This window comes from Podarcis filfolensis, assembly GCF_964270895.1.
Source record: "Podarcis filfolensis genome assembly, chromosome: 8".
NCBI classification, from domain to species: Eukaryota; Metazoa; Chordata; class Lepidosauria; order Squamata; family Lacertidae; genus Podarcis; species Podarcis filfolensis.
The window spans coordinates 27,144,584-27,353,437 of record NC_139611.1 but is presented as its reverse complement, the minus strand read 5'-3'; the positions used below and the strand labels follow the sequence as shown (position 1 = coordinate 27,353,437).

Below are 208,854 nucleotides of genomic sequence, written 5' to 3'. Positions count from 1 at the left end.
CTTCACCCACATGCTACACCAATACTATTCAGTTGTGGCCCTTTATTGGAGGGTCTATTTAGGTTGTCATAGCTCAACATTGTTATCTTCCATTAATATATACCGAATCATTTTAAAGCGCAACGTCACCAGCATTCATCACCATGCATTTCATACTGCAACCTCCTGGGGTGGGGATTGCCCTCTTGTCCTTTGTAAAGTGTTGTGTGTATTGACAGGAGTGTGCAGACGTGCAACAATCATCACCACATCTTGTAGAAGTGAATCCCTTATGAGCCCGGCCTTGGCTGGGGAGGGCGGGGTATAAATAAATAAATAATAATAATAATAATAATAATAATAATAATAATTATGTTTCTTAGGTGATACTCTGTGAATCAATGTTTATTTCAGTTCCTGAACACTCTTCCAGTTTATTTCCTTACAATTTATACACCTACTGACAAAAACAAACTTCAAAGCAGTTTACAAATGTAGGGTGAGTCCTGATTATGGGAATATGGGGAAGAGAATATCCTTTTCCTACACTTCATAATCCGAACATTTGCTCAGCAACAAACTTTAGGACAGAGGCGGGTAACCTGCAGCCCATTAAATGTTGCTGGTCTACCACGCCTTTCTTATCTGACTGTTGCCCATGCTAATGGAAATAGTGGTGAAGCTTTTTTTAACTCATTGAAACTGAGAAAATAAGATAGAAAAGCTTCAGTTACTAGTTTTCTGTGTGCTTGGCTGTCGTTAAAGATGCAGAGGTTAAGTGCAAATTAAATACAGTGACACCACTCTTCATGAGCTTCCCAGAGAACAGGATACCGGATGACTGGGCCTTCTGCACTGAAATACCTACCTTATGGTGAACTCAGGTTTCCATATCAGTCAAAGGAAGATATGTGAAAAAGACAATCCAGAAGGCCTGTAGGAGTATATGCAGAAATAAGTCCCAATGTGCTCAATGGGGTTTGTTCTCAGAAAGCGGGCAATAAAACTGCAGATGACCCTATGCATGTATAATTATTTATTATGTAGTGCTCAATGAGTCTCATTTCCAGGAAAGTGCATAGAATTGCAGCCCAATCCTTCTGATAAGTGTAGATAGGAAGTCCCACTGTGTTCAGGGGAGCTTACTCCCAGGGAGCAATTACAGTTCATCAAGAAGCTTTAACTCTCTTCATTTGGCCTGAATAGAGACAATGGCTTCCTTTCACACTAGATATATTAATTAAAAGCACACACAAGATAATTACTTTATCATTACCCATACACACACATTTAGGTTGCTACATTTTAACTCTTATTGAATCTACCCTATCTGTATTTTCTTTCATTTCCATGACCATGTGCATCTAAGGATTATGCTTTAAACACCTAGTTCACAAAAGCTTACACTGCAATAAGATTTGTTAGCCTTTAAGGTTTCACTAAACTCTCTTCATTGCAATAGACTAATGTAACTACCCCTCTCTAGTCATTTTGCACAAGATTCCAAGCAAATCTTCTGCCTGTTTACATGTAAGGATGCGTTCCACTGTGCCATAGGTGCCAACTCTCTGAGGCCCTGAGTGCCTGAGCATGCACAAAATTCTCCATGAAGAATTGTGGGCAACCACAAATTTTGGTGCCAGGGCTATGCACACTGCATGGCACCCTTGGCCCCAGGCACCCACGGTCGCAGGGCCAAGTTGGCACTCATGCACCATGTTGCTCAGTTGCGCTTACTCCTAGGTAAGTGTACACAGGATTGCGGAGGGAGAGATCTGCTGGATCAGACTTAATGCCTGTCTAGTCTTCCATCTGTTCCCCTTGCAGTGGCCAACCAGATGCCCCTGAGGTGTCTGTACACATGCCCATTTTCATGTCTCTAAGATTTGTTATTCAGTGGCATAGTGCCTCTGGACTGCAGGTTCCATGGACTGAGGGTTCCATAGACAGACCTCTGTCTGTAACGTTGTGTAGTGCAGGGACAGCATGGTGCTCCAGATGTCATTGGGCCCCAACTCCCATTAGCCCCAGCCAGCATGGTGAATAGTCAGTGATGATGAAAGGGTAAGGTAGGGAGGTCCACCAGTCCCACACTAAAACTAGAGTCAGTAGCCTTTGCCACATCTCATGGTGCTGAATACCACAGGTTAACCTGTGCAATGTGTTCGACCCACTGCATGTTTACTTGAAAGCCTTGCATTGAAATTCTTGCATTACAGGGGGTTGGACTAGATGGTCCTTGGATCTCTTCCAACTCTGCTATTCTGATTCTACGATTCTGAAAGTCCCACTTAGAGAAGTGGGGGCTTACCCCCAAGATAAACGTGCACAGGACCACAGCAGGGCACAAACGCAGCATCCCCAGGGAAAGATGCTCCAGGCGGAGGAGGGATGCTGCAAGCCAGGGCACCACCTGGGTACCAAATGGGTACCCAGCCTGGGGAAAGATGCTGATGCGTAGGGGATGCAGGCGAGGCGCCTGGCTTTGGTTGCGCAGCCTGCCGGTTACCAGGAGGCGCTTCCCAGCCAGCCAATCGGCGACGCGCGGGGCCCCGGTGATTTGCATGCGACCGATTGACGTCGCCCGGGGGCCAATGAGGAGCTCCGGGGGCGAGTTCCTCTTCCACGAGGACGAAGATGGTGTAAGCTGGCGGAGGTGCCTTTGCTGCTGCTGAGCTGCTGCTGCTGCTGCTGTTGTTCTTGCAGGTGCGGGGGACTCAACGGGCGGGTACACTGGGGGTCTGTGCATGGTGAGGGGGGAGGCTGTTTGCAATTGTGGAGAGGAAGGGGGGCGCTCTTAATGCTTTGCAGTGGGGTCTGTCCGGGAACGATCATTTTGTGCTTCTGGTTTAGTGTAGTCACAGGCGCCCTTGACAGGAAGTTGAGGGTGCTTGGGATTTAGGGTGCCACACAAAGAAGCTATTTAGCTGCTGCTTCTTTTTCCTAGTGGGATCAGCGAGTTCTTCTGTGATCCCCTGCTTTGCTTTCTGGCTGTTAGACTTCCAGATCTGTAAATGCTGCAGGCTGGCAGCACGGTCATTGTTTGCGCGTGTTGTGATCTGCCCCTGAGATCTGTCACCTTCTCCCAAACGCCAGCTGCAGTGCCTCAGCACAGAGTCAGCCGGAGGTAATAAAACAGAGAGGAGGGTGGGATCCAGAGCCTGGCTCCTCGGTTTTGCCTCCGGCTGCTAGGTTTTCGTAACTTGCAATTTCTTTTTCGAAAATGCCTGAAGAAGCTCAGCTTTCCCCTTCCGATCGCCCAAAGGGAGTGCGATGGTGGGTGGATGGGCGACCTGTTTGTCTCTTGTAGGAAGCCGAATGCAATTCTGCAATACCTTTGTAGGGGCGCGGCATCTCAGAGGCTTGTAACCTGACCTCTTTAGGATTCCTGGTGGCTAAATGGGGTGACGGCTGCCTGGCTGGGTTTTTTTGTTTCTTAGGGTTTTCTTTTTTAAAGGATTTTAAAGAAAGAGAGAGATTGCTACTGGGTGACTTGCTTGAGCTCAGCCCAAATAACAGCAACCAGATTTGATTTACCTCTAGAGAGAAGAAATGTTGGACGTGGCCGCAACATTATTTCCTAAAACATGGTTTTGTGTATTGCCATCCAGCATTGCTCTCAAATGCCTTTGTTCCATCTGGTTGGGCTCCGAAGGAGTACAGCAGCTTTTGCCAAGCTGGTGTCCTCCTGATGTTTTGGACTACAATGGCCATCAGCCATCCACCACAGCTGGAGTGTAGTCCAAAACTTCTGAGGGATTGCCAGGTATTGATTTACTTGTTTAACAAATTTATAAACAGCTTCCCAAACAGGTGTGCAAAATAACAAAAAGGATAAAACGTAAGGCCAGGTTACTAAGTGCAGTAAGATAATTTCTACAAAAGTCTAGAAACAATAAAACTGTACCTTACAAATTCTAGGAAGCATAAAACCATATCTGCAAATATGTAATCAATAGTCCCTAAGTGACTGGGTCACCCACCAGGGAAAGCTTTCCTGAATAAAAATGTCTTTAAGGTGCCGAGACATCATGGTGCTCAGCAATGGCCTTAATTTCATCTGGTTATTGATTCCAGAGGGCTAGGACTGCAACGCTAAAAACCCAGTTTCTAGTGCAAGCTAAGCACACCACCTCTGAAGCATGACCTACTCTCAGCAGTGCCCCATCAGAGGAGTGCAGATGCCAGGCATAGATATGTAGGGCGAGGTGCTCCCTTGGGTAACCTGGCCCCAAGCTGTTTAGTGCTTTAAATGCTAAAAGCAAAACCTTTTAGCATTTAGTGCCCAGTGGCATATTGGCAGCTCCCTCAAAAGAGGTGCTATAGGGTGTCAGCCGGATAACCCAATCAACAACCTTGGTTGGTGAAAGCTGAGATATGGAATGGATCAGAGTGGATCAGACTTGGCAGGGAGGTATTAGTTCATAAAGAGAGAGTGTGGCGGTGTTTCATAACGCCTTTGGAAGGTAGTGTGTCTTAGATGCCAGGAGGGAAAATGCGACGTGTCCGCAGAGGGTCTTGCATATATTCGAAATTAAAATGCCAGACCTCTTAAAGATGGTATACAGTATAGGTTTAAGAACATGTGGTTACTGTACTTCTTTTAAATACAACATAATAGGGGGTTGTACTATATTACCCTTTGGGTCCCTGCCAATTCTATAATAACTCGAGAGGTGCTCTCCAGGATATACCTCTGTGCGTGAATGTAAAGAGTCTGGCAGCTTTTCTTAGCTGGCGGAGGATTTGGAAATTTGAAGGTGGCTGAGCGAGAAGTGCAGTGGCCCTTCTGAGGCTTGCCCATTGATTGTAGCTTCCAGGAGCTCTCTCACAGAAGCTTCAGCCACGGTGAGCCTGTTCTTTTTGCTGCTTCAGCCATCTGCTATTGTGCACCGCCTCTCCCCAACCCATCTTGGTAACTCACATCATAGAAAGTTGCCTTATACTGAGTCAGACCACTATCTCCATCAGTATTGTCTACACTGACTGGCAGCAATGGCTGTCCAGGGTTTCAGGCAGGAAGTCTCTCCCAGCCCTTCCCGCAGGTGCCATTGGGGACTGAACCTGGGACTTTTTGCATGCAAAGCAGACTCTCTACTACTGAGCTACGGCCCTTTCCCAACATGGGGAAGATGTAAACAGAGGAGCATTTCTGGAGCAGTGCAAGAAGCAAGCAAGGGGAATCTGGCTAGGCTTGCAACAACTGAGTTGTTTTTGTTTGTTTTTAAGGCATCATAATAGTTATCCTATTTCTTTATATTTATTTATTTGCTTGTTTATATCCCACCCTTCCTTCCCAAGGACCCCAGGGCGACAAACAGATATACAATGTAAAAAGCAAAACGAAAGCTTTCTAAAACAGATCAAAACATTCTAAAAACAATTAAAACTTTGAAACACCTGAAAGCAGTTACAGTTAAAAGCATTCTAAGAGCAATTTCAATTAGAAGCATTGTTCCGTCCCATGATCACAGGGTTGCCTGGAACAATATATGATTCTATGGTATTTCTTCAGCCACCTAATGCCTGGCTAATAATGAAAAGATAGTACAGTAGTGACGGAGCCAGGTGCGCCTCACCAGGGAGGACATTCTACAGACGAGGAATCACCACTGAAAAGGCCCTGCCATGGGTCAGTGCCAACCAGGCAGGCCCTGGTGGCAGTACCACCAAGAAGACTTCACCTGCTGATTGTAGGGTCTGCCATCCCCTTGCCACGCGAGCGTCCTTCAATGTGTGTGACGCCTCTCAGTATGCCATAAACAAGTCAGGTCCCTGCCCCAAAGACCTTACCATCAATATTTCAACAGCTGGATCAGACCAAAGGCTCATCTAGCCCTTAATGTCTTGTTCTCACAGTGGTAAGCCAGATGCCTCAAAGGGAGGCCCACAAGCTGGTTACAAGTTCAACAGCACTCCTCACCAACTGGTATTCAGAGGCCTGTACCTTCTCTGATACTGGAGGCTACATGCAGCCATTGTGACTAGTATCACTGACAACCTTATCCTCCTTGGTGTGTTTCTCTAATCCCCTTTTAAAGCTGTCTCAGTTGGCAGCCATCGTTACCACTTGTGCTAGGAAATTCCATAATTTAATTACATGTGATGTGAAGAAGACCTTCCTTTTTCCCATCCTCAATCTTCAGACATTCAGCTTCATTTGGATGCCCCCAGCACCTAGTACTGATATAAAGAGAGAAGTTTCTTTCTATCTGCTTTCTCCTACAGATTATTTTCTACATGCCCCTCTACTTTTTCTGACCAAAGTGTTGTAATCTTTCCTCATAGAGGAATTGCTCTGTACAGAAAGGAAAAAAAACGAGCGTTAGGCTGCAGGGCTGCTTGGGTACATATTCAACCTCGTGTCTGAAGGCGAAATAACCCAATCTAGAGAGCAGCTCTAGGCAGGTTTGTAAACCACCACCTGCCTAATCGCCTATGGTGAGTTAACAAGAGCCCCCAGGCAACCATGTTTTTCTTTTAAAAAATAAAACTTTAAAACCAGCCATTCATGCTAATAAAAATACTTGTGAGCAGGTGGGTGAGTCATCGTTTTACTTTGCATGTTCTGTGCCATGAAAACTGAATCACAAAGATGTTGCTGTGCATAGAAATATTTGCCAAGAGGCTCCTTCTCCTCCATCCCCATAATCTGTGCTTTCTGGCTTGCTTTGCCCATAACCCCTTCCTGAAAACTACAAGGCTGAGTTCCCCCACCCACCTCACTCTTACTCAACTTCCTGCCTAACATACCAAGCTTTTCACCTCCTCCCCGACTCTGACTTCAGCAACCTCCAACGTTGCTAATGCATGGCAGGAAGCGGCTGTTTTTGCGTTTTCTGGTTGGCACCGCCTGTGTCAGTTGGATGCTGTTGCTGCTGCTGCCGCTGTCACATCAGTGTGCACTCTTGGGGGATCACTTGAATAATTTAGGAATGTGTGTCATGCAAGAGGAGGTAGTAATGGTGGTGGAATTTACCGTGATCATAAAATGTAGAGTTGGAAGGGACCAAAGGGGCCATTTGGCCCAACCCCCTGCAATGCAGGAATATTTTGCCCAGCATGGGGCTCAAACCCATGGCTCTGAGATTAAGAGTCTCGTGCTCTACTGATTGAGCTATCCATGCATGCCCCAAAAGACAAAGAAGGCCAACGGAGTGACAGGACAGGAGCTCCTGGAATGTTGAGGGTTACAGTCTTAAAAGATGCATTGGCTTGGCTAATTTATATTAAGCAATGCAGTGTTGGCCAATCTTGATGCAACCGATGCCTGCTGTTTCCTGAATTAAAAGGGGAGGCACCCCTTCCTTCTGCACCCCTGAAGGTTTTGCTTTGAGAGAGAAAGAAATACCCAACCTCACAGGAGCCTGCCTTCTATTTTTCTGCACGAGTCACTGATCTGGAAATGCCTCTTGGCTAGAAGCAAGCAAGCCCAGAGCGGTGACTCGTGCAGAGAGGAAGCAGGCACACACACACCCGCGAGGGTGGATAATTCTGCTGCATCTCCGCATCAGGGGAATAGCTGGATCATTCAGTCACATGTCCTACAGAAGAGAAGCAGATTCATCCTCACCCCCAGCATGGGGGCAAAGGAAGAGTTGCAGCCTGAGTAGTAAACCATGCAGAGATGTGGATGGAGCATATGACAGCTTTGGACTTATGTGAGCCTTTAATAATTTAATTTGTTTCTCTTAGCCTGCTATGTTCCAGCATGGAATTGGGGTATTAATGAATGCATTTTTCTCTTTTTTTAATGGAGCGACAGAACTTGAGTGTTCTCCCATAACAATGAGCGGATAGCTGAAATACTGAGAATTGTATAGGACAGAGATGAGCAGATGGCCACTCACTTAGGTTCATTAATTTCCACGAGTCTTCTCTCAATAGGACTTAGCTGGGTGCAAGCCTTATTTTGCTTAGATGGCACAAGACTGTTTGGGTTGTATCAACTAATCTTTATTCAGAGCAAATCTATAGAAATCAAGGGACCTGGGTTAATCATGTTCATTAATTTCAGTGGATCTACTCTGAGTAGGACAGTCCTTTGAATACAGTCCTTTGTGAGTTTTGATGTAACAGGCTAACATGGCTCGCCTGTGACACCATTTTTTTTTAATTAAAATAAATAAATAACTGCAAGAGGGTTGGACTGGATGAGGATTTGGGTCCCTTCCATCTTTTTCTTTTTTTTTTATAAAATTTTTATTGGTTTTTTAACACATAATAATAGACAATACAAAACAATACAAAAACAAACAAACATATAAACACGTATAATTTCTTCACATTTTTTCTTAAACCTTCTTTCATCGACTTCCTCATACCTCCCTTTTCTGCATCCCTATTTTGAAGTTTTCCAGCAAGCCCCAATGTCAACTTATAACACTTTTTTTTTTCTTTAAATCCTTTTTCTCATATCCAATTGTTTGTCCCCGCAATTCTGTTTTGCCTGACCCAAAACATTTTAACACTCATTAATTTTGCAAGAGTTCTTGAGATAAACTTTAAATTTCTTCCAATCTTCTTCCACCGTCTCTCTCCCTTGGTCACGGATTCTGCCAGTCATCTCCGCCAGTCCCATGTAGTCAATCACCTTGGTCTGCCATTCTTCCAGTGTGGGTAGTTCTTGTGTCTTCCAGTACTTTGCCAGAAGTACTCTTGCTGCTGTTGTAGCATACATAAAAAACGTCCTATCTTTCTTTGAGACCAATTGGCCCACCATGCCCAGGAGAAAGGCCTCTGGTTTCTTCACAAATGTGCATTTAAGCACCTTCTTCATTTCATTATAAATCATTTCCCAGAAGACCTTAATCCTTGGGCACGTCCACCAAAGGTGGTAAAAGGTACCTTCAGTTTCCTTACATTTCCAGCATTTATTATTGGGCGTGTGATAAATTTTTGCAAGCTTGACTGGGGTCATGTACCACCTGTATATCATTTTCATAATGTTTTCTCTTAAGGCATTACATGCCGTAAACTTTATACCGGTGGTCCATAACTGTTCCCTGTCAGCAAACATAATGTCATGACCAATATCTTGTGCCCATTTAATCATAGCTGATTTAACCGTCTCATCCTGTGTATTCCATTTCAGCAACAAGTTATACATTCTTGACAGATTTTTAGTGCTGGGTTCCAAAAGCTCTGTTTCTAATTTTGATCTCTCCACCTGGAAGCCAATTTTCCTGTCCTGTTTAAAAACTTCATTTATTTGGTAGTAATGCAGCCAGTCTCTTACTTTAAATTTCAACTTCTCATAACTCTGCAATTTTACTTTTCCCTCCTCATGTTCTATAATTTCCCAATACTTCGGCCATTTGGATTGGGTCCCTTCCATCTCTACAATTCTATGGTTCTATGAAATATTTAAAAAAAATATAGAAAAGAGACAGGATATTGCAGATAAATGAACAGGGAATACATAAGCATTCTCAGTTCATAGGCTGAGCTGAAAGCTCCTTGCCTCAGATCTTGAAGAGTTTGGTGATGCATTTAAAGCACATTCCTACCACTTCAGCAGTCCAAAGAACTGTAACAGAATACAATCCCCAGCACCCTTAGCAAACTTCAGTTCCCAGGATTCTTTGAGGGGGAAGCATGATTGTGTGCAAGAGTGTTCCAAGAGTGCTTGACATGTAGGGTGTAGGTAGTCCCCTACCTGCCAATCAAAACAGACAGTAGTGGGGATGATGGGCCAATGGTTTGACTTTATGCCAAGGAGTGTGTTTGTTTATTAGGAATTCACCCTGCTCACTCCTGCACTGAGTTCTGTTTCTTGGTCATGCAATGATATGAGGTAACCTAAAGAACTGCACTGCCCTTTGTGCTACTGGTTGTGTTTTCCTGTAGTTAATTTGCAAGTGGCTTTGACTTTGCTGCAGATTGAGAAAAGCTGAGTATCATCTACTAAAATAGCAAATAAGTAAATCTAAAACAGCAAATAAGTAAATAAGTAAAACTGTTTTTCAGGGAAGGGGTGCTCTGGTGCAGAGTCCAGTGAAACATGGCCTAAATCAGCTCCTTGCAATATCTTTTCTTGCACACATTTCAAAGACGAGACAAAGCAAGGAAGGTGATTTGAGGTCCTGCATGAGCTGAAACCCAGAACCAGATGCCGGACAGAAAGCCTTTGGCATGGCCAAGTTGGAAGGTTTGTCTCTGGCATCAGATGTTTAGTGTCTGTTTCGCTTGTGAATATGGAAATTACGCTTGATTATAACGGCTAAGGGGTAAGGATACACCCATCCCCTGAGGTTTTTATTTTATCATAATCATTTATAGGCAACATATATACATAATTATGTTTTGAATGGGATTGCTTCAGTGGTGTGTTTGCTGCCTTGGGCTCCATTAGCAGGAAGGGTGGGATGTAAATAGACTAAATAAACAAGCAAATCTTTTAAAATGTTTTTTATTAGTTTTTTAACATATCAACAATTATTAAACATACTTTTATATCTTATACAATTTTTTTGACTTCCATCAATAACATCTGAAAATTTTCTAATCTTTTCCACTTCATTTACATTTCTTACTTTCACTATTGCATTTAAATATTATAACTAATATCTCTCTTATTTTTCTTCTTTGCAATATTTCATATATTCCTCCTTACAAAACTTCTTGTAATCCTAACAGCGTAATTTGTTGAAATAAACAAGCAAATCTAAGCTAGTAGCTATTATGTCATGTGGCAGTGAGTTGTTGTTGATATCTGTCTGTCTCAAGAGACAATGGAGTGCGCTTCCAGCAGTCAGGTCAAACCACTGTGTTAGCAGTGGGCGCAAGCCTAGGCAATGTGTATGGAGGTCCAGGGCTGCCCAGATAACAACCCCCCTCTCGGCCTCATTGATGTGGTCTAAAGGAGAGCCAAACAGTATGTTTGGTTGCCAGCTGGCTGCAGGAGTTGCCGGAAGGAGGCATACAAGGTGCCATCCAACCCTCTTAGGGGCTCCACTCTGGATTTGTGTAGGCTTCACCCCATAGCTTTTTCTTCTCCCAAAGATGTTCCACAAAGCAGCAGAGGTTTAGGATCAGAGTTTTCCTTCTCCTAGATGGGCTTACCTTCGCAGGTGAGTTCCATAAGTTAATTAACACCTTGCAGGAAGAAGTTCTTACATTTATCCATCTTGGCTCGACTGCCATTCAGTTTCATTTGGCGACCCTGGGTTCTACTCCCAAGTCAGCCTCACCACACCTTTTTTAAAAAACAAAAACAGTCCTTAACCCCTTTGAGTCCATTTGCATGGGTGCAGAATCTCTCCCGTCTAATCCCGCCTAGTGTCTTAGCAAGCTATGTCTCTATAACTGCCACCACCAATGTCATCTTATTGCCTATGTGCAGGAGTGGGGGGACGGGACCCTCCTTTCTCCCCCACCCCTTATCAGCTGGAGAAATGCAGAGGAGGCAAAGGGTTGTGGAAAGGAAGAGAGTTCTTTCACCCTCAGAACTGGCAAATTATCCGAGGTTCTGGTGTTTGGCAAAGACGTGAGCACTTTTGAAGGCTTTTGTCTCTGGGCGACAGCAGCCGGCCGGCTGCCTCCGTGAAGAAGTGCTTGAGTCACAGTGAACTCACTGAAAGATTTCCCCGCAGGCAAGGACACTCTCTCTCTCCCCGGCTGAGCAAATTAAAGGACCGTGGTGCCTCTGATTAAATATATATTTCAAGAAATGAATAGCTGAAAAGGCTGGCAGCTGGCTGTCAGGCAGCATGAGAGGCTCCCGTAGCCTTTGAGCAGCGCAGAGGGCGTCCTCCGAGATCCTCTGCCAAACCTGAGGAATGAGGTTTTCTAGCATGGGACTCCTGGGGTGAAAGGGCTGGAGACCCTGAGCAGCAAGCGAAATGCAATTGCAAAGGCAGTTGGGGGAGGTCCAATGCTCAGTTGTGCTTTGCATGCAGAACACCCTCAACCTCTCCAAATAAAGACCGCTGCCCAAGACCCTAGAGAGCTCCTACCAGTGTAGACAACAGGCCTGATTCAGCTGGTTGTTCTTAGGTTCTCTACTTAGGCATGGGGAACCTGGGGCCCTCCACATGCCATCGGACTGCCACTCCCATCATCTCCAACCACTGGGTATCCCCTGCCATCTTAATAAATCAGAAAGGGGGGGGGATGAGCTGGATTATCTTTTCAGCTGGAGAGATCTTTGGCAATGCCAGGGATTGAATCTAGGCCTTCTTGAATGCAAAGCAGGTGACATCCTGAGCCAATAAGGCTTTTCTCCAGGCTTTGGCTACCAGGTTTCATGAAACATGAAAAGAGCCTCCGCGGTTCAGTTGATTGCATTGATTCAGGAAACTCTGACTCGGCAGAGCTTGCAGCTGGGCAGCAGAGATATTTCTGAGATGAAGAGCCCTGGGAATGCTGACTGCGATGGGTGTGTGCTTTCCAGGTACGTGGGTGGGCTGCTTGGCAGAGTGTTATTGGGATGCATCAGCATTGATGGATCGAGTACATCAATGTACCTATGGATATCTGCTAGGGAGGCAGGGAAAGAGAGCGAGCGAGGGCTTCTGCGTCTGGCAAAGAAGAGTCCTTAGAATCTTGGATAATTTATCTTCCCCACCACCACCATAGAGAAATAGCACAGCATCTGCCTTGCAAGCAGAAGGTCCTTGGTTCAGTCCCCAATGACATATCCAGGTAGGGTTGGGAGAGACTCTTGCTTAAAATCCTGCCAGTCATTGCAGTCTATGATGAGCTCAATGGACCAGTGGTTTGACTCAGTATAAGGCAGCTTCCTGTGTTCCACCCTTAGGGATGTGGGAGAGACTTAAGTTTGGTTCGTATTTAAATGAAGACCTACCTAAATCACAGTTGAGGAAACAATAGATGGATTGGAACGCAGCAGTTCTTCGAAATTTACACTTTGCATTGCAGTTCTCCAACTTATGTGCATGCTAGGGGGAAGTGTGTCTAAAAATCCACACATTAGTAAGAAGATAATGTACAAAATTGTGTAGGGGAAGTTGATTGGGGGGAAATGTGATTATTCGCCAAAGAATGCTTACCAAAATGCACACTAAAATCCTGATGAGTAAAGTATGTGGGTGCATAAATCTCTCTTTCCCTTTCCTTCCTCCCTGTGGAGTCTTCTGTCTCTGACATTTTGAAAGCTGTTGCTCATTTTGAGTCCAATGCCTAGATCTCCTCTATGCCAATTTTGCTGGCACCAGACCTCTCTTTCTGTTATGAGTGAATTTGTTTAATTAGGAATAACTTGGGCATGTTTGTAGACTGCTGTTTTACATTGCAGTGGGGAGGCAGTTCTCATAAGAGTGTCAAGATTCAAACCAGGGACTTATGATTGTATTTAAATCAGTATTTCCCAAACTTAAAGGTAAAGGGACCCCTGACCATTAGGTCCAGTCGTGGCTGACTCTGGGGGTTGCGGTGCTCATCTCACTTTATTGGCCAAGGGAGCCGGCGTACAGCTTCCGGGTCATGTGGCCAGCATGACTAAGCCGCTTCTGGCGAACCAGAGCAGCGCACGGAAATGCCGTTTACCTTCCCGCCAGAGTGGTACCTATTTATCTACTTGCACTTTGACGTGCTTTCGAACTGCTAGGTTGGCAGGAGCAGGGACTGAGCAACAGGAGCTCACCCCGTTGCGGGGATTCGAAACGCCAACCTTCTGATCAGCAAGTCCTAGGCTCTGTGGTTTAACCCACAGATACTGGTCCCCAAATGGATGTTTGGGTTTGAGGTGGGTTCAGATCTAGAAAGGTTGAGGAGTACTGGGGTGTACAGCACAGACCTAAATGGACCACTGATCTCAGAGATGCCAACTTTAATAAAATATGGGAGGGCAGGTAAGCCCCGCCCCGCATAATCGATCACATGACACAGTGTGTGCACACCATTTGAATGGCAATGCCTATCAACTTTGAGGGGGCCTAGCCCCCCTCATATATTTTATTGGGGGGGGAGCTCTGGAAGCCCCTAAGAGTTGGCTCCTATGAATGGCCTTACTGGGCGTCACGGGCTTTCTATCTGATCTGCCCTGAGATGAAAGGCAGGAAATAAATCTTGTAAATAAAATTAACAAACAATCTGATAAGTGAGATGAGATACTGGGGATTTGGGGTGGAAATGACTCGGTTCATCTTGGGAATCGTGATACGGAGAAATGGGAAAGCTGAGTGTAGTCAGCTGTGTACCCAGGAAAGCTGATTTCAGCAAATTTAAAGAAATACTGGGTCAGATCCCATGGGTGGAATTACTCAAAGGGAGGGAGTCAGAGATGGGTGTGAGTTTCTTTGAAGGCACAATTGCAAAGCTTTCCAATGCACAAAAATTAGGGAGGCAGCTAAATCCGGGGGTGGGGGGGGAGAGACATGTGCCCCTCCAGATAATGTTGGACTCCAACTCCCATTGTCCCTGACCACTGACTATTTGTGTTGGGGGTTTGAGTCCAACAACATATGGAGAACCACAGATGTTCTGCCCCTGAATTAAATTAATTAAATGCAGAGGATTTTCTTCACTGGGTGCCATTGCCATTCTAAGAGAACAAAGCAGAAGTTCGTGGTGAGTTCCGGCACCTCTTATTCTAGAAAAAAATAGCACTGCAGGTAACTAACATAAGGAGAGCAAAGGAACCTGAATTATACTAGGTCAGGCTGTTGGTCTATCTTGCTCAGTATTATCTACTCTGAGTGTTATCACCTCTCCAGAGTCTCAAGCAGAGAAGCGCCTTTCCCATCATGAGATTGCTTTTAATGGGAACTACAGGATATTGAACTTGGGACCTTCTGCATGCAAAACTGATGCTCTCATTAGAATATAAGAAGACTCTGCTGGATCAGGCCAATGGCCCATTTAGCCCAGTGCCCTGTTCCCACAGTAGCCACCCTATGGGAAACTCAAGCAGGACCCGAGCAATAGAGCACTTCCCTGCTAGCAGTTGAGCTAGGACCCCACCCCCACCCCTCACAAGCTCACCTGATCCTCCACATAATTGCAGTGGCTGTGCCCCTTAAAAGGCAGCGGGTGACTGTGTCTGTGCGTGCGTGCGGCTGTGTGAGAACGCCAAATGTTCCCTGGCTCCAGAGTCGCCAGGGGCCTGTCCGCTGAGTCATCCAGGTGCCAAAGTCCCTGCTGAAGCATAATGGGAAATTCTTGCTGAGTTGCTGCGTTTGGTGCTGATTGGGAGCAGAGCAAAAAGCTCTGCTGGAGCAGCTCAGCTTGTGCAATTTGCTAGTGCGGAACGGGAAGAATTGGCCTTGCAGCATTAATGCTCTGGATATCAGCACGCTCAGGGGTGGGGGTGGGGGTGGGGAGCCTCTGCACTTTCCGCTTCCCAAAGTAGTGTGCGTCTTTCCTCCCCCCCACCTACCAGGTAAAAAGTAGCACAGCCATGTTTGGCAGATGGACAGTATGAACAGAAAAAGAGCCTGCTGGATCAGGCCAAAGGGGGCCTATCTAGTCCTGCTTCCTCTTCTTACAGTAGCTGACCAGATGCCCCAATGGGAAACCCACAAGCAGAACCTGAGAGCCAAAACACTCTCCCTGTGTCTTCCAGCAAATGTTATTCAGAAGCAGGTCTGGCCCACCCGTGAGGCAAGGTGATGTGACTGCCTCAGGCAGCAGAATCCACAGAGGCAGCAGATCTGGCCTCCAAGGAATGCATCGTCTGATGCTGATGCCACTGCTGTGGCATGCTCCTTAGAGACCAGATCTGCCATCTCCTCAGCAGGCCCCACCCCAATGCCACATCTACAGCGGCCTCTTGGTGAATAGGAGGCACTGCTGGTCTCCTCCCACCCTTGTTCCCGATGTACAGAGGTACCTCTGGTTACGAACTTAATTCGTTCTGGAAGTCCATTCTTAACCTGGAACTGTTCTTAACCTGAGGTACTACTTTAGCTAATGGGGCCTCCCGCTGTCACCGCTGTTCTCATCCTGAAGCAAAGTTCTTAACCTGAGGTACTATTTCAGGGTTAGTGGAGTCTGTAACCTGAAGCGTCCGTAACCTGAAGCACCTGTAACCCGAGGTACCACTGTATATCTTTATTCCCCGCCTTGTTTCTGATGTAGATCTCCACACACCCCATCTTCCCTGGAATGGGAACACCATTTTATGGTTTGCCTTAGGCACCAAAATGTCTTGGGCTGGCACTCTTCAGAAGCATCACAGCTGGAGCATCACTGTGGAGGCAGAGCATAGCCATCACGGCTAGTAGCCACCAACAGCTCTCTCTCGTGCATAGATTTGTCTAAAACTCTTTTAAAGCTATCCAAAGTTGGTGGCCGTCACAACCTCCTGCAGGGAGTGAGTTCCATAGGTGAACATCAAGAAATGTTTTCTTTTATCTGTCCTGAATCTTCCGACATTCAGCTTCATTAGATGTCCACAAGTTCTAGTAACGGAGAAAAGCCTCTCTGTAGCCACTTTCTCCATGCCATTCATAATTTTATAAACTTCTATCAGAAGAACGTAAGTCCACAAGAAGAGCATGCTGGATCAGACCAGTGGCCCACATTGTCCATCATCGTATTCTCTCTATGACCATCCAGATGCCCCACAATGGGAAAACCAGAAGGCAGGACCCAAACTCAAGAGCAATCTCCCCTCTTGCGGTCATGTCACCTTACTTACCTTATCTCTAAATGAAGAAGTCCCAAACATTTGTACAGTGGTACCTCGGGTTACATACGCTTCAGGTTACAGACGCTGCTAACCCAGAAATAGTACCTCAGGTTAAGAACTTTGCTTCAGGATGAGAACAGAAATCGTGCTCCAGTGGCGCAGCAGCAGCAGGAGGCCACATTGGCTAAAGTGGTGTCTCAGGTTAAGAACAGTTTCAGGTTAAGAACAGACTTCTGGAACGAATTAAGTACTTAACCCGAGGTACCACTGTACAGTGCCATTCAGAAGCCTCCTAATTTTAGTACACGGACTGACCCACAAGATGAACAGTAGGATTATAATCCTTCAGACGCAGCAGCTTGTTTTGGAGCATACACTCCTCCTCTGTACAGTAATAGGAAGAAAGCTTTTTCTAGGTGGGGGGGGCAGGGAAGAAGGCACACAACACTTTTCAGCTCAGCACCTGTCATTGCCCTGCTTCGCATGCCATGTTACACCATAGCTAACATGTAGCCATGGTTTAATGGGAACTAGTAGCATGTTTGTGCAGGCTGCTCAAAAGGCCACCGCGCTTTGCTCATTCCCCACCCCTGGCCATGCCAGGAGCAACAAAACACAAACCTGGGCTTGTCATGTTCAGCCCAAAGTGGGCCCCAGGGAAATGATCCTTTTTATCAGCTGGGATGGATGATTGGGTGACAAAGGATGTGTGTGTGTGTGTGTGTGTGTGTGTGTGTGTGTAGCTAGAGAGAGAAAGAGACAGAGATCTTGACTTTTGCATGTCTAGACTATAAACCCTAGAGGTTTAATTACAACCAACAGTGTATTAAGTTATGTTGAAATAAATAAATAAAAGGTATCCACTGCTTCACCTACTTTGGCCTCTGAGAGCCAGTGTGGTGTAGTGGTTAAGAGCGGTAGACTCGTAATCTGGTGAACGTGTCTGGGTTCGTGTCTCCGCTCCTCCACATGCAGCTGCTGGGTGACCTTGGACTAGTCACACTTCCCTGAAGTCTCTCAGCCCCACTCACCTCACAGAGTGTTTGTTGTGGGGGAGGAAGGGAAAGGAGAATCTTAGCCGCTTTGAGACTCCTTCGGGTAGTGATAAAGCGGGATATCAAATCCAAACTCTTCTTCTTCTTCTTCTTCTTCTCTGGACTGCACCCACCACTGACATTCTCCACCAGGAGGCAGTGATGGCCACCAACTTGGATGGTTTTAAAAGAGGACTGGGCAAATTCACGGAGGAGAGGGCTACCCATGGCTACTAGCGACAATGGCTATGCTCTACCTCCACAGTTGGAGGCAGAAATGCCACATGCTGGAAACCACAGGAGGGAGAGAGTGCTCTTGTGCTGGACTAGAGGAGCCACTGGCCTGATCCAGCAGGCTCTTCTCAAGCGCCACCCCCTCAAGATTGCCCACAACAGAATGTGGCTTTTGGTCTGAAAAAGGCTCCCCTCCGCTGGACATAGCCAGTGAGAGAGATGTGGCAACAGAACCTGGCTTTTCTTCCCTGCCTCTCAGGATTTGGCAGAGAGGCTTGACAACCTTGTGAGCAGCCGACAGACTGCAGAGCATTAAATGCACCCTCCTGCATCTTGGGAATTCCCCAAGGTGGCATGAGCTAAGGGTGTTGCTGAGTAACAGGTGCCCACAGGGACTTTCAAGATGGTCCAGTGTGTATCATGCCGGCTGGCAGGGATCCCAGCTTCCCAAGAGGCAGGAAGCAGGTCATGGCTTAGGCATCCATTTGGGCAAACGGCAAAGCAATGGTAGCTATTTCCCTTATCCAGCTCCTATGTTCTCCTTATCTTATGTCTTGGAATTCATCACTTTGATCAAAAAAACCAGCAGAGAGAGGAGGAGTTGGTGACTCTGGTGGTGGGGCAAATCTCCATTTGGTGTCTTCTAGGCCCTTGTTTAGTTATCTTCATCAACATCCCCTCCAGGCCACCAAAAAGGACTCCCACATTCTCTGAGCCTCTTACCTCTTTATGTAAACACTCGGCTTGGAAGATTTCACTGTCCATCAATATAATTGCTCTCCGCTACCCCCAGCAGAGAGAGTTGGCCCAGAGTGAAGCTGCTACACCTCTTGCCTTGAAGTCAAGAGCAATTTAATTACTTGGCCATTTTTTCTCTTCCAAACCACTTGGAGGAACCGTTGGGCAGTGGCGAAGGAAGTGGGAGGCAATTAGCAGGGAGCAGATGGGTCTCACGTGTCGAAAGGTCTCTTGAGGTAGAGAGCAATGTTGGCTCCAGGCCATTTTGCCTCTTTGCTTGAAGGCTGGTGTAGTGTCAGAGCTGGCGAAAGGGGGTTGTAGCAGCAAGGTCACATGAGGTGAGGCAAGATGTCCCCAGAAAATAGGAGTGAGCCTGGTGGAGAACGCAGCGGAAAGGGCATCATTCTCCTCAGACGCTGGTTGTGGTGGATCACAAGAAGAGCCTGCTGGATCAGGCCAATGGCCCATCGAGTCCAGCATCCTGTTCTCACAGTGGCTGACCAGATGCCCCAATGGGAAGCCCGCAACAAGTATTCAGACACAAGAGGACTCTCCCCTCCTGCAGTTTGCATCAAATAGTACTCAGAAGTGTTGCTGCCTCCGGTCATGGAGACAGAGCACAGCCATCATGACTGGTAGCCACTGATATGCTCCATGAATTTGTCCAATCCTCCTTTAAAGCCATTGAAGTTGGTAACCATCACTTCATCCTGTAGGAGGGAGTTCCACAGTTTAACTATGCGCTGCATGAAGAAGTCCTTTCTTTTATCTGTCTTGAACCTCCCGACATTCAGCTTCATCGGATGTCCCCAAGTTCCAGTGCTATGAGAGAGGGAGAAAAACTTTTCTCTATCCACTTCTTCCATGCCACGTATAATTTTAGGAACTTCTGTCATGTCACCTTTTACCCTTTCTCTAAACTAAAAAGTCCTATATGCATGCTGAGCAATGTTTTCCTCCAAACAGGATAGTCACCACATTGTGGAAAGGTCAGAAGGGGTTGGGCATTCCAGCTCCTTTGCTAAGCCCCTTAGGGAATGGACTTAGCTCTACAGTCTTAGGTTCAAACGCAGCTAGGGCTGGGGGAGAATCTCTGGAAAGCCTCTGCAAGTCAGTGTGAGTAATACTGAATTGGGTCCACCAGTTGTCTGGCTATGTATAACACAGCCTCCTGTCTTTGCCTTAAAAGGTAAAGGTACCCCTGATCGTTAGGTCCAGTTGCGGACAACTCTGGGGTTGTGGCGCTCATCTCGCTTTATTGGCCGAGGGAGCTGGCGTACAGCTTCCGGGTCATGTGGCCAGCATGACTTAGCCGCTTCTGGTGAACCAGAGCAGCGCACGGAAGTGCCATTTACCTTTCCCATGGTGCGGTACCTATTTATCTACTTGCACTTTGACGTGCCTTTGAACTGCTAGGTTGGCAGGAGCTGGGACCAAACAACGGGAGCTCACCCCGTCGCTGGGAGTCAAACCGCCAACCTTCTGATCTGTAACCCCTAGGCTCTGTGATTTAGACCACAGCGCCACCCGCACTTAGGGCCCAGCACAAAAGTGGGATTGTTAAAGAGGATTGTGCTTGAAAAGCCAGTTGTCTGGAGGCGAGCAAGTACCACTGCAGCAGGTAGCATCATCATCAATGATTGATGATGATGCAGCAGTATAGTCCAAACCAGGAATCAAGCATTCAGGTTTGTAGGGATGGAGAGTCTGCGAGTGGCTCAGTTTGTACCTGAACACTTAAGGGTTCCATTCAGTGCTAGTTCTACTCAGAGGTGAGTTGCTGGAATTAATGGACCTTGGTTAATTTTTGCGGGTCTACCCTGAGTTAGTTGGCTACAACCCTAAGCAGCTTACATGCAAGACGTAGCCCAGAGTCAGGTGCTTTATATGACCAAGTGGTTCTCCATTGGTCCCTGGAGTCACCTGACCTCTGCTAAGCTGCAGTGCACCCCACTGACCATCCACAATGGTGGTGCTAAAGAGCAATAGAGAGCAACCCAAAAGCTCTGCTACTACTGTGTCACTGAAAGTACCAGGAAAAGACCTGCTAGGTTGAGAGGGAATGTTAATTTGGTTTGCAATCTTTTGCCTACACATGGCAGTAAATCTATTGGAGCATGGTGGGACTTACCTCTGAGCAAACAGGTATAAGGATTTTGCTGCATGGGTGACTTTTGACCAAGGAATTTTATCTTTGTGGATACAAACATCCTGATCTGCACCTCTTGGGCTAATGTGCAGACCAGAGTTGAGGTACCCAGCAGATTTCATGCTTCTGTTAATTGTCATCGGTAGCTTAAATCTAGCAAAATATGGATTTTGCATGTGTCTTTTGAAAGGGAAACATGTATTTAAATGCTTTTTTTTATATACCCGTATTTTTCGCTCTATAACACGCACCCGACCATAACACGCACATAGTTTTTAGAGGAGGAAAATCCGTAGGCATGCCACCCATAGGCATTTCCTCCATAACACGCACAGACATTTCCCCTTACTTTCTAGGAGGAAAAAAGTGAGTGTTATGGTGCAAAAAATACGGTAAAAAAAAACCCCTAAACGTTTGCATACATATTTTGAGATTTCTGATGTTTTTCATGGAAGGGAAATGTGCGAGTTGCTCACTTTGTTTTCAAGTGTTTTTATTTAATTCGACCATTTATATGCCACTTAATTGCAGTACAGTATGGGAGAAGTAAGCAAAATGAAACTAAACAGGAGTTAAAGCTGTAAAACCAGAATTCAGTTAAAATGCCTGCTGGTGTGTGTGTATTCCGTAAGTGCTAGAGGTTCAACAGGGCAAGGGTCTGTTTGGCCTCAGCTTGAAGGGGGTGCCATAAAACTGGACCCACAATACTGAACCCAGCACAGCTGGTTGCTACGAACCATGCATCCAAGCCTTGGGGGACCGCTAATTGTGACTGCCCCGAAGACCTCACTGATCAAGCAGTGATATAAGGGATCAAGCAGTCTTTGAGGTATCCTGGACCCAAGTTTAAATAAATAAATACTGGTGTTCTTTCCATCCCCTGTAGGTTGACCCCAAACCTTGCATGCAGGAGATTCCAGGTACAATCTCTGCCCAAGACCCAGGAGAAGCCCTCTGAGGCAGAGCAGACAGTTCTGGCAAGTTAGGCCAGTTGGACTGACTTGGACTTTGCCAAAAGTCAGTGGCTAGCCTGGAGATTTTTCTTGCCAGGAGTTTTACCTAAATCTGCCTCACCGGTAGGTTTAATTCCATTGTCCCTTGGCCTGCCCCCAGAGGATGGAGCCAACAGTGTCCTCTTTCGCCTCGGCTCCCACATCCTCTGGATCTTCACCCTGAGATAAATCTGAACTTTTGGGATCAGCTAACTGCTGCCACCACCCCCCCGCCTGCCCACCCAACTCCCCATCACCTGACCATTGCGACACCTGTCTCGCAGCTGTACGGGGGTGGGGGTGGGGTTCTCTCCTCTTTGCCGTGTTCCGATGCCCACACAATTAATCAGCAGACGCCTCCGGAGCAAACCATCTCTACATTTAGCCGCAATCCGGGAGGAGTAGTGTGTCAGGAGTGGGAGGGTGGGGAGGCAGAATTTACAAAAACAGCATCAGCTGCGAATGCGATGGCTGGCAGAGCAGATTCCTGCTGACTCAGGCTTTGAAGGTACAAACGAGGCTGTTGCGGCAGTGAGAGAGAGGGAAGGGAGGGGGCTGCATCTCTCTTGCCCACGCACTGCCAAATGGATTTCGGCTCGTGTCTCTCTCTCTCTCTGCCCATACTAAATAAATAAATAAGTTGCCTGTCTAGAACCTGGAAAGGAATGGGGTAGAAAGAGAACACCTTTCTCTGTTCTTTTTTTGCCCTGCCCTCCCCCCTCCCCAATTGCTCGTCCATCCAGCCGTCTGGCTTATTTCATTTTTTCCACCATGCCTGCTTGCTAGATCCATCGCCCGTGTCTCCTTTACTTTGCCGCTTGCTTTTTTTCTTGACTGCCGGTCTAGAAAAGAAGCGACAACATCTAAGGTAGGTGCGGTTTTTTCCCCCCCTCTGTCTCTCTCTTATTCCCTTTGACTTCTGGGGTGACCTCTCTCCCTCCCCTGTTTTGGAAGCTCTCTCCTCCGCCCGCCTCCCCAATTTCCTTTCTTTGCTGCAGGCGACGATTTCTCCTTGAGCTCACTTCTCTCTCCGGCAGATGCAGGGCGACAGGAAGCCGGTGTGTGCCCGGGTGCTTTTGCTGGGCTCTTGGGAAATCCTATGCATGTTTCATCAGAAAGAGCGTGTCCCGTTGGGTTCAAGGGAACTTGCTCCCCTGGAAGCATGTATAGAGGGCTGCAGCCTCTGTGGGGCTTCTAGGAAGCAACCACATAGGCCAGAGGAGGCTGGCTTCTTTGAAATACAAAAGGCAGAACCCAAATAGTGGACTTGGCTTATTTTAGACTCCGGGACTTAATGGATTTGGGGAGGGGGAGGTAGTGGTTTTGCTCTTTAACGTGTTTTCTTTTGCTTTCTCCAAAACATGCACTTGTGGACACACACACACACACACATTCCCTGGAGTGCCCCCGTAAAGTCCTTCCCCCATGGTACCACCAATAGCTGTTATTAACTCCTTCCCCCATTATTTTCTGCAGTCTGTGTTCCTTGCAGCATCAAACCCCACATTCTTTTAGGACCCTTGAAGAGGCGGAATGCGGGACCGATGTGCTGCCACTGGCAGAAGAAATCTCTCCTTCGTTGCAGCTCATAGTTTGCGGTTAATTCCCGGCCCGTGTGTTTCCAGGTTGACCAGCTAATCAGCATAGCCGTTTCCATGGTATCTAGCTAGAAAAACTAGGCTGCCCCTTTTTCTGGTGCAAGGAAAACAAAGTGGATTCTGTTTTGTTTTGTTTTTTTGTGGGGTTTTTTTAAAGAAAGGGGACATTTTAGCACACAGAGTCTCCTCTGCCCTTTGTTCTCTCTGCTCTCTTGTGGTTTTCCTCCGGTGCTGCCAAAAGCTGAGGGTGGAAGTGAAGAAAGGACTGGGTTGAAATCAATGGGGGGGGGGGGAGACGCAGCTGCCTGAACATCACCTGCAGTGCATCTGGGAGGAGGGTGATCTGTCAGGCACAAGTGTTTCGTCTCTGCCCTGAAATTAATTGCACTTTGAAAGGAAAAGGATAGGATGGGGAACAGCTAGGATTCTGTAACGCAAGGCAGCGGCGAAGGGAACTGCTGAGCAGGGTTGGTGGCCCTGATTGCGGACGGGCAGCGGACGTCACAGTGCACCACTTTGAGAGAGGCTGCTGGCAGAGTGCTCAGTGGGACCAGTTTAGGGTGCAGGCAGGGCAGTGGGGAGCTGCAGGGGGTGACTGCGCCAACAAAAACAGGAAAAGAGCAATTTCCAGTTTTGGACTGTGGAATTCGCATGTTGCCATAGATCTGCTAAGGTTTGCCTGTTTCAGCACCCAATTTTAGTTTTGAGCTCTGTTGGCTGTTTTAATCACAGCACAATATGAAAGATAGGAAACTTCTTTCTACAGCATAAAAGCATTCCTCTGTCTGGCTTAGTACTGGCTGCACTGGCAGGCAGTGGCCCTCCAGGTTTTCGGATGCGGCTTTCCCGGCCCTACCTAGAGCTGCCAGGAACTCAACCTGGGACTTTCTAAATTCTGTGTGATGGGTGGTATGTATCCCTTTGTTTGCTTTTTGCTAACTGGATGGGTTCTGAAAAAGGGGCTAGAGGAGGCTGCTAGATAGACCAGTGCTCTGAGCTCCGTGTGAACTTCCTTCTGTAAGCTGCAGTTGTTGCCAACACTCTGGCCACAGTCAAGGAGCGATGACTTCCTGATGTGCCCATGGGGAGAAAGCAGCTTTTCTTCCCACTTATTAAAATTCATGCTTCTGTAATTCCCAGCTTCTGCTAGATATTTTTGGCTTGGCTTGACGTCCCGCCATTTCTCAGCTCAGAGAAAATGAGTTTGCGATGGAACATCGGTGCATGCAAGAGAAATTTCTGCCTAGTGACATTTCAATTACACAGTTAGCCTCTTAGCCGGGAGGATGGGATAATTCTGTTGGGTACCAGTAGAAAGAAAACAATTCCCCCACCAGCCCTCTAATATTCAAGAACAAAAGCAACCGTGAGGATAAAATAAAGAGCTGTAGGGAGGAGAGAGTGTCCTAATTATTCAATGGCATTTTAGAGACATGAAGAAAGTGAACATAACATAAAAAGAGCTTACTGGATCAGGCCAGTGGCCCATCTAGTCCAGCATCCTGTTCCCACATTTGCCAACCAGTTGCCCCCAGTGGGAAACCCATAAGCAGGATTCAAGCACGAGAGCCCTCTCCCCTCCTGTGGCAACTGGTATTCAGAAGCACTGCTGCCTCCAGCTGTGTAGGCAGAGCATAGCCATCATGGCTACTACTGTCCACCATCCAAGTGGGTGACCATCACTGCCTCCTGTGGCAGTGAGTTCCATAGTTTAAACTAGGTGCTGCATGGAGAAGGACTTACTTTTGTCTGTCCTGAATCTTCCAACATTCAGGTCCACAGGTTCTAGTCTTATGAGAGAGGGAGGAAAACCTTTTGTCTGTCCGCTTTCTCCATGCCAGGCGTAATTCAATAAACTTCCAACATGTGTCCTCTCTTCCTTATCTTTTCTATAAACTAATGGGAGTGGGTGTGAGTGTCTTCTAGCAACTCTAACCACCGTTAAGAAACTACACTTCCCATGATTCTTCAGCGGAAGCCATAGCTTTTCAAGTGGTGGGATATTGCTTTCAATATACAGTGGTACCTTGGGTTACAGACGCTTCAGGTTACAGACTCCGCTAACCCAGAAATAGTACCTCGGGTTAAGAACTTTGCTTCAGGATGAGAACAGAAATCATGCAGCGGCGGCACGGCAGCAGCGGGAGGCCTCATTAGCTAAAGTGGTACCTCAGATTAAGAACAGTTTCAGGTTAAGAACAGACCTCCAGAACGAATTAAGTTCTTAACCCGAGGTACCACTGTATAGGGCAAATGGGGCCAAAGTTTATGCTACCGCTGAGCTGAAATCTTTACCCTGTCTTTTGTGGCATGACAGCACCCTAGAGATCTATCATGCCCCTCTTTCTCTTCTCCAGGAAAGATGAACATGCCCAGCTCTTTCACAGGACTAATGAGCAGCAGTGGTGTAAAAAGGCACCTCCCCTGCTAGGGATCTTCAGGGAACAAATTGAAAAATAAAGCTGCCAATATATTAAAGCTGTTTTACAAATCTATAGTGCCACTGCATTTGGACTACTGTATCCAGCTCTGGTCACGTCACCGTAAAAAGGGTATTGTAGATTTGGGAAAGGTTCAGAAAAAGGCAACCAAAATGATCTAGGGAGCAGTGGTGGGGAGCATAATCGTAGAATTGTTGGAAGGGACTCCTTGGGGTCATTTATTCCAACTCCCTGTAACTGAGGAATCTGAACTAAAGTGGAAGTTTGCAGAACTTTGCATGGCATGGATAAAATGGAAGATTCAGGGCACATAAAAAGAAAGGCCTTTTTCGCACAGTGCAGAGTTCATCTATGGAACTCACTGCCACAGGAGGCAATGGTGGCCACCAACATGGATGTCTTTTCTAAAAAATGATTTTTAAATTCAAGTAACGAAACATGCCCATACAAGGAAAACAGAGCTTCGTAGTTGTACACAAAAGAAAGAAAACTCGGTTGGCTTTAAAAGAGGATTAACAAGTTCCTTGAGCAGAGGGCTATCAACGGCTATTAGCCATGATGTTTATGCTCTGCCCCCACTGTCAGAGGCAACAGTGCTTCTGAATACCAGTTGCTGGAAACTGCAAGAGAGGAGAGGGCTCTTGTGCTTGGATCCTGCTTGCAGGTTTTCCACTGGGGCTTCTGGTTGGCCACTTTGAGAACAGGATGCTGGACCATTGACCTGATCCATTGGCTGTTCTGATTTTCTTATTTCCCTCCCTGTCCTGCCTGACCAACCGCCCCCCAATCCCCACTCAAAGAACATGCAGTACAGTGGTACCTCGGGTTAAGAACTTAATTCGTTCTGGAGGTCTGTTGTTAACCTGAAACTGTTCTTAACCTGAAGCACCACTTTAGCTAATGGGGCCTCCTGCTGCTACCGCGCCACCGGAGCACAATTTCTGTTCTCATCCTGAAGCAAAGATCTTAATCCAAGGTACTGTTTCTGGGTTAGCGGAGTCTGTAACCTGAAGTGTCTGTAACCTGAAGCGTCTGTAACCCAAGGTACCACTGTATATTGTCAATATCTTTCTTAAAATACGGTGCCCAGAGCTGGGCACAGCTCTCCAGATTGCAGCCTGACTAGCACAGAACAGTGTGGAATTATTACTCCTTGTGAGCTGGACAACTCGGCTTCTGTTAATGCAGCGAAGATTGCATTAGCTTGTTTAGCAGCAGCATCACACTGCTGGCTCCCGTTCAGCTGGCAAAGAAAAGATTCTAATACCTTTGTTAAATTTCCTCCCGTGAGCGAGGAATTGCATTAAGTATTCACATCCTGTGTAGGAGGTAAACCCCAAAAAAGTCTGGATGGCGTTGAATTGGATGCTGACTTATCTCCATGCCAGCCTCCTCCCCGCTAGGGTCTGAATATAAAAATGGCTAGCAGTGAGCATGCTTTTGTCTCCATATTTGTTGCCTTGGGGAACTCTGCTGGGATAGGACCCTTGGCAGAAGGAATCAGGCTTCATTTATATGCAAGCTGCTGAATCTTAGAGGCAGTTAAGGTTTGGGACAGGGGCAAGACCCATGCAGAGGCAGGAGGGCAGCTGGATACATTTACCCAGGGCTAAGCCAGCTGGGAGGAGGTGGGCGCCACCAGGGGCCTGGCAGAATTACACTGCCATGCCAAGAACGCCCCATGCCAGCTGACCAAGGACTCCTGCCCCAAGCCTCATACAAGCTCTGCATGGGCCTGGGCAGGGGTCTCCCCCAAAGTCCCTAACTCATCCCTTCCCACCACTCGCTGCTCCCTTGGACAGGAGATGGTATGGGTGAGTACCTGTTTCTCTCTTGAAAAGTACCCAAACAACATCCCAATCTCTGCCAAGCAGGGTCTACGCTCCTTTGAAGAATTGAAGACACAGCGGAGGCTGTCGTAGCTTTAAGGAAATATGATTTAGTCACCTATTTACACCTGAATTTAGATGGAGGGAGTCCAGATCTTACAGCATGGCGATCTTGTTCTCCAAAGCGGAGCCCAAGGCACCTCCAAGTTTCGGGCTGGGAAAGAACTTTTAGCAGTCAAGAATAGATCAAATAGACTGATATTAGACAGCTTCATAGTGTTTTAAGTTTTGGAGGGTCAGTCTGGATGGTGCCCGTGGGTCCCTTCCAAACCTGTGACCCTGTGTAGGTGAGAGTAGAATCTATAAGAGCAAACCAACCAGACCCTGGCCAGTTCAGTACTGCCATTTACGTTAGAAAGATGTTGATCTGTTGCCATGGAGATAATTGGGGGGGGGGGTAATTCTCCCCACCTAATGGGAAGAGACATCACCTCGTAAGGTGAAGAACAATTGCCAGATGTTTCGTGTGTGATTTTTGGTTGATGCTGGAAGATGGAGGGCAGGCCTTGCTCTGTACTGGACCCGAAGAACTGGTACTTGGTGCTTCTCTGGAAACTGAATGAGAAACCAAAGTCGGTTGGAGGTATTAAAGCTGTGAGCCCATCTCTCCAATGCTTGGCTTCTGTATATGTGCAGATAAAACCATTCATACTAAAGACACCACTGTCTCCGCCAACCTTCATTCCAAGAAACACTTGCCACTTGGAGATTGTGGTTTGTGCAACAATATGTCCCTATCCTGGAGTGAACTCAGGAAGAACACTGTCTCTGTGAGCCTCTTTTTCCATGACGCCTTTCAACCCAGAGCGTCTTCACCGCTCCCTCTCCTTGGCCTAAAGACCCCTCTCTCTGAGGGAGCTGTAGCCGTGCTGGATTTCTTTGGCAGAAGCTTTTAACCTGATGAAACTGAAGCTGGCCGTAATGGCCTTAAAATCAGGATGCTGAGAAACTTGAAGCTCCCAGGTCAGCAGGGGCAAACTTTACCCACCATTCATACTTAATGCGCAGGAAACTAATGGCTGGTTGTAAACTGCTTAGATTCCTCGCCCCCTCCCCCCTTTTAAGAACAGTGGTATCTAATTATTTTCATAAATAAATAATAAACACAGGCCCTCCAAGTGTCCCTATTTTCCAGGGACAGTCCTGGATTTACAGAAGCCGTCCTGGTTTCTGATTTGATCCTGGATAGTCCCGCTTTTCCTTAGGACGACGTCCCTATTTTCATCAGAGAAAGCTTGTAGGGTATGGAGTTACGCGACCCCCGAGCCAAGGAGATAAGTAACTATCCATACTTTAGAAGACACCTGAAGGCAGCCCTGTGTAGTTTTATTATGTTTTTATATATGTCCGATGGGCAGGGTATAAATAATAATGAGAAAATAAATGTGTTTTTGGGGGGTTATTAGCTTGTTTTTGTTTTTATTTCTATTATATATTTTGTGTTTTTATGTTGTGAACCGCCCTGAGACCTGCGGAGATAGGGCAGTATGCAAATATGAATTATAACAATAATACTAGTATAATAGTGTTCGAAAATGAGCAGGGGCCAGATAAAATTTGGGTGAAATTCTCATGGACAGAGTGTGTGTTTTTTTGTGTAGATACAGCATGGTTTACTTTCCAGGTGGCAAAGCAAGTGGTATTCAGAAGCACTGCAGCCTCCAACCATAGAGGCAGAACATAGCCATTGTAGAGACTGGTCATTGACCATATCCATTCCTCTTTTCAAGCCATCCACGTTGGCGGCCATCTCTGTGCCATAGTTTTAATATGCCCTGCATGAAGAAGTCTTTTCTTTTATCTGTCTTGAAACTTCTAACAGGCTCAGCTCTGCCTCCACAGTCGGAGGCCGCAATGCTCCTAAATACCAGTTGCTGGAAACCACAGGCGGGGAGGGGACGCCTGTGTTCGAATCCTGCTTGTGGGCTTTCCCCAGGCATCTGGTCAGCCACTGTGAGAACAGGAGGCTGGACTAGATGGGCCGTTGGCCTGATCCAGCAAGCTCTCCTTGCATTCTTAAAAGGTCCCCTGTGCGGTTTACCAATAAATTGATGCAAACAAAACCTAACACTATGAAGTGTGGCCCCTCCAGATGTGTTTTTTTTTGGGGGGGATATATTCTGCCACCAAGGGATGCGGGTGGCGCTGTGGGTTAAACCACAGAGCCTAGGGCTTGCCGATCAGAAGGTCAGCGGTTCGAATCCCTGCTATGGGGTGAGCTCCCGTTGCTTGGTCCCTGCTCCTGCCAACCTAGCAGTTCGAAAGCACGTCAAAGTGCAAGTAGATAAATAGGTACCACTCCGGCGGGAAGGTAAACGGCGTTTCCGTGCGCTGCTCTGGTTCGCCAGAAGCGGCTTAGTCATGCTGGCCACATGACCCGGAAGCTGTACGCCGGCTCCCTCGACCAATAAAGCGAGATGAGCGCCGTAACCCCAGAGTCGGTCATGACTGGACCTAATGGTCAGGGGTCCCTTTACCTTTACTATATTCTGCCACCATTCATGAATGCAATACTAGCAGTAGGTTTATACTGGACCAACCACACGACATTCTTCTTCTTCTTCTTCTTCTTCTTCTTCTTCTTCTTCTTCTTCTTCTTCTTCTTCTTCTTCTTCTTCTTCGCTTTTCTTTATTGGTTTTCACATATTGCATTACAATACCGAAATGGTGTTGGCACAGGAAATGGTGTTGGCTTTGGTACGTCATTCTTCTTTAATAGTTGCTCTGTGATGCTGCCCCGGTGTAAGTGCATTATTGTGCCATCTCGAAGGGCACCTCTCATCCTGCACAACTAAATTCAGGGCAGTAAACAAACCAGAGCATTCATGCTGTAAAAAAAAGTTACAGGATTTTGGCAGGGTAGTATATGGTGTGCAATGATTGGAAATGGAGCAGCGTTTTTGCCCTGGAACTTTTAACGGGTGCAAATGGTTTCGAAAGCAGGAAACCATCATGAACGCGCAATAAAAAAGGAAGCCTGTAAAAGAAAAAGAAATCTTACAATGTTATAAAAACAGTATTTAGAATGAAACTCGAATGACTCATCCTGCTGAGTTGGAGTTTCAATGTGTGAAGGAGCCTCTGAAAGTGCAGAATTTGGAAGCTGCTGCTCAGTCATCTATTGCATACTCATGTGCCTCCTGTAAGCCACTAGCAGAGCCAGGTGGTTTTGCTGCCGGGGGCTGCACCCCAAGTATATGAAACCCAAGACCAGCCAAGTTATTTGGACCCCTGAGACAAAGTATAATCATAATCCCGCGTTGTAGTCCACACTTACGCCCATATTACAGGTTTGAGGATTCTTCTGAGATAGAGTAGAATAATAGAACCGTAGAATTGCCGTGTAGGGTGGAACCTCCAAGGTTCATCTAGTCCCACCCTCTGCAATGCAGGAATCACAGCTAAAGAATCCCTGACAGATGTCCATCCAACCTCTGTTTAACAGCCTCCAGTGAAGGAGGGTCCATCACCTTCCGAGGGAGTCAATCAGTCAGTCAGTCAGTCAGTTTTATTGCACATAGCCAAAGGCTGCCGCAATGTATACAGAATCATTCAAAAATTAAAAGAAAATATACTGGATTAATACAAAAAACTTAAAACATATATATTATCAAGCCATTACCTATTCTAAACAGAGCTATAAAAGTACCTTAATATACAAGTTAAGACATTAAACAATAAAATTTATAAGCTAAAATTATCACATGGCCACTGATATATTAAAAAATAATGTTAATTAATACAATGTGCAATTATATTCGGAGTTTGGTGATAAAGATAGAATATAGCTTGATGTAGATAGGGTCAAATAAATTCATCTCCTTTACAGTTGGAGTCAGTTCCCCTGTCAAACAACTCTTGCCATCAGAAAGTGCCTCCTAATGTTTAGCCATAATCTCCTTTTTTTGTAATTTGAATCTGTCAGTTCGGGACGTACCCTCCAGAGCAGTGAAAAGCAATCTTCCTTGTGACAGCCTTTCCGATATTTGAAGGTGGCCATCATATCACCTCTCTGTCTTCTCTTCTCCAGGCTGAACATTCCCAGCTCCCTCAACCATTCCTCGCAGGCCTTAGCTTCCAGACCCTTGATCATTCTGGTCACCCTCCTCTGCACACCTTCTACTTTACAACAGAATCACTTACAATGGCCTTGCAACATAGTCTGCTGTTCATATTGCAGCTCAAAAGTGGGGCCAAGGCTGCTTTAGATTCCTTCTCTGGGTTGCAGCATTAAATTGCCCAGCGCCCCTCAGGTGGGTCAAATCAAGCACTAGGTCACAATGCACAAGCCCCATGCTCTGTTGATTGGTTACTCTTATATTCAAAAATTTCTTTATAAAAAAGGCACCAATGAAGTTATCCCCAAGTCAGTTCAGTTATACTACACCGAAGTGCTTGTTTTTTGTGTGTATGTATGTGCTTATAATGTCCTAACATCCCAGTTACTTGCAATTCATTTGCATTTCAGAGTCCAGTTTCTGATAAGTCAGTCTCATCATCATTCCTTTCCTTTTCACCTGCTGCCTGGTTAATGATAATGTGTGTGTATACACACACACACACAAATATATATATACACACACACATATATATATATATACACATACACACACATATACACACACACATATATATATATACATACACACATATACACATATGTATATACATACACACACACACACACACACACACACACATTTGTTTACATGTTGTTGATTGACAGTGGGTTATTATACCCTGATCAATCTGCTGTCAGTTCAATTCTTGCTTGGTGGTTGATTTTCGTAAGCTGTGTGGCTTTAACCCATATCATAACACGATACGTAGGTGCTATTGGTCTGATACCATTTGCATCTCCAGTTGATCTTAAAGGGGCAAGTTAGTAGCTAGGGGCATGGGTGGTGGCCTCCTTGGGGGGGCCATGCTTTCAGAAGCTCTAGGAGCACGGTCACCCTCTTAAAGCTGGCAATGGCTCTCCAGGATTTCAGGCAGAGGGAAATCCCAACCCTTCCTGGAGGTGCCAGGGATTGAGACTGGGGCCTTCTGCATGCAAAGCACCTGCTCTCCCACTGACCTGTGGTCCTTCTTTTAAGTTCACCTAGGTTCTAAATCGGGACGCGGGTGGCGCTGTGGGTAAAACCTCAGTGCCTAGGACTTGCCGATCGTATGGTCGGCGGTTCAAATCCCCGCGGCGGGGTGAGCTCCCGTCCTTCGGTCCCAGCTCCTGTCCACCTAGCAGTTCGAAAGCACCCCTAAGTGCAAGTAGATAAATAGGTACCGCTTTATAGCGGGAAGGTAAACAGCGTTTCTGTGTGCTGCGCTGGTGCTGACTCGCCAGAGCAGCTTCGTCACGCTGGCCACGTGACCCGGAAGTGTCTCCGGACAGCGCTGGCCCCCGGCCTCTTAAGTGAGATGGGCGCACAACCCTAGAGTCGGACACGACTGGCCCGTACGGGCAGGGGTACCTTTACCTTTACCTTTAGGTTCTAAATCAGTACTGTATTCACTAACGGGCAAGGTTTCAGAGAAGTGCCTTTGTCAGCCATTCCTGGAGATGCAGAGGATTGACAAGCCTGCTGGATCAGGCCAAAGGGGGCCCATCTAGTCCAGCATCGTCTTCTCACAGTGGCCAACCAGATGGCAAGCGGGATTTGAGCTCAAGACCACACTCCCCTCCTGAGGTTTCTAGCAACTGGTATTTGTAAGCATCGCTGCCTCTGACCATGGAGGCAGAGCATAGCCATTGTGGTTAGCAGCCATGGATAAGAGCCCTCTCCCCCATGAATATGTCTAGCCGTCTTTTACAGCCGTCCAAGTAGGTGGTCATCCCAGCCTCCTGTGGCAGTGAGTTCCACAGTTTGTGCAATGTGATGAAGCCCTTTCTTTTATCTGTCCTAAACCTTCCAACACTCGGCTTCTTTGGATGTCTGTGAGTTTCAATGTTATGAGAGTGGGTGAAAAACTGTCCTTCCTCCAATTTCAACCGAGTGCGGCCACACCATAGATCTTCAGAACAGCATTATCTGCCACTGGGCTGCCACATCCTTTTCTCCTGCTTTGCTTTCTGCAACCTCCCATGTCTGTCTCAATCCCAGAAGAAAGCACTTCCTTTTCACAACTGCAGAAAAATTGGGTGGTTAGCTAATTCTCCTGCCTCTGTATTATGGCAGCTGCAATCTTAGCTGCACAATTTCTTCTTTCATTTCAAAGACTCTCCTTATTCATGCTAAATATCGGGCTTGTTGGGGAGCTCCTTCGTTTGCATTTGTGCCCCCATCCTCTTCTCCTAACAGTTTGAAAAGTAAAATGTAATGCAATAAAACATCACACCCAATCCAAATAAATAATCCTTCTGGTGTGAGCCAGGAATCTCACCTCTACCACTGACTCACTGGCTGGGTTTAGAGAAGCCACTATTCTCTTATCCGTTTAACTTCCACGCAGGAATTGAATCATGCTGGCCTACCTTTTGAGACTGTTGTGAAGCTTGCAGAGATAATGTATGTTAAGTATTTGGAAGTATTATTATTATTATTATATTAAAAAAAACTACTTCTAGCGACCCATCATCTCCCCTGGGGACAAAACAGCAAAAGTGGTTTCTCAGGGGCAGGTAACCGAAAATCATCATCATTATGTATTTAAATAATATTGTATTTACTGTTTACCAGAAAGTCCCAAGGAGGTTGGAGAATATAAAAACAGAGTTGGAACAGCAGAAGGGGTGATGTCCCTGGCAATACAAAGGCATTCAGCAGTATATACATTAAGTAATTCAAAATAATTGGAGAGGGTTTGTGGCGCCATAGATGCCGTGTATAAATTTGCTTGCAGAAATTCGAAGCTGTGTGTTGGTGCTGCTAAAGATTGGCTTGCAGACCCGTTTTTCATTTTCTCTCAGCTACATGAGCCGGTGAAGAAGACGCGAGGTTTTTTGTTTTGTTTTCTTTTTGCTTTTGTCCTGTGATCTCACCTTGGCGCAACCCAGGATCCTTGAAGCAGCAGGAGGCAGGAGTCTCTCTCCGCCTGTCACCCAACCCCTTTGCTCAGGGTTCTGCTTTCTGTCCTCGTTTCAGCAATGTCTTATTTTAGAGGCAGAGGCTCCTGGCTGTCTCGGGAGGAGAGAGCAGGGAGAATTCGTGATGAGCGGAGCCTTAGCGGAGAACACAATTCCAACAGGCCAGGAGGGAGGCCCAGTTTTGGAGGGTGGCAAGGTTCAGGGTCCACTGGCACTCAACATCCAAACATTCCTGGTTGAAGCCAATGGCTCATCCAAGTCCAGCAGCCAATGATAGCCCCATCCTCCTCCATAAATTTCCCCAATCCTCTTTTAAAACCATCTAAGTTGGTGCCAATCACTGCCTCCTGCAGGAGGGAGTTCCATAGCTGACCTCTATGCTTTATGTCTCCTCTTACTCTTCTTTTCTCTAAACCAGCCTTTCTCAACCTCTGGGTCCCCAGATGTTGTTGAACTACAACTCCCATCACCCCTAGCTAGCAAGGTCAGAGCTCAGAGATGATGGGAGTTGTAGTCCAACAACATCTGGGGACCCAAACAAAAAAGCCCTAAATCAGGCATAGGCAAACTCGGCCCTTCAGATGTTTTGGGACTACAACTCCCATCGCCCCTAGCTAACAGGACCAGTGGTCAGGGATGATGGGAGTTGTAGTCCCAAAGCTGGAGGGCCGAGTTTGCCTATGCCCACCCTAAATGCTGTAACCTTTCCTTATAGGTGCCTCAATCCATCCCCTTCATCATTTTGGTTGCCCTTTACTGAACCTTTTTCCAACTCTACAATATCCTTATTGGGCCTTTGTGTCAGCTGAAAAGAAAGCCCGCTTAAGTCAGACAGGGTGCAATACCTCCTTCAGCCAGCCACCTCGATGGCACTCAAGAGCAGTTAAGGGATCAGCAGCTCCCCTCTTGTGGCCATCTACTGTGGTGATATGGCAGGTGAAGCACTCGAGTCCAGCCACCAGATTTCCTGATTTGATATTCCTGGCACCTTAAATCTGTTACAATCCTTAAATTGTTTTCTGCTTTAATTCTTTCCCCTGACATGCCTCCACCCACCCACACAACCACCCACCCATTTCATGCTTTTCATACTGCTGCTTGCCTGGTTAATTTATTCTCAATTGCTGCGCTGTTTTTAGCAATAACGGGGAACTGAGTTACGTGGTGGGTTTTTGAAGGTTCTTTTTAAATGGAAACATTTGTACAGAATGAGGGCTTGCAAAATCTGAACGAAAAAGAGAACAAACACAGAAAGAGATGCGTCGACCGCTGATTGCTAAATCAGCATTGGTGTATGTGCAACCAGGAATGAAAAAAAATAAAATAAAAACAAGCAAGGTCTTTTTTTAAGTGAAGCTGGATCTTGTAGAATATCTGTTTCCTGAACTGAGAATTATTGTTTTTTTAAGTGACAAACAGCCTTTCAATGTTCTCCTCATGATCTATACAGATGGTTCTGGCACAACTTCCCCACTTCATCCGCTGGGCTAAATTAACCATAAAGTTAAGTAATTAGCAGCCGAAATCTCCTGCTGAACGAACCTGCCTACCCCTTTGCACTTTTCTGCAAGTCAATCTGGCTGTTACGCACATGGAGGCATTAGAATTATGGAGGGGGGGGGAATTGCTTCAGACTGCCAGAAGAGTGTATGTAATCAATGGCTTTTGTGCCATTCTTCCATATATTAAAAAACAAAACAAAACACCTTGCATGTAGAAACATAGCATTTCTGGGAGAAAGGCGTGTTGTTACTCTTGCCTTGAAGCAGTGGCTTTAGATATGCAGGGAGTTTATTTGTTTGTTTTTGTCCTGAACCACAGGATACCTGACGGCAGGTCTTGCTGGTGTGTACAGTTCCACAACAGATGCTAGCATGTAGTCTGGAAGGCTAACAGCTCGAAAGTCCAGTGAGACCAGGTTCCTACCCCTGCAGCTGATCCAAGGGCCAGGGCGCATGGAGATTAGTCCCACACAAGCACAGTCCTGAAGTGCTCCCTGGACCATCCAAGCCATGGTCCAGCCAACATGGGAAGTTGAACAGACACAGCAGCTCAGCTCTGCTTCCCTTGTGTACTTTGCCTGCTGATGGCAGCATCTGGGCTTGACGAGGCAGGTGACCCTCACCTGTCCTAAGCCTACTGCAGCTGAGGAATCACACCCTTCCTCCCAGAGCTAGCAAGCCCCACCTCAGCATCTAGGAAGCTGGGCTGGGTGCCCTTGCCTGCCTCAGCCTCCTGGAGCTTCCCTCCTGCTGCTCCCTATGCCTTAGACCCTGCCATGTTTGGGAAGAAAGGAGCTCCTCTGGCACAGGTGATGGGTCCTGCTGCTCTGGTTCCTGTGCACTGACCCCCATCCCCTCTCCATCCTCCATCACCCCATGAGTACTTCCTACACCAACCTCTCCTTCATCCCCAGTGTGTCCCAGTCCCAGCTACACTCCTCGTTGGGATCCTCTTCCTCCTCCCTGCTTCTCTGCCAGTTCAAGACAGTTTTATGCAGTGGATCTTAGGGTGAAAGTGAGACCTGTTTTGTGTGTGGCACTCATCTTCGTGAGGAGGACAACAGCCTGGAAGCAAGGGGAAGATAATGGCAATCCTTGGCCTCTGTTGTGTAAGCTGATGGGCTGGTATACGCATTGCCTAACTCTGTTCTTCCTCTCTTTTTCTCTTCCCTGCTTCCTTTAGTGGGTGTTGAAAAAACTTGAACTGGAACCGGGAGGCTGGGCTCCATGTATCCGGAATCCACCACGGACTCTCCGGCTAGATTCTCGAACAGGCAGACGGGCTCCCCAGGCATGATCTACAGGTGAGCTTCAGACACATTTCCTACTTTCCAGGGCTAGATAAAGGCAATGGGGAAGCCACAGTTTTGCAGGATAGGGCATGGTACTGAATGCAGATTCTATCAGTTTTCTGGTGGTTTCCACTTCGGGTTTTTTGTGGGGGGGGGGTGTCAAGTTTCTAGCCCATATGAACAGTGTGTGGTTGCTGTTTTCTGAAATCTCAGAAGTCGCAGGAGAGGCTGAGTAAGGTCTTCGACGCTTTGAAAAAAAGGGCCCCTTTCCGCCTCTCCATGAGTAAAGTTTGGATTCCTCAGGTGCATCGTTTTATATTTAGTGTGGAATGAATGTGACCTGCTGTAGATTGTAACCCCAGTGCTAAGTACTCCAATGCAAAAGTCAATACTTGCTTCTTCTTTTAACTCATAAACTAGGCACATTATGAGTGTCAGTATATGCTTCCCCGCAAGTTCAGAAAGATGGTCAAAACTACCTCTGGGTCTAAAAATGCAATACCTAGAGCGTTTTTCTTCTTCTTTTAAATAACCTTAAGAACTTTAACCCAAAATGTTGTCATCACAGAAGAATGACACCATATATGTAGAAAAATATCCATTGGTTCTTAATGTCATTCCATTGATTTCTGAACTTCTCCCCATCAAAGTTAGCAACCCAGCTCTAATTCTGACAGTCATTTGCCCCTGGATGTGAATTAAGGGCAGCCCACCAGCTTCCTCTTTCATCATATTGGAGAATGCCTCTGCCAAATGTTGACACAAATTTTAAGCTAGGCTATTTTTCCACAAGATCCTTCATTTAGAACAAAATTGTTCCAGTAAATATGCACGTTGAACCGAATCATCTTAGATGGCATACAAACTTTTGAGTAACATAGGGCCGTAGGTCAGTGGGAATGTTGAGACCTTGCAAACCATGATTTGCAAACTGGGAACCAGACTTGGAAATGTATTGTTAGAAGTTTGGAGGTGGGGGCAGTATGGATGATATCTATGGATCCTTTCCAAAGCTGTGATCCTGTTACTGTGCCGTTAGAATCTACAAGAGGAAGCTGGTGACCCAATCAGATCGGTTCCTTTGTTAAGGTAATAGCCTTGGTTGGCCGGTTAAGTACTTCCATTTACATGTCCAAAGAGGTTGCCATAGAGACAAACAGGTGGGCCTTTGTCCACATCACCTGGCTGAATGTCCCATCATCCTAGGATGGGGAACAAGAGACCAAGGTGGGAGGGAGGTGCTTGGCTGATGCTGGACACAGAGGCATGTCTTCTTCTGTGGTGGCGCCAAAGCTGTGGCTTGGGGCTTCCCTGGAAACCGAATGGGGAAGCAGGGTTCCCCTGTGGATGATCTTGTTTCTCGGTTGCCCTGTTTTTGATTCCACTTCTTTCTGCACTCACCACCTGAGACTGCCGGTGGAAGGAGTGGTCATTATTGACAGAGCTTCTTCAGGAAGCTGAAAGTGCTGTTTACTGTCTGAAATGTTGACGGGGTTTCTGAATACTTCTGGCAGAAGTGAAAGGTGGTGCTAAAGGGATTCCCCTGCATCGTGCAATCTTTTGTAGACTTCGGGATCTATTCCCCGCCCCCGCCCCTCCTTTGTTCAGTTCCACTCCACATAAGAGGACCAAGTGTGTTTTGGGGACAATGCAACATGCCAGAATACTTAAAGGGTGGAGCATCATTAAAACTCCTTTGTGGGCATCCTCTCTGTGCTCCAAGGATCTTACCATCTGAAGTTTGCTGGCAGAAAACAGAAGAGAGGGAAAGGATCGTAGAATTGTAGAGGTGGAAGGGACCCCCATCTAGTCAACCCACTCCGCCATGCAGCAAAGAATCCCTGACAGATGGCCATCCAACCTGTGCTTAAAAACCTCCAACAGAGGCGAGTCCTCCGCCTTCTGTGGTCATCAGTTCCACTGCAGAGCAGTTCTTGCCAGCAGAAACTTCTTCCTAAAGCAGTGATGGCTAAACTTGGCCCTCCAGCTGTTTTGGGACTACAACTCCCATCATCCCTAGCTAACAGGACCAGTGGTCAGGGATGATGGGAATTGTAGTCCCCGAACAGCTGGAGGGCCAAGTTTGGCCATCACTGTCCTAAAGTGAGAAGCGAAGCCGACTAGGGGTGAATGCAAGCAGGTGTGCTGATAAGATTTACACCTGTGCTGAATTTTTCCTGCACCGAAGTTTGCCCACTTCTCACTTTTTGCCGGCTGTTTGTTTGGACAAGAGTTCCTAGTGCTCCTATATAAACCAGGGAGGTGGATGTGAAAACCCCCTCTCTTTGGTTTTCTGTGCAACTTGTGCCAACTGCCCTTCCTACACAGGTCCCTCCTCCCTGCCCTCCGTGCAGTTAGGTCCAAGACCCTGTGCAGGTGAGCAGCAAACACGCGCTGGAATGACGATCTCTGCAAACGTAAAGATTTGCAGTCAAATTTACAGGGAAGTGCAAACCTCTTCCACTTGGTGGCGCCGTTGTAACAAAAAAGTTAACCAGCAGGACCCTAACAGAGAGAGGAAGTAAATAAGCAATGAATCTTTGACTGGGATCCCAGAGAGGTCTACTTTGTGTTTGTGCGCGCGCGCTGGTTTCTTTCTACTGTGACTTGTGGATCTTTTCTTCTTTCTCTCCCTTCTGCTTTCGGAAGCGCTCGCTACGGGAGTCCCAAAAGACAGCTCCAATTTTACAGGTAATGGCACCAGCATTTCTTTTCTCAATGCACCTGAGTCAAGGTGTCTGTGGACAGGTAGCTGTTGGTTCATTGTGGTTAACTTCGCATCTCTCCCTCCACCGCCCAGAGTCACTCTTCCACCTGCTGTGTCGGAGGCAGAAATGCAACAGGTGTATCTTTCATCACCACATCTCCATTTTCTTTTTGGAGGGGGAGGAAAATAATGGTCCTCTTTGAATGCCTGCTACTACCCAGTTGTGAAATGCTCAGGGAAATGATGTTGCAAACTTATTTTTTGCAGTATTTTGAGGGGTGTACCGAAATACTCTTCACTTCAATGTGGATCTGATTATCGGGTTATTCTTGTTCTTGTCTATATTTTTATTATGTATGTTATGTTTTATCTTGTGATTTTATCTTGTGAACTGCCCTGAGACCTGCAGGGTATAGGGCAGTATACAAATTCAACAAGTAAATAAAGTAATAAGTAAATAAATAAATTTGTACCAGTGCCAAGGAGTGGTGGTGGTGGTGGTTGGGGTCTTGGTTTCCCCGGGAAAATGCTCGACCAATCAAGTTGGCAGCCATTCTTAAGGAAAACCTGCTTTCAAAGGTGGCAGCTATTTAGAGATGTAAATAGTGTATTGTCTGCTTCGAATGTGCCCAGGTCCTTGAAGTAGGTGGCCGGCATCACCCTTTTCACCCAAATGAAGAAAAGGTTCCAGTTTGCAAACAAATACCAGGCGACCACACAGCCCTCCTGAACCCTGGCTCATAGTTTTGCTTCCTCCAGACAAGCTAGTAAGCAAAGTTTGCCCTATGGTTTGCAGCTCAGGTTTGGCTGAGAGAGCTAAAACCATGAACCCAGATATGGACAATGTTCTAAGCCAAACCACAACTTAACTCAGTGTAACACAGGAGCAAACACATTCTGCGGGGAGAAAGGTGGCTGCAATCTCCTCTCTGGGAGCCTGACAGTTTGCTTGCCTACTGCAATGCCATGGTTTAGCTTACCTGAGTGAGGACACAGTGTACTGCAAATTTGAAGGGGAAATTGAATCTGCATGTGTAAAGGACTTTGTCTGCTCTGCTGCTGTAGGATAGGGTGACTCCCGTCCAGCACTTTAGGTATGTTTTAAACCCAGCGACAGGAAGGAGATGGGCTTCACAGTTGACTGTGAGCAAATGCAACATGATTAGTTATTATATGCACCAATGGTTCCCAGGGTGGGCTGCAATGCCCCCAGGGGGTGGTGGGATTACCTGGGGAGCACTAAGAGGGAAAGGGGCAGCCAAGGGGGCACTGGGATGCAATTGTCTATCACACTTTGAAAAGCTGGTATCGCTGGATCAAGTTCACCGGTTCCAGTGAATTAATTAAACTAAATAGTTTCTTTTTTAAAAAAATATATTTTTATTAACAATTTCAATATGCAAACTATTAAAACATATCATATTCATTATCCCCCCCTTTTCCCATCCCCACTTCAAACCCTCCCTCCCCTCCCCAGAGACTTCCCTCAGCTCCTCTCTCTGATTTCTCAGCAACTGGATTTTGAAGAGATGTGCAATGAATTGTTACTGCTTTGAATTTTACTGTGGTGTTATCTTCCTTAGCGGGTTGTGCAAACCACTATTTTGAATCATGCTTTTTTATAGAATAGGTTAGAGGGAGCTGGGACACGGGTGGCACCGTGGTCTAAACCATTGAGCCTCTTGGCCTTGACGATCAGAAGGTCGGTGGTTTGAATCCGTGTGACGGGATGAACTCCTGTTGCTCTGTCCCAGCTCCTGCCAACCTAGCAGTTCAAAAGCATGTCAGTGCGAGTAGATAAATAGGTACCGCTGTGGCGGGAAGGTAAACAGCGTTTCCGTGTGCTCTGGTTTCCATCACGGTGTTCTGATGCACCAGAAGCGGTTTAGTCCTGCTGGCCACATGACCTAGAAAGCTGTCTAAGGACAAACGCCGGCTCCCTCGGCCTGAAAGTGAGATGAGCGCTGCAACCCCATAGTCGCCTTTGACTGGACTTAACCATCCAGGGGTCCTTTACCTTTACCTATGAAACAAAGTGGGCAGTGGCCTTGATAGGTTTTGGAATCGCTAATATACATCATCCATGTGCATTGTTTTTAGTAGAGTAACATAAGCACAAAAAGCGGGGGGGGGGGGCGGTTCCCTGCCCCATGGCGATTACAGTCTCAGATGACAGCAGCGCAGAAACACAGGGGAAGGAATGTTAACAAATGCATTTTGCACACCATTGGGCTTTGCTTCAGGTTGGGGGTGAACCCCTTGATCCTGTCAAGAATTAAGGGCTTTACGCAGAGATGGGGACCCTGCCAGCATGGCTGAGGGTCAGGAGTCCTGGGAGTTGTAGTGCAACAACCCGGTTCCCTATCCCTCGGTTGGGTGGAAACAGTGGATGTTTGAAGGAAGAATTATGGTTACCATGTTGGTGTTCTGTCTGGAGGAACAAGGACTTGGGTTACTTTGGGGCTACATAGACTTTAGAGCGTCATCCTCCCCTTGCTGCATTTCAAGCTGCATCCCAAGCTGCATCCTACATTGCTGTACAGACTGTAGAGGGAGCAACCCAATTATCTTCACCTGCTTTGTTTCCCTGCACCAAATTTCTTAAGTCGCCAAAGCTATCGACTGAGCATGTGCAATGGCCTCCCGAAACCGTACACACCTCAGCATAAGTGCAGCTTCTGTTTTTGGATAGGGGAAAGCTGGCTTGTGGGATAGCGCATCCAGCAGGAGCATTCATCCAGGAGCCACAGGATGCTTCTGGGTTGTAGCTGGAGTCATACATTGTTGTTGTTTAGTCGTTTAGTCGTGTCTGACTCTTCGTGACCCCATGGACCAGAGCACGCCAGGCACTCCTGTCTTCCACTGCCTCCCGCAGTTTGGTCAGACTCATGTTTGTAGCTTCGAGAACACTGTCCAACCATCTCATCCTCTGTCGTCCCCTTCTCCTTGTGCCCTCCATCTTTCCCAGCATCAGGGTCTTTTCCAGGGCGCCTCAGCTTCACGATCTGTCCTTCCAGTGAGCACTCAGGGCTGATTTCCTTCAGAATGGATACATTTGATCTTCTTGCAGTCCATGGGACTCTCAGGAGTCTCCTCCAACACCATAATTCAAAAGCATCAATTCTTTGGCGATCAGCCTTCTTTATGGTCCAGCTCTCACTTCCATACATCACTACTGGGAAAACCATGGCTTTAACTATACGGACCTTTGTTGGTAAGGTGATGTCTCTGCTTTTTAAGATGCTGTCTTGGTTTGCCATTGCCTTTCTCCCAAGGAGCAGGCGTCTTTTAATTTCGTGACTGCTGTCACCATCTGCAGTGATCATGGAGCCCAAGAAAGTAAAATCTCTCACTGTCTCCATTTCTTCCCCTTCTATGTGCCAGGAGGTGATGGGACCAGTGGCCATGATTTTCGTTTTTTTGATGTTGAGCTTCAGACCATATTTTGCGCTCTCCTCTTTCACCCTCATTAAAAGGTTCTTTAATTCCTCCTCACTTTCTGCCATCAAGGTTGTGTCATCTGCATATCTGAGGTTGTTGATATTTCTTCCGGCGATCTTAATTCCGGCTTGGGATTCGTCCAGCCCAGCCTTTCGCATGATGAATTCTGCATATAAGTTAAATAAGCAGGGGGACAATATACAGCCTTGCCATATATTGCCGTATACATACTCAGCTTCAAATGCCAGCAGCAGAAGCGTGGCAGAGCAGGAGTAAGTGGTAATGTGTGTACACAGCGTTAAGAGAGGAGGAAGCTTTGAGTAAGCTGAGAGTCGTAGAGAGGCGTGGACATTGAAAGCATCCTGTGCCTCCACCTAGTCCAGTATTGTTGCCTGCCCGCTGATACTTTCCAGGATTTGAACTTGAGGCCTTCTGCATAAGAGCATCTAAAGAGCCTGCTGTGCCAAGGCAATTGAATAGCCCATCTGGTCCAGCATCCTGTTCTCACAGTGGCCAACCAGATGCCCCAAGCAGGACCTGAGCAACTCTCCCACCTTGTTCTCTGCCAGTAACTGGTGTTCAGAAGCATTGCTACCTCTGACAGTGGAGGCAAGGCAGAGCCATCAAGTCTAGTAGCCATCAATGGCCCTCTCCTCCATGAATTTGTCAAATCCTCATTTAAACCCATCCAAGTGGGTGGACATCATGGCCTCCTGTGGGAGGGAGTTCCACAGTTTAGTTCTGCTCTCTGCAAAGAAGGGATTTCTTTGATCCGCCCTGCATCTTCTAACAACCAGCGTCATTGGATGTCCACAAGTTCTGGTCTGATGAGAGAGAGAGAGAAACTTCCCCCTACCCACTTCCTCCATGCCATGCATCATTTTATAAACTTAAGAACTGCACGCAGGGAACGTGTACTTGCTGGCTGTGTCCTTCTGGAACCTAGAAGCAATTTTTGCATCAGGTGAGATCCTTTGTGCATCCCGCCCAGGGCCAGCAGACAGCGCTCCAAGCTCTCAGGCAGAGCAAGGGTCTGTTTGCATCGTCTCCCACCTTTTAACAGAGTTGCCCGTGGTTGTTGCTTTAAGTGAGGCAGCAGCATTTGGGGGGCCTTGAGATAATTGGATATCCGGAGTCCTCGCCGCCAGCAACCACCCGACGCAACAGCCCGCGCGGCTCCTCTGGCAAGGGGGGGCGCAATGTGCGTCGGTGCTGATGTGTTGGCAAAATCCAGACCAATTAGCTTTTCCCCAGAGCGAGTCTGGGAGGCCGTCCAGTCCCTGTTAATCGGGGAAAATGCATTAAGAGAGGGATAAAAGGCGAAACAGCCTCGTTCTGAGCTTCGAGAGTAGAGCAGCCACTTAGCCTCGGAAATCTCTGCATTAACGGGATCGCTGCTCGGGAATGTGCCACTGGCTGACCTAATGGAGTCTGGCTACCGGGGTCTTTGCACACGAAGCCCCCCGCTCCTCTCCCCAGTGCTGAAAACCCTCCCGCTCACATGGATACCACTTAGTGTTTGGTTCGGGGGGGGGCGGAAATCATGAACTGCTCAACTGGAAAAGTATCTTAAGAGGTGGGCACCAAACAGCATAAAACAATGATCACTAATTCACAGCTAAGATCAGCAAATATTTAAAATGCAAATATGCATGTTATTTGCCCAGCAGAAAAATTTCTCTCTCTCTCTCTGCTTCTTAAAACAATTGTCTTAATTGCATTCAATATCGTTCCTTTCCTTCCTGATTTCTCTGCTGACTTTCGAGTTGTTTGTGGTGCTAGTTCTGCCCAGGCTCTCAAGTAGAATCCAGGGGGCCCTCTGTACATGGCCTGGCACCTTTTGCAACCAGCAGATTTATTTACTTATTGGTGCACTTTTAGTGGGGATGGCAGGCACTTCATCTCAGGGCCATGGACCCGAGCCCCACATGGTGTGAAAGATTCCTGCATTGCAGGGGGTTGACTGTTGTGGTCCCCTCTATGATTGAACCTGCGACATTCTGCATGCAAAGCAAGGGCTCTACCATCTGAGCTATGGCGCTCCCCTTAAGAACACAGAGAGCTGCTTTATGATGCGAAATGCAACAAGGAAGGACATTGCTTTTAAAAAAAATAGTAATCAAAAGGGAGGACAAAAATGGGCGATGCTCTCATTCCCGCAGAATCCACCACCTTTGCCATACCCATGCCAGAGCTCATTAAAGCCAGAGAAATGGAAGCCTCTGGGGTTTTCTGTTTGAAGCATTTTTTATGAATTGGAGGCCGGGTTTCAGCAAAACGCTGGTCTACCACCCCAGAGAGCCTCTGCCAGTTGGTGTAGATGGACCAATAGCCTAGCTTCCTACTTCACTTAAATCAGTAACCTAGTACCTGCATCATGTGCAGAAGGTCCCTGGTTCAATCCTGGCATCTCCAGGTAGTGCCTCTCACCCTATAAATGAGTTAAGGCAATGAACATATGGCTGCAGTTTTTGTAGGGGGTGTATGTTAGAGGGCTAGGTTTTTTTTAGTGGGGGTGGAAAATCTTCTCATGGGAGAGCTTGTCCATTGCTCCTCCAAAATAGCCCCTTACTTCGTCCCAGGAGAACATACCAAGCTTTTATATGATAAAGGAACAGGCTTGCCCTTGGGTTTATAAACCATCTTCTTGACCCCTGGTAACACCCCTATCTTCTATGACCCCTTGGTCACACTACAGCGTGACATTCAAAATCGGTTTCTAAGATAGGAGGTAAATACCGCCCATCGTTATCAACTGTCACTTGATGACACATAGCTTAACACAGGGGTCAGCAACCTTTTTCAGCTGTGGGCCAGTTCACCGTCCTTCAGACCATGTGGTGGGCCAGACCATATTTTGAAAAAAAATAATGAACGAATTCCTATGCCCCACAAATAACCCAGAGGTGCATTTTAAATAAAAGCACACATTCTATTCATGTAAAAACACCAGGCAGGCCCCACAAATAACCCAGAGATGCATTTTAAATAAAAGGACACATTCTACTCATGTAAAAACACGCTGATTCCCAGACTGTCCGTGGGCCAGATTGAGAAGGTGATTGGGCCTTAGGTTGCCTACCCCTGGCTTAACATTTCGACCTAGGCCATAAATTTGGGTGTGTGGGGGATGAGCCAGGGTGTGCCTTAATCCCAAGATCTGTACCCGAGGGACAGATCTTGGAAAGAAAGGATTGCAATGCATTTTCTGGGCAAACGGAATATTTTCCAGAAGTCCTGGTTGCCAGCAGGATTCCGCAATGACTCCAGGTGGGGTCTGGCCAAGGCGGAAGAGAGAGGGTCCTATTCCTTTAATCTGGACAGTATGCTTCCATTGATGCAGCCTAGAATTGCATACGCTTCACCACACTGTTGACCCATGTTAGCCTTGTGGTCTACCAAGACCCCTGAATCCTTTTCACGTGTCAAGCCAGGCATCCCCCATCCTATATTTGTGCACCTGATTATCCCTGTCTCAAGTGGAAAACCTTGCATTTGTCCCTGCTGAAATCCATTTTGTGCATTTTCTGCTTAAGGAATTTGCCACTCCCTTGCAACAAGAAGGTTGAGTTTGACTAGCGCCAAAGTTTGCTGCTTCTTCTTTTAGCCAAGGTGACTTTTGCTCCATACTGTGGTTTGCCAAGGAAAAGGGATCCATCCCATCCTTGGCAAAGCTGCTCCTGACTTCTGGCTCTACCAGGAGCAGGGAGAGAGACTTCTGGCCCATCCCGAGCCATCCATCAACCCGTCTCTCTGCCTCCATCGCCGCCGTGACAGCATCCGAGGCCTGGAAGGCACCTTCTCTCTGCACCTGACAGGTTTGCACCGAGAAGAAGTGAGTGATGGACGCCAGTCCTCATCAATCGGCTGCTTTCCCCAAATGCTTTTAGAACGAGAGGATCCTGAATAATTTAGCTCCCGTTTGGTAAAGGGGAGGTGGGGCGGGGTGGGAGAGAGATCCTTAATAGGCCTTAATGGATCTGCTGCTAAACATCTTTGACTCTGGAGGGACCTGCCTCAGTCCAGGATAGCTCTTGACGGCTGGCGTCGACACTCCCCTAATGAAAGCCACGCCTGTGCGCTCGTTAAGAGCCCTCCGTGCAAAACCTAACGAGCTAGAACTTTTATTTAATGAGCAGGATTCCGAGAAACCGGGTGAGTTTGGGCGGACGCCGGAGCGATCGGGACCAGAGCGAGGGCAAGGCTTGTTGGAGATTTCACTGTTTCGCAGGAGAGAGGCTAGGAATCCTGGGGTCTTGATGGCGAGGAAGCCTTTGTTGGTGGGGAAAAGGGTGGCTGCCTCTTCCTTTAGGGTTTTGACCACCCAGCATCTATTCAGAGACAGACGGTTCCCCCCAGGCGATTCTCCATCTTTCTCCGCTTGACATCAGGGCATCTTCTCCAGGAAGTTTTGCAGTTATTCAAATTTCGGGGATAGGGATGCAAAACTTGGATGGTGTGTTTGTATTTGTTTTTTGATAAGTATGAGATGTTTGGAATTTGAGGAAAGATGAGAGATTTCAGCGATGGTTGGATTTTTATTTTATTTTTTGCATTGTATGGCGAGACAGGTTCTAGCAAGGGCAGAGAACTATGGTGAACTCCAACCGACCTCCATTGTAGATGGGATGGTTCCGTTCGCTTTTCCCAGCCTGAAGGTTAAAACACGGAAATAAAGTCCTGAGTTCAATGGGATTTGCTTGTTAGCAAGCGTGCGCAGGATTGAACCCTTACAGAATCAGGTGGCTGTCGTTGTTTCAGGGCAGCGGTGAGTTTTGATTTTAGAAAAGGAAGAAAGCAACCACCAGATACTGGTTTCAAATCATCCCTGAAATGGCTGAGGCTGTAGGAATTCACTCCTAATTCCTTCCTGTACCGTATTTTTTTTTTAAGCATTCTATGTGGTCCAGGGATGTCTCTGTGTGAAAATGGTATGCTATTTTCAGATCTGAGGTTGATTTCCCTTGAATTTTCTGTTTGTGCATTTATGTGGCTGTGCGTCATTTTCCTTCCCTTTCTGCATATTATTTTAATTTAATTAATAAACCCTGCTATGCCTCACACTTACCATTCTTGAAGGATTGCCCAGAATCCCCATAAACCTTTGACCGCATATGCAAGATTGGTTGCATACCTAGGAGTTGATGTCCTTGAGAGTTTCAAGAAAAATGAGCATAAAGGAATGGCCAGAGTATTAGGCTGGAGAAAGCAGGATTATTGAACCCTGCCTGGAGTTGAATCTTATTGGGTGGCCCCTGGAAGCTTAGGGTCTCAACTTAATTTAGCTTTGAAGGTTGCTATGAGGATAATTTTACCACTTTCAGCTTATTGAAGGAAGGGCTTCCATTGCACTCCCAAATCTCCCTTACAGACTCTTAGAATTGTTGAGTTGAAAGTGACCTCAGATCTATTCCAACCCCCCTGCAATGCAAGAATCACAGCTAAAGATTCATCCAGCTTCTGTTTAGAAACATCCAAGGAAGGAGAATCCACCACTTTCTGCAGGAGTCGATTCCACTGCCAAACGGCTCTTTCCTTTTTTTATTTTTATTTTTGATACTTTTATTTTGCTTTAAACAAATACAAATAAATATAGACACCAAAATTACAAAAGAAAAATCCTTAATAATAAGAATAATGAAAAAAGCTAAAAAAACTACAAACCTCTTTCCATCACAGAATTCTTCCTAAAGATTAGTTGGAATCTCCTTTCTTGTAATTTGAGTCCATTGGTTCAGGTCCTAAGAAATAGGATTTTCCCATCTTTGTAACAACCCTTTAGATATTTGATGATGGGTCTTGTATCACCCCCCCCCCCGTCTCCTCCAGGCTAAACATACCCAACTCCGTCAACCGTTCCTCAAAAGGCTTGGTTTCCAAAACATGGTCACCCTTCTCAGCACACCTTCCACATCTGTGATGCCCAAAAGTGGACACAGCTAGTCTAGATTAGTCAGTCTAGCCCCTCCGAGACTTGGGGCTTAATATCAAAGACTATCAAAGAGACCGGCAGAAAGGAACTGAGAGAGATATAAGGGCCTCGGACGTGAGATCTCCAGGCTAAATAAATAACATAAAGACTGACGGATATTGGTTGGGGACTGGAACCGGGAAAAGGGTGGGTGGAGGTTGGGAATCCAAAGGGTACATAAGGATAATTTGCTTTTTATATTTTGTTAGTGGTAAGGAAATTGGGTAAATCGTGGAAGGGAAATTTTGGTCGACTTTAGGAAAAAGGTCTAAGAATAAATAATGAGGTATAAGTATTGATGTATAATTTTAAAAAGGTAAAATTGGTTTTTTCTTCTTAAATTAATTGAAAATAAGGTTGCTAAAAATAAATTGAGGAAATGGAAAAAAGAAGTAAAATAAAATAATAGTATGTTAGAATAAATGTTTAAGCTAAGGTAAAGAAATAAGTTAAGGACTTGCTGAATTGACAATTTAAATTGGAATACAAGAAGGGGAGGTGTGAGGAGGTCTGAGAAATAAGGTTAAGAATTATAAGTAACAGAAACTTTATGTGTTTTTTCTATTTTTTCTTTTTTGTGTTTAGTTTTGAATATTATGTATTTTTGTGTTTTTTGTTTTGTTTATTTTTTGGTTTTTTGTTTGTTATGTGTTTCTTGAAAATGCTAATAAATATTTTATATAAAAAAAAATAGATTAGTCAGTCTAAACATGCACCAACTAGCACACCTTGCTACATGCCCACTACACAGGCTCTATACCAGGGGAGGGTAACATTTTTCCTGCTAATGACCACATTCTCTTGGGGATGTTCTATAGCAGGCCATATATAAGCAGTGGGTGGGGCCAGCTTTCCTCTCATTCTTCCGTTCCCTTTTCTTTCTCTTTCTGATACTCACTTCCCTCCCCCCCCCCCCGGAAGTCTAGAGCTGATTAGGGTAAGAGCTGCATGCAACTCTAAGGGTGCAGAATACCAAACCTTCTCCGATATGCACTCTGATCCTCCCAGACGCTCGTGTGTAGATGACCAAGGGGGCAGGCAGAGACCCCACTTGAAATACTGTGTCCAGTTCTGGGCACCACGTCTAAGGAGGATATTGGCAGGCTGGAACATGTGCAGGCTGGAATGTTTTGCCTTGAGGAGAGGAAAACTGGGGGCAGGGGTAGCCACCTTAAAATATCTAAAGAGCTGTCACATAGAAGATGGAGCAAGCTTGTTTTCTTGTGGGTGGAACCCAAACCAATGGATTCAAATGACATGAAAGGAGATTCCAACTAGACCTTAGGAAGAATTTTCTGCACGGAAAAGTCCTTTCTTTTATCTGTCTGGAATCCTCCCACATTAAGCTTCAATGATCAAGAGGATTTTAGCTAATCAATTTATCAGCTAACTGTTGCAGTCTAGAGCTGCTTTCCCAGCTGGGGCCTGCTTTATTTATTTATATTCCCACCTTTTTCCCTCCAAGGAGCTCAAGGTGGCATACACGGTTCTCCCCCTGCCCACAACAACCCTGTGAGGTAGGTTAGACTGAGGGGCAGTGGTTGGCCCAAGGTCTCCCGGTGAGATTCATGTCCAAGCAAGTCTTGGTCTGTAACTTTTCAGTGCTATAACACATTGACTCTCTGATTTGCCCTGATGGAGCCGCTTCCACTACCCGCTGCGCTTATCCAGGAGCAAGCCCCTTTGCACCTAGTGAGATTTACTTCCCTGTAAACATGCCCCTGGGATGTGGGTGGTGCTGTGGGTTAAACCACAGAGCCTAGGACTTGCCGATCAGAAGGTCGGCGGTTCGAATCCCTGCGACGGGCTGAGCTCCCGTTGCTCTGTCCCAGCTCCTGCCCACCTAGCAGTTCGAAAGCATGTCAAAGTGCAAGTAGATAAATAGGTACCACTCCAGCGGGAAGGTAAACGGCATTTCCGTGCGTTGCTCTGGTTCGCCAGAAGCAGCTTAGTCATGCTGGCCACATGACCCGGAAGCTGTACGCCGGCTCCCTCGGCCAGTTAAGCGAGATGAGCGCCGCAACCCCAGAGTCGGTCACGACTGGACCTAATGGTCAGGGGTCCCTTTACCTTTTTAAACATGCCGCCAGCTTTCATTTCAGTGCCTCAGCTATCATAGCTTTGAGGGATGCTGGCTTAGAGCATCGGTGAAGAATATCTGTGGTTGATAGACACCAATTCCCTTCATCCCTGACAATTGGCCATCATGCTGGCCGATGGGACCTGGAGCCCAACAACCGCTGGAGGGCCACAGATAGAAGAATAGAATTGTGGAGTTGGAAGGGACCCCCAAAGGTCATCCAATCCAGCCCCCTGAAATGAAGGAACATGACCCCCACTCCACCCCTGTCTTAGAGGCTGTTTGGATCAGCAAGCCAGACCATGAGCCACAAACGGGTTCAACATTTCTGTATCCTGGGCTGCTGAGGTGGGGGCACACCACTTGCAATATCTCCAGCCCTCCCCAGATTGCATTACAGAGGAACTGTGGATTGAGCAACCTCTCGCCATCCACCCCCCTTGGGACCAAAGAATCAGACTATAGAAAGAGGGCGGGTTCCCTTGCTGATATCAACGATCCCTTTAAAAGCTGCAGTCTCAGCTACTCTAACAGCCTCGAGTGCTGCCTTTATGGTCCTGAACTAGAGGATTTCAGTGCAATTGATTGGAAATGAAATTTTGCGGGGATCCTTCATTCCTCTTGAAGCGTAATGGGTATTGATCAAGCCACAGCATCCCCTTTTCATGGGGGCCAGGGATGCCCATTGGCGGGTCTTTCCAAGGTTCAGTGTGACAAAATTTGCACAGCAGCCTCTGGTGCAGCTAAGGGGCTTTGTTATCCCTGAACAAAGGAATGGGGAAGGAAATGGACAGAAAGGGACATTTCCTTCCAGTCATTTGTCCCTTCTCTCTCCCGTTCTACACAAAAAAGTGTAGAAAATAAGAGAAAGAAAGAAAGGTATAGTATAATACGGCAAATATAATCAGTTACATTTCCATACATTAATATATACAGTAGATATATAACGAATTGTTGTTGTTGTTTAGTCGTTTCCGACTCTTTGTGACCCCATGGACCAGGCACTCCTGTCTTCCACTAATATTATAATAATAATAACAACTAATATTATAATATAATATTTTATATAATAATAACTAATATTATTGTCCAGATGCACTGTCTAATTGACAGTGGATCTAAGTTGCAGGAACCAAGGATGTTGTCTTACACTGAGTCAGATCATTTGGTCCATTTAGTTCAGTACAGTGACCAGCCCAACTCTCTCTTTTTCCCCCCAGTTCTCTTTTAAAGCCATCCAAGTCAATGCTCACCCCTGCCTCCTTTGGGAGCGAGTTCTGTAGTTTAACTCTGTGCTGAGTATCTGTCCTGAATCTCCTGACATTCAGCTACATTGGCTGTCCACAGATTCCTGTGTTATGAGAGAGGAAGAAAATCTTTCCTCTGTCCACTTTCTCCATGCCATTCATTATTTCATAAGCTCCTACCATGCAGTCTCTTATTCACGTTTTCTCCAGAGTTCAGAACGCTGCATTCTTTCATCACAGGGGAGTCATTCCATCCCCTCCTTGATCATTTTGGCTGGCCTTTTCTGAACAGAGCCCCCTTCTTTTTCATCTCTCCTCCCTCCATCCGTAAAAAGCTGCCTCATGCTGAGCCAGACCAATACTCCACCTCACTTGTTATTGTCAACACCAGTGTTTCCCAAACTTGGGTCTCCATCTGTTTTTGAACTACAATTCCCATCATCCCTGACTACCCTTCCTGCTAGCTAGGGATGATGGGAGTTGTAGTCTAAAAACAGCTGGAGACCCAAATTTGGGAAACACTAGACACGTGACTGGCTGCAAAGGCTCTTCAGAGTTTTAGGCAGGGTCATCTTTCCTACCTGGAGATGCCATTGGACATTGAACCTAGAACTTTGTGCATGCAAAGCGGTTGCTCTACCAGGGAGCTAGATTTCAGGGAACCATTTAGTTGAACTGTGGTCCTATCGGCTTCTAAAAGCAGTAACTATGGTGGTAAAGAGCTCAAGTCCACTATAATCTGAGCACCGCAAGTTCACGACAGAGGTTACCGCACAAACCACCACATGTGTGGTCACGCTCTTTCCCCATCTCCTTGCTTGGAGAAATGCAAAATGCACCCAGAGCTCCAGACATCTTTCTGGTGCCCTCTCCCACCATTGGTGGTCTGGGGCAGCCAGCAAGACATCTTAGGCAGATGCAGTGAAGAGAGAAACCCTGTGCCCTGATGTCTGTTGAGGGCAGATGTTTCCTGGATCAGCCCCAGCTGAAGGTCTGAGCAGCCTGGCAGGATCCACTGCAGCTGAAAAGCTTGGCTTGGGAGGAGGAATGCAGCACCACAGTTGGTGCAGAGAGATTATGAGAGCTTCTTTCTTGAAAATGTAGCCTGCTCAGTTGAGCGAGAAGACATCCATTTACAGCAGGGTTGAGGAACCAGTAGCCCTCCAGGTCTTGCTGGGGCTGGGAAGTGGAGCCCATTAACAGCTGGAAGACCACAGGATCCCCATCACTGACCTAAGAAACCTGCAGGGCAGGCAGGATGAAGCAGCTGAGATCCCATGCATGCATCTTCTAAGGAGCAAAGAAGGTCCCCTCTGTTTCATCGCAAGCACCTGGTGCTTGGAAGTAAGCGGTCTCTGTCTGTGAAGGTTCATCCCTTGGGAGGGAAGATGGACCATGGTCCCTCAAGCACTGGGTGAAGCTTGGCTATTTAAGATGCTCCAATAAGTTTTAAGGTGGAGTCTGGACTCAGGCTCTGTCATGAAGATAAGAAGAGTCCTGCCGAGTCAAGCAAGTGGCCCATCTAACAGCATTCGGAATGCCACCACACCATATATTTCTATAACAGCATTATGATAGTGGTGCTTTTATTTTCAGTTCCTCTCCTAAGAAATTTCTCTAGCATGAGATTTGCCCTTTTCCCACTGGGTCAACGTCTTCATTGAGCTATCTGCTATGAACCCAAGGTCTCAATCCTGGTCCATCACTGCCCTTTCAGCCCCCTGAGCATGTTTGTGAAATTAAGATTTTTTTTGCCCTAACATGCCCTCCCTGGTTGGATGGAGATCTGTTGTATATTAATAAGGTTTGGAGGTTTTCAGGTCTGCATTTTAATCATTCATACACAGCAGCTGTCTAAATCATTCATATTTTGTGTTGATGCCATCTACCCATTTCACCCTGAGAATCTGTTCCTCATCTTCTTCTTTTTTCCATTCCATAATAGATAGTGCCAAGCTATTTAGAATCTTTCCGGGGCTCTTTGTGTTTGGTTTTGTTTTTCCTGTGCTTCCTCCTCCCTTTTCCCCCCTTTCATTTCCCCCCTCCTGCTCTGTCTCCTTGACTTTTGGCTACAACCCTTTCTCATCCATCCCCCAAAATGGGTCTGTGCTTGCTAAGAACGCAGTGGCCGTTCCTGTGCGACTCTAATGTGATGCTGGAAGAAGGCAGCAGGCTCAGTGTGACCTTTAAAAACCCTCTTCTGGTATCATGGGAGGATGCATTGTCGGTGTGGTGAACCTGTTGAGGATAGAGCTGGCAATCTTTGGGTCTGAACAACTTCTGTTGGTCAAAGAGTATGCAAGCTTGCCTTGATTTCCCAGTGTATCTTCAACAAGCATGGCTGGTGGTCAGAAATGATGGGTGTTGCAGTCCAGCAACTTTTCAGCCATGGGAAATGCATTGGCTCATACACATTACTCTGGAGAGTAGGGGCTGGCATGGGAGTAGTGCCGGATTTACGTATAAGCTAAACAAGCTATAGCTTATGGCCCCACTATCTTGGGGGCCCCCAAAAAAATTAAAGGAAAAATACTGGATGTACATTTTCAAAATATAAGATAAAAAACAAATAAAATAAAACCTACATACAGCAACAGTGTTTTGTGTTGTGTAGGCTCCTATGATGTAAGTAATGGGCCCCGCCTGCTAGCCTGCTCCCTAAAATATCACTGGTTTGCTCATTTCTGTATATAGGATGCCTACATTCTGCATGTGCAAATGGCTTTAGATACCTATTAGGTCCATCAGTTACCATATGGCATATATTCAACACAAAAAACAGCGACAATTTGTTGTTGACAAAGGACAGCTGGACATATAAAGGGCCCCATTACCTTCAATAGCTTAGGGCCTCATCAAACTAAATCCGGCCCTGCATGGGAGGCAGGTCCAAATTTTCAAAATCAAGGCCCGGCAATCGTAGTTGCCAACTCTTTAACCTCCCCTGGCTCTTCTGCCTTTAACAGCTGCTGTTTCTGCAGGCAGTAGCAGGTGACCATATTTGACCTCCCTGTAATTCGTAATTCGTAAAGCAGGCCAGGGTTTCATGATAGTTTTTCTGGTCAAGTTGGCAATGCTGATGACTATTCCTCCATTGCCAACCAGGAGTCAGAACCCTTTGGCTAAGATGTGCAGAAAAGGCAGTTCCCGACATTCTTTGTCATGCTTCAGAGTGACCAACGGACAGATCCTGGGGACAATGTCCTGCGTAGGAAGCTGCCTTAAACAGAGTGAGACCAATTGGTTCATCTAGCTCAGTGTTGTCTACACTGACTCACAGCTACTCTCCAGGATTTAAGTCAGGGGTCTCTCCTAGATTTAGATGGAGATGCCAGGGATTGAACTACAATCTACAAGAGATTGTGTAGAGAGCATCACTTCTCACAGAAGAAATGCAGGGGCAAGGGAGAGAGAAATCACCCTTTGTACCCAGCATCTGAGTCTTTGGGTTGTCCATTGCTGGAGATGTACTGTCAAATGATAGCTTAGGGCAGCCTTCCCCAACCTCCAGATGTTGGACTCCAACTCCCATCACTCCTTGCGGCGAGCATCACCAGGGATAACAGGAGCTGTTCTCCTACAACATCTGGAGTGCCCCAGATGTTCCCTACCATACCTGCAGCAAACTTCCAGCAGCCCTGGTGCATTTAACTCCATTCCTATTTGTACGGGGCCCAGAGTTGGTTCCTTTTCCTTCCCACCCGATAATGAACCCAGTTTGGTTCTGAAGCATGCATACTCTGTGGCCAACAGAGCAGGCTGGCTTAGTCAAAGCAATGTGAATTGGAGGTCAGCTAGGGGAGACTATTGAAGTGTCGGTGGCAGGTTGATTTGGCCCCTTTGGCTAGGAAGCGAGTTTGGTTCACCTGAGCACGATTCCCTTTAACGCCTGGGAAATTCACAGATCCCCCCGTCAGGCAGCATCATGCTGTCCATGACGTACAGCGGGAGCCTCCGGAGCGTGGCCAGTAGGTGCCATTCGGAGTGGGGGCTGCACCAGATCCAGCAGACGGACACGGTGGAACTGCAGAGGCTCAGGGATGTCCGGGTGGCAGCCCAGGCCAGGATCAGGGAGGAGTTCCTGCGGATGCACGGGCTGTCCCTGGACGAATGCACAGCGCAAACGACCGGCATGAAGTATAGGTAAGCAAAAGCAACTTTCTCGAGGGAGCCAGCATGCCAAGGGTGGGGAACGTTTTCTTGCAGGCCTAGAGCCTCACTCACGACTTCACAAGCTTCTAGGGGCCACGTGCAATGAAGCAGTAGTACAGTGGTACCTCTGGATGCGAACAGGATCTGTTCCGGAGCCCTGTTCGCATCCTGAAGCGAACGCAACCTGTGTCTGCACATGCGCGGGTCGCAATTCGCCACTTCCGTGCATGCGGCGTGCAACCCAAAAAAGCTTAACCTGAAGCGACTTCAACCCGAGGTATGACTGTAATAATAATATTTCTATCCATCCTTTCTCCCAAGCTGGGATTCAAGGCAGTTTCCAACATTTAAAAGCAAAGTAGTTAAAAACAACAATTGAAATACATAATTTAGAACCAGCAATCAAAGTACAGTGGTACCTTGGTACTTGAACAGCTTGGCTCCCGAACAAATCGACTCCCGAACGCCGCAAACCCGGAAGTAAGTGTTCCGGTTTGCGAATGTATTTTCGGAGGCCGAACATCTGACATGGCTTCTGCATGAGTGCAGGAAGCTCATGCAGCCAATCGGAAGCCGCACCTTGGTTTTTGAATGGTTTTGGGAGCCAAACAGACTCCTGGAACAGATTAAGTTTGAGAACCAAGGTTCCCTGACAGCAGCCTATTGATCAACCATGCCTGCTCCTAAGTTTCCAAAAGCCTCTCTGAACAGGAAGATCTTATCCGACCAATGGAAGGATAATGGAGAGGGAGCCAGTTGCACCTCTCTTGGAAGGGAATTCCACAAACTGGGTGTTCAGTCACAGAAAAGGCACTTTCTCTCTCTTGTGTCACTACCAGCCATGTCTCTGATGTCGATGGGACTGAGAGAAGGTGCTCTGCATAGGATCTCAGCACCCAAGAAGGCTTGTGTAGGGAGCTTTAATCTTCCAGGTAGCCCTGGTAGCCTGGTCCCAAGCCATATATGTAACCATAAGTGAGTGGGAAAGGGCAGGAAAAGAGAACACTGGAGGGCTGGGCATGAGGGAGAGGACACCAGTTAGTGCAACGAAAGAGAGCAGGAGAGGAGCTAAGGGATTATTTGACCTGGGCAGGAAAAGAGCACTGGCGGAGGAAGAGGGCAGGGGGAGCACCCCCTCCAGGTTCCATGCCAGGTAGGGTACCATCGCAGCCGCCCCCGATGCACACTGCACGCTGCCAGGATGCACACTGCACATCCCTCCGCACCGTGCACCATGTGCCATGCCCCCGCGGGCAGCACGTCATGCCACGGGACACACGCCATGCCCCCGGGATGCGCGCCAGCACATTCCCACCTGTTCTCTGCCCCTGTGCCGGAGCATGGAGCTCCGTCGCTGGAGGAGAGTAAAAAAACTCCTGAAGTGTCAGAAGTAGCTACTATTCCACCCTTTTCTCCCTTCTATCAGACCACTTTTTTGAGGAGGGGTGAGGCTCTTCCAGCACCCCATGTTTTATAAAACTTCTGCATAGAATTTTATGGACTAAAGAATAAATGGAATGGAACGCCACAGGGCCCTAACCTTGGTCTTAAGATGCGCTTCTGATCTCCTGTGTTCTCCTTTTTTAATGCCTGTTTAAAGGCGTTAGGGCGATCCCAAAGGAATCTGGAGGCGGCATTTAGTCCGGTCTCCGATCCACCGAGTTGATAGGCTAAGTTACTGAAACGGAACACTAACAGTGTCTTGGTCAAGGGCAGGAACTCCCTGCCTGCTTTTTCTGGGTCCACAGTAGTCAAAAGGGCCTGCCATCAAAATGCCGCTAGATGGCGCTCTCTTCCTTACACATCAGTGTGTCTGTGTATTTGCGTATGGTAGGATTGACATTTCTAGCAGCCAAGGCTCCTTTTAGGTCACCGCTTCCCAGGCTGTGGAGTCCACCCTGCAAGTGGGGCACGCAGCCTGTGCAAGAGGTTCAGGGGCTTTATAAGTAAACCCCAAATGCCCTGCAGTCTGATGGTTGGTATGCTTGCATTCCCACAAAACTAAAAAATGGTTAATAACTTCATCGGTACTACAAATATTTCAACAAATTCCACATGAATAGGGGCATTTTTTGCTTGCAAACCTCGGGCAGCAGTTACGAAATAACAACAACAACAACATGATAATAATAATAGTTTTATTGTTTATATCCCGCCCATCTGGCTGGGTTTCCCCAACCACTCTGGGCGGCTTCCAGCAAAATAAATAGTTAAACCTACAGCTGAAATGCACAAAACCAGCATCTGCCAAAAACCTTAAGCTCCGGAATTCACGTGACAATAATTTGGTAGGTCACCAAGAAAATCTGGACTTGTCGTACTCAAAAAGCTTGGGGACCACTGCTTTTGGTGGTGTCTTATGCACATGGGAGATGGTTATGCTTCAGGGCTTTAAGAACAACTTGGTGACTACATGGGCAAGGCCCAATCCTGCGGTTGTACAGTGGTACCTCGGGTTAAGTACTTAATTCGTTCCGGAGGTCCATTCTTAACCTGAAACTGTTCTTAACCTGAAGCACCACTTTAGCTAATGGGGCCTCCCACTGCCGCCACACCACCAGAGCACGATTTCTGTTCTCATCCTGAAGCAAAGTTCTTAACCCGAGGTACCATTTCTGGGTTAGTGGAGTCTGTAACCTGAAGCGTATGTAACCCGACTTACCACTGTATATATACATGCTTAAGAACATGGGAAGAGCGTTGCAGCTTGATCAGAATAAAGGCTCATTTCCTCCAGCACCCTGTTCCCATAGTGGTGAACTAGATGCCCCAGGTTGCATTCATATTGTAAATTTCCACATTGCATTTAATCTGTCAAACAACATAAAAGCCGTTTCTGAAAATGGAATATAGTGCATAATCAGCCCTCATTTCAGGGAGTCCAGAAAAAAAAAGAACCCATTTTTCTTAACCCAGAAAATCATGGCAATAAAGTGATGAAATTTGGGTTGCTATGCTGGCATACAGTTCTTTCCTGCCGTTTCCATGGGGGAACACAGAGGCATACATGTAAGGAAAGGGGAGCAAACAGCAACATTGTCCAAAGATGTATGTTGTCATACCACAGACTTTGGTGTGAATGAAATTTAGCAAGACTTCTCGGTATATCGGTCAGAAAGCCACAATTCCATAGCAGCCACTGCAGTGTGAAAGGAATGTTAGAAAATGAGACGGAAGTGCTAGCATTATAATAAGGAAAGCTAATGCAATAATCCCCACATCTGAAAACACCCCTAAAGGAAAGCAAGCAAGCAGGACTGCGACAGTCCCCACTTGTGTTTTGCAGGAACTAGTAATGCAGAGGCATCCTGCCTCTGATCCTCCAGGCAATACACATCCATAGTGCCAAGTAGCCATTGGTAGCCTTGTCCTCCAGAAGTCTGCCTAATCTCCTTTCAGAGCCATCAAATTGGGCAAACATTGCCACTACCACACCTTATGGTAAGGAAAAGGTAAAGGGACCCCTAACCATTAGGTCCAGTCGTAACCGACTCTGGGGTTGCGGCGCTCATCTCGCTTTATTGGCTGAGGGAGCCGGCGTACAGCTTCCGTGTCATGTGGCCAGCATGACTAAGCCGCTTCTGGCGAACCAGAGCAGCGCACGGAAACGCCGTTTACCTTCCCGCCAGAGTGGTACCTATTTATCTACTTGCACTTTGACATGCTTTCGAACTGCTAGGTTGGCAGGAGCAGGGACTGAGCAACGGGAGCTCACCCCGTCGCGGGGATTCAAACCGCCGACCTTCTGATCGGCAAGTCCTAGGCTCTGTGGTTTAACCCACAGTGCCACCCGCGTCCCTACCTTATGGTAAACAAATGCCTTAAATGGGATCATGGATTTAACCTAATGTGCCACTTTGCCCTTAAGAGAGCTCAATTTGGAGCATCACAGAGACAGGAAAAAACATCTCACCCACCGTGGAAGCCTTTTAGGAAACCAAAGTGTCCATAAACATCAAGAGATTTTGTGAAAATAGTTTGCTGGGTCTCTTCTCCTGAACAGAAACAGAGACGCTCCTACTTGTGGGTTAGTGATTGGGGCAGGAAGGCTAGAAAAGCAAATCCCCGCTCTGAGGCTGCCAACCTGTGTGCGCTGACCCAGTGCAGCTTACATGTGGATTGGGTTGCACTGCGCATGGAGTGTTTTCACAGCTTTTGATCAGTGATGATTTGCACCTGGCAAAGCTGAATCCGAATCTCTCGACACCTGCAGCTTCTGTTTCCTAGCTGCAGCACAGTCTTCCAAATTCCTTCCTTCACAGAGCGTTGTCTTTATTTTCTGCTGTCATTTTAAAACGTCACACAAAAATGCAACTGCGTGTGGAGGCTTCGGAGCATTTTCCCTGTTCTTAGAAAACTCTGTATTATCCTGCATCAGTGCAGTACTGTTGCACAGATGCAAGTAAATCTGAAAGTGTGTCCTATTTCACAATTGCCTTGTGCACCCACACTGGCACTTTCAGAAAGTTACGGAATAATTAACGATAATAAAGTTAATTCTAGTCTGGCTTTTCCTTGAGCCAGAGATAGAGCTAGGAGCTGAGTCTCAAGAGCAGGTACTGCAGTTGCCTCCAAAGTCTTGTGCCTTGGCCAAATGTCTCCCATTGAGCTTATTGCAGGCATTACAATACCATCCTTAAATAGAAGGGTCCACATGCCTGCCAGCTTGGTTATTAAAGATCCAAGATAAAGGAGGGCTGCTTCTTGGTAACAAAGCATTTCCCCTTTTGCTCATCTAGATTAGAGATCTTGTTAAGCAAGGCCCTTTGTTACTGTATTACTGGCATGGCAGGTAAAAGGAATCAGCCAGGACCTGAGTAGAGTCAGAATTTTTGGTTCTCCCTCTCCGAAGGCTCACCTGCCCTGGTTGGACACGGCAAGAATAGGATGCCAGACTAGATGGGTCTTTGGCCTGATCCAGCAAGCTCTTCTGATTTTCTTAGGACAGTAATGCTTCTGAATACCAGTTGCTGGAAGCCACAGGAAAGCAGAGTGCTTGTGGACTTCCCCATTGGGGCATCTGGTTGGCCACTGTGACAACAGGATGCTGGACTAGATGTATCCTTGGCCTGATCCAGCCTCTTCTGTCCTGTCGTTTTCATTCTTCCTAGATGGACGGTGCAATAATAATTCAGGAAGATTTGCAAGTGCACTGTTGAACTCTGGCTCCTGTGGCTCATCCTGGTTCTGATCCCACCTCCGAAATGGCAGTCCTTGTTTTCGAAAGGGCATTGCTTTCCTCCTCTGCCCACCCCTCCAGCCACACACTTCCTGAGAGCAGGATCTTTAACGAAGGCAGGGGCCCCAAATGCCAAGCGCTTGCTGTGATGCTAAGTTATTCAAAGCCCTGCTGCCTTTTCCACCCTTGGGCGCCTGCGTCCGGGAAGGATTGTTCAGCAAGCCGCCATCCTGCAGGCAAGGGCTGGCAATTCCCCCCCCCCCCAGGCCTTGTATGAGAGAAACCTGAGAGCCAAGATGCCCCGTCGAGCTGGCAGATCGACTCGGAGGGCGGGAGCAGCTGGCATCCTATGAATATTGCATGCCCTTCCCTGCCCTGGCGCAGAGGGACCATGAATATTTCAAGTGGCTCTGTTTATTAGTTTTGACGGATCGAAGGATGTTTGGGAGAGTGTCTGGTTACGCTCGCCTAATAAGGGTTGATATATTATTAATCTCTCCTGGGGCCTGCGAAGTCAGGCGGGGAGCTGGAAGTTCGTCAGGACCACTGAAACCTTTTTTTAAAAAAGTTGATAAACTAAAAACCAGATTAAAACCCATATCAACAGCCTACTTGCCTGCTGAGATGCTGAATTCTACAGCCAACACTATGCAATTGTAGGCTCCTAGGTAAAAGGTAAAGGGACCCCTGACCATTAGGTCCAGTCGTGGCCGACTCTGGGGTTGCAGCGCTCACCTCGCTTTACTGGCCGAGGGAGCCGGCGTACATCTTCCAGGTCATGTGGCCAGCACGACTAAGCCGCTTCTGGCGAACTAGAGCAGCGCACGGAAACGCCGTTTACCTTCCCGCCGGAGAGGTACCTATTTATCTACTTGCACTTTGAAGTGCTTTCGAACTGCTAGGTTGGCAGGGGCAGGGACCGAGCAACGGGAGCTCACCCCGTCGCAGGGATTCGAACCACCAACCTTCTGATCAGCAAGTCCTAGGCTCTGTGGTTAGGCTCCTAGGAGATGCTCCCAAAGACAGCAAGCTATCTTCCACTGTGTCAGGGCACTGGTCCATCTAGCCCAGTGTTGTCGACATTGGCAGTGGCTTTCCTGGGTTCTAGGCAGGGAACGTTCCCACTGAGCCATGGCACTTCCTGAAGCAAGGGCACACCTCAACCTCCAAAGAAAGCTGGACTTAATTTGTGCAGAGCCTTCGAAGTGCATGCTGGGTTTTGGAAAACGGTAAAGCAAGAGATGCGATTCTGATCAAAGATTAGAAATCCTTGCTGGAGAGCTTAATTTAAACCCCACAAATGAAAACAAAATCCAAATGAGGGAAATGGATGGGGTTAAGGGAAGCAATTTCCCACTGATGAATTTCAATGGCTGAATCCGCTGTCGTCAGCCCTGGGTGTGTTACAGGCATGGTGTCGGATGAGCTCAAATGCTTGCGTTTCTGCTCCCACGGAAAAGAACCAGTTGCATAAAAGAGTTGTTATGTTTCTTCCTGAAACTATAGAAAGGAAAGAGGTACCGTATTTTTCATGTATAAGATGACCCCTATTTTTTTTTAACCTGAAATTAATAAATTAAGTTATTTAGCTTTGGGGGGGGAGGTCACTTCCGCCAATCGCTCACCCGCCTGCCCGCCACTGCCCATCGCTTGTCACAGCCACTGTCAATCACACACACCACCGCAGCCACCAATTGTCTGCCCGCTCATCGCCATCCACCAGCCCACCCGCCCACTTTCCGCAGATGCCAATCACCTGCCTGCCTTGCCGCAGCTGCCAATTGCCTGCCCAATTGCTGCTGCCAGTCTCCTGTTTGCTGCTGCCATTAATCGCACATCCCCCCTCTGCATTCACTATCCGTGTATAAGACGACACCCAATATTTCCCTAATGTTTTTAGCAAAAAGCATAGTCTTATACATGGAAAAATACGGTAATCTGTGTGGAAGAGGGATGGTGTCAGAGCTACCCTAGGTCCCAGCTCACTAAGGACCAACGCTGCTTCGTTGTTAAGTATAAAAGTCTTTATTGAAGTTCAGTTTCACTTCCAGAGCCGCAGCGCGCAGCCCCACGTCCAAAGTCTCAGACCACTGATGCTCCGTCTGAGTCTCCTCCCCCTTGACACCAATTTAATAGTCTAGCCTTGCTCCACCTTCTCCGCTGCTCCTTCCTCCTCTGGGTCCGCCTGCCCGCCGGGGTTCCGCCCTTTCTAGCCTCTTCTCCCGCTGATTCCCCTGAGCCTTCTCCCTCCCTCCGGCGGGCTTTAGGAGCTGGTTCCCCATCCGGGTCTCCTGCTGTTCCGCGCGCCTGCACATTTGAACTTGGCGCGCGCGCCCAGCCAGCAGCTTTCCTCCTGACCGTTCCACTGCTGCTGTCACTGCTTCCCCCATCGGGGGGGCTAGCTGCAACTGACCTCCCCTCCGTTGGAGGTGTGGTCAGCCCTGACTCCCTCTCTGGAGGAGACACTGCTCCTGACACATGTGACTCCTCCCCCCCACTACGCTCTGGTGGGGAAACTGGTCCTGATCCTCCACTGCTGCTTTGGGGTTCCCCTCTGGCTCCTTGTTTCTGGTGCGTCCCCCCTGGGACCCCCCTTGCCCTGACCATCGGCGCCCCCTTCTGGGAATCTTCTGATTCGCTGGAGAAGCTCATGGAATCTCTCGGGCCACTGTCATACTCCCCTACGCTGCCCTCGGATTCTTCCCCTTCGCTCTCCCAATCCTCTCTCCCCAGTGCTCCTGCTCCTGATTCCCTGACATCCATCCCCCCCTCGAAGCCCCCCCTTCCCCCCTCCCCCTCTTCGGGTGTGGGTTCCGGGTGCTCCAGTCCAGTGGGTGTGAGTGCGGGATACCATTCTTCCCCCCTGGTGTGTAGCCGGTCCACTGCATCCGGCCCAACCGCAACTGGCTCGTCGACGTCGATTTCCTCTGCTTCCATCTCTCTGCTGATGTGCTCGAATCCAGGATCCTCCCCCAACACGTCCATGTCCTCCCCTCCCCCGGGTACCTCTGGTGAGACTGCTTGCAAAGGTCCCCGCAGCAACTCCCTGCGCCACCCCACCTCCGGTTGAGTGTCCCACCAATAGGAGCGGTCTGTGGCAAACCCCGAGAGAGACCCCTCCGAGGAGCTAGTGTCCGGCGTCGTCTCTTCAGCTGATGAAAAACCCTGGAACGTACTGGCTGACAGAGTGGGTGTGAAGAGCCAGTCGTCGAAATACTCTGCCGGCATAGGTCTGTGTGGGAAGAGTGCATGGAACTCGTCTTTAAGATAGTGCTCCTCCACGGCATAGCACGGTACCCACCTGTTAGCGCTGGCTGGGGTACCTTCCCTGGCGAGGAGGTATTCCACCCCCTCTTCCCCCCACCTCGAGTCCAAAATCTCCGTGACCTCGTTGAGTGGCGTCGCCCTCCGTGACCCCTCCCTCTTCGGAGATTCGTTAAGTGGGTCTGGCACGTTCCCTGTCGCCTGAAACCTGTGGGGTTCCCTGTAGGGCGTGAGCACTGACCCATGAAAGACTGGGTGCATTCTGGAGCCCTCCGGGAGTGTCAACCGGAAGGCCACTGGATTGATTTGCGCCGCGACCTGGTAAGGTCCCAGCTGCTTGTGCTTGAGCTTCCTCTTAGCTAGCGTCCTGGCCGGCACTGCCTGGGCTGCTAACCAGACCCAGTCCCCCACCCGGATGTCCTCCCCGACCCTCCTGTGCTTGTCTGCCTGCATTTTGTAGGCGTGTTTCGCCAGTTCCAATTGCCTGCGGAGTTGCTCGTGGACCTCCTGTAACTCTGCTGCTAAGTGCTCTGCTCCCCTTGGCTCCCCCTCCCCCTTCGTCTCTAACCCCGGGAAAGTTCTGGGATGCCGCCCATTATTGGCGAAGAACGGTGTCACTCCTGTAGACCCGTGCTTCGTGTTGTTGTAGGCAAACTCGGCCAGCGGTAGGTAGTCCACCCAGGTCGAGGGCTGTTGATTGGCGTAGCATCGCAGGTACTGCTGCATGATGGCGTTGACCCTCTCCGCTTGTCCGTTGGTCTGCGGGTGTCGTGCCGACGCTAAGTTGATTTTGACGTTCAGGATGCCCAGCAACTTCTGCCAGAAGCTCGAGATGAATTGGCGACCCCGGTCGGACAGGATGGACCGTGGCAGGCCGTGAGCTTTGAACACGTGGTCTATGAACAGCTTGGCGGTCTGTTCCGCTGTGGCCACCTTCGCGCACGGAATAAAGTGCGCCATCTTGGTGAACATGTCTACGACCACGAGCACCGCTGTTTTGCCTCGCGAGCTGGGCAGATCTGTGACAAAGTCCAGGGCCACTTTCTCCCACGGTTCGAGCGGCGTCTGCAGGGGTTCTAGTAGACCCGCCGGCTTCCTGTGTACTGGCTTGGCCCTTTGGCAGGTGTCACACCTGGAGACGTAATCCGCGACTTCTCCCCTCACCTTGGGCCACCAAAAGTCTCTGGTTACTAATTCCGCCGTCTTGTCCTTGCCGAAGTGCCCAGCGCTGGGCACGTCGTGTAGCTGCTGCAAGACTTTCGCGCGGAGGTCGTCTCCGGGCACGTAGAGAGCCCCTCTGCGGATGAGCAGTCCGTCTTGTATCTGGAACTCGTCGTCCTTCGCTGTGCCTTTTCGCACCTCCTCCATCTTGGATTGTGCGAACGAATCCGTCTGCAGCGCTCGACGCACCGCGTCCAGGTCCACGGCAGCTGAAGCGCACGCCCACGCTTTCGGTGCGAAAATGTGCTTGGCCGCCACCGGCGCCGCTTCCTCGAGATACTGCGGCTTCCTGGATAGTGCATCTGCCATGACGTTGTTGTCTCCCGGGATGTATTCTATCCGGAAATCGAAATCCGCAAAGAACTCCGCCCAGCGAATGTGTCTCTGGTTCAGGAACCGCGCCGTGCGCCAGTACTCCAGGTTCTTATGGTCCGTGCAGACTTGCACTGTGTGTCTGGCTCCGACGAGGAAGTGCCGCCACGCCTTGAAAGCTGCATGAATGGCCAGCAACTCCCTGTCCCAGATGGTGTAGTTCTGTTCCGCCTTGCTGAGTTTCCTGGAGTAGAATGCGCACGGCCTCCATTCCCCTTGCGGATCTTGCTGCAACAGGACGGCCCCCACCGCTCTGTCCGAGGCGTCCGTCTCAACCCTCATTGGTCTGCTGGGGTTTACATGTAGCAGCTGTTCTTCGGACGCGAAGAGACGCTTGAGTCTCCGAAAGGACTGCTCCGCCTGGTCCGTCCAGGTGAACTTCTTCTTCTTGGAGCTGAGGGTGTCCGTGATGGCCGCCGTCTCCTTCGCGAACCCTTTGATGAACTTGCGATAAAAGTTGGCGAAGCCGACGAACTTCTGGACCTCCTTCCGATTGCGCGGGCTCTAGGAGCTGGTTCCCCATCCGGGTCTCCTGCTGTTCCGCGCGCCTGCACATTTGAACTTGGCGCGCGCGCCCAGCCAGCAGCTTTCCTCCTGACCGTTCCACTGCTGCTGTCACTGCTTCCCCCATCGGGGGGGCTAGCTGCAACTGACCTCCCCTCCGTTGGAGGTGTGGTCAGCCCTGACTCCCTCTCTGGAGGAGACACTGCTCCTGACACATGTGACTCCTCCCCCCCACTACGCTCTGGTGGGGAAACTGGTCCTGATCCTCCACTGCTGCTTTGGGGTTCCCCTCTGGCTCCTTGTTTCTGGTGCGTCCCCCCTGGGACCCCCCTTGCCCTGACCATCGGCGCCCCCTTCTGGGAATCTTCTGATTCGCTGGAGAAGCTCATGGAATCTCTCGGGCCACTGTCATACTCCCCTACGCTGCCCTCGGATTCTTCCCCTTCGCTCTCCCAATCCTCTCTCCCCAGTGCTCCTGCTCCTGATTCCCTGACAGATGGGTATTGGTGTTTTGATTTGTAGTAAAAGGTAAAGGACCCCTGGACAGTTAAGACAGTCAAAGATGACTATGGGGTGCCGCACTCATCTGGCTTCCGGCCGAGAGAGCTAGCGTTTGTCCACAGACAGCTTTCCGGGTTATGTGGCCCGCATGACTAAGCCGCTTCTGGCACAGCAGGACACCATGACAAGTGCCAGAGCACACAGAAACTCTATTTGCCTTCCTGCCGCAGCAGTACCTATTTATCTACTTGCACTGGTATGCTTTCAAACTGCTAGGTTGTCAGAAGCTGGGACACAGCAATGGGAGCTCACCCCTGTTGCGCAGATTTGAACCACCATCCTTCTGATCAGCAAGCCCTCAAGAGGCTCGTTTAACATGGAGAAGGTCTGAATCCAGCAAATCACTCTTGGGAGAGGTATCAGATAAGAGCTCCCTTTTCTCTTGTCTCCCTATTCCCCCAATCTGCAACACCTCACCTGCCATCCAGGAAAATTATGCTGCGTCTGATTTTAAAGGCCTACAGATAGCTCACCTTATTTCACTGCCTTGGATTGGGTAATACGTTAACCACAAAGATTTCAGCTACATGAATTAACTGCACTCTTACTGGCTATCTAAAGGAAGACAAATGGGGTTCCAGAAGTTGTGCAGGATCAGGCCTTGAAGGTTCTCCAAGGGAAAGGAGTTCCAGAGTTGAGAGGCAGCCACTCAGAACACCTCTTTGATGTCCCACCTCAGCCCTTAGATGGGAAGAGGCCTGGTCTAGTCCACATAGTGATTGCAACCAGATGAGGAATTCAGCACCATGAACAGCTCCACATGGCACTACAGCTAGAGAGACCTTTGAATGTTGATAAAGCACCAGACAAACTTTAGGAGATTTTAACAGGGCCACAGCTTAGTCTGGTTGGTCATCTTCATCTCTGCTGCAAGAAACCCAGTTGTTAAAAGTTTTGCCAACCATTGGCTCCCAACAGAATTGGAAAGGCCATGGCTCTGATGTGATGTCCAGGCTAGAGCCTTCAAACTCTTAAGGATGGCAACACAATTCCCCCAGGGTGGCAAGGTGGTGGCAAGGTGAACTCCCCGTGCACTGCACATTCTGGGGAAATCAAGTCATCCAGGGTTGGAAATGGCTCTGTCATCTCAGTGTCAGAGGCAGGAAGGTGTGGTTGGCAGAAAGTGGACTGAAGTTAGTGGGGCAGTGCTCAGTTCACCCTAATGGTGCCAGTCTCTACTGTGCTCAAGTATGGCCTTGTCTAGACCAGCGTTTTACAACATTGGGGCCCCTCGGCCACCTTAGCCAACAGTCAGGAATGAGGTACACTGTAGTTCAGCAGCCTCTAGAGCAGCCTTTCTCAACCTGTGGGTCCCCAGATGTTGCTGAACTACAACTCCCATCACCCCTAACTAGCAAGGCCAGAGCTCAGGGATGATGGGAGTTGTAGTCCAACAACATCTGGGGACCCACAGGTTGAGAACCGCTGCTCTAGAGGGAGCTAGATTAATCACCTCTGCTCTAGATGTTACATTTTCCAGGGAGATCCCCATGGCAAATATTACACAGAAACACACTCATTGGTTGGACTACTTGAAGTAAGGTGCTGGGCAAATCCTGCCTTCTTGCTTCTCTCTGTATCTCCATATAATCAAAAGCTAAAGGTTTTGCTTTTTTGTTTTGATTTCCTTGGAAACAAACGTAGCATCTGGAACAGAGTTGATCAGCCTAGGGCCTTCCAGAGATTGTTGGACTGCAGCGTCCATTGGTCATCAGCCAGGGCTCCTCCCTCCTCCTTTTGAGCAACCCCCACTTCCACACAAACCACCAGTTTGAAGCCACCACCCACTCCTCTTATTCACACCCTTTCATGCCCCTGCCTTCATCTTCAACTCTTTGCTGATGTCATGCAAATCCAGGATTGTTAATGAGGCACTACAGTTCCTCCAATGGGGGTTGTGTGATGGCAGACCAACACACACATATATGGGGAGATAGATATATATATCTGGTTCCTGTCTTTCCTTTGCTCCAGACCAGCTAGTCTTTGAATCCATGGGATATTTTCCCCTGCCACTGCTTGCCCCAGAGATCCAAAGAGCAGCTGTTCCTTTTCACAACTGCCTCACCTATGAGCCTGCAGGATCACCATCCCTTCTTCTTTCAGGAGCATGGAGGTCTTTGTGGATTGGAGTTTTTTGTGTCTGTTTTTTAAGAGTTCCCCCAAATTGAATTGAGTGCTGCAATCAGGAGCTGAAGTAAATCTGGATTACGTTGGCTGTATGGATTAAGGAGCTTGCAAGCAGAAGGGAGGAAACGCCAGGCGTTCGGTGATCACTGAATCTTATAAAAAATGGTTAATGAATCTGTGCTGGAAGAAGGTGGTGTGGGCTTAGGAGAGATCAGAGATGCCGAGATGGCCTCTCTGACCCTAGAATCACCTGGCTAGTTTGGCGTGCCAGACTAGGACTTGGGAAACCAGGGTTCAAATCCCCACTCAGCCATGGATGTCTCACCGGATGACTTTGGGCCAATCACAGCCTCTCAACTTAACCTACCTCACAGGGCCATTGTGACGATCAAATGGCAATGGGGAGAACCACGTACCGTATTTTTTGCTCCATAAGACACACTTTTTTCTTCCTAAAAAGTAAGGGGAAATGTCTGTGCGTCATATGAAGTGAATGCTGCGCAGAGGAGGGATGTGTAAGCGGCTCCTGTCCGCTTTGCTGCTTTAAAGCAAGCCACAGAGGGAGGACGGACGGGAACCATGGCTCCCCTTCCCTCCTCCGTGGCTCGCTTTAAAGCAGCAAAGTGGACAGGAACCGCCCGCTTTGCTGCTTTAAATCGTTTAGTACATTTGATTCAGAATATTTTTGTGTGTGTTTTCCTCCTCTAAAAACTAGGTGTGTCTTATGGTCAGGTGCGTCTTATGGAGCGAAAAATGCTGTATATTTACGTTGAGCTACTTCGAGGGAAAGGTGGGGTGTGAATGCAATAAATGAAATGAAAAACATGCAGCATTGACTAACTTTTTCAGGACCAAAAAATCTGGGTGAAATTTTTTTTGGGGGGTGTTGGGGAGAATTCCATAAAGACAAGGAGAAAAACAGAAGGGGCAGGTTCTTCAAATGCCTCCTTCCCTCTCCCCCTCTCCCGCCCCGTCATTCCTTCTCAGAGAAGAGCCAAGGCACCAAAATAAACTCTCTGTGTCAGCTAATGCCCCAGAGGCAGAGCGGGGCAGGAGCAACTTGCCGTGTGCTAATTCATCCTTGTGTGGGCGTTGCGCATGGCAGGCACAGAGCGCTGCTTAACAGCGCAGAGAAATGTCCCTCTGCAGCAGATATCCCAATGCACAGAGGCTCGTTTTGCTAAGCAAGGCGATCTTTCCCCCTTGCTTCTCCCTTGATGCCTTTGCCTTCGACAATGCCCCCCCCCTCCCGCTGCTCTTTGCCTTCTCCGGAATGCTAGATGGGTTCTTCATGCTGCGCCCAGCAGCAACAAAACACGTCCACATTCGGGCATCCCATAATAATAACGGGCTCCCTCTCAAAGAGGAGCCAAAGGTCCCTGCTGCAGAGTGCAGACCAGGGGTCAGCAAACTTTTTCAGCAGGGGGCTGGTCCACTGTCCCTCAGACCTTGTGGGGGGCCGGACTATATGGGGGGGGAATGAATGAATTCCCCCTATGCCCCACAAATAACCCAGAGGTGCATTTTAAATAAAAGGACACACTGCTCATGTAAAAACACGCTGATTCCCGTACCGTCCACGGGCCAGATTGAGAAGGCGATTGGGCCGGATCCGCCCCCCCCCCCCGGGCCTTAGTTTGCCTACCCATGGTGCAGACCTTTCTGTGACAGAAAGAGGGGGGAGGCAGTGCCTTGTTTGTGGGGGGCATTAGGGCAGAGGCGTAGTTTCAGTGCCATGTTGGCAACCCAACCCCCTGGTCCAGCACAAGCCTTGCATGAGAGAGGTACCAGGATTTGTCTCTTGCTAGTCAGGCTGGTGGCTCTCTGGAGACGAAGGAAGGCTGTTTCCAGAGTAGACAGTCCTTTGTAGGTGGAACATTCCCCTTGAGTTGACACCAAGCAGATTTCATTAAAGATCATTGATGCTGTGGGGCTCCAGGTTATGCTAGAGGCATAAGAACATTGGAAGGATGAGGCCAGTGGCACATCTAGTCTAGCATCCTGCTTTCACAGCGGCCAACCAGATGCCCCAATGGGAAACGTGCAGGCACAAGCACAAAAGCACTCTCTCCTCTCATGGCTTCCAGCAACTGGCATTCAGAAACATTACTGCTTCCAGCCATGAAGGCAGAGCACAGCCATCATTGCTAGTAGCCATTGATATCATTATCCTCCTCTATGAATTTTTCCAATCCCCTTTATAGGCATCTAAACCAGTGGCCACATTGCCTCCTGCGGGAGCGGGTTCCATAGTCTAACTATGGAATGGATTGTGTCCAGTGTTACTCCTACACAGAGCAGAACCATTGAGATTAAAGGTTGTGATCCACTTTGGCCCATTAATTTCACTGGGTCTACTCTGAGTAACGCGTCGTTGAATACAAATCCATGAGCTGTATTCAACTAACCTTTGCTCAGAGTAGACCCAGTGAAATTAATGGACCCAAGCTAATCATGCCCATTAATTTTAATGCATCTACACTGAGTGAAAGTTAGTGGACTTCAACCCAACATCACCACTTTGGATATTTCTTGTGAGAGATTTCCCTGCATGCAGAATGCCCCAGATTCTACGCTCAGGCTCTTCAGGTAGGGCTGGGGAAAATGGGTTTGAAAACCTGGAGGAGGTTTGTCAGTGCAGACCAGGGACAAGAAACTTGCGGCCTTCCAGGTGTTGCTGGACCACAGCCCCTCACCACCCCTTGCCATTGGCTGGGGCTGAAGGGAAATGGAGTTGCAGCTGCATCTGAAGGTCTGCAGGTTCCCCTGACCTGGTAGAGACCATCCTCTGCTAGGTTGGTCAATGGAACCTTTCCCACTCACACATGATCTCCAGCTTTTAGATTGGTTGTGCCTGAGTTTTGTGTCCTTTTCCTCCCTCCAAATCCTTTTTTCTTTTTGTGCTGCATCTTTTAAATTATAAGCCTTAGGGCACAGGCTGTCTTCCTATTCAGAGCTATTTAGGTGCCTTTTTCTTACTGAACCGTGGGATTAAAAAAAAAGTGCTTTAAATAAATGTGGAGAAGCCTGCAGACTGCTGCTGAGCAGAGCAGAGTCAGCAAATAAAAGCCCCCGCACCCCACTGTCCTTCAGCAAATCCAAAAGGTTGCCTAAGAGGCAACCAGATCATCCTGCCCTGTTGTAGCTGGGGGAGCAGGGCGAGGGTGAGAGCAAGCAGGCCATCTTTCATGAAACAAATACCATATTTTTCACTCTATAAGAGGCACCAGACCACAAGACGCACCTAGTTTTTGGAGGAGGAAAACAAGAAAAAAAATATTCTGAATCTCAGAAGCCAGAACAGCAAGAGGGATCGCTGCGCAGTGAAAGCAGCAATCCCTCTTGCTGTTCTGGCTTCTGGGATAGCTGCGCAGCCTGCATTCGCTTCATATGACGCACACACATTTCCCCTTACTTTTTAGGAGGGAAAAAGTGAGTCTTATAGAGCAAAAAATACGGTACTTTCAGGTGTGGGCAGAAAGCAGCCTGTGATAGGGGAAGGGATGCAGCACCTGAAAGCATCTGCTTTGCATGCAGAAGGTTCAGACCCTGGCATCTCCAGGGTCTGTCCTTTTGCTTGAAACCCTGGAGAGCTGCTGCCAGTCCGTGCAGACACAGCTGAGCTGGGTGCTCTAGTTGGTTTGACTTAGAACAAGGCAGCTCCCGGCATTCCTCCATCCTGCTTCGAAGCCCTAACAGATGGTTCGCACTGGATTCTCCCCTGGGGCTGGTGAAATATTCGAACTCTCTTCCTTTCCCCTTTCTTGCGATCCTGTGGGAAGGAGGCTGCTTGGGAAAGGATGGGATCTCCCTTGGCTTCGTGGCTAAATTTAGTTTCCCGTCATCATCCCTCTGCGAGCCTGGGGGGGAGCGGGGGGGAGGCAAGGGAGCAGATGGGAGGGTTGGCTGCGGGGCTGGGGTGTCTGGGGGGGGTGGAGGGAGGCTTTCACCATCAGACGGCAGCAGCCGGAGCTGTGAGGAAGCCGTAGCAGCAGCAGCAGCAGCAGCCGCGCCTGGCCAAGACACTGGAGCACTGACTCCAGATTAAAAGTCGTCTTTGTCCCTTTGTTGTCCACCAATTGCCAAGCTCGGCTCTCTTGGTGCGCTTCGCCGGCTGCTCAGCAGACTCCAGAGTCTCAGCCCGAGCGGAGGACCCACAGCGGGCTTTGTGGTTCCTAAAATCCAACCCGTGCCTGGTGAGTGAATGAACTGGCTCAGGGATCTGAGCGAAGGCAAGCAAGACTCCTCCCTCCCTCCCTATCATCATCCTCATCATCAGTGTCCTCCTGCTACCTCCCTCCATTCTGAATCAGGATGATTCTCATGAGAGATTTGCTCCTCCTGGATCCATCTGAGTCTCAGTGACGCAGCTCCTTAGTCCCCCCTGAGAGTTACAGTGGGGGAATCACCCTCCAAGGAGATGCGGCTGCGGCTCCCAAACTAAACTGAAATCCAGCGCCGGGGATCCCTCGCCCACGGAAGCACCCTAGGGAGATGTCCAAAGTCGCCACACTGCCAGACTGAGGAACTGGGTCAGAAGGAGAAGAGGGATGGCTGCTATTTGGAAGGGTGGTCAGCCTGGACCCCTTGTTTTTTGCCACTCGTGGATGGGGTAACGGGCCCGCTGGGGTTATTTTTCTGCGTTTTTTGTTCCGGGGGAGCATCCTTGCAGCTGCGTCAGGAGAATCCAGGTCTTGGGGAGAAGGTTTCTGCGGGAGACTTTCCTCCTCCTTTGACATACCCCGGAGAACAGGTGACACAGCGTCAGGGGAGACCAGGGCAACCTCTAGGTCAGGGCGGCGACGCCAGAAGCAGGCAGGATGCAAGTGTCCTTCGTCTGCTCGGACCACAACATCAAGAACCGGAGCGCGGAGGACCGGCTCAACCGGCAGAATGCCAACAGCCCCAGCACGCGGGGTCGGTTCCGGGCAGTGGCGATGGTGGCCCGGAGCTTGGGGCACCTCTCCGCGCAGAACGCCCCGTCCTCCAGCGACTCCAGTGTGAAGCAGACTGGCATGAAATACAGGTATGGGGAGGGTGGGAGAAGCGCCGTACGTCCGGGAAGAGTTTGGGGACCGGTTGCTGTGCAGGGAGCAGAACCCAAATTCTGGAGTCTCCCAGAGCCAAACTCTTGGGTCATTGCTCCATCCAACTCTGAATTGCTTGTACTGACCAACAGTGGCTCTCTAAGGGTTTTTCCAGCAAGGAATCTTTCCCAGCTTTACCCGGAGAGGCCATTGGGGATTGAAGCTGGACCTTGTGCCTGCACAGCAAATTCTCTGCCTCTGAGCTACAGCCACTTCCCTACAAATAGTAGGGTCTAATCCTCATGGTTCTGAATGAAGTGCTAAATTAAATATCCAGCGCAATATTGCCTGCACTGACTCGCAGCAGCTCTCCGGGGTTTCAAGCAGGGAGTCTCTCCCATCCTTACCTGGATATGCCATTGGGGATTGAACCTGAGACCTTTGGTCTGCAAGACAGATGCTCTGCCACTGAGCTACAATAGCAGTTCCCCAAAGCACACACTTTGAAAAGCAAGCTTACAACTGGCCGGTCATTGTCTGGATATGACAAAAGAAGCAGGTTGGAGGGAATCTAATCCTTTCTTCCCTATACATGTGCTGGTTTCCCCCGGAAAATTGCATATATATATTTCAGGTACCAGCTTCAGAGGCAAAGAGCAGCTTTTGGTGGGGATGTTCTGGGGGAAAGGGTTAAAACCTATGCCCACCACATCACTGTTCCAGGTTGGCAGCCCCAGGGCTGCTTTGGCTATTAGAAAGTGTGGGTGGGAGGGTGGGAGACAGTGGCCAGTTGTAATTATTATTGTTTTTAAAGGCAAAAATGTAATGGCACCTGTAGATTGTTTTTTGGCTGTTGCCAAAAAGGCTGCAAAGGTTGGCTGAGGAAATGCCTGAAACTGTATTTTGGTACAAAGCCTATTAGTCATTGGAACATTGGAAGCTGCCTTCTACCAAGTGAGACCGTGGGTCCATCTAGCTCAGTACTGTCTGCACAGGCTGGCAGCACCTTCCCAAGGTTTCAGGATCTCAGTCCTAACTGGAGATGCTGGGGATTGAATCTGCATGCAAACTGGGTGCTCTGCCACTGAGCTTACCCTGCTTCTGCAAATCTACCGAGGCCAGTGCTGTCCGCATTGACTAGCAGGGTTTCAGAGAAGTGCCTTTCCCAGCTCTGCTTGGAGACGCCATTGGGGATTTAACCTGGGGCCTTCTGCATGCAGAACAGGTGCTCTGCTACTAAGAGACAGCTCAGCATGTTGGTAATGACTGGTGAAAACACAAGCCTGAGCAGGGTCCAGCTCTTTTGAGTTTCCAGCAGTGGGAGTTGTAGGAGAACCCTACAAATCTCCTTGTCCCATCTCAAGAAAGGAGAAGCTAGGGAGAAACACAAAGCAGGATGGATGGATGGATAAATGGATAGGATAGATCCATTCTGCAGAATTTAACTTTTGGTTGCAGAATTTAAATTTGGTTGCAGAATTTAACTTTAATTTATTTGTGGGCTCCTTCCCCAGCCATCCCTCTCCTTGCCTTCTGTTGCCTCTGGATAGGCAGTGATCTGGACAGAAGTATAGTTGAAGCAGCCTGGAACTGCATTAGGGTTTTTGTTTGTTTGTTTTTGCTGCTGCTGAATCACATTTAATGAGTAGAGAGCAGGTGATAGGCTGCCCACTCTGCTCCTTACCTAATCTGCTCCAATCAGCTGAGAGTGGAGATGTTCTTGCATCTTTCCCTTTGAGTTCATGCAGAAGTCAGGGAGAGAGAGTGAGGCGGGCAAGGATGCATTTGACCCTGAAGGGGGGGAGCATTAGCCACACCTGATTAAAACATCCACTGAAAAACTTGTAAAGCAGTGTATTTTAAACTTTCCGAGGATATCATTTGTTTCTTCCAGGTTGCACAGTCAATATCTAGGGTGACCCTGAACAAATTGCAAATGCTATTATTCTAGTTCCATTTTATTAAAAAGAAGATATGTTTACAACCTGTAAAAACATGAGGAATGTAACTCAAAGCATACTGGTTGAAATGAGGAATTTCATCTGGTAGTTCCTGCATTAATAGTCAGTGGGATTTCATCAAACCAGGGAGGGTGAACAACCTTGCAGCTTTGCTGGATTTCTAGAACAGCAAAAGAGAACGTCGAAGAAATGCTATGGGTACCACCACCACCAAAAGAAATGTCACAGGCAAAGACTTCATTTGGAAGGGAAATATTTAAACTGCTGAACCTCGGCCAATTCCCATCTCCTTGTTTTGAAATTCGGCCTCCTTATAATGCTTGTCTGCCATTACAGCTCATGTGCAAAGTGACATAGGTAAAGGTAAAGGTACCCCTGCCCGTACGGGCCAGTCTTGACAGACTCTAGGGTTGTGCACCCATCTCACTTAAGAGGCCGGGGGCCAGCGCTGTCCGCAGACACTTCCGGGTCACGTGGCCAGCAAAGTGACATAATATGGTGACAAACCTTCATCCTATTGCGATGGACCGGTTCAGGCTTTGGAAACTAAGAACTGTAGGGAGGGATCCTAAGGGTCATGTAGCCTCGCCCCCTGCAACGCAGCAATCGCAGCGGAATAATCCCCGAGAGATGGCCTCCCAACCTCTGCTCAAAAACCCCCATTGAAAAGATTCCATCACCTTCCAAGGGAGTCGGTTCCACTGTCAAACGGCTCTTACTGTCAGAAGGTTCTTCCTAACATTTAGTCGGGGTTCACCCAGACTTCCTATTCAACCTTGCTTTCCAGGGTTTAAAGCGACATATCCAAGTGTTGTGTTTCTCTTGTTCCGGGTGTTTTCCCCAGGAAAACCCGTGTTTTGCAGCTGAGTCAGAGCAAAGAGCAGTCCCTGGGAAACCCAGTTGCTGCTTGCTCTGATTCAGCTGTAAAATGCAGGTTTTCCCAGGGAGAGCACTGGGTCAAACGAACAGACACTGCTCAGACATGGAGCTTTAAAGTGCCTATAAATGCAGCTCAGAAGGAAGTGTGGATGAGCCCAGAATCTCCTTCTTTTTTATTTGAATCCATTTGTTTGGGTCCTCCCCTCTGCAGCAGCAGAAAACATGCTTGCGATTGTGTTAGGACCAAACCAGTTCTGTGCATTAAACACACATTTGTTGTTTTAGTTGTAAAGATTGTTTGGGGGTGTGTGTGTTCATTTGTGTGTCCCTAAACACAGGACGGGACACGGGTGGCGCTGTGGGTTAAACCACAGAGCCTAGGGCTTGCCGATCAGAAGGTCGGCGGTTCGAATCCCCGTGACGTGGTGAGCTCCCGTTGCTCGGTCCCTGCTCCTGCCAACCTAGCAGTTCGAAAGCACATCAAAGTGCAAGTAGATAAATAGGTACCGCTCCGGCGGGAAGGTAAACGGCGTTTCCATGCGCTGCTCTGGTTTGCCAGAAGCGGCTTAGTCATGCTGGCCACATGACCCGGAAGCTGTACGCCGGCTCCCTCGGCCAATAAAGCGAGATGAGTGCTGCAACCCCAGACAGTCACGACTGGACCTAATGGTCAGGGGTCCCTTTACCTTTACCTTTAAACACAGGACACGTGCATGAAATCTGCTGCCCTCCTTTGCTTTACCTCTGTTGCTTTAATTTTCACCGCCTTCACTATTCTGGTTCTGATACCCAAACTAAGCAGGTTTGGAGGGAGCAGGGAAAACTACAAGCAGTAGGGAGGTAAGGTTTTGCTCCAGCTACCCCCTGCCCCCCATCCCAGCAACATGCGCCATTTAGCGATTCGTGTAAAAACACACAAACCCGCCGGCTCTTTGCAAGCAAACCAGCAAGTTTGTGTTTAACGTTTGGTCCTTTGCAAACGCAGAATTCCGTAGCAGCAGCCGGAATGGTTTTTACATAGTTCTGTAAGAAAAGGGATCCTCCTTCATGAATTGGGGTAGCCAGTGCAATGTCAGGAAACAGTTTTTGCATTAGCCTTATAAGGGCAGGTCCACACCATGCATTTCAAACACACTCAATGCACATTGAAAGCGCATAACTTCCCCCAAGGAGCTATAGTTTATTAAGGGTGCTGGGAACTGTAGCTCTGCGAGGGGGCGACTACAGTCCCCAGGATTCCTTGGGGGAAGCTATGCATTTTAAATGTGCATTGGATGTCCTCTAAATGTATGCTGCGGAGCTGTCCTTACAAGCCAGAAATCCTTCTCTCTGTAAGTTTCAGCTGCTCAGCCTGTCTGATGACAGTAAAAGAGGCTACATTGCACTATTTGCCATTGTTTTAGATGTGCCACAGCCTTGACCAAAGAGTCTTTTTCATAGCCAAAGACCCTGACATTCCCTCTTACAGACTTCCCATCCCCAGCAAGTTTTCCCATGCCAATATTAACTGCCATCACACTATGGGTGGCTAATGGCACTCTTGAAATCAGTAACTGTGAGGGTGGGGTGCATGATTGCTTTGAAATGCTTTTTGGTGCTTTAAATAGTTTCAGATGCTCTAAATGGCTTTAGAATATTTTAAAATGTTTTAAATGCAGCACACGCCTGTTTTAAATTGTATCATTCCAACGCCGGCCGCGTTAATAAAATAAAATGGCCTTCGTAAGGAGATAGTCCTGTGGTCCATTTAGCAACATTGCTGTGGGCTTCAAGGCACTCTGTCTCCTTGAATCACCCGTTTCCTTGCTCGGTTCACTGGCTGTTGTTAATCCGCCTGTTAATTGGTAGATATCTTTTGAAGGGGCGGGAGCTCTGGAAGGGAGGGCCACAGCTCAATGCTAGAGAGCCTGCCTTGCATGCAGAAGGTCTCAGGTTCAATCCCCATTATCTCCAAGTTGGGCTGGGAGAGAATCCCTGTCTGAGCCCCAGGAGAGCCGCTGCCAGCCAGTGTAAACAATATGCTGAGTTAGATTGACCAAGGCTCTGACTCAGTATATAAGGCAGCTGACTGGGTTCCTAAAGGCAGGCAGGAAGGAAGGAAGGGCGGAAAGTCTTTGCAGGCCTTCAAGATACAACGCCTTCAGCCTCAAGACCTCTCGCTCAAGCCTTCAGCCACTGATCTTGGGGAACCCCACCATCATAACCTTCAGGGTGTGGTTTTTTTACCCATGGCCCCCTTCTCCTAGTGACTTGCCCACTGCAATTGATGCCACGAGGACTTTCTCATAGGACATATTTGCACCCTGCATTTAAAGCACCGGGATAGTACTTTATTTATTTGTTATTTTCACAAGGCTTGATTGCAAAACAACCCCGAAAGCGGCTTTATGAAGAGAACAATGCAATGAAATTATCAGTAAAAAGAACTCTTTACAGACGACGTTTGTAGGGTTGCAAGAAGTTTTGTGAGGAGTATTATTATTATTGTAAAAATGGACAGGGGAAGGATGATTTGTTAAGAGATGTAAAGGCAATATAAAGTTAAGAAATGCATAAGAAGTGGTTAAAACGGTGGATCATCAGAGGTGCTGATGGAAGTCCAAAAAGATTGTATGTGATAAGTTTTGTGGTACATTTTATAATTTGTATGTTAAAATTAGTAAAAAATATTAAAAAAAAGAAACAACTCTTTACAACATTCAAAAAATAAAATCGGCAATATACCAGAATCGGATTGAAACATACATCAAGGTTCCATGTGTTTGTCTAAAGAAAAATGCTCATGGCATGCACCCAAAAGGGTTCAGGGAAGGCGCCTGCCTGGTGTTAATAGGCAGGGATTTCCAAGATATGTGTGCTGCCACAGTAAAAGGCTGATTCCTTACAAATGCGGAAAAGATATCAGGTGGCACCTGTGATGTTGCCAATTCTGCATGCATGGGGCAAGGTGATTTCATAGATAAACTTGATGCGCTTCAGCTTGTTTCCTTCTTGGAGCACGGATGAGGGACATTAAAAACCTGTGTTTTTCTTTTTCCCAAGGGGGAGGGAAAGGGGGGTGGGGAACCTTTGTGAGGGTCAGAGGGTCTGCTTGGGGTCGCTGCAGTTTGTGGGGAGGTGGCTGAGGAATGGGGTGAAGTGTCTTGTGGTGGTATATTGTCATCCTCGCTTGTTTATTTGCAGTCAACTGAACATTTAAACAATTAATAACAATTTTCTACCAATAGACACATAGGCCTCTGAGAACACATGGCAATTTGTGGAACGGGACTTTTGTTGAAAAAGGTGAAATGACTTAAAAGTTAAATGTAATAAAATAGATGTTCGGTGCAACTGTGGGTGGGAAGACAGGTTGCAAAAACAAATGCAAAATTCAGCTGCGTATGAATCACTGTTTATAAGTGATATGTGCTGCAAATTTTTAAAAAAGCACAATTTAGAAAAATTGACAACGAATAACATTTTTTTATTTTTTATTTTTATAAGATGTTTATTAGGGTTTTACAAAAAGCAAAAATTAACAGAGTAAAAAGAAGACAAGAAAAAAAAGAAAAAATACAAAAAATACAAAAATACATAAAAGAAAAGAAAATACAAAATACAAAAGAGAAATAAGTAGAAAAGGTTAAAAACAAATCCATTTTTTCATATCTTTAAGCTCGTTTGCTTGTTTCCTTGACCTCCTCACACCTCCCTTTTATGTATTCCCGTTCACATAGTCAGTTCAGCAAATCCTTACCCTCTTTCATTTATCTTAACTCTATATCTTAACATATTATAACTGCATATTTTCATCCATTGTCAGTCCATTTTTACATATTCTTATTGGCCTTGTTGCTAATGCCACTTAATTTCAATCCAACATCATTTTAACATTCATTAATTTTACAATATTTCTGTAGATAGTCTTTAAATTTCTTCCAATCTTCTTCCACCAACTCTTCTCCCTGGTCTCGGATTCTGCCAGTCATTTCCACCAGTTCCATATAGTCCATCACCTTCATCTGCCACTCTTCCAGGGTGGGTAAATCTTGTGTCTTCCAATACTTTGCAATAAGTATTCTTGCTGCTGTTGTAGCATACATAAAGAAAGTTCTATCCTTCTTTGGCACCAATTGGCCGACTATGCCCAGGAGAAAGGCCTCTGGTTTCTTCAGGAAGGTATATTTAAATACCTTTTTCATTTCATTATAGATCATCTCCCAGAAAGCCTTAATCTTTGGGCACGTCCACCAAAGGTGAAAGAATGTACCTTTATTTTCTTTACATTTCCAACATTTATTATCGGGCAAATGATAGATTTTTGCAAGCTTGACTGGTGTCATGTACCACCTATATATCATTTTCATAATATTCTCTCTTAGGGCATTACATGCCGTAAATTTCATACCTGTGGTCCACAACTGTTCCCAGTCAGCAAACATAATGTTATGTCCAACATCTTGTGCCCATTTAATCATAGCAGATTTAACCGTTTCATCCTGGGTATTCCATTTCAACAGCAAGTTATACATTCTTGAAAGTATCTTAGTTTTGGGATCTAACATTTTTTTAAATGAGCATTAATGCAAATGAAAAACACAGTATGAAAATGCGTCACAGTATATGTATATGCTGTATAAGATGGAGCTTGTTTCTTGCTGCTCCAGAGGGCAGGACCCGAAGAATTGGATTCAAATGACAGGAAAGGAGATTCCGACTAAACGTTAGAAAGAACTTTCAGGTGGTAAGAAAGGTTCGGCAGCGGAACAAAAGAAGGGGGCAGACTCTCCTTCACTAGAAGTTTCAAACAGAGGTTGGCTGGCCATCTGTCAGGGATTCTTTCACTGTGATTCCTGCATTGCAGGGGGTTAGACTAGATGACACTTGGGTGCCCGTTCCAACTCTGCAATTCCATTCTGCGATTCTATATCAGGCAATATACTGCTTAGCATCGTTATTCTGTGTTTTTCAGTTGCGCCAATGTGCGTTTCTACTAATTGTTTCAATCTGTTGATCTGCAAATAAGATGATGATGATGGAGATGAGGTCATAAGGGGGGAACACCCGGTGTGCACAGGGGAAGGGGAATAGAGCTCTGAGCAAAATTTCAAGGGTGTGGGAAATGGCCTGGCCATGTCGCCTTACGGATAAGAAATTTCTGGACCATCCAGGAACCAAACTTCCTCTTCCTCGGCCCCCTCCACACCCTGCTCCAGGCTGATGGCTGGCCCTTTCATGTGGAAGGTCAGAAAATGCTGAGAGGCATTGGAGCCGCCACAAAATATTTAGTCTGCGGCTTGCAAAAAGTGACAGACAGCTCAAAGCAATGCATCACACGCAAACACGCGCAGTCTCTCCCCAAGGGCCAGTCCTGGGTGTTCCTCTGCCAATCAAGCTCTGATGGCAGCATTTGAACCTGAGAGAACCCCCTGAAAATCATTTGTGTAGGATTATTCATATACGTATCCTTGTAGGGTTTTTTATTGTGCATATTATCTCGGCAATCCTTACAGCAAGCCTGTATGCTATGTTGGAGTTACCATCATCGTATTGCCTTGCTGGGGGTGTGTGGAATGCACTGAATGTTATTACAGTATTACCCATTACTGCATTTGTATCCCACCATTTTCTCCAAGAAGCTCGAGGTGGCATGCATGGCTCTTCCACTCCTCGTTTAATCCCCATAACAACCCTGTGAGGTAGGACAAGTCCAGGGAGCTTCATGGCCGATTTGAACCTTGGTCTCCCAGGTCCCAGGTCAACCCTCTAACCCATGGGGAGGTAAACTAAGGCCTGGGGGCCAGATCTGGCCCAATCACCTTCTAAATCCAGCCCATAGACGGTCCGGGAATCAGCATGTTTTTACATGAGTAGAATGTGTCATTTTATTTAAAATGCATCTCTGGGTTATTTGTGGGGCCTGCCTGGTGTTTTTAAATGAGTAGAATGTGTGCTTTTATTAAAAATGCATCTCTGTGTTATTTGTGGGCAATAGGAATTCATTCATTCCCCCCCCCAAAAAAAATAATATGGTCTGGTACCCCAGAAGGTCTGAGGGACAGTGGACCCGCCCCCTGCTGAAAAGGTTGCTGACCCCTGCTCTAACCACTACACCACACTGGCTTCCCCAGTTGATGCCTCAAGATGAACTTGATGTGATGTCAGGAGATCTCTGATTCCCCTGGGAAAGAGTCCAGTTTGGCAAACCCTCCCGTTGCCTTTTCTTAATAATTATTTTGCAAACCAAGAACAGACCGGGGAAGATCCAAGCCCAGGACTCCTGATGTCAGTTCTCTAGTTCCACCAGGGACAGGGTCTAACCCAGCTGGAGAAGGAGGTTTCCCTGTGTCTGATTCTGCATGATTATGAAAGCACCAAATGGTATATCCCCCCCCGCCTCCTCCTCTCTCCTTCCCTTCCCTCGTGTATCTTTTGAGGGAAACACAAAATGCTGATCGGAACTGAAACGACATCTGCTCTCTGTAAGCATCGGTGCGAAGATGCCAATGGCCAGCGTCTATTTCCGACATTTCCATCTGCCTATTAAAAGGTGGTGTTGTTGTTTTTTCCAGAAACCTTGGGAAGTCAGGACTCCGAGTTTCCTGCCTCGGGTTAGGTAAGTGGAATTCTTGGGGTTTTCCTTTTAATTCAGCTTGCGGGGGGGGGGGGGGAGATTCAGTTTGGTGCATACGCTACAAATGCGCTCTGTGGAAGATGCCGTGCACATCTGTCTGCATTGCTTTCCCACTTTCAGCAGCCATGGCTTCCCCCACAAGAATCCGGGAGTTGCAGTTTGCTTGGGGTGCTGAGAATTGTTTGCAGACCCCTGTCTCCCCCACCCCAGCTGAATCATGCTTTCCTGATGGATATCATTCCTGGCTTGGGATCCTGATGGCCTCCACAGCTGCTCTTGCGTTGTCTGTTGTGTTAAGCTGGCCCTGCTCCTGGGAAGCAGTTGCTCAGGTGGATGGGCTCAAGCTTGTTCCAGCGTGACAATTGTTCTGAGCTTCCATTGGAGGTGCCATTCCTGCAGGAAGTGGAATTAAAACTGTCCCGGAGTTTTAACTCCACAGAGGGTCTGCTTGCAACTCCTCCATACCTATTCCCTGTCTTGGGTGCAGCTCAGCAATTCCTTTCCTGCTTCATTCAAGCTCATTCTGCAGTGATCCTCTTGGTATTAAAAATAAACAGGTTGGAAATCAGACCGGCTAATTGAGGCAGCCAGCCAGCTGGTCAGTCAGTCAGTCAGTCAGTCAGTCAGGGAGCACCTAGAAAAGGATGTTGCGATTACTAAGACCCAGCATGGGTTTCTCAAAAATAAGTCTCATTTGTTTTTTTGATGGAGTTACAAGCTTGGTGGATCAGGGGAATGCTATGGACGTAGTGTATCTTGGTTTCAGTAAGGCTTTTGACAAAGTCCCCCGTGATATTATTGCGGGGAAGCTGGTAAAATGTGGGCTGGATGAGGTCATTGTTTGGTGGATTTGTAGGTAGTTAGCTGACCAAATCCAGAGTGCTCAGTAATGATTCCTCATCATCCTGGAGGAAAGTGACAAGTGGAGGGCTGCAGTGTTCTGGCCTGGGCTTGGATAAAGGAACTGAGGGGATGTTCTTTAAATTTGCAGGTGATATCAAGCTGGGAGGGGCAGTTAATGTTGCAGAACAGAACTGGTATTCTGGACATTTAACAGCATGGAGAACCTAATCTGGGAGCCCCTTTTGCTTTCCCGGTTTGCCAGGAACAGTAAATCTGCACCTTGTACACATAGCAGACTTTTGACTTTTGCCCCACAAAGAGGCAGATCAGTCATTTCCCAAGTGGCGTGCTTGGTGCATACAAATAAACTTTTTTAATCCCCAAATCCAAAGGCTCCTGTGAGCCCAGAGCATTCCTCCTTCAACGATGGTGGATGGTGGCACAGTTGCTTCAGGGTTGCATAGTACCCAGTATGCCAATGGATGGCCAGTTTCTGGAAAGCCACACAGCAGCAGAGATAAGTTCTTGCCTTCTTCCTCTGCTTGCGAACTTCCCAGAGGTATCTGCTTGCCACTAGGGAAGACAGAACAGTGGACGAGATGCACATATCTTGAAACACATCCAGTACAGACGGCTGCCTTATACTCAGTCAAGCAATTGATGCATCTAGCTCAGTACTACCTGCACTGACTGGCAGCAACTCTCCAGGGTTTCGGACAGAGATCATTCCCAGTCCTACATGGAAATGCCATAGGAGGACTGAACCCAGAGCCTTCTGCATGCCAAGCAGGTGCCCTGCCACTGAGCTGTGACTCAGTGAACGGACTTTTTTCCCAGGAGTTCAGTTCCATCCTGCCTTTGTCCTTCCTCCATTCAGAGGGTTGGACTACATGACCCTCAGGATCCCTCCCAACTCTGCAATTCTGTGATTCTCCCCAAATCCTTCTTTTCGTTTTTGAAAATCCTTTTGTCTACCTCTCTCTCTTGCTCTCTTTCTCTTTTGTAGGAACATGGGTGACATTTGGAGGACAGATTACGGATGAGGTAAGAATATGTCCCCTCCCTCATGTTTATTTAGTTTATTTATTTGATGGTCTGTTCCTGGAAAGTACTGGTACCCCCTCCTCCCCCACCCCAGATCTATTCTCCTGAACTGAAGATGTGAACTGAGGTGGGAGGATCCCCTAAATTGGGGAAGGGAACTGGTGCCCCCCTCCAGAAGTTGTTGGACTCCAGCTCTCATTAACCCCAGGCATCAAGGATGATGGGACCTGGAGTCTAGCAACATCCGGAGGGTCCCAACTGAAGCCTTGACAGCAACTTTGTTGTTTTCCCCCCTCTTAGAGCCAGCCTAAATTTGCATCTATATGCATAAATTAGCATATCTGGATTGTATGCAAAGATGTGTCATTGACCTGTGCCCTGAGTCCATTAAGGGCCTGGCAACATCCCTTTAAGTCAGCCTTTCTCAAACTGGGGGTCCCCAGATGTTGTTCGACTACAACTCCCATCACACCTCGCTAGCCAGAGCTCAGGGATGATGGGAGTTGTAGTCCAACAACATCTGGGGACCCACAGGTTAAGAACCGCTGCTCTAAGTGAAAACCTGGCAGTTCAGCAAAAGTAGCATTACTTTTAGTTGTACCCTGAATTTCATACCTCCTCAATGTCCCAGTGCAGTCCACAGCTCAAAAACAATACATCAGAACAGTGAGGCAGTGCTGGACTAGGATGTGGGAAACTGGGACTCGAATCCATACTCAGCTTTGAAGTCTACTGGGGAACTTGGGGCCAGTCCCCATCTCTCAGCCCACCCTACCTCACAGGGTTGTTGTGAGGCTATAAGGTGGCAACGTACGCCGCCTTGAAGGAGGAAGATAAGTGTGGCAATAAATATGCACGCTTCGAGAGAGGGAATGCATTTCAAACTCTGCCTGCTGTGAGGAAACGCATTTTAAAATAACCATGTAAATGCAAGCTTTGATGTGGGTTTAAAAATAAGAATTGCAGATGAAGGCGGAAAGCGGATGGAATAGATTCACTGGAGAGAACACACAGAAGTGGCCATGTTCTAGAAATAAATGGATGAGTGGTTGGGTGTGGGTGGGTGGAGGGGGGCAGCGAAATCCCACCAGTCTTGCACAGACACACACACACACAGGACCTCATCTCTGCCTCTCTTTCAGATGGCAGAGCAGTTGATGACCTTGGCCTATGACAATGGCATCAATCTCTTCGACACGGCAGAAGTCTATGCTGCAGGGAAGTAGGTGCACCCACCCATTTCTAACACCCCCGTCATGCTTTTCTGAGCCCTTTCCCATACATTCTCTCTGTCATCTAACCCACGGCCCTGCGAGGTAGGCTAGTCATCCACAACAGGTGGGAAGGGGACTGAGTACATTGGCTCCCAGTACGTTTCCAAGCACAATTCAAAGTGTTGATGCTGACCTTGAGAGCCCTAAACGGCCTCGGTCCAGTATACCTGAAGGAGCGTCTCCACCCCCATCGTTCTGCCCAGACACTGAGGTCCAGCACCGAGGGCCTTCTGGCTGTTCCCTCACTGCAAGAAGCCAAGTTACAGGGAACTAAGCAGAGGGCCTTCTTGTTAGTGGTGCCCTACCTGTGGAACTCCCTCCCACCAGATGTCAAAGAGAACAACAACTACCAGACTTTTAGAAGACATCTGAAGGCAGCCCTGTTTAGGGAAGCTTTTAGTGTCTGATATATTGCAGTATTTTAATATTTGTTTGGAAGCCACCCAGAGTGGCTGGGGAAGCCCAGCTAGATGGGTGGGGTATAAATAATAAATTATTATTATTATTATTATTATTATTATTATTATTATTATTATTAGAATAAGAGACAGCAGCCTGTATGAGGCCACCTGGTGGGTCCGCAGCCATTCCATCTTCAACCCCCAACCCCATGCCAGAGAGCCATTGCAAGCATCCCCACTTCCACCTGTGACTCCTCAAAAGCAAGCAGTCCTTGCTGCTACTGTTTCTCAGCTTCCGGTGTGGTTGGATCAGTCAGTTTTGCAGAACACCAAGGAAGGCTGCCTATTTTTCCCCCGCCCATGAGTCCGTTTTACAGAGCTTCCTCCTTCTAATCACATGGCCAACTTAGAACAGGGATTCATGCAGAGACATTGTGGGGGAGCTCCTCTGAAAGCAGGTAGCTTTATATGTTGGCACTCCAAAAATAAAACTTTGAAGGTCTAAGAGTAAAATGCATCTCCAATTTCAGTTCAGAAAGTCCAGTAACTGAGGGAATACTAGCTTAAGCCCTGATTATAATTTTCTCCCCCTATGTGGGGTTGTATTCTGGTCACCAAAATTCATTTTGGCTACACTCACTGTAGCAAGCTTGACTTCATTCCTGCATGAGTCTAACGGCCACATTTTCTTTCTCTTTCTGTGTCTTTTAGGGCCGAAGTCGTGTTAGGGAATATCATTAAGAAAAAAGGATGGAGGTAACTGTTCTTCTTCGGACCACATCTCAACCCCATTCCATCTTGTGGTTATTCCTGTTGTCTCTGTATGCTTTAACATGTTTTAACCCGCCACTGTGTTCAAGAACCCATGTGGACTAGAAACTTTAAACAAAATTCATGTCATAATCAAAATGAGACATGTTTATTTCATGAAAGCTATTTGCTGCTTGACAGTAAAACGAAACCAGGGAGCAGTATGTCACCACACTGTATTTCACAGTGCCATCTATCAACAGCCCCATGAACTGCAGAATCTGACAACAGCCTTAGGTTTTTATTTATATAACAAGATACATAGTCCAAATCCCAGATCCTTACATTTTTGGCCACCGAAACAATCATAACAGATACGTTTATACATTGTCTGCAGGATGGTGTGTGTGTGTGTGTGTGTGTGATTTATTTATTTATTTACTTACTTACTTACTTACTTACTTACTTACTTACTTACTTATTACATTTCTAACCCACCCTTCCTCTCAAAGGAGTCCAGGGTAGTGCTACTACACCTTTTTTCATCACAGTCTTGCTCAGGATACTTGACAGATAATTTGCCAAATGCATCAGAAGAATGTCTTAATCCTTCTCAGATTTTACATTGGGTGGAGGGGAACTTCAGGATGGTGGTGAATGCATTTAGGAGGTTTACCTTTATCCATCACACATCCGTTCTCTCCCCCCTTCCTCCACTCTCCTTGCAGACGTTCCAGCCTGGTGATAACAACCAAAATCTTCTGGGGAGGAAAGTACGTAAGCGTTTCAACCACCCTGCTTGTGTGCCATTTGAGTGAGGAAATTCAAGAATATCTGGCAGGCGGTGGAGGGCCAGGGGACTTTGACTGCTTTCAGAAAGGGGGACTGGTCCTCAGAATTAGGGATTCACTTTTCAAGCATCATCCACCCACAGTTTCCTTTTGAGGAAAGGGAGTGTGCCTCTGAGCATGGAGAGAGTGCCATTCCCCCTTCCATCCTCCCTAGCCGGTATACGAGTTTTGGGGATGAAAGATCAGCATTTCTGGATAGCCTCAGTGGGCAGTTAGTTTCAGCTCCTCTCTTTCTAGCCGTCTTTGCATAGCACAAGCTAACGATTTCGGCTACATCAGTCTTCTAACTTCGGTCTTTCCTCCTTCTCCTCCCACCCCAGAGCCGAGACGGAGAGAGGACTCTCAAGAAAGCACATTATAGAAGGTAAGATGAAGCCAAACTGCTGGGCACTTAACAATTAACCCAGTAGGTGTTCCCTGGAAGAGGCCTCTTCCCCAAACCTAGCACTCTCCAGATATTTGATTAATTTATTTATAAACATATTTATATACTGATGTTCATAAAATAAAATAAAAAACGTATCAGCTGTTACAGAACAGAAAGATTTACCGTATATACTCGAGTATAAGCCGACTTTTTCAGCACATTTTTTTATGCTGAAAAAGCCCCCCTTGGCTTATACTCGAGTGAGGGTCCTTTCGGGCTGCTCCTTCTTCCTCCGCCGCTGCCACCACCACCAGGTTTGTACTCAAGTCAATATGTTTTCCCAGTTTTTTGTGGTAAAATTAGGTGCCCCGGCTTATATTTGGGTCAGCTTATACCCGAGTATATATGGTATTCTTAATTGCCTGCATATTTGCCCGATGCAATAGAAAAGTTTTCAGCAGGCATTTCAAAGGTTAAAACAGAAGGTGCTTGCTGAATCTCCAGTGGCAGGGAGTTCCACAGGACTGGGCTGATGGCACTGAAGGATGTGTTTCTTGTTGTTGTCGAGCAAGCCCTGCCAACCCGGTGACCAACAAAGCTCCTGCAGATGATCTCACTGATGGAGCTGGGATATAAAGGTTCAGGTGGTCTTTGAGGTCCCCTGGGTGGAAGTTCTTCAGGGCTTTGTAGATTAATACAAGGACCTTGAATCTGGCACTGTAGGAGATGGGCAGCCTTGCAAGCAACCCAGGGGACACCACTGCCTGTCATCTTCCCAGCAGAATTTTAGAGTGAACTAGTCCATCCTACTGTATTGCAGGGATCACCTTTTAGCCATCAGCCTCCTTATCAGTCTCCATATTGCTCTTGTAGAACTCAGCAAGCAGGGAGAAGGATGGGTCAACAAATAGGATTGGTTGGCTCTGCCTCTCCTTGGCTCTGGTGCCACCTGCTGTTGGGCTCCCTTGACTTCCACCCTACCAGTCCTAATGGGTGATGGCTACCACTAAGAAAACGTTAGTTTATAGGGCAAGATGCCCTTCTGGTGCTGGCACACAGCAGCTTCCATCAGCCCCAGCCAGCATGACCGTGTGACATGGGGGCTGATGGGAGTTGTAGTCCAAAACACCTGGAGGGCCCCAGGTTGGGAAAGACTCCCCTGTGGTGTGTTTTGGTATTTCCACTTGGTGTTTGAGTTGCCCTTGTAGAGGTCAGCTAAGGATAGCGGAGAATTTCAATTCAGTTCAATTCCTGCTCTCCGAAACAATGCAAAAACTGAAACACACCTGACCTTTGGAAATTGTACTGCTCCAAACGCCGTTCCTCTAGCCGAGTCATATGAACAGAAATGTATATCCTGGGGTAAATGCATATATTGGAGAAAATGCAAAAATGCACCCTACTAGGGAAAACTGCTTTGTAAAATGTGCCAGTGCGGTGTAACAGTTAACGTGTCGGACTAGGACCTGGGAGAGACCAGGGTTCAAATCCCCACTCAGCCATGAAGTGCACTCAGCCTGACCTACCTCACAGGGTTGTTGTGGGGGCTAAATGAGGAGGGGAAGAACCATGTAGGCCACCTTGAGCTCCTTGGAGAAATATAAATGCATTAAATAAATAAATGTGCAAAATCACATACAAAAACGTGGGGCTAGGGCTGCAGCTCAATAGTAGAGCAGACTCTTTGCATGCAGAAGGTCGAGGCTAAGACTTCCTGCCTGAAACCCTGGAGAGCTGCTGCCAGTCAGTGCAGACAATATTGGGCTAGGCTCAGCATACTGGCAGCATAAGGCAGCTTCTTGTGTTCCTAGCTGCTATAAAGCAAGGGTTCATTTATACACCCCACCTGCCCAATTGGATATGCCATATTTCCCCCCCCCCCTTTGTTATTTTTAAGTAGAGACTGGCTGATCCCAGTGCCTTTTTTTTTTTTTAATTGATACCCTCAATTACAAAACAAAGCACACAGAGGCACCAGCAGTAGATATTTTGCCCTGGAAGGCTTAAGCTTTGTGGAATCCAGATGCGATTAAAAACATTAAAATATTGTATAATGGGTGACGTTAATTCTTGCCCTAATTCTTTAATGAACGTTGGCGATTTTAAACAGGGTTGTCTGTCATTGATTGCTGGCTACGAATAGAGTTAACAGGGAAACATATGAGGGGCCAGAAAGTGGGGAGCTGGGGTTGTACCCCCCCAGTTTGTATGGGGTGATGGTGACCACCCTTGTTCTGCATATGTGTGGGGACTGTGGTGCTTTCAATGGGGCCAACTCCAGAGGGTGGTGCATTCACCAAATCGCTGTCAATTTCTCTCTTTGTATGTATGCCCCACGTCTCCAGGGTGAGATATGGAGCATCGAGGTGCCCACAAGCGAACCCTTGAAGGCAGAGAGAAAGAGGAAAGAGGTGGCAGAGACTCGAGGGACATTCGCATCATGCATTTAAAGCATTGCAATATCACATGGCTTCCCTCAAAGAATTCTGGGAGCTGCAGTTTGTGAACGGTGCTGCTGAGTTGTTAGGAGACCACCCCATAATTCCCTTCCCTGAGTTCCCAGAGTTCCCTGGGAAAGAGGGATTGATTGTGAAACCACTCTGGGAATCATATCTCTGTGAGGGGAATAGGGGCCTCTTCACAACTCTGAGCACCCTTAACAAACTACAGCTCCCAGAATTCTTTAGGGGGAGCAATGGCTGTTGAAAGTGGTATCCTTGCACAGCTCCAAGAACCCTTTTGAAGGCACCTACCAGAGAGGTGATTCCAGGGCCACCTTCCATATAAAGCACTATGATACCACTTTTAATCCCTTTTCAGAAGGAACTGCAGTTCTGTGAGGGGAATAGTGGTGAGGGTGGGGTCTCCCTTAGCAAACTACAGCCCCCAGAATCCTTTGGGGGATGCTGTGGCTGTTTAAAGCAGTGCCATAGTGTGTTAAATGTATGTGCAAATGCAGCCTTGGTGGTCTGCTGGCTGGCTCCAGAGGCCACCTAATGAAGAAGACGATCTTGCTGTGCTCAGTGCAGGCCTTTCTCTCTGACGCGTTTGTTTTCTGCCTCCCTCTGCAGGCCTGAAGGCTTCGCTAGAACGGCTGCAGCTGGAATACGTGGACGTGGTGTTTGCCAATCGGCCAGACCCCAACACGCCCATGGAAGGTAGGTGTGGCTGCCGCGTTTTGCTTTCTCTCTCAGAGCACCTGTCTATTCAAGGTGGAACCCTGCAGTCCTTGACCACGGCAGGGGAAGAGATCCATGTTTGCCAAACGTCAGCTAGAAGAGGCACTCTCCTCCCTCTTTCCCCTTCCACACATTGATTTCTCGTACCTGAAAGGATCTACAGGTCCATCCCCATGTGCCTACAGGAGTCCCTCTTCCCTCAGATTGGAAGGAGGCATGGCCAGAGCAATGACTGATGCAGAGATGCAACAGGCAGCTTCCTCTGAGGGCAGGTAAGTCCTGCTGCATCTCTGACTTGAGAGTGATTGGATGATCCAGTTGCAGCTGATGGAGAGAGGAGGCTGCCCCAAGCAGAGAATAGTTGAAACAGTACAAAGCCAGAGCAATGAATCCTGCAGGGGCACATCAGGCAGCCTCCCCTGAGTGCAGGTAAATCAGCTGCATCTTACCTAAGGAGAAATTGATGCAGTCACGCCCAATTCAAGGATGAGGGGGGATTACCTGCCTCCAGAAGAGACTGAAAGGCAGCAAGGCCAGAACCGAAAATCATGCAGAGATGCAGCAGGCTGCCTCCTCTGTCAGCGGGCGAGGACACTAGGCTCACAGAAACGTCAGTTAATTTATTCGTGGCAAGATAAAATTACTGAAGGTTTTTAAAATGAGCTGTAACACCTCTGCAGATTTGGAAGGATTCCCACCCACCCCAAAGAACTACAGATTTCACTCATACAGGAGACCCTGAAAAAATACCCCATTACCTTGGTTTCTGCTTAGTTATCTGTGACAAGGGCTCCTGTGCATTTACACACCATCATGGAATTGCAGAGTTTAAAGGAATCCCAGGGGTCATCTAGGTCCACCCCTTCCAATGCAGGAACCGCAGCGAAAGAATCCCCGACAGGTGGCCATCCAACCTCTGCTGAAAAACCACCAACGAAGGGGAGCCCAACGCTTCCCAAGGTAGCCCCTTCCACTGCCGAACAGCTCTTAACCCTCAGAAATTTCTTCCTAATGTTTTGCTGTAATGTTGACATTTGAATGAATTGGCTTAGGTCCCACCCTCTGGAGTAGCAGGCAACAAGTTTGCTCCATCTTCCATGTGACAACCCTTCAGATACTTGAAGGTGGATATCACATCACCTCTCGGTCTCCCCTTCTCCAGGCGAAACATACCCAACTTGTAAATGCACTCGTAAACCCCAGCGAATTTCCCACCCTGCCATGGAAAGCCTCAGTTCCTTGCCAATCTGGTTGCCTTGTTAAGGATCTCAACTCTGAATGTTACCCGTTTTCTGCCTTCTGTGTGTGTGTGTATATGTGTTTGTGTGTGTGTGCGTGCGCACGAACACACATATTTGATTTTGAACTCGTGCATTTCCATGTTTTCATGTGAGATACTGTCTTCTATTTCCATAACAATACAGTGCATCGTAGAGAAGCGGGGAAACCTTTCTTGAGCCAAGTGCCACATTAGCTCAGCTAAGAGCTGCCAGGGGCCACATTCCAATAGTATGTGGTTCTGGCCCTGCATAAAATTACCTGCTTAACTCTCTCTCTCTCTCTCTCTCTCTCTCTCACACACACACACACACACACACACACACACACACAGAGAGAGAGAGAGAGAGAGAGAGAGAGAGAGAGAGAATTCCACATACACAAAGCTGTTTCTTGTTGAATCAGCGGCAAGTAAATCGCACACCACTGAACAGCAAGCCATGCCCTATGGCTGCTTAAAGCCTCAAAATGCCATTGCGTCCCCCAAAAAATGCATGCAGTTGCAAATTGCATGGACTATGCATTTGCAAGGAACACAAGGCCCCTAAAGGATTTCCCCCTCTTCTTTTATCTTTTCGCAGCAGGAGCTGCAATTGCGCATTTGACACAGTCCTTTTCACATTGGGAAATGCCCCAACAAACAGCTGGTAGATGAAATTTGGAGCATATCTAGACAGCAGGCCAGGGGGAGCGGGGACTGTTCCCTTTAAAAAGAAACATTTATCCATGATATGATACCTATTCAACAGAGCCATACAACAACCCTGGCAGGGAGACCAACCTCAGAGGTATTGACTGGTCCCAGGCTATCCCAGGAAACTTCCTGTGTGAGCCAAGATTCAAGCTTCAGGTTTTAAGAGTTGTGAGTTTCAAGAGGGGTGGAATAAAAACAAGGTCTTGGGGAGTAGAGATTGACAGTGAGGAAAACTGAAACAGCTCTTGAGTGGCATTTTCTATGCTGTTCAATCCAGAGTGATCCTCAGTGCTTTTTGCTTTGCTTTGCTTTTTTTGGTAGTACGGGCCGGTACACAGTATCGCCCAGCTTTGGGAAGGAGGCAGGAGGGTTGCAGGATTCTGTCAGATCCTCACACCTCCTTCCCAAAGCCTGGGGAACTTCTGCTTGGCTTAGGGAGGGAGGCACAATGCTCTGGAAGGGTCCAAAAGCCCTCCCTTGTTTGATGACTGCCGGCACCTTTCTGTCTAGAAAAAAAACACCACTGGCTAATACTTAATATCACAATTTGCTCTCCCTCAGGGCTTCTAATTTTCTGTGGAAGAGTGTTGGTTCCAGGGGTGGGCAGTTTCACCTTCAAAATAATTGAAGTTCATGGAGGAGAGGCTATCAGTGGCTATTAGCCACAATGGCTATGATCTGCCTCCAGAGTTGGAGGCAGCAATGCTTCTGAGTGCCAATTGCTGGAAACGGCAGGAAAGGAGAGGGCTCTTGTGCTTGGATCCTGCTTGGGACATCTGATTGGCCACTGTGAGAGCAGGATGCTAGAATAGAATAGAATAGAATAGACTTTATTTGCATAGCCAACAGGCCATAGCATCAAAGGACAGACAAAAACAAAAATACATTACGGAAATAGTTATCATAAAATAATCTCAGTACTTAAAACTTGGCAGGGGTAATGATAATAATAATAAGATCCTAGGCGAGGAATCCAGGTGACGGCACTGATGTCATTCAGACAGCAGCTCTCAGTCTCATTGCTCTCTCGACAAATTTGGCAACCTTCTCTGTTGTCGAGCTGTTCTGGTCGGCTAGGAGTGAAAACAGTTTGGCTTCACAAGAGCGGCCCGGGATGGAAGATAGTAGCGGCGTGATGGTCTCGTCCCTGAGATCTTTATATAGGGAGCAGGACAAGAGAACGTGTGACACGGTCTCTACGTAACCAGCTCCACAGGGGCAGAGCCGGTTCTCGAATGAAATTTTTTGATATCTACCTTCAAGAACAGCTGATGGTAACATATTTAGTCTGGCCAGTGTAAAGGCCCGCCTATGTTTTGGAATAGTTAAGGTAGACAAATAAGGTGCCCGAAAATCAAAGTGGGAGGGGGGCAGATAGGCGTACCAAGCACTAAATTTCTTAATATAGGCCAGATTATTCTGTTGCTCAATATCCTTCATGCACTGGTCAATAACGGTTTTTGCCTTGGGTAGACCCATTTTCAGGAGATGCTGTGCTTGGAGGCCACATGTAAGTAGTTTTTGATGCACTACTTTGGACCACCGACTTCTATGAGCATCTCGTGCTACTAGAGGTAGTAGTCCAGATGGGTTTAAGTTTAAGCGAAGCCAATAGTTGAATGTTCTTAGCCAGGTCCGGGTTTCGACGGAGAGGAGGCCAGTCTCCAGCCGTAGGGCCGCATTTGGTACGCATGGTGGAACGGCTAGAATCTGTCTTGAAAATTTAGACTGGACCGTTTCAAGTGTGCGGCAATGATTTCCCGTCCAGATTTGGGCCCCGTAGAGTAATTGCGCCAAGGGTTTTGCTTGAAAGACCTCCAGAGCTGCTGGGATATGTCTGCCCCCCTTCGTAAAGTAAAAGCGAGACAGTATTTTGGCGCTTTGAGATGCTTTTTCCCTAGCATATTTATGATGGGCCTCCCAGGCCCCTGTTGACTGGAAAACTACTCCGAGGTATTTGAAAATTTTGACCTGTTCTATTGGCTGATTGTCCATCTCCCATCTGTGATATCTGTGTCTCCTAGCGAAGACCATGACTTTGGTTTTTTGGTGATTAACCACCAGTTGATCTCTCCTGCAGTAGGCTGAGAATTCTCTTAGTAGCCTTTTGAGGCCTACTTTAGTTCGTGATAAGAGAACTGCGTCGTCCGCATAGAGGAGCGCTGAAATTGATTTTTCGGCCAATTTGGGGGCATGAAACTCCGGGGATGTTAGGTATTTGACCATGTCATTTATATATAAGTTGAATAGGGCCGGGGCTAAAATACAGCCCCGGATGTGAGGGCGATCTGGCTGCGACATCTGTCACCCCATTGATCGCCAGGGTTGATTCGGCAGGATGCTAGATTGGATAGGCCACTGGCCTGATCTAGCAAGCTCTTCTTACTTTCTTCGGATGATGACCCCCATACCTCTGACACATCCGGCAGTTTTTTTTATTTTCTGAGCTTAAAAAGGAGGTGCGGGTTTATCAGTCTTGCACTCGACCTAAAAAGGGTTTGCTCCAAGAGTAGGGAAGAGTAAGTGGGGGCTGCCCTCTGTGCTTCTGCATGAGTCACTGTCCTCATTCCCCCTTTTCCCACATTATGGCATGAAAACTCAGCCCACATGCTCCATCAGTAGTTTCTTGCAGCAGTGAGACTAAGCTGTGGCCATCAAGGGCATGTTGGACTCCAGCTCCCATCATGCCTGACCATTAAGCATGCTGGCTTCAGGGGCCAATAGGAATTCAACAATGCCTGGAGGGAGGGGAGCCCAGGTTCCCTGTCCCTGGTTTCCAACAAGACTCACACAGTATGGAGTGAATTGGATGACAAAATACGTTTGATTGGTGCTTTCACTGTCACGCTTAACGTTTACAACGAACCCGCAAGGTAAGTCGGTGTAATGGTTTCCCATTTTGCAGATGTGGCGACTGAGGCTGCAAGAAAGTGTGTGTGTTGTTTTGTGTGTGTGCGAGCGTGCCCCTGAGTGACTGTGGCAAAAATAAGGGGCTTCCTGACTCCTGGCTGCACAAACCACCACACCAGCTTCCTTTGGTGGGAAGTAACCACCAAATCCCTGTCTTGGGTGCGAAAGACAAGGATGGCTGTCACCCCCAAGTCCTTCCTGACCACGACAATGGGATCCACAGCAGTTGCTGAATCACCTGAGTCAGGTTCACCCCGTGCATTTTAAAGCACTGTGATGCTGCTTTAAAGGAGTCGTAGCTTCCCCCAAAGAATCCTGGGAGCTGTAGTTTGTTAAGGGTGCTGAGAGTCATCAGGAGACCTCTGTTCCCCTCCCAGAGCTACGATTCCCAGAGTGGTTCCACATCAATCCCTCTTTACAGAAAACTGTGGGAATTGTAGTTCTGGAAGGGAGGACTAAGGGTCTCCTAACAGCTCCCAGCACCCTTAACAAACTACAGTTCCCTGGAGTCTTTGGGGAAAACCATGGCTGTTTGAAGCGGTACCGCAGTGCTTTACATGTGTGATGTGAATGTGACCTTGGTGCCTGGTTAGAGAATTTAAAACAGGGGTAGCTAACCCTTTTTTGACCCACTGGCCATGTTCACCTCCCATAGAGGTGGGGGGGCATTGTCTACATGCTAGCAGTGGGTTGCCTAGGACTGGGTGTCACTAACCCACCCAGCCCAGGCACACAAACAGGGGGCACAACAGCTGCTGCTGCCCTCAGCTGATCCATGCAGATGAGCTGAAGAGGAGACTGTGTCGCCCCTCTCTCCGTTCATGAAACGATTGATCCAGTGACCGGGGGGTGGTCTCATCAGGCTCCTGGGCTCTGCCCAGCCCCAGCACTGCATCTGCCGTTGTTTTTCTTCATTTTGTAGAATCAGAGAGTTGTGGAGTTCGAAGGGGTTTTTTGGACTACAATCCCCATCATCCCTGATCGCTGCTAGCTAAGCATGATGGGAGTTGTGGTCCAAAAAAATAGATGGAGATCCAAGATGAACCCAACCTCTTGCGATGCAGGAATCACAGCTACTGATGCAATCACTGCCAAAATCAGTGGGGTGGCAGGGGATGGGGTGAGGGGGTGCCCCCAAACTGGAGGTTAACCACTCCTGGTTTAAAGTTCCCTTTGGGTGAGGATCTGTCGTCCTGAGAGTGGGAAGGGCAGTCTTGACTTTTGCAAAGGAAAAGGGGAGCTTGGAGGGTGGTGGTGGAAGGGGCAACGAGTCTCATCCTTTGCCCAGATTCCCCTTATGTTGTACACCATGCCTTGCGATACGCCAGCGGCAGCTGTAAACTCTGGTCTCTCTTAAATCTTTCTTTTATCACCAGGGAACCCATTTAGCTCTTCCAAGTCGCGAACATTCATCATAGAAGGTACATGGTACCCCCCCACCTCATCTTGATTATCTGCATCCAAGTGGCATTTTATGGGATGGAATAATCCATGCAGTTTTGCTTTTTTTCCCCATTTTTTTCTATTTTATTCTCATTGGCAAAATTTATCCCATTACTCGGATGGCAAAATTCTCCATAAAATGCCCAACGGAAGCAAAGAAAGAAAGAGGGGGGAAAATACCACCCAAAAACAAAAAACAAAACAACCCTTTGTCCCTTTAGTAACATCTTGCAAGTAAAATTTAAAATCCAAAATCTCTTCCGCCACCCCACCACCCCACCGTCCTCCCTGGTTCATTCCATTCCACGTTTTTCCTCTCTGAAATGCATGCCTTGTGTCTGTGATGCTCTTTCCTGCACCCCTTCGAAATTTGACAACTCTTCCTGAAGTTCTCAGTGGGGTGGGCCTTTCACCCTGCCGCACCCCCTTTCGTGAGATGCTTGTCATTTTCAAAAAGAAACCTACGAGATGCAGCCGGGTATCCCAAGACCCCGGTAAATGTGCCTGCTGTTTTGCCGCAATAATCTCCCACCCCGAGTTCACTGCCTCTGAGGATGCATGAGGCAAAGAAACAGATTGGCAGAAATCGAACCCCTTTGCAAAAACTGCAAAGGGACGTCAACTGACACCAAGCAGCGAATGTACACTCTTTTAGTGTCACCCCATTGGCTGTGAAGCAGTTTGTAGCTAAGAAACAGATAAACTTGGAACTATTAAAATAAGAAGTGTACCCTGAGTTGGCCAGACTCATTTGATGACCGCAAGAAACCAAATCTTTAGGGTCTTTCGCCCCGTCTGGTGGAATGCTTTGTGCCAATAGAAATTTAGCAGGCACTTTCCCTTTCAACCTACGGAAGAGAAGTGCCTACAGAAAACTTTTCTATTCCATCAGGCCTATGCAGGCAATTAAGAATATAGGTTTCAGTAACATATTTTAACCTTTATATAATGGTTTTTGTATGATTTTAAGTATAATTGTTGTAAACTGCTCCGATGTGACAAGTGGTATATGAATATTTTGATTAAATCAATGAAGGATGATGGTGGTAGTGATAAAAGTAACATGTGCCCTTTGTAAAACAAATTTTGTGGCCACAAGTATTGAAAACAAAAAGCTCGATGAACGGACATGCAGTCTTTTGTACGTAATGTACACGAAAAGCATCTTGACCACCAACTGGTCTTCTGCGGTGGTCTAGTATCTCCATAACTAAATAGCCTGCAGAGTAGCTTGGGAGACCAGAGGAATTACTTTGAACATCTGTGTATGTAAAACAGTGGTTGTGATACCAGATCACTGCAGAAAACTAAGGATTGCATCCAACTCAGTTACACTCAGAGTAGACCCATTGAAACTGACAGGCTGAAGTTAGCTTTACCCTGTAATCTGAGTAGGGCTGACCTTGAAGGAGAAGGCTATGTCAATAACTGGAGGCAGCGATGCTTCTGAATACCAGTTGCTGGAAACAGGAGGAGGGGAGAGGGCTCTTGTACTAAGGTCCTACTAGCGTGCATCCCATAGACATCTCCTTGGCCACTGCGAGAGCAGGTTGCTGCACTAGATAAAACCTTGATTTTCTTCCAACCCTGAGAACTGGGAGCAGCTTTAGAGACATCTCAAAAGGGGCCTCCTTTTAGTTTGGTGCATGGGATGTGATTGGTTCTTTTTGCTCTCAAATTCCTACTCTGCTTTTTGGCATGCAACTGTTTTGCGGTTGTTGGTTGCTGTTGGTTTATTATTCTCATTATTATTATTTTGCTTTGGCTGGAAGGATTTTGAGGACTCTTGCCATGCATGCTTCAGAACCCCCCGTGGCGGCGGGACAGCTGAAAGAATGTCCAAAACCCGAAAGTCCCAAGGTCCCTGAAACACCCCATGGCTCTGCAAAGGCAAATTAATTTCAGCATGAAGTTTCACAGCTACTTGCTCAGACGCTTTCAAGCATATCTTTCTGACCTGAAGGGCTGGAAACTTGACCTGTTGGTGTTGTTGTTTAATTAAGGATGCTAAATTCTATGTCCAGTCCCAGCTTCTGTATTCGAGGAGGGCAACCCTTCCTTCAGCCTAGCTTTTAAACAGAAACACCCTTGTCCTATGCCGCCTTCTCCTCTGTCCCACAATAGCTCCTAGTTTTATGAATGAACCAGCTCCTAGTTTTATGAATGACCTCTTCGGTACCTAGGCATCCAGAAGAAGCAATGCTTTCCTGCCAGATGAGTGGACAGGCCTTGTGGAAATATTCAAAGGAAGAGAGAAGATCTAAGGGAATGGATTTTTCTTTGTTGTGAAGGGAGAGGGGTGGGGCAGTTAGCTTGGGGGCACAGAGAGAAGTGTGGGTGCTCCCCATTGGCTTATAAAATCCCGATCACATAAAATAATAATCTTAGAGGCCACCTTGATGCACAGCCTGGGAAGTTCCTATTCAAGTAAGCAGAAGGCAAACCTCCAATGGTGCTTCAGGAAACTTGTCTGACTTTTGGTTCATATATTGTTCCAGTAAGAGTGAACTGGACTGAACTTCTCCCTGCATCCTTAACCAGAGCCCGGCTGGATTAAATCGTTGTCCCCATCTAATGCACGCACCAGCCAGAAGCCTCCAAAAGGTGTCACCTTCCTTGTTCCTGGCTGTTCTTAGCAACACAGTGCTGGGCTACATGGACTTTGGCAAATCTAATGACACAAGATCTCAGAGGCAGGAGCCTCCCTGTTCAGAGCCAGCAGTCCCAGCCCTTTCACAAGGCAGAATGTGGCAGCTGCCTCAGGTGGCAAATTCTGAGAGACAGAAAGTGACTAGGGCCCTGCAGCTCCTAAGCTAGCCTGCTGCCCTAGGCTGTGGAGGAGGACTCTGTCCCACCACCAGTTCTGAAGTAAAATCCAGCTACCAGTCTAGTCAGGTTTTGCACCTAGAATGGGGAACGCACCATCTTGACCTTCGCCTCAGTCAGCAAAATGGCTTGGGTGGCTTCTGAGAGTCAGGAGGACCTGGTCCTGGTTGGGGAGGATGGTCAGAAATGTCCCTGCTGATCACCCTGTGCTTAGTGACTTCTCTAGGCCACAGTGGGTCCTTTGGAACAGCCCTTTGGGTTGACCCTTTGATGCCCGCTCTGGAAGGCTCTTTTCCATAAGCTGCCCTTCTGTGCTGTCCCTTCATACCCCACTCCACCCCACCCATCTGGTCACCAATGGCTTCATCCTCCCACCTTTTGTCTGTTTCCATTTCATTTCGCGGACTCGTTGCCTTTCCGCCGGTTTTTGGATGGGATCTCCTGGCGCACCATCAATGTGAGGCATTTCCCTGGAGATACGGTCTGGTTTTCCATGGGGGGGTTGCTGTTCTCAGCTGCTCCCTCCCTCTCCCCATCCTCCCATCCTCCCCATTTTTGAGGCCAATAATTTACGCTGCTTGCAAGATGTCTGAGTAGTCAAAGCCTCCCCACCCTGGTCCTTCCTTTTCTTTTCTCCTTTTTTTTTTGGTGTCGTGGCCTTAATTCGACAGGGCAGGCCGGCTCATCGCCTTGGGTTTAACGCCTCTCTCGTTCCTTCTCTCTTTCTTCCTTTCTCGTTTTTCCAGAGACGGTGCGAGCCATGACCCACGTCATCAACCAAGGGATGGCCATGTACTGGGGGACGTCACGGTGGAGTTCCATGGAGATTATGGTATTGTGGATGAAGAAAGGGGGGGTTAAAAGGGGTGACAAAAAGAGAGAGAGAGAAGGGAAAGCTGAGAGGAAGAGTGGGCGGCTGATAGAAAAGATGCCAGGCAGATATGTAAAACTGGGACCCACTCGCTTCCGTCCCAAGGAGGATAGATGGATGAATTGCCAGGAATGGAGATAAAAGCCACAGGCTCAACTCTGGGGAAACAAGGCGGAAGGGAAATTTCTTGAACCAGAGACACAGTCTGAGAAGCAGAAAGGAATGGCTGAGTTGCCCAATGGGTGTTCAAAGGCTGGAAGGAACAGAGCTGCCAAATACTGGAGCTTTGATGTGGGGGGGGGGGAGAGAAACAGGAGTGGAGGTGCAGCTAAGACCTTCACCTCAAAAGTATGTAGGGTGGCATGACTGGGCACTGGGATTGCAACAGGGGAGAGGCCCTATTCTGATGGGGGGAGGGGGTCAAAAAGGGCTAGGGGCCAAGATGGGTAGGAGCTCTTTGTACTTACTCAGTGGTGAGGGGGAAAGCGCTCTGTGCATCCTCAGGGGTCCTCTGGCCTTTTTCTTTCGCATGCGCTGGGACCTGAACCCTAGCTTTCTCAATCTCTGGAGTGGCATTCTTTGATTTCCCTGCCAAGCCGTGGACCTGGGGAGGAGATCCAGGTGTCCAGTATGCTACACACCATGGCGCAAAGGAGCAGACAGAGCCAGTGTGGTGTAGTGGTTAAGAGCGGTGGACTCGTAATCTGGTGCACCGGGTACGCTTCCCCGCTCCTCCACATGCAGCTGCTGGGTGACCTTGGGCTAGTCATACTTCTCTGAAGTCTCTCAGCCCCACTCACCTCACAGAGTGTTTGTTGTGGGGGAGGAAGGGAAAGGAGAATGTGAGCCGCTTTGAGGCTCCTTCAGGTAGTGATAAAGCAGGATATCAAATCCAAACTCTTCTACTTCTCTTCTTCCGCCTTGCCCCCTTCCTGACTGCTTCGGGGTGTTGTTGCTTCCCCCTTCCCCTCTATAGGAAGCATATTCAGTGGCTCGCCAGTTCAACCTCATCCCACCCATCTGTGAGCAAGCAGAGTACCACATGTTCCAGAGAGAGAAAGTGGAAGTGCAGCTTCCAGAGCTATTCCACAAGATCGGTAAGCATGTGCGGAAGCCGCCTCTGGGATGCCAGCAAGGCTGAATAAACGCGGCAGAGGTGATGCTGCCCTGCTGAGAGAAAGGGGTGCCATACTCTTAGCGTGGGTGAGGCTGTTTGCTTTAGTACAGCTGCAAGAGGCAGAAGGGGTCAGCAAGTACAGATTCCCAGGGCCCAGCGGTCCAGAATGGGGGTTCAGAGTGACTGTCTCTCAGCCTAACCTACCTCGCAGGGTTGTTGTTTTGGGATTAATTGAGGAGAAGGGAGAAAACCACATAAGCCACCTTCAGCTCTATGGAGGATAAAGGTGGGATGCAATCAATAAATAACAGAACTTGAGCAAGGGGTGAGGGTGGAACAGTTTAGCATCCTTCCCCGCCCCAGTACCCGTAGCCCAGGGCCTGATTCAGCACACACTCCACAGGGGCTTTAAAGCTTATCCAAAACATCCAGGCCATTTAACTGGAGATCTCCCATCCGGTTTGGTTCTTAAATCCCACCCTGCCCAAGGCTCAGGGAAGCAACAGGATGGAAAACCCAACATCCTGGCGCCTCCCCCGTGATCTGCTTTCCACAGGACCCCAAAAAGCAGTTATTTGGGGAAACTGTTTTGCTTAACCTTTTTTGCCCTGCTGGCTCAAAACTGCAGCTTGGGATTAAGAGGCTTTCAGCATATTAATTATCGTTAATAAAAATGTCAGAGAGGGGTCAGGAGCAGCGGTCTTTCCTCTGAATGTTTAATCCTGTCCCAACAAGCCAGCTTTGACCTCGCCATCCTAGCCTCTCTGAATTGGCTCTGCGGGGGCTGGAGGTCCCTGGGCTGCCCTTTTTCTGATGGTGAAAAAGGGCTGATCAGTGCCTGGCTGTACAGACCCCCTTGTATTCCAATCAATGGGAGAAAGGCGAGATAGGAATGTAATAAAATAAAATGTGTTTTAAAGAAACACACAAAGGGGGGAAAGATGGAATTAAGTCACACAGTCACGCACACACGCACACCACTGGTCCTAGCGGATTAGTCAGATTCAATGATGATGATAATGATGATTATGCCACCCATCTGACTGGGTTGTCCTGGCTATTAAAGGGAGCTTACGTTCTACCTCCTTAAATGGTTCAGGACTGCAATACTTCAAGGGCTGACCTCTCCCCATATGAACCAACCCAGACCCTGAGATCATCCTCTGAGGCTCCTGTTCGTGTGCTGCCACTGCATGAGGTCCAAAGGGTAGCAGGACAGTAACAGGCCTTTTCTTCAGTGGCTCCCCGTTTGTGGACTGTTTTCCCCAGGGAGGTTTGTCTGGCACCCTCATTATGCCTAAAGAGGCACCAGACAAAATCTTTTCTCTATAGCCAGGCCTTTGGCCTTTAATTATCTGTGGCCTTTCAGAAGCAAATGGAGTGTTTTTAATAGATTTTTTTTTCATTTTATTTCACTTTTAATTTTTTTTTTTACTTCTTTTTATTCATTTTCTATAACCAAACCACAAAAAAAGAAAAACAAAAATAAACAACACACACCAAAGAAAAAAGAAAACATCAACCAAAACAAAACACATGAACAAACCAGAAGACAAACATTAATTAACAACAAATAACGGTTGACTTCCCTCCATCTCGGTTTTGGGTTATGTAAATATTAAATCCATTCTGCAGTTTTTCATTTTATATCATCTACACATCGCAAGGGTTATATTAAACCTACTGTGATTTTTATATCTCTAGAATTTGTTTCCATATATGTTATGAATTTGGTCCAATCGTCAATAAAGTTTGTACCTTTTTGCTGTCTGATGTTCTGCGTCATTTTTGCCAAATCCATATATTCAAATAATTTAATTTGATAATCTTTAACGGTCGGGATATTTGGGGTTTTCCAATTTTGTGCTAACAGAATCCTGGCAGCTACAGTTGCGTATTGAAACATTATATGATCTTCTTTCTTAATCTCGTCTCCGATCATTCCCAGAAGGAAGGCTTCGGGCTTTTTAACGAAGGTGTATTTAAGTATTTTTTTCAGTTCATTGTATATGGATTCCCAAAAATTTTTAACTTCTTCACATTTCCACCACATGTGGTAGAAACTTCCCTCTTTAGATTTACACTTCCAACACCTTTTATCACCAGTCTTATACATTTTTTGCAATTTCACAGGGGTGATGTACCAACGGTACATCATCTTTTCCATATTTTCTCTAAGGGTAGTACAGGCTGTAAATTTCATTCCTTTAGTCCACAGCCTCGTCCATTTGTCAAAATCCAAATTATATCCGATGTCTATTGCCCATTTTACCATAACCTCCTTGACCTCTTCGTCCTTGGTGTCCCAATCTAATAGCTGATTATACATTTTAGATAGCAGTTTAATTTTACTTTCTATTATCTCTACCTGGAACTTAGATTTTTTCTCATTCATTCCAATCTTTTTGTCTTCCTTCCATAAGGCGTTAATTTGATGATACTGCAACCAACCTGTTAATTTGCTTTTTAACTCTTCGTATGGTCTAATTTTCCATCCTCTTTCCGATCTTTCCAGGAGATCTTCATAGGTCAATCTCTCACCTTCCATGTTTGTTTTTTTAATAGTTAATATATCAATAGGCGATAGCCACCAGGGGGTATTTTTTCCCAATAATTTTCTATTCTTTTCCCAGGCTTCTAACAGTGTTCCTCTGATAATGTGGTTTGAGAAGCCTTTATGCACCTTTTCCTTATTCTGCCAGAGATAAGCATGCCAACCGAATCTTAAATCGAAGCCTTCTAAATCTAGCAGATCTGTATTTTTTAAGGTAATCCATTCTCTAAGCCAGCAAAGGCACGAGGCTTCATAATACAATCTCAAATTTGGGACCGAGAATCCTCCTCTGTCTTTTCTATCCGTTAACAATTTAAGTCTAATTCTCGGTCTTTTGCCTTGCCATATGAATTTGGAGAGAATTTTTTGTATCAGATAAATTGTTATTAATAATCAGTTTGGCTCTTTGATTTGAATAAATTGCTTTGATTCCCTCCATGAAAGCACCTTCTATCCCTGCTGTCTCCATACACTTTAATAGGAATCACCATGATACATTATCGAATGCTTTTTCTGCATCGATAAAAATTAATGCTGCAGGAATTTCATTCTTCTTTTCCAGGTATTCGATGATATTTATTATATGCCTAACATTGTCTTTTAATTGTCTATTAGGAAGGAATCCAGCTTGATCCGTGTGTATTACATTTTTTAGATAATTCTTAAGTCTGTTTGCCATTATTTCAGCAAATATTTTATAATCATTGTTAAGAAGCGATATCGGTCTATAGTTTTTTATATTCAATTTGTCTGAGTCCGCTTTAGGTATCAGCGTTATGTGAGCATCTTTCCAGGAGTCCGGTGTCTTCCCTCCTTGCAGGATATTATTCATTACTTCACATAACACCAGGGCTAAGTATTCTTCGAGAACTTTATAATATTTGGCCGATAATCCGTCTGGGCCCGGTGCTTTCCCTAGTTTCGTTCTCTTTATTGCTTCCTGAACTTCATCTATTGTTATGCACTTGTTCAATTGGATTTTCTCTTCCTGCGTTATGGATGTTATTCTGTTATTTTCTAAGTATTTTCCTATTTCTATTATGTCGTCTTCTTCTTTTTGGTAAAGTTTTTCAAAGAATTTTAGGAAATTTTTCTTTATTTCGTTTGGCTCTTCCACAAGCCTTTCTTCTATTTTTATCTTATTAATCACATTTTGCTTTTTCCCTTTTCGTAGTTGCCAGGCCAAAAATTTCCCTGTTTTGTTTGAGGATTCGAAAATTTTTTGCCTCATTGATTTAATTCTCCATTCGACTTCTTGGTTAATTAGCATTGAATATTGTGATTGTAACAATTTGGATGTTTGTTTAATCTGTTCATCACTAGGATTTGTTATTAATTTTTTCTCACATTCTCTTAATTGGGTCAGGATTCCATCTTTCTTTTGTTCTCTTATTTTTTTCCTATGGCTATTTTGTTGGGTTAGAAAGCCTCTTAGCACCGCCTTGCTGGCATCCCAGACTATATCAATATTTGTCTCTTTAATAGATTTTTTTTTCATTTTATTTCACTTTTAATTTTTATAATGCCTTTCTATATTATTATACTCAAGGTGGATTACAAGCTGAAGAAACAAAATAGACAGCAAAGGTCACACACATAATAACCATCTCATCCAATACAAAGCAACCACGATAATGTTAAAATAAACAACTTATATCAAATAAAGCAATATTCAACAATCCATTAGACTATAATAGTAAACAGTAAAGCTAAATATCAGCAAATAATAATTACCAATCACAATTACTAATAATAATTACCAATTACAATAATTGCTAAAAACTATAATCAATAAAAGTTTACAGCAAGTCACAATGCATAAAATACCACAAAAGGAGTAAAAGGTTGTGGTTGCCACAACCACGTAAAAGGAGAAACAAGGACACACAACTTATAATTTATAATGTATGTATGTATGTATAAATAAATACCTACCTACCTACCTTCTTTTACCTCTTGGTTTCAGTGTAACTGGGGAAGGCGGTTGTCTGGTTGGTTGGTCACTTTGGGCTGCCCTGGGACTAATGAATTCTGTGAATAACAATAACATCACCTCTCCGTCTTCCCTTCTCCAGGCTAAACATTGCTGTTAAGCATTTGCTCTCCACCCCCCAACTTGCCTTTTCCTCTTTCTCCCCTTAGGTGTGGGCGCCATGACGTGGTCCCCTTTAGCATGTGGAATCGTTTCGGGGAAATACGACGGGGGGATCCCTCCCTACTCACGAGCATCGCTAAAAGTGAGTGGTGACATTTGATCGCTGGGACCGGCAGAAGGGAAATACTGTCACACGTGCCCCTGTCTCTGAGTGACAGGAGACTCAGGGGGGCCCAGGACTTACCAGGGGTTCCATTCCCTTGGAATGAAGGTCAATGGGGCCTGGGGTGTCTCTAGGATATAGGGTTTTATCGGCACATATAATAAATATGTTTATATGTCCTGAGCAGAGGATGGAGAAGCTCGGAGCATTAACAGCCCAACAGATCCGCCTTCCCCGAACCACAGTTCTTGAGCCCAGCAAGGAGTGAGGCATGCCTCTGTGTCTCCAGCTTCCAGCATCAGCTAAAACTCACAGGCAGAACTTTGGTCATTGTTTTCCTCTTTGCAAGGTGGTGTCTTTTCCAGCTAGGTGAGGGAGGGAGGTTACCCCGATTTGCCTCAGTGGCAACAGGGCAACCTCCTTCTAATGTAAATGGCTACTAGCCACAATGGCTATGCTCTGCCTCCACAACTGAAGGCAGCAATGCTTCTTAACCCCAGTTGCTGGAAGCCACAGGAGGGAAGAGGGCAGTTGTGCTTGAATCCTGCTTACGGGCTTCCCACAGGCATCTGGTTGGTCACTGTGGGAACAGGATAGTGGACTAGATGGGCCATTGTCCTGATCCAGCAGGCTCTACTTGTGTTCTTAAATGGCAGTTGATAACTGGCTGGCCAAAGCTATTGCCTTAACAAATGAACTGATCTGGCTGGTTTAGCAGCATAGTCCCACTAGATTCTATACCTCACATACCTTGGTTTCTCTTTGCTTCCATCTGCCACTGGTCTCTTTCCTCTCCCCAACCGCAGGGCTACCAGTGGCTGAAAGACAAGATCTTGAGTGAGGAAGGGAGGCGGCAGCAAGCCAAGCTGAAGGAATTGCAGGCCATTGCTGAGCGGCTGGGCTGCACTCTGCCCCAACTTGCCATTGGTAAGTGGGAAACCCTTTCCTGGAAGCAGTGGCTGCCTCTGCAGAATGGGAGAGCAGCCTTGCTGGGTAGCGGATCCATCTAGACCAGGGGTCGGCAAGGCTTACCGGGCATGGGCTGAATCGCTCCCATGGAGATCCTCCGTGGGCTGGACCGTCGCAGTGCAACGCCGGAAATTGCTTCTGCGCATGCCCAGACACCAGAATTCGCACCTGCGCAGAAGTGATTTTCGGCGTCTGGGCATGCGCAGAAGCGATTTCTGGAGCCGTGGAAGAGAGTCCCCGCACCATGCTGCACCGGTTTAGTGAAATGCATAGGGACTCGCCCAGTGGGCAGCTTGGTTCGGGGGCGGCTCGTGGGCCAGTTAAACGACCTCTGTGGGCTGCTTCCAGCCCATGGGCCACAGGTTGGGGACCCCTGATCTAGACCCAGCCTTCTGTTTCCAACAGGGGACAGACAGAAACTCACGTGCAGGGCATGAGGGCAGTGAGTCCCCTCCATTGTTTTCTCTACACAGAGAGAGACAGAGACAGAGAGAAACTGGTACTCAGAAGCTTCATTTAGTTTTCACAGCTTCTCCAGATTTATATAATTCTTCTTTCCAAAGATTTCTTAAGCTAGTAGCCTTCACCTTAACTGTAGGCAGCAAATTTCACGTTAGATGCATCATGTGAAGAAATATATATGCCCTCATCCATCCAGAGCTTGAGAGGGAAAGTGACTTTTTGACACTGTTCAGAGTTTCTTGAACTAAGCACTTGACTCTCCCCCAAAAAGACTCTGGCCCCCAAACAATCCCCCAGGTAGCCTTGGCAGTGTCTCCATTACATTCCCCTAATGCTCTTCTTCTCCCCCACCTCCAGCATGGTGTTTGCGGAACGAAGGGGTCAGCTCTGTCTTGCTGGGGGCTTCCAATGCAGACCAGTTAATGGAGAATATTGGAGCAATACAGGTGAGCACCCCACCCATCACCCACCTTCAGGCCCTGGCAAACTGATCTTTGGTTTTTTTTCTTGCATGAATGCTCTGGACATAGAACCATAGAACTGCAGGGCTGGAAGGGGCCTCCAGTCTCAGCCACTGCAATACTGGAATTGCAGCTGAGGGATCCCTGGCAGATGACCATCCAGCCTTAGGCTATTGAAAACTATTTGATTACTGATTGTTGGCATGGGAGAGAAGGGATTGAGAAGGAAGGGACGATATTTGGGGGTTCATATCTTGGCTTCACACTCTCTGCTTTTAATTTTGCAAAAAAATGATATTTACATTGAAAGGAGACAGTGAATTGAGCAGATGCTTCTGCAGCTCAGCTTTCTTAGACCATGCCAGACTGGCTGCCTTGAATGGGGTCTCTCTTGAGACCCCTCAAGGACAGAATCACTCTATCACCCTCAGGGGGAGGCTACTGTAGCAAAAGATTGTTGTTTTTTTTAGGGGTGCTTCTTAACTCACCCCTAACATGCAACACCTAGAGGTTCACCCACGAAAGGGAACGCAACCCTTGCTTTGCAGTGGTTCTCAACCTGCGGGTCCCCAGATGATGTTGAACTACAACTCCCATCACCCCTAGCTAGCAAGGCCAGAGCTCAGGGATGATGGGAGTTGTAGTCCAACAACATCTAGGGACCCACAGGTTGAGAACCGCTGCTTTAGGGTATTGCGCCATTCAGTATGTCAGATCATGCATTTGTCTTCTTAGCCAAACCTACTTCTCAGCATTGTTGTGATGATACAATATGGGTGTGGGATGATCGGCACGTAGCACCACGAGTTCTCTGGAGGCAACACAGATCACTCCATCGACTCTGGTGTGAGGTATGCCAGCTCCATCAGGCAGCTCCTGCTCCTTAACTGTGCCAGCTGGTCATTTTAGGAACTGTTAAGAAATTGGTTCCTGAGTTTTGCTTTTTCCTCTTCCCTCCCAGTCCCATTTCCCTTGTGTGTCATGTATTGTTATTGTTATTGTTATTGTTGGTATTTATTGTAAGCCTGCAGGTAAGGACTGCCTTATTTCGATTGTACGAAGGAGCCTTTCTGGCGGAAGAGTTGGGTACAAATGCTCCAAAGAAAGAATAGAATAGTATAGTATAGTATAGTATAGTATAGTATAGTATAGTATAGTATAGTATAGTATAGAAGAATAGAATAGAATAGAATAGAATAGAATAGAATTTATTATTTATACCCCACCCCTCTGGCTGGGTTTCCCCAGCCACTATGGGCGGCTTCCAACAAAGTATTAAAATACAGTGGTCTGTTAAACATTAAAAGCTTCCCTAAACAGGGCTGCCTTCAGATGTCTTCTAAAAGTCTGGTAGTTGTTCTTCTCTTTGACATCTGGTGGGAGGGCATTCTACAGGGCGGGTGCTACTACCAAGAAGGCCCTCTGCCTGGTTCCCTGTAACTTGGCTTCTCGCAGTGAGGGAACCGCCAGAAGGCCCTCGGCACTGGACCTCAGTGTCCGGGCAGAATGATGGGAGTGGAGACGCTCCTTCAGGTATACTGGACCAAGGCTATTTAGGGCTTTAAAGAAAATAAGCACAGGCTTGATAGCGCCATAACCAAAATCTAACTTATGACCTCTCCCTCTTACTTGTCGTTTCCACCCGGCAGGTTCTTCCAAAACTCTCCTCTTCTCTTATCCATGAGATCGACAGCATCTTGGGCAATAAACCCTACAGCAAAAAGGACTACCGGTCCTAATCGGGAATCCTGTTCCCGCCTGGGACTTTCTACTCCTTGAATTCCTCTGCCTCTCCCGTTCGCTTGCTTAAAGCTATATCGAAGCCAAGTCAAGAAATAACGGTTCGCAACCCAAGACAGCAGCGCAGCGTCTGAACCGAAGGCGTCCTAGAGAAAACCGTATTCAAACGTCGCCAGACTGCATAGGCTTCTTAAACGTTAATTTTCATTTTGAATGCAAGAAAACGCTGCAGGTTTGGGAAAGGGGCAAGTGAGGTTGGTTTCACGTCCATGCTTCCTTTTTTGAAGGAGAAAACAACTTTTGAGTTTTCTTCTCTCCCTCCTCCTCTCTCTCTTCCTTGCAGTCGTTTCTTCTCTCTCTCTCTCTCTTTCTTCCAACCACCATATCTACACACAGAGAGAATACCACAGTGCTCAGCTCATCTCTGTTTGAGCTGGGACCTTCTTCTTTTAAATGGGCAGAGTTAAGGTTATCCTTCAATCCACCATCCCAACTCTCTGTAAGCCCAACTAGAGGAGCTTTGAGGAATGTGCCTTGGCCAGCCTCCTGGAAGTGTCAGAAGCTGCTTTTGGGGATCCACTACAGGCACCCTCCCCGCTGCCAACCATTCCCTCTTTCCCTGTTTTGACTTTTGGGGGAATGAGACGGATTCAGAGTGAATTGACTGAGCAGAAAGTGCCCAGTTCTGCAAGGTCCCACAGGCCACGTTTTGCAAAAAGTGGTTCATTCTTTCTAACACTTGGCCTCAGAGCTGGGGGGGGGGGAGGCAGGGGGGCAGAGAGGAGAGACCAGGGGGATGGGACATTCACAGGCTGAAACTGACCCATCTCTTCCCCAGGTGGGGTCAAGAAGAAAGGCTTGGCCATGGAGAAATGGAAGGCCTAGACTAGAAACCCAGAACCTCCTGGTTGGAAAGATGTGAGAGCCAGTGTGGTGTAGTGGTTAAGAGCGGTAGTCTTGCAATCTGGGGAACCGGGTTCGCGTCTCCGCTCCTCCACATGCAGCTGCTGGGTGACACTTCTTTGAAGTCTCTCGGCCCCACTCACCTCACAGAGTGTTTGTTGTGGGGGAGGAAGGGAAAGGAGAATGTTAGCCGCTTTGAGACTCCTGAAGGGGAGTGAAAGGCGGGATATCAAATCCAAACTCTTCTTCGTCCTATATCTCACTCAGGCCCTCTTCTGACCCCAGTAGGTCCGCTTAGTACCTGCTCAACCTCCCATGTCCTCCCTCAGATACTCCCCGCCCTCACACAAAAAATGTCCCTCACTTTCTACAGCTTGAGGTACTGCCTTGATGTCCTTCACAGCCTTGTTGCTCTGGGCAGGCAGAGAGAGGTTCCCAGAGGAATCAAGAGCCTGCACTTTCCCCCCCTTCCAGGTTGATATGCATTTGCCCCCCACCCACCCACCCACATTGTAGGATAAGCTTAGGCTCCCATCCATTGATTCCCACAGCAGAATATTCCCTTCCAAGTGGGGAGCCAGGTGGGAGGATGTGACAGCATGAGGGTCCCCCCACGAAGGGGCCACCACGCCCCTGACCCCGCCATCTCTGTGGCCACGCCGTCCGAAAGAGCCCAGAGCCCCGCTCAGAGGAGTTTTTCCTGTCCCGTTGTGGCCAATGCAAAGATTGTGCCTTAGTTGGCTATGAGATGAGCTTGCCTTCTGGGATGGCCGCACACAAAATCTGCTCCTGAATTCCAAAGTGTTGCATCTGATGCTGTGTGCTCATTTTCTCTGTCTCCCTTCCCCCTTTGTACCAACCCCAAATGTATTAAGTTGAAGGCTACAGGGGTACCTTTACCTTTACTTGTTTATCAGTTGATACTGCAGCCCTACAGCAGGTGTAACAGGGCGGCGAATGGAGAGAGCCAATGCCTTCCAGGTCTTTTTGGACTCCGATTCTCATCAGCCCCTGCCCAGGCAGCTGTTAGAAGTTGTGAAATATTTGGCAGGCCCCAGTGACTTGAGGAAGGATGCAGTTGGGCATCCTTCATCTAATTCCCCCCCCCCAAAGCGTATATATTTGATTGTAATAAAAGAAGAAGACCTCTAAGTGGTTTGCAAAAAAAGAATAAAACCATAATATTATCAGCAAGCACAATTACAGTCAGCTATTTAAAACGTTAAAAAAATAATACCGTATTTTTTGCTCTATAAGACTCACTTTTTCCCTCCTAAAAAGTAAGGGGAAATGTGTGTGCGTCTTATGAAGTGAATGCAGGCTGCGCAGCTATCCCAGAAGCCAGAACAGCAAGAGGGATCGCTGCTTTCACTGCGCAGCGATTCCTCTTGTTGTTCTGGCTTCTGAGATTCAGAATATTTTTTTTCTTGTTTTCCTCCTCCAAAAACTAGGTGTGTCTTATGGTCTGGTGCGTCTTATGGAGTGCAAAATACAGTAATTAAAATCAATGATAAGCTGAGAACCAGATTATAAACAAACATCAGTAAATCTGGGCAGGCTTGTCTAAAACAGCAGTGTTTTTAGCAGGATCCGAAAAAGAGTTCAGTGAAGGTGCCTGACAGGTGTCAGTAGGCCGGGAGTTCCACAGTATAGGTGCTGCCACACTAAAATATACCAATTTCTTACCATTGTGGAACAGGCATTATGTGGTGCCCCTGACTGTTCCAAAGATCAAAGCAGTCAAGTGGGCATATATGGCATCAGGCAATTTTGCAGAAAAACTGGTTTGGCATCCTGAACATTTCCAGCATTTTAGCAGGTTTATTCATGGCCTATGACTTCGAAGCAAAGATTTGTTTATTTTTAAAATAATGCCTAAAAATTAATGTGAGGTGGCTAGAGAATTCCTAGAGCCTTCCTTTACAAAACTGCAGCCAAGGGTTTCTCCCGCCCCACCCCACCCCCAAGAAATGAAGGCACCATTGTCCCTCCAGTTTTGCCTGTGGTCACACAGGTTTGGTAGGCTTTTGCCATGTTAGCAACCTGCCAGACCCCTTTGGCCAGACGTAACAGTAGGACGAAAGAAGTGCATGTGTGTTGAAAAGTGGGTGGTCTGTGCACCTGAGAGTACACAGAGACCCCATAGGAAATGGTACATCTCTTCAACTGCTTTTAGCTTTTTAAAAACTATTTCCTGCATCCAGACTCTTCCTGTTTTCGGGGGAGGGAGCAATGAAACTTATTCTCAGCTGGGAATGTAGCAAACAGCAGAAGGGAAATAAAACCGGAAACCCAAATAACAGAATCATAGAACTGTAGAGTTGGGAGGGACCTAAAGGGCCATTTAGTCCAACGCCCTGAAAAGGAGCAAAATGGATGGATGCCCAGAGTTTTGCCGGGAAAGCAGCCAGTTCATTGAACAACAGCTTTGCAATAAGGCTTTTCGACAATATGCATGCCAGACTGTCCTGGTGACAAAAGCAGCTATGCATTTATGACTCTCTTCCTGGCACAAAGAATGAAATTGCATTCATGCCCTGATTTGCTTTGTTGTTGTTTTTGTTTGCGTTTATGTGGACACACGACTTCACGATTCGGTTTCCTCTGGCTGCCGGGCAGCAGCCATGAATGCAACTGCGTCCACCTCGCTATTGCTGCATTTTGCAATCAACTTCAGAAGCACAATGAATTTGGGTTCCCACAGTTTGGGGCCTCTTCCCCACCCCCAATGGAGAAACTTCCTGGATTGCTCCCAGTGCTAGCCCTACACAGAGCAGATCCATTGGGATTAATGGCGACGACCAACTCAGGTCCATTAATTTCAATGGGCCGACTCTGAATGAGGCTTAGGCTGCTTTCCCGACATCTCCCTAACTGCAAATCTCCTTAGGATATTCAGGGAGCTCACTTTGGTGCGGCTAATGCAGCGGTTTGACTTTGCTTCATCCCGGAGGCACACACCATTGGCTCTCAAGACAGACAAACGCCAACAATTAGAGCTTGCCACACAACGTACGAGCCACTTCCAGATACGGGGCAGGATATAGCGCAAGTTTAATTTCTGTGTTGCTGCATTTGCTCCCGGGAAAGAAAAAAAATCCGTTTGCACATAACATGAAAATGAGCACTTAAACTTGCACCATTCCTCGCTACGTATTTCCCAAAGTGGTTTTTGTGTTGTGTGCGAGCTCAAAGGTAATTCACAGTTCGGGAAAGGTCAGCGAAACGGAATAAAGTTGCTGTGTACAAATGCAGCTTTTGTTGGATACAACCCCCTGAGCTAGATGGGAATGTCTTCAAGCAGTTTCAGAGATTGATGCAAAAAGGCAGGCAGCCTGCTTCTGGAGTCCCAGGGTCATAAAACTGGAAAGGGACCCCCAAGGTTCATCTAGACCAACTTCCTGCAATGCAGGAATTACAGGTGAAACCTCCATCAAAGGAGAGTCCACCACCTTCCGAGGGAGTCCGTTCCACAGCTGAACGGCCCTCACTGTCAGAAAGTTCTTCCTAATGTTGTAACTACCCTCTTTTCTGTCCTTTTCCCTGATTTATGAAGCCCTCCCCTGCTGCCTCCTATATTGTGCAGGGACCTGCTCATGGCTGCTTTTTGCAATGGCACACCAGGGGTGAGCTTGCAAAAGGGTTCTTATCTCACACACACCCCTCCTTGTATTTTTTTTAACTCATGGAGGACAACTGCAGTGCAGCGTTCAGCCGCCTGCACAAGAGGGATCCAGAACTGAGCAGCCTGACTCAGGAACTGGGGGCTCCTGGTTCAGAAGTGCTGTGATGTTCCAGATCAGTTCTAAGTACGAAAGCGGGTTCCTTTTTTCTTTCCTTTTTTTCGGCTAGTCGGTGGGTAGTGTAAATATGATGCGTTTTAAGACTGAGCCGCGAAAGGCTTGTGTTATTTTTTTACTAACGTCTGTCCCCGTGGATGAGAAGTATTTTTGTATGTCTGTCCGCCCCCCGCCCCCCTCGCTTACCAAATCGTTTCCAGTGGGAAGCCTTCGTCAAACGCATTTCCTATCCTCTCTTGTTATAAACTTTTGCTCTCCCCTACTCCCGCAAAGCAACATTTGGTTCTTTATCTGGACTTGATGTCGTCTGTACGGATGGAGAGGAAGTCGAGTCCAGTTTACATTATAATCCAGAATTACCTAATTTGCATTGAAATACAACAATCCGGCCCTCTGCTGCAAATGTAACAGAAGGATGTGGTCGAATCTGGAGCAAGGAAGAACGAACGGGACTGCCAGTGGGAGAATCACATTTTTCAATGAAGTCCCTGCAATGAGAAAAGTGGCTCATGCGACAAGTTTTCTACATGCAGGGAGGATTCAGAATTATGATTTCTGCCCTCTCCATTCTGAGGGAGTGCTTTCCGTCCTGCAGCCTTGTGTGGACAGGATGGGCTTCATCCAAATTAGTTGGGCTAGTTGCAAAATCCTTTTCAGCACCGGTCGCAGAGGCTGAATTGCTGTTTCAGGAGGCAGCAAGCTTTGCAAAGCCGAGGAGCTGCCGAAACACAGCTGTGGCCTCCATCACTGGATCACCAACTTTTATCATTGATTTTTTTCTTTATATTTGCTTTATTTTATTTTTCTTGACAGGTCCCCTGCCCAGGAAGCTTGCCCCCTCCAAGCAAAGTTGAGCCACTTAGAGCTTTGTGGCCTCCAGCAGATTTAAGCACAGAACTAACTCCCCCAATGGGGCTTAAATGTGCTGCCCTTTTGCGGGAGGAATGTAAAAACCTATTTGAGCAAGGGCAGAAGGCAGAGAAAAATGTCCAGAAGGAGAGGAGCCTCAGGCCCCCTTTCAAACGGCCTCAACTCTTACGGTGGGGTGTTGATGGGGGAGAACACTACCATTTGACTTCAGCCTCAAGAGGCTCCCCCAGCCCCCTGCATTTAAAGCCATCAGCAGCTGTTCTGCCAATACATAGACAAAGAATGGGGGGGGGGTGGATTCCAGCATCTTAGTATCGTTGCCCACTTGCAATCAATGGGACAAGCTAAGGCATGACTTAGCTCCCATTGATTTCAATGAGAACCAAGCTCAGTTAAGTCTGGATCCAACCGTAGGATCACGCACACCGCACCAAATGAAATAGGAATTCAGAACCATTCTGACCTCTTTGCACCCTCTGGGATTGGGCCTTTTCCCCTCTGCATGCCAGAGGACTGTGCATTTTCTCCTCCATGTCTGCCCCACTTTGAGACGTTTCACAGTGTCTAAGTCCCTCACTGAAGGCTTCCACCTTCCCCCCAAAACCTTCCCTATCAGCCGTGTTTGCCGTGCTAATCAACTTCTTTCAGGGAGCCATAGAAATGCCACTGTAGCCAGGGGGGAGCAGGGGATCTGTAAATTTTCCCTGCCTCCTGTTAACCTTCCAGTGTCTTTTTTTTTTTTAATTTTAATTCCATGTATGTAAATAAAATTAAAAATACTCTCTCTCTTTTTTTCTTTTTTTGCCTTTTTATATATGTCAAAACAAAAGTGATCGTTCTCTAGAAATGACATATATGATGACTGTGAGTCCTGAGCTAACCGCGTCTAGGCAAAAGGCTGCTAGCCCCCATCAATCATGCTTCCTGACAAAGATTTGGACTGATTAAAGAAAAAGCTTCTGTATTTATGGAATGAATAAATGAATAAATAAAAACCAAGCCTTATTTTATCTGTTGTCGCCAGAGCTCTCTCTTTAACTCTTCTTCCTCTGCGCCTTTGGTAGATGATTTTTTAGATACTATTCGTTTTATCCTTTGCATCTCTACCCTACCATTTTTCTACAAGTTGCTCAAGGTGAGGTACGTGGTTCTGCGCATTTAATCCTCACAGCAGCCCTGTGAGATAGGTCAGGGTGAGAGGGACTGACTGGGCCAAGGTCAACCCAGTGAGCTTCATGGCTTAATGGGGATTCGAACCCTCGTCTCTCCCAGGTCCTTGTCTGATTCTCTAACTATTACCACACCACAAGCTCTCAGCTGAAGGACAGTTGAGAGCCAGCAGAGAAAGCCTGGCCCAGAAGCCAGGCTTATAAGGGCTAATCGGCACTTTCAGGCATCCTGAACTCACTCTTACTGAATCCTAACACCAAAGGAGCTCGCATCCCTGCTTCTGAATTTCACTTTCTGAAAACTGCAGGAGCAGAGAGTGCTCTTGTGCTCGGGCCCTGCTTAAGGGTTCCCCAATAGAGGCATCTGGTTATCCACAGTGAGTACTTCATGCTGGACTAGCTGGGCCTTTGGCCTGATTCACTAGGGCTCTTCTTATGTTCTTAAGATGATAGGACAGCTTGCAAACTCACTTTCAGCCATATTTATCAGAGCAACATCAACAAATAAGGGCACTAATTAGAAGACTTCCTTGGGGGTATACCCATTAATTTATTTAGATGTACAAAAAAAACAACAACCAGCAACCCTAAGGATCGGCTTGCTCATCATGATACCTGCCCCAGATAGCCCTTCCAACCATGTTATTTTGATGGGTGAAACACGAAAACGTGACTCATATTCAAGGCTGTAATATTTGCATGCCCTTGCCTGTCTCAAAATGCCAGTTCAACAAGAGTGCTGCAAACTGCCCCTTAAAGCCCGTGAGCCAACTCCAAAGCAAAGGACAAGCCAGAGAGAAAAGGCCTAATCCTGCCCCCAAGCTTTGGCACCATCCCTCTTGGATGGGCAGTTTCTCTCCAGCCTTCTGTGTTTTGCCCAGCAAAGGGCATGGTGTCCTTTGCCCATTCGCAATGTTGAGCGATGTGGATCTGCGACTTCTCTCTCAACCACCCTGCCTAAGGTCAGCCTGTCGGGTTGTTGGGTCAACAGGCTCCCAAGTATCCATTTTTAACCAGCTCACTAAACATTGCAGAGTGCTGACTCAAATGCAAAGGAAAGGATGTCAACTTGAATGGGCCGTGTCAGAGCAAGTCAGTGAAAATCCTGAAGCAGGGGGTCAGAATGGATTGATGCAGTGGGAGCCAAAAACACGGCGTGCAGCAGAATTCAGGAGATGGGCAAGAGGATGGAGATCATGGATGGAGATCATGTAGAGTTGGATAGGACTCCCCAAAAGTCATCTAGCTCAAAAATCCCTGGCAGATGGCCACCCAACCTCTGTTGAGTCTATCACCTTCTGGGGAAGTCCATTCCATTGTCCAGCTGCTTCTCCTGTCAGAATGTTCTTCCTAATAGTTAGAATCTCCTTTCTTGCCATTTGAATCCATTGGTTTGGGTCCTGCCCTCTGGAGCAGCAGATAGGTAGATCAAGGTTGGCCAATGCCAAGCCATATATCGACCTGCTCTCACCTGATCCTATTTGCTTGCTTTGCACTGGTGGCTTGGGCCTCTAAAAGTCTCTGTCTTTGGTCCTTCTATGCCCAGTACCTCAGAATAATCTTTACAACTGTGAATTTTATTGCATCTTCAGAATAATGCTTCAATGTGGAAGGCTGGTGGAAGCTGGGGAGGTGAAGAGTGAAGTGTTGAACTAGAAATTTGGAGCAGAGGGCTCTTGGTGGCTATGCTCTGCTTCCACAGATGGAGGCAATAACGTGTCTGAATGCCAATTTCTGAAACCTGCAAGAGGAGAGAGGGCTCTTCGGCTTAGGTCCTGCTTGTGGATTTCTCATAAGAGGCCACTGTAAGAACAGGAAGATGGGCCACCAGCCTGATCCAGCAGGCTCTTCTTATGCTCTTAATTGTGGGAGACTTGGGTTCAAATTCCTGCTCAGCTCTGAGTCTCATGGAGCCAGTCATTGCCTGTCGGTCCAACCTACCTCACAGGGTTGTTTTGCAAGGATTAAAAAATGGCGGGAAAGAACCATGTATGCCACCTTGAGCATCTTGGAGGAAAAGTGTGATAAAACCATAATGCTAAATAAAAATACTAAGGAAGAAGCAGAATTGAAGCATAACTGCCAACAGGGCTCGTGCAGTGAGGCCATGGGCAGCCGCGTTGCTGCTTCTCTGTGCTGGGAGCGATTCATCCGGTCAGACTAGATGTGGTTGCACAACAAAAACAACTTATTCCAAGAGGGTTCGGAGGAGGCAGACTGGGAAGAATGAGTGTGTTGCACTCTGGGCTCATCATTCAATTGATTCATGTTTTGTTCTGGGACTAAAAGGGCACTTTTGAGAAAGAGATAGCTCATTCGATAAGAGCTTGAGACTCTTAATTTCAGGGTCATGGGTGTGAGCCCCATGTCGGGCAAAAGATTCCCGCAATAGGAGAGGGGGTCGGACTAGGTGACTGAAATATACTCAGAGTCGCAAAGTGATTTCATGCTCTTTATTCAGCTCATAGTGGTGAGGAGGAATGAATGAAAGTCCCCTCAAAGTATCTGCTTTATATATATTATTTACACAATGGGCTGCACATGATTGGCTAATTCCGGAATTCTACTGTAAGCCAATCAGGTTGTGGATTCACTTCTATCTGGAGCATGATTGGGTGGTTCCTGCCAACCAATCATACTGCTGCATTGTTCTAGGACCAATCAGACTGCTGCATTCTGAATCCTATTGTTCTAGTACCAATCAGACTGCTGCCTTTTGGATCCTATTGTTCTAGGACCAATCAGACTGCTGCAGTTTGGATCCTATTCAACTCCTCGTGGTCCCTTCCAAATCTATGATTCTACAAATGCTATGAATGCTATGAATGCTATGAATACCTGTGGCAGCCCTGCCAGTGACTGACAGGCCTATTCCAAGGAATATTTTCCTTGACTTGAAGCCAATTGAGGTTTCCCGTTTCTGCTTTTGTGGTGGTCAGCAGCACCTCAGAACCCCAGGCAGGAAACAACCTTTTCTAGTCCACAGCCCCCCCTCCCCACAAAATCAGCTGCATGGAGGGGACAGGGAAGTCAAGAGGAGCCTCTTTTGCGATTCCCACAGACCCTTCTTGAGCCAACTGAGATCCAGATCTCCAGCGTTATGGGGAAATGTCCGGCTCCTGACCTTTTGCTTCCTTTAAGGCCTTCAGACATGGATTTGTCTCTTCCAATCAGACATCTCCTTCCAAGCTCGCTGGGGAAACCGGCTGCTTGCTGTCACTTAAGATTCCCAGGCAGCTGAGGACTCCCTGCCTCTCCCTATAGCTAGAGGACAACATTTGAAAAAGAAAGACAAATTTGGCAATGCAGAAACCAAGACCAGAAGGGTGCAATTTGACTGACGGCCCTCCCACAAGAAGCACTGCCAGGGCTAGGAAGCAGCCCTGCCACAAAACCCATAAGGGGACCATGAGGGAGAGTTTCACATCAATTTTCCTTACTTAATTCTTAGCTCTGACACTGTATGATTGTTACTCTCTCATTTATGCTCTGGACCACAGGGCAGGAGCAGAAGGAATGGGAGACAAGCTGATATTTTGCCTGACCGAACCTCTAGCTCCCAAGATTGATTGATTGATTGATTGATTGATTGTATTTTCCTCCAAGTTGCTCAAGGTGGCATACATGGTCCTCCCCCTCATTGAACCCCCACAACAACCCTGTGAGGTAGGCAAGCTTGATAAGGCTGTGACTGGTCCCAGGGTCACACAGCATGCTTCCTGGATGAGTGGGGATTTTAACCCTCGTCTCCTGGGTCCCAGTCCAACACTCGAACCACAACACCACCACTGGCTCCCTGTGAGGAAAGAATGGCAAGTGAGACTAGGTCATATGAACAATGTGTGTGTGTGTGTGTGTGTGTGTGTGTTGGTTGGATTCTTCCTTGCAATGCTCACTGATTTTACACTGGCATCGTTGGGAGTAGGCTCGAATGCTCCTTCAGCAACAGAAAACTCTGGACTGCCAGGTCCTAGTCCAATGCCCTAACAGAAGGTGGTGTGCATACTTTGAGATAGGTGGCACAATCTTTTCCACATGACCCTCACCTGGCATCTCAGCCCAGATAGCTCCTGTACTTTCTGCATTGCCAGCATGGCATAGTCTGCAACAGGGCTTCAGGAAGCAGAGGGCCCAACTGTTTCCATACAGACCAGGTGTCAGGTCCGTATGAATAACAGTTGCAGCCACAACTCCCATGTTCCAAGGCTTGGAAATAAGGGTGCCGGGGCACAGAATACTCACATCCAGGTACAAGGTTAGCATTGTGGGACCTGAATTCTTCTTTGGCTGGGACTTGGAATCTCAGCCTTCCCCTCCATCAGTAAGTGGGGTGGATAGAACAAGGTTTGGGGGATAGAGAGTGCCTAGGATTGTGAGGGCAGGCTTAGACACTGTGAAAACGACAACGTTGATTGTGTGAGGATACCCAGAGCTTACAGGGTTAACAGCTCAAGGGAAATGACGTCCTGTCACTGGGGGGCTGTTCGCATCTTTGTTATGTGAAGGTCTTTACTTTTCTCTTTTGGCTGCAACAGGAGAGGCATCATGTCTTCGCTTTCTCCTGACTGAATATTTGTTTTGCTGCTGTACAATAAAGCTTTGTAGAACAGAAAGCTGCTGTACGAGAATTTTACTGCATGGCTGAGATTCCTTCCACAAAGGCACACCATTGCACATGATACTCTGCTGTAGCCGGGAGAAGCAGGTTGGCCCAGAGGAAGTGGACTGGATGCCACAACAGTCCCACGGACTCTGATCGGAACAGGTTGTGTGTGCGGAGGGGGTGTAATTGCGCTTGCTGGTAGTTTTCTATATGCAAGGATGCACACAGGAGAAACATTCCACCTATGCAAGCCTGAACTTGCTTAGGCTCAAGTCCTGCTTGCAGGTATCCCACAGGCATGTGATTGGCCACTATGAGAACAGGATGCTGGGTAAGATGGTCCATCGGCCTGATCCGAAAGTGTTCCTCTTATGTTCTTATAGTGGCAAAGTATCTTCTAGCTTAGGTTAAGAAGCTTTGCAGTTTTGGGTGTATGCATTTTGTCCCAAATATTCCCCAAATCCCCAAGTGACCTTTAAAAATAATAAAAATAAATAAACAAATAAATAATGAAAACCTTTTTTTCCCCTTATTGAGTAACAGAGTCCTTATAATGCTATTTTATTAATCTGGAATAAATCTATATGCTGTACTTTTGTGTGGATTGTTTAGAATCCTGTCCTGAGCCAAACCCAGCCCCTCGGAGTCACTTGAATCACAATTAATCTCTGTGTCAGTCTTTTGTTTTACCAGCAGCTTCACAAGGCAGATTGCTAAATTGGCACTTGTTTCCTGGGGTGACCTAAGGTTCTGATGAGCCCACAGGTTTTCTCCTTGGGCCTTAAATCATGGGGTAGTAGCAAGCGATGGTTAGTGCGGGTTCAGATTGACTCCAGACTCCTCATTCCTTACAATGACAAATGTCATGTCAAAAGTGTTTCTGTAAACGTGCCTCTTCCCATCTTCTGAACAGCAGAAGGTTGGTGGGACCCAGGAGAAGAACCAGCCAGCCATTCCCTCGAGTTTCCTTTTTTAAATGATTTATTAAAACACAAAAATTAAAAAAAAAAGCAGGGGGGAAAAACCCTTTGAGACACTCACAGAATTCAAAGGGGGTGGGGAGACACAGTTTGTGGCATTATAAACTTGCCAGAAAGGCCACCCAAGGGTGGGGAGAGCACTGCTTTGATGTCCCACTTGCTGGTATCACAGAAATAAAAACACAGGAGCAATATGACAAAGTAGCTTGGAACACTTTTCTCATTACCCCACAACCCGTGTTAGGAAATCTAGCTGGTCTCACCTGCATTTATGCTCCCAGCTTAAGAGCCAGACTTTCTACTCAGATAGGGGAGGAGGGGGAAAGAGGGGTCCTTAACAAGAGTAGAGACACCCTTGGCAAAGCCAGAAGGAAATGGTCACGGCAGGCAGGTGGTGGAGTGGGTGGAGCCAGCGAAAGAAACTCAGGGGAAGATCCCAGCAGACTCTAAAGCTCACTAGTTTTCGGACTGCAAAACCGATCACTTTACTATATGGATATCCTGCTCAAAGCAATGAAATGCTGGCTTGTTGTCAATCCTACACATGAGCAACCCAGAGGCAGGCCTCTCTCTATCCATTTGCCTGTATTCCTAAGACCCAAGTTCATTAATGGTACAGAGCAAAAACCACACTTCTAGCCACTGTTTGGCAAGGAGGCAGAGTCATTGCTAAAACTAGTAAATACGATGACCAGGAAGAGGGAAAGGTAGGCACTTGTCTGACAACACGAGGAACATAATCAACATTTTGGAGAAGTTGCAAGTGAATATTAATACTAAAGCAGTTTTAATTTTCATAGATGCGGAGAAAGCCTTTGATAATATTTCTTGGAATTTTATGAAGAAAAATCTCCAGGGGATGGGGGTGGGTCAAGGGTTTGAAAATGGTATAAGTGCAATTTACTCAGAACAAAAGTCTAAGCTAATAGTCAATAATGTGATGACAGAGGAATTTAAGATAGAGAAAGGTACACGACAAGGCTGCCCAATTTCCCCATTGCTTTTTATTTCGGTCCTGGAGGTTTTGCTAAATATGATTAGAAGGGACCGTCTGATTAAAGGTATTCAGGTCGGAGCCAAACAATACAAATTGAAAGCTTTTGCAGATTACCTAGTTTTGACGTTACAGGAGCCAGAATCTAGTACGAAAAGAGTATTAGAACTGATTCAAGAATTTGGTCATGTGGCAGGATTTAAGCTGAACAAGTCAAAGCCTAAAGTTCTTGAGAAAAATTTAACACCGATTGAGAAAGAGAGGTTTCAGAAGGAGACAGGTTTAACATTAGTTAAGAAAGTAAAATATCTGGGGGTTAATATGACTGCTAAGAACTTAAATTTATTTAAAGATAACTATGAGAAATGTTGGACAGAAGTGAAAAAAGATTTAGAAATATGGTCAAATTTGAAGCTTTCCTTGTTGGGTCGAATTGCAGCTATAAAGATGAATGTATTGCCAAAAATGTTATTTCTGTTTCAATCATTGCAAATTTTGGACAAGATGGACTGTTTCAAGAAGTGGCAGAGAGACATTTCTAGATTTGTCTGGCAGGGCAAGAAGCCCAGAATAAAATTTAAAATATTAACTGATGCAAAGGAAAGAGGCGGATTTGCCCTGCCAGACCTTAAACTTTACTATGAATCAGCAGCATTCTGCTGGTTGAAAGACTGGCTGCTTCTTGAGAACACAGACATTTTGGATTTGGAAGGTTTTAATAATGTTTTTGGGTGGCATGCATATTTGTGGTACGACAAAGTTAAAGCACATAAAGCATTTAAAAACCATATTGTCAGGAAAGCATTGTTCAATGTCTGGATAAGATACAAAGACTTATTGGAAAATAAAACCCCAAGGTGGTTGTCACCAATGGAAGCGAAGGCTCAGAAAAAGCTCAATATGGAGGCCAAATGGCCGAAATATTGGGAAATATTGGAACAAGAAGGAGAGAAATTGAAATTGCAGAGTTTTGAGAAATTAAAAGATAAAGTGCGAGACTGGCTTCATTATTATCAAATAAGAGAGGCCTATAATTTGGACAAAAAAATTGGCTTCCAGGTGGGAAAATCAAAATTGGAAATAGAACTGTTACATCCCAAAACTAAGATACTTTCAAGAATGTATAACTTGCTGTTAAAATGGAACACGCAGGATGAAACGGTTAAATCTGCAATGATTAAATGGGCACAAGATATTGGTCATAACCTTATGTTTGCTGACTGGGAACAGTCATGTAATGACTTTACGGCATGTAATGCCTTAAGAGAGAATATTATGAAAATGATATATAGGTGGTACATGACACCAGTCAAGCTTGCAAAAATATATCATTTGCCTGATAATGAGTGTTGGAAATGTAAAGAAAATGAAGGTACATTCTTTCACCTTTGGTGGACGTGCCCAAGGATTAAGGCTTTCTGGGAGATGATCTATAATGAAATGAAAAAGGTATTTAAATATACCTTCCTGAAGAAACCAGAGGCCTTTCTCCTGGGCATGGCCGGCCAATTGGTGCCAAAGAAGGACAGAACTTTCTTTATGTATGCAACAACAGCAGCAAGAATTCTCATCGCAAAGTATTGGAAGACACAAGATCTACCCACCTTGGAAGAATGGCAGATGAAAGTGATAGACTATATGGAATTGGCGGAAATGACTGGCAGAATCCGAGACCAGGGAGAAGAGTTGGTGGAAGAAGATTGGAAGAAGTTTAAAGACTATTTGCAGAAACATTGTAAAATTAATGAATGCTAAAATGATGTTGGATTGAAATGAAGTGGCTTTAGCAATAAGGTTAAAAAGAATATGTAAAAATGGACTGATAATTAGATGAAAATATAAAGTTATAATATGTTAAGATATAGGATTAAGATAAATACAAAGAGGGAAAGGATTTGCTGAATTAACCATGTGAATTGGAATACAAAAAAGGGAGGTGTGAGGAGGTCAGGAAACAAGTAATTGAAATATAAGATACAAAAAGATTGATTTGTTTTTTAATTGTTTTTTATTTCCTCATGTATTTTGTATTTTTCTTTGCATTTTTGTATCTTTTTTCTTTTTCTTTTTCTTTTTCTTTTCTTATTCTGTAATTCTCTTTTGTCTGTAAAATTTCAATAAATATTAAAAAAAAAAGGAAGAGGGAAAATGGGGTGCTTTCCATTCTGGCCAACCCCAACATCAAGGGCTGTCCAGATCTTGTAGGACTCCCAATTCCCAACTCCCAGCAGCCAGCAAGCGCTAGTCAGTGTTGTAGCATATCAGAAGTCCAGCAATGGCCAACCCCTCACCTGGGCATGGTTTGCTAAGGCTGACATGGGGCTTCCAGATGTCAGAGTTCAGAAAGATCTAGGAGTCTAATAAGGCATCCTGAGCTGCTCACAGGAAACCATTCTGGGCTTCTCCACATTCTGCCTTTCTCTCCTGGCATTGCACTTGTGTGTACCATGAGGAACTAAACGCCCACCCTCACTTAATCGAATGGAGCTGGAGAAGCTTTGTGGTCAGGGAGTAGCTTCGGTTCATCTGTTAAAACAATTGCCCAATAACTGAGTGCTGTGCTCATGCGCTGAAAAGGATGAGCGTGCAACCTTCTCTGAACAGCACAGTGGGGAAATAAATAGCAGGAAAGCATCCGAAAAGGGGGGTGGGGGGACATTCAAAATAGCAGGGACTTGAGGCACACATCCTAGGATCATCCACTGGGTGCCTGCAATACTCACGTAACCCACCAAAAATGAATACGAAGGTCTTCTTGTTGGGGAAATACTGCTTTTTGTCACGGGCACAGATCAGGATTCCTCAAAGGCAAAGTCCTCCTTCAATGGCAGCCCCAAGGAGGAGATGGAACCATTCCCTGGTCCTCACCATATGGAGCCACAGGCACAATAACCCCCAACACCTTGGTTCACAGGCTCCTCAAAGGGTCAGGATTACCCTGAGGAGGTATCTCCACAGCTTGAAACCCTGGGGCCTTAGAAGAAGCCAGCAGATGCAAAGAAAGGCACTGCCCCTTTAAATGGCCAGATACAGCTTTCAAGGGGCATGGGGGGGGCTTTACTTAAAGGAATACTAAGCCCTGGTTATAAAGGTTGCTCCAAGACATTGCTAAGACCTATGGCCTATGTCAGCTGCAGGATTGCTGACCATGGTCTTCAAACCCACAGGTTGACCGCTCTCCATGGTGCTGAACTTGCCTTGCCTTCCTGTTTACCTGGAACCCTGGGGCAACTGATCTCTTCTTCACTTCAGCCATCACCTATCGAGGGCAGAGGGCATTCTCCATAGATCAGGGCACATTTTGGGGATTTAGACAACAGGGGCATGAGGACACTGGCACACTCTGTATGAGCTTGCCTTCCTGTTTGCCTGGAACCCTGGGGCAACTGATCTCTTCTTCACTTCGGCCATCACCTATCCAGGGCAGAGGGCATTCTCCGTAGATCAGGGCACATTTTGGGGATTTAGACAACAGGGGCATGGGGACACTGGCACATGGGGACACTGGCTAGTGGAGGCTTGGTAAAAAGGAAGGCATCCAGGCCCTTTGAACAGATTGCTCAAGCATATACAGGTGGAAAGGGACCAAGCCCAGATTACACTCTGGAAGAGCTATATACAGCTGTCTTCATTTTATGGGAAAGACCAGAGTGGTCATGGCAAGGGGTGGACCAACGAAATCAAATCAACAATTCTGGATTGATGTTTTCATATCTGGGCACTTGTAGATTCACTTTGGGATGCGTCCCCCTTGTCTCCTCGCCCTGGTTTTTGCTCAGGGGCACTGAGGACTTTCTACTGTGTGTTCATATCCCAATGCACATTAATGCATCTCATTTTAAGTTTGATCATGGTACACCCAGGCCTGGTTCACACATGCACATTCATCACTGGATAGCAGGACAGCTCATGATGCCTTCGTTGCATTGCTTGGGAATGAGCATTCACAAACCCCAAAGACGGAACTTTTGTACCACCACAACTCTTTTTGGTGCAGTCAAATTTACCTGCCTGTCACTGAGCAGAGGGAAATCAAGCAACAGATGCACACATGTGAGATGGGCCTTGAAGAGGACATGCTTGGTGCTTTCATATCCCTCATTACTGGGGCCAACTAAAAACCACATTGCTTGACCCTTGCAAAGCCTTCAATCCTTTACACCATGACCATTAGCCAAACAACATTAAACACTTTGAAGTCCCACTGATTTCAGTGGGACAGAGAGTTAACTGAACGATTAACTCTTGCAGAAAGCGACGGGAGTCTTTGGCTGGACAGAGACCTTGGTGTCCGTATTTTCTTTTTGAACCTCAGTTGGCTTTTTCGTTCAAATGCGGGTTGCATCCTTAGTCTTGAACACATATCTGGATTGAGCACAACCACAGTTCAGACCCTCCTTGACACAGCAGCAGCAGCATTCAGTCTACCCAACCTAGCCTGCTCAACGTCTGAGCTCAGAGAGTGAGCTTGTACCTTTTCCAAGCACAGGCCAAACAGGCATTAGCAAGGTTCTCCACTTGAGTCATGACTGCCACACATCTCTGGGCGGGGGTGGGGGGGAGAATAGCACATTGGCACCTACTCCCAGTCTCTCAATCAGCTGCGTAAGAAAGGGGGACAGCATCCAGGCGAAAAACTGATTAATCCATTTGTAATCCAGCCAACAAACCTTTCAAGTCCTCGATAAGAAAGTGCGAAAGAAAAACCCAAGATACAAGGAAGTGAAAATCTTGCTGTCTCAAGGAAGTTTGTGAAATGGCCCAAGGGATGCAGGGGGTTGTCCTTGTTTTGAAGAACACTTTGAGATGTGAACACAGCAAGCCCAGAGCCACCAAGACTGGCCTTCAATCTTCGATGCAGATGACATCGCAATGCTGTCCCTTGCAGTCTAAGGTTGCACCATCTTTCAGGGGCTCGGGGACCTTTATATCCAGGTGGCTCAAGGGAGGTCCATTGGGTGTTGCTGAAAGGACAAAAATGGAGGGATTATGTTCCGTGGACTGAGTTCAGCCTGGATGGCTCAGTTGGTTAGAGTGTGGTCCTCATAACAGGTTTGATCCCTGTATGGGACAGATGCATTGCAGGGGGTTGGGCTGAGACAATCCTCAGGGTCCCTTCCAACTCTATGATTCTATGAGGTACTTCCATCATGAGCCAGGGTCAATTTGTGTATTAAACATGTGGCCTGACCAATGCCATTTTTAAAAGCAGGGAAGCCAGTATGGACCACAAGATTTCAAACCCTGTTAAGGAGATGCCTTATTTCTGACTAGAGCCCCATATGGAATGCATTTGCAGCAGTCAAATCCCAAAGATGCAAAAAGGCATCCTTGGAGCTACATTTGGGATTGCAGCCTTCTTATGTGATGCAGAGAAAAGGCATAGCTGGTGACACACAGAGGACATGGAGATGGCCGAGGCCGGTGAAGGTGAGTGGTGGCATTGCCTTGCGCTCCCCAAATCACCTGAATGGCAGCTAGAACAGGCACACCACAAGGAACTTTGACCTTTCTGCATGGGCAGTCAGCTTCCCAATGAACATGCAAGCACTTTCAACAAGCCTTTCAGGCTGGCTCAATGGATGGCCCAGTGCAAGGATGGTCAACATGGCATTCAAGGGCACAACAGTTCCCTTGAGGTACTCTGCTGCCACCCAGGGAGTTTCTGGAAGCTCCCTCCCCACTCACACCCACCTCAGTCAGGAAAGTAGATAGAGCTGAAGCAGAAAGTTGGGAAAGAAGCTCTTTCCCACTTCCTCTTTTAGGTCTATGTGCATTTTGAAGCTCCAATTACCATATTTTTTGTTCTGTAAGACTCACTTTTCCCCTCCTAAAAAGTAAGGGGGAATGTGTGTACGTCTTATGGAGCGAATGCAGGCTGCGCAGCTATCCCAGAAGCCAGAACAGCAAGAGGGATTGCTGCTTTCACTGCGCAGCGATCCCTCTTGCTGTTCTGGCTTCCGAGACTCAGAATATTTTTTTTCTTGTTTTCCTCCTCCAAAAACTAGGTGCATCTTGTGGTCTGGTGCGTCTTATAGAGTGAAAAATACGGTAATTCGGATTCAACCTGGACAAATGAAGCGTGCAGGCACTTTCTCCCTCTGTGCGAATGATATGAAGAGGAAGGAGGTGCTCAAGGCACTTTCTCAAAAAAAACCAGACATGTCTACAGGTCTAAAAAGGTTGGCAATCCCTGGTCTAGGAGCATCTGAAGTGAAGGAGATGAGCTGTTGATATATTGAGAGGACAGGGCTATTGATGGCTATGCTCTGGTTGTGAGGCAACAATGCTTCTGAATGCTAATTACTGGAAACCACATGAGGGGAGAGGGCTTTTGTGATCAGATCCTGCTTGCTGGTTTCCTTTTGGGGCATCTGCTTGGTCACTGTGAGAACAGGATGCTAGACTAGATGGACCATTGGCCTGATCCAGCTGGCTCTTCTTACGTTCTTATGAAACAAGTGAGGACCCGGAAGGTTGCTCCCCCAAACTCTTCAGTCTGGATCTAAAGATAGAAGCAACTCCTCAATGAGAGTCTGCTTAAGAGGCAGGCAGTAGCTGCCATGTGGAGGGCATTGGAAGCCGTGTGGGGAAACTGGGTTTCTGCCCAATCCTGAAGACTCTCAGCAGCAGCAAACTGGGATGAGGGTGACATTCCTCTTATATTCCAGGCTGCACCTGCTTCCTCCTTAGAAAGAACCTCTTTCTGGCCAGTTTCTGTGGAGTTTGGAACTGACAGGGTTAAAACTCCGTGGTGTCCTGTATCTGGGAGGAGCTTGAAGCAGAGAAGTGAGTCACAGTGTGTGTCTGCATTCAGACTTGCTTTCGATTCTGACTGAGACGCAGCTCAGCTCAGAGGCTGTGTGTGTGCTTTTGGAGCACGGGAGAATGCCGGAAAGCTCCGATGGAGAAAGACTGATTTATGGCTTGTAAATAAACGCTTCTAGAGATAAGAACCGAACTGTCTCTGGACTTGATTTATCCCTCATCTCACACGGACACAGGACCGCTGCTACTCTGCTCTCCTGCCAGGTCAGCTCCCAAGCAGAGCCACGCAGGGAAGCGTGACTGGACGCAGGATTTTTTTTCGCAAAGTTTCCTGGTTCCACAGAGTGGTTCTTGTGATAAACCACAGAACTGGGCCCAATGGTGGATGGACCATCTGCCAATCCCTTTCCTTAAAATTTGAAAAGGGGTAATTATTCATAGAATTTTAGGACTGAAGAGTTGGAAAGTACCCCAAGGGTCATCTAGTCCAACCCCCAGCCATGCACCCTGGGCCAACAACATCTGTTGAGTTCTTAAGAAGCACTGGGGGGGGCTACAGAATGCACCACAATTTAAGGTTGAAATATAGCACCAAAGACTTCTGAGTGCTAGTCATGGAATAAGAGGAAAGGTCCTCTCGTGGATCAGGAATTGAGCAGGGAGTAAGAATAAATGGACAGTGAAAATATTGAACAAAAATGGGTTGTATTAGGATAAATGGCTTGCCAAAAATGTGTATATTAATAAATACTGCAGAAAATGTGTATATTAGGTAAAATGCATGAGGACTTCTTAAGACTGGAAAAAATTAGAAACAGAAATAATCCGAAATCGACAGATTCATTGGTCCTTGCTCTTGAGTATTTTCACAACAAGTATACACCAGCAACACAGCATACTTAACTGTCACAGCTCCCCAAATAAAGAAACTCAGGAATTGTGGTTTGCTAAGGATGCTGACAATTCCCCATTTGAGATCCACTGTTTGTTAAATAACTTCATCTTCCTGAGGAGAAGCAAAAGCTCTTTGATTAGTCTGATGTGCAGATTCTCTTTCTTGGCCAAAGCTACCTCACCAGGTTGTCATGAGGATTAAGATGAGTAGCCCCGAGTAAACCACCATTTTGGGCCCCGGGATTCAAACCTAATCCATTTAATTTTTTCACCCCCAAAATGGCATTTCTCTATGAAGATTCTCAGAAGAAAGCCAGCTCCTCTAGTGATCTATTCATTTTAGAGAGAGCAGAATGTAGTGTTGAAGTGTCAGAATAGTACTTGGGATGCCCTGGGTTCAAATCCCCACTCAGCTACCTGAGCTTAACCTACCTGCAGGGGTGTTTGTGAGGATAAGTGCAGGCGGGTAAATGGTTAAGTCCACCTCTCAGGTTCAGTGCAAGAGATGAGTTTAATAGAGAAATAAAGAAGGGATATGAATTTAATAGAAAGACATAAGAATAGAGAAATAAAACATTTTAAAAGCTACTGAGGCTTGAAAGGGGAAGGCTGTTAAAACAGGGTGATGATTAAAAGGTGGGGGCGACTCCCAGCAAAGGCCATTTTGCAGTGCAGGTGTCAGGATCCAGAGAGCTCTTGGGAGAGACAAGTCCAGTGGGCTGGAAGAGGTGAGGTCCTAGACTCAGGATATCTGGGCAAGTGACCTCTGAGCTTCAATCCATGCAAAGAATGGAAGGGAGCAAGTTTGGGGGGCGGGCAGTTCCGCAGGAGGGAAAAGAGGGGGGGTGCTTAAGAGTTCCAAAGAAGAGAGAATTTCAGCAGGCGCATCAGCTATCCCTAGTCAGCTATTCCTGCGTGCTCTCCCTGCTGAAATCTCTCCTCCCCCCCAACTCTTAAAGGAGAAGCACTGGCCTATTTTGCATCTGCCCACCCAGGTGCTGTTGCTGATCAAGGTCCCTAAGGTTGGACCTCCCATTTAACATAATTTTAATTAATACCAAGAAAGAGTGCTGCACTGATTAATCAGGTAGATTAACCAGAGAGGGGGAGTTAGAACCTATTGACTGGTGGAAGATGGCTATAGTTAATAGGGCAAAATGTTTTTAAAATATAATTTTTTATTGCATTGTGATTTTATTTTTGTACTTACCAGAAAAAGTACTTCTTGAGCACATGCTTTCTTTAAAAAAATCCTTTTGACAGAGGAATGCCTTTTGTTTCAGGTGCCTTTTGACTCCCTACAAATTCAACTGGCTAAGCATAATTAATGGATTGTTGTGCCGTAGAACCTTTTGCATGTTTACTCCGAAGACTTGCTGTGTTAACGGGGATTGCGCCATAGAAAGCACCCTTAGAATCACAGCATAAAGTTCAGGAGATCAAATCAACGAAGGTTTTGCCTGTCAGGTGACAACGCGAACCCCAAAGGTTGCAAGTTTGCCACCTGCAGGAAGACTAAGCCGGTCACAGCAGTGCCAGCCACCCCCACCCTGCCCAAAGACAGAATGACAGAACACAGTTTATCAGAGAGTAATAAGCGTGGCCTTACCTCTCGTAGCAATGAGAACTGCAGAGGAAACTCTCGCAAACGGCTAAATATCTATTGATAAGAGAGAAAACAGCTGGCTTGCCCAATGCCCTTTTGTTTTTTGACTCATGGCCCCCACTTTAAAATTTGTACTCTTAAGAGAAGAGAGAGAGAGATAAAAGAGAGGGGGCAGCTGCAAGGAACCTCAACTCACCCGTCACGTAAGGTCCCAGGGGCATCTGGCTGTAGTTGACAATCCCACCTGGTCCTGGACCACGGAAGTTTGGGCCAAAGTTGTTGCTGTAGATCTGGGAGGAGCCAAAAGAGGCCTGGAGAGGGTGGAGTTGGGGAAGAGCATTTATTTGAAAACACAAAACAACCCGTCCCCAAAGGCTCTGGGTGGATAACATTTAGAAACAAAGAAACCATCAATATTACAATGATTATTTTTTAACTGCTAGTGATTGATGCTGTGTAGAAAATAACTTTAGCAAAAGAACAACCCTTTGCCCCACGGAATTTATAATCTCAATTTCAAATGGGGTGGGGTTGCAAGTAAGGGAAGAGGAGAAATAGCCTTGAATTTGAACTGCTGCAGGGTCAGCTGAATTGCAATTGCATCCCCAACAGATATATGGTTTGGAATAGTAGTAATAATAATAATAATAATAATAATAATAATAATAATAATAATTTATTATTTATACCCCGCCCATCTGGCTGGGCTTCCCCAGCCACTCAAAATATTCCAAAATTCCAACAAAATATTAAAATACAATAATGCATCAAACATTAAAAGCTTCCCTAAACAGGGCTGCCTTCAGATGTCTTCTAAAAGTCTGGTAGTTGTTGTTCTCTTTGACATCTGGAATGCAATTGCATCCCAAACGGATAAATAGTTTGTCTCATTTCTTTACGACTGCAGACAGAACATCTGGCCACACACAAAAAACCCAAGCCCCCCCCCCCCATTAGTGGGGAAAGGCTTTCCAGAGAAAATAGGAGTGCATTCTGGGTGTGCTGGTGCACCACTGCCTTTTAATGCTGCCTCTAACCTGCTGGATGCTGGGGTCGCTCCCCCGGTTTGTCAGCCGGCTCAGGATGCTTCTCTCGGACATCTGGAGGCGAGCGGCCACAGGTGGGATGCGGGAAAGCATGGAGGGCAACCGAGTCACATCGGCTTTCATGTCGCTCAGCAGCTCTTCCAGCTGGTTTAGGACTGCAAGACAGTTGGGCACCTGTGAGTCCCAGAAACCTGTACCCAACCCATCTGGCAACACCACAGATTTTTCCTTCTGTGTAACTTAGGCTGCCATTTCTTATATTTCATTTCAGTACATGCCATCATAGGAAATCCATTAGCTGTGGGTGCATCTGACAGAGCACAGTGCAGCCCATGAAAACCTATCCCATGATAAAATTGTTAGTGTTTTTTTAATGCAACAGCATTTCTAAAAAATTAAAATAAATATCTTTTATTGTTTTCCTGATATAGACAGAAAAGTGAGCCTGGTGGCCTGATTATGGGATCAGATTCTGAGAGAGAATTGTAACCAATGGGATGCCCAAAAAGCTATGAAAGTCCATGGCACAGAATTGTAAAGTTGGAAGGTACCCCCCCAATCTAGTCCAACCCCCTGCAATACAGGAATCATAGCTCAAGAATCCCTGAAAGACGGCCATCCAACCTCTGTTGAAAAACCTTCAATGAAGGGGAGTCCACCACCTTCTGAGGAGCTGCATTCCATCGTCGAGCAGCTATTGCCATCAGAAAGTTCTTCCTAATGTCTAATCGGGATCTCCTTTCTTGCAATTTGAGTCCATTGGTTCGGGTCCTGTGCTCTGGGGCAGGAGGAAACAAGCTTGCTCCATCTTCCGTGGGACAGCCCTTCAGATATTTGAAGATGGATTCATATACCCTTTTTTGGGCTAAACATCCCCAACTCCCAATCCCTGTGAGGCCTGGTTTCCATCTTGGCCGCCCTCTCTGCAGAGAGAGATGAGTCATACACCCTTTGGGGGTGTTCTTGCTGTGCAAACTCTCCCCTCCTTCCCACACCCACAACACGCACAGAGTTATATTTACTGATTGCAGACATTTAAATTCCAGTTGTTGTTGCTGTTGCTGCTGCTGCTGTTGTTGATCTCAGCAGTTCATTTTGCCAGTGCTCCCACAGTACAGCTGATAATGTGAGTTCAGGCTCCCTTAGAACCTGAAAAAGCTCTTTCCTCTCTTAGCCACTGTGGAGGTGACACTCTGCCTGCGCTGAGGCAAACCTTGCACCATGCATACAACAGTGCGCCAAGGAGCATTGTGCCCACGCTCCCTGACCTTTTGCCTTCTTGGCTAGCAAACAGGGTTTTCCCCTGACCATTTGTCCTCTCACAGATTTGGTTACTAGACATAACGCTTGGCTGCAGCATGACCGGGGATGCAGACATAATCTGCAGACATTTTAGGGAAACACCTGCTAACACGTGTATTTGCTAATGCTGGAAATGTGCTTAGATGGAAATACGTCATGTTCAGAGTGGTTTCACCACTGTTTCCAATTGTTGACTTCTGCTAATAAAAGGAGCCTCTACAGAACTACGGGACTACGGAACTCTACGGGACGCGGGTGGCGCTGTGGGTTAAACCACAGAGCCTAGGACTTGCCAATCAGAAGGTCGGCGGTTCGAATCCCCGCGACGGGGTGAGCTCCCGTTGCTCAGTCCCTGCTCCTGCCAACCTAGCAGTTCGAAAGCACATCAAGTGCAAGTAGATAAATAGGTACCGCTCCAGCGGGAAGGTAAACGGTGTTTCTGTGCGCTGTTCTGGTTCACCAGAAGCGGTTTAGTCATGCTGGCCACATGACCCGGAAGCTGTACACCGGCTCCCTCGGCCAATAAAGTGAGATGAGCGCTGCAACCCCAGAGTCGGCCACGACTGGACCTAATGGTCAGGGGTCCCTTTACCTTTTTACTACAGAACTAGCCGGCAGCCTGCTTGGAGCATGCTTGCCTGCGTGCTTCTGCACAGCTCACCTGCCTTCAACCTCCTGTCGTCCTCGTTATTCCTACAGCCACCACTCTCCCAACTGTCATGGGAGAAGCAGACGAGGTGGAGGGAGTTAAGGGAAAAGCGATCCCTTTTCAGGGAAAACCCACCTTTATGAAGGACGGCGTTGGCGGGCTTGTTCCCCGCAAGGGACTCTTTGGAGAGGTGCTGGTGGCTCTCAGCAAGGCACTCCACTTCAGCCAAGCGGGCATTCAAGGCCATGGCCGGGTGATTGGGGTCCTGGGTCATGTTGAGGTACGCTGCCCGGCGGAGCTGCTCCTCAATCACCAGCGCCTGCTCCAGCAACTGCAAAGAGGATATGAGGAGCAGTGCCGTTAACCTTGCAGAATCCTCCAAGATGCAGAGGTGGCCTCATACACGGATAGCAGCAGCCGAGGAACAGCAGAATGGGCGAAACGTGGACCACGAGAACATAAGCAGAGCCTGCTGGATCAGGCCAATGGCCCATCTAGTCCAGCATCCTGTTCTCACAGTGGCCAAGCAGGTTCCCTAATGGAAAACTCACAAGCAGGAGCCCAAAGAGTGCTCTTGTTTACTGCAACTGGCATTGAGAAGCATTGCTGCTTCTGTGGAGGCAGAGCATAGCCATCATGCCTAGTGGCCACTGATAGTCTTATCCTTTTAATATCCCATTACACAGGGGGATGCGGATGAGGGGGCACATCAAGACAGCCTGCAGAGATTTAAAACACCCATTTAAATTGTCTCTGTTTGCACCAGAAGTGAGGACATCTGGGGACCCTTCAGGCTATGTTACATCCTCAATTGAATCATTCTGGGAGTTGGGAGTCCAGCAACATTTGCAGGGCTGCATATGCTCCCCGCTCCTAATTTACATCAGTCCACCCTGAAAGGTACACTGCCTCTGTCCATGGAAGCTTGTTTTTGCTATTGCAGCTGAGACCTGGTGATAGGTTTTATCCTCTGCAAACGTGGCTGCTCTCAAACGGGTATTTCTGGAAACCCACCTTGAACCGCCGTGCCAGGAACTTGTTCTTCATCTCCAAGTAGTTACCCTTGTGGATCTCTGACTTGAAGGGCTCGTTCAGGATTACGTAATGCGGGTCGTTCTGGATGTCTTGCCAGCGGGCGTAGCCGTGACTTAGGAAGCAGAAGGGAGAGGCGTTAAGGGAACAACAGAACCATCTGGCATCTGAAACATCTCCATTCATTCACTCATTCATTCATTCCTGCCTTTTTCCCTGACAGAGACTCTTGGTGGCTTACAGATAAAATAGAAATGGGGGGGGGGGATAATTTAAAAAACAATCAAACATTAATAGAATATACAACTACAGATAATAACAATAAAAACATCACAGTACCATCCCTTTCCTTAAAAGTAGTCAGTTCCCCATTTCCACTTCAGCTTGGGCAATTTTCATATTATCCCAGAGAATCTTCATGCACATTGCACCTAACGGAATGCGTTTTTTGCATGTTCACTGATATTTCATTTTATTTATTTCAAATAAATTGATTGTAAAAAAACACCAAAAAACCCCCCATGTCAGGGCAGTTTACCAAAAAGATAAAGCAATAAAATAAACACTAAAAAAATTAACAACAATAATTTAATTTTTTTGAAAAATAACAATAGACTAGTGAAAACAGATTAAAACTTGCATCACCTACAAGGCAGACTTGCCTAAAACCAAAATGAAGAATAGAGTGAAGGCACCTGCCGGATCTCAATAGGCAGGGAGTTCCAAAGTGTGGGTGCCAACACACTAAAGGATCGAGTTCTTACAAATATGGAATGGGTAACAGATCTGTAACAGGGCCAGATCTGCTGAGAAAAAACTGTGGTTCTGCGTGAACTTGCCCCTGTTATATGCTTTCTTTGTATGCATTTGTTTTCATCACAAAATCCAGTAATAATAAGGATTTGTATGCTGCCCATCTGGCTCAGTCCCCAGTGCCATCTCCCGGTAGGGCTGCGTAGGACCCTTCCCGTCAGAGTAGACAACATTGAGCCAGATGGACCAATGGTCTGACTCAGATTGGGCAGCTGCCTAGGTTATTATATCTCTGTGTATGCAGCTTGGCCGAATAAGCATGTGAACTGCCCTTTGGATTTCACACTTCTCCCTGTTTTGAGCCCTCAGCTCAAGAAACATACCAAAATGCACATTTCAGGATTAAGTACCTTTGGAAATGTGCACACAAGATAAAATTGGGATCTGAGTATGAATCTGTGTGCATTTTTAAAACAAAACATAATAATAAGCCCACATTAATGCAGAAACAGGGTGGGACCAACTTATATGTGCAAAATGGACATGGGCCAGGAACAGGGAAGGGCCGTAGCTCAGTGGGGTAGAGCATCCGCCTCGCATGCAGAAGGTTCCAGGTTCGATTCCTGACAGCGCCTCCAGGTAGGGCTAGGAGTGACCTCTGCCTGAAACCCTGGAGAGCCACTGCTGCCAGTCAGTGTAGGCAATACTGAGCAAGATGGAGAAATGGTCTGACTCGGCAGGAGGCAGCTAAAGGAAACCACCGCCACATCCAGCCCTGACTTCCCATAACCACGCCAAGGATACGTGACGATTCCTGCCAGGAGCCAGTAATCATGCCTCCGGTGCCAGATGTCGTAAATCTTCCCCGAGGAGACAGCTGCCCTCTCCTCGTTCTGCCACAGCGTGTGCAGTTCTGTAAAGCGAGAGCAGAGAGATGCTGCGTTTCAGGCGCCACACCAGCTGCAGACTGGAATGTCAAGAGGAGGCTTAATAATGCTTGACATTTCCACAGCCCTTGTGGGTAGGAAGCCTTGCACAAACTCTCGAAGGGAGACCGCTGTTATTAGCTCCACAGGGAGCCCAGTGACGGCAGGCTGCCCAGGAGTCCAGGCAACCAAGCCAAGAAATTCTTGCGGTTCCCCCATTGCATGGGGGTTGGGCTAGATGGGCCTTAAGGGTCCTTCCCTACATTTCTATGCGGGTTGCCAGGGCTCTGCCTTACCTCTGATCCTGTGTTATGCCTCTCTGTGAATTCATCTTCGTCATTACTACTATTATTACCAATAGTATATTATTAATATTAATATTGAACAGTTAATTATATAGCGCCATCAATGTATACAGCTTTGTACGCAATTGAAGTAAGAAATTCTACCCCACAAGGCATACAGTCTAAGACAACAAACCCTAAACAGTAAAAATCAGTAGTTTGAAATGCACAATTCCCAATGCATAGCAGAATTATGTACACTTAGAGGACGTTGCCTGTCGCATCTCTGCATAACTCACTGCTCTGTCCTTTCCTCCTCCTCCCAGTTAGAAGGCAAGCAATTCTGCCATGTCTCTGCATCAGTCACTCCCTGTGCAGGGCACGGCAGAATTATCTGCCCTCAGAGGAGGTTGCCTGCTGTGTCTCTGCCCAGCTTGCTGCCCTAGCTTTGCATCCTTCCTCTCAGCCTCTGCTCGGGGAAGGTAATGCATCATATGCGACTGGATCAGAATTGCCCTCTCCTTCTGAGGAGAGCGCTGCTCGCTGTGTCTCTGTATAAGTCACTGCTCTGAGCTTCCCAACCTCCAACCAAAAATATGGGGCTGAGATGGTAACAATGAAGCATGCCTCCAGTCTTAACCAATGAAGGAACAGAGCTTGAGCCACCAGGATCTCACAGGGGGAGGCTGGCTTTCCAGGAGGTTGGGGCCTGCTCGCGTGTACCTGTGAAGCCCCCATCAGCGATGTTGAACATGAATCGGATCCCACTCTTGTCATCCTTCTTCCCATCCTCCTCCTCCTCCTTTTCTCCATTCTGCTGAGCTTCTGACAGCTCCTTTTCTTCTGCCTTGGCATCATCTGCTTAGCAAAACACAGGAGCACCCCATCACAAGAACACAAACATAAGAACATACTAAGGACCTGATGGGTGATGCCAATGGCCCATCCTGTCCAGCACCCCATTCTCACAGTGACAACCAGGGGGAATTCATTTTTATAAATGCTGTATTAGGTTAAGGTCCGGTTAATTACAATAACTTTTTTTTTGTTCTGTTTTGTTTTCTACGTGGGTACTCTTCTTCTTCTTCTTCTTCCTCTTCCTCTTCCTCTGTCTTACTCTGCACACTTGTCGTTATGTATGTTTTATTTTTCAATAAAGAAAAGCATAAAAAGAGGGTGAATTGGAGGGGGATTGCTTAACAATGCAGACCAAATGAAATCTTTAGGGAGACCAGAGTCATGCAGGGGTTCTATATAACGATGGCTAGTTGCTGCTAAATTAATAATATCCCGAGTAAAGTGGATGGAATCCATCAAGTCTGCCTGTCCTAACGCTGGCTCTATGCAGGGTAATCCCTCATTGCTAATCAAAAGTGACTCGTTAATCGCTGGGGGCGGAGAACAGTAGCCAACCAGATGCCCATGAATGGAAACCACAAGGAGCTGAGTGCAAGAGCCCCCTCCTTCCCCACACTGGTTTCCAGCAACTGAGATTCAGAAACATCCTCTGACACTGGAGGCACAGCGTAGCCAAGATGGCTGGTTCCCATTGATTGCCTTATTCTCCCCGATGAATTTGACCAGCCCTCTTCAAAAGCCATCCAAGCTGGCAGCCTTCAAGTGTGTGATGGAGCAGGTTCTCCAGAGCAGGGGTGCCAAGTTGAATAAAACATTGTAGGGGCCCAGGTGAGTCCCACCTCACATAATCAATCACATGACACAGTGCACGCACACACACCATTTGAATGGGTATGCCCAACAACTTTGTGGGAGCCCGTCTCCCTCAAATATTTTATAGTGGGGACTGAAGCCCTCACGGCCCCTAAAAGTTGCCTCCTACGCTCCAGAGTGAGCTTGGCACTCAAGCCATGCCCAGCTGGAAGAAGATGCCCTGACTTTTATCCTGGCAAACCTCATCTAGGGGCCCCAAATGCAGCAGGGACCTCTGCCTGCCCACATTGCAGTTGTAATAGTGGGGTATTTAAGAAACCTTTCAGAACACTTGCGCAGGACAGAAAGCAAATCGATCCTGAAAAATCAAGGATTTCTTGGTCCAGTATATCTGAAGGAGCGTCTCAACCCCCATCGTTCTACCCGGACACTGAGGTCCAGCGCCAAGGGCATTCTGGCAGCTCCCTCGCTGCTAGAAGCCAAATTACAGGGAACCAGGCAGAGGGCCTTCTCGGTAGTGGCACCCGCCCTGTGGAATGCCCTCCCACCAGATGTCAAAGAGAACAACAACTACCAGACTTTTAGAAAGCATCTGAAGGCAGCCCTGTTTAGGGAAGCTTTTAATGTTTGATGCATTACTGTATTTTAATATTTTGTTGGAAGCCGCCCAGAGTGGCTGGGGAAGCCCAGGCAGATGCATGGGGTATAAATAATATGTTGTTGTTGTTGATGATGATGATTTTGGAGGAAATTGAGCAAGTTCGTGGCCCTCAAGAAGCTGGTGGGGAGGAGCCCAAGCAGGATCTGCAGTAGTGGCCAAAGGGACAGCCTCAGGACACAGCCCTTTAGACCCTTGATATGAGAAACAAAGGAAAAGTTACATTTGCTTATGACTGTGCATGCTGAGCTGGGTAAAAGCTGAAGAGGGGGCTTCTTACCTGACTTGGGTTCTTTACTGCTTCCTTTACAAGGGCTGGCGTTTGATTCCGACTTTGCGGCTGGCTTTTCATTCTCCTGGGAGGCCTCATCTGCAGGAGCTGGGCAGGGTGGGGGGTAGGCAGGGAGGAGGGGAAGGAAGCAAAGCCTTGCATCAGCCAACAAGGAGAGGAATGCAGCTTTGCATCAGGAATGGGCACCTGGGGCAGTGGGGATAATATGGCCCTCTTTGGGGCCTTACTGTCTCGTCCCAAATATAATAATAGCCTCATCTTCCGCTTTTAAAACCATGCAAGTTGTTGGCCATCACTGCCTCCAGTGGAAGTGAGTTCCATAGATTAGCTATGTGCTGTGTGGTCATATAATATAGCCCCTCATCCTATGGATGTGCACACTATGATGCGAGGCAGCTTTATTTACCCTACTTTTTATTGCACCCTATTATGCACATTTAGATAATTCTACGTGCTTTCTTTCTTAGTGCTGGTCATTGACAGTAAAGATTTGCTTTGAACCCATGTTCCTCACCCTGGCTCACTACTCCAGGTACAAAATGACATCAAGCGAACTAGAGCAGGGTCCGGTTTGATGGGTCGTTCTGAGGTACCGGTCGACCCCCAAAACCCATTGCTCTTGCACTGTCACCTCCCCACGGCATCTGATCAGCCCCACACCTTTTGCTGGCTGCTCGGGGACAGGCTCTGCCTTCTCGCCCTCTTCAATGCTCTCTTCGCCTGCTTTTGCTTGTCCCACCACAATTTCCTCCTTCTCGTCCTTCTCCGTTTTCTCTCTGTTCACCGGCACCTTAACATAAAGTAGAGTTTCCATCACCCCAAGCTCTTTCCAATATGAATTTGTCTGATCCTGATGGGGGCTGTTGGAAGGTAGACTGCGGTCTGTGGGTCAGTGCCCTATTCGCCCTGGTGGATCAGCCCCACTGCTCTTTCTACCCTTCTTTTTTCTTCTTTGTTATTATTAGTAGGATTTTCTTGATGCCAACCCATATATTTTCCCAGTTTATTCTGGGTTATCCCTTTCTGGGTGAAATTCAATATTATTATTGTTTTAACTAACCTGCTGCCAACAACCCATCTGCAACATCTCAACATCCCACTTGCAGCACTTAAGTCCCCATCTGTGCCCCAAGGATGCCCCTCCTAGCTCAGGGGATGTGCCCTTACCTGGCTCTCCCGTGGCTTTTTTGCCCTCTGCTCCAGTGGATCTTTTTCCTGGGGGATCCCTGGGTGTGGGTCCGCTTTGTCTGAAACAAGAGACGAGGCCCGCAAATGAAATGCCGGCAGCTTGTCAAAATCCTGCACACAAATCCGCTTTCTGGGCTTTTGCATGGAAATTATTAAGGCTGGTGGTTCTGTTTCTACAGCTATTAGCCATCATTGTATCTGGAGTGGCCCTCCAGGCTGTGCTGGACTTCATCTCCCATCAGCCCCTGCAAGTATGGCCAATGGCCAAGGGTGATAGGCATTGTAGTAGGGCTGCCATATGCCTGGATTTTCCCGGACATTACCGGGATTCCAAATGTGAAATTGACACCCTGGATCCTAGGCAAGTCAATCGAAAAATCACTCAACAACTTTGGGGTTTGTCTAAAAAAAAACCTGAAAGAAAAATTCAACAACTTTCGGGTTGTACTGGTTTTTACTGTAGTCCAGTAGCACCTGGAGGATCAAAGTTTCTCCACTCCCCGATTTGCAGTACAGTGGAAGCTCGGGTTAAGTACTTAATTCATTCCGGAGGTCCGTTCTTAACCTGAAACCATTCTTAACCGGAAGCACCACTTTAGCTAATGGGGCCTCCTGCTGCTGCCACACCACCGGAGCACGATTTCTGTTCTCATCCTGAAGCAAAGTTCTTAACCCAAGGTACTATTTCTGGGTTAGCAGAGTCTGTAACCTGAAGCGTATGTAACCCGAGGTACCACTGTATATCAATCCAGCAGCTGCCTGATGTTGAGTCTAGCCCCGTTTTTTCTACACATGGGTTGGCAGTGGCTTTCCAGGGTTCCAGGTGGGGATGTTTCAGCCATACCTGGTTGCAACGTGGGCCCCACCTGCCCATGAGCTGGGCTGGCTGGGACAGGCGTGTTTGGGTCCGAAGAGAGAACCTCCCCTCCCTTTTTGCTCTCCAGGCCTTCCGGGATGAGGTCAGGAGTGCTATAGTTCCCGTTGACAGGTTCGAACTCTTGAACCTGGATCAAGGAATGGGCAGGGTGGGGGGGAGGGAAGGTGCAAGAAACTTGGGATTAGACCCCCACACACAGACAATCCATTTATTTCTTAAAGTTTAAAGAACGCCGTTTCTTACAGAGTACAAGAAGCAGCTTCAGAAACAAAAGGTTATGATAAAATGAAATGGTATTCAGGTTAATGATGTCATCACCCAGACAATGATATTTAGGTTAGGATTGCCATATTTCAAAACATGAAAATCTGGACATAGAAGTTGTTGACATATCCCGGACGTATGGCAGCCCTAATTTAGGTTGATGATGTCATCATCCAGGCAATGATATTCTGGTTAATCATGCCATTATCCAGGCAATGATATTCAAGTTAATGGCATCATCATGCAAACAATGATATTCAGGTTAATGATGTCATCATCAGAGCACTGATGACTCAGAACTCATGGGATTTGGAAAACCGTTACAAGGACATGCAATGAAATTCAACCAAGGGGAAGCGAGGAAGTCATTTAACAAAGTTAATAACTGTAATTTTCAATAAGGCTATGGTTTATGGTTGTTATTTTTGTTTGTCTTGTGTGTTTGTTTGTTTGTTTGTTTGTTTGTTTATAATATTGTAAAAACCAATAACATTTTTGAAGAGAAAAAAAAAGATGACTCAGAACTCAAACACAAAAATAAAGGTCATTTCACACTAACTCCCCCCCTCAAAAAACAACAACCCCTAAAACAGGAAAGAGCTGATTAAACAGAAGGTAAAAACCATTCCTGCAGTGCTACATCAGTTAAATTAATCTCACTTTCTGCAACCTGGTGCCCTCCAGACATTTGGGGCCACAATTCCCATCAGCTATGAAAGCAACATTGGGTAACATGTAGAAGTCAACTCGAAAGAAGAAGAAGAAGAAGAGTTTGGATTTGCTATCCCACTTTATCACTACCCTAAGGAGTCTCAAAGTGGCTAACATTCTCCTTTCCCTTCCTCCCCCACAACTAACACTCTGTGAGGTGAGTGGGGCTGAGAGACTTCAAAGAAGTGTGACGCGAACCCGGTTCACCAGATTACGAGTCTACCGCTCTTAACCACTACACCACACTGGCTCTCAGACCCAACTAAAGTCATATAAACAGTCTTACAATGACTTTTCCATCAACTCACTGAGCTCTCGGGAGCAAGCCTAGGAGGAAATAATTCAAGAGAAGAGTTGACCCACCTTCTTCCTTACTAACGACATCACACCAATTCGGGTCAGCACATGCTGCCGAGACAACCCCTCGCGGGGGACGCCGTCAGCGAAGGTCTCCGCCCCGTCTGCCCCGGGTTCGCACAAGTGCCTCATGAACAGGGAGACGTAGGCCCTGGGGAGGAAACAAACAGGAGGGAGGGAGACGCCAGGGCAAATGGCTTCCATTGTCTTAAGTCAAAATAGATGCAACTGCCCCAACCCTTAAATTAGACATCTTGAGCTAAGCAGGGATAGATCTCTGTGTGGAAAGACTCAGCTTAGAACCAGTAATCAAACCAACACCCAGTGTCTTCCATCCAGAGTTCCAGGTGGTGGATCCTGGAATCCTAGCAAAAGCACAAAGCAGATCCCGCAAGTCTGCTTTGGTCTAGAAAAGGCTGGAATCAAGCAAAGCACATGGGAAACCCACTCCACAGAAGTCCATCCATTCTCTGCCATGGCTCCCGGTGACTACTCCAAAACAGGTCTCAAGGGCAGGAAGAGAGAATAATAATAATAATAATAATAATAATAATAATAATAATAATTTTTTATTTATACCCCGCCCTCCCCAGCCAAGGCCGGGCTCAGAGCGGCTTACAAGCAATAATAAAAACAAGATGAATGATTACAACTTAAAAACAAAAATAAAATACAACATTAAAATAATGGAACATTAAAATATTAAAATGTAGCCTCATCGCAGGAGGAGAAGGAAAAGAAAAAAGAAAGAGAGGGAGGGAATCAAATTGGCTCCAAGCCAAAGGCCAGGCGGAACAACGCTGTCTTACAGGCCCTGCGGAAAGAAATCAGATCCTGCAGGGCCCTGGTCTCATGAGGCAGGGCGTTCCACCAGACCGGAGCCAGAGTTGAAAAGGCCCTGGCTCTGGTTGAGGCCAATCTAACTTCCTTAGGGCCTGGGACCACTAGAGTGTTGTTATTTATGGACCTTGAGGCTCTCCGTGGGGCATACCAGGAGAGGCGGTCCCGTAGGTACGAGGGTCCTAGGCCGTGAAGGGCTTTAAAGGTCAAAAGCAGCACCTTAAATCTGACCCTGTACTCCACCAGGAGCCAGTGCAGCTTGAAAAGCACTGGGTGAATATGCTCCCATGGCAGAGACCCCGTGAGGAGCCTCGCTGCAGCATTCTGTACCCGCTGGAGTTTCTGGGACAGCTTCAAGGGCAGCCCCGCGTAGAGCGAATTACAGTAGTCAAGCCTGGAGATGACCGTCGCATGGATCACTGTGGCCAGGTCGGGGCGGGAAAGGTAAGGGACCAACTGCTTGATGCGGCGAAGGTGGAAAAATGTCGCCTTGGCTGTTGCTGTAACTTGTGCCTCCATGGAAAGGAAGGCGTCAAGGATTACACCCAAACTCTTAACGAAAGGCAATGGCATTAATTGGGCCCCCGCAAGAGAAAGGAGTTGGTCCCTCATCCCCATGCCATCCCGACCTAGCCATAGGACCTCTGTCTTCGAAGGATTTCGTTTCAATCGGCTCCCACGAAACCATCCAGCCACAGCTTCCAAGCATCTGGTCAGTGTGTTCGGGGCCGAGTCGGTGTGGCCATCCATCAGCAGATAGAGCTGAGTGTCATCAGCATATTGGTGACAGCCCAGCCCAAAGCTCCAGATAATCTGGGCAAGGGGGCGCATAAAGATGTTAAAAAGCATCGGGGAGAGAATTGCGCCCTGTGGCACTCCACACACCAAGGAGTGGCGCGACGACATTTCCCTCCCTAGTGCCACCCTCTGTCCCCGACCAGAGATAAAAGAGCACAGCCAGTTACGGGCTATGCCCTGTATCCCCATGTCTGCGAGGCGGTGGTCCAGAAGATCATGATCGACCATGTTAAAGGCTGCTGACAAATCTAAAAGGATCAGCAGTCCTGACCCGCCTCGATCCAGTTGTCTACGGAGATCATCTGTTAGGGCAACCAGAGCCGTCTCCGTCCCAAAACCAGGACGGAAACCGGACTTAAATGGATCTAATGCCGATGTTTCCTCCAGAAACCTACCAAGCTGTTCAGCAATCGCTCTCTCAATTACCTTACCCAGGTATGGAAGATTTGAAACTGGGCGGTAATTGGATAGGTCTAAGGGATCTAATGAAGTTTTCTTTAAGAGTGGACACACCCAAAACAAGAATACACTGCATCACCAAAAAAGACGGCAACATAACATTCTCCCCTGAAGAAATATCCTCAGAATTTGCAGAATTCTACTCCAACCTATACACCTCCCATAACCCACCAGAGAAGGAAATCAGAACATTTCTAGCAGGACTGACCATGCCTACCCTAACTGATGAGGAACAGGAATTCATGGACAGCCCTATCACCCCAGAGGAAATAGAAGTGGTCCTCAAAAACCTGAAACCACACAAAGCCCCAGGCCCAGACGGCTTCACAGCAGAATTCTATAGGAAATTCAAAGAACCCTTGATGCCCTACATGACCCGCCTATTCAACGACATCATAAAAGAGGGCCCCATCCCCAAAACCTGGACCCACTCCAAAATAGTCTCCATCCCAAAACCACTAAAAGACAGCCTCAAAGTAGAATCATACCGCCCAATCTCATTAATAAACCAAGACTACAAGATATTCACATCAATCTTGGCCAACCGCCTAAAAATCTTCCTACACAAGTTAATAGCCCCAGACCAGACTGGCTTTGTCCCTGGCCGCAATATAACAGACCCCATCAGGAAACTACTGAACCTGATCGAACACAGCAAGGCAACTAAACTCCCATTGACAATTATGTCCCTAGACATCCTCAAAGCCTTTGATTGCTTAGAGTGGAAATACATATTAGCAGTACTAACTAACATGAAATTTGGCCCCAACTTCCTACAAACCCTCAAACAAATATACTCCCAAGCCTCAGCAAAATGCAGAACTAACAATATGGATTCTAATACTATAGCTATCCAAAGAGGCACGAAACAAGGATGCCCACTGTCTCCCTTCTTATTTATCCTGGCTCTGGAACCCTTAGCAATCCGCATCCGAGCAGCCACAGACATCAAGGGAGTGGAAATAAAAGGCAGAACCTATAAATTAGGGCTCTTTGCAGATGACCTAATGGTCACAACACCAGACCCCATAAGCACAGCAACCTCCCTAATCAGAGAACTCAACACATTTGCAATGGTGTCGGGCCTACAGGTAAATTTTACAAAGTCAGAAGCTATGTGCTTCAACACCCCTCCTCACACCCAAAAAGAACTCACGAAGGTCACCAAAATAAAACTCTGCCACACCAAGTTCAGATACCTAGGGGTACAAATAACCAGAAACCTCAATAAATTGTACCTCCACAACTACAAGCCCCTGTGGCGACAAATTAACAAAGACCTAAAGAGATGGAATAACATGAATTTCACTCTCTCAGACAAAACAGCCATGATCAAAATGATCACACTCCCAAAACTAACCTACCTATTCCAAACCCTCCCAATCTGGATCCCCTCAACCCAACTCCGCAGTTGGCAGAGAAAACTACACTCTTTCATCTTCTCACATAAAAAACCAAGAATAAGCCCCAAATACCTGCACCTCCCCACCTCAGAAGGAGGATGGGGAATCCCCAACATAGAAGCATATTACATTGCCAACCAAATACGACATATAATCCCATATATACTAGAAGATGAGACAAAACAATGGGTACACCTAGAGAGGGACACAATTGAAAATACCTGCACCACAACATACCCACTCCTCCCAAACAAACTAAAGAAAATTCCCACAACACTTAACAGGTACACACAGACCATGCTCAAAGCATGGAAAACACAAATAGGCAAACTATCCCCAACCCCATCCCCACTAATCCCCCTGGCGTACCACCCATTATTCCACCATGCAGCACAAAACCTCCAGATAAAAACCTGGCGAACCAAAGGCTTATATCGCCTAATAGACTTTTATAAAAATAACAAACCCTTGTCAACACAAGAAATACAAGACAAACTAGAAGACACCCAAATGCCCTGGTTAACACAACACCAACTACATGCCCTCTTAAACAACCCAACAGTAAAATCAGCAGCAACTAGACCCCTGACAACCTTTGAAAACCTCCTCCTAACAACAAAGGGAAATGGTAAAGGGGCGGTATCCGCAATATACAAAATACTACTCCAAAACCCCGCAAATCCCCTAGACGCAATCAAAAAACAATGGGAGAACGACATAGGCTATGAGATTAACCCCACTCAATGGACCAGAATGTGGTCTAAACCCCCCTTTAAATCCATATCAACGAAAAGAAAAGAACTCACACTGAAACTCACCTACAGGTGGTACCTAACACCAAGGAAACTAGCGCTAATACACCCAGGAACCTCACCAAAATGCTGGAGAGGGTGCACCTCCACAGGCACATACCTCCACATGTGGTGGGAGTGTCCCAAAATCCAACTATTCTGGACAACAGCCATACAAGAAATATGTAAAATAACTAAACAAGTATTAGACGTCACCCCAGAATTGGCCCTACTAAACATCTTCCAAGACAACAATGCCCATTTACACCACAAAGAACTCATAACCCACCTACTTTCAGCAGCCAGAAACACCATAACCAGACACTGGAGAGACCTGTCAGGAGTAAGCATGGACCAATGGTACCAAATAGTATGGGAAACAGCCCTACTAGAAAAATTAACTAATAAACTGAAACTGACACGGGGACAAACAGAAGAAGACACCTTCACCCCGGTATGGCTCCCCTTTATCACATACACAGCACAACAGGACAATGACAATAATCCACCAACACCATACAAATCAATATGGCTAACCTGATCCAAAACACCCACCCACCCCACTCACACACAAAAACAAAGATCACCACAGCCAATCACAAACAAACAATCACACCCTAGGCCAACCCCAACCTCTCTCACCACCAAAGGAACACAAGTGAACAACACAAGCACGCTGACACCAAACTCTACATACATTAAGCATAACAGAAACACCGCTACCCGACCCCACCCCCATCCATCTCCCCTCCCTCCACCCCCTTTCTTCTTTTTTCTTTTTTTTTCTTCTCTCCCTAATGCCTCATCAAATGAAACAGATTTGTAAAATTGTTACATGGAAGAAAAAAAAAATACGAGGCATTAAGTGCACTTACACTGTAAAACAAGAAAACCCTTAATAAAATATTTTTTTTTTTAAAAAAAGAGTGGACACACCACTGCTTCCTTCAGTTCCCCTAGGAATGTCCCCGTGTCAAGGGACAAATTGATAATTTCAACCAGGGCGGTCCACGCAACATCTGGACACTCCCTAATCAGCCAAGACGGGCACGGATCAAGGAGGCAGGTGGTGGGTCTACCAACTTGGAGGAATCTATCCACATCAGTAGGGAGTATCCGATCGAAATGGTCCAACACTGGACCTGAAGTCAGTCGAGGGGCCTCCAGTTCAGTCACTGTATCTAAATTGGCAGGGAGGTCACGGCGGAGCAACAGGACTTTCTCCGCAAAAAAGCTCGCGAGTGCCTCACAGCTGTGGGTCGAATTTGTGCTTAAATTTGGTTGTCCTCCTAAGGACGTTATTGACCTAATTATTCTAAAAAGTTGTGCCGGGCGAGAGCTAGCGGATGCAATGGAAGCTGCAAAGTAAGATTTCTTAGCAGCTTTCATAGCCATCTCATAGGCTTTCATAAGCGTCCTATAAGATTTTCTTGAGGCTCCGTCACGAGTCCTTCGCCATACTCGCTCTAGCCGTCTGAGATCCCGCTTCATTTTCCGGAGCTCCTCAGTAAACCAAGGTGCCCGGTTTTTTTTTTTTTTTTTTTTTTTTTTTTTTTAATAAACTTTATTGTTATTCCAATAGTTAAAAAGAAAAAAAGCACATACAAAATATTTCATCCATAGAAGCAGCAGAAAAGAAAACAAAACGAAGAAAAGAAAAAAGAACCAAGTTCAAAATCCATACCATCTAAGTACTGGATCATTACTTAGGTCTATAACATTCTCTGACTTCCCACCACCACGGCGCGAGCTGTATTTCAACAATATCTTCAGCAGTATCTATAATACCCGTTATCACTACCTCACAGTTTTTATATTATGCCTACTGAGAATTTAATATTCCCTAAAGTTGTCTCCATATATACAAAAAATTTGTTCCACTCATTAATAAATTTGGTATTTTTCTGCTGCCTGATCTTCTGCGTCATTATTGCTAGTTCAGTGTACTCAGTTAACTTGGTTTGCCATTCTCTGATTGTTGGGATGTTAGGTGTTTTCCACTTCTTTGCTAACAGTATCCTAGCGGATACTGTTGCATACTGAAACAGGGTTTGGTCTTCTTTCCTGATTTCAGCCCCCACCATTCCTAGAAGGAATGCCTCAGGCTTTTTTGGGAAGGTGTACTTTAAAATCTTTTTTAGTTCCTCATAGACAGCGCCCCAGAACTTTTTCACCTCCTCGCATGTCCACCACATGTGGTGGAAGTCTCCCTCTTTCTTCCTACATTTCCAGCAGGTCTTATCCCCGGTTTTATACATCTTTGCTAGCTTTGTTGGGGTGATGTACCAACGGTACATCATCTTTTCTATGTTCTCTCGGAGTCCGACACAAGCTGTAAATTTCATGTCTTTGTTCCAGAGTTTTGTCCATCTTTCGTATTCTAGGGGATATCCCAAATCTATAGCCCACTTAATCATAACCTCTTTAACCTCCTCATCCATGGTGTCCCAATCTAATAGTTGGTTATACATTTTAGTTAAGAGTTTTGTATTCCCATCTAATATTTCCAGTTGATACTTGGATTTATTCTTACTCATTCCGACTTTTTTATGTTCATTCCAAAGGGCCCCTATTTGATGGTATTGTAACCACCCCGATAATTTATCTTTTAGCTCTTCATAGGGCCTCAATTTCCAACCTTTATCGGAACTTATCAGAAGGTCTGTGTACGTCAATCTTTTGCCTTCCATATTTAATTTTTTATTGGCTAAAATATCTATGGGCGACAGCCACCAAGGGGTGTCTTTTTCTATTATCCTCTTGCATCTATTCCATACTTCTAACAGCGCCCCTCTTATTATATGGTTTGAAAAACCCCTATGGACCCTTCCCTTATCGTGCCATAGGTACGCGTGCCACCCAAATCTGGCATTAAAGCCCTCCAGGTCAAGCAGGTCGGTGTTATCCAAAACTACCCATTCTTTAATCCAGCAGAGGCACGAAGCCTCATAGTATAGTTGTAGATTCGGGACCGCAAACCCCCCTCTTTTCCTTTTGTCGGTGAGCAGCTTAAATTTAATTCTGGCTCTTTTACCCTGCCAAATAAATCTTGACAGGGTCTTCTGCCAGTCCTTAAACATTGATGTACCTCTGACTACCGGGATATTTTGAAATAGGAATATCATTCTTGGAAGAATATTCATTTTAATGGCAGCCATTCTCCCCTCCCAAGAAAGCTGTAATCTATTCCAGCTGTCTAGATCTTTTTTGCACTCCCTCCAGATTCTATTATAATTGTCCTCCACTAGGTTTATATTTTTTGGGGATACCCAAATACCCAAATATTTAACCTTTTTTGTTATCTTTATCCCTGTTTCATCTTCGATCTTATTTTTTGAGTTCTCATCTACATTCTTTACCAGCATCTTGGTTTTAGTTTTATTTAGTTTGAACCCGGATAGTCTTCCAAAATCCTCCATTAACTCAATAACTTCATTTATTCCTTTTAAGGGGTCTTCTACTGAGATTATTAAATCGTCGGCGTATGCCTTTAGTTTATATTCTTTTGTGCCAATTTTGATCCCTCTTATTTCAGGCGTCTCTCTTATTTTATTCAGTATAACCTCCAGGACCATGATAAATAACAGGGGGGATAACGGACACCCCTGTCTTGTGCCTTTTGTTATTGTAAACGAATCTGTTAGATTGCTATTGATGATCAGTTTTGCCCTTTGATCTGTGTAGATAGCTCTTATGCCCTCTAGGAATGGCCCTCTTATTCCTATCTTTTCCATCGCTTTTAATAGGAAGTTCCACGAAACATTATCAAAAGCCTTTTCGGCGTCTATGAAGATTAACGCAGCCGGGACATCATTCCTAAGTTCTAAGTATTCGATTATATTAACTACATGTCTCACATTATCCTTTAGTTGCCTTCCGGGCAGGAATCCGGCTTGGTCTTTGTTTATTATTTTGTTCAAACATTTCTTTAGTCTGTTCGCCATTATCCCTGCAAAGATCTTATAATCATTATTAAGCAATGATATTGGCCTGTAGTTTTTTATGTCAAGTCTGTCCGAGTCTGCTTTAGGTATTACTGTAATATGCGCCTCTCTCCACGAATCCGGAGGCTCCCCACCTTGCAGAATATTATTACTTACATTACATAGTATCGGGGCTAGTTGTTCCTCTAGTGTCTTATAATATTTTGAAGAAAGACCGTCTGGGCCTGGGGCCTTACCGGATTTCATATTCCTGATTACATACCTGACCTCTTCCACCGATATTGGATCGTTTAGAAATTCCTTTTCCTCCTCTGTCAATTGTTCCCCTCCATTCCTATCCAGGTACCTCCCTATCTCATTTATATCTTCATCTTCCTTCCCTTTGTATAGGACTTCATAAAACTGGAGGAACTTTGCTTTTATTTCACTGGGGTCTTCTATTATTTGGCCTTCCAATTTAATTTTGTTAATCACACTTTGTTTTTTCCTTTTTCTCAGTTGCCATGCCAATAGCTTGCCCGTTTTGTTTGCCGACTCAAAATACTTTTGTTTCATCTTTTTTATTCCCCATTCTATTTCTTCATTTAACAATGTTTCATGTTGGATTTGTAGAAATCTATAGGTTTGTTTGATCTTCTCATCCCCAGGGTTCCTTGTCAACTTCCCTTCTACGTTTTTTAGCTGTTTAATTATTTCTTCCTTCTTTGCCTCTCTTGTATTCTTTCTATGTTTATTCTGCTGGATCAGGAAGCCTCTGAGTACTGCTTTACTTGCGTCCCAGACAACATTGATTTTAGTTTCCCTATTCAGGTTCAGGTCAAAATATTCTTTTAAGGTGCTCTTTGCTTTATCGATAATCTCATCCTGATCCATTAAATAATCGTTCATTCTCCATCTATATGGTCCTAGTGATTTACACTTTATTTCCAGGAGAATTGAGTTATGGTCTGAGAACGTTCTGGGCTCTATTTCGCACTTCGCTGATCTTATCGTAAGCTCGCTGGAGATCCAAATCTGGTCTATTCTTCCCCAGCTTTGGTGTGGCCCCGAAAAGTGCGTAAATTGTCTTCCTGTTGGATTTTTAAACCTCCAAATGTCAGTCAGATCCAAATTTTCTTGGAGGTCATTAAAGGTTTTTGGGAGCTTCCCTTGCTTCCGTTTCCTTATTTTCTCACTTCTGTCTATCTCGGGTTCAGGGACTCCATTTAAGTCTCCTAATAAAATTAGTTTATGGTTTTCTAATTCTAATAATATTTGTTCCAATTTTTTGAAGAACACCGTTTGGTTTGTATTAGGGGCATAGATTGTTACAACATTAAATTTTTCCCCTTGATGGGTGATTTGAATCCCCAAAATCCTCCCCTCCTCATCTTTGCAGATTATTTTAGGATCCAATTTCTCTTTGGTGTAGATCACCAACCCTCTTTTTTTATTTACATCCGAATTAATAAACTCCATTCCCAACTTTTTGTTGACCAATATATGTTTGTGTTTTTTAGCTACATGGGTTTCTTGACAGCAAACCACGTCACATTTTTTATTCCTCAAAACTTTCTCTATTTTATTCCTTTTTGATTTTTCATTCAAACCGTTAACATTCCAAGATAGAAAGGTTAAAGACATTGTTAAAATTGGACGCCGATTTATATCTAACTATCAGTTCCCTGTTTTTTCCGCTTCTTCTGTCCCCTCCTCTTCCTCTGCGCCCTCCTCCTCCTCTACTTCTTCTCCCCCCTCTCTACCCTCCTCCCTCTCCTCCCCCCGCGTCCCTCCATCTCCGTCACCCTTTCTATTTGATACTCTATCCTCCATCTTACCAAGCTCTTTCTCGTATCTTCTCAGGAACTTTTCTACTTCTGATATACTTGTCAGTTTAAATCTCTTGTCCTTGAAGAAAAAAGCAATCCCTTCGGGAAATTCCCATCTAAACTGTATATTGTTTCTTCTCAGGGCGCCTGTTATTTGTCTATATCCCTCTCTTTTGCGCAACAGTCTGACCGGAATTTCCTTAAGGACAATAATTGGTCTGCTGCCTATTATTAATTTTTTATGATAACTCGTTTTGAGTATCAAATTTCTCATTCCTATTGAGTTAAACACTACTAGGCAGTCCCCAAGGGGTTTGCTAGCCCTGTTCTGGTATGTTCTCATTTTAATCCTGAAGGCATTTTCAATCGTACAAGCGACTTCCTCTTCATTCATCTCTAACCACCTTGCTAGTTCCTTAATTATTCTCTCCTTAATGTTCTCTCTCGTTTCTTCTCCTATTCCTCTAAATTTTAATTGTAGTTGTCTCTGTCGCATTTCTGTCATCGCGATATTGTCCCAAATCTGTTCCTGTGCCTTATTCAACTCTCTCATCTCTCCCCTCACTTTTTCCGTCTCCTTTTTCTGTTCCCTCAGGTCTTTTTGAATTTTTTTGTTAGTCTCCTCAACTGTCTTAGTTTTAAGCGCTAGTTCTTGGATTTTATTCGAGAGCTCCCCTATTGCTCCCTCTATTCTCTTATCTATCGTCTCTTGCATTTCTTCTAATTTGTTTTCTATATGACTTTCGTTCTGTTTGAGTTCCTCTTTAATTTTTAACCACAAGTAATCTAAATCTTTGATTTCTTCCTGTCTGGATGCTTTTCTTTCACCTGGTGTTCCTCCTCCTCCCCTTTTCCCGTTCTTCCCCTGCATTTTTCCTAATTCCCTGTTATGTTCTTCTAGTGTTGCGTTCTCTCCCCTTAGGGGCTCACAATCTCCTTGCTCCCACGTCTTGGGACCTTTCCGTCTAGCCCAGCTGGTTAGACCAGTTAAACCGGATATGTAATCCGAGATATGTAGCCCGGGGTTTACGGTCTGTAACGTTTCTTCCCTTCTCTCCAGGGAGTTGTGCGTATCGCCTTCCGCTGCTAACCAATAGTTGACCTTGGACTAAATTACACAAAGGAGGGACCAAAAGAAGGACAAAGTTCCAGTACACTTCCAGATACAAAAGCCAATTCTGACCTACAATCTCTGATAATTATATCAATTAAATATTCCGATTAATTTAAAGGTTAACGTTCCTTCTAGTGCCACTAGGGAGTCTCTATATAATTTTCCCAGACCTCTACCAATTGTCCCTCCAAGTTTACCAACGCTTAACAACTTAACCAAATACCACAGTAAGTGTAGACCCCTGAGGACTTAACCAAGTACCTCAGTAAATATTCCTTTTTGGGGTATTAAGGAGGTGAGTCAGTTCTTAATATTATGAGAGGCGGGGGGGAGGTGGAAGTGGGTTAAGGATAGAATAGGTATGTAAGGTTACCGAGGGGGTAATGATGGCAGAAGGAGTCAAGAGTCAGGTATAACTATAACCAATGAAAAGCAAATGGAGGTGGGGTGAGGAAACCTTGGGGGGGGAAGCAACCAATAAGTACTAAACAATAAACCACTTTGGTCGGCTAAAGTGGGGGAGGGTAATTAGAGTGCTTTAGACAATTATCTGTCTTTCAGCGTCTTTTGCACCGCCCTCTTATAAAGTTATAAAGTTAAGGTTATAAAGTTCTTATGAAGTTTCTTCGTGTGTCTCCAATGTCTTTAATAAAAGTTGGTTACCGACTTTTTGTAATCGACGTCCTAGCAAGAGTGTCCGCGGTTGCTTCTTATCTCTGTCCCCTCAGAGTTTTTCTTGTCTTGATTCCCAATTCTGTTATATGTCTCTATTGGGGGTCGGTTAAAGAGACCGCCAGACCTTTAACAATAACCTCAAATCAAAGTCTCAAAAATCAGAGTCCAAACGTAGTCCCAGACCTAAATCCACCAATAAATCCGCGCTGAATCTCAAACCGTAGAAGCTCAACTGAGGCACGCAGTTTTATAACGTTCCATAAATAAAGGTTCGTTAAATCTTGTTGGAAAAGATATCTCTCCTCGCTCCGTGCTTACACAGCTCGGCCAGTAGTAATTACTCCCCTTCACTCGCTGCCTGTGATTCTAAGACCTGCGCCATTTTCGCTCTCCGCCGGGTGGGATCCGTACATAAAAAGACTGTACCAACCAGGACTCACCCATCTGTAACCCTTGACTTCAGTATTGTCTTAAGTCCAAACACGACGGGGTGTCCATTTTAAGCCTATGAAGGTTCGTCGCCTTTCTCGGTGGAAGCCTGAGGCATCGTAACTCGGAGACGGGACTTTCCCCTGTTGCGCTTGCGGCCCCGCCCTGAACTCGCTCTTCACCAGGGAGAGTGAGCCACAGAGGCAAAAACGCCGCTCCAAGGTGCCCGGTTTTGACGGGGTCGCACAGGGCGCTTAGGCACGATCTCATCAATGGCTGCCAAGAGCCGGTTATTCCAGTCCTCAACAAGGTCATCTAATGAGTCGTGGGGCACCCCCAGTGCCAGGCGTGGAGAGTCCTCCCCTCCCTTGGCAACTTCACAGATAAGAATTAACGAGCAGTTGATAGATTTATAGTCCTTTTATTACAGCGTCATGTTGCAAGCACAAATACACATATCTCTGCAAGGAGGGCAGTTGCCTAGTCTAATCATCCTTCTGGCTTCCGCAGCATTTTGGGCGACAATGGGAAGTTCCTCCCTCCCTCTGGCTCCTTTGCTCTCTGATACATTCAGACCTCTGAGTCCGAGGGGAGGGGGGAATCCTCTACGCTCTCAAGTGATGTGTCAGCTAGCTGCCCCCTCCCTTCTGGTTCTGTCGTCATTATCTCATAACTGGGTAACTCCCCACTAAGCTGTTCAGCTTCTGCCTCTCTCTCTTCTCTGCGATTCTTCCCCCTCCAGCTCTCCATCAGAGAGAAGCTGGTCTGCCATAGAATGCACGCCCTAGTCCTTGTCTTCAGACCATTCCCTGACACCTAGTACCTGAACTCCTTCTCGCTTTTCCCCCGGAGGTCCCGCACCAGCCAGTGGGAGTTGAAGGCATCCTGAGGAGGCATCCCCCAGCGCATGATGGCGTTCAAGAATGCTTTCCGCTGGCGGGCGTTGAAGCCCAAAACCTGCAAAGAGAGGCAGGGAAGGGTGGAGAAGAAGGAGGATATGGGGGAAGATGGCATTCTCAGATTCCTAGGACAAAGAGGCAAAGCAGCATGGGATTGTAGGACCGGAAAAGGAACCCCAGGGGTCATCTAGCACACACACACACCCGAAATGCAGAAATCACAGCTACAGAATCCCTGGCAGATGGACATCTAAAGTCTGGAAATCTCCAATGAAAGAGGGTCCATCATCTCTCTAGAGAGTCCGCTCCACTAGCCAACAGCTCTGTCCACCGGGACATCGCCATGAACAGCGTTGTCCAACACATACCTCAATGTTCCCACCGACTCTCGCCAATAACGGTGGAAGGGGCTTGTCCCTGTCACTCTTCAGCTGCCTTCGGGACTGCCGCCGGCCACCTAGAGAGTGTCAGAGAGATCCCATGTCAATAAGCTGAGGAAGCTGCAGCCTCGAAAATGCCCTGTGGGGGGAGGTGGTCCTCTAGACATTCTAGGGCACTAAAAGATATAATAATGTGTGGTTCTACGCTAAGCTGAGCGACGTGGACTGGGATCCACCAAGGACCAAAAATGAAGACTTGAATTCTGCACACACCACACCAGAGCATCCCTGCATTCCGAAGGCATCACTGCAAGGACTTGGCCCAGAATATAGGGCAGGGCTTCCGGGTTTGGCTTTCTTCACTGACTCTCAGAGCGTCTTCAGCTGTGAGCCGGGAGGGCTGAGAGGCTATGGTTATGTTTACGGTAGGGTGTTAGACTGGACCTGGGAGAGCATTTGGCCACGATGAAGCTCGCTGGGTGATCTTGGGTTGAACTACCTCACAGGGTTGTTGTGGGGGTTAAATGAGGACTAAAATCTTGGAGAGGCCAGGGTTGAAATTCCCACTCAGCCAAGAATGAAGCTCACTTTCTTTGTTTTTTAGGATGGTGTTTTCTATATAAAGATGAGAGAGAAAGGGACTTTAAACAGTGTGTGCAAGATAGGTAGAGATCCTTCAGTAATGATCTAGGAGAGACAACGTCAGCAAAGCCTTTCTTGTACAGAACTGCCAAAATGGAAGGAACTTTCTCCTCCTTTCCACGGGGTCAGACCAGGTCAGCCTTTCCCCAAAGTTGGTGCCTCCAGATCTTTTGGACCACAAATCCCACCAGCCCCAGGCAGAACAGCTGCTCCTTCTGGGACTGATGGGAGTTGTAGTCTGAAATGACCTTGCCGGCTGAGGCTGATGGGAACTGTGGTCCAAAATGGCTGTGATGGCTGGGGATGATGAGAGTTGTAGTCCAAAACATCTGGAGGCCATCAGCTTAGGGAAGGGTGGTCTAAACCAGTGGTTCCCAAAGTGGGTGGTACCCCCTGCGGGGGGGGGGGAGTTCCTGGGGGGGCACTAAGAGGCAAGGGGGTGGCAGGGAGGTGCTGGAGGTGCAAGTGACTATCAGAATAGTGTTGCTAGATCAAGTTCAGCAATTTTGTAGCAATAGTATTAATGAAATAATACAGAACATCCACCCAGCATCCATGCTGTAAGCGAGAGAAATTACCAGAGACAACAGCAAGCATAAATCTTGTCCAATTAATACTTTTAATTGAATTTTGAATAGACGTGCAATGAATTGTGACTGTTTTGAATTTTACCGTGTTCTTCTCTTCCATGCTGGGTCGTGCAAACTGCTGTTCGGAATCATGCTTTTTATAGGGGGCAATGGGGATGGGTTTATGCAACAAAGGGGGCGGAGGACCAAAAAAAAGTTTGCGAGCCACTGGTCTGAGATTTGGGGGGGGGGCAGGGGGAGAGACATGACAAGGAAGATTGCAGGCTGGACTTTAAAGATGAATTCCAGGTCTGCAAGGTCAACCAGGGGTAATTGCACAAAGGAATTAGGACCCCCCTTTTCCTTTGCACCCCATTCTGCCTTGCTCCAACACCCACAGTGGATTCTTAGGATGCTGAGCAAATGTCTGCTGTCCATCCACTTTGCTCCCACTTCTGCCGGGATCAGCCTCTAAGGGCCCAAGAGCAGTTGCTGGAACATGCCTGGCTGATGTCAGCACAGACGAGGAAAGGGACAGGGTGCCGTCGAAGTAACAAAGGTCTGACTCACTCTGACCTTCGGGCCGCTCCTCAAAGTCTTCGTCCTCGTCTTCAGAGCCAATGGAGTACTCAGACTGATTGTCGGACAGTTCGTCCTGCCACTCTGCCGGCAGAGGAGAGGGAGGGGTCTCAAGAGGGAGAAGCAAGGGGTCCGATGCTAAGAGGCTCAAGGCTGGGCGCAGCAGTAGGCTAAAGTGGCAAAGTCCTCAAGGGACTGCGAGGATTTTGCCACTTTGACCCGCAAGCGCGAACTCACATTCATGAACGTTTGAAGCATCATTATAATCATCTCCTCGCAACGGATATTTAAACAACAACAACGCAAGAGGCAAAGGATAAGCCCGCCAAGGTCAAGATTCGGTTGTTGACATTTAAAAGGTACTTAAACAATTTTGGGGGGGGGATACCTAGCAGGTCACCTCCCCAAACACAGTCCAAGCTGAACTTCCAAGAAGACCCTGCTGCTCACTGCAATGATCAGCAGATTGTCACTTGGTGACAACGTGGCAGTGGGCCGTTCTAGTGGGCAGCAAACACCTTCGGGAATGCCCACCCCCCTCAAGTAATTTGTTAGGCAGATGAAAAACATACATGTTTACCCATGGATTTCTACTTTCCTGGACTTTTTGTTCTTGATTTCATTTGTTCTCTGCACACGCCAGCTTTATTTATGGCTTGCAGCTGCATATTCTTCTTTGATTTTTACACTTGCTTTTAGGAAAAGTGGTTGAATACTGTTGGGGTTTTTTTTATTGTTTTCACAGAAATAGCTTTACATTACATTAAAGCATTTTTGCAAATAAATCAATGCACCCATAAATAGGGGCCAGCTAATTCTCTTGACTGATGGTTGCAAACGTTCCATATGTTTAACATTTAATATTTTTTTTGGTGCCCCGGGTAAGTCGATGGTCACTCAGGGGCTTTTCCAAGGGGCCAGTTTGGGTATACGCGACATCCCAGAATGTAAGCCTTGTGCAAGATGCAATTGTACTGTGTTGGGATTTGCCATTGGGCTTCAGCTGGAGGGATCTCACAGGTTAGGCACCCCTCTTTGTAGATCAAAAGCATCATTGTTTGCTGATTTCAACTTTGCTTTTATTCTGATTCTCTTTTAAATTTAGTTCTGATTTTACATCCAAGTTGTACCCTATGCAGTTTTCCCCCCTTTTCAAAATGTACCCAGCACAGAGAACATTGGGTTGATTGGCAGCATTAAAAAATATCTGGAACTTATTAAATTGGGGTAGTCAACACGGTGACCTCCAAATGCTTTGGACTTCAAAACTTGCATCCTCCCTGGATATTGGCCATGCCAACTGTGGCTGAGGGGAGTTGTTGTAGTCAGAATATCTGGAGGGCACCAGGTTGGTTACCCTTACATTAAAAATGTGAGCAGCAAGGAAACTCTCAAAAGGACAGATGAAAGCTTTTCCCATCCTTTCCCCTGAATGCTCACTTACAAATAGAATCAGAGAATTGTAGAATTGGAAGGGAACCAAAGAGACATCTAGTCCAACAGCTAAACCACACAGAAGAAAACCGGTCAGGATCATAGCCCCGTGGAGAGAATGCACAGAGAATCACTGTGTGAGCAAAATACATCTTCCTTCGGGGGGCAGCTGCACATGTCAAGTTTAAACACATGTAGGCTCTTTCTCACGAGTAGCTGAACCCATTTACAGGTATCTTGCACCCACGTACAGTGTAACGTGGGGACACCCCTGGAAAGATTGTCTGCGAATAACTAGTTTTCAAGTTACTGGATAGGATGAGTGCATATGTTTGAGTGAAGTTCCTGGACTACAATTGCCATCATCCATTTCTAGCCACTGGCCATGGGCTGATGGGAGATGGAGTCCAACAGTAGCCAGAGATCTGCAGGTTTGCCACCCCTGGACCACAACAGCCTCACCTTGGTCCTCCTGCGAGGCGTCGTTGTAGTTGACCTGCTTCCGGACTCTCTTCCCTTTCCCGAGGTTACGGGCCAGATCCTCCTGCTGCTGTTCGTAGTGGTGCCTCAGGAGCTTCTCCCAGTAGTCGGGGTCCACGTTCTCCTCCTGCTTGATGATCTCACGCTCAACCTCCTCCTGCAAGCAGAAGAGAGAGAAGGGGACAGCTCTCAAACCACAGCTTTGAGAGTAACCGTCCCCAGTAACCATTCCCAAAAGGAGACACTCGCATGGGGCATGATGGCAGGGCTGCAGTCCAAGAAAGAAAGAAAGAAAGAAAGAAAGAAAGAAAGAAAGAAAGAAAGAAGCTTCCAAACTGGATTACTGCAATGCACTCTACGTGGGGCTGCCCTTGAAGACTACTTGGGAACTTCAGGTGCTCCAAAATGCAGCAGCCAGATTACTACTGGCCGGGGTTCCATTTAGATCACATATAACCTGCTTTAAAACAGCCACACTGGTTGCTGGTTCATTTCCCAGCCCAATGCAAGATGCTCACATTGATGTTTAAAGCCCTAAACAACTCAAGACCCAAATACCTGAAAGACCATCTCCTTCCCTACAGACCCTCACGGGTGCTGTGATTGGCAGAGGGGGCCCTCTTGGAAGCTCCTCTTCAGGAGGGGGTGGACCACAAGAGTGCCTCCTCTGTGGTGGCCCCTGAGCTGTGGAAATGCCTCCCCACAGAGGTGTGTCTGGCACCTTCATTGCACAGCTTCCAGCCAATGCTGAATTTGCACCTCTTTACCCTGGCTTTTGACACTTGAGGTGTTTGTTTTTAGGACCCACCTTCTTTTCATGGCGGCAAGTTGTTCTTAATTGTTTTTCACATTGTGTTTTCATGCTGTAAGTAGGACCTGACGGCGAAGGGTGGACAATAAATGAACTAGCTGCTCCAACACTTAAGTTACGAGGCAACCTTTGCTGCCTGGCTGTGACTCTACTGCTAAATCGCTCAGAGGTGTTTCACGGGAAGCGATTCATGAACACAGTGAAATAAACAAATGAGTAAATACTTAAGGGCTAGAAACATGGGTTTGGCTTGGGCTTTGAAGATTTTCAAGATGGCAGAATCACAAACCACCACCAATCTCTGCCCGATGGAGTGTTCTTCGGTGCCCCGATGAACAGATTCCAATGGCAGGTGGGTATTACTGTCCTTAAGCGTTCAGTAAGATTTGTTTATATGTTTTATTTGTACCATTTTAGAAAGTTGTGTGTGTGTGTGTGTGTGTGTGTGTACATTTTAGTGTGCCATGCACAATGTTGCTTTGTGTGTTTTTAAAAAACGCAACACCCTGAAATAAGCAAACTTATTGAAAAGGAAGGTAAACCATGACTCTGAACGCATTACCACACCATCCTCTTCTCTCACAACATACTGGGCCACTTTAAAAGAGCTGAGATACTCGTTCATGTTCTGCAGCTCCGTGTCGTCAGTGGCATCTTGGTTGCGGTCCAGGAGCTTTGAGATGGCCGCGTCGTCGTAATGGATCACACTGCTGTCCTCGACGTCTTTATTGTCACCTGGGAGGGAGAACATAGGCGTGTGAGGAGAGCCTACTGGATCAGGCCCATGACCCACCTGGTCCAGCAGGAAGTCCACAAGCAACAGTGCTCTCCCCTCCTGCGGCTTCCAGAGACTGGCAAACAGAAGCATTCCGAGCCGTTGAAGCTAGTAGCCATTAACAACCTTCCTGTTGTCCAATGAATTTGTCCAAGCCTCTTTTCAAGCCATCTAGGTTGGTGGCCATTAATGCCTCCTGCAGGAAGGAGTTCCTATGATCAGAGGACTGTGGCAAACTCTGTTGTGTGAAAAGGTTACAATGCCTGGGGCTTTTTAGTTTAGAAAAGAAAGGCGTGAGAACATAAAGGTGCATAAGATCATTTGCAGGAGAAAGTGGGTGGGGGAAACTTCTTCTATCCCTCATTTGACATCAGAACTTAATGGGGCCATCCTGAACTTTGAGAGGTTCAGGACAGACCGAAGAAACTGCTTCTTCACACGGCGCATAATTAAAACTGTGGAACTCACTCCCACAAGAAAAAGTGGTGGCCCCCAACCTGGGAGGCTTCAAAAGAATGTTAGATAAATTCAAGTTGGATAAGGAGATCCACAGCTACTAGTCTCAAGGGCTGTGCTCTGCCCCCACTTTCAGAGGCTTTAGGCACTCAAGTTCTGCTGGTTGGCTTCCCTTTGGGGTGTCTGGTTGGCCACGGTGAGAAGAGGAGGCCGGATAAGAAGGGCCCCCTTTGACACCTCGTCTTAGCTTCTCACATACAAACTCCAGAGCAAAAAAGGAATGTCAGCGTTGGTGGCCTTTGTGCCTTCTATCCTTCACATACCTGGTGGAGCAGGGCCATGTTTTTTCTTCATGCCAGGAGTCACCGTCCCACCTTTGCAGGTTGGTGCCTCCATGAAAGGGGTCATGGCCTCAGGTATGCCAATTTTCTGGGCCTGAGATATCATCCCTGGGAGCGAGGAAACAATGTGAGTGTTACAGATTACTAAGTCCAAGTAAAGCTCAATTGGCTGAGGTGTCTAGAACCTTGGCTGAGGTGTCTAGAACCTTGGTTCTTCAACTGTTTGAGGTGTCTAGAACCAGAACCCTTTGACTGGTTGAGCTATCTAGAACCTGGATCATTTGACTGGCTGTGGTGTCTAGAACCATTGTCCATCAACTGGTTGAGGTGTTTAGAACCTGAGCCTGTTGACTGTTGAGATATCTAGAACCTGGAACTTCAACTGCATAATGTGTCTAGAAACTTGATCCTTCAAGTAACTGAGGTGTCTAGAAACTTGATCTTTCAAGTAAGTGAGGTGTCTAGAACCTTGGCCCTTCAAATACAGAGATAGAGTAATTCACAGATGGCCCCAGGCTCAATCCTGGACATCACGTAGGACTGCAAAAGTCCCCCATCTGCAACACTAGGCAGCTGCTGTAAGTCAGTGCAGACAATACTCAGCAAGCTGGACCAATGGTCTGGCTAGGTATAAGGCAGCTTCTTATGTTGGAATGGGACTGTGACTCAGTTGCAGAGCACCTGCTTTGCATGCAGAAGGTTCCAGATTCCATCCATGGTTCCCCCTTCGCTGCCACCCTTCCCCACTCATGCATGGATCCTCAAGCACAGCCATGCCATCTCACCCTCAACGTCGTCCTTGAACAGTTCCTCTGTGCCAAACTTCAGGATGTCATCCAGCTCTTGTTTCGTCATGGAGCCAGACTTGGAGCCAAGGCCCGGGCGCACCACCAAATGCGTCAGCATCATCTTCCTCTTGGCCACTTGGGTGATGCGCTCCTCAACGGATGCCCTCGTCACAAAGCGGTAGATCATTACCTTCTTATTCTGCCCAATCCGGTGGGCTCTGCTGAAGGCCTGGATGGATGAACAATGAGATGCTTCAGAATAACATGGAGGACCCTTCATGGAGGAGAAGACTATTAATGACTCCTAGCCACAATGGCAATGTTCTCCCTCCATGGTTGGAGGCAGAAATCCTTCTGAACACTGGAAGCCAAAGGAGGGGAGAGGGCCTTTATGCTTGAAAGCTCAAATATAACATAGAAATTAACAGTTATGGAAACATTGGGGAAATGGAGTAGACCGCTGTGTGAATGCAGCCTTAGTCATGCGAACACCCCAAATGAACAAATTATTTCAGCAACTTCATTTTTCAGCCATCAATAAAATGAGGAACATCTGGAGCAAATGCTGAAGCAAAGGAAAAACAGCAAAACAAAAACAAAAACCAGCCAGCAGAACATTTCCTTGTGAAAATGGCAGTGGGCAGAGAGGGGGAGAAGGAAAGATTTATACAAGAGGAGAAGGAGGAGCGAAGTCAGAAAAACAGGCATTCATTTCTAGGAAACACCAGCAACTTGCTTTGGAGCCAGGGATGGGGGGAGCTTTTGAGGGACCCTAGCAAGATTGGTAGGGGGTGGGGAATGAGGCGAGGGATGCTAAGAGGAGGGTGGGAGGTTGGGAGATGGCAGGTGTGAGCGGGGTGCCTTTTACTCCGGGGGTTACAAAGGCAGCAAGGGAGAACCGACGGAATTAACCTGAATGTCATTGTGGGGGTTCCAATCAGAATCGTAAATTATGACTGTGTCGGCTGTTGCAAGGTTAATGCCCAAACCTCCGGCTCTGGTGGAGAGCAGGAAACAGAATTGCTGAGCTCCGGGTGCTGAGGATGACAAAATCGACAAGGTTGTGGGGTGAGGGTGGGGAGAGACGAGAGGGGTGGGGAGACAGAGAAGTGTCAGGGTTAGTAACTGACTTCAAGGGGGGTGGGGAGAAGACAAGATCAGTTAGTGGCAAACAAAGAGGGGTGATCCAGAAGCAGGCAGGAGAGAAACAGACAACCTGAGCACCCTTTTCTGGGGCGTTTATAGAGCCCTACCAGAGCTGGCTAAACTGCTCCATCAGTAGTAGAAGCAAATTCATTTTGTGTTGGCTTAAGTCCATCGTTTTCAAGTTGTGGGCCACAAAGGAAGGGCTAGCATGCTGTGAGAAGCAGGTAAACAGAGCGAGGAAAAGCTCTAGTGGTCCAGAAGCCTGCAGACAAGACTCTGCTCTGAGCTCGCCTCCTTCTGATCTGGCAATCTAGCCTGTTCAGCCCCCAACCGGCTGCAGCTAAAGGAAGGAATTGCAGAGGGACCAGGGACATATAAGTAAATGAAACTGTGCCAGCCAGGGGGAGCCCCCAGGAAACCAACGCAGCAGGAGAGGTAGCTCTTTAACCAATGGAAAGCTGGAATGAAAACTATGCTAGTCCATGAGAATTAAGCTAAATAACATGAGTCCCCAACCCTTTTTGGCCATTTGGATAACAAAGAAACCACTTCATCCTATGTATCTTGCAATGGAAAGACATCAAATCCTGCAAACTTTCAGTGGCTTTGAGCTCCAGCTGGTTCCCCAGCATTCATTCATTCATTCATTTCATTTATATCCCCCCTCTTTTCCTCCATGGAGCTTAAAGTGGCTTACATGGTTCTCCCCCTCCACATTTAATCCCCACAACAACCCTGTGAGGTAGGTTCAAGGCCGAGTGGGGATTTGAACCCTGGTCTCCCAGGTCCTCGCCCGACACTCTAACCACTACACCACCACTACCTCTCCACCAGCCACCTGCAGGCCAGAGCAAGACCTGCGTCTTGAACACGGAAAAGCCAAAACTGAAGTACCGTTAAACCTGTCAATGGCTTCCTGCCTCAGTCCTCCAGTGATGCCGCCATCAATCCTCTCATACTTATAACCCTCGTATTCCAAGAAATCTTCCAACAAGTCAAGCATCTTCGTCATCTATTAAAAAATTAAAATAAAATACTCAGACCATGAGCGAGTGCACCACCTGAAATAAAAAGAAACAATTAAAGGTCCCTTTAAGCCCAAAGTACTCGGAAACAGAATACACTCTACGGCAGCCCCAGGATTCCCCTGTGAAAACAATAGGAAGGTAACTGCACGCTGGTATACAACTCTGAAACATTTATCACTTTACTCCCACAATTTTTCTTGGTCAAACAAGTTGTTTTTTCCTTTTCTTTCTAGACTCAAATAACACTAAAATGAGCGCTAAACAAGCCCCACGTTCCCAAAGTTTTCCTGAAGTGCTTTCACATCATGTGGAAGAATAAGATGCGGAAATTAACAGTTTCTTTTGGGAAATGGAATAAATGGCCGTGTGGATGCAACCTTTGCTGCTCGACCTGTTCACACCTGGGAGAAGATGAGCACCCGGTGGCCACCATCCCTCAGCTTCTTGAGCATCTTCTGCAGCAGCATCAACTTCCCAGACGACTTCACCAGTGAGCTGCCGTCGTAGGATCCGTTTGGCAATACCGGGGCTTCCTAAGAGCAAAGGGAAGTGAGTGGGGAATGGCTAAGTCCAGCCTGCAAGGGAACAGCTCCTGCACAGCACATGACCTCTTCTAGGAGGCCGCTGGGTGAGCAAGAAGTGTCTCCAGAGAGATGAAGCCACACCCGGTCTTGGATGGACCAGTGGTCTTGCTCAGTCTAAGCCAACTCTCTGTGCTTGAGTCAGTCATGCTTCTGAATACCAATTGCTAGGAGCCACAAAAGGGGAGAGGGTTGTTATGCTTGGGTTCTGCTTGCGGGCTTCTCTTTGGGGTAACTGCTTGTCCCCTGTGAGAACAGGATGGTGGACTAGGTGGGCCACTGGCCTGATCCAGCAGTTTCTCCTTATGTCCTTATGTTCTGAATAACTTAAGAGGTCCACAAGAAAAAAATCAAAAATCCACAGTAGTTAGAACCCACCAAAATGACACAAGAATGTCTTCGCAAATGACAATATTTTATAATGCTGACTAAACAGATAAACACACCGTTTACATCCAACAGCAGTCCTACTCAGAGTAGACACATGCAGTTTAATGGGCATGGTTAACCTGGGCCCAATTAAGTTCAGTGGGTCTGCTGCGAGTAGGACTTAGCAAGAGACAACCCATTTTGTTGGTTGCTGGCTTAAGATACTGTGAGTAAAAAATGCATAGAGTTCTTAAGCAAATGGAATAAAGAAAATAAAAGGTTTATGCAATATATCCTGCTTCTGCAGTTGGAGGCAGTAATGAATACCAGTTGCTGGAAGCTACAGGAGGAAAGAGGGCTCTTGTGCTCAGATCCTGCTTGCTGAATGCCATCTGGGTGGCCACTGTGAGGACAGGATGCTGGACTAGATGGGCCATTGGCCTGATTCAGCAGGCTCTACTTATGTTCTTATGAAAGAGCAAAGTTGGGTCAAGGAGTTCCCCCACCTACAATGGTAAACCTGATCTTTCAAGGGGAGAGTGACCTCATCCAGAGCAAGGAGACCCCTCAATACTGGGTTGTTGGGCCTCTTGGCCAAAAGCAACTCTGCCTTGGCTGGAGTAAGCTTCAGACCTTTCATCCATGTCCAAACCACCCTTGACTCCACCCAGAATTCAGAACCTCTTCAGACTGAGATGGTGAAGAGAGAAAGAGGAGCACACTGGTGACCACCAGCTCTGATTCATACAGAGGAGCCCCACTGCTGCACTTTTATTAAGTCCATCTGGACTCCCTCGGGAGTGACTCTCCTTCCTTGGAGATTTTTCAGCAGAGGTTGGATGGCCATCTGTCATGGATGCTTAAGCTGAGATTCCTGCATTGGAGGGAGTTGGACTTGATGACTCTCAAGGTCTCTTCCAACTCTACGATGGGCAACTGCCTAGCAAGCCCACCCACCCAATGCACTGATCTGAGCTCCAGTTTGGAGCAAAGGTGGGGAGAGGGATGGCACGAAATAGAAACAGACCTACCACAGCCGCCACGGGGAAAAGATATGGATGGTTACAACACTTCTTGAGATCCATCATGATATTGAGCAGGGACACCTGGTTGCCTCCACCTTTTGAATTCAGAGCCTCAAAGTTCCTTGTCAGGATTAACTTGTAGTATTTCCTGTGTGAACACAAGCGGGGAAAGGGCATCTTAGTTAAGGGGCTTCTGGGCTTCCCATGGAAGCTGTAACATTTCCATGACTCACAAGGGACATGCTAGATCCCCACCCAGCCATAAGCAAAATAAAGACTTGGATGCCTTCCAAGTCTACAATTCTATGATTCTGTCTGAGATCCTAGACACACTACCCTGCAGTGAACGGGGCAAGGGGGGGGGGGATATGAGCATTTCCCCAGGCAATCGTATACCTCTACAAAGCTACCAGGACTTCCTCAACGGGTTGTGATGCTTTGCTTATGTTTCTGGAGCTTGGAACGAAAACCACACTCTCCTGCCACGAAGAGTGAAAGGGAGGGGGGCTAAAACACAAAAGAGAACAAGAGTTTTGGGGGTAGCAGCTGTTAAGAAGCAGCCCCACAGAGCAGGAGGGCAGTGGCCTTTGAGGGAGCACATGGGCTTCCCTGCTTCCCATCTGCTCAACCTGTAAGTAGACAAGGACACAACAAGTCCCTGGCACTCTCTCTTCCTGGAAGAAAAATGATGGCAAACAGGCTGTCTCTGGAATGGCCTTCCAGTGGGGGAAGAGGGAAGTGGAGGCCCTGTGTGTAAAAGGCTAGCACCATCGGCCTTCGGAAAACTAGTGAATGTAGCTTGGGGGATCACCACCACCACCACCCTCCAAGGCCCCTCCCCTTGTTACATTTTTGAAAGTTTTTGGGGACATTTTTTTGGGGGGGTCAGCTGAAAGCGCTGCCTCCTTTTTGAGGGGGTGTTGCTCGCTTTTCCAAACTTCTTCTCTGCTCAGAGTTCTCACAAGATGACACTATTATTCTAATTGCAGGTCGTGCACCATGCTTGATGCTTGTGTCATGCTGTCTCTTAAAGACACGTGTGTATCATGTTTTGTATCACATTATATTTGCCACAAGTGAATGCTTTAATGATTGATTGATTTTTTATAAACAGTCTACTCTGTTTTGACAGGCCTGGGACTGTATAATAAATGATGGATGAGTGGAATGAGTTTTCTGTCAGTGTTTCACGTGTGTGTTTTTTGTGGAGGGTGGGGAGTTGTGGGTGTTCTCACATTCCCTTTTCCACTACAAGTCTGAGGACAAGGACTGTTGTGGAAGTCACTATGGACTTATATGGGAGCTTTTTCCTGCTAAAGAGCATGATAAAATTCCCAATAATAATAATAGACACACCCACCATTTCTCTAACTATGGTAATGGATCAGTAAAGTTGGGGGTCCACATGCAGATGAAACATGTGGCCACCGGAACCACTGCAAATAAAAGCACCCCACCTGCCCCCCAGTTTCCAAGCTGTGGGCCATAGGGCTCAGTCACTGTGCTATGGCCTGGCCCAGTAGGTCTTGCAAGGGGAGAACTCACTTCTGCATCTGGCTCAGCTCCACCCTGACAATCAGCTCTGTCTTGGCAGGCATGTTCTTAAACACATCGGCCTTCAGCCTCCGGAGCATGTGAGGTCCCAAAAGGTCGTGCAGTTTCTTGATCTGGTCCTCCTTGGAGATGTCTGCAAACTCTTCCAGGAAGCCCTCCAGGTTGCTGTGGATGCAGAGGATGGATTATGGAGCAGCCAGGGCTTGGCGAAGGCAGCCAGGGCACTCCAGCACAGCAAATGCTACGTGCTCTGCCTGCAGGACGCATCTTGCACAGCCTCATTGGGTGGCTTCAAGGCAATGTCTGGAGAAGGTCTTGTTGCCAGCTGGCCAGGCTGGAGCTCTGGGCAGCCATACCTGAGCGCAGGTTGGGAAGGGCCGCTCTCCGGCACATGGGCAAGCCACCAAAACAAGAGCTGCAGTTAGCATCTGGTAAACAGAGCCTTAAATACAGCAGGAAGGCAGCCCTGCGAGGTTGGCCAGGCAAAGCGGAAAGACGAGGATTTACACCAAGCCGAATCACTCCAAAGTCTTCATGCAGACCACCAACCAACCACAGGCACATCCACAGTCCCAAACAAAGCATAAGGTGTGGCTTCAGCCTCAAGCTGCGGTTTGTTCAATGGTCTGCCACAGAGCAGCTTTCCCCAATATGGTGCCCTTCAGCTGTTTGGGAACACATTTTCTATCAACCCTAGCTTAGGGATGATGGGAGTTGCAGTCCAAAATAGCACATTTGAGGAAATCTGTTTTGGAAGGTACATGAGGAGGGGCATAACTTGCAGCATTTAGGATTTTTTTTAGTTTAGAGAAAAAGTGGGGAAGAGGCGACATGATGGAAGTTTATAAAAAATTATGCATGGCATTGAGAAAGTGGTCTTTCTCCTCTCATAACACAGCAACTCATAGACATCCAACGAAGCTGAATGTTGTAAGATTCTGGACATTTTCTAAAAAGTGCTCCTTCACGCAATGCATAGTTAAGACTATGGAACTCACTGCCACATGAGGCAGTGCCGGCCACCATATTGGGTGGAATTAAAAGAGGATTAGACAAATTTGTAAAGGAAAAGGCTACCGATGGCTACTAGCCACAATGGCTATGCTCTGCTGTCACAGCTGGAGGTAGCAATGCATCTGAATACCAGTTGCTGGAAACCACAGGAGGGGAGAGTTGCTCTTGTGCTTGAGTCCTGCTTGCTGGTTTCCCATGGGGGCATCTGGTTGGCAACAGTGAGAACAGGAGGCTGGACTAGATGGGCCATTGGCCTGATCCAGCAGGGGTCTCCTGATGTCCTTAAATACTCACTTGAACCTCTCTGGCGTGAGGAAGTTGAGCAAGTGGAAGAGCTCCTCAAGGTTGTTCTGCAGAGGGGTCCCAGTCAGAAGCAGCTTATAGTCGATTTTGTAGCTGTTGAGCACCCTAAAGAACTTTGGAGAAAAGGGGAGGGGTTGATAGAGAGCTTATGGCAAAGGATCTGGGCAGTCGAACCATCACATAATCTTCCATTCAAAGAGAAGCCACTGACTACTGACCCTCCTAACCCATGTGATGTGATGCAGGATTAAGAGGCTGCTATGGAAACTAGTGCCCCACCATCAAGTTCACCCTCCTCTCCCCCTTGGAAGGTGGTGGACTCTCCTTCCTTAGAGACTTTAAAGCAGAGGTTGGATCACCATCCTTCAAAGATTCTTTAGCTGTACCTCCTGAATTGCACAGGACCCTTGGGGTCTCTTCCAACTCTACAATTCTATGGTTCTAGGAGGCACCCCCAGAGCAATGATCTCCCTCATTTGGAGACCGGTGTTCTTGTTGGCTCCTCTTGGGACAGGTAACCTTGTGTCTCTTTGCACATTGCCCAAACCAGCTTGTTCTCGTGCAAAGTCAATGTGGTGCCTCCAGTTTTGGGTCCAGAAAGGAGCATGCCTCAGCTATCAGCAGTTCAGGAAACACATCTGTCATTCAACCCCTGCACCAAACTCTGCCAACCTGCCCTGAAAAGGTGCACCTACCTTGGACTGGTTGTTCTTCAGTCTGTGGGCTTCATCCACCACCAAGCATGCCCACTCAATGGATCCCAGAATGGCCTGGTCAATAGTGATGAGCTCATAGGATGTGAGCAGGACATGGAACTTGATCTGAGCTTCTTTCTGGAGGAAACAAGGAGACAATGTCACCAGCAAGAGAGGCGTGATCTGGGGAGAGGCCCAGAGCTCAGAGCACACCGGCTTTTCATGCAGAATGTCCCAGGTTTATTCCCTGGCATCTCTCATTACAAGGAATGAATAGAAGACCTCTTCTTTCCACTGAGTCTGGAGTGCCACTACCAAGCAGAATAGGCAAGATGGAGCTATGCAGGCAAGCATTCTACCTTGGTGCGAGGCAGCTTCCGAGGTTCCGTGATGGCCCTGGTTCACACACAAAGCTAAGCCAGCTTTGGTTCAAGCCGAACTATGGTTTGCTTCAACATATAGACCCAGCCCAGCAAACTACCCATGCTTAGTTTTCTACCCAACAAACCATGATGTGATGCTATTGTTTGTTGCAGGCTTATGAACCGGCAGCTTGTTTTAACTAAGGTTTGGCATAACAGATGTTGGTCATCTGTCACAGATTCTTTAGCTGTGAGTCTTGCTTTGCAGGGGGTTGGACTAGATGGCCTTTGGGGTCCCTTCAAACTCTAAAAAATGTTTCCCAAACTGTAGCTTGTTGAGGGTGATGAGAGTTGTTCGGAGATCTCCTATTCCCTGCACAGAGCTACAATTCTCAAAAGTTCCCTGTGAAGGGTTATTAAACCACTTTTGAGAGAGAAATATTTTTTTTAAAAAAAAAGAGTTGAAAAAGATGCTCAAAATCACCATAGAAAAGAAAGCAGAGGCGTATTTACTAGGTTTATTAGGGAAGGATATCCCATAGGAAAAGAAAACAATCTTTCTATATGCCACGGCAGCCGCCAGAATAGCTCTCGCCAGTAAATGGAAAGGTGAGACAATACCCACAAAAGAAGATTGGATATGTAAATTAAGTGAATTTATAGGAATGGCAAAGTTAACAGCAGTCATAAGGCTCCAGACAAATCAAAAATTAAGATTAGAATGGCAATGTTTTGAGGAGTATATGGAAAAACACTGCTCTAAAAAGAGTATGTTGATATGCATGGATTAAGTATGTAGAATATAAGCGAGAACAATAATTGGAAATGGCTATAAGAGATGCATTATCCAAAGAATGCACTGATAGCATTTAAATTTGAGCTAAAGGAAGTCGAGTCGTGGTGGAGGGAAGTCACAGGGGTACGTAGGGTTTCTGTTTGCAGGGTAGGGGGTACATGTATTTTCTTTAGTTTGCTTTTGCATTAGTATTTGTTTGTTTACTTTATCTTAATTTCCTGTATCATTTATTAAGAAATAAATAAAAATTAAAATATAAACCACTCTGAGAGTTTGTAGCTCTGTTAAACTGCAGCTCTCTGAGGGGAACCGGGGTCTTCTAAAATTTCTTAACAGCTCTAACAAAATATAGTTCCCAGGATTCAGTGTGGGGTACGTCATTACTGTTCAAAGTGGTATGATACTGCTTTCTGGTGCAAATGGGGCCTAAGTTGGCTATGCCTAGTCATTTCTATGGGTCTCCTCTGTGTAGAACTACTTTGGATACAACCTACTATGTCTGGCATCTCCAGGGAGGGCTGGGAAGAACGATCCACACCTGAAACCCTGGCTGCCAGCCAGTGTCAGCAATACTGAGCTAGATGGAGCAGTGGTCCATTGTGATATAAGGTAGTTATTTCTATGTTCATAAGCACATGATGCTTGCTCACTCCCCAACAACCAGTGCTCACCTTCATCCGAAAAACCTTCTTCCCGCTCCGGATGGCGTTGTCCTCAAAGGAGAACTCGTTCTCGCGAATCACAGACCGGCTCTCCTTATCCCCCGTGTACGTGACCACGTAGAATTCGGGCGCCCACATCTCAAACTCCCGCTCCCAGTTGATGATGGTGGAAAGGGGGGCGCTGACCAGGTACGGACCCTTGGAGTGGCCCTGTCCGGGGAAAGAGGGGTGTTTCTGTGCAAAGGGGAGGGATTTCCCCATAAACAACCTCCTTGCAAAGGAGGCCAGGTAAGGAAGAATGGTTGTGGGTCTGTTTAGCTTGGAGGAGAGATGACCAAGAGGGGATATGATGGCCATCTTTAAATATCTGAAGGGCTGCCCCATGGAAGATGGAGCAAGCTGATTTTCTGCTGCTCCAGAGGGGAGGACCTGAAGCAATGGATTCAAATTGCAAGAAAGGTGATTCCAACTTTACATCAGTAAGGACTTTCTGATGGTAAGAGCTGTTTGATGGTGGAATGGACTCCCTCAGAAAGCGATGGACTCTCCTTCATTGGCGGTCTCTAAGCAGAAGTTGGGTGGCCACCTGCTAGAGATTCTTGAGTTGCGATTCCTGCATTGCACGGGGTGGGTGGGCTAGATGACCCTTGGGAGTCCTTTCCAACACTACAATTCTACGATTCTGTGGTTCTAAGTCAGGGATAGCACAAGAGAGGCCTCTACCTCTTTGTATAGGGAGTAAAGGTACACAATGGTCTGGACGGTCTTCCCGAGGCCCATCTCATCAGCGAGGATGGTGTCCGTTCCCTGCGCCCAGGAGAACCGCAGCCAGTTGAGACCCTCCAGCTGATAAGGGTGCAGCGTCCCACCGGTTGTATCGATATACCACGGCTGCTTGTCGAATTTTACAGTGGGCTGCAGGGGAAGGAAGAAAACAAGGCATGCCATTAAAGCCGTCAAGCAATGGAAGACATTTCCAGTTGACTCATCGATTTCTAATAATAAAAAAGTCGGGTATGCAGTTGAATCTTCCATTGCTTCAAAATGCAATTGCTAAGGGCTGATCTTCCTTTCCTTTTGCTTAAAACCAAGTAGCTGGCCCTTACGACTGCGATGGCATTCCTGATGTTGTGCAGCCAATGCCTGCTGAACTCTGGGAAGCAGACCAAAAGGTGAGAAAGAAACTGTAAGAAGCTTTCAATAACCATTTTTAAGGGGGACAAAATGTCATCTAGGAAACGTAAACGTGTATGAGGAGGGGGTGGGGAAACAAGCTCTCCCCCCCCCTTCCGTATCCCGAACGTACATCCACAAGAGGCGATTCTGGAGGTCTTTCTAGTTTCTCATCATTGAACTTCTTCCCTTTCTTGCTCAGCCTCTTGGCGGTCTGGCTGCTCTCCTCTCCCAACATCATCTCCCTGCAAAGGAATCAAACACAAAAGTCAGTGTGGTGCAGGAAGCTGCCTTAGACCAAGTGATTCCTGCACTGCAGGGGGGTGGACTGGATGATTCTTGGGGTCCCTTCCAACATTACAATTCTATGATTATCATTTTTGTCAAACCATCGATCTGTCCAGGCTCTCCATAGTTCAGGCAGGGGTCTTTTCTCAGTCCTACCTGGAGATGATAGGAATGGAGGAGACTTCCGGTCAGCGCCGGCGCTTAATGGCGGATCTCAACCGGAGCTCCGGGAGAGATCTGCTTCGTGGGTTCGGGTCCTGTCAGCTACGGCGAAGCGGGGACCCTTAAAAATCACAGGCGCGTTGCCTGTGAACTGGAGACTCGGCGGGCACCTTTGCGCCCCCCCGACGCTGCGAAATAGCCTTTTTAAAGGCTCCGGAGGAGCGGAGGGGTCTTGGAGCGGTGCTGAGAGTCGTCTTCACCCAGCCTGCGAAGCGAAGCCGCGTCGCCATTAGCGGAGAGCGCTGACTTCTTCCCGGGAAATTGGATTAAAAGAACAACTATCCGTGAGTAGGTTTGACTGCTAAAATATAATTGGACACTAAAAGTAAAGAAATTGGGCACCGAGACGGACAAGCATTAAAAAGGAAGTCTGCTTTCCGTTCTGTAGCAAGATCAAAGCGAAAGGCACTCTAGCTGTAACTGCTTGAGAGGAAATTTGCGGGATTTAAGAAATCCACCACCAAAGCAAAGAACTCCCCCCCCCGAAGGCAGGAGGAGGGGGAAGAAGATTTTAAAAGTGTTTCCCTGCCAATTTAAAAGAATTGGATTAAGTATCGCTGCTCTTTAACCTGGGATCGGACTGCCGGAGAAAAGGAACCGGCTAAGGACTGTTGCCATAAGAGGCTAAAAAATATCTTAAATTGACTTTGGTTACTTTCAATTTGAAACACTGTTTCTGTGGCATTACAAAGTTACTTACAGGACACTATTGACTGGGATCCCCTTGAAAAAGGAAAGAAAAATTGAAAGGGACTATGAAACTTTTATTCCTTCTTTTTTGAAGAGTGTGGGATTACTTTGAGAAGTATAGAACTGACTCTACGCCCCCTAGAGGATCTACAAATTGTTTCAGCAACAAGTGGAGTTTAAAATTTGAGAACTTTGTTTGTGAATTTCAAAGTCTGGGAATGACCTTGACTAAAAGACTTTGTTATGGCAGATGGTAAAGAGAAAGGGGAGTTACAAGAAACAACCTTGAGATCTGGCAGACAATACAAAATTGACACTTACATGCAAAGAAGGGCTTCTGTAACAGGAGCCTCTGGAACTATAGTGGCTGCAAAGCCAAAAGCGAAAGCAATGTCTACAGAAGAATCATTTGCCAAGGTATTGGAGAAGATAAATGACTCTTTGGAGGAACTAAAAAAGCAAGGTGTGGAGACTAAATTGCAAGTTGCTGAAACTAAAGTACAAGTTGCTGAAACAAATAAAAAAATTGAAGAAATCTCTGGGAAAATTGACCTAAATACTAAAAGTATAACTGACCTAGGGAATAAAGTGAACTCAAATGCAGAAGCAATTGGGAAATTATTGGAAGATTCATCTACAACACGAAAGATAGCCGAGGAAGCTAAGGAAATTGCAACTGCTGCGGAGGAAAAATTTCCACCAGTTTACAAGAAATTGGATGAATATGAACTGGCACTCTCTATGCAGGATATGCAACGCAAGGAGAGGAACCTGAGGATCAGACTTGTGCCTGAAAAGGAAGGAGAGAACTTGGTGGATGATTTGACAAAAGAATTTTCTGACTTTTGGAAGCAGGAGCTGAAGAAAGAAGATTTTAAGATAGAAAGTGCATTTAGATTGGGAATAAGACAGAAGAGAAATCGACCCAGAGATTGTCTTATTACCCTAAGATCAAAGGAGGAACGAGATAAAATATTGAACCTGCACTACCAAACAGCCCTTCGAATTGAAGACTTTTTTATTGAGATCTTTAAAGACATCCCTAAGAGTATCTTGGACGCAAGAGGACATTATAAAGACCTGGTGACACTGCTGAAGAAGAACTACATACCATTCAGGTGGGAATTTCCCCAAGGCTTGTCTTTTAAATATAAGGGAAAGAAGAGAAGAATAAAGACTGTAAGTGATAAAGACAAGTTCTTGGGAGAACACGAAGAAGACCTACAGAAAGAGACATTTCCAGGACAAGGGCATCCATCACTGGACACGAACACGGTACCACCGACAGACGAGGAACAAAAACAGGGAGCTGTAGGAGGAAGGAGTAAATAATCCCATCATGGCTCTGCAACTTCTAACCTGGAATTGTAATGGCTTAAATATTCCCAGGAAGAGAAAAAATATATTTCATGCCTTAAAGAAAGACCAATTGGACTTGATTTGCCTACAAGAGACCCACGTGACAAGAGCACACAGAAAAATATTAATAAATAAAAGACTGGGACAGGAATTTATATCTTCAGACAGAGTAAAAAAGAGAGGAGTGGTGATCTATGCAAAAGAAAAATTGCAACCGAAACAAATTTTTAAAGATGATCAAGGAAGATATTTGGCAATTGAAATTCAATCTCAAGGAGAGAAGTATTTGATAGTGGGAATCTATGCACCAAACGAAGGGAAAGCTGAATTTTTTAAGAAGTTGCATGAAATTTTGATGGATCATATGGATTACAACTTAATTTTGATGGGAGATATGAATGGAGTGGTTTCAACAAATATGGACAAGGCACAAAGACAGGTAATAACAAAAGATGGAAGACTACCAAAGACTTTTTTTGAAATGACTGACAATATGGACTTGATTGATATTTGGAGAACAAAACACCCATTAGAAAGAGAGGGAACCTTCTTTTCTGAAGCCAAAATGACATGGACAAGGATTGACCAAATCTGGGTGACTAGCAGTATGGCTCCGAATATAAAAAAAGTAGAAATCTGCCCAAAAACTTTCTCCGACCATAATGCTGTAAAGATGGTGATGAGGCAAACAACAACTGGTTCCTTCAGATGGAGAATGAATGACACCTTATTTAGAGACGAGGAGATCTGTAAGAAGGCCCAAAAAACTTTGAAAGACTATTTTGAAATCAACTTAAGGTCTGAAGTAGAAAAAAGAATAGTATGGGACGCAAGCAAAGCCGTGATGAGAGGGTTTTTGATTCAGCAAAATACTTTAAAGAAGAGAAAGCAAAATGAGAAAAAGGAGAGAATTTTGGAAAAGATAAAAGAAGGGGAAAAACAATTAAGATCGAAGCCAAAATCCCAAGAGATTCTAAGAGGAATCAAATTTCATCAAACACAATATATGGAACTGATGAATCAAGAATTAGAGTGGAGAATTAAACAAATGAGACAAAAGACTTTTGAATCTGCTGATAAATGTGGCAAGTTACTGGCTTGGCAAATAAAGAAGAGACAAAAACTCAACACGGTAACAAATATAGAAGTGGAAGGAAAAAACATAAGCAACCCAGCGGAAATTAGGAATTGTTTTCAGAACTACTTTAGACAACTTTACACATAAGGGCCGCAAAAAGAAATGGACATACAACAGTTCCTCGAGGAAAATGGGCTGAAAAAGGTTTCGCATGAAAGTAAGATAATATTGAACCAGGAGATATCAGCACAAGAAATAGAAGATGCCATTCAAGGCATGACGCTGGGCAAATCCCCTGGACCGGATGGACTGACTTCCAAATACTACAAAGTTTTGAAGGAAGGGTTGATACAACCTTTGAAGGAAGTCTGCAATGAGATTATGGAAGGGAAAAGGGCACCCGATACGTGGAGAGAGGCCTACATTACACTTATACCAAAGACAGAGACTGAAAAGACCCAACTTAAAAACTACCGACCCATCTCGTTATTGAATGTGGATTACAAAATCTTTGCTGATATTTTGGCAAAAAGACTGAAGAGAGTTTTGATGGAGGAGATTCACGGGGACCAAGCGGGCTTTCTCCCAAAAAGGCACTTGTCGAATAATGTAAGGAATATAATTGACATTTTGGAAAAGCTGGAAGTGAACATAAACACTAAAGCTGTTTTGATATTTGTGGATGCCGAGAAAGCCTTTGACAACATTTCTTGGAGTTTTATGTTGAAGAACCTCCGGGGGATGGGGGTAGGCCAAGGGTTTGAAAATGGTATAGGTGCAATATACTCTGAACAGAAAGCCAAACTAATTGTAAATAATGTGGTTACAGAAGAGTTCAAGATTGAAAAAGGGACACGTCAGGGGTGCCCTATCTCCCCATTACTTTTTATATCGGTTCTGGAGGTTTTGCTTAATATGATTAGGAGGGACCAGTTGGTTAAAGGGATTCAGGTCGGAGCTAAACAATATAAACTGAGAGCATTTGCAGATGACTTAGTACTTACATTGCAAGAGCCAGAAGCTAGCACGAAAAGAGTTTTGGAAATAATCCAAGAGTTTGGTCAAATGGCAGGATTTAAATTGAATAAGTCTAAGACAAAGGTTTTGGAGAAAAAATTTGACACAGATAGAAAAGGAAAGGTTTCAGAATGAGACAGGGTTAACTGTGGTTAAAAAAGTGAAATATTTGGGTATAAATATGACAGCTAAAAATGTGAATTTGTTTAAAGATAATTATGAAAAAACTTGGAGAGAAGTGAAAAAAGATTTGGAGATTTGGTCCAACTTAAAGCTTTCCTTGTTAGGCCGTATTGCAGCTATAAAAATGAATGTATTGCCAAGAATGTTGTTTTTGTTCCAAGCATTGCAAATAATTGATAAAATGGATTGTTTCAAGAGGTGGCAAAAAGACATATCTAAATTTGTCTGGCAGGGCAAAAAGCCCAGAATTAAATTTAAGATATTAACGGATTCAAAGGAAAGAGGGGGGTTTGCCCTGCCAGACTTTAAACTTTACTATGAAGCGGCAGCTTTCTGCTGGCTGAAAGAATGGCTACTTCTTGAAAACACAGACATTTTGGATTTGGAGGGTTTTAATAACATTTTTGGGTGGCATGCATATTTGTGGTATGACAAGGTTAAAGCACATAAAAGCTTTAAAAATCATATTGTCAGAAAAGCACTACTAAATGTCTGGGACAGATATAAAGACCTGCTGGAAAATAAAACTCCAAGGTGGCTGTCGCCAATGGAAGCCAAGGCAGTTAAAAAGTTAAATATGGAGTCCAAGTGGCCAAGATACTGGGAAATTTTGGAAAAGGAAGGGGACAAATTGAGATTGCAGAGTTTTGAGAAATTAAAAGGGAAGGTGAGAGACTGGTTCCATTACCATCAAATTAATGAAGCGTTTAAACTGGACAGTAAAATTGGCTTCCAGGTGGAAAAATCAAAATTGGAGACAGAACTGTTAGAACCCAGTACTAAGAATTTGTCTAAAATGTACAATTTGCTGCTGAAATGGAATACACAAGATGAAACGGTTAAATCGGCTATGATTAAATGGGCTCAGGACATTGGTCATAATATTTTGTTTGCTGATTGGGAAAAGTTGTGGACCACCGGGATAAAATTTACGGCATGTAATGCCTTAAGAGAAAACATTATGAAAATGATATATAGATGGTACATAACCCCAGTCAAGCTTGCAAAGATTTACCATGTGCCTGACAACAAATGTTGGAAATGTAAAGAAACTGAAGGTACATTTTTTCATCTTTGGTGGACCTGCCCGAAGATTAAGGCATTCTGGGAAATGATCTATAATGAACTTAAAAAGGTATTTAAATATACTTTCCCCAAGAAACCAGAGGCCTTTCTCTTGGGTATTGTCGGCCAAGGGGTGTTAAAGACGGATATAACTTTCTTTATGTATGCTACAACAGCAGCTAGAATACTCATTGCGAAGTACTGGAAGACGCAAGAACTACCCACACTGGAAGAATGGCAGATGAAGGTGATAGACTATATGGGCTTGGCAGAAATGACGAGCAGAATCCGAAACCAGGGAAGAGAAGCAGCGCAAGAAGAATGGAAAAAATTCAAGGACTATTTAAAGAAATATCACAAAGTTAATGAAAGTTAGAATGATGTTGGACTGGAAAGTAAATGGTTACTATTAGCAATGGTTAAGACAACCTGGAATGGTTAAGACAACCTGGAACTTTCTGCATTACAAGAACCTGGGACCTTCTGCATTACAAGCACTGAGCTATGAAAACTGACACACACACCCGCCAGAGATATGACATATCTGCTTGCAATGATCTCTTCGGCCACTTGCAACAACCACAGAAACAACAATGGCATCTCAGATTAAAACTCAAGGACGTTTGCAAGGGATCTTTGTCAATTTGAACCCGATGACAAAATGGACGTAAACACAGACTGTGGGATTGGGCACCTCTCTAGCCCCTAGCTGTAAGAGCCCTGGCTTCAATATACTGAAATAAGGCAGGGCTGGCTAAGCTGCTGGGGTGGCGTGGAACATCCATAAACACTCCAACTTCTCCTGGTGAAAGGTGGAAGGGCAAAGGGGCTGATTTAGGGAAGGAGGACAGGGGAGGGAGAGCTAGTGCAAGGATAGGTGTGTAGTATGGGAATGGAAGATTGAGAGCAAAGCTGGATGTAGAACTGACACAGAAACAGAACCTATATATCCTCCATTCTCTGCTCTTGTTTTTATTATGTTTTTAACTTGTATTTCTGTGTTGTGAATCGCCCTGAGATCTCCCGATGAAGGGCAGTATACAAATTTAATAAATAATAATAACAACAACAAGAACTGAGAAGTGTTTGAGCTTACTTTTCCCTCCTCCTTCCCATTCCTTTTTCCTCTTGTCTCTTTAAATTGTGTGTCTGAGGACAGGGACCATCTTAGCACTGATTGTTCTAAGCCACTCTTAAGGTAGGGTTGCCATATTTCAAACAGTGAAAATTGGGACGGAAAATTTGTTTGCAAATAAATAATAATTGCCATTTCTGAGCTATTTTAAGGGGAAATTGGCAAAATTGGCACCTTTTTGAGCTATTTTAAGGGGAAATTGGCAAAATTGGCAAGCCTACTTAAGGACTTTTTTGGCTATAAATGCCTTAAGCACATGAAGAAGAATTTTCTGGTGGTAAGAGCTTTTGGGCAGTGGAACAGATTCTCTTGGAAGGTGGTGGCCTCTTCTTCACTTAAGTTTTTTAAACAGAGGTTTTGTGGCCAGCTCTCGGGGATTCCTTGGCTGTGATTCCTGCATTGCAGTGGGTTGGACTAGATGGCCCTTGGGGACCCCGTCCAACTCTCCAATTCTGTGATTTTATTCTCTGATTATCTGAATGCGTTAGGCCCCTGGCTGCCCTCCCTGCATCGACATATCCTGCACAATGCCTCACCCCCTGACCTGTGATTCCAGTATTGCTGCTTGAAGTTCTCGTAGTACGGAATGTCAATTTCATCCACCTCCCAGGTGCACTGATCATATGACAGGTCCTTCCACTTAATCAGATAGTGGACATCTCCTTTCTTGTCAAAGCTGGGAAGCAGAAGACACAGCTGGTTTTTCAAAGCAGAGCCACAAACCTGCCCCAGTCCACCAATGAACAGTATTTCAGGATTCAGATTATATGTTCTAGAAGTAGGATTAAGAATCTTCTGTTTAGTATATTTCATGTTGTGCAGATATTATTTTATGACATTTGTGTTGTATGTTGCAAACCTCCCTGTGGTCTTCTGACAAAAATTGGTATAATAATAGTAATAGTAATAGTAATAATAATAATAATAATAATAATAATAATAATAATAATATCTACTATAATATAGAAGAAACTTTGTTAATTAGATCCACATCTTCTTCATCTGACCCTGTTTTCCCTTTAAAAAAGACCAAAGCATCTTATATGCAGTTTCAGCTAATCCACCAGATCCCCAGATATAAGACTGATAAACAAAGGCCAGTCTGCTGAAAACTTTTCCTTTGACCTCTAATCATTTGACGTTTGCGAAACCATCTTCCCGAGCCAACAAATCCAATTTACATGGGTGCGACGTGGACCTCCTCACCTGTGGTTGAGGATGCGGTGAATCATCATCCATTCGGGCTTGATGCCGTAACGATAGTACTTCTCCTCCATCTTGGCGTACTCGGGGTCTTTGCTCTTCCTCTTCTCTATCTTGGTGTCCTCGTCGCCCGAGCCGTAGTCGAAAGCCGGAGGGTCATCCATATCGTTCTTCCTTTGGTAGTTGCGGAACATCACCGTGTGGTAGAGCTCCAGCTGTAAAGGGAGAGCGCTGAGAAAGGGCCGTAGCTCAGTGGGTAGACCGTATGGCTTGCATGCAGAACTTTCCCCCCCCCCAGGGCCTGCTGGGACTGCCTACTCACCTGCAACTCTTTGACCCAGGAGCAGTGCCAGTAGGACAGTCCTGCCCACTTCACGAAGAACTCTCTCTCGGGGATTCCCTCCAGAGGCTTCGGTGGCAGGGCAGCCAGCTCCAGATCTGCCGAGGGCAAGGCTGGCACGAGGGGGGCTGGGGGCTCCTGCCAGATCCAGTGGAGGATCCTCTGCACTTTCCCTTTCAATGGTGGGCACTGAGGACGAAAGAGGGTGAGACGCACACAATCTACAATTGGCTTCACCCGCAAGATCCAGAACAAGATCTGAGCGCAGGGACGTCTCACTTGCCTGTGGTGCGGAGTACACAACCAGCCTGGGGGGTGCAGTGGGAGGGAGAAGGGTCTCTGCCCTGAGGAGCTTACAATTTAAAGGAAGGGAGAGGGGGAGACCAGGGCAACCAGCTGGCAAAGAGAGTGGAGTCGCCCAAGAAGCAAAGCAGGGGGAAGAGTGAGGACAATTCCTAGCCCCCCAGACAGGAAGGCAAAAACTGTGCAACTGAATTATAAAGTTGGAAGATCCCTTAAAGATGGGTTGTTTTGACTCATCTTCTTGATGCAGGATCTGCAAAGATGAAACTATACCTTTCATGTATGTATGTGTGTGTATATATATATATATATATATATATATATATATATTTGAAAACTGCACAAAAATAATTGGGGGTTGCCTTTTCCATTCTGAAACTTTACAGTGGAACCTTGGTTCCTGAACTTAATCCGTTCCAGGAACCTGTTTGACTCCCAAAACAGTTTGAGAATCAAGGCATGGCATCTGATTGGCTGCAGGAACTTCCTGCAGCCAATCAGAAGCAGTGGAAGCCGCACCGGATGTTCGCCTTCCAAAGAATGTTTGAAAACTGGAACAATCACTTCCGGTTTTCGATAGTTCAGGAGCCGGAACGTTCAGCTCCCAAGGCATTTGGGAACCAAGGTTCCACTGTACTTGGTGTGGATTTGACTTTTTAAAAAATAAGACAGGAAAGAGAGGGTGGAACCCCTGCTCCCTGCCAGGCAAAATTCCCCAAATGCACCTCTAAGGGGACTGACTGGTGGCAGGGCTTTTGCTTTCTTCTCCAGTGAATGCATATGGGCAAAAGAGAACCTCAGGATTCAGGCTAGGACCTGGCAGAGGAGAGCCGGCCGCTGGCTGTCCCACCTTGGAGGTCCCGAGCCGTCGGCATCAAGCCCGGCCCCACTGCCAGGGGGCGCAAGGGAGCAGATGGCACGAGGAAGGCTGGTAAAACACTCACTGTACAACGGGGGCAGAGCCATTCACCATTTGGTATCTCCGGCAAAGGTGGGTTGAGGCAGTGCAGGTGGTAGGAGGATGGGCAGGTGTCGCAGCAAAGGAGCTCCCCTCCGTCCTTGCAGATGCGGCAGAACTCCATGTGGTCATCCTCTTCCTCGCCAACCTCCTCTTCTTCCTCGTCCTCTTCCTTCGGCTCCCATTGGATGCCTTCTTTTTCCTGGTGTAAAGGGGAAGGCAGAGCTGAAACATTTCACATCCCAACTCTGGGCCCACCATGTTTATCTCCTCTGCAATGGCCTCCAGTAAAATTTCTTTGCGAGATTTATCAGGCAGTTTAAAAACAGCTGTGCATAAGAGACTGGGGCAAATTTATTGGCTTGCTTAAGATGGTGAAATGGCACGAGTCAGGCAAAACATATTTGTGCAAGTTGACAGAAATTACAAAGTATGCTTCTAGGAAGTGAAGTCTCTTCTCCCCCTGAGGATGAAATGAAAGACTGCATCTATGGAATGTGTGTTTAAGGCAAACACAGGAATCATTATGTTCTGATCATTAGAATCAGTCCTTATTAAGGGGATATGTTTGAATCCAGTGTGATGTTACTTCCCTACGGAACGCAAGAAATCATGCAACTCTTGCTTCAAGCAACAGTACTCCGTATACCAGAGTAAATACAGGCCTAATTTTTAATAACTTTTAATTCTTATAAAATATTGTGAGGTAGGGGTGGGTGAGTGTGTAAAATTATTTTAGTAAGTAAACCACTTGGGATGGCCTTGGAATGTTCATTGGTATATACCAGTTTTATAACAAAAAACCAAAGCTATCCAGATATTCTCTGCAGAGATATTTGTGTAATATTTGACACCTGCATTTGATATCCAGAGCTGCTTGATAATTATATGGCATCCTCGAAGCTAGATACTTTCCCTCTCACCATAGCAATGTTCACACTATACATTTAAAGCACTATGATACCACTTTAAATAGTCCCCCAAAGAATTATGGGCGTTGTAGGTTGTTAAGGGTTCTGAGAGGTACTAGGAGAGTCCCTGATTCCCCTCCCAGAGCTACAATTCCCTGAATTCCCTGGGGTTGACTGTTTAAGCACTCTGGGAATTATATGCTGCAGTTTCCTCAGCTCAGCAATTAGCCCCAGAACTACTGTATTTTTCGCTCTATAAGACACACTTTTTCCCTCCTAAAAAGTAAGGGGAAATGTATGTGCATCTTATGGAGCGAATGCAGGCTGCGCAGCTATCCCAGAAGCCAGAACAGCAAGAGGGGTTGCTGCTTTCGCTGTGCAGTGATTCCTCTTGCTGTTCTGGCTTCTGGGATTCAAAATATTTCTTTACTTGTTTTCCTCCTCCAAAAACTAGGTGCGTCTTATGGTCTGGTGCGTCTTATGGAGTGAAAAATACGGTAATAGTCTGCCATACAGGTTAGAAATCTCCCTCAAAGCACATCCTGCACCCTTTTCTTGCCAACGGCTGACTCTCAAGTGCCAAACCTCCTTACACAGTGCGGGCAGCTCCATTTCCCTTCCGGCGCCTTCTCCAGCTCTGGGTCCAAACAGACGAGGTGGTAGGCCCGGGGGCAGGTGTCACAGAGAATGATCTCCCCTCCTTGCTGGCACACCTCACAGTAATCCTGGTGGTCTGTCTCGTAGCCGTCTCCTTCTTCAACTGGAAGGCAAACCCAGGTGGAGGAAACAACATTCTGGACTGTTTTTCAGGGATTCCTCAATTAGTTGAGGTGAGTTGATTTAATATTGGCATCCCGCTTTTCCAACAACAACTGTTGAGCTCAAAGTGGCTCACAATAATCACAACAGCATTAAGAAACAACAAACGTTGCAACCACTATGCTATCAAACACAATAGCATATAAAGCAAGCAATAACAAATCTGTCAAAACAATGAATATAATTCAAGATAGCCATCGTAGCTTATAGTATTGCCAGGATACTTCCTTTTCTTTTTAATTTATTTATTTGGTTTTTCAAATTAAAATTTTACAGAGATATATCAAACAAAGATCATAAAAACAAGATTCCAAGGAATCTCATGGACTTCCATCCTCTCCTTTGTGGGTCCTATTTTGTCAATCATTTCCTCCTGCATCTTTTTGCCAGGATACTTCCTAATCCCATGGACGTTTACTCCAGAGCAACAAAAAAATGAATTCGTTGTTGGCTATCAAATGCACTGTTTTTCAGCATGGCAATGGATGGAAGCCTCATTCCCTGTACATGAATTATAGACACTGACACAGAACTATACATTTAAAAACCATTTGGGATGGGTGGGCAAGGTCATTGAGCCAGTGGTGGCTGGTCAGCTGCAGACATGGTTGTGGGAAAAGGATTATCAGTCTGGCTTCAGGACTAGTTTCAGAACCGAAAGAGCCTTGATGCCAAAGGCTTATGTCAGGAGTGGAGAACCAGTGGTCATCCTTGATGTTGTTAGACCACAACTACCATCAGTGCCAGCTGGCATGGCCAAGGACCAGGGATGGGGGGGGCAGATTCCCAAAATGGTCAAGCTGCTATCTCTGTGAGGCTCACAAGGAGGACATGAAGCAATAGTCATCTCCCACCATTGTACCACAGTGAGTGGCATTCATCGCCACTCAGTTTACCAGTTACATGAAGCCATCATGGCAAATAGTCATTGATGGAGATACCCTCCAGCCCAGGGGTCACCAACCTTTTTAGGCCCATGGGCTCATTCAGATTTTTGAGTTTTGGAAAGCACATAGAGCGGAAGGGTGAAGTGAGAAAGAGGTCACTCTGCCAACTTCCTTCTTCAGCTCTATGTAAACTCCCATGACCAACGGGGCAGTGAGCAAGACAGGGGGAGCTCAATGGCTTTGGAGGTGTCCAGAAAAGATTGTGCCCAAAGGCACCATTGCCCCACTACCCACCGCTTCTGGTCTTCCCAGGCACATCAAAACATAAGAACAGGCATAAGCAAACTTGGCCCTCCAGATGTTTTGGGACTACAATTCCCATCATCCCTGACCACTGGTCCTGTTAGCTAGGGATCATGGGAGTTGTAGTCTCAAAACATCTGGAGGGCCGAGTTTGCCTATGCCTGCATAAGAATATCAGAAGATCCTGCTGGATCAGGCCAGTCCAGCATCCTCTTCTCAAAGGAGCTACTCAGGCGCCCTTTAGGAATCCTGCAAGAAGGACCTGAGCACAAGAGCACTCTCTCCATTACTAAAGTGTGTGTGCATAGCTCTTGGTGTGCTGCCCTGTCAGGATGAAGCCCAGCACCAGCCAATGCTGTGCCCCTCCCCATGGGCAGCCCTGGTGAGCCCTGAGAGAAGTGCCTGGTTGATGACCTACTTTTCTTCTTCTTCTTCCGCCTCTTTCCCCTCTTGCCCAGAACAGCAGAGGACTCGGAGCGCACGGAGGAGCTGTTGATGCTGGCGCTGTCAGATTCCTCCCGTTCCTCCTCCTCGCTCTGGAAGGGAAGCCATGTGATTAGCACTGCTGACACTGGGGACCCTCCCAGCCACCAGCCCATGCCACCCAACTCCAGCCACAGCCACACTGCCTTCAAGATGGCACAACCTTCTAGCATTAGACAATGTAATTAGGGATGCATTACAGCGATCAATGCAGATCTCGTGCTGCCTTTCAGCTCAATCTACTATTTTCTGTGAACCTACACAGGGGAAAGATTTGGAGTGCTCCAATACGATCTTGTGGAGCAACTTGTTTTCCACGCTGTTCATAGCAGAACTTGGGTTCCCTCAAAACTGAAGCACCTAAATGCTTAGCCCTGGAGTGTGTCTTCTCCAGAGGAACCTGAGGAACCCATCCTCAGAGGCTGACTTGCCTCCTTCCACTCTCATTGGCTCCAATCAGCACAGAGGATGAGAAGACCTCTTCTTATTGGCTAAAAAGCTCCCCCTTCATGCTGATTGGGCAGCCCCAGGACCCTGGAGACCATGTCCCAGCTTCAGAAAGAGTAACAGGACTTCAACCCTCCACACCCCTAGACCACTACACCACTGCCCACCTCTCTTTGAACAAGAGCTGTCCAGTCTCAGAAGTAGTGACTTAGTGCAGTCATGGGGCAGGCAGGAGGATGCAGGAAGCTGGGGAAGTCAGGGGACTGTCACTGTTCTTGCAAAGGTTGCAGGCATGTGAGCAGTGATTCTGCACGTGCCCAGGAACACTGGGCTTTAGTACAGACAGGAGCTTACTTACCGAGGAGCCCTTTTTCCTCTTGTTGGCGATTCCCCCAAAGCGGAATTTTAGAGCCCCCACTTTCTTCCCTTTCCCCTTCTTCTTGATCTCTTTGGTGTTCTTAATTTTTTTCCGCACGCCGGGACCTGCAGGAACATAGAGGCATTTGCGATGGAGACCACCTGAATTTCATTACTTATCCTGAGCCCTAAAATCCCAAGTACTTTCCTTGCTTGAGCATTCAGCAGATATCAAGGTCTCATGACTTCCCTGGGATATTCTCTCTCTCTCTCTCTCTCTCTCTCTCTCTCCCCCTCCCTCCCTCCCTCCCTCCCTCCCTCCCTCCCTTCCCTCCCTCCCTCCCTCCCTCTTTTCTCCTATTTTTTATCAACCTTTTGTTGGCCTTAACAATTCCCCAGCCCTCATTGTTCTATTAATCACAGCTAGCACATCCATTCACATTCTTCCACCCCATTTTACCCTTTCCCTCCTTGGTTTTGGCTTTCCTGATGGTGGGTGGTGGTGGCAGCAGTTGCTGGGGGCTGAGGGTCAGTGGTGCAGGAGCTATGGCAACAGTTTCGACGGCTGCCGCTATGGCGGCTGCAGCAGCAGCAGCTGAGCTGCCTTTGAAGGGGTTGTTGGCACTGAACTCCCTCCACTTGGCACCCAGAACAGTCATCATCTTGGACATGGGGATTTTGGGGTTCCTTTTGGCAACCAAAGGTCTGGAGAAGAAGCAGAGAGGACCATTAACAGAAATCCAGGACACCAGTTCAAGTCCACAGACACACAAACACCAGACCAGATTAAGCCAGGCAGGGAATGGCATTACCTACCTGAGAAACTGGCTGAAGGCCTTGTAGTTTGTCAGCATGTGATAGTCTTCTTCGGAAAAGGCATAGTCCACATCATCCAGACCCCACTCCTCCATGAGCTGAGCCGAGGTCTTGGGCTCCTGCAGGAGAGCCAAGAGCTACAGTGAAGCTTCCCCACAAACTTCTGCAACTTCCAAGGCAGAGCTGGGTGAAATGCTTAGCAGACGGCATCACAGAGGAGTCATAGAATTGTAGAGTTGGAAGGGACCATGCAGGAATCCTGCCCATAGCCATCTCTGGGTGGGCTTGTACCACCAACCTTCTGGTTAACAGCCAGATACACTAAGCCATTCACAGACATTTCCTCCCCCCACCCCTTCCTACAGAATTGCAGCAGGCACACTCACCTGGCTGTAGTCATCCTTGTACCCGTGGCGTTCTGGTGGCTGCTGATTTAGAAGGGAGGAAGACATGGTTAGTGCCTCTTCAGAGGGAAGAAAAACACCTTGCAAGCTTACTGTTCTCCATTAAGAAGCTCCATTTGACTTTCTTGGAGCTGATCCTGATTAGCTTCAACAATGCTGGGGCAACACAGACCCTTCCCTGGACCCCAAAGAAGAACACTCCCCAAGGGTCCTTGGTGGAAACCAAGCAGTTCAAAGCCCATAGGGCCATTTGCAAGCCACAGGGGCACAGGGAGCCAGCATAGTGTAGTGGTTTGAGTGGCAGACTAGGAGCTGGGAGACCAGAGTTCAATTCCCCCACTCGGCCATGAAGCTCACTGGGTGACCTTGGGGGCCCATCACTGCCTCTCAGTCTAACCCACCTCACAGGGTTGTTGTGGGGATTAAAGGAGGAGTGGGAAGACCATGGTCACCGCCTTGACCTCCTTGGAGGAAAAGGTAAATGCAATCAAAATAATGATAAGAATTGTTGCCCGTGTTTCTTTCTGGTTACCCTAAGAGATGGCAAGCCTAAGACATAAGCTCCCATCATGCCAACACACTTGAGAAGAAAACCATCGCATATGCAGTCCTAAGATAGGTTTGGGTGCCCATGGCTAACTCAACTTCAAATACGCTGAGTCAAGGATGTTCCCATATGGGTACCACGCACACGCAAATGCATGTGTACACAGAGCCTTAGTCTGTAGTACTAATGTGATGCCCTCTCCTTACCCAGCCCCATCACAGCACCAAGCGGCTGGTTGCCACATCCCAAGATATCTAGAGTTGAGGGTTACTTTTAAGCCTCCTTCTTCGTTCTCCTCCTCGTTCTCCTCCTTCTTTTTCCTCTTGGCCTTCTTCTCCTTCTTCTCTTTCAGCTTCTTCTTCTTCTTCTTGTTGGGGGAATAGTCGCTGCCTTCGCTCTCTGATTTCTCTCCTGCTTCCTCTTCGTTTTCGGAGATTTCGTCGTCTTGGTTCCCCTAGATTTCGACAAAAACAAACACGCTTGCATGAGTTAAAGGAAGACGGGTCATAAAACTGGATGAGGCAAATTCATGGAGGAGAAGGCTATCCATGGCTACTCTGCCTCCACTGTTGGAAGTGGTAATGCTAATGGTTTCTGGTTTCTGGGAGAGTGCTGTTGCACTCAGGTCCTGCTTGCAGGTTTCCCACTGGGGAATCTGGGTGGCCATGGGATGCTGGACTAAATAATAATAATAATAATAATAATAATAATAATAATAAATTTTATTTATACCCCGCCCTCCCCAGCCAAGGCCGGGCTCAGAGCGGCTAACAAACAATAATAAAAATAGATGGGCTACTGGCCTCATCCACCAGGCTGTTCTTACATTCTTATGTTATTAAGAAAAGAGGCAGAAGGCAGAGAACAGTCAGCTCTCCTGTCAGCAATGGGACTGCTTCACACACACGCAACCCCCTCCTGGGCAGCTTCAAAGGCACGGCTCTGGTTGTTAAGACCGGGAGGCAACTTTCTCTTGTCGTTATTATTGTCATTAGCTGCCCTTCAACAGCAGATCCATGGACAGGTGACAGCCATTTTAAAATTCAGAATGAAAAACAGTTAAAACATATTTTATTCACAATAATAATCTGCCAAACGTGTGCAGTTAAAGTTTGCTTGTCTGTGTAAAAAGAAAAGAACCACTAGATTACAAAAGAAAAACCTGACCAAGCTGCAGTCAGTGGGTCAAGCATTCTAAATATGATCCAAAAAATCAGAGATGGGGAATCCTGGGGCCTCTGGGCGTTGTTAGACTCCCAACTCCCATCACCTCCAGCCAGCATGATCAATGGTCAGGGATACATTTGGGTCATGCAAGCGCTTGAAATTGTCTTGAGCGTATACCGTAAATGTAATGTGAAAACAGTCTTATCCGGATGCACAGACTTATGCCATGGATCCAAAAGAGAGCAGAACTGCTTTAGCGCAACATTTTTGCAGCCTCCCTTTCTATCTGGCAAAGGCGGCAAGTACATGCTGCGCCAAGAGCTGGCAGTGATAAAGCCAGGAAGATTTCAGCACCTTGGACAGGAGCCCAGAATGGGGCAGACCCAACTGCATCCCCTGGCACAACTGGAATGCTCTGCATAGGAAGTCACTGCCGCTGCCCCCCTGCCCTGTAAATCCTGAAGCTTTTGGTGCTGTTTGTATTTACAGCTGCTGCACAAGCACCAAAACTGATGTGCAAACATCTGGCCGATTATAAAGGGTCTGGAAGCCTACATGAGACGGTCGAGGGAGTTGGGTATGTTTAGCCTGGAGAAGAGAAGACTGAGAGATGCCATCATAGCCACCTCCAAATATCTTAAGGGCTGCCACGTGGAAGATGGAGCAAGCTTGTTTTCTCGCGCTCTGGAGGGTAGCACCTGAACCAATGGAATCAAATGACAAGAAATGATATTTTGACCAAACATTAGGAGGAAGTTTCTGATGATAAAAACTGTTCTACACCTCAGAAGGTGGTGGACTCTCCTTCATGGGAGCTTTTCGAGCAGGGATTGGATGGCCACCTGTCAGGGATGCTTTAGCTGTGATTTGTGCATTGAAGGGCCTTAGACTAGATGACCCTTAGGGTCCCTTGCAACTCAACAGTTCTATGGTTCTGTAGTCATGATTTCACTCTGCCCAGTGTTCCATGCATGAGTGTCTTGGTTGAAACAACAAATGATGGATTTCCCCCCAGAATGCCACCTTTCCATCACAGCTTAGCATAGGGGGCAGCAACCTAAGGCCCATGGGCCATAAGCGGCCCATGGGGGTCGTTTAACCAGCCCACGAGCCACTCCTGAACCGAGCCACCTGCTTGGTGAGTCCCCACACGCTGTGCTAAACTGGAAATCGCATCTACACAGATGCAGACGCCAAAAATTGCGTCTGCACAGACACAGACGCTGGAAATCGCGGGGGAGGGGCGCTCATGCATGCACACGATCTGGCCCATGGAAGGAGCTCCACTGGAGTGAACCAGCCCAGGCGAGGTAAACTTTGCCAACCCCTGGCTTAGCATGAATGAGAGAACCTGGGGCGGGGCTATGCAGATAAAAGGGGTGGGGATATGCAAATCAGAAGAGCTGGATTCTCAATGGCCTGTGCGGGGGGGGAGGGGGGAGGAGCTGCCACCAGATGCACAGAGCAAACTCACCAATGACCTGAGAATATCCCTTTACTTTCTCTCAGATTGTGAATGGCACCATCTCCAGCCTGCAAATATTTGAGCATCCCTGGACCAGCTCGCATCATGACCGGATGGATCTTCACACATGATAAAAGGTAAAGGTAAAGGGACCCCTGACCATTAGGTCCAGTCGTGGCCGACTCTGGGGTTGTGGCGCTCATCTCGCTTTATTGGCCGAGGAAGCCAGCGTACAGCTTCTGGGTCATGTGGCCAGCATGACTAAGCCACTTCTGGCAAACCAGAGCAGCGCACAGAAACGCCGTTTACCTTCTCGCCAGAGCGGTACCTATTTATCTACTTGCACTTTGACGTGCTTTCGAACTGCTGGGTTGGCAGGAGCAGGGACCGAGCAATGGGACCTCACCCCGTCACGGGGATTCGAACCACCGACCTTCCGATCGGCAAGTCCTAGGCTCTGTGGTTTAACCCACAGTGCCACCCGCGTCCCTTCACACTTGATATAAGCCCCCAAATCTCAATCTAGGCCCCTCCTGATGTTTTGGACTAGCCTGGGCCCATGGGAGTTATAGTCCAAAGTATCAAGAGGGCACCAGGTTGGGAAAGCTGGATCTAAATCATGGGTATAGAAACACACAAAGACAGCGCTGGCTAGTAATTCTGTGTCCTTCAAGTTTTCCATTTAATAACGGGGAGAAAGCGGGGGGGGGGAGAGAGAAATCTACTGTTGCTTTTCGCTGGCGATATGAACAGTTATAATTTAGGCCTGAATAATTGGTTGCCATGGTAATTTCTGCAGAACTGACTGAAATCCCATCTCTCTCTCTCTCTCTCTCTCTCTCTCTCTCCCTCCCTCCCTGACAAGGACTTCCATCTAAATATGTTCCGACTCAAACAGCAGCCTGGTTGTTTTATGTCAATACATCTCCCTCCTGTTCAGGTTATGCTGTTGAGAGCCCCAGTGAAGAACAATCAGCAAATGCATTTGGCTGCCAAAATGGCAGGCATTGAGACAAATTAACTCTTGCAATCTAGATCTAGAATAAGGATTTGGGGGAGGGGGGCTTCCAGAGATACAGATATGCAGATGCAGGGGAGGCAGAGGAGAAATGAGCTATTTTCTCTCTCTCTCTCTCTCTCTCTCTCTCTCACACACACACACACACACACACACACCACAGGTCACATCTGCAGTGATACATGTATCAAGAAGGGTTTGCAGCTGCAGGGTGCAGTACATACCATAATCTACACTATAAATTTTTAATTTTTTATTTTATTTAAATATTTATGAGCCACCTTGTCGAAGAAAATATCGCAAGGCGGTATACATATGAAAAGCACAATACAAACATCACAAACACATCAGTAAGAGCTCGTTGGCAGAAAAAAAGGGAAAAAAGAAAAATCAGGTACGAAAGGTCTGTCATCTAAAACATCATCTAATATTGAGCAAGAACAGCTCCCACCAAAACTCAACTGGTAAGGAGTTCCACAGGGCACAGCCCAGCACACTAAAAGATTGGAAACCCAAAATCTCCCCATCAGAAGACAGAAGACCTCATATGCAGGAGTTTCTAAGGGCCACTCGCCAGCACCCCCGCTTCAAAGGATCTCAGGGCCCTTGCCCAAGACCTACTGCCAACCGTAATTATTATTTTTAATTAACTGTTAATTCATATCCTGCTTAAAGTGGCAAGCTAGGCTTCAGAATGGACAGTTCAGAGCCTGACAGATCAGTATAAGGCAGCTGCTATCTGTATGCACAAGTCCTGGGTAAGATCAGCTCCTGCTAAAAATGGGCGAAGCCACTTGCATGAAGAAGCATTGCAGGGGGTTGGACTAGATGATCCCTGGGATCCCTTCCAACTCTACAATTCTATGATTTGATGAACCAGCTTTATACAAAATCAAGCCATTGGTCTGTCTGGCTCAAGATTCTGTCCCCCAGCCTGAGGACCTCAGTATGTTCTTGGACCAAAATCCCCATAATCTCTGACCCCTAGTCTTCTGCCCACCCCCTTCTTAGTGAAGAATTGGATAGATGACTGCATGCACCTTCTCCATTCTCCTCCACAAACAGAGGAGCTAAATTCAAAGAAAGAGAAATGGATACTTGGATCCGGCCTGAAGTACCGTTGAGAGGACCAACATCCCTTCCCCCTTGCAACTTGTTGGATCAAAATAAGGATCCGCCCAGCCTAGTGTCCTGTTCTCCGACAGTGTTCAGCATCTGGGAAGATCACATGCCAAGATTAGTCACTGGATTGTGCCACGGCGATAGCCCAAAGGAGGACCAGATAAACTAGCAAGGTGTTCTGTGTGCTGGTCAGTTTTGCCCATTTCTTTCAACTAAGAAACATTCCACTCAGTGGCTCATGGAAGGAGCACCAACCTTGCATGCAGAAAATCCCCCTGGGAGAGTTGAGAAAGACCCCCATCTGAAGCCCTGGAGAGCCAGTATAAGGTCAGTGTTAGCCCACCTCCCTGAACCTCTTGCCCAGCAGACTCCTGACTCCCATTAGCCCCAACCAACATGACCAATGATCAGGGGTGTTAGCAACTGCAGTCCAGAAACATCTGTAGGGCACCAAGTCCAGGAGGGGTGCCCTAAACTCAGAGCTGCTGCTGAGAATCAGTATCAACAAAGGTTGATGTGTGAACCTCCCCTCCCTCTCCCCCCCCGCCAAACACACATCGGCTTTGAGAACGGTGTTCTGCGCCACCACCAGGAAGGCGGCCACTGTTTCCCCACCCATCTCTTTTTCGTAACAGGTGGGCGAGCCGCTCCCACGCACGTCTGTGCCGTCAACCGATGCAAATTGCTACCAGAATCCGGAGAGGGGAGACAGGCAGACGCAGAAGCCAACACTTCTGCTAATTAGAGCAACACCGCAAATGCTCACCCAAACAAAGGAGGCGTTGCCCGCATGCCCAAGCAGCTTCAGAATCATGAGCAGGAAATCTATACATTCATTTCTGTCGTGGGAGGGTGCATCCTTTTAATTTCGTCCATGTGTCTTGCAAGAGCATAAAACTCCCAGGGTGAATGTGGGCTCCTCTCTACGTGCATCAGGAGCAGTGACCTCTGGCCTTGCTTAGTCTTTCCTAAGCTGTATAATGTCATTCTGCAGCCAGGACTCTGTATACTCGGTACATTTAAAATAATAACACTATTATCATTATCATTATTCTGCACAAATTCCAAACATAATTATGTGTCCTTGATGCAAATTAAGGGCATTTGCATTGCTGGGCATAATTTTCATTTCCCTGTAAAGAATGTATGTAGAAAAACATAGGAAGCTGCCTTATATGGAATCAGGCCATTGGGCCATCCAGCTCAGTACTGCCTACACTGACCGGCAGCACCTCTCCAGGGTTTCATGTTTTAATATGTGTTTGTATATGCTGTAAGCTGCCTGGAGTGGCTGAGGAAACCCAGACAGATGGGCGGGGCACAAATAATAAAATTAAAATTTTCAGGCAAGCGTCGTTTCTCATTGCTAACTGGTGAAGCCAAGGATTGAACTTGTGACCTTCTGCATGCAAGGCAGTTGCTCTACTGCTGAGCTATGGTCTTTCCCCTGTTTCAAGGTAAGGAGGCTTCAAAGGCCCTCTGACTCTTGAGAGCCTTATTCCCTTCCAACTTCCAGGATTTCTTCTCTAGGCATTGTCACATGCTTCCGATCACTTCTTCGCAAGGCTAGAAACTTGCTCTGTTGGAAAACAGAGATGGCCACAAAACTGGGTCCTGCCTGCGCAACCGCGGAGCACAGGCAGCCCTCCGTCCCGTCATCCCGCTCTCTCCAATAAGCGTCCCCCAAGGTCCTCTCCCCTCCCTCAGATGCACCATCCACAGACAGAGCACAGTTGGTACAGCGGAGAGCTGCCAGGATTTACAGCCAGCCACCAGGGACAAACTGTAAATGAGGTGCTGCAATGCAGCTGGAGTATCACACGGAGGAGAAGGCCCAAGATGCTGGAGAAAACACTTCCGGTAAGGTGGAGAGGATGGGGCAGAAACAGCCACATCGGGATCCTGCCTTCACGGAGATCTGAATTAGCGCACGCATATTGTGTGAACGCCTTGGCCCTTTCCTCAGACTTCCCTTTTGAAAGCTAATTCTCGTGCCAGGAGGTCCAGGACATACAAACATCAGCAGCATCTGCTAATACAGTGGTACCTCGGGTTACATACGCTTCAGGTTACAGACTCCGCTAACCCAGAAATAGTACCTTGGGTTAAGAATTTTGCTTTGGATGAGAACAGAAATTGTGCTCCGGAGGCATGGCAGCAGTGGGAGGCCCCATTAGCTAAAGTGGTGCTTCAGGTTAAGAACAGTTTCAGGTTAAGAACAGACCTCAGGAATGAATTAAGTACTTAACCCGAGGTACCACTGTACTTTGCAAATTCAGACTGTCGCCAGAGGGAGGATATTCTGTCCAGTGGGGCCAGGAAAGGGCAACCAAAATGATCCAGGAGATAGGGATTAACCATCACCACCCCCCCCAGGAAAGGTTGCAGTGTTTGAGACTTCATAGTTCAGAGACAAGGTGAGTAAGAGGCAACATCACAGAAGCTTAAAAAAATGATGCATGGCATGGAGAAAATGGACAAAGTTTATCTCCCTCTCACATAACCCTGGAGCTCGTGGAGATCCAAGGAAGCTGGACGTTGGAAGATTCAGGACAAGTAAAATAAAGTTCTTCTTCATGCAACACCAAATTAAACTATGGAACTCACTGTCACAGGAAGAAGTGATGGCTACCAACTTGGATGGCTTCAGAAGAGGATGAGACAAAATCATGGCAAGGAAAGTTATCAATGGCTACCAGTCATGATGGCTATGCCCTGCAGAAAGGCTTCTGAATATCAGTTGCTAGAATTCACAGGATTTATTGAACCATAGAAGCGTAGAGATGGAAGGGACCCCAAGGGTCACTATCCAGCCCTCTGCAATGCAGGAATCCTTGACAGTTGGCCGCCCAGCCTCTGCTTATAAACCTCCATTAAAGGAGAGCCCAATGAGCTAAATTTGCCATGTGCATCAATTTCAGTGGGTCTACTCTGATTAGGTCTAACGTTGACTACAACCCATTATGGTGCTGAGGTGCCTGCCATGCAATCTTGAGATTGGGGGCCCAACCATGCCTCAGCTTACTGTGAACTGTGGATCCCTCGTGACTCCTTTAATTCCCTTTTGCTCTCTACAAATACTGTTCTCCTCGCTAAATTGCAATGTCCACAAGCAGCTGAACTGCAAGCACTGCTTTACAACGACCCAAAGCTTCACATTTCAAAATGTGATTGCATCCTTAAAACTGCACGTGTGCAATTGCAAAATGCATGGATTCTTTGGGGTGGGTTTTTTGTTTTTTGCAAAGAGCACAAGTCTACTTCTCTGCTGAGACACCTTTCCCATTGCTTTGATCTTCTTGTAGCAGATCTTCTTGTAGCAGATCTCCTTGCAAGGGAAAGGAGCTGCTATTGTGCACTTTGCGTAACATCAAACCCTTTCCTTCTCTCAGCTAAACAGTTGATACACAGGAGGAGACCCAGAGGGCTGGAGGTATGTATGGTTTTTGGGCCTGAAGGGTCCTCATCACTGACATAAGCCAATTCAGCATTTCTGAAGGTACATACAATATCTCAAGATAAACTGGACAATCACACAATGTGGACCTCTTACTCCTGCTTTCCTCATCCCAGAAACCCCGAGAAAACCTACCTCCTTCTTCTTCCTCTTGACTTTAGACGCCTTGTTCTCCTTCAGCTTCTTGGCCTTCTTCTTCTTCTTCTGGGTGTTCACCTGCTCCTCAGGATAAAACTCCTCCAGATCTTCCAGGACTCCATCCTCTTCTTCTAGACCAGGAAGGAAAAGGATCAGTCAAGAAACTGGGATCCAGGAACCAACTGGTTTAGCCATACACTTAATCAGGCCATTAGAACCTCAACGGCTACCTGCTATTCCGCCTGACCTTCAATTTGAATTAGCCTGATCGTCTATTCCCTTTTCGCTTTCCTCTTCTATGAATAAAACCTTTCTGGGACCCCACATTTAAATTCTTCCCTGGTCTCCTTGTTGGCCCTAGTAGGACCAACTTGGCCAGTTAGCCCTGGTGATCATTTGATGTCTACTGACTGGGTGGTTGTTTTTTTCTTCCCCAAAATGACCCTGAATTTTTGAAATTTTATTGATATTGATGCTGCATTTTATGTTGTATTTTATGCTGTTTTATGCTGTTTTTAAGTCACATTTTAATCAATGTTTTATATTTGCTGTTAGTTGCCCTGATCCCGGTTTTTAAAACGGGAAGGGCGGGGTATAAATAAAAATTTATTTATATTAATTGTTTATAACGGCTGCCTCACCCCATAAAAACTGACCTGGACCCTGCAATCATCACCTGAGGCCCTTCTCCATGTGCCTCCTCCGTGAGAGATCCAGAGGGTGACAATAAGAGAACAGGCCTTTTCAGTGGTGGCTCCCTGCTTGTGGAATGCTCTTCCTATGGAGGCTCACCTGGCGTCATCATAACATACTTTGAGGTGCTAGGCAAAACCATTTCTTTTTCCCCAGGCCTTTGGCTGTGCTAGCCTCCAGCACAATATTGATTCTGCCCGTTATGTCTCTAGATGATTCATGACTAGGGACTTGACTTCTTAGCATCAGCCTTAGTGCGAGCGGGTCATTCTGCTGCTTGTCTGCATCAGGAATGATTGGCCCACCCACTCATTTGCCAGTGCAAATGCAGCAGAGGAGGCCAGGTCCATAAAGGGGACTCATTCAGAGATGTGGTAGGGGTGCTCCTCTGCATTATTTTGACTCACTGTAGTTAGAGTGTGTGGCTCCAACACTCTCTCATACACTGGCAGAATCCGAGACCAGGGAGAAGAGTCGGTGGAAGAAGATTGGAAGAAATTTAAAGACTATCTACAGAAATATTGTAAAATGAATGAATGTTAGAATGATGTTGGATAGAAATTAAGTGGTTTCCAGCTGTAATGCTTCAAGAGAATATGAAAAAGGGGTTATAAATAGGTAAAAACATAATTAAAATGATGTTGGATTGGAAATGAGTGGTATTAGCAACAAAGTTAATAAGAATATGCAAAAATGAATTGATAATGGATGAAAATACAGAGTTATAAAATGTTAAGATATAGAATTAAGATAAATGAAAGAGGGTAAGGATTTGCTGATTTGATTATTTAAATGGGAATACAAGAAGGGGAGGTGTGAGGAGGTCAAAGAAACAAGCAAATGAGTTTTAAGTTATGAAAAATGGAATTGTTTTTAATTTTTCTTATTGTTTCTGTGTCTTTATATGTTGTATTTTTATTTTTATTTTTTCTTTTATTATGTGTTTTTGCATATTTGTTTTTGTAAAACTTCAATAAATATTTCTTAAAAAAAAACACTCTGTCATACACACACACAGCCAGCAAATATGAAAAAAAAACAGTTCAAAACTTGCAAATACATTGCCAACCTCACAGGGCTGTTGTAGGAATCATGGGGCCAAAGCTAAGGCATGCCTTGAACAAGGTCCACAATGTGCCTAGTGCAGCCCTTGCTGAAGTTAAGGTGATCTGAGTTTTGTCAGCGCCTGCATAGGAGACCACCCCATGTATGCCGACTTTGATTGAACGAAGGCAGGTTATAAATAGGTGCAAAGTGCTGTTACAGTTCTGGTGCAGCAGGTGGCCTTCAGTCACAGGTTCAGGTGAGCTTGTGATAAAGTATTCCAGCATCCTTTTCTCACAATGACCAGTCAAATGACCCAATGGGCAAGCCACAAGCAGGATCTGAGCACAATATCACTCTCCACTCCTGCGGTTTCCAGCAACTGTCAGAAAGTTCTTCCTCATGTTTAAATTGGAATCTCCTTGCTTGTCCATTGGTTCAAGTTGTACCCTCTGGAACAGCAGAAAACAAGTTTGCTCCATCTTCCATGTGGCAGATATTTGAAATGGCTATTATATTTGAAGGTGGCCATTTGTCCCTTCCCAAAAGATTCTTCAAAGGCAGCCCTATGAAGAGTGCCTTATAGTAATCTAAGCTGGATCTTGCCAAGGTAATAGTCACAGTGGCTATTATTGGATATCCAGGATCAGCGTTTAGATCCAGCAATTATAACCCATATTCTTAAGGGGGAGTGCAACCCCCTCCCAAACATATTGCATGACTCACCCTGCCTCTGCCCTTAAGGATGCTATCTCTCAGCCTCAGAGCCACCATCTGCATTATGGGAACAACACTACTGACCTACTTTACAGGGTTGTTGTCAAGATTACTGGCAGAAGCACTTGAAAACGAGAGGCTTGAAAGTATGTGTGTTCCTGCAGCAATGTTGCAGAAGTACAGTGGTACCTCGGGTTACATACACTTCAGGTTACATACGCTTCAGGTTACAGACTCCGCTAACCCAGAAATATTGCTTCAGGTTAAGAACTTTGCTTCAGGATGAGAACAGAAATTGTGCTCCGGCGGTGCAGCAGCAGCAGGAGGCCCCATTAGCTAAAGTGGTGCTTCAGGTTAAGAACAGTTTCAGGTTAAGTATGGACCTCCAGAATGAATTAAGTACTTAACCCGAGGTACCACTGTATTTCTAGTGCAGGGGGTGCAGGACTTCAGAGGTTCCCCCGTAACTCAAAAACCCCTCCCCATAAAACAGGACAAATTGTGCCAACTGTTGAAGTGTTAGTTCATTAAGGAACTTTTTTCTTCAAGCAGCTTGAAGCAGAAAAGGAAACATTATTAGGCAAAGCACCCAAAGACCAAGCAAATGGAGAACCATATTATTTATTACCATCCTTTGGAGACCAATATGGTAACCTCTTAAAACTAGCAAGGCAAGCTTCCAGGTCACTAAGACAGGAGTGAACAGCTGAGAACCCACCTAGTAAAGGTACCCCTGCCTGTACGGGCCAGTCGTGACCGACTCTAGGGTTGCGCATTCATCTCACTCAAGAGGCCGGGAGCCGGCGCTGTCCGAAGACACTTCCGGGTCACGTGGCCAGCGTGACGAAGCTGCATCTGGTGAGCCAGCAGCAGCGCCGCACACGGAAACGCCGTTTACCTTCCCGCTAGAAAGCGGTCCCTATTTATCTACTTGCACTTAGGGGTGCTTTCGAACTGCTAGGTGGGCAGGAGCTGGGACCGAACGACGGGAGCTCACCCCGTCGCGCGGGGATTCAAACCGCCGACCTTTCGGTCAGCAAGTCCTAGGCACTGTGGTTTAACCCACAGCGCCACCCGCGGTCCCAGGAGTGAATAGCTGAGAACCCACCTAGTGGACTTTGCTAATTAAGTTTCAGAGTTCACTATAACGTCAGTAAGTAGCAACAGCAGTGAGCATCTTTGGCAGTTTCCGAAGAGGCCTAGAGACAAATGGACTGAGGATATATCCAGCATAATCTTAGAGCCAAGTGGGGCCCTCCCCATTCCTCAGAAGGAAACCCCAGGACCTGAGAAATTTATAAAAGTTTATAAAATTTATAATTTATAAAATTTATAGAAGTTTATAAAACTATGCATGTCAGAGAGAAAGTGGCCAGAGATAAGTTTTCCTTCCTCTCTCAAAACACTAGAAGTCGTCCAATAAAGCTGAATGTTGGAAGGTTCAGGACCAATAAAATAAAGTCCTTCTTCAGGCAGTGCATTGTTGAACTGTGGAACTCACTCCCACATGAAGCAGGGATGGCCACCAACTTGAATGGTCTTAAAAGAGGATTAGGAAAAAAAATATCTGGAAGAGAAGGCTATTGACTGCTACTAGCCTAAGCTAAGCTGTGCCTTCGTGGTAGGAGGCAGTGATGCTTCTGAATGCTACAGATGGGGAGAGACTGATCATGTGCTTGCTGGCTTCCCACAGGCATCTGGCTGGCCACTGTAAGAACAGGATGCTGGACTCAATGGGCCATTGGGTTGATCCAGCCGGGTTCTTCTTATGTTCTTAAATGAAAAAGAACGGAGGATGAGTGCCCCTCTTGTGTGTCCCTTTTTAGGAATTCCATGAGGTCTTTCTGGAGACAGATTACTGGAATCAGAAGGACCACTGGTCACCTGGCTCAGAGGGGCACACTTTCCCAGGATGTCCCATCAGGCTTGCAAAGGCCTCCAAAGAACATCTGCTACTTGAACATCTGCTAATAGGACAACTATTAGCTACAGAGAGAGGGGGGGTGAGGTATCACACTTCTAAACTCCAGAGACTCAAAGAGATGTGAAGAAGACAGAGAGCTAATATGATTAGCCATCTTTCTGCTGCTCCAGAGGGTGGCTCCCGAACCGACTACTAAACCTTAGGAACAACTTTCTGAGCTGTGGAAGGGCCTCCCTCAGAAGGTGGGGGACTCTCCTTCATTGCAGGTTTTGGAAACAGAGCTCGGATTCAGAGTCAGGGATTCTCCAGCTGTGATTTCTGCATTTTAAGGGGTTGGACTAGATGACCCTGGGGGTCCCCTCCAAATCTACAATGTTATTATTCTAGTGGCTTTGCCCTGCTGCACCCAGACTCCGGGATCGGGTGGAGAGAGGTGCCCAACAAGCCTTTGGATAAGCTAAAGGGAGCCTCCATGGACAGGGGCAGTCTACCTCAAGTAGATGATCAGAGAGGGAAAGGGGCCACCACCTCAGGGCCCTGTTTGGGAGAGCCCACCCCCTCCCAGCGTGGGGGCAGTCTTGCAGGCCACCTTGGAGAAAGGTGCCTGACCCAGCGGGGCTCCTCTTTGGGCTGTTTTGGGGGAAAGAGGTGCACCCTCCCATCTGAGCCCCCACTCGCGTCAGGTTTTGTCCCCCCCCCCCATTCCTCCCCACGCTTTCTCCACCTACCTGACATGTCCTCCGCGATCTGCGGCTCCTCCGCGCCGCGCATGGCTCCGCGGGCCAAGCGGCGGCCGCCTCCGCCCGGTGCGCACGTTGCGCTGCGGAGGGCGAGGCAGCGAAGATGGCCGCTGCAGCGACTGGGGAGGGATGGAGAGGGGGTGCTCGAGAGCCCGGCGCGCGGGAGGGGGGCAGAGATCGGCCCCTCTTCTTCTTCTTCCTCCTCCTCCTCTTTCTCGCCGCTGCCTGCCCCGCCGCGATCCGCCGCCGCGCAGGAGGAGGAGGAGGAGCGCGCTGGACCCACCTCGCACAAGCCAGCCCGGAGCGGCGGCCGCGCACACATGCCCAGGCGCGCGCGCTGACGTCCAGTCTGGTTACCTTGGCAACCGCATCCCATCATTTTGGGCACACCACCGGCGGCGGCGGCGGCAGCAGCATCTCTCCCGGTAGACAGCCAAAGCAAGCCCCCTCCCCACCTCCCCAAACACGCACAAACGCCCCTCCAAGAATCCTCCCCGCGGAGATTTTTACACACCAGGAAAGTGAGAGGCGCAGGGAGAAAAAGATGGGTTGGGATGGAGAGGGTTGATCCTGCAGGGACAATGCGATATGAGAAAAGGATCACAATATTTCTGAGGGGAGATACTTTGATTTGGCATTTGTTTTTCTTTTTAAAGGACCATTTATTTAAGCTTTTCTCTAAAAAGCCGTGCCAAAGGCCCATCAAGGCTAGAGAACCAGTGGTGGCGTCGTGGTTAGAGTCCAGGCTTCAAATCTCCACTTGGCCA

At 46.8% G+C, this 208,854-nt stretch overlaps 2 protein-coding genes across 14 annotated transcripts; one reads left to right on the top strand and one right to left on the bottom strand.

Annotated features, from left to right (window-relative positions):
* The first annotated feature begins 2,594 nt into the window (after positions 1 to 2,594).
* Positions 2,595 to 119,650, top strand: KCNAB2 (potassium voltage-gated channel subfamily A regulatory beta subunit 2). 10 transcript variants are annotated; one of them, XM_083628819.1, is made up of 17 exons: positions 2,595 to 2,685; positions 37,355 to 37,475; positions 40,113 to 40,154; positions 84,714 to 84,757; positions 86,625 to 86,662; positions 87,805 to 87,884; positions 89,049 to 89,093; positions 89,816 to 89,860; positions 90,259 to 90,302; positions 93,377 to 93,463; positions 99,743 to 99,787; positions 103,382 to 103,467; positions 104,483 to 104,603; positions 109,320 to 109,414; positions 110,242 to 110,362; positions 111,224 to 111,312; positions 112,977 to 119,650. In XM_083628819.1, the coding sequence occupies exons 2-17, from the start codon at positions 37,399 to 37,401 to the stop codon at positions 113,064 to 113,066; spliced, it is 1,149 nt and encodes a 382-aa protein (XP_083484945.1). In that variant the 5' UTR covers positions 2,595 to 2,685; positions 37,355 to 37,398; the 3' UTR covers positions 113,067 to 119,650. The 10 variants fall into 10 exon arrangements, with proteins under 10 accessions (XP_083484945.1, XP_083484948.1, XP_083484949.1 ...); XM_083628821.1 differs by lacking the exon at positions 2,595 to 2,685 and adding an exon at positions 22,044 to 22,228; XM_083628820.1 differs by lacking the exon at positions 2,595 to 2,685 and adding an exon at positions 22,256 to 22,588.
* Positions 119,651 to 129,743: 10,093 nt separating this feature from the next.
* On the bottom strand, positions 129,744 to 208,407 carry CHD5 (chromodomain helicase DNA binding protein 5). 4 transcript variants are annotated; one of them, XM_083628378.1, is made up of 43 exons: positions 208,076 to 208,407; positions 202,967 to 203,100; positions 194,874 to 195,056; positions 194,038 to 194,079; positions 193,652 to 193,770; positions 193,296 to 193,540; positions 192,837 to 192,961; positions 191,967 to 192,084; positions 190,133 to 190,299; positions 188,615 to 188,830; positions 187,350 to 187,556; positions 187,031 to 187,242; positions 186,369 to 186,500; positions 178,921 to 179,032; positions 178,338 to 178,529; positions 177,624 to 177,824; positions 175,795 to 175,932; positions 175,091 to 175,212; positions 173,774 to 173,947; positions 172,235 to 172,376; positions 170,655 to 170,786; positions 170,120 to 170,237; positions 168,992 to 169,116; positions 168,077 to 168,308; positions 167,274 to 167,399; positions 166,282 to 166,454; positions 164,891 to 165,065; positions 162,986 to 163,078; positions 161,193 to 161,281; positions 160,749 to 160,882; positions 147,671 to 147,815; positions 146,300 to 146,459; positions 145,435 to 145,514; positions 144,928 to 145,057; positions 144,256 to 144,354; positions 142,370 to 142,504; positions 141,241 to 141,349; positions 139,666 to 139,798; positions 138,787 to 138,982; positions 136,692 to 136,855; positions 135,851 to 135,965; positions 135,658 to 135,708; positions 129,744 to 131,350 (listed from the first exon to the last, which is right to left on the bottom strand). In XM_083628378.1, exons 1-42 carry the CDS (start codon positions 208,116 to 208,118, stop codon positions 135,701 to 135,703), a joined length of 5,895 nt encoding a protein of 1,964 aa, XP_083484504.1. In that variant the 5' UTR covers positions 208,119 to 208,407; the 3' UTR covers positions 129,744 to 131,350; positions 135,658 to 135,700. The 4 variants fall into 4 exon arrangements, with proteins under 4 accessions (XP_083484504.1, XP_083484506.1, XP_083484505.1 ...); XM_083628380.1 differs by having other exon boundaries at positions 162,992 to 163,078; XM_083628379.1 differs by having other exon boundaries at positions 202,967 to 203,097.
* Positions 208,408 to 208,854: the final 447 nt, after the last annotated feature.

Coding starts and splice junctions, on each gene's coding strand:
- KCNAB2 (XM_083628814.1), top strand. CDS start 56,835: ATGCTGTCCATGACGTACAGCGGGAGCCTCCGGAGCGTGGCCAGTAGG. Junction 99,788..103,381: donor GCGAACATTCATCATAGAAG/GTACATGGTACC, acceptor TCGTTTTTCCAG/AGACGGTGCGAGCCATGACC. Junction 103,468..104,482: donor GGAGTTCCATGGAGATTATG/GTATTGTGGATG, acceptor TCCCCTCTATAG/GAAGCATATTCAGTGGCTCG.
- CHD5 (XM_083628378.1), bottom strand. CDS start 208,118: ATGCGCGGCGCGGAGGAGCCGCAGATCGCGGAGGACATGTCAG. Junction 192,085..192,836: donor AGAGGAAAAAGGGCTCCTCG/GTAAGTAAGCTC, acceptor CTTCCCTTCCAG/AGCGAGGAGGAGGAACGGGA. Junction 135,966..136,691: donor GCGACCCCAGCATCCAGCAG/GTTAGAGGCAGC, acceptor CACCCTCTCCAG/GCCTCTTTTGGCTCCTCCCA.